General features: G+C 38.6%; 1 protein-coding gene and 1 pseudogene across 1 annotated transcript; one reads left to right on the forward strand and one right to left on the reverse strand.

Moving 5' to 3' along the window:
• Nucleotides 1–18,792: 18,792 nt before the first annotated feature.
• LOC122755105 lies at nucleotides 18,793–19,189 on the reverse strand (annotated as a pseudogene).
• A 7,854-nt stretch (nucleotides 19,190–27,043) lies between these two features.
• AFG1L (AFG1 like ATPase) lies at nucleotides 27,044–225,056 on the forward strand. Its single transcript, XM_043999572.1, has 13 exons — nucleotides 27,044–27,191; nucleotides 46,741–46,964; nucleotides 67,669–67,720; nucleotides 93,862–93,963; nucleotides 95,129–95,259; nucleotides 112,256–112,355; nucleotides 136,215–136,273; nucleotides 166,829–166,911; nucleotides 183,359–183,429; nucleotides 183,686–183,786; nucleotides 217,361–217,501; nucleotides 220,989–221,102; nucleotides 224,531–225,056. Exons 1-13 carry the CDS (start codon nucleotides 27,047–27,049, stop codon nucleotides 224,657–224,659), a joined length of 1,452 nt encoding a protein of 483 aa, XP_043855507.1. The 5' UTR covers nucleotides 27,044–27,046; the 3' UTR covers nucleotides 224,660–225,056.
• The last annotated feature ends 63,302 nt before the right edge of the window (nucleotides 225,057–288,358 follow it).

Consider the following 288,358-nt stretch of genomic DNA (forward strand, 5'->3'; position numbering starts at 1 on the left):
CCTGGATTGAGGCTGAGCAGGTTCAAGAGCATAGGTTGAAGCCTTCTAGGCTAGAGAGTAATGAAAAGCCACAAGTGAATCCTTACCCAATTTGGGGGCATAAATATTGTCTGATAAGCAAGAATTAATAGCCACAATATAAACAAGGAACAAGATGCAAAAGGCAATCATTTGTGCAGTCTAAAAAAGAAAGCAAGGACATATCTGGTCCAGGTTTTGGCTTCCTGGACTCTGAGATAAAGGAGAGGGGTATGATGTCTGCAAAGAATTCTCTGAATTTATTGCATTCAGCTTTATATAGGCATGTGTACATTTGTATGCCCAGCATATCCCTGTTCTCCCACTCCCTCTACATTTTCTATAACTGGACAGATATAGTCACCACCTAAATTGCTTTCCATAGCAACAACAGCCATCTCTAAGTGGTGATAGACCAAATTGTTACTTCTCATCATTTGACAGATTGTCTACATTGAAACCTAACTTCATGTGTGTTTGTCTGGTTTTTGTGGGGTTTGATTCTTGATTTTTCTGTTCTAATTTTCCTCATCCATCTATACCATTTCCTTTGGTCTGATTATGTCAGTATCCTGCCCCGAGTAGCCCAGTTCATGTCAGTTTCCATTCCTGCCCCTTTTCTTGGATTTGACATTTCTCTCCCTAGGTCTTTATTCTGCTTAATCTCACTTTGATGATGCCTAGAAGTGCTAGCTTCCCACCAACATTTTTACGTAGCCTTTCCTTTGATGTAGATGCTGGCCAGTCACTCATATACATCAGCACAACTTCAATATCTAATACTACAAGCTTCCCAGGGGGTTCGGGTGGAGCAGGGGGAGGAGGTTCTGTTTATGCTAGGAGCACATAATCAAGAGATCTTTATTCCTTACCTCAAATAGGTCATTTAGTGATGCAGTGGAGAGAGATCTGAGTTCAAGAGAACTGAATTCAAATTATATTGATCTTCCTGTGTCTTTAAATTTACCTGCCTGAGGCATAGTCATGCTTTCTTCCAAACAGCATCTAGGGGTGAAGGACTCCTTCCCTCACAATGGGGGCATTAGGTAGTAAACTAGTGAAGGATTACTCAAGGGTCCCCTTTCCCTGCCCTTAGGCCACATAGCTCTGAGAAGTGGTCTTGGAGTTTTGTTTTTCTTTCATTTCAGTTTTCAGTTCTAGGTGCAGGGAGAGGTGTCTTAGGATCAGGAGTTTGAGCCGTGGAGAACTTGGAGCCCAAGATTACAACCATGGGATCAACCATCCCAACAAGGAAGTGCCCAGAAACCAGCGTCCTGGGATGCAAACCCGAGGGATGCTTTGAACTTGGAACTTGGTTGTACTAACGACATGGAAGTGAGATAAACTGTGAATCTAATCTCCTTCCCTGCTCCAGAGAATGATGTGGGAGGTGGTGTAGTGGGGCTTATTATACACATGCAATGTTGGGGGAAATTTATGTTTGTTCTTGTTATACCTTTGAATAGGAATAGTTATTCCTTTATAAAAGCGAATCTGATTATTAAGGGACCAAATGGACCTGGAGCTCTTGCACCCCTAAAATTAGGGGATGTGGTTGGTAAAGATTTGAGCTGATGACAGAGATGAGAGGCCCTCTGAATTCCCTAAAACTACTGGAAAGGCCTTAGGGGAGGGCTGAAATATAACAGACTTAGTGTTCAGGAGGTGAGAGGAGAGGGAGTGATGGTAGCTGAGAATCACTGTTACATACACACACACACACACACACACACACACACACACACACACACATACAGACACAGAAAGATAGAGACAGAAAGAAACAGAAAAACAGAAAAAAGAAATGGAGACAGAGTTAGGGGGAGAGACATGGAAAGTAATATTAGCAAAATCTTATGGTGAAAACAGTTTTCTCCAAACTGTGGTGCAGGCTCAAAGCTAATTAATTAATGAGAAAGAGTGTACAATTTTATTAATTATTGATAAATTATCTATACATATCCCTTGATTGCCTTAGAACCTGAGGTAAAACTAAATAAAGAAAATGAGCCAGAAGCAGGTAAAGAGTACTTGTCTTTTTTTTTTTTTTAGGGCAGCTAGGTGGCGCAGTGGATAGAGCACCGGCCCTGGAGTCAGGAGTACCTGAGTTCAAATCTGGCCTCAGACACTTAACATTTACTAGCTGTGTGACCCTGGGCAAGTCACTTAATCCCAATTGCCTCCCTAAAAAAAAAAAAAGAGAGTACTTGTCTCCTATAGGCTACATACAGGAAGGACTTTGTTACAGTTTCATATGTATGTTCAGAAAACTTACATCCTAGTTAGAGAAAAAAGATGAAATAGTATCCCAGTGGTACTATTCAGGAAACCCAGACAGATCTGTGATCTTAGTGATGAGGAAGTTCCTTTCAGTAGTGCAGATTGTTCCATGCCTACCCATCCAGGGTGATCTTGTGCATACTCTTCCATAAATGTAGCAAAGAGAGTTTACCCACAATATTGTGGGTTTTCCTTACTTTCTTATCACATCATGAGGATAGCAATGAAGCACAGGGGCTATAACAGGCATCCTTTGCTCTTCCCCCATGACCAGCCCAACTCTTCTTGGTCACATATTTCTTTGATGACATCCTTTAACATATATTCATTCCAGTAACACAGATACACAATTCAGCTTAGCAAGGTGTTTTTGTTTTTGTTTTTTGAGTTAAGACTCACAGTATAAGCATTAACACTTATTATATAAGTATTGACTTACAGAGCAGTTGTGGCTAAATGTTGGAGATTTGGTGGGAGCAACTAATCACTAATCCAAACTCCTGGAATTAACCCCTTCACAATTTAGCAAGCATTTAAAAATACTATTCTAATTCCCTATATATCATGAATGTTCTATTCCCACAGTCAGAGATCCAAGTCTGTTACATCTCCCCCTCAGGATTCTTCAATAACCCAAAGGGTTGGTGGGTGTTTTTTTTCTCAAACCACCACTGAGTGTATTCCCTGCTTTTTTAGGGGGTTGGTAACTAGTACCCAAATTCCAGTTAACCACTTCATATTACATAGCTTTTACAAAAGCATATTTACTTGAGGAGCAGCTGGATGGTTCAGTGGATAGAGTACCGGCCTTGGAGTCAGGAGGACCTGAGTTCAAATTTGACTTCAGACACTTGACCCTTACTAGCTGTGTGACCCTGGGCAAGTCACTTAACCCCAATTGCCACACCAAAAAACAAAAACAAAACAAAAGTATATTTACTTGAAAAACACAAGAACAAATGTACAATTACCCAATACTTCAGGGAACAATCACCTCTATACCACCTCTGTTTTGGGGGTGGGGTAGAATTAGGTTCATAATTCAGCTCAGTTCCTACACAGCATTTCCCCCACCAAATTCACATCCAGTGGTGACATTGCTGCTGGCTTCCGCTGTGCTGGAGACTGGAAGGTCACTACAGATTTTCATTCTATGTTGGGCTGGCTGCAATATGTAGTCTGGACTCCCAGACGCTGGGATTCCTGTGACTGGTGCTGCTGATCTTTGAAACTTCCAAGACAGATGACTTCCCTCCCTATACCTAGAATGGAAAAGAATAAACAAAAAGACCAAGGAGGCCCCATCTCTTAGGGGGTTCTGTGATCTCTGTTGGGGGAGTCCCTAAGGCCCTCCTAGAGGAGGTCTAATCAGACACAAGTGATAGTCACTTTGCTCACCCAAATGCAAAATCAGGGAAATGAAAGCTGGCCATTTTGGAGATACTATTTTGGTTACACAACCAATAAAAGGTTCCTTCAAACAACAGACCAATTGGAACCAGTTCCAGAATGTCCATGCATGCTTACTCATCATAATTCTCCCTAAAGCAGCTCCTTATCTCCCTCTATGTGGATGAGGCCATCTTAATAAGCTCAAGGAATAGACTCAGGACAGTTACTTGTTAAATCAACATTAACACTGCCTCTGGAAAGGATGTCAACTATTTCACTCACCATCTTTGTGACTTCATAGATCATTATGTTGATTATTATGTTGATTCTGCCATTTGAATGTATGCTCCTTAAGAACAGGGACTATGAATAGGCTGTCAATGAACTCCCTAAGAAAAAAATCTCCAGGGCCAGATGGATTTACAAGTTAATTCTATCAAACATTTAAAGAACAATTAATTCCAATACTATACAAATTATTTGGAAGAACAGGGACTGTCTCACTTTTGTATTTATATTCCTATCATTTAGCACAGTGCTTTGTATATAGTACTAAATGTTTTTCATTCATTTATCCATCCAACCAACCCTTCCTTCCTTCCTTGCTTCATTCATTTATGCTATACCAGCCTACTCATGTTCTTCATACACCTCTCCATTAGCCTCTGAGTGATTCTAAGACAACATATTTAAACAAGAACAAAATTATGTAGTATGAACTATAAATAAAAGTGTTTAGGAAATTCACACCTAGGGAAGAGTTCTTATGAGATGTGATTAGGTTAATGAGGGAAGGCATCATGAAAGAAATGAGTCTTGAATTGTCCCTTAAAGGAAATATAAGGTTTGGATTGGCAGCAGAAAGAGGCCATTCCAAGTAGGTTAAATAGTATGAGTGAGGGGCAGCTAGGTAGCGCAATGGATAAGGCCCTAGCCTTGGATTCAGGAGGACCTGAGTTCAAACCCAGCTTCAGACACTTACTAGCTGTGTGACCCTGGGCAAGTCACATTGCCCTGCAAAAAAAAAAATTGTATGAGTGAACATGTAGACTTGGGAATGGGCAGGATATGTACGAGAAAAAGGTAAGGGCAGGAGATTTATCAGAATGAAAGAACAGCACAGTGCTGGGGAATAGTTCAGCATGAAGTTGAATAGGTAAGAGTTTTGCATAACAAGCTCAATAATTCAGTTTTGCTCCTTTGTAGCTTCTTGACTACAATGATGTAACTGTCCTAATAAAAGTATTTCAGGAAGATTAACCTAGGAACTATCATCTCTAGGACTAACTAGTTTCTATTGACCAGGAGCATGAGTTGGTTGTTTTGAGTTGGTTTTTTTTTTTGAAGGACAGTGTTCCTGGTCTTTATTTCTTGTTTGTTTTAACCTCACAATACTGGTTTCTGTAGGAATTCACTTCCAAATCCATAGAAGCTAAGTAAGTCTCTGATAAGTCAGCTACCATAGAAGGTTTATAATGTATCATGGGAAGTATTTGAGAAAGTCAACATTTTCAGAATATGGTAAATCCCAAAGTGTAGTTTTAAATAAAAAAAAAATATGAACCATCTTGAATACTACATTGTGGATAACAAGGTTAAATAAAGGTTCTAATAAGACAAACAGTGACAATTTAAATAAATCAGATGTTTTTGTCGAAGATTACTCTGTGATTTTCTCCAATTATTCATGACATTTCACCCATTCATATTGTGATCTGCTTTAATAGTGGAAGAAGGAAAAAAAAAAACCTTGTCTCCTTGTTTATTCTTTGTTCTCAAGGAGATAAGCTGTTTATAAAGATACGTTATTTGTTATTTAAATCACTTTTACTGAAGTTGTTTATTTCCTTGTTTCAGTTTCTAAAAATATTGCAACAATTGCAATGCTTCTTAGAGAAGCCTTTTCAATTCAGTATGATTTGTACGGAAATTCATTGCTAAATGGGCACAGGTGCTGATGTGTATAACATGCTAGAGTGAGTCAAATCTAATATGTGCTCCACAGAGAAAGAAGATAAAAAGAAATATACTTGAATCAACTTTGAAAATGTGCAATTAAAATACTTTAGACTTTAAAGTCTCTTATGTAATTGCAAAGGTCTACATAGCCACATACCACTCTATTACTATAAAATGATGATGGTGGTGGTGGTGATGATGATGATATAATGATGGATTAGCTACAACATCAAAATTATTTGTAAAATAAAAAGGCTTAATTTTTAACAAAGCAATGTTTCTTAGAAAATATCCTTTAATCACTTTGTAGATTTTATAGATCATAATTATAGCATTAAAAAGTAATTACATTAAAAAATGATTTACCTGGTAGTGAAGTGTCAAATTAAGACATTAAAATAGTGCTTGTAAACAATATTATGAAATAAACTGTGAAGCAGCAAACCTTGGAAGTTAAAATCCCTGCTTCTCTCCTTCAGTGAGGTAATGAATTAAGTTAGCTCTAGAATGATTTTATTTTATTTTTTATATTTAAATAGTATATATCAGCATAGCAAACACCCATATCTTAAGCATGCTGCATAGCCATATGCATAAAAGTCTATGCATTGACTTATTTTGAAAAATCAATAGACTCAATGTGTAAAATAAAGCCAAGTGCATTTGATGTTTTAAGGGGCAGTGATAAATTTCTAAAAACTGAAGGTTCAAAATCCAGCTGGGTTGATTTGACCCAAGGCAAAGAAGTCTGATACCATGAATTATAGTGTGTACTCCTGCTGAGTAAGCCCTGAATACAATAAACTCAGTTCTGTGGATGCACATCTCTCCCTTTGAAGTTGATGAGAACTGCTTGTGCTAAGTGAGATACATGCTGGGAAAATTGGGCCCTTACATTGGGTGTGGGTAGACATTAGCAGTCTTATGGCACTTTCCCCATCCAGCCACCTCAGTTTTTCCCAGTCTAAACAGAAGACACCCAGTTTTGGAAAGAACTATGGAAGAATAAAAGTCTTGCTCCCAGGATGCCAAAGTTAGAGTATCAACTCCCAGTTGTCAGTAAATTGGGGCTAACAAAACCATGACACCTTTATATGACTCTCTTTACATCTCAAAGAAGTTCCTTAAAAAAAAAAAAGATCCAATTAATGTTGATCCAGTCATTCCTTTCAAGTCTTTGAAGACTATATTTAATTCTGCACTGACTATAACACCTTAAATAGTTAGTGCTTCTCTTTTTTTGGGGGGGGGGGAATAAAATAAAATGAACAATACTTTTTAGAAAGAATAAACAGAATAATGCCTTCTCAAATGATTAATGTTCTGGGTAAAGTTTAAGGACAGAGGACTATTAGTCCCTTTAATAATTGGACATTGATGTCAAACTTAGAAAAACTGTGATGTTATTTGAGTTGATCATAGCCATGAGTGATCTCTATTAAAAGCTTTGTCCCGGGGCAGCTAGGTGGCATAGTGGATAGAGCACCGGCCCTGGATTCAGGAGTACCTGAGTTCAAATCTGGTCTCAGACACTTAACACTTGCTGGCTGTGTGACCTTGGGCAAGTCACTTAACTCCAATTGCCTCACACACACAAAAAAAAGCTTTGTCCCATTTGTGTTAGTCACTTATAGCAAACCTGTCCTAAAAGTTCATTTGAAAGAACGCTTTAATCAAAGAACATTAAATGTAGTAATCAGAACTTCCTTTCCCTCACTTTTGTTCACTGTGTAAAAGATAAAGGTTGCCCTTTAGTATGGAGTAAAGGGTACTAGAGAGAAAATCAGAATGTCTGGGTTCTAATTCCATCTCCAACTAGTTGTGTGATTTCTCGCAACTCATTCAATATTTCTGAGTCTTAATTTCCTTATCTATGAGATAAGGTTGAACTCTATGATCTCGAAGACTGTTTCCAACTTTAAGAATGATTTGAAAAGATAACTACTCCTCAACCACAGGAAGATCATAGATTAAGAGAGCTCAATACAGAAAAAAATTAATAAAAAGTATTTTCGGGTTTTTTGGTTTTTGCAGGCAATGGGGGTTAAGTGACTTGTGTCTGAGTGTCTGAGGCCAGATTTGAACTCAGGTCCTCCTGAATCCAGGGCCAGTGATTTAACCACTGCGCCATCTAGCTGCCCCTATTTTGGGTTTGTTTTTTTTTTTTATCAAATATTGTGCAAAGAATGTTAACATTCATTTTTTAAAATTTTGAGTTCCAAATTTTCTCCCTTCCTTCTTTCCCTTCCCCCTCATTGAGAAAGCAAGCAATTTGATATAGGTTATACATTTATAGTCAAGCAAAACATCAAATGAATGTTTTAAATGTTACCTTTCAGTGTTAAATTTGTGTGCATGTCATGCTACATGTGAAATTTTTTGTTCATTTTCATATGTCTGCATGTTCACTACTGTCAATTTGGTTTGCAACATATTGTCTTTTTTTCCACTGAAGTAAGAAATATGAGATAGTTTGGGAAGGAGAGATTACTTCTCAATCATAGATACTCTGTGTGGGATGAATGAGAATGGGGAAGGAAATTCAGTGAAAGAAAATTTTCAGATGCATCTGATTAAAATGAGAACCAAAGGTTCATTTAATTTAGTACTAAATGTTTACAAAACCTCACATTAGAAAGCTTTATCAGACTTATCTCTTCATGCCTAGCCATGGGGAATAACTATCATAAAATTAATTTTTCAAAAGTTATATAGATGTTTATAAATTGTACTATAAATAGGTTTGTATGAAGAACTTTTCTACCATGTAAGGTAACTAGGGAGGATTGAATCCGTCTTTCTACATTTTTTTCTGTTTGTCTGTGTAACAAGTATGCTCTGATCTCTCTCAAAACAAGGCAGACTACATCTCCCCCTTAGGCTTCTAGGATACCCTAAAGAATATGTGTGTGTGTATGTGTGTGTGTGTGTTTCTGTGTGGGTGGGGGGGGTGTCTTCTTTACTACCATTGGTTTGTATCCCTACTGACTGTGTTCTCTCCAGCTACCAGTGAGTAATGCTTAAGGGACATTTACTTAGATGATATATCTACACCAAATACATGAACCACCCAACACCTTAGGGGCATACTGTCCCTATCATACTGTTAGTTTCTGTGGAGAGAGGACTCACTCTTAGCATAGTTCCTAAGTAACAGTGGTCTCACTAAGTTGATGTTCATATATTGCATGACTGCCTGATGAGACCTTGTATCAGCTACCCTGTGCTGGGTCCTGAAGTCACCCCTTAATTCTTGGTTCATTGATGCTGAGATAGCTACAAAATACCAGATGCTTGGATGCTGTTTTCCTCCACCTAAAATGAAAGAACAAAAACTGAATTGGGAAAAGAACCAGGCCTGTATTCACAGGGCAACATACATGGCAGCCACAGTGGGGAAGACCCAAGAACTCTCTACTTACATGGTCTCTCACTGGCCACCATCAGTGAAGGAGTCCAAAAGATCCAGTAACTGCTCAGCAGAATAGAAAATGACCAAAGCAACTAGGCCAAGGCTGACTCAGGGCTTTTTAAAGATGCAGCCAGTTCTAGGGAACCAATAAAAAATAGGCAATAAAAAGACTTCTCTTAACCATGTAATGTGTAGACTGGAACCAATCAAAGAATCCCTATACATGCTCCAGTCTCTTTAAGACACATCTATGCCACATCATCATAACTCTTGGAAATAAGCTCTTTAGTTTCTCTGTGGGAAGATGCCATTCAAGACAGTTTGTATATGTGTCAGACCCATGCTATAGTTTTCTTTGTGTTACCTTAATTTAAAGTCTTTTAAAAGCATGATTTTGTAGGATGTAAATTTGGTGAGTTCTTTTCCCTCTAGGTGAGAAATAAAGGGAATAAAACAGCTAACTTTCATTTTTATAAGAGATTGAAGAGATACTAGACCAAGCCCCTGACTTGAAAATGTTTTGATCTGCTAGACTGAACAATGACACTTTAATGGATAAAAGTCTTTTAGAGATACTCCTGGTAGAAATAGGATGTGATTGTTTATTATTATTATTATTATTATTTTGGTTTTGTTTTTTGGCAGGGCAATGGGGCTTAAGTGACTTGCCCAAGGTCACACAGCTAGTAAGTGTCAAATGTCTGAGGCCAGATTTGAACTCAGGAACTCCTGAATCCAGGGTCGGTGCTTTATCCACTGTGCCACCTAGCTGCCCCGTGATTGTTTATTATAAATGTATTAGGCAAATAAGTGTGTGTTTGAGGTGAGGATGGTTGGGGAGATAAGGCATGGAAAGACATTGTGTAGAAAAGCAGATTTTATTGACTTCACTAAGCTTTTACTAGAGAAATACATAAATAGGTACAACATACATATATAATTCATACTTTTAAGAGGGAGGGAAAAAGGGGCAGCTAGGTGGCGCAGTGGATAGAGAGCACTGGCCCTGGCTTCAGGAGTACCTGAGTTCAAATCCGGCCTCAGACACTTTACACACTTACTAGCTGTGTGACCCTGGGCAAGTCACTTAACCCCAATTGCCTCATCAAAAAAAAAAAAAAGAGGGAGGGAAAAGCATTTACATAACTTACTATGTAATTACTATGCTAAGTGCTGAGAATATTAATAAAAATAATATACTCCTTGCTTCCTAGGAATTCACATTTTAATTGGAGAAAATAGGGGAATTCATCTAAGAATGGAAGAAAAGACCTGCTAGTTATTGGAATACATTAACAGGAAGGGAAAGAAATAAGCATTTATATAGTGCCTACCATGTGCCAAGCACTGTGCTTATTACAAATATTTTCTTACTTGATTCTTACAAAAACCCTGCAAGATAGGTGTTATTATTGTCCCCATCTTACAGTTGAGGAAACTGAGGCAGATAGAGGTTAAGTGACTTGCCCAGGGTCACATAGCTATTAAGTGTCTGAAGTTGAATTTGCACTCAGATCTTCCTGACTCCAGATCCAATGCTCTATCTAGTGTACCACTAGCTCATAAAATGACAATGTATTAGGATCCAGAAGGCAAAGTAGCATGATTGATGAGATCCTGGAAAAGCCTATTGGTTCTGAGGGCCCAAGTGACAAGGAAAATGGCAAAAATTACTTATTTTCCATCTTACTGGATAAATTTTTTAAAAATTAATTGTTTTTATTTTGAACTAAATCACCAAAAAAGAACATTTCCTTATATACAGCAGAACACAAAAAGAGGATTTTTTTATGTAATCCTGAATTTGCATTTAATACCATTTGCCTTTTTTTTTAACAGAACCTAAAATAAATTCCACACTTCACTTTCAAAACCATCCTTCTTATCAGCATATCCTTTTGACCTCTGTTCTGTTTAATTCTGTAAATTTTTTCAAATTGTTTCAATGGCCTTCCTCCCCCCCACCCCCAGCCCCATCACTATAGTTAACTCTTTACCCTTAAACTACTCCCTCAATTAAAAAAAATGAAAAGAAAAAAACCCTCTTTCACAAATAAGCATTATTAAGCAAAATAAATTCTACATTCTGAGACCACTTCTCTATTTCATCATAGGTCCTCTGGAAACATGGTTGGCCATTGCATTGATCAGAGTTCTTAAGTTTCAAAGTTGTTTTTTCTAAAGTGTTGTTGTTCTTGTCTAATTTGTTATCCTTGCTCTGCTCTTGTCACTGCATACCTTCACAACCTATGACTCTCTGAAATTATTTCTTTCATAATTTATATATATATATATATATACATACACACAAATATGACATATATAATGTATATTTTCTACATTATTACATTTAGATATAACTATTTCTTATGGCATAACAATAATTTGATTATATCCCTATGCCATTTGTTTATCTATTCCCCAATTTGTGGATACCCCCTCAGATTCTATTTCCATTCCATTCTGTTCTCTTCCCTTTCCTTCCTTTTCTTTCCCTTCTTTTTTCTTTTCTTTTTTTTTTTTTTTTGGTGGGGCAGTGGGGGTTAAGTGACTTGCCCAGGGTCACACAGCTAGTAAGTGTCAAGTGTCTGAGGCTGGACTTGAACTCAGGTCCTTCTGAGTCCAGGTCTGGTGCTCTATCTACTGTGCCACCTAGCTGTCCCCCCTTCTTTTCTTTTCCATTTTCCCCCTGCCTCCCAGAGGATTAGAATTTTGGTTTTGCTTATAATTGATTATTCCTTCCCTAGTATAATCATGTCTCTTACCATTCTCTCACTATCCTTCACTTGTTTCCCTGTTGAGTTTGATTTCCACACCAAACTGTGCGTATATGTTCAACCCTTCTTTGTCAATTTCAGATAAGTTCCTCTCCATCTCTGTCTTTGTATCAGTATTACTTGAAAGTCCCATTTTCTATTAAAGGTTCATTTTCTTTCTATAGGATTATATACCACTTTACAAGGCAAGTTATTCTTGGTTGTAAGCTTTGGATTATGTCTATGATATTCCTGAAACTTTTCTCTTTTTTGGATTTCTTTTAGGGGATAATGAGCTGTCTTTTTTATCTTTATGTCAACTTCTGGTTCCAATAGATCTGGACAATTTTAATTTATGATTTTTAAAAATGTAGTTTCAAGATTCATTTTTAAATCAAAGTTTTTAGGGAATCCAACAATTCTTAAATTCTCTCTCACCCTATTTTCCAAGGCAGTTGTTTTTCATATCAGATATCTAGGGGCAGCTAGGTGGCACAGTGGATAAAGCATCAGCCCTGGAGTCAGGAGTACCTGAGTTCAAATCCGGCCCCAGACACTTAACACTTGCTAGCTGTGTGACCCTGGGCAAGTCACTTAACCCCAGTTGCCTCACTAAAAAACAAAAAAACAAACCATATCAGATATCTAACATTTTCTTCTATTTTTTTTTTTACAATTTTTTTGAGTTTGCCCTAATATTTTTTGCTGCCTCATAGAGTCATTGATTCCTTTTAGGTCTATTCTAGCTTTCAATAAGTCCATTTCTTGGGTATGGTTAACTACTTTATTTTCTAAGCTAATTCTTCTTATTATTATTCTTTTCTCTAGAATGTTTATTTCATTTTAAAATTTCTTCTAAGTATTTAGATAGTCCTTGTGGGAAATCTACTTTTTTCCTTTTGAGTCTCCACTTGTTATAGAGTTACTTTCTCTTTTTTTGCAGATCTCTTTATTGCATATCTGCAATAATTTCTTATACTATTCACTGATTTCTTTGGTTTACTTCTCTCTCTAACCTTAGTTTCTGAATTGGAGCTTGGTGCCAAGGCCAGGCACCCTCCCCTCTGCCCCTACCCCTATTACACTTTTAGGTGGGGTGGTCAGCCCTACTTGTTCTTATCTGGGTTCTGTGCTGAGCTCCACTGCCTGGGATTAGGCCTCCCTGGATCTTTGAGGTTCAGAACATTATATCTTCAGGGCCCTTTATGGTTCCTCAGGACAGAATGCTATGAAACTTGAAGCTCTTAGCCCTTATCTGTTCTAATTTCATTTGTGTCCTGACACATTGGTTACTGACACCCTCCAATGCTTCAGAAGTTCCCACTCTGCAATTTTTTTACCTTCCTGGTTTTTTGTGTTTTTGTTTTTGAGGGGGTCACACAGGGTCACACAGCTAATAAGTATAAAGTATCTGAGGCTAGATTTGAACTCAGGTCCTCCTGAATCCAAGGCCAGTGCTTTATCCACTGTGCCACCTAACTGCCCCCCTTTTCCTGGGTCTTACTTGAGGTTCATCAACTCTTGCTGCTCATGAACCCACAAGCCCTGCAGGCTACAAGTATCTCTGACTTGTCTCTGTTCATACTGGGAGACCGCCCCCTTGGTTACCTGCACTAGCACCAGCCCATGTGGCAGAATACATTCTTATTGCCCTTGGGATTCTGTTTTTGTTTTTGTTTTTGTTTTTAGTGAGGCAATTGGGGTTAAGTGAGTTGCCCAGGGTCATACAGCTAGTAAGCGTTAAGTGTCTGAGGTCACATTTGAACTCAGGTCCTCCTGAATCCACGGCTAGTGCTCTATCCACTGCACCACCTAGCTGCCCCTGCCCTTGGGATTCTGGATGACTATTTATGCAGTTGTGGGGTAGAAGAAATCACAATAGCTTCAGTAGCTTGAGATTTCTTTTTATTTTATTTTTATTTGTGATATATAATTATATTTTACAGGTATATCAAACATAGATATATATATATACATATATATACATGCACACAAATGTGATATATATAATGTAGATTTTCTACATTATTACATTTAGATATACCTAGATATATTCTAATACATATAACTTAGTATTTTAAATCTTTTTTGTTTTTGGTGAGGCAATTGGGATTAAGTGACTTGCCCAGGGTCACACAGCTAGTAAGTGTTAAGTGTCTGAGGCCGGATTTGAACTCAGGTCCTCCTGAATCCAGGACTGGTGCTCTATCCATTGTGCCACCTAACTGTCCCAGTATTTTAAATCTTTAAATAACTATTTTATAAATAACACATACATATCAATTTATTAAAATGATATATATGTGACAAATTTGTTTAAATAGAATTGTTTTATAAATAAGACCTAAATAACTCATATATGAGATTTCTTGGTCATTATTTAGGTTGGTGAGAATTTCAGTTTTCTGATGGAGTGGGTGAGAGGTATCAAAGTGATCATCTTTTGGTCAAGAAACCATTTTGACTGAAAGTCCCCAACAGGATTATAGTTAGTGATTTCCTACTCCTCCTGTGGGGTGGAGTAGGCTAGAGGGGCCTGACCATGAAGGGAAGGAAATAAGCATTTAGATAGCACTTGGGGTGCATGGGGTGCATGGGGACCAGAGCCTCTGGTGAGAGGGCTTGCTGAGCCCTTTCCAGGGCTGCTCATCTACCTTTGCGGTCGGCCTGTGCTCCAACTCTCATCTGTGGCTCTAAGAAGCTGTAGAATGAGTAGCAGCCACACCTCAGTCACCCATCTCAGCAGACAGGCTAAACCAGGTTGGAGGTAACCGACAGGTCTTAAACCTGTTGGTGAGATAGAGGAATGTTTATTCCAAGCACGTGAAGACTTCTGGGGGAATGGGCAAAGAAGAACAATTGGTTTGAATGGCCATGAAGACTGCTGAATCAGGTGCTTGTGGAGCGCTTAGAGCTTGGTTAGACAGTGACCCCAAGGTCTTCTTCACTGTATCCTGGGCCACTGTATTCCTGAATTTTGTCTTGCAACTGGACTTTGTGATTTGGACTCTGGAAGAGAGAGTAAGGCTGATGATTTGCCAAACTCTGCCTCACTTAAATGCAGTTCACTCTCATGTCCAGACATCACTCATCTGTGATGTCATTGGTCTTCTCTGAAAACAAGGAGGGGAACAGCTAGGTGGCGCAGTGGATAAAGCACTGGCCCTGGATTCAGGAGGACCTGAGTTCAAGTCCAGCCTCAGACACTTGACACTTACTAGTTGTGTGACCTTGGGCAAGTCACTTAACCCTCATTGCCCTGCAAAAAAAAAAAAGAAAGAAAAGAAAAAGAAAACAAAGGAGGAACAGCAACAATATATCATCTACTATTACCAGGCATCATCCTAAGCACTTTACTAATTTTTCATTTGATCCTCACATCAACCCTGTAATGTAGGTGCAGTTATTATTTCCATTTTATAGTTGGGAAAACTGAGGCAAACAGAGGTTAAGTGATTTGCCTAGGGTCTCATAGCTAGTAATTATCTGGGGCCATATTTGAACTCATGTCTTCTCAACTCTAGGCTCAATACCAATCCGTTGTGCCACCTAGTTGCCTTTAAGGGAGATAGTAGGCCTGAGAGTTGGAGAGGAACAGAGGGTTTTGAGTTCTTACAGGGGTGGGGACAAGTGGTCATTGCCCATCTGAGAGAGGATAGGCAAAGGGGGCATTGGCAGGAAGGTTGAGAGGAAGGGCTCTCAATGTTACATTCTTATGCTATATTTTCCTGCCCCATTGGAGATCTCTGGAAGGAAAACTGATACCTACAAATAAGACCTACAAATATGAAAAAATTTAACTGTCAGTCCATTCAAAAGTTATCATTTTGACCTTCTGTCACCTTGATTCCACTTTCTGTCTCCCAAGCAGATTGATAACTAGGGCAAGAAAACTGGAGCCTTGCCCCAGGGGCAGAATTGAAAATATTGGCAGCACTTGCAGTTCCTCAGTAGGCTAGAAACATCAGAGTAAGCTAACATTTGGTTAGCCAGAATAATTATTTAAAAATAAAAATACAGAGGGACCCCCTCCCACAGCAGGTTCCTCAAAGTGGCCTCCTGCTAGTGTCCTATGGTCTCTAAACAGTGGTATCATGACCCCTATCTCTGTTGAGGGTATACATGATATCACTTGCACTGGGAACAGTTTATATTGTAACTGCCCTCATGCCAAAAATCTAACTCAGGCTGTGCTGCCAGTATATTCATAAAGTAAAAAAAAAAAAAAGACAGAATGCTAGTCTTTCCTTTAAATATCCTACCTTTTGCCCAAGCATATCATTCATATTACATTAAAAAAAGATGAAACCTGTGTTGGAAGGTTATAAAATGCATATCATTTACTGAGAACACTAACTGGAACTGTTCCAGCACCTTCAGTAAACACACATTTAGGGTTACATGTAGCTCTTTTTTAAAAGGTGCATATTTTCCTTAGTTAATTATGCATTTGTGTATAACTTACTTGTTTAGCTTTTCAAAAGGTAAATTAATTAACCTATAAATTGTACAGTGCTGTGGATACAAAAATGCAAATGTTAGAGTTTTTTTTTAAATAAAAAGATATTTGACCCAAGAAACTATAATCAGTTATTATGGATTGGCTGCCTTGTGAAAGCATTCCATGTTATTTCTTAGTTGAAACATACTTGTACTTTTTCTGAGGTTCTAAAATGTCTCTTGTTTAATTAGATGCAGTTGCAATGGAAAGGAACTTTCTGGGATGGCAAAAACATTGAATGGAGAACAGGGACTCTGGAGTTTTATTTTCACTTCACTCAGGTAATTGAGCTTGCTTCTTCTATTTAAGGCTTTCTGTCTATAAAATGGGCCCAGGAATGTTTCATGGTGATTAAAGAAGCATAGATTTGGAGTAAGAAAGGATCTGAGGGGGGCAGCTAGTTGGTACAGTGGATAAAGCACCGGCCCTGAATTCAGGAGGACCCGAGTTCAAATCTCCAACCCCAGACACTTGACACTTACAAGCCGTGTGACCCTGGGCAAGTCACTTAACCCTCATTGCCCCACAAACAAAAAAAAAAGGAAAAAAAAAGAAAGGATCTGAGATGTTATCTAGACCAATGCTCTCATTTTAGAAGTGAAAAAAAAAATCCCCAAATCCCAGATATCCTCTAATTTGCTCAAGATCAAATATGTCATAAATGGGAGAGTCAGGATTTGAACCCAGATCCCATGACTCTAAGTTCTTTGATCAGTGCACTGCATCAAACTACTTTCACTGTTACAGGTTCATTGATTGAAGGAGAGAAAGTTGTTTGGATCATGTATTGAAACATTTAAGATGTGGTAGAATATAGAATCAATCAACTAAACATTAATTAAAGGGTGCCAGGTTCTGTGTTGGACCCTGGAGAATCAAAGAAAAAGATGAAGCAGTCTCTTCCCTCAGGGAGCTTAGGTTCGATGGATAGAAACAGCACGGATATAAATAAAGTTATTCAAAATAAAACATGCACAAAATATAAAGAGTTCTTAAGTATTCACAACAGTTATCTGGGTAATTATGTGAAGTCACTGCATCAGGGTATTAGTATGTTTCTTTCCTTCCAACAAAACACAACAGATAGAGGAAATAAATGGTTCCCAAGTTCCTGACACAGAACACAATATTGGCAAAAGCAGGCTGTTATAATAATGGGGATTTCAACTATCCAGACATCTGCTGGAGATCTCTTTCTGTTCAAAGAAGACTATTTGATGGATCTCTTGGCTTGCCTCAATGATAATTTCATTTCCCAAAAGATAAAGGAAGGTCAAGGCAACTGCTATTCCAGAACTGATTCTAAGTAAGAAGAAGGAACTTGTGGGTGAAGAAGAGATTACAGGAACCTTGGGAGAAAAGCAACTACTCATCTTTAATTTTTTGTTGTTGTTGTTGTTATTTGTTTGTTTTGCGGGGCAATGGGGGTTAAGTGACTTGCCCAGGGTCACACAGCCAGTAAGTGTCAAGTGTCTGAGGCCGGATTTGAACTCAGGAACTCCTGAATCCAGGGCCGGTGCTTTATCCACTGTGCCATCTAGCCGCCCCAACTACTCATCTTAAAATGCATGACTGTAAGGAGAAGAATTCCAGGAATAATCTGATGAATACTGCTTGCTCGAGGGGGAAAGAAAAACAAAAAAACTTCAAATAAGTTTGGAGTAAAGCGGTGCCATCAGCATGACAGATGCTGCTGCTGAAAGAGCTTCTCATTTAGAGGTGGAAGACACTGGTTTAAATTCCAGTTCTGCTAAATTACTACCTGTATGACTTTGAGGAAGTTACTTAACCTAATTTGGGAAACTTTCCTCTTCTGTAGAATGAGGAACCAGGGGACCTTAACATTCCTTCTGGTACTAAGTTTATGATTCTATGAGAAAATGTAGGGAGGGCTGTGACTGGGGATTTTTGCATACAAACTCTAGAAACTATGCTGGACCAAGCTGCAAAGAAGGCGTTTAATCTGGGACACCAAGGGGCTATTGTTGGGGTGTCTGCTCCCAAGAAGAGGAAGTTGGCCATCTGGTAACTTCCTACTTTAAATGATTATTCTTGACAATTAAGGGCTAAGTCAGTTGTTTCTTCATACTTGGTAACCAAGAAGTCTGACTAATGGGGTTTAGGGGTAGAGTGGTAATTTCTTGAATAAAATACATCAGTGTTTTTAGGAAGAGAGCTGAAAGTGAATTGGTGGCAGGAATGTTCTGATAAATGTTTAGCAACCAGCTCTCTAAAAATAAAAATATATTCATGACACTTTTTTTTTTTTTGCTGGGCAATGAGTGTAAAGTGACTGGCCCAGGGTCACACAGCTAGTAAGTGTCAAGTGTCTGAGGCCAGATTTAAACTCAGGTCCTCCTGAATCAAGGGCCAGTGCTTTATCCAGTGTGCCACCTAGCTGCCCCTCCATCACTTTCTTTTTTTTTTCAGTAGAGTTGTAGTGGCTTTATTGGGGACAGACAGACTACCCAGGCCTAGAAGTTGACATTGGGGCCCTTCTTCTTGCCAGAGGTGGGCACCACATTGACAAATCGTCTGTTGTACTGCATCCTCCTCTTGACCTGCCCCATCTTCTTCTTCTCTTGCTTGGCCACCTTGGGAGTCTGAACCTTCACTTTTCCAGCTCAGGCCAGAGAACCATGGGCTTTACCTCCTAGCATTTGGCCAGCCACTTCCAGAGTGAACAGTGGCTCCAACCCACACTGCCCAAGATGGCTTCATTCTCCAGTGGAGAGCCACCTAGAAGCAGGACCTGATCATCGGGGGTGATGCCCTCTAGGGATGCCACATGAGCCTTGATCTGGGCGACGGTCTCCTTCTGGTCACCTCGAGGGTGTGAAAAGCCTGTGCCTGGACAAACAGCTGCATGGTGGCAATTCAGACACACTAGTCCTGCTTCTGTCCAGGCGAAGATGGAGACCAGAAAGCCCTTCATCACTTTCTTAAGTCTATACAATCAACAAAACAAAACAAAAAAGTCAAGCCCTGATCTGTCATATTTACTGACTTTTGAGGTGTAAGTGCTAACATTAAAAATTTAACAATTGATTTTGAGGGCCGTTCCAACACACCCCAGGTTGATAGCTCCTCCCACCACTTGTACCCATAAGTACACAAACCCTCAAAATATGATCTTGGATAGAACTGGAAGGGGACTTAAGGCTCAATTAACAAGCATTTGTTAAAGGCCTCCTATGTTCCAGACACTGTGCTAGGCACTGGGGATGTGCATACATTCAAAAGTGAAATAATTTCTGCCTTCAAGAAACTTACATTCTCCTGGGCCTGGCATCCCTATACTGTTTCCACCTTTCTAAAACTATCCTTGTCCCAGGCATGCAGAATAGATCGATGTGTGGTTCCTCCTCTATACTGACCTCTGCCTCCAGGAATGGTTGAAGAGGAGGGATAAAGAGGAAAGAGTCCTAGATAATTCAAAAGCTGGATCATAAATACTTGAAAGTTGGTGGCATCTCTTTCATCATTTAGTCAAACTCTTTACTTTTGCAAGAGAGGAAACTGAGGATCCAGAAAAGGGGAGTGAGTTGCTCATGGTCATACTCATTTAACTCTTACTAGAAAGGACCTAGATTGTATCTTTTCCATTCCCCTCATTTTACAAAGGAAAAATCAAAGTCCCAGAGTTTATATCAGACCAGGCCTAGACCCCTATTAGTCCAATGTTCTTGCAGATAGGTTGTTGAGATTTGATCTTTGGAGATCAGATCAAGGTTTAATTGGTAGCACTGGACCCTGGACTCGGGAGGAGTAGCTGAGTTAAAGGGGAACCTTTAGTCCTTCCCAAGCACTCTCTAACTTTAAGTTCACCCATTCATAGGAGGGCAGCATACTGACTCACTTAGGGGAAGCAGGGATCTCATCATAATCCAGACTGTGTCATAATGGGCTGACTCATCTGCATAACCACTGCCATACCCAACTGAATACCTATCTCTCCTCTCTCTTCCATGCTGTTTCTGGGAACTCTGACCACTAATAGCTAATGTCAGCTTCAACTAGATCATATCACTAAGGCTCTAGTCAGGGTCTGGCCTCTCTCTCTCTCTCCTGACCCCCTAGGGTGGGCCAGATCTCAGATCTTTCCTGCCATTACCTTTGGCATAGTCTTTGCCTTTTCTCCCCTTTTGCCCTAGGGGAACTTGTGAGCTGGAGAGAGCCACAGCCAAGTTGCTTCTCTTAGAAGAAGCCCATTCCTGGTTGATTTCACCATCCTGTTAGAGGCTTCCCTCCTCAGCTCTGCCCCCTCACCCTTGCTTTCTTTATCCTAGAGGAGCAAAATGTCAGCAACACCCTAAGCATCCACCCCAAAATGAAACCCTGATATTGAAAAAAAAAATAGTCAGCTTAAAAAGAATGAGAAGCTGAGATGATGACATTTTGATAATATAAATCCTAAATTATTCTAATGACAAAGAAAAGAGGAAAGTGTCTAGAGACCCATATGGCTTCATAAGGAGCTTTCCAATTAGCTCCAATTTTAAAACAGCGGATCTAGATCTGAAATTGAAGGTGGATGCACAAGAATGACACAGAACTGTGAGAAGTATAAGGAAGGCTTATGAAGAATGTTAAACCAACCAACCAACCAAAAAGTCCTTTTAAAAGCCCTGGATTCAGGAGGACCTGAGTTCAAATCTGGTCTCAGACACTTCACACTTACTAGCTGTGTGACCCTGGGCAAATCACTTAACCTCCATTGCTCCTCAAAAAAAAAAAAAAGCTATTGGGGGGGCAGCTAGGTGGTGCAGTGGATAAAGCACCAGCCTTGGATTCAGGAGGACCTTAGTTCAAATCTGACCTCAGACACTTGACACTTACTAGCTGTGTGACCTGGGCAAGTCACTTAACCCTAATTGCCTCACCCAAAAACAAACAAACAAACAAACAAAGCTATTAGGTACAAGTAGAACATTGAAGGGATAGATAGGACTGATATGTAGAACCTTGATTTCCTATGTAACACATCCATTCCTGGATCCCAAAAAAGGATTCTGAAGAGAAAATGTTGAAGAATACTCTATTCCCCAAATTATTAGACATGGAATTATGTATTTATCAAAATATTTGGAACATGCTACATTTTAGGAATGAAAATAAGTGAGTTATTGAGGGGGAATATGACTGAGATTTGGTCTCTGTCCCCTCATTCCATTTGATGTAGTCACAGAAGGCCCAGGATCTATTTATAATATGAGGACAATTTGTACATAATGTACAAAATTATTTATAGCAACAATTTTTGTAGTCACCCAAAATTGGAAACTAAGAGCTGTCCTATTAGAGAATGGCTAAACCAATTGTTGTATGTGAATGCAATAGAATATTATATTTTACTATAAGACTTGATGAAATTGACAGTTTCAGAGGAAAATGAGACCTCTACAAACTAATGCTGAGTAAAATAAAACTAGAACAATTTATATGATGAAGACATTATAAAAAAGAATAATTTTGAAAGACTTTAGATCTCTGATTAATGCAATGATAAACCACCGACTGAAGATAAAGCATGCCACTCATCTCCTGCTAGATAAGTGATGAATTTAAAATGCAAAGAGAGACATACATTTTGGGCTAATGTAGAAATTTGTTTTGCTGGACTATGCATGTTTATAATGAGGATTTTTTTTTGTTTAGTGATGAAGCAGAGCAGTGGGAGAAACAGATTATAAATGTATGCAAAAATAAATTTATTTTTTAAATATAGAAACTACTTTGCCCATATATATATTTTTCATATATATATTTTTCATAATATATATTTCAATAAAACTTAAACATCCATTCTATAACTCATTTTGTTGGGGAGTTTAGTTTATTTGCATTCAGCATTATAATTTCTAGCATTATATTTTCTACAGTCATTCTATCAGGAAGTAATGTACATTTTCTCTTGGTTATTGTTTCTATTCTTAGCACAAATTTAATAAAAACAATTCTAAACAACAATAACAAAAGCCTATTGAGGCGAAGGAAACCCTTCTTATCAGGCAGTGATATATTGGTAACAGAGGCAAGGGCAAGTTGCTGGGGACAGGCTGTCGGGCAACCAAGTGCAGTTAGAAAAGTCTCAATTTGGAAGATTACAGTTTTGTTTTGTTATTTTCATGTAGGTGTCCTTGTGCATCAGGAGAGAAATTCTTTCAGTCCAACCATGGGGATGGTGCTAATGAGGAAGGGAACTAATACTGAGAAATATAGGCAAGTAATGGTTAGATTCATAGGACCTCCATCTAACCTTGTTTGAATCCTTGAAGATATAACAACTGAGGGTCATGGTATTTGAATGTTTGAAGATGCTGGAGAGTCAGTTTGGTGGTGGCATGCTGAGAGTGCACAGAGTCACAATGGAAAGTTCCTTGATAGTCTCTTTACAGGAAAGAGAGAAGACCTCTGATTTTGCATTATGGTTAGAGGTATGCTTTAGAGAACAGAGGGCAGTTAGCACATGTGGAGTATAGGTTCCATGTTAGCTTAACCCAAGGGAATAGGAAAATGGTACAGTGATGAAATGCTAAGCTCTACCAATCAGTTGTGTGCACCAAGGAAAATCCACCAGTTATGTGGAGCTGAGTAAGTCAGGACCTTAGAGATGATGGCACTCTATCTATTGAGAGAATAGAGACACTACTATAGTAGAGAGAATAGAGGCTCTCATCTATTGAGAGTCAGAGATAGTGCAAGTTGGCCCTATGTAGCCCATAGAGGCAAAATATGGCTGACTCCCATTAGCTACTTCTCACTGAAGAAGTTTGACTAGAGAGACCACTATTTTTTTTTTTGTAAATAGTATTTTGTTTTTTCCAATTTCACATAAAGATTGTTTTTAACATTCATTTTTATAAGATTTTAGTTTCAATTTTTTTCTTCCTCCCTCTATCCTGTCTGCCCCCCCCCCAAGATGGCAAGCAATCTGATATAGGTTATATATGTGCAATCATGTAAGTATATTTCCACATTATAGGGCAGCTAGGTGACGCAGTGGATAAAGTACCAGTCCTGGATTCAGGAGGACCTGAGTTCAAATCCAGCCTCAGACACTTGACACTTACTAGTTGCGTGACCCTGGGCAAGTCACTTAACCCTCATTGCCCTGAATTTAAAATATATATATATATGTATATGTATATTTCCACATTCCACATCATTCATGTTGTAAAAGAAGAAACAGAACAAAAGGGAAAGCCAAAAAAAAAACCCAAACCCAACCCCCCCCCATCAAAAAGTGGAATTCTGGATTCTGCATCCAGACTCTATAGTTCTTCTCTGGTTGTGGATAGCAGGATAGCATTTTCCAGCATGAGTCTTTTAGAATTGGAAAAGACTAGTCTTGGCTCACTGTGGTAAAATAATGGAATTTGGCAGAAGCCCAGGGGTCCAACCTGATTGATTTAGTAGTGTTTGAATTGGATGAGAAACTACTAAGTACCCACTTAAGATGATTAGATTTTTAGCCACACTTGGTCAGCCCTATTAAACATAGTTTAAGCTTGACCAACCCTGAGAAGGAGTGTCCTCAGAGGACTGTGTCATCAACAGGGGACCAATCTCAGCCACACAACTTGAAGGACCTTCCCTTTGGGGGAGGGAGAAAAAAGTAGAAAAAGAGACCCTCAACAGGAAGTTGGGGTCTTTTCCTGCCGGTGAGCTTCCAGGAGCAGACCACAAAGAGGCTGCACAGCTGTTTCCTATTGAAACTACAGGACCCTTCCCCCCCCCCCCCAGGTGGTGAGTTAATAAAAAGGAATCCAACTCTTTGAATTAGCTGAGCTGGAAGCAAGTTTGGGGATTATGTCGGCCTTTGCTAGAGCCAGGGAGATTATCCATTTTTCTCTTTCCCTATTCCCTTGTCATTGGCTTAATTAATTTCACCTTTGTGTATTTTATTCCCATTAATAAAACCTGATTTGTTTGTGGAACAGAGGCTGTGGATCCCCTTTCTTATTGGCCTGGGAGAAATAACTGAAAAAGGCAGTTTGGAGGGGAGGAAACTTTGGACCTAGAGGTCCCTCATTATTTTCTGAACCCCAGTATTACAGTGAGCCACCCAATTAACTCTCCCCATATTAAATTTGGCCCCTACATCACTTTGGAAACAACAATGGCAGAGGATATCCAAGGAGAATAAGTTGCCTTTTGCTAGAACAGAGGACTAGGTGAGCACAAGGTAAACTCAAGAAAGGAATTTGAAAAGGATTTGTCAGAAGCTGAATTCCACTGGATCAGCACTGGAAAATGGAGACAGGGTCAAGGATAAGAAGACTTCTCAAGACCTTGAAGAACTTAATTCTTACTCCTCCTGTATTGAGAGCCAGAATATAGCCTAGATGGCCCAGATAAGTGTAACTGTTAAATTGTTACTGCATTCTGATTATGTGTGTGTGTACACATACTTCCTTATATAGTGACTGCTACCAATTTTATGTAGAGATTTGTATTATATATTGTAAACTCCCTGCTTTATTCTTAAATGATTAACTATTTTTTCTCTGTTTAGAATTTAATTTTCCAAATTACATGTAAAAACAAATTTCGACATCAATTTTTTAAAACTTTGTGTTCCAACTTCTCTTCCTCCCTCCCTTCCCACCCCCCACCCCCAAGAACTCAAGCAATTCAATATAAGTTATACATGAGTAGTCATGGAAAACATCTCCACATTAGCTAGGTTGTGAGACAAAACAGATAAAAACAAAACTTCAGATTAAGGAACTGTCAAGGGGCAGCTAGGTGGTGTAGTGGATAGAGCACTGGCCCTGGAGTCAGGAGGACCTGAGTTCAAATCCAGCCTCAGACACTTGACACTTACTAGCTGTGTGACCCTGGGCAAGTCACTTAACCCCAATTGCCTCACCCAAAACCAAAAACCAAACAAACAAAAAAAAGGAACTGTTAAAAATATGCTTCAATCTGTTTTCAGATACTATCAGTTCTTTCTCTGTAACTTTCATAAGTCCTTCAGAGTTATATTGGATCGTTGTATTCATTGCTGAAAATAATCACGTGCTTCCCAGCAGATCATCTTATACTATTGCTGTTATTTTGTATATAGTACATTTCACTCTGCTTCACTTCATGTAGGTCTTTCCATGCTTTTCTGATAGCATCCTGTACATCATAACTTTTATACAATACCTTAAACTTGACAAAGAATTTTTTTCACAAAAGCCCAGCAAAGTAGGTACCATACATTTAAATGATTAACTATTAATAGATGTTTGTGTGTATGTGTGTGAAGTCCACTGTAAGCTCTCTGTTAAAAGTTCAAAAGTATGGGTGTGTTTTTATTGTCTTTAGCATAAATTTGATCATTGATCTTTATCAATATTAGCCTGTTTAAAAGATTGGTAGGATGGTAGACCATTGGTAGTGACTGACACCAGCTCTCTCTCTACTATGCCAAATTGCTTCTCTTAAAAACCAATGGGGCGGGGCAGCTAGATGGCGCAGTGGTTAAAGCACCGGCCCTGGATTCAGGAGTACCTGAGTTCAAATCCGGCCTCAGACACTTGACACTTACTAGCTGTGTGACTCTGGGCAAGTCACTTAACCCCCATTGCCTAAAAAAAAAAAAAAAAACAACCTCTCCTCCAAAAAAAAAACCAATGGGGCGGGGCAGCTAGGTGGTGCAGTGGATAGAGCACCGGTCCTGGAGTCAGGAGTACCTGAGTTCAAATCCGACCTCAGACACTTAACACTCACTAGCTGTGTGACCCTGGGCAAGTCACTTAACCCCAATTGCCTCACTAAAAAAAAAAAAATTGTGTGTGTGTGTGTGTGTGTGTGTGTGTGTGTGTGTGTGTGTGTTGCACTCTATCTTCAGGGGAGCAATAGTGGCAAATAGTGGGGTTTAATGGTTATAGACCTTGCCTGACTCATGAAGCCTGAGGTTCAAGTTGTCTCTGGCATACTTTCTGTGTGATGCTGACCAAGTCACTCAACTTCTTAGGGTTCTAGGTTACTCTTTTTCTCTACATTGTGTACCTGTGACACTTTTTTTTTTCTTTTTTGGTCTTGTGATCTTGGTTTAAGTAGGCAAGTGATCAGTAACTGCATAATAATTTGACAACATGACAACATTTACTGTTCAAGAATTCTACAAAATTTTCAATTATTGGAAGCACCTAGACCTTGGTAACTGTGGGGCCCCTTTAAATTCACTGCTACCCTAAGGAGAATTTATGGCATTGGGCACTAGCCCAACAGGGGCTCTTAAGATCCTAAGGTCCCTAAACTTGAGTTGTTGTTTAAAATATTTTGATAACTTTCTATAGATTTGTTTTTCTGTATAAACCGATGCTTTTTATTTTAAAACATTCCAAGAAATTGGATCCACTGTTTTCACCAGACTACTCATTACATTTAAAAGATTTTTTTAAAAAGTTAAGAACCCTGGGATTAGAATGATCTCCAAAACATTTTCCAAGATTAAATGCTCCTAAAACATGCCCCAACTAGTCCCAGAGCACTCTGGGGGTTGTAGTCCGGGAGCGATCAATTCCAGGAAAAGAGGAGGCGGCCCTAACGGTGGCCGACGTGGCTCAGTGCGCCCCTCAGGTCCTAGGGCTCCCTGCCTGCGGTTCAGGTTCCTCAACCAGTCTCTTAGGAGGAGCCAGCACCAGGCCGAGGAACCTGATTGGCTTCGTTTGTTCCCCTGTCCTTCCTTTGGTCTCAATAAAGTTATTTTTGCCCCTTTCCCTCTCCAAGATGGCGGTCTCCCTGTCGCCCTGGGTTACTCTACGGCCCCTGGTGCAGAGCCGGGTGCGGGGCAGATGCGCCTTGTGGGGGGTTCGGGCAGCTGTAGCCGCCGCCTCCGTCCCTGCGGCCGCCCCCGGGAGACCCCCTCGGAAAGGTCAGTGACGGAGCCCCAGGGAGGCGGAGCCAGGATGGATGGCAGTGCCCTGTCTGTCCTTGCGAGGGCCGGGGCTCAGCCCCGTTTTGTTTCTTGACCCCCTCGGAGGCTGTGGTCTGCGGGAAAGTGGACGTCCCCGAGGTCGGATTCCTGAGGGGGCGAGATGAGCAGCCTCATCTTCCTTGGGTGATGGGAGATGGGGAAACCTCGGGACTGGAGGCGTGACCCGGGTCACGGTCACTGTCATGGTCAAGATCAATGTCACGGTCACTGCTGGCCGTCAATCAAGTTGCAGGCCCCAGTGATTTTTTGGGAATCATACTCCTGTACAGATCAATACCTTAAATTAGGGACCGGTAGCCGTGTTCTTACCTAGTTATGGAGGGCACCATCTGAGTGGGCTCAGATGTCCAAGTCAACTTGATCCTTGCTAGGATGCTTTGGGGTGTCAATTATGGTCATGAAGTGAAGGGAGACACTCTTCCCTCTTCTCTATAAGTTGATTATTTCTCATCACCACCGGGAGGACTCGAGGGTGTTTTCTGGGCTCAAGTCAGCTTGATCCTTGCTAAAATGCTTTGGGATTGCAGTTACCATCATGAAAGTTGTTATGAGAGAAATGTCTCCTCTCTGCGTTCATGTAGTGGGTAACTGCTGCCAAGTCTACGTATTTACCACAACACAGAAATTAGGGAGGTTAAAAACAACACCTAGGTTTTATTATAATGATTGGGCATAAGGTGAGAACACCCGAACAATCACAAGGTTTCTTATTGACAAGATGCAGTCAAAGTGGCAGAGAAATGATTCATTTATATATTGAAATCTTCTACATTCCTTTTAGGCCTTAAAAGTTAAAGAAACAATAGTTCTATAATCCCATACTTCCTTCAGTGTCAAAAAAGTTGAACAGACTTAAACGGTCACAATCTCCTACATCCCTTAAAGAAACAAAGTTCATCTAATAAACTCTATAGGTAAACTAAGTCAGGATACAGATTCAACTTCATTTAGAGGATTCACAAATAGGCAGATGGAGGAGGAGGATTTACACATTTGAAGAGGAGTAAGGGACAGTTGATATTCTTCCTCTGGCTTCTTAAGAGCAAATTAAGGCTCTAAGTCCAGTTAGGCATTTAGATACTTGCCTAAATTGTTTAGGGCTCTACATCCCAGGAGACAGGTTTTGGCCAGGTGAGGCCAATATTAACCAAATGGTGCAGGAAGAATAAAAGGAAATTAAAAATGTCGATAACAAAGTTATGGGAAACAGGCTTCCCCCCATTCTAGAAGTTTATATTTTTCCTCATCCCCATCCCAATCCTTGATAAATATGATGCTTGTTTATTTCTTTCCCTTTAAAACCATTTCCCCCCTTTTTTTCTTTTTCTTTCCTTTTTTTTTGCTGGGCAATGAGGGTTAAGTGACTTGCTCAGGGTCACATAGCTAGTAAGTGTCAAGTGTCTGAGGCCAGATTTGAACTCAGGTCCTCCTGAATCCAGGGCCAGTGCTTTATTCACTGCGCCACCTAGATGCCCCCTCTTTTTTCTTGTTTTTATCTGCCATGTCACAGGGAGCAAACATGTATTTATGCAGCCTTCTCTAGAAATCACTTTCTGCTCCCTTGTTCTAACACACAGACTGTTATTTCTTCTATATCGATGCAGTGTGTTATTCCTTCAAAACAAGGCTCACGTTCTTCCTCCTGTTTGGAGCTTTTCCCCTATAGTTGTTAATGTTCTTCCTACTATTGAAATTATTTTTGTTTTTTTCTGGCTTTTGTATTTGTTTGTGTACATATTGTTCTGACCCCACCCCACCCCCAACCCTTTATTTGGTCAAGTGTTAGTTCCTTGAAGTCAAGAAATGTTTTGTTTTTGTCTTTCTAGTCCCATCATTTACCGTAGTAGGTGGCGCATAATAAGCACTCAGTAAATGTTTATTGAATTGATTCTTGTTAGAAGCATAGAATTATAGAATTTTCAGAGCTAGAAGGGACCTTAGATATGTATGGTCTCTTTTCCACTTAGTAACAGTGAGGAAACTGAGGTACCTGGCTAAATGACTTGCCTGCAGTCCTAGCATCATAGTTTGGGAGTTGGAAGGAGCTTTAGAGGTCATCTAGACCAACTCTCTCATTTTGCAGAGGAGGAACTGAGGTATAGAGTTGTGGCAAAAAATGAAAGAAAAAAGAAAGGAGGAGTGACTTGACTAAGGCCATACAGATAATTAAGTGACAGAGCCAGGATTTGAGCAAATCCAGAAATTTAAGTTTATGTGTGCTTTAAGATTTTTATAAAATGCTTTTCTCACTATAATCTTGTTAGGCAAGTAGTGCTATTAGTATTGTCCTCGTTTTACAAATGTCCCAGTGGGGACTCTGAGAAGCTAATGACTTGTCCACAGTCACCCAGCTTGTAAGTGCCCTAATGTAGAATTGAACAGGGGTCTCCCAACCCAAAGCTCAGCACTTATTCTCTCCAGTGTCACTGACTCCCAGTTCAGGCTCTTTCATCTATATTTCTTGGCCAGTAGGATGTAAGCTTCTTGAAAATAAAATCTGCCTTCTTTTTGTCTTTGCACTTATGCTTGGAAATGCTTGTTGAATTGAAATGAATTAAATTTTCTTGGTTGCATGCATAAGCAGCTTAACTTCTCTACCTTAGTGGTATTATTGAATTAATTTGCTCCTTGTTGCTATTGCCACCACCCTAATACCCTCTTCACCACTACCCACCTGGACCAAGGGTCTTTGTTCCTAAAAGGTTCTCCACTCTCTACCCTTCATCCTCCATCTCTCATCCAGAATGGTCAGATTCAGCTTTACCATTTTGTCTGTTCTAGTCTCTGTTCAAAAATCTTTCTCTTCATGCTGCTCCCTCCTAAGTTAGACTCAAACATCCATGCTGGATATCTTTTGCTTCTAACCTTTTTTTATAGTATTTCCTGCCACATATTTCAGCCAGACTATGTTTTGTCCTCCAAACATGTTTCATGCTTTCCCACCTTTGCCTCTGTCTGCAGTATTCTCTCTTTCCACTTTATATGTTCAATTCCTACCTAGCCTTTAAAAGGAAACACAAAAACTGCCACTTTCTTCACACACACACACACACACACACACACACACATAAAATTTGTTTTGGGTGGGGCAATGAGGGTTAAGTGACTTGCCCAGGGTCACACAGCTAGTAAGTGTCAAGTGGATTTGAACTCAGGGCCTCATGAATCCAGGGCCAGTGCTTTATCCACTGCACCACCTAGCTGTCCCTAGTGTTTATATTTGTATAAAAGTGAATTTTACCTGATTCATTTAAGGCCTTCCTATAGGTAGTCTTTTAAAAGATGCGATGGGTACCAGTGTAGCATTAATTTTCCATTATTATATTCATTACTTATTATTTTCAAAACATATCTTTTGTTTTTACATCACCTACATTTCCCCCTGTATCTCTCCCATTTAGAAAGCCATTTCTTATAACAAATTTTTTTAAAGGGGAAAAAAACCCCCAGCAGAACTGATCAGTACATTGAAAAAAACCTATCATTATACACATACACACATATATACAAAATATGTTCCACACCTGCAGACTATCCCCTTCCCCTTTACCTCTGCAAAGGAGTGGGAGGAGGTTTTTTCTCATATCTGTTCTTTAAGGCCAACCTTTTCCTTGAAATTTTGCAACATTAATTTTTTCTTTAAAAATTAATTCGGGGGCAGCTAGATGGTGCAGTGGTTAAAGTGCCGGCCCTGGATTCAGGAGTACCTGAGTTCAAATCCAGCCTCAGACACTTGACACTTACTAGCTGTGTGACCCTGGGCAAGTCACTTAACCCCCATTGCCCTGCAAAAAAAAAAAAAAAAGGAAAGAAAAATTAATTCAGGGATAGCTAAGTGGCGCAGTGGATAGAGCACCTTCCTTGGATTCAGGTAGACCTGAGTTTAAATCCGGCCTCAGATACTTGACACTTACTAGCTGTGTGACCTTGGGCAAGTCACTTAACCCCAATTACCTCACACACACAAAAATTAATTCATTATTTTTACAAGCAAGTATTCTCTCTATACTATTTCTCCCCCGCCCCCACCATGAATAATTTTTGTTTTTAAAGAAAAAGAAAACCCTTATAACAAATATATATATATATATATATAGCTGGGCAAAACAAATTCCCACATTATTAATTTCCAAAAATGTGTGTTTCATTTTCATTGGCAAGAGGTGGGTGGTATGTTTCATCTTCAGTCCTTTGGACTTGTGGGTTATCATTGCATTGATTAGTTATCCAGTTTTTCAAAGTTGTTTTTCTCCATAATGATGTTGTCATTGTCTAAATTGTTTTCCTACTTCTCACTTGAATCTGCATTATTTCAGAGGTCTTCCCCATTTCCTCTGAATATGTCAATTTCATCATTTCTTGTGGCACCATAATATTCCATTTGCACTTATCTACCATAATTTGTTTAGCTATTCATCAATAGGTGGGCACTCCCTGGTTTCCCATTTTGGACTACAATGAAAAGAGCAGCTAGATGTGCATACCCTTTGACCCAGCAATACCACTATTAGGTCTTTATCCCAAAGAAATCATAAAAAAGGGAAAAGGACCCACATGTACAAAAATATTTATAGCTGCTCTTTTTGTGGTGGTAAGGAATTGGAAATTGAGGGGATTTCCATCAATTGGGGAATGGCTGAACCAGTTGTGGTATATGAATGTAATGGAGTACTATTGTGCTGTAAGAAAGGATGAGCAGGCAGATTTCAGGGAAACCTGGAAGGACTTACATGAACTAATGCTTAGTGAGATAAGCAGAACCAGGAGAACATTGGACATAGTGTCAACAACATTGTGTGTTGATTAACTGTGATAGACTTGACTCTTCTTAGTGATACAGTGGTCCAAGATAGTTCCAAAGGACTTATTATGGAAGATGCTCTCCAAATCCAGAAAAGAAGAACTATGGAATCTAGATGCAGATTGAACCATACTATTTCTATGTTTTTTGAGGTTTTTCCTTTTTGCTCTGATTCTTCTTTCACAGCATGACTAAAGCAGAAATGTGTTTAATGTGATTGTACATATATAACCTATATCAGATTTTTTGCTGTCTTGGGGAGGGGGGAGAGGGAGGGAGAAAAATTTGAAACTAGACATCTTATAAAAACAAATGTTGAAAACTATCTCTACATGTAACTGAAAAATAATAAAATACTTTTATTAAAAAAGAAAAGGGTGTGACCCTGGGCAAGTCACTTAACCCTAATTGCCTCCCTAAAAAAAAAAGAAAAAAAAGAAAAGGGAAGCTATAAATATTTTTATACAAATATGTCCTATTTTTCTTTCTTTGATTTCTTTAGGGTATAAGCCCAATAGTTGTATCAGAAGGTATGCCTAATTTAATGACTTTAGGGGCATAGGTTCAAATTGCTTTCCATAATGGCTGGACCAATTCACAGCTTCACCAACAGTGTAGAAAGTACAATATTCATTTTTTTTGTTTGTTTGTTTTTTTGGGGCAGTGCAATGAGGATTAAGTGACTTGCCCAGGGTCACACAGCTAGTAAGTGTCTGAGCCGGATTTGAACTCAGGTCCTCCTGAATCCAGGGCCAGTGATTTTTCCACTGCACCACCTAGCTGCCCCCACAACACGCATTTTTGGTGTTTTTGTGGTTATTCTTTCATTTACATGGTAGTCATTGTATATGTTACTTTCATTGCTTTGCTTACTTCTCTTTACTCAGTTCATGTAAGTCTTTCCTTGCTTCCTTGTATTCATTATTTTTACCTTTTTTATAGCACAATATAATATTCCATTACATTCAAGTACAATTTGTTTAGGTGTTCATCAATCTACAAGCATCTACTTCATTTCCTCAAAGTAGAAACTGTGAGATTCAAAATTGGATATATAAGCATTAAACTCCCCCTTTTAACTTTTTCCATATATATATATATATATATATATATATATATATATATATATATATATATATATATATATATATATATATATATATCTCCCAGACCACTAAGAAAAAGAAGCCTCTGAGCTTTAATCTGTGCGGGATTAGTTTTTATTGCTTGGGAATTAGTTAGACAACAAAAGGTGATACCAATTAGGGAAATAGGGAAGTAGAAATACAAATGAATAATCTTAGATCTAAGCTTAGTCTATTTTCCTTTATAAAACTCACCGAATCCCAAACTGCCCACCAGCACACCCAAAGGCAAACACCAACCGCGTGTGCCACCACGGCTAAATTTAAAAGCCATTTTAAGCTGGCATCCTGGAAGTTTGTCGCAGTTTCCTCCCCAAAAGGGAGGTCCTTCAAAAGCCACTTTAGTATCATGCTCTCAACTCTCAAATGATTCAGCTAAAACTTCCGAGATATATATATATATATATCTTTACCACAAATAATTTTTTTACCACAAAACGTTTCACAAAAAGTACTTTATACAAGTATTTTGGTTTGTGTGGAGGCTTTCTTTTTGTCAGTGATTTTCTTGAGGCATGTACCCAGCAGTGTCATCTCTGCATCAAAGATTATGAACATTTTAGCTGCTTTATTTGCATAATATCTCCATTCTTTATCGTTCTCACCATGTGACTGAGGCATCTCTCCTCTTCTGATTAGACATTTTCTAGATGATGTCTTTTATGCTACCTACTGCTTAAACCATTTTTCCTTACCTTTTCCTTTCCGTTGTTCTTCAGGCTACCCACAATTTCACCTACTCATATGTTATTGTGTCATATATTTGCAGCCATATAGATCCAGTAGAAGAATATTATTTAAAAGATGAGTTTTTGCTTTGAAGAATACTTCGGGGTTGTCGAGAGCATTTTATGATTTATTGAATGCAATCCAGCTTCCTTTTTCCTACTCAGTTTTCTGGGACCAGTTTATAGTCCAAATGCAGTTTGCAATGGACTAATATTTATAGCAATATCCTGCCACACATCATTGTCTGGCCAGTAGACATCTGTTTGTGTTTCTACATAACTATTTTTGAAACATTATAATAGGAAATTTGGTTTTATGAATAATTTCTGTAATTTTCCACTACAACCAAATCATAGTTAATTTCTTAGTATGAATTTTTGAGAGTTGATGTGTATAAAAATTGGTTAACATTTAATTTTGCATTTAAAATCATAAGATGTTTAAAAATAAAGGAAAAGGGGGGCAGCTAGGTGGTGCAGTGGACAGAGAACTGGCCCTGGATGCAGGAGGACCTGAGTTCAAATTTGACCTCAGACACATGACACTTACTAGCTGTGTGACCCTGGGCAAGTCACTTAACCCTCATTGCCCTGCAAAAGAAAAAACACCCAAAAACAAAAAATAGAGGAAAAGTTGTATTTTGTGATAGGAACCCATATTTTAATTTCATTTTTCTCTACATTTTAATCTTTCCTTTTCTTAATCTTGGTGCTTTCACTTTTCATGTTAGTCTCCTACACATTTTTTATGCTTTAGCTTGTTTTTTAACAAGACTTTTTCTTTTCTCACAGGTTAATGAGAATGAACTATTTGTCAAAAAAAAGAAGGGAATAGTCAAAGGAAAGGGTTGAAGGCAAATGCCATTTGGCTGGGAAATTGTGGGAAATTTAGGATTTCAAATTAAGTCTTTGAATGTTGATTATCCAAACCTCTTTCTTAATTGGCCAGTTGGAATAATTTGAAATCTCTTAGAAAATACCACATTCCAAATTCCATTTTTCAAACTGGGCAATGATGAACTATACACATATACAGAAGAGAGCTTAGGGGTTATAGCAAACTGCATACTGACTAAGAATCTAGTCCTGACACTAAAGAGAAAGCCAGATTATGTGGAAATCTACTCTATTCCCTATACTTTCCCCAGCTGTCTCTCTTTTTTGCTAAGAAACTAGGCTTAAATCAGACAGAATTTGAGGTGTTAACTTTTGATCATTAGTACAACCTCAGCAATTTTTGTATTTTTCCTTCCATGTAAAGAAAAATAAATGTTTGAAAACAGAATACTTCCCTTTCTCACCCCATGAATATTAGGTTTGTGTGAGGGAAATAAAATTTAATAAGTTTTTATTTGCTTATGTAATAAGTATAATAAGTTAATTATTATATCATCTTTTGTTAATCATCTTAGTAATCATCAATAAGCTGGCCACCTATGAACAAGGTACTATGCTAGATGATATATTATTTTGACTAGTATTAGTTAATTTTTTCTTATACTGATGAATAACATCTCCTTGACCCTGTGGTTGTTCAGTCGTGTCTGACTCTTCATGACCCCATTTTGGGTTCTCTTGACAAAGATACTGGAGAGGTTTGCCATTTCCTTCTCCAGCTGATTTTATAGATGAGGAAAGTGAGGCAAAACAGGGTTAAGTGACTTGCCCAAGGTCACACAGCTAGTAAGTGTCTGAAGCCAGATTTGAACTCATGAAGATGAGTCTTTTTGACTTTAGGCCTGGCACTTTATCCACTGTACCACCTAGCTGCCCTTTGAGCCCATTTATCAGATGCCATAGAAGCTATAGAGTTTCAGATTGAGTGGTCTCATGGTGTGCCTGTCTCTTTTCACCCAATGACATTAAATCTCTCCATTCAAACGTTCTTTCTCAAATGTCATTTACTTCAAACTCTGGAACTTTTGTGGGAGCCTATCATAGTGGTCTAGGGTTTATTAAGCAAGCTCCTTACTACAGTCCAAGTAGGCCCTGGGGGTGCAGTGGTGGTGAGATAAAGCAAAGGGACAAAGGTCAGAGTCAGTGCTCAAGAGAAGAATTTTTTTTAGAATGAACTTCAGGAGCCTAGAAGTGAATTGGCTTACAATAGAGTGATTTGCCCTTACAGCCAGTGAACTTTATGTTCTTTGTTTTGGAAGACTTTGAGTGCTGGAGCTGAGAGATCCTCCTGCTCTATATTGGAAGACCCTATACAACATCTCTGACAGATGGTCATTCAGTTGTAGAATAAACCTAGAGAGTTAGAGAGCTTACCACTTTTCAAGTTTATTGTGGTAGCCTAGTGAAATTAAGCTCCTTGCCTCTGTGGGAGGAGGGGTGACAGGTAGACACAAACTTCTGAAAGGGCTAATGATCCCCTTTATATGTGCCCCCTGACACCAAAGGAATTCTATGTACCCCTGTGTTTATCCTTACTTAGCCCATTCATGACTATATTCAAAGGTGCCTGGGGTCTGCTTACCCTAGATTACCTTTGTCAAAGGCTAGAGTTCCCTTTGTCTTCTTGTAAAATCATAGACCCTACTTCCCTCAGGCCATTCCCAACAGGTCTATAGTCTGGACAGAACAGATTTCCTGGGTTGCAGTTAATCAAGGGATCATTTTTATTTAGGATAAAATTTCAATTATGTACAAAATTCCTGAGACCTTCCTAATGATAAAAAATTATCAGATTTTAAGATTCTGTCAGATTGAAGCTTGATTTCCTAGTTTTGTTTCTCAGAACCAGACCAAGATAGGGACCCAGTTGTCCTGGCGAGGCAGAATATGACTCTCTGTTTCCTTTTGTGTGAGTGTTTCACCAGGGGTTTGTATGCTCTTAATAAACATTGTAGTTAGGGTATGACTATGTAGAAATTATTCCTTAATATTCAGAACTGAATTAACACATCGGTTTGTCTCTCTGGCCTTTGTCAGAGGCCTTTATCTCTGCCTTAAGAGATTCCTGTATATTCTCTTATTTTTATTTTCTCCCTCTGACTTAGACTGCTGTAAAACATACTGACCTTTCATTTATGTACTTTGGACCTGCTGTCCTGTATTTGTCTTACAGCTTTCAAATGTCTCCTCCATTCTCAATTACATGTAAGCAAAAATTTTTAACATTTGTCTTTTAAAATTTTGAGTTCCAGGGGGCGGCTAGGTGGTGCAGTGGATAAAGTACCGGCCCTGGATTCAGGAGTACCTGAATTAAAATGCGGCCTCAGACACTTAACACTTACTAGCTGCCTCACTAAAATAAATAAATAAATAAATAAAATTTGAGTTCCAAATTCTCTCCCTCCTTTTTTCCCTCCTCTCCTTCTTACTTGAGAAGGAAAACAATTTGATAGAGGTTAATCATGTGCAGTCCTGTAAAACATTTCCATATTAGCTGTGTTGTGAAAGGAAATACAGGCTAAAAAATATAAGAATAATGAAGAAAGTTTAAAAAGTATGTTTCAGTCTGCATTCAGACTCTGTCAGTTCTTCCTTTGGGCATTTTCATCATCAGTTCTTTGGAATTGTCTTGGATCATTGTATTTTTTTTTTTTTTTAGTGAGGCAGTTGGGGTTAAGTGACTTGCTCAGGGTCACACAGCTAGTAAGTGTTAAGTGTCTGAGGCCGAATTTGAACTCAGGTACTCCTGACTCCAGGGCCAGTGCTCTATCCACTGCGCCACCTAGCTGCCCCAGATCATTGTATTGATCAGAGTAGCTAAGTCATTCACAATTGGTCATTGTACAATATTGCTGTTGCTCTGTACAGTGCTCTCCTGGTTTTGTCCATTACACTTTGCATCAGTTCATGTAAGTCTTCCCAGGTTTTTCTGAAAGCATCATGCTCATCATTTCTTATAGCACATAGTATAGTAGTATTTCATCACAAATATATATCATAAATTATTCATCCATTTCCCAATTGATAGATATCCCTTCAATTTCCAATCCTTTGCCACCACAAAAAGAGCTACTGTAAATATTTTTTGTTCATATAGGTCCTTTTCCCTTTTCTTTGATCTTTAGGATACAGACCTAATAGTGGTATTTCTGGGTCAAAGGGTATGCACAATTTCATAGCCCTTTGGGCATAGTTCCAAATTGTTCTCATTATTCCTTTTCATTGCATTGCTGCCTATTCCAGTTTTCACTCTCCCTTCCTCTTTTCCCTGTCTTCCCCACCCCTTGGTTATTTGGCCTCTTTTAGCCCCTAAGCACTACCTACCCACATCCCTAACCAGCTAGCGTCTTCCTCGAACAATATATTTCTTTCATTTTTAAAATTTAATTTTTTAGAACAATATATTTCTTTTTTTTTTTAATGGGGGCAATGGGGTTAAGTGACTTGCCCAGGGTCACACAGCTAGTAAGTGTTAAGTGTCTGAGGCCGGATTTGAACTCCGGAACTCCTGAATCCAGGGCTGATGCTTTATCCACTGTGCCACCTAGCCGCCCCAATATATTTCTTTACTACATCTCCTTCAAGTATTCACAGTACAATCAAGGTCTGTGAGTTCCTCTTAAAGAGTACACCCTCTGCTTGGTAAAACTGAAGCTCCTTCAAGCTTTTATAGACTATTATTACTTGCTGTTGATAAAGACATTCAGAATTTATATTTTATCACAGACAAGTCTAACCTTCCATCTGGGGTGTCTTCCCTAAAAGTTCAGTGAGGGCATTTCACTTAACCAGCATAAGATAATCACATCTTTTTTAGAAATGAGATGACCAAAGTACAAGTTATTAACTGTGTACAGTCTGGCTGCCAACTTGAATAAAAGTCCCTAAGAATGGATATTCTTTTGTTCAAAATCTGAAGTTTTAATCTTTTGAACAATTATCCTGAGAAATGGCTGCAATAACAAGTGTGCTTTAAAAAATCACAGTTAATGCTGTTTTCTATCACCTATGTAACCTTAAACAATTCGGTCATTATTAGGAACTTCAAAGAGAAATTCACTTTATTTCCTTGCCTTATTTTACTTGCTGTTTTTGTAGTGAAAAGAGTGTTGGATTTGGGGTCAGAGGATGTGGTTTTAAATTCCCACGTGGCTTTTTACTACCCATATGACTTTGGTCATGACATTTAACCGTTTGGGCCTCAGTTTCCTCATCTGTAAAATGAGAGAACAAACTATCTCAGGGATTTCCAACCTGGGGGTCTGAAAATTTCTTAAAATTTTTTTTTTTACAATCATGTTTCAACATTACTGGTTTCTTTTGTAATCCTGATTATTTTAACATTTAAAAACATTCTGAGAAGGGGTCCACTGAAAGAGGAGTCCATGGCACAAAAAAGATGAAGAATCCCTGTACTAGATAACCTCTGAGATGACTTCCAGTTCTCAGTCTGTGATCTTACAGAGCTACTTTGCCGCTCATTTCTATCATAAAATCTAAACAGTGGAATATAACAAAAATGGATTTATTACCCTGATAAAATAGAAAATAAATATGTGCTTACTTTGAATATGGGAAAAGAATATAAAAACCCTGACATTTAAAGGAATATAGCATTATAACCAGAAGCTAAATTTACTGTTTTCTTTTGTCTTTGGATAACAAGCAGATCCCATGTAGGACAATGTAGGACAAGCTGAACATTAAGGGGTTACTTAAGATGCCTGATTGTATCTTTAATTACTTTGAAATAGCTTTCTTCATATTTTAAGGCAGTATTTACCAATGTGTTGTCTTGAAATTTAAGGTGCTGGGGTTTTTTGTTTTTTGTTTTTTTTTCCTTCCACTTGCAGCTTTATACACATGGAATACTCAAGATTAACTAACTTCTAAAGGGAGAGAATGGGAACCAGCAGGCATTCAGCTCCAATTTTCATAATTTTTCTTTTTAAATCAAAAGCACCTTTTAAGGCCCCTAAAATCAGCCTTCCATAAATGAAGGTAAATCATCTTGCGATGTATTCCTTGATGATGGCTTATGTTGTCTTTCTGAAGAGTTTAATTATGATTTGATTTTCTTCTTTTCTATACTTTGTTTATTCATCAGTGAACCAAACCTAGGTCTTGAATGTCTATGGTAAGTCTGACTTTTTGGGTCATTGATCTGTTTCCATTTTATAAAAAACAGCTTTAACATTTATCTTTGAGATCTGATTAGGACATAATAGAGTATAAACAAGTTGCCTATGACCTTACCATAGAATCTCTCAATGTAGCAGGATATTTCTGGTCAGTGGCCACTGTTTATACTTTCTTACAATCAGTGTAACACAGAAATAACTCATGAATAATTGTGAACACATCATTTGAATAGATGTTTAATAAATATGCATTTAAAAAAATCTAATTACAGTAATGAAGTTTACAGCTGAAATTTTAATTCAGCCCTTTAGAAATATTAAAAGTGCTTTTCCTGATTGTGCATTTTTCTCACAGCAGTGGGTAAACATTTTAAACTGGAAATCTAGATTCCTTATATAGTATTGATTTCATTTAACTAAGTGTATGTTCATTTTGGCAACAATTTTCTTTCTCTTTGTAAAGGAGCTGTAGTTCCTTTTATTCCACAGTTGTTCATTTTGATCAGTTTTGTTTGAAGAGTAGTGAACACATGGAATGGGAGATTAAGAGAGAGGGTGAAATTGTGATTTAACCCAGAACTCTTAGGCAATTCACCTAATAATCCTTGTGTTTCAATTTTTTCATCTGTAAAGTGGGAATAATACTCAGAAGATTGTTTTGAGGTTCAAATGACATAGTGAATGAGTGAATGAAAATTGTACTTTTATAAAGCATTTTGAAAACTAACAAGTACATATTAATATGCAGTACGGATAGAAAGGCATAAGAAAAATGATGCCAGTAATACTAATAATATTGTAATGTCGGAGATGACAAATTCCTGATGGAAAAGAAGATTGTGGAAGTTCAATGAATTCAGGTCTCACTAAGGAGGGGAATTCAGTTCTCATATTAGTAGGTCCTCATTCATTCAGGACCATATCTGAGGACCCAGACAGGCTGCTAATTCACAGCAGGTAGTTTCATCTGGCTCAACTCTTTCCCAAGTAGATTTCCAAATGCTTTGTATCCCAAGCATTTAGCCCAGTGTTAACACATAGCAGACTGAATAAATGTTACTGACCAATTTGGGGCATCTTTAAAACTGGATCCAGTAGTTGCAATGTCAACTACCAGGTGAAAACTTCTAGAAAGGACAGTGGATTGTTGGTGGAATAGAAAAAAAGAACTCTGAAGAGACACAGAGTTGTAGTGAAAAGGCAACCAACCCAGGAATCACAAAACTGAGGTTTTAGTCCTATTTCTGCTACCCACTAAATGTTATTTGGGGCAAGTTGTTTAATTCAGGTGTCAGTTTCCTCATTTATAAAATAAAGGATTGGGCTAGAATTCAGGGGCTTTTAATGTGGGATCTATGAACTTGTTTTCTTTTTTCCTTTTTTTTTTGTGGGGGGGTGGGTGGGCGGGGCAATGAGGGTTAAGTGACTTGCCTGTCACTGACATATCCTAACAGTGACTGAGAACCAGTCACTTCACAGTGCTCTAGGCAAGTCTCTAAGATTCCAAATAGCATAGCAGGTACCGACACATACTGTCAGAGAAAGTTTCCTTAGGTAGAGTTTGTTGTTGGCCAGTTATTCCAGTTGTGTCCAAATCTTTGTGAACCACTTGGGGTTTCCTTTGTAATCTTATGTATTTTATCTTATTCAGCTAAAAAAACATTCTGAGGGGTTCTTTTGGCTTCAGCAGACTGCAAAAACTTTCCATGACACAAACATGGTTAAGGACGCCTAGATTAGATGAGTTACCTTCCAGCTCTAAAATACTTTAGGTCTGCCTGTGTCACTGGTTCCTAGTAATTGAATAATGTGCAGTGAGACCTATGCCCAGGCACTAGCAGTTTCTAAGGCAGGAAGCTGAAAATGTATTTGTAATACACATGACTCACACTGTTGGCTTCTGTTTAACTGTATTCTATTAAAAATCCCAGGACTTTTTTGCATAAATTGCCATTCTGCACTTATGTAATTAATTGATTTTTGGAGCCTGGATGTAGGACTGTCCTCAAATGAATCTCTGATAGTGGAGCTGCAGATGTTCCCTCCAATAAAGTAGAATTGACTCAAAATCTGTCTCTGGTGTTTCTGTGTGACTTTGGTTAAGTCACTTAAACTTCCTGCGTCTCAGTGTCCCTATGAAGGGGTTTGATTAGACCTTTGAGGTCTTTTCCGGCTTTAGAGCCATTATCCCTAGATCCAATGAAGAACAGAGGTTTTCTGTTGGCTATCTCTTGCTCTTGCCATGTGATAATCCCATTTTCTGTTATTACAATGTATATTTCTTTAACAATATCTCTTAATTCCTTGTAGTTCTTTATTTTACTATGTTGTAGCCTGTAAATAACTACCATGTACCTATTATCCTCTGGATAATACTAATTTTTAATTCTTCAGAGACTGTAGCATGCCATGATTTGTAGACATATAAAGCAGAACTTCGTAAGTTTAATTTTTTATTTTTATTTTTTCCTTTTGGACTAGACTTCTGATTTTATTGGCATAAGTAACTCCTCTTAAGAGGCAGCTAGGTTGTTCAGCAGATAGAGTGCCAGTCCTGGAGTCAGCAAGACCTGAGTTAAAATCTGGCTTTAGACACTTCTTAGCTGTGTGACCCTGGACAAGTCACTTGACCCTGTTTGCCTCAGTTTCCTCATCTGTAAAATGAGCTGGAGAAGGAAATGACAAACCACTCCATTATCTTTGCCAAGAAAACCCCAAGTGGTTCACAAAGATTTGGACACAACTGGAATAACTGACCAACAACAGACTTCCTAAGGAAACTTTCTCTGACAGTATGTATCAGCACCTGCTATGCAATTTGAAATCTTAGAGAGTTGCCTGGAGCACTGTGAAGTGACTGGTTCTCAGTCACTGTTAGGATATGTCAGTGACAGGACTTGAACCCACGTCCTCATGACCCCAAGGCTGGCTCTCTATTCACTATTCCATGTTGCTTCTCTGATGCTGAATCACATATGTTAAAATTCATCTTATTAATTTCTATGTACTTTACAAAAAAAATCTTCTGTTGTGTCATTTGAAATTTTATGGGGGTGACTGTTCCTATTCTAGGTTTTAGGAAATTTAAGCTGAGGTTTCTAATATATTGCTACTTAGAAATTAGAGGCTATTGCACCAGTTTGGGGCATTAAGCATTTACTAAAGCATATTATATGTTAAAGAAAGTGAGAGCACATGGTTCCTAAAGTTTAGAAGCTCTGCATATCTAGGATAGAGAGCAAGAGCCAGAGGGCAGAGTGGGAGAGGGAAGAGCTCCAAGAAAGAGTAGACCCCTCTCCAAGGGTTTTTATTCTCTCCAAGGTAGAGGTGGGTCACTGCACATTGATCCAAGCTAACTGACCAGTAACATTCAAGTCCATTGATTGGCATGACTTGAGGGTGGTCTAGGTGAGCTAACTTCCTTTAGGTAGTCAGGAAGGTCAATCTACATTTCCTGGCTCTGGGCTGACCTTACAAAACCAGCCAGAGTTCCTGTGTGTGTGTGTGTGTGTGTGTGTGTGTATGGGGGTGGGGGTCTGAGTCCCCCCAAACACCCCATTATTTTTTAACACCCCATTATTAATAATTTTCTCATACTGTCAATATGCTTTTGAATCTTAATTGCCATCCAAAATATCCAATTTTGTACAATCAGCAGATTTGATAAATGTCTTATTTTGATTTTAAAGTCAAAACTCTAAGATCCTGTCTTTATTTTGTCTCAAATATAGTTACACATTCTGTTTTCAAAAAAACTTGCATAAAATCTAGTTACCTAACATATTTCTTACAAGCTGGATATATGAAATGTACCCATTAGTAAATATGTATAGAGACAAGTTCCTTTGCTGATTTCATAGTGGAAGAGTTAGTAGTGGTAGTGATGTTTGTTTGCAGAAGCAGGATTGACATGAAAGGGTAAAAAGGGCTAAACAAGATCAATTTTGGCCAATTTAAGAGGAGAGGAGTTGTGGGCTCTGTTTGCTGGATTGTGAGCCTGACAGACCATTCATGTCCTGACTTGACATTGTCTCATCAGATCTCTTTGTAAATGTAGCCTTAGAAAGTGTCAACCTTGAATTTCTCAACTATGACCAATTCTTCGAAAACAACCTTGAGCTGCTAAAATGAACTTCTAGGCCTATAACTTCCTACAATTTAACTTCTTTACAAGTTTTTGAGATTATTGAAATAAGAACATAAAACTTTGAAGAAACTGGAGTCAGACTTGTTGCCTTGAACATTTCTTGACACATACTGTCAAGATATGAAGAAAGATAACCTAATGGAGAAATGTTTCCTTACTTGTAAAACACTTTGTATTCTAAGATGTTCTATGACATATAAATGAAAGGGATTATTCATATAATCACTAGATGGTGGGATACTATGTTATCACCCATACATAATAAGCCATTGGGTAAGGGAGATGCTTGAGATGTCTTCTCTGAGATTAATAAAGAACAGTGTGGACTTTTCTGGGCCTCCAGAGATGTGTGTCAATGTTTGCACCAGAGTGGGTGGGACTTGTGAATGGCATTTTCCCACTGTCCTTTTAGAACACAATAAGATAAATTAATACAAATCAAAATAATATGACAACAGTATCACATAATTTGTGTACACTGATCTAGTAACAGATTTAATTTAGTGCAGCTTTTGAGAAGTCTTTTGTGTTCCAATTTATACAGCTGCTATCAAGGCCCAAGCTGGCCAATCTCTCAGCTAGCCTTGAGAGTCTAGTTTGATTCTGTTTTTATTTCTGCCGCTTTTGTCATGCTTTATTTTATCCTCAGTGGGACTTGGTTTCTTTCTCTACAAAATAAAGTTAGAATTCTCATGCACTGAACAAAGGTGTTAGGAAAATCCTGAGTGAATATGTGTAAAATACCATGAACTCAAAATACTACTAGCAGATTGTTTTCCTCACTACAATTCTGTGAGGTATAAGTTTTTTGGTTCCCATGTTGTCAATGGAGAGCCTCAGGTGCAGAAAGTTTGAGTGACTTACCTAAGGTTATACAGTTAGTATCAGAGTTGTCCATTCTTCTTTCTAGCATGCCATGTTTTACATACATTTCTGTTATCCTTAAAATAAATGGAAAATTTCACCATCTCCCCAAGTCAGTATTTTTTTGGGGGGGGGAGTGAGGCAATTGGGGTTAAGTGACTTGCCCAGGGTCACACAGCTAGTGTCAAGTGTCTGAGGCTGGATTTGAACTCAGGTCCTCCTGACTCCAGGGCTGGTGCTCTATCCACTGTACCACCTAGCCGCCCCCCCCAAGTCAGTATTTTAACATTTAAAAAATCAGTTCTTTTGAAAGGCAATTTTATTTTATTTATGAATTTAACTTCTAAGATCAAGTCTAAAGTGTGTATATATGTATATATATGCATATGTATGTATATACATATATAGTGCATTATTGGGATAGTTTTATTCTTACTAGCAGCAATTATCAGGGAGTTCATTAAGTTTGAATTTATAAACTTTGTGGTGACAGAAGATTCAAAAATTGCTCATTATTCTAGTGTAATTTATTTTCCTTTTCTTGAGTATTTTTTATTTGTTCATGTGTGATCACAATGAAAAACTTAGGGAAAATGCTGCAGATAATTTTAATTGGGCAGACACGAGGCTCTGCAGTCAGCATGGTCATAGCCTAATATAACTTGCATATGCATATTTGAATTTTTTTTCTGGACTAGGAAGTGATTATGACTCTTCAAGGAAGGAATCCCTTTATCTTCAATCCAGAGGATTAAGGGGGAAAAGGGAGTATGATACAAGAAGTCACCTAAAGAGAGGGCCTTTGGAAAGTCCTGATCCTACTCTTCTCCTTTTAGGAATGAGCTCCATCTTGGTTCTCAGCACTGTTGTGTTCTAGTCAGTCACAATGGGAGAGAGCCAAGACTTCAGAGTTGACCAAGGATTTCTGGGGTTTAGTTGCAGTCAACTTGTTTCTATTTAGAGGGTGTTATTTTTTCTTTCCCATTTATTTCTTTTCTTTTCTTTTCCCCTTCCTTCCTTCTTTCTCTCTCTCTCTCTTTTTTTTTGTGGGGCAATGAGGGTTAAGTGACTTGCCCAGGGTCACACAGCTAGTGTCAAGTGTCTGAGGTCAGATTTGAACTCGGGTCCTCCTGAGTCCCGGGTTGGTGGCTTATCCACTGTGCCACCTAGCTGCCCCCCTTTCTTTCCCATTTCTATAGCAACATAAGTTATAAAGCACATTATAATTTGGTACAAGGAATGGCATGCTTGGTAGAGGGAAGGAAATATTTGAAACAAAGATTATCTAAAAGCATAGGATATCAATGAAATTTATTTAAAATGAAGTATATTACAAGGAATGTACTGAACAAAATATGATTTATTATAATTGCTTGGACCCAAATAGACAATAATGCTAAAAGAGCTCAAATATATAGGGTGGGCCAAAAGTCATGCAGGGGTCTGATGTTTTAATAACTTTTTGAAAATTATTTTTTCTTTGTTTTTCATCATTTACAAGATTTGATTTTTCACACATAATGTAAGGTCATTTCCTATATATACTGTTTATCATGCTATGGTATTGTAAATTAAAAACAAAAAAATAAAGGAGTTATTAAATATTCATGACTTTTGGCCCACCCTGCATGAACCTATCATTTAAAGTCTTTTTTTTTTTTAATATAGCCATTGATGGACACATGTGGAACATTTACATACAACATGTTTCCACATGTTCCTAAAGGAAAAGGTTAAAACTTGTCTAAAATTTTCTTTTACAGCTTATACTGTTCAGACCACAGAAAGTATGACTACAAGTAGTCCAACAGATACTTTTTCAAAAGCTTTGGCTGTTTGCAACGGACCATTGGAACACTATGATTTCCTAATCAAGGCTAACGTGCTAAAGGAGGATGAACAGCAGAGAAGAGTTGTGCAGAGTTTGCAGCATTTACATGAGACCCTTAAAGGATACATCATTGAATCCCAAAGCTTTTTTTCAAAGGTGAGGTTTGGAAGGGGGTCATCCAGAGATGATTTGTTAATAAAGTGTTACATATACTAGATGTCACTGCCCTTCATGAGGTCATCTTCAAAGGAAGGCCTGAAGGAGCAAGGGAACTTTGTATATATATGAAACTCAAGAATCATTTTACTTGTTTCCCTGTGCTTCTTTGTTGTTGTTTTTTTGTTTTGGTTTGGTTTTTTTTTTGGCGGGGCAATGGGGGTTAAGTGACTTGCCCAGGGTCATACAGCTAGTAAGTGTCAAGTGTCTGAGGCCGGATTTGAACTCAGGTACTCCTGAATCCAGGGCTGGTGCTTTATCCACTGTGCCACCCAGCCACACCCCCCCACCCCCACCCCTGTGCTTCTTTGAACAGCTTTTTGCCTCCATAAACAATTTGGAATTGTAAAGTTTTTGAAATGAAGGTATAAATGTAAGATGGTATTGCTTCTTTGTTATAATTTTTATTACATATTAGGACCAGATTCTAGACCTTAGATTTCACTGAAATAAGGAATGCCCTTAAGAGGGGTATGAGGCAGCTGGTGGTGCAGTGGATCAGAGCACTGGGTCTAGGGTCAGGAAGACCTAAGTTCAAATATGACCTCAGACATTTACTAGCTGTGTGACCCTGGGCTAGTCACTTAACTCTTTTTGCCTCAGTTTCCTCATCTGTAAAATGAACTGGAGAAGGAAATAGCAAACCACTCTGGTAGCCTTGCCAAGAAAACCCCAAATGGGGCCACAGAGAATTGGACACAACTGAAACTACTGAACAACAACAACAACAACAACAACAACAACAACAAAATGGGGATAATAACAGCACTTGGCTCCCAGGATTTCCCTAAGGATCAAATAGTATAATATTTCTAAAGTGCTTAGCACAGTGTCAACTCTTAGTGGACAGTTAATAAGGGCTTATTCTCTTTCTCTCCCTCTTGGAGCACCGAAAGGTTAAGTGATTTGCCCCGGGGTCACAGGAGAAGTATCTGTTAATGGAAAGACTTGTACCCAAGGCTTCCTAGATCTGAGGCCAACTCTATTTAATATACCATGCTACTTCTTGTATATTACACATTATTATCTTAAAATTTTATTTTAAAACTTCAGTTGATGATTATAATTTTACATATTCTTAAACTAATTAGTATATTTAAATGATTTTCTTTTTTTGTATGTGGTAGATGGCTATTAATTACATGTGGCACTATGGAAAGAATCCTAGCTGTGGAGTCCTAGGATCTCCCTTAAAGCCCATTTCTACTGCTACCACCTGTGTGACCTTGGACAAATCACTTAACCTCTGTTTCCTCATTTCTAAATGAGGGTGTTGGACTAGTTGGCCTGAGGGCTAATCTCGCTCTAGATCTGTGATTTTAAGAAATGGAGTGGATGGTTTACCTCCCTTGCTACTATTCTACACTCAGCCCCAACCTGATATTTCTGTAAATTCACAGGAAGGTGAATATACAAGTATGTGAATCTGTTGCTAAGCTTGGGGACCACGAATGGCTTAACATGTCACAGAATCTAAGAGCTGGGAGGAAAATTACAGATCTTTTACATATTGATGCATATTGAACTTCTTTTCCAAATACTATACTTTAGTTAAGTGGTATGGTTAGGGAATGGCATGCTTTGGATAAGTTCTGGTTAACTTAATGTTAACTTTTAATCTCATCCAATCTCACAGACATTGATTAAGTATTTTCTGTGTCTAAGACAGTGTACGCGCACATCCCTTCTTCCTGCTTTTCCTGTAATGCTCTTCCTCCTTACCTTCAAGAACTATCCTTTCTGGCTTCCTTCCAGCCTCACTCAGGTCTTGGTTCTGCAGGAGGCTTTTCTACGTTTTTCTTACTGCTGGTCTCTTCTCTCCAAGTTGATATTCCAAGTTTATCTCTGTACATAAAGAAACATCTATGTATACGGTTACTTGAAAATTGTCTCCCCCTTTGGGGGCAGTTAGGTGGCGCAGTAGATAAAGCACCATCCCTGGATTCAGGAGGACCTTAGTTCAAATCCGACCTCAGACACTTGACACTTACTAGCTGTGTGACCCTGGGCAAGTCACTTAACCCTCATTGCTCCACCCCACCCCCCCAAAAAAGAAAATTGTCTCCCCCATTAGAATGTAAGCTCCTTGAGGGCAAGCCCTGTGTATTTGTTTTTCTTTTTCACTGTGCTCATCACAGTACCTGAAACATAGTAAACGTTTAATAAATGCTTTTGACTGACTTACATTGTACATGAAGCCTTTCCTAATCTTCCTCCCCATTACCATATTTTTTTTTATACCTGCTAATGTTGGTCCATATTGTTTCTCCCAATAGAGTAAGCTCCTTGTGGACATTGGCTATTTCGCTTTTGTCTTGGTTTCCACAGTGCCTGGCACAGATTTGACACTTCTTGACTGATTAATCTCAATCTTTTCTTTGTTGCTTATTGCTTTATTTTTAGTTTCTCAACAATGTGATCAATGCTGATTTCGTTTTTTAATTTTTGGAAATGGACTGAGGAAGGAATTAGCATACTTCACTGAACACAATCAGAACTCTCAGACATCTTAATATGGTGAAAGATACTTCCTCAACCCTTTTTGAAATTCTATAACTTGAATTTTTTTTACCACAATCTTTTTTTTTAATGAAATTCTTTTATTTTCCTGACATCCAAGAAGATCATCTATACTCATCTGGTTTTGTTTACTTTTACTATTAGACCTCAGCTCATAGTAACTTTTTCAGAATTGTATAACTTTTTGAGGTCAAAGAAGCTCATTTTCAGTCATGGGAAAAGACAGTTGGTTAAAGGAACCTTGGTGTTTGAATAGAGTTTTATTTTCCAAAATTTTTCTCTCTCTTTTTTTTTTAAGTGAGGCAATTGGGGTTAAGTGACTTGCCCAGGGTCACACAGCTAGTAAGTGTTAAATGTCTGAGGCCAGATTTGAACTCAGGTACTCCTGACTCCAGGGCCGGTGCTCTATCCACTGCGCCACCTAGCTGCCCTGGAACCTTGGTGTTTGAAAAAATTAATGCCTTCCTCCAAAATAAGGTCTGGTAGGAATTTGGAGTTGAGAAAGACAATGATTTTCTATTTAGCTCTTATTTCAATAGAAACCATCATGTTATTACAGATAAATGAAAATTTTTGCTTTATTCTAACCATCATCAGGAGCTTCTTTTTCCATTCTCCATCTCAAAATGCCTTTCCTCCTGACTTTGTTACTCTTTTATTCCTGTTTCTGATGAGGAGGTGTTGCTTCCAAGGAGAAGGTACTTGTAACCTTGATCCTATCTCCTCCAGCAGATTGTCTCCCCATAATCTTTCCTTCTCTCTCTAATCATCACTCCCTCCCTACTACCTCAATTCTTTGATACCCACAAATATGCCCAAGATTTCCTCATCCTTAAAAATCCCTTATTTTACAAATGAAGAAGCAGACACAGAGAGACTATCACAGTATTGCAACATTATAGGATCTCAAAGTTGTAAAGGGCCTCAGAAGCCATGTAGTCCAACCAATAGCTGAACCATCAGTCAATCAGTATTTTTTAAGTGTCTACTCTGTGCTAGGTGTTATAGAAATCCTATCATTTACTCAGCAAGGGGTCATCTAGCCATTTCTTGAAGATTTCGAGTGAGACAGAACTCCTTAACTCCTGAGGCAGTTCATTCTTCTTTTAGAGAGCTCTAATTGTTAGGAAGTTCTTCTTACATCAAACCTAAATCAGCCTCTGCCATTTCCACCTAACATCCCTTCTCCTGCCTTCTGTATTCAAGCCAATTAAGTCTGATTCCTTTTCTACATGATAACTTTAAAAAATATCTAGTCCTTCCTCGGTCTTTTTTTCTAGAGGATAAAAATCTCCATTTCCTTCATTGTATGACATGGTCTTGAGGCCTGTCATTCTGGATGTGCTTCTTTGTAAGCTCTACCACTTCCCAATAACCTTCCTGAACGATGGCCCCAGAACTGAGCATAAGACTTTACATGAGATGTGACTAAAGTGGACATCGCGCTCTTCTTTGTATAATCTGAGATCGCATGAGTTTTGTCTTCCATAACGTACTGTTAATGAGTTCATGACAATTCCCAGATCTTTTTCAAGTGAGCTGTTAGTCATATTTCGACCATCCTATACTTGTGAAATTCATTTTTTTGTACCCAAGTGTAAGAATTTACATTTAAGTATATTAAATTTCATCCTATTCATTTTGGTTTTATTCTTCTAGACCAGGAGTTTCTTAACTATTTGGTTCCCTTTGGAAACCTTCTCAGAATAATGTTTTTAAATAATTGAAGGAAATTCTACATTTCAGCTAGAGATTAGTAAAAATAAAGATTTAATCTAAGTTCATGGATCTTCTGAAATCTATCCATGAATGCCCAGGTTAAGAAACCTTGTTCTAAACTGTAACGATTAGAATGACGCCACCTGCTGGAGACTTACTGTAGAAGAGTTCTGCCCATGAAGCGAAGGTCTTTGAGGGCAAGACCAGGAGTCTTTTCTTTGGTGTCAGGAAGTGATGCGGGCTAGTGGGAGGAGGAAGGAAGAGACTGGCGCTCAGTCTCTGGGTCTTTCCTTTGGACTCTGGTGGAGAGTGGAGCTAGAAATGTGCTCTCCCTTTAATAGATAGAAATCTAGGCCTTTCTCTCTTTACCAAATTCTTATTCTCCTTAATAAATGCTTAAAAGCCTAACTCTTGCTAAAGCTTATAATTTATTGGCGACCACTCATTAGATATTTTAGACAGTTTAGCTAGAATTTTAGCCCTTAACAAAACCAAGATCTTTTTAGGTCCTACCTAAAACTAGTGTGTTAGCTATGCCTTCCAGTTTTGTTTCTTTAAAGTTGAAATGTATACCATCTACACATTTTTTTCAGTTCATTGATAAAAATGTTCAACAAAATGAGGCCTAGGACAGATCTTTGGTGTACTTTATTGGAGACCTCCTTCTATTTTGAAGTATTAATAAATATCCATTTGACATTCAGAATTCAAACATTAATGGATGCCCATTTGACATTCAGAATCCAAGTAGCTATTGTGTAGCTTATAACTCTGCATTCTGTCCACATAATCTAGTCTGAGAGACCTTGTCATAGGCTTTGCTAAAAATTAGGTGATTTATATCTATAGCATTCTCCTGACCTAACAGTCTAGTAACTCTATAGGAAATGAAAATTAGGTTAGTCTGGTATGATTTATTCTTTTTAAAAAATTTAACTTTAAATAAAAATGTTAAAAAATTATGTCCCAATTTTCAAAAAAAAAAAAAGGAAATCAGCCTTAATCTAGGGCCAATATAATCAAGTTCAATTCTTGACCAAAATTTAGGGTGTATTATTAGAGGGTTCATAACTAAACATTAAGAAAAGGGAAAAGGGATCACAGAGATCCAGATTGGCTTCATCAAGGATAAATCATACCATGATTTCAGAAAAACCTGGAAAGAATTGCATGAACTTATGCATAGTAAAGTGAATAGAAGCAGGAGAATGTTGTATAGAGGAACAGAAGTATTATTTAATGAAGAACTGGGAATGACTTAGCTATTCTCAGCAATACAACAATCCAAAAACAACCCAAAAGGACACTATCTGCCTCCAGAGAAAGAACGGATACTGTTGGAATACAGACTGAAGCACACTGTTTTTCCACTTTCTTTCACTTTTCTCTTTTATTTGAGTCTTCTTGTACAAAATGACTAATATGGAAATGTTTTACATGATTACACATGTATAACCTATATCAATCTGATTGCTTACTGTCTCAGGGAGTGGGAAAGAGGGAGGAAGGAACAGAATTTGGAACTATTTTGTATGGCCTGCTAGTTAATTTATTTGGTTTTTTTGGTGGGGCAATGAGGTTAAAGTGACTTGCCCCTGTTCACACAACTAGTAAGTGTCAAGTGTCTGAGGCCAGATTTGAACCCAGGTCCTCCTGAATCCAGGGCTGGTGTTGGCTTGCTAATTAAGAATGGTTATTATTTTATTTATGCCAAGTAGTTATTCTTTCTCTTCCTTTATCCTTCCCTTTTCTCCAGCATTGCCGAAAATGTCCTTTTTATTGTCTTAGCGTTTCTCAATAGCTTCATTCAATTCTTTGCTTTAGCTTTTCCGACACTTCTTATATGACCATGCCATACATTTGTATTCACCATCAGTTACATGTCATTTAAAAGTCTAGGTCGGTAGATGAGTTCACTGTACATCCCAGGTCTCCTTAGACAACTATCCCTGTACTTTCTCATTTGAATTCTCTTTTTGTCTTTAAGATGTCATTATTGAATACTTCTCATTCTTCCAACATCAAGGCCATGTAGGGGCCAAATTTAATATGGGGATAGTTAATTGGTTGGCTTACTGTAATACTGGGGTTCAGAAAATAATGAGGGACCTCTAGGTCCAAAGTTTCCTCCCTTCTGAACTGCCTTTTTAGTTATTTCTCTCAGGCCAATAAGAAAGGAGATTAACAGCCTTTTTTCCACAAACAAATCAGGTTTTATTAATGGGAATAAAATATACAACATCCATATTCTGAGCCTTTTTGATACATACTATGAAAAAAAGGGCAATATAGTTTGAAACAAAATTATGCATTTAAAAGTTTTGTACCTATGCTTCTGAAGAGAATACAATGCCTAAGCTAAATCTAAGTTTTGGGGTTAATAAACAAAAATACATCAGGAAGACATTTCTTAACAAATAGTGGCCTATAACCCACAGGTAAATATAATTCTGGCTGTGGGTCTTAATTGGTTAGGGCCAGGGGACTATTTTGGCCACAATCTGGTTATGCTTAGTATAGAAAAAGATGCCTTTAATTGCAGGTTTAATTCCATGGATCCCCAAAGACATCCCTCCAAAAGAGAAAAAGACCTATTTGTACAGAAATATTTATAGCAGCTCTTTTTGTGGTGGCTAAGAATTGGAAAGCAAAGGAATGTCCATCAACTGGGGAATGGCTAAACAAGCTGTGGTATATGATGGTGATAGAATATTATTGTGCTATAAGAAATGACAAGCAGGATGATTTCAGAAAGGCCTGGAAAGACTTGTATGAACTGATGTATAGTGAAGAAAGCAGAACCAAGAGAACATTGTGCACAGAGACAGCAATATTGTTTGATGAAGAACTGTGAAAGACTTAACTATTCTCAACAATGTAATCATCTAAGACAATCGCAAAGGATTATTGATGAAACATACTATCCACCTCCAAAGAAAGAACTGATATTGATGGAATAGACTGAAGCATGCTATTTTTTACGTTCTTTCATTTTTGTCTTTTATTCAAGTTTTCTTATTCAAAATGACTAACATGGTAATGTTTTACATAATAGTACATGTATAATCAATATCTGGTTGTTTATTGCCTTAGGGAGGGAATGAGGGATAAAAATTGGAACCCAAAACTATAAATAAAAATGTTTATTACTTTAAAAAAATTCCAGGGATTCAACACTATTTTGGGATGGTCTTAGGGTGCTCACATCTTAATAAAACTACCCAATTCTTTCAGGTCTATAACAAATCTGACCTTCTGTGGGTTCTCTGGACTGGTGTTGATCCAGGCTTAAGCCAGATGTCTCCCAATGGATTCCCCTACAATCTATATTGAGTCGGAATTAAAGTGACCTGTGGGAGGGAATAGAGGAGAAGGATTTTCCAGGAGTAATTGTCCTATGACTTTTGCCTCTCAGTGTCACTGAGAAGTTATTTAAATCTTTAAATTTTGTCCCAATCAGAAGTTATCAGTTGTTTATTACTCTAGTATGCTGGAGTTGTTTTGGGCTAAGATACCTTTTTTTTTCCCCTTCCTCACTCTGTATACTGGTTATTCAGAGACTTAAATTAGACTTAATTATGCTAGCAAACTGAACAAATTAGTGTACTTTAGGTTACAGAGAGGCCTTTTGCAAATTAGCTAAATGTATTAAAAAGGATTTTCATTTAACAGCAATTTATGGGAGCTAACATGTAGTTCAGCTTTTTAGTTTTTAAAGATGTTCTTAGAAACCTGAAGTGATCTACTTTTATCAAGAAGTGGTCTATGTTGAGAATGATATAATGCCAGTTCTTTTTAAAGAAGTAATTATACTCAGCATTCCAGCTGGAATCATTGTCTCTGATTCTTTTCGTTTGGGAGATAATAATGGATCTGGGGAGGGGAACATGAAATTGGGAAAAAATAGTGTTGTTGCATTTTAAACAATTTGAAAACAACACTTTAAAAAAAAATTAACACTACCTTTGTTATCTCATTGTCACACTGACAGTTACCTGGGAACAGGTGGAGAACAGTAATCCATAGGAGGTTGAGCATATGCTGTTTTAATTTATAATTTGTATGACATCACTCCTGACCAAACTGGCTTGTGGGTTTGGTTTTTTTTTTAAAAAACACAACAAAAATAAGACTACAGAGAACAAATGGAAACAAAGAGAATCATTAAATCAAATATGGGCAGAAAGATGACATGTTTGTTTTGTTGTAGTTTAATTTTTTAAAAGTTACAGCAGCTAATCTGGAAAACCATTTATTTACCTGCCTACTGTATAAATGCACATATATATATAATATATATGTATATGTAAATGAGTAGCTTATGATACTGTTTTGATAATTATAGTTCAAAAGTATGTCAAAATTTGATATAAAAACATTCTGAAAACTATTGTTAAAAAGGTAAACATGCCTGTTTTTGGTTTATTGTGGAGGATGTGATTTGTGTATGCAAGTGTTCTTAGTGATTTATAAGTGAATTTCAATGTGATTAGTACTTTTGTAAATATTAAGTTGTCTAAACTCACAGAAATGAAGACATTGGACACTCCTATTGTGATTACAGTAAATGAAGTCTTTATAAAATATAGAAAGCTTCCAAATTCTTACATTGCCAACTGCTTAATGTAATTTACTCTGATTAAGTACTTAGTTTATATAAGCAGGATATATATTGATTTTCATCTATCAAAAGATGAAGAAGCTAGCCATTTGAACCAAAAAAGTTGTGTTTCCTAGCAAAAGACTAAATTAATTTCACAAACATTTAGCAAGTTCATAAGGCATTTAGTAAATGCACAGGGCACAATATTGGGCCCTGGGGATGTTACTTATATATCTGCCAACAAAAAAGTATAAATAAGCAAAATTATTGAGTTTTCAACTCTGATTTAGGCACTTGCTTTGTATCAGTCTGAGAGATGATGTATTTCATTCAAGTGCTTAGCAAGGGAGGAGTTGAAAAGGGAATCAGGTTGGGAAGTTGGACAACTTTCCAGCTTCTGTAGATTCAGACTCTTGCAGTGTGGTTTCATTATTTGTCTGAAGTGTTTAGAATTCAGAATTTGAATTGAGAATTCAAATGGGTACCCCACATATTGAAATATATATAAAGATTAAAAAACCAAATATATTTTACTCAGCATAATGCTATTTTTAGTATTTATGACATGGGATTACATTATATTGAAACAAGGTTAGTAATAAGGTATTTCTTTTTTTGTTTTGTTTTGTTTTGTGGGGCAATTGGGGTTAAGACACTTGCCCAGGGTCACACAGCTAGTAACTGTCAAGTGTCTGAGGCTGGATTTGAACTCAGGTCCTCCTGAGGCCGGTGCTTTATCCACTGTGCCACCTAGCTGCCCAAGGTATTTCCTTTTTTTTTTTATTTTTTTAAAATTAATTAATTAATTTTTTGTGTGTGAGGCAATGGGGGTTAAGTGACTTTCCCAGGGTCACACAGCTAGTAAGTGTCAAGTGTCTGAGACAGGATTTGAACTCAGGTACTCCTGACTCCAGGGCCGGTGCTCTATCCACTGCGCCACCTAGCTGCCCCCAAGGTATTTCCTTTTAAAAAGAATTATCGATTTCTTTTATATTTACATCACCTCTTGTATCTTTCTACTCCCTGCTCCCAGAGAGCCATCCCATGTAGTAAAGAATATTAAAAAAAAAGAAAGAGGAAAAGGAGAAAAGCATTTAACAAAACTGATCAATACATTGAAAAAACCTGAAAATATGTGCACTGTTTCACACCTGTGGACCTCCCATTTCTGCAGAGGTGCCGAAGAAAGTATCTTCTCTTATCTTTGGGGATAAGCCTGTTCTTTGTAATATTTCCTTGTTCACTTTTGATTATTTTGTGGTTTGTTGTTGTTTCCATTTATGTTGTTGTATATTGTGTATACACTGTGTATATTGTGAATGCTTTGTATTTATTGTTTTCTTGTCTGCTTCACTTCACTTTGCATCCGTTCATGTAAACCTTTCCAGGCTTCTCTATATTTATCATGTTTCTTATTTCTTAAGCACAATAATATTCCATTACAGTTATGTAACCCCAATTGGTTAAGCCTTTAATCAATTAGGCTTAATTAATCAATAGGTATCTACTTTGTTTCTAATTCTTTGCCATAATTTTACCACAAAAAATACTGCATCAATATTTTGGTGTATATGGGGTTATATTATATGTAAAGTTCTTTTATTACTTCCAAAAATAAATGCCTATGATTTGATCAAATTAGTTTAAAGCAGGTTCTATATTAAATCTTACTGTATCAAGATTCTGGTACATAGTTCTTTCATTATCTTCCCCTCTTCATTAGCACAGATAATCAGGAATTATTTGTAGTTTTAAATTGTGATTTTTTAACTCTAACAATTTTAATTCAATGGGAAGTTTTGAATTAAAGTAATTAAGTAAACACTTAGTATGCTTAATATTTTTTTGTTTTTTTTTTTTGTTTTGGGGGGTTTTTTTGTTTTTTTGCAGGGTAATGGGGGTTAAGTGACTTGCCCATGGTCACACAGCTAGTAAGTGTCAAGTGTCTGAGGCTGGATTTGAACTCAGGTACTCCTGAATCCAGGGCCGGTGCTTTAACCACTGCGCCATCTAGCTGCCCCAGTATGCTTAATATTTATAAAGCATATTTTAAACATTGAATACAGTGGTCATTATGGACTTTTCTTATTAGGCAACTAATAGAGCCTTCTTACTTGGGAAATAAATACAACTCCTCCTTGAATGTTTGGCAATTAGACTAGAAAACATTTCTAAAAGTAATAATAACATTTTTATAGTGATTGATGGTTAACAAACACCTTACATACATTGTTCTATTTGATGCTCGTAGCAAGCCTCTAAAGTATACTGAAGGAGTTTGACTGTTCCCATTTCACAGATAAAGAAATTGAGCCTTAGAGAAATTAAATAACTTGCTCAAGGTTGCACAGCTAGGAAGTAGAGGAGCTGAGACTTAAACCTAGGTCATCTGATACTCAACTCAGTGTTCTTTCTACTATGCATCACTACTCCATTTATAAAACACTTACTAGCACCATAGTCATAAAGATGATGATGATGATGGTTGGCACTTATGTAGCACTTTGTTTTCAAAATACTTTACATGTTTTCTTATCTGATAAGAGAACTCTTTATGGGATTAAAGTAGGCTGAGAGCTGTAGATCTCTAAGGAAAGTACTAAACACTTGGAAATTGTATAGAAACTGTTGGGTAACAAATAATGGAGATTTATATTTCTTCTTTTCTCCCAATAGTTTTATTCACAAAATAGGGTGTGGTTAATTAAAGGGTTTTCTTTGGTCAGAATGCTCATCTCTTCTTATAAGATGGTGGCAAAGGAGGAGATTAGTGGGGGAAGACATCTTTTTAATTTATTTTGGTTTTTTAATGAACAAAAATTTAATTTTTTCCCTCCCAGTTCCCCACCAATGAAAATTTTCAAAAAATACTTGTAACAAATAATATATATGCCATCTTAGCATTGTGGAACATTCCTTTTTAGTTTCCTTGATGGTTTTTGTTTTCAATTTGTCTTTGTTAGGTATCAATCAATGCATCTCCATTTGTTTCTGTAGCTAGATGTATATAGGATGATGATAAGTTTGTGTACATCTTTTGGTATTAGCTGTGTGCTTTATAGATGATTTTTAAAAAAAGAATCTCCAACTTTTTTCTTTTTATAGAAAAATTAATCCATTTATATCGAAGGTCTCAAAATCAATTTTATCTATCTCCTACCATTTTTGTTATTTTTCATTTTGTCAAAAAGAAACGCAAGTTTTTTCCTTTACTATTTCTTTCTTATTAAAAACATGAAATTGAATTTCTACATTTTATACCATTAATTCTATAAGTGTCTCTAAAATTCACTTTCATCCTATCCCTTTTTCCAAAGATAGGAGGTTGACCTTAGGTCCATTCCATCAATTCTTTCCTCTTCACCTGCCTTTCCTTTTTCTTTTAACACCTTTTATTCTTTTAGTTATAAAGTTCTATTTCTTTCAGTTCTTTTTGCCTTTTCTGCTAGTCTTTTTTAACCCCAAGCCTAACTATGTATCATTCAATGATTAGTTAGTATATTATTTTAATCACCATATATTGATCACAATAAGAGAACTTTGTCAAAGTTGAGAAGAATTTATTGTTCTAAATTTCTTTTTAAAATATTTTTTCCTAGGTGAGTTCTCAAAGGATTTTTTTCTTTTAAAGCTTTAATTTTTAAAAAATTTATTTTATTTTTAATTTATGGAATAAAACAAGCATTTCCATAACATAATACAATAAAAAAGATGATTGCATATAAAACTGCAAATCTGCCATGCACAACTTGCTATTCCTTTCAAATACATAGTAAAATTATAATGTAAATTTCTTCCCCACCCCCACCCCTCACCATAGAGATGGCTACCATTAGACTCAAATAGGCATATATATATATATATATATATACACATATATATATATATGTAAAATTATTCAATACATGTATTTATCAGTTCTTTTTCTGGATGCTGATAGTGTCTTTCTTCATATGTCCTTTATAGTTAATTTGGGTATTTATAATAGTTAAAATAACTTATTAGCTCAAAGTCATTCTTTTTTTTTATTTTTTTTTTTTAGTGAGGCAATTGGGGTTAAGTGACTTGCCTAGGGTCACACAGCTAGTAAGTGTTAAGTGTCTGAGGCTGGATTTGAACCCAGGTACTCCTGACTCCAGGGCCAGTGCTCTATCCACTGCGCCACCTAGCTGCCCCCCCATCATTTCTTCCTTCCTTTCTTTCTTTCTCTCTCTCTCTCTTTCTTTCTTTCTTTTTTTTAGTGGGGCAATGAGGGTTAAGTGACTTGCCCAGGGTCACACAGCTAGTAAGTGTCAAGTGTCTGAGGCCGTATTTGAACTCAGGTACTCCTGAATCCAGGACCAGTGCTTTATCTACTGCACCACCTAGCTGCCCCCTCCCCCATCATTTCTTAAAGCACAGTAGTATTTCATCACAATTACACACCACAACTTATTCAGCCATTCCCCAGTTGATGAGCCTCTCTGCAATTTTCAATTTTTTACTACCACAAAGAGAGCAGCTATAAATATTTTAGAACATATGTTATTTTCCTTTTTCTCTAATTGTCTTTAGAAGTAGACCAAATAGTGGTATTGCTGAGTCAAAGGGTAAAGGTAGTTTAATGATTCTTTGGGCATAATTTCAGATTGTTCTCCAGAATGGTTGCATGAGTTCATAATTCCACCAGCAATTAATTAATGCCCCAATTTTTCCACATCTCTCCAACATTTGTCATTTTCTCCTTCTGTCATTTTGGCCAATCTGATAGGTATAAAATGATATCTTGAGGTTGTTTTAATTTACATTTCTTTAATCAATAATGATTTAGAGCATTTTTTTCATATAAGTTGTTTTATTTCTTCATTGGAAAACTTCCTGTTCATATCCTTTGACTACTTATCAATTTGGGAATGACTCATACTCTTATAGATTTGACAAAATTCTTTATGTATTTTAGACATGAGACCTTTATCTAATAAACTGTCTATAATTTACCCCCAATTTTCTGTTTTCTTTCTGATCTTGGTTATATTTATTTGTACAAACCCCTTTTAATTTAATGTAATTGAAATTATTCATTTTACACCTAACTTTGCTCCCTATCTCTTGCTTATTTATAAATTATTTGCCTATCCATAAGTCTGATAATATGTTCCATGTTCTTTTAATTTTCTTGTAAAATCTCTCTTTATATTTAGGCCACGTATACATTTTGACCTTATCTTGATAAATGATAGAAGGTATTGGTCTATGCCCAGTTTCTGCCATACTGCTTTCCAGTAAACGATTTTTCTTTTTTACTAAATAATGAATTCCTATCCTCAAATCTTGAGTCTTTATACTTGTCAAATACAATGTTATTATGTTTATTTGCTGCTATAAATTGTATATTTAAGGATTTGTTTTATTTTGGTTTTCCTACTGAGTTTCCTACCATCTTCTTGGTTTCTCCAAATCTGCTCCCTTTTGAACCTAGGTTCCCTAACCCACAACAATTCCTAGATGTCTTTTTTTTTAAACCTATATATGACTGTCTTTTGTTTTAAAAAGGATTACTTAGTAGGTTTTTTTGGAACATCCAATTCTGGAATGGAAACTCACAATTTAGAATTGTATATATGACATATTACAGCATCTTCTGTTATTTCTGGTTTTCTACAGAAGAATCTCATAAAACTTGATTTGATGCTCTTTGATATATAAGGCTCTTCTTCATTCTGGTAGTTTGCAGGACTTTTATTCTAGTTTGGAAATCTGAGAGTTATTTGTCTAAACAAGTTATATTTTGAATTTCTTATAACAGTTTTTTGAATTCTTTCTATTTGCAGTATGTCATTTATTTTTAAGGTTCTGGGGATCTTATATAATTTCTTTAAAAAGGATTTTTTATTCTTTTCTTCTTCCATATAATTTCATGTTTCCTTGCCCTTGATCTCACCTTCAAATCTGCCACTTTCATCTGTGCTGCCTTCCAGTCTTTTTCCATTTGCATTATTTTCTGAATTTCTTTCTCTTAGTTGATTGTGCCCTTTGCCATTCTTCTTGCTGTTGTATAAATTCCATTATTAATAGCTACCTTTTCTAGTTTCATGTTTTTTCATACTGTTGAATTTCACCATCATGTTTTCTCAAGAATCATTAGTTACATTCAGTTTCTTTTGTAATTCTTTGGATATAATTTCATATGTATGTATATACATATATACAGATGTATTGGCAGTTTCATTAGATTCGTAGATTAGGGAAATTCTTTAAGATATACCAATATTTTGGGGCAGCTAGATGGCACAGTGGATAGAGCACCAGCCCTGGATTCAGGAGTACCTGAGTTCAAATCTGGCCTGAGACACTTAACACTTACTAGCTGTGTGACCCTGGGCAAGTCACTTAACCCCAATTGCCTCACTAAAAAAAAAAAAAAAAAGATATACCAATATTTCAAAATGGTGCTTGATTAAATCACTCCCAGTATCCTTTATGGATATGATGGAGACATTTGGGCTGGATGATGATATAGTTATGTAGATTTACTCCTTCTTGAAGTGGGGCACTGCTTCTAGGACGCACCGTCCTAAGCTTCAGGAGGTCCCAGGTGGTACGATTTAAGGAGAGGCATGTTCTCAGCTCACCTGGCCTGTAAGTAACCATGAGCCTGCTTGCTCTTTAACCTGGAAGCAGAAATCTGATTCACTGTGGTTGTAAACTTGGCGTGCCTGTGCCCCTCCCCTACTGGGCTGCTGCCACTCAAGTTTGCTTCCTGGTTCAGAACACAGGTACTCAACCTCAGCTCCAGCAGAGACCCTTGCTATCACCCCCTGGCCAACCGCTGTACTCCCTCACAGGTCAGTGAGCTTAGTTCCAGGTGTAGCCATTGATGCTAATGATTCCAAGACTCTGGAGGCACAGCCTTCCTCGGGCTGGATTTGCACGGTGTGGCTGCACTCCTCTCTCACCCTGGTACAGCAGACCTTCTCTGCTGCCCTTTTAAGCCATCTTTGGCTAGAAAATGATCTTAATCTGTTCTTTTGTGGGTTCTGCTGCTCCAGGAATTGTTTTATGGCATTATTTGGAGGTATGTGGATGGATGGTGTGGGGAACCCTGAAAGTTACAGCCTTTCCTCCACCATCTTGACTCTGCCCTCTCGCTAAGCATTATTTTGAAGGATTTCTGATGTACAGTACTATGTAGTTAGGTGGTATTAGACTTGAGGAAGAAATTTTTTTAAAAAAAGTTTTAAAATCACTTAAGAGCATAATTCTGTTTTTCTGGGAATTTTGGAAATAAATCAACTATCCAGTGTATAGAAGGAATTATAATAAAACAGTGAAATGAAAAATTAACAGGTTTTGGCAAGAGAGTAAAGATGTTATCTTTTGAGATTTGAAAATGTATAGAGTCAGTGGTGCAAAGAAATACAGGAAGGCTGTTCCAACTGGCAGAAAAAAACAAAAACAAAAAAAAAAAGAGAGAGAGCATACCTGTGTACAAATGGTGGTGAGGTAGAAAAGATACAAGAGGCAGGTGCTAGATTTCATAAAGAGAGCAAAGAGGAGAAGAGAGAGAATGAGGTTGTAGGGGAAGTTGGAATAAGTCCATGGATTTTCAAAACAACAAGAAACAAAGAACTAGATCTCAAAATGAACAGTGTTTGAAGAATGCTCTGCCAAAATGTTGAACTTCATAATGAATGGCATTCCATTTGCTTCTTCTCCTTCTCCTTCTCCTGACCCATCATTCCAAGTTATCTCTGATCCTAGGGCACCAAAGAAGGGCTTTTCTGTACTGAAGCTGACTCAGGTTGTCATTCCTTCAGTACAACTTCAGATAAGGTTTGAGTAGAGGCCTATTCCAGAAAAGTTTTCAAATGGACCTTCTTTTCCAAGTAGTGCCTGTGTTAAATCTCATGGAGCTGCTCTGGATCATTGGATCATATATTTAGAGTTGGAAGATATCTTAGCTACCAGTTGGTTCAGCCCTTTCATTCTGTAGATGAGGAAACTGAGGCACAGAGAGGTTAAGTGACTTGCCCAGGGTCACATAGCTATTAAGTGCCGGAGGTCTGATTTGAACTTAAGACTTTCCTAACTCCAAATCCAGAGCCTGATCCACTGGATCCACAATCTACCAGGCTAGAATGAAGGTGGAAATAACATTTATCCCAGATCTCACCTTAATACATTTACTTCATATATGTGTGGAATCAGACACTAGTACTTATTTGAATCCTTCTCAATTCATGTTTATGGTTTGGACTTAAATAATGTCATAAAGATAAGGGGGGTTATATATAAAGAAGGAGAAACTCACTAAATTAAAAACAATTTTGTATGGAAAATAATTCAAATAATCATTTGTGTTGCTCATGTGTTTAATAAATTCCAGCTGAATTGATGCAAGGTTTGGGAGTCCACTTTTTACCACAGTAACTTAGCATTATGGTATAATGGGAAAAGGACTTAACTTGGCTCAAATGTGTTTGACATGTAATAGCCATGTAACCATAGGCAAATCATCTTCTGAACCTCAGTTTCCTCATTTATAAGACTGGAAAAATAATACCTATGGTACTTATCTTGCAAGAGTTATTATAAGGGAGGCAGCTAGGTGGTGCAGTGGATAAATCATTGGCCTTAGATTCAGGAGGACTTGAGTTCAAATCCAGCCTCAGACACTTGACACTAGCTATGTGACCCTGGGCAAGTCACTTAACCCTCATTACCCTTCCCCCCCCCAAAAGTTATTATAAGGATAAAATGAGGTAAAGTATGAGATTACCTAAAACAAGCCTCACCGTCCTATATGGATGGAAGGGGTTTTTTTTGTTGTTGTTTTTGGTTTTTTTATGTATAAGGTATTTTATTTTTTCCGTTACATGTAAAGATAGTCCTCAACTTTTGTTTATACATGCTTTACAATTTCAGATTTTTCTCCCTCCCTCCCCTCCCTCCCCCCCCCAGACAGCAGGTAATCTGATATAGGTTATATCTATATATCTCTATGCATATACACATAGATATATATATATATATACACACACATATATATACACATAATAACATTAATCCTATTTCTGCATTAATCCTGTTACAAGAGAAAAAATCAGAGCAGTGATGCAAAACCTCAAAATAGAAAAAAAAAAACAACAGCACCCAAAACAAAAGAAATAATATGGTTCAATCAGCATCTATACTCCACAGTTCTTTCTTTCTTTTTTTTTCTTGGATTTGGAGATTCTCTTCTATCATGAGTTCCCTGGAACTCTTCTGTACCATTGCATTGGTGAGAAGAATATAGTCCATCACAGTAGATCAGCACTCAATGTTGATGATACTGTGTACAATGTTCTTCTGGTTCTGCTCATCTCACTCTTCATCAGCTCACGTAAGACTCTCCAGGTTTCTCTGAACTCCTCCTGCTCATCATTTCTTACAGCACAATAGTATTCCATTGTATTCATATACCACAACTTGTCCAACCATTCCCCAATTGATGGGCACCCCCTCAACTTCCAATTCCTTGCTACCACGTAAAGAGCAGCTATAAATATTTTTGTACATGCGGGTCCCTTTCCCCCTTCCATGATTTCTTTGGGCAAAAGACCTAAAAGTGGGATTGCTGGGTCAAAGGGTATGCACAGCTTTATCGCCCATTGGGCATAATTCCAAATTGCTCTCCAGAATGGTTGGATCAGCTCACAGCTCCACCAACAATGCATTAGTGTTCCAATTTTCCCACAGCCTCTCCAACATTTATTATCTTCCTTTTTTGACATTTTAGCCAATCTGATAGGTGTCAGGTGGTACCTCAGAGTTGTTTTAATTTGCATCTCTCTAATCATTAGAGATTTAGAGCATTTTTTCATATGGGAATAGATAGCTTTGGTTTCTTCATCAGAAAACTGCCTGTTCATATCCTTTGACCATTTCTCAATTGGGGAATGACTTGGATTCTTATAAATTTGATTTAGTTCCCTATATATTTTAGAGATGAGGCCTTTATCAGAAGCACTGGCCTCAAAAATTGTTTCCCAGCTTTCTGCCTCCCTGATGGAAGGATTTTTAAGAAAAAATTAAATCTGATATCATTAGAAGAGGAAATGATCTGAATAGCTTTGTTTTTTCAGATAACATTTAACTTTTTTTTCTCAATTCCCCAACTTAAAAAAAAATTAACCAATTTTCATGGAAATTTTTCAAAAAATGTCTTACTTTTTCCCCCTATATTCTTAGAGTGTGTATGTATGTATGTATGTATGTATGTATGTATGTATGTTCTTTTTTTGGTGATTCAGGTTATTAAAATGTGATTTATTTTACTATACTACAATTCAGTGGTGCTGTCAGAGGCTTTTGAATTATATTTGTCTTTATACTAATTTGTCCCAGACTACTATACTTTTTGGGTCAACTGTTTATAGTTTTTTGCTGCCAGATAGACTTCTCACTCATGCTATTGTTTCTACCACTTATATACTCTCAATTTCTAATTGATTGCTTTTAATCTGCTGTGAGCAGAAAAACCATATCATTAAGTGTCTTACAATTATGGGTAAAGTAAAGGTTGAGAACTCTGAATTAAAATTTGATAAAAATGTCTCCTTTGAGTAAACTTCATTAGCACGAGTATATATGGAGTTTTGACATCTACTTTGACTGCTTTTTTGTAATTAACAGCTTTCTAGTTCTTGGCTGTGTTTGGGATAGCTGGAGTAGCCAGATAAATGACCTTTTGGAAAAGTGAAATGTTACTTTGTTTTTGTCTTGATTTAAAAATAATAAGAGTAAGCTAGAAAGGTTCTTTTGTGCAAATTCATTTATTTTATCCTAGATCATTTCCACAGAAGAAGTAGCTTAATAAAGTAAATAAATGATTCTGTGCTGTTAGTGACCTGATCTCCAAGTTTCACAAAGAGTAATTGACTGACATTTCTTCCTTACAGGAACTCAACTTTTTTGCCCTATAATTACACATGTATCAGTTTTTATCTATATCTTTATTGTATCCATAATTAATATAATTTGTAGTTACTGAGATTAATAAATGCTTTATTTATGTCTATATTAAGGGCAATTTTAGCCAGAGTGCCTGGATTATAGAAAGTGCTTAATAGGTGTTTGTTGCATTCTTACCAATTGGAGATTTTAGTACTAAACACTAAAAGGAGAAAAGAAAGAATTACAACATTAGAACACAAAGTAGGGAGCAGCTAGGCGGCACAGTGGATAAAGCACTGGCCCTGGATTCAGGAGGACCTGAGTTCAAATTTGGCCTCAGACACTTGACACTTACTAGCCATGTGAGCCTGAGCAAGTCACTTAACCCTCATTGCCCCACCAAAAAAAAAAAAAAAGAACACAAAGTAGATTTATTAACATCTACTTTGGACCATTTCACTTGTCAACTTTTTAAATAACAATAACACAAAAAATAATATCTAGCATTTATATGACACTTTAAGGTTTACAAAGCGCTTTACAAATTCTATCTCATTTTATCCTCACAACAATCCTGGGAGGTAGGTATTCTTATTAGATCTGGATTACAGACAAGGAAACTGAGGCAGACAGAGGTTAAGTGACTTTCCCAGAGTAACACAGGTAGTAAATGTCTGAGTTTGGAGTTGAACTCAGATCTTATTGACTCTGTGTCTAGCTTTCTATCCACTATGCTGTCTTGGTCCTTCTAAGTTTTGTAATTTTTTTTAATATAATACCAAAATTAATCTTGTATTTATCATAGGTAACATTTTTATATTATGTATAATCATATACACTTTAATTACAGGACTAGAGATTTATAATTTTGTTCTTAATTTTCAGCTTTTTGCAAAGAAAAAACCTCCAAAAGGCCTCTATGTATATGGAGATGTAGGTAAGTGTGATGAAATTCAATTAAATATGCACACATTTATATGATCCAGGGCAAATGCTATACTGTTCCACACATGTTAACTTTAATCTTTTACCATCAGTCTGAATCACTAATACACAAGTGCAAATGAAAACAACTCTGAGATTCCACCTCTCTCCTTTAACACTGAAGAAGATGACAGAAAACAAAAACAGTTATTGAGGTGGTTGGGCAGGCTCACATTAATATACTATTAGTAGGGGGCAGCTAGGTGGCAAAGTGGATAAAGCACCAGCCCTGGATTCAGTAGTACCTGAGTTCAAATCCGGCCTCAGACACTTGACACTTACTAGCTGTGTGACCCTGGGCAAGTCACTTAACCCCCATTGCCCTGCAAAAAAAAAAAAAAAAAGAATATGCTTTTGGTAGAGCTTTCAAGTTGGTCCAGGCCTTCTGGAAAGCTGCTTGAGACCATGCCCAAAGAACTATTGTACTGAGAATATCCTGTGGCCCAGTGATGCCACTGTTACACTTATACCCCAAAGAGACAAAAGAAAAATTAATAGGATCCACATGGACAAAAATATTTATAGTGGTTCTTTGTGTGCTGGCAGGAAACTAGGAACTTTGGAGCTTTAAGGGATGAAGAAAAAAAATCTGTATAAAGTGATGTAGAGTGAGCAGAGCCTGGAGGACAATCTATACCTTAACAAAAACAATACAAAGAAAAACAGCTTTGAAAGATTTCAGACCTCTGATCCATGCAGTGATCACCTGTAGTTCCTGAATTCATGATGGAACATACTGCCTACCTTCTGACAGGGAGGTGGGAGACTAAGGTACAGGAAGAGGCATACATTTTCATATGTAAATAATGTGGGAAATTCTTTTTTCCTTCCTTTCCTCCCTTCCTCCTTCCCTTTATTCTTTCTTCCTTCCCTTCATCCTTTCCTTCCTTTTTTCTTTCCTTCCTTTCTTTCTTTTAACTATGCATATTTGTTACAAGGATGTAGTTTTTCCTTTTTTATTTGGAGAAATGACTTGAAGGATGGGGAGTTAGCAGGAGAGAGAGAGACAGACAGACAGACACATAGACACTTCCCCTTAACTGATAGGGATAGCAACTTTGCTGGTGCTCCACTCAAGGGTCAGTCTGTAGTTTGTTACTTAGACCCAAACTATGGAGTTTGGTGCCTTCGGAAAGGGCAACAGGCAAGACTATGCTCTAGATCATACTGCTTAGGTTTTATTGAAAACTTGTAGCATCCTGGCCAGAACCATATTGGTCATCTTTTTTTTTTTGGGGGGGGGTGGTCAATGAGGGTTAAGTGACTTGCCCAGGGTCATACAGCTAGTAAGTGTCAAGTGTCTGAGGTTGGATTTGAACTCAGGTCCTCCTGAATCCAGGGCCACTGTGCCACGTAGCTGCCCACATATCAGTTATCTTTAAAGAATGTCTATATAAAGCCACAGTAGAATTCCAGAGAATACATACTGGTAACATATGAGGCCACAAAATTCCCTGCAGAGGTATACAAAACAAGGTCCTAATGCAAAGTCCCAAATAAGGAAATAAGAATGGAAAAAAGAATTTATCAACAATAAAAAAGAACAAAAAAGCTTCCATGATAAAGAAATACTTGGTGCTAGGAACAGCCGGGACATAACTCCAAAAGGCCTATAAAACCTCAAAGAAAAACACAGGTTGGCCACAGGTTCAATAAAAATTCTTAATTAAAATTATATTATAAGGGGGCAGCTAGGTGGTGCAGTGGATAAAGCACTGGCCCTGGATTCAGGAGGATCTGAGTTCAAATCTGACCTCAGATACTTGACACTTACTAGCTGTGTGACCCTGGGCAAGTCATTTAACCCTCATTGCCCCCCCCAAATTTTAAAAACCAAGGAAAAAATGATATTATAAATTAAATAAGAATATTAAAGGGAAATATTGGAAAAGAAATGAGAACTATGAAGAAAAGATTTGGAAGGAGAATTAACAGGTTAGCCCAAGAAATAGAAAACCTTACCCAAGTAACCTTAAAAATTAGGATGGACCAAGTAGAAGTTAATAACAATAATAAGAAGTTAATAATAATCCATGAGACAAGAAATTTTAAACTAAACTCATGATTATATCAATGGGCTTAGAAAAACAATTTAAACAAATTGCAATGTATTTTTTTTCTTGTAATAAACATTTTTATTTATAGTTTTGGGTTCCAATTTTTATCCCTCCTTGTCTCCCTCCCCTTTCCCCTCCCTGAGGCAGCAAGCAATCAGATATGGGTTATACACATATGATTACGTAAGAGAAAATCAAGACAATTATTAGGAACTATTTTACCCAATTATATGCCAATAAATTTGACAATCTAAATGAAATGGATGAGTATCTACAAAAATATAAATTACCCAAACGTTCAAGGATATCATGAGAATCAATGGAAAAAATATGAAAGAAGGTGGTCTAGCAGTACCAGATCTCGAACTGTATTATAAAGTAGTAATTATCAAAACAATCTGGTACTGGCTAAGAAATAGGTAGATCAGTGGAATAGAATAGAAATTACACTATAGTAAATGACTATAGTAATCTAGTATATGATAAACCCAAAGATCCAAGCTTTTGGAACAAAAAACTCATTGACAAAAACTGGTAGGAAAACTGGAAAACAGTATGGCAGAAACTAGGTATAGACCAGCATCTCACATCATATACTAAAATAAGGTCAAAATGGGTACATAATTTACACATAAAGGATGATACCATAAGCAAATTAAGGGAGTATGGAATCATTTATCTGTCAGATTTATGGGCAGGGAAAGAATTTAGGACCAAAGATGATATAGAGGGCAGCTAGGCAGCGCAGTGGATAAAGCACCGGCCCTGGATTCAGGAGGATCTGATTTCAAATCTGGCTTCAGACACTTGACACTTACTAGCTGTGTGACCCTGGGCAAGTCACTTAACCCTCATTTCTCCGCCCCCCCCCCAATAAGATACAGGGAATAAAATAAAATGTAAAATAGATCATTTGGATTATATAAAATTAAAAAGCTTTTGCACAAACAATTAATGTAACCAAGATTACAAGGCAAGTAGAAAACTGGGAAAGAATTTTTGAAACATTTCTGATAAAGGGCTCATTTCTCAAATATATAGAGAACTACATCAAATTTATAAAAATCCAAGTCATTCAGGGCAGCTAGGTGGCGCAGTAGATAGAGCACCGGCCCTTGAGTCAGGAGGACCTGAGTTCAAATGCGACCTCAGACGCTTGACACTTACTAGCTGTGTGACCTTGGGCAAGTCACTTAACCCCAACTGCCTCACCAAAAAAAAAAAAATCCAAGTCATTCTCCAATTGATAAATGGTCAAAGGATATGAACAGGCAGTTTTCAGACAAAGAAATCAAAGCTATCTATAATCATGTGAAAAAATGCTCTAGATCATTATTGATCAGAGAAATGCAAATTAAAATAACTCTGAGGTATCATCTCACACTTATCAGAATGGCAAATATAACAAAAATGGAAAATATTGGATGTTGGAGGGCATGTGGGAAGACTGGGATGCTTATCCACTGCTGGCGGAGTTGTGAAAAGATCAAACCATTCTGGAGAACAATTTGGAACTGTGCCCAAAGGACTATAGAACTGTGCATACCCTTTGATCCAGCAATACCACTGCTAGATTTATGTCCTGAAGACATCCCCACAAAGAGAAAAAGACCTATTTGTACAAAAATATTTATAGCAGTTCTTTTTGTGATGGCTAAGAATTAGAAATCAAAGAAATGCCCATCAATTGGGGAATGGCTAAACAAACTATGGTATATTATTGTGCTATAAGAAATGATAGGCAGGATGACTTCAGAAAGGCCTTGAAAGATATGTATGAAATGATGTATAGAGAAGTGAACACAACCAAGAGAACAGTGTACACAGAGACAGCAATATTGTTTGATAAAGAACTGTGAATGACTTGACTGTTCTCAACAATACAATGATCCAAGACAATCCCAAAGGACTACTATCCACCTCCAAAGAAAGAACTAATATTGATGGAACAGACTGAAGCATGCTATTTTTTACTTTCTTTCATTTTTTTCTTTTAATCAAGTTTCCTTGTACAAAATGACAAATATGGTAATGTTTTGCATAATCATGTATGTATAATCTGATTGTTTGCCACTTCAAGGAGGGGGGAAGGGAGGGAGGGAAAGAAGGATAAAAAATGGAACTTAAAACTATAAAGAAAAATGTTTATTATATATATGTACATTACCTAGATTAGCAGAAGAAATAAAATATTTAAATAACCCAATTTTAGAAAAAGAAATTGAACAAGCTATCAGTGAACTTCCTAAGAAAAAATCCCCAAGACCAGATGGATTGGCAAGTGAATTCTACCACACATTTAAAGAACAGTTAATCCCAATACTATATAAATTATTTGAAAAAATAAGTGAAGTAGGAGTCCTACCAAATTCCTTTTATGAGTCAAATATGGTGCTGATCCCCAAATCAGGAAGAGCCAAAACAGAGAAAGAAAATTATAGACCGCTCTCGCTAATGAATATTGATACAAAAATTTTAAATAAAATACCAGCAAAAAGATTACAGCAATATATCACAAGGATCATACACTATGACCAGGTGGGATTTATACCAGGAATGCAGGGCTGGTTCAATATTAGGAAAACCATCAGCATAATTGACCATATCAATAACAATAGTAACAAATCATATGATTATCTCAATAGATGCAGAAAAGGCCTTTGACAAAATACAGCACCCATTGCTATTAAAAACACTAGAGAGCATAGGAATAGGGTGAGCTTACCTTAAAATGATAAGTACTATTTATCTAAAACCATCAGCAAGCATCTGTAATGGTGATAAGCTAAAAGCCTTCCCAATACAATCAGGGGTGATTTCTAATATTGTATTAGAAATGTTAGCTATAGCAATAAGAGAAGAAAAATTAATTAGAGTAATTAGAACAGGTAATGAGGATATAAAACTATCACTCTTTGCAAATGATATGTTGTTATACTTAGAAAATCCTAGAGAATCAACTGAAAAGCTACTTGAAATTACTAACAACTTTAGCAATGTTGCAGGATTACAAAGTAAAACCACATAAATCATCAGCATTTCTGTATATTACCAATAAAGTTTAGCAACAACAGATAGAAAGAGAAATTCCATTTAAAATAATGGTGGCCAATATAAAATACTTGGCAGTCTACCTGCCAGGACAAACACACCAACTCTATGACCAGAACTACAAAACACTTTTCACAGAAATAAAGTCAGATGTAAACAATTGGGAAAATATTAATTGCTCATTGGTAGGCAGAGCCAATATAATAAAAATGACAACCCTACTTACGTTTATTTATTTATTTAGTGCTATACCAATCAAACTATCAAAAATATTTTATATAGCTAGAAAAAAATAATAAAATTCATCTGGAAAAATGCTCAAGGATATGGGAATCAATGAAAAATGCATTTGTATTAAAATAGTAAAAAATATAAGACTAAATAGGCCTTTACTTTTTTTTTTTAGTGAGGCAATTGGGGTTAAGTGACTTGCCCAGGGTCACACAGCTAGTAAGTGTTAAGTGTCTGAGGCCAGATTTGAACTCAGGTACTCCTGACTCCAGGGCCGGTGCTCTATCCACTGAACCACCTAGCTGCCCCTAAATGGGCTTTTCCTTAACATGGTAAATAATATATATTTAAATTCAAGAGCCACATTATTGTAATGGGGATAAACTAGAGTCTTTTCCAGTAAGATCAGGGGTAAAGCAAGTGTGTATATTGTTACTACCACTGCTGATTGATGTAGTGCTAAAAATGTTAGTTATAGCAATAAGACAAGAAAAAGAAATTGACAGAATAAGCAAAGGCAAAGAAACAAAATTATCACTTTTTGAAGATGAAATGGTGGTTTATGTAAGAGAGCCCTGGAGAGTTCATCAAAAAAATTTATTGAAACAGTAAATTCATCAAAATTTCAGGATATAAAATAATCCTACACAAATCATCAGCATTTCTGTATGTTAACAACCAGAACCAGCAGAAAGAATTAGAGAAATTCTATTTAAAATAACTTTAAAAGTATAAAATACTGGATAGTTTACCTACCAAGATACACACAGGAACTATATGAAAATAATTACAAAGCACTGTCTAAGGAAATAGATACCTAAATAATTGGAGAAATATTACTGGAAAAATAATAACAAAATTCATCTGTAAAAACAAAAGGTTAAATATCTCAAGGGAAATAATAAAGAAGAAAAAGTGGGCATGAAGGAGGCCTACCAATAGCAGATCTCAAACTATCCTACAAAGCAGTAATTATCAAAATGATTTAGTATTTGCTAAAAAAAGAAAAAACCAAAACAGTGAACTTGATCAGTAAAACAGATTAGGTTCACAACGTACTGAAGCAAGTGAATATTGAAAGCAAATATTTTAGAACCTCCAAACTTTAGCTAATTGGGTAAAAGACTATTTGATGGGGGCAGCTAGGTGGCGTAGTGGATAAAGCACCAGCCCTGGATTCAGGAGGACCTGAGTTCAATTCTGACCTCAGACACTTGACACTTACTAGCTGTGTGACCCTGGGCAAGTCACTTAGTCTTTTTTTTGGGGGGGGGGAGGGCAATTGAGATTATTTGACAAAAATTTCTGGGAAAACTGAGTAGTGATCTGTGTAGATCCAAGTCAATGGACTTGGATGTGTAGATCAATACTTCATACTGTAGAGGGCAGCTAGGTGGCACAGTGGATAAAACACCAGCCCTGGATTCAGGAGGACCTGAGTTCAAATCCAGCCTCAGACACTTGACACTTACTAGCTGTGTGACCCTGGGCAAGTCACTTAACCCTCATTGCTCCACAAAATAAAATAAAATAAATTTTAAAAAAATACTTCATACTGCATATGAAGATAAGCTTCTAATGGATACATAACCTAGACATAAAAGGTCGTATCATAAACAATTAGAGGTACAAGGAAGAGACTACCTTTCAGACCTATGGGTAGGGTAAGAGATATTGACCAAATAAGGGATAGATAGAATCACAGAAGATAAAATGGACAATTTTGATTACATAAAATTAAGAAGGTTTTTTGTACAAACAATCCAATGCAGCTAAAATTAAAAGGGAAACAGAAAGCTAGGGGAGGAAATCTTTATAGTAAGATCCTCTGATAAAGGTCTTATTTCTAAGATATATAAGGAACTGATTCATATTTATATGTATAAGTCATTCCTCAATTGATAGTCAAAGGATATAAAGAGGTAGTTCTCAGGTAGAAAAGAAAGTAAGCTGTCTGTAGCTATATGAAAGAAATGCTCCAAGTGACTAATAATTAGAAAATACAGATTAATTCTCTGAAGTCCTACCTAACTTCTATCAGGTTGACAGAGTTGACAAAAATGGAAAATGACAAATATTGGCGGTGTTCTTAATTTGTCTATCCATTTTGGAATACATGTAGAACTATGCTCCAAAACTTCCCAAATTTTGCATACCCTTTGGCTCAGAAATACCACTATGAAGACTATCCTGCAAGAAGATAAAAAAAAGAGGAAAATCTTCTTTAGGTGCAAAAATACTTATAGCAGCACTTTTTATTGTGAAAAGGAACCTGAAACTTAAGGACATACTCATTAATTGGGAAATGGTTGAACAAATGATGGTATATCAATATAGTGAAATACTGTAACAATTAGAATGATGTCACCTGCTGGAGACTTACTGTAGGAAAGCTCCACCATCAGGAGAAAGTGCCTGAGGCCAAGACATGTGGCTTTTCTTTGGAGTCAGGAAGTGACGTTTGCCTGTAGGAGGAAGAGGGGGCAAGGCTGGTGCTCTCGGTCTCTTTCATGAGGACTCTGGTGGAGAGCGGCGCTAAAGAAGCGCTCTCCCTTTGGTAGATAGATGAATCTAGGCATTTCTCTCTCTCTCTTTACCAAATTCTTATTCTCCTTAAAAGTCTAACTCTTGCTAAAGCTTATAATTTATTGGCGACCACTCATTAGATATTTTAGACAGACTAGCTAGAATTTTTTTTTTCTGGGCAATGAGGATTAAGTGACTTGCCCACGGTCACACAACTAGTAAGTGTCTAGTGTCCAAGGCCGGATTTGAACTCAGGTACTCCTGAATCCAGGGCCAGTGCTTTGTCCACTGCGCCACCTAGCTGCCCCCGACTAGCTAGAATTTTAGCCCCTTACAATACTATTGTGCTGTAAGAAATGTTAAAAAAAAAAAGATGGTTTCAAAGAAACTTGGGAAAACTTGTATGAACCTACACGGAGTGAAGGGAGCAGAACCAGAACAATTTATACTATAACATCAACAATGTAAAAATGAAGAATTTTGAAAGACTTGAGTACTCTAATCTATGCAGTGACCAATCACAATTCCAGAGGACTCATGATGAAGCATGCTAACTTCCTCCTAACAAAGAAGTTATTGATTCAAGATGCAGAATGAGGCACACATCTCTGGATATGTCAACATGGCAGTTTGTTTTGCTCAATTATGAATATTTGCTACATGGCTATTATTTTTCTTATTTTACTTTTCAATGAAATGGGGGGGTAGAAAAAGTAAATGCTTGTTCATTGAAAAAAAAATTAACTAAAGCTTAATTGGTAGGAAAGGGGGGGGGGAATGTTCATAAAAGAACCTGAGGGAGGCCAGAAGGAAACAGATAAGCAGAAAAGACTTGGAATTATATGTTGAATTGATTATATATTTTATAGTACAGATATAATAGATTTGTCATTTTTATATAGCTTTATAGAATAGCTTTATGTAAAAGATTTATAGTTTTGCATTTAATCCTTTTTCTGTTCTACTTTGTATGTGGAAGTATTCATTTAATTTGGTGCTGAATTTTGAATAAAATTAACAAAATTTAAAAAATATATTTGCTATCATACAGAATGAATGATGGTGGTAATGGGAAGGTCTTCTTTTCCAAAAATGGAAAGCCTATGACTGAGTTGTGGTTTTTGTGCAATATTTATTCAGTTAGCCAGTTTAGGTCAAAAGTAAATTTGCTACATTATATGGAGCTCTTGAAAAGGACAAAATATATACTGGGAAGTTAATTGCATCTTTACACTCAATACTCAAATTATATTGACATAATTTAACATATTGATCTGGTGATGCCAGCTGCTTGTTATGTTCTAAGCTAAAACCTTCTCCCTTAACTCCCTCGGACCCTGAAGAAACAAGGTTCTTTCTAGTTTCTTCATGTCTTACTGGATTGTGCTTCAGTAACTATTTGAGTGGTAATGTTTCCCTGATGTCTCTGTTACAGAAACATTTCTGAAGCAGTCTCTCTGCTTTCTTGACTCACTGGCTCTGGGCAGTTGTCCTGAAGGCATTACTCACTATCAAGCTTTTCTCATCCAACTATCATCAGATCTGCTAACAATGGGCCCCTTTTTTATCCTCCTTGCTCAAGTCATCAAGCTTTCTAACCCATAGTTTTTTTTTGTTTTTGTTTTTGTTTTAGTGAGGCAATTGGGGTTAAGTGACTTGCCCAGGGTCACACAGCTAGTAAGTGTTAAGTGTCTGAGGCCGGATTTGAACTCAGGTACTCCTGACTCCAGGGCCAGTGCTCTATCCACTTCGCCACCTAGCTGCCCCTGACCCATAGTTTTTCTCAATAGCTTCCCTTTTCTTCTGTCCAGGTCAGCAGCAATCACCAATATCACAAACATCTCTTTCATGTTTCCTCACCTTATTTTCCTCTTACCTGTCAATCATTTCAAATACCTAAATGCTTCATATTTGCATGCATAGGAGACTATATTTTGTTCTGTTGTAGAAACATTATAATCTATAGGAGAACTATCTATATTAAATTGAGGGATTATCTTTTCAAAAAAGATAATAGGATATAGAGCTTGAAGAGACTTCTTCCTTTTACAAGTTGGATATGTGAGAAAGTATCCAGGGTCAAATAGAAAATAAGAAGCCAAGCAGGTATTTGAACCCTGTTATCCTGCCTCCAAATTCAGTGATATTTCCATTGATGTAATCTGGGGAAAGGTGAAAGTGGGGTGTGTGGGGGGGAGTTGGCTAAGTATCAAATTAATTTAAACGTAAAACTGTAATTTTTCTTTTCTCACCCTCTACTTAGTACCTTAAAAACACCTCCTATCTTAAATCTAATGATTTAGCTAATGCTTTAAGCAGACCCTTTATTTTACAGAAGCACATTATCAGAATCTCTCCTTGAAATTCTTTTGGTGGTTTGAAAATTGTAGTTCTTATAAGTAAATGCTGGTAGCATAAACTGTCACCATTCCAGGTTCATTGAAGGCTAGGTATACACATAAGCATTTTCACTTGAATCTAATATGCCTTGGTCGTAATTATGTCTCATCTGGATGATAGAAAGCAATTACATTAAGTGGTTAACTCAATCAGTTTGTATGTCTCAGCTTTTGGAATATCTCTTCCATATCCAGCTCTGCAGTGAACACTTGTGATTCTTTGCCACTCAAGAAAGCATAATTCTTGTACATGACTTTCATGTTCAATCACCAGTAAAACCAACATATATTTTCTCCCCATTATTGTCATCGTAAATGGAGAAGGTTAGCAAAGCACTGTTCCCACTTCTGCAAAAAGTTCAAAGGAAATGAGGACTTACATATTTTTTTACTTGGTTTTTAAACTTCTAAAAGTTGTTAGCATTTAGTTTGGGAGATTAGCATTTAGCAGTGGAACAACTGGGTTAGAATCTCAGTTCATATTCTTTAGTGGTATGACCCATGCAAGCCACTTGATTTCTCTGAGGCTCGGTTCCCCATCATCTGCTATATTCTTTACAGAATAAATAGAAGAAATGTACCTTGTCAACCTGAAATAACTATGCCAATGTGAGTTATTACTGTTATTTTTTAAATTTAAATTTTTTTTTTTTTGCGAGGCAATTGAGGGTTAGGTGACTTGCCCAGGGTCACACAGCTATTAAGTGTTAAGTGTCTGAGGCCGGATTTGAACTCAAGTCCTCCTGACTCCAGGGCTGGTGCTCTATCCACTGTGCTACCTAGCTGCCCCCTATTATTGTTATTTTTAAAAAATTATTCTCTGGGGATGGGTAAGGTATGTGTCAATATCAAACACTGGCAATATTTTAGCAGGTTTGAATAAAGGATAGCAATCCAATGAAATATACAAAATTAGGAAAGGAATAAAAATATGACATTGTTCCATGTATGTCAATGAGAACAGAGGATAGGATCTTGCAAAAGGGAGGGAGATTACAATCTTGGTCAGTGTTATTTATTCACACACAGTCAGTAGTAAATGCAAAGTAATATTCTTATTTCATTTGGGGAGCAAAGTGAGGAAGTTTATTATTGTCAGTTTTATTGTGAGCAAAATTCACTTTAAAAATAGCTTTTGTCAGCAAAGTTGCCTACGTTAACTGTATAAGTAAATAATAAGGGTAGTGTGGTGCAGTAGAAAGAGCACCACTGGATCCAGGAGAAGTGGATTTAAATCCTGTTCTCTCCACATCCTAGCTATATGACCTCAGAAACAAGTCCTCTCTGAGCCTCAATTTCCTTATCTGTAAAAGAGGAATAAAAATACTCACAGAATTATTGTAAGAAACATGCTATATACATGAATAAATGAAAATACACACATTAAGTACTTTTTATGTACAAAGCACTATGCTAAGTGCTAGGAAGACAAATGGAAAAGCAAGGCAGCCCCTACTTCCAAGGACCTCTCATTCTAATGGGAAAGACAGTACATAGATTTCAGCTGCAAGTTGGATGGTATAAAGTTGCTATCTATACAGTGGCTAAAATTCTAGCTAAACTGTCTAAAAATCTATTGAGTGGTTGCCATAAATTAGAAGCTTTAGCAAGAGTTTAGACTTTTTTTTTTTTTTTAGTGAGGCAATTGGGGTTAAGTGACTTGCCCAAGGTCACACAGCTAGTAAGTGTTAAGTGTCTGAGGCCGGATTTGAACTCAGGTCCTCCTGAATCCAGGGCCGGTGCTCTATCCACTGAGCCACCTAGCTGTCCCAAGAGTTTAGACTTTTAAGTATTTATTAAGGAACATAAGAATTTGAAGAGAGAAAGAGGCCAAGATGCCGTCATCTATCTATCTCAGGGAACCAGCATCTCAGCTCCACTCAAACTGAGGTCCTGGAGAAAAGAGAGTGCCCTCGCCCTTTCCTCCTCCCAGAAGCCTCCTCTCCAACAGGAAACAGCGCCGTCCACACACACAGAGCTCCAAGCTAATTGGCTGGTAGCTCTGATCGACAGGTCTAACAGGCAGCTCTACAGATGCAAGTTCCCGGGATGCCAAAGTCACATGTCTTCCAAATCACACGCTCTCTCTTCACTGCAGACTCCCCTCACACACAACCCCACAACATCCCTCCAGCAGGGGGCACCACACCAATTCTCACAATGGAAAGGTGGTAGAACAGATGGTAATTATGGGTTTTCTTTAATGTCATTTTGGCTGATAAAATCCATTTCTGATGTTGAGCAATTTGACAATGCCAAGGATTTTGGTGGTAGGAACTCCTTTGAGATAGTGGCATAATGGATAGACTTGGAGCCAGGAAGGCCAGAAATGTAATCTTGCCTCAGTCCACATACTAACTATGTAACCTCTTGTAACCTCTCTTAGCTTCACTTTCCCCTGATGTAAAATGGGCAGAGTCCCTGCCTCAAGGCACTATTATAAGGATCAAATGAGATAATAAATGTAAAGTTCTTTGCAAACCTTTAAAACTCTATATAAATGTTAGGAATGATGATGATATCACAAAAGCTATAGATTTACTTTCCATCTTTATCCTGTATAAGCTAATCTGTTTTAATAGACCTTTAACTATCCCCAAGTATGTTTCTCTTACTAGTAACTAGTCACCATCTTCTTTTTCCCAGATTTCTGCTTCCACTCCCTGTTCCTTACCACTCTCCTTTTTAGTGGCATGTCACTGTATAGCCTATTTCAGAGAGACTGATAAGGGGAATGAAACTAGTCTGCTTATATTTCCTGCCTCTCTGTTCCGCTCCGCTCCCCTCCCCCATCATCTTGAAGCTCTGATCATCAGTCCACTCTCCTTTTGTTTCCCTGATCCATTCCATCTCTTCCCAGAAGTGTTGGGGGAAGGGGGGATTAATTAGAGCATCTCTTTAAATTCCAGTGAACTCTATGGGAAAGTTGATACATAAATTAATGGCACCATTATGGCCCCATCCGGGAACTAAATACTTACTTTATTTTTAAAACCCAAATGTGTCTGGTACATTTAAAACAAGAGCCTAATGCTATACTAAAATGGCAGTTTTCCCCTGCCTACCATCCCTGCTTTGGCCTCATCCTTTCCCTGTAGCTCATTTACATAAGATTTTTTTCTTTGGCTCTGCTGGCAGCCTTAGGTGATTGTGGAGATGTTGATTGTTTGAGGGAACTTGGAGGCTAATAAAAGCGAAACTTATCCATCAGGTCTTTTTCCCTGCCTTGCATCCAGGTTTAGTCTGGCCCAATTCTTGTTGTCACTGGGAGAATGACTTCATCAGTTGAAAGGTAGCCTTGGGGTTGAAACCCCAGCTGTTTGCTTGGATTCAGAAACTGAACCCAGGTCTTTGGCACATTTCCAGTTTCTCTGGCACTGAGAATAGAGCAAATCAGGACAACACCAGGGGGCAATGTAGAGCTGTTTCTTTGCTCATAGAGCCATTTTTTTTTTTTCCACTTCTTAGTTGTAGATGTGAAGGGCTGACTCTAAGCAAAATGGCAAAGGGAGAAATTACATTCTGGTCTCTTTGTAGTTCAGTGGAAAAGAGCAATGAGCTGGAATCTAGGAGACTTGCGAGGGGACATCTTATCATGGCTATGCTCCCCAGTAATTGGACATTCCAACCCCTTGACCGTCTTTTTCTTATCATGGCTATGCTTCCCAGTAGTTGGGCACTTTAACCCCTTGACCCTCTTTTTCTTCACTTATAAAATGAGATAGTTGGATTGTATCAGTTATTCCCCAAATCTTTTTTAATGAGGTTCTCCTTTTTCTTTCTTTCTTTTTTTGCAGGGCAATTGGGGTTAAGTGACTTGCCCAGGGTCACACAGCTAGTGTCAAATGTCTGAGACCCGGATTTGAACTCAGGTCCTCCTGACTCCAGGGCTGGTGTTCTATCCACTGCACCATCTAGCTGCCCCTTGAGGTTCTCCTTTTGACATTAATTTTTTTGGGTGGATTTCCACATAAAGATGGAATGTTTTTGTGTGATTTCCACATAAAAGTAGTTGATTGAGAAACTACTATTAAGAAACTACAGAATAACAAATACCATAATAAATTTAGCACTGCTTTTAAATGAATTAAATTTTATTAATCAAAAACATTAACATGCATTTGAAAATAGTAATAAATGTGGGAGGCGTTAGTCTTTTTGGTTATTCTACTAAGGCATTTGATGCAGTATTCTATAGCTCTCTGAGATTATAGGTCTGAACTTTGTGTATAATGAAAGGTTCATACAGCTTGTTTCTGTATTTATATTTCAATGAAAAAAAGAGCATCGAAAATCCACTTTCTGAGATGCATTATTGAATGAATAAAGTTTTGTTTAGCACTTATTATGTGCAAAGCACTATGCTAAGCCCTAGAGATAAAAATAGAAAATAAGATAGTCCCTACTCTCAAGGAGCTCATCTTCTATTAGGGGTCAACACATATGGAAGGTCTTAGGTGCAAGTTAGATTTTATGGGGGAAAAAAAACCCCATGATACTTCACAGCATTATCAGATAGTTCTGAACACTCAGAAGTCAGATTCTTTAAATTTTAACCACGTAATGTCAAGATTTTTGAGTACAATGCCTAGCATGTTGGCTGTATCCTTTGTGGTGTATTTATGGGAAGACATGGATTAGAGTCACACAGGACTAGAGACATGGATGATGCCATGAAGAGTAATTGGGTTTAATCTGAGTATTGGGTTTGGTTCTGAGTGCTACATTTTAGCAAGGATGTTGATGAATTGGAGAGCATCCACAGTTGAAAAAATGGTAAAAAGAGTTAGGATCATGTCATATGAGGATTAGTTATGCTTAAAAGATATGTGTGTGTGTGTGTGTGTGTGTGTGTGTGTATGTATGTAGAAGAGAAGATTTAGGGGAACAAGATAGCTGTGTCTGAAAAGACTGTCATGTATGTAAAAGGATCAAATGTAAAAATATTTATAGAGTGCTTAGCACAGAGCCTGGAACATCATAGGTAGCTAATAAAAAAACCTTCTTTTCTTCTTCTCTCTCCCCAATTAATAGAACTAACAGGATACTATATGCCCTAATACCTTTATTAGTTGAGAGTACCTCTTTGAATGAGTTACAGAATCAACCAGTCAAAGGTGTGAACTAGGTACTGACAAATCCTTAATCATTTTGAAGGAGGGAAGAGCTTTGATCCATTGGATGAAATCAGATGATGCTACATAGCAAACATATTGGGATTGGTTGAATTAGGTGCATCTCTGGGCCATTGTGTATCAGAGAAGGGAGATAGTTAAACTTTGGGAGCCCTAGAAAGAAATCCACTTTTACCTCTGTAGCAGAGGATGGGGCAGAGAGTGAGCCCAGAGGGAATGCCACACTCATTCCTCCAAGCCCCATTGACCAAGCCATTAAAGAGAATGGAAAAGTAACAGATGATGTTTCTAGTCAGAAGATGAGAGAGGACAAATTATCTACCTTGGGAGACAGTGTGGCCTTGGGCTAGTCCCTTGACCTCCTTGTCCTCCAGATTCTTCATTTGTAAAATGAAAGGATTGGACTAGATGGCCTCTAAGGTCTCCTCTATCCCTGAAGTTTAGATCCTTTGATCCTATTGTTACCCCCTCAGTGGAGATCTTCAAGCTCAGGCTAAATGACCACTTTAAAAAATGGTCTTTTAGGGGCAGCTAGGTGGTGCAGTGGATAGAGCACCGGCCCTGGAGTCAGGAGGACCCGAATTCAAATCCGGCCTCAGACACTTAACACTTACTAGCTGTGTGACCCTGGGCAAGTCACTTAACCCCAATTGCCTCACCAAAAAAAAAAAAAAAAAAAGGTCTTTTTCTTCTGAGCTTAACTGAATAAATGAACATTTGCATATATAAAGCAGAAAATAAGAGGATTTTACATGAATTGCAAAGTTATGACACATTTCTTTTTCTTTTTTTTTTTTTGGTGGGGCAATTGGGGTTAAGTGACTTGCAAGGGGCCCCCCAGATAGTAAGTATTAAGTGTCTGAGGTCGGATTTGAACTCGAGTCCTCCTGAATCCAGGGCCAGTGCTCTATCCACTGCACCACCTAGCTGCCTCCACATTTCTTTTCATTTTACATATATGACCATTTCAACTTTCAAAGCTGTCCTATTTTGATTGTACATATATAACCTATATCAGATTGCTTGCTGTCTTGGGGAGGGGGGAGGGAGGGAGAAAAATTTGAAACTAGAGATTTTATAAAAACAAATGTGGAAAACGATCTCTACATGTAACTAGAAAATAATAAAATACTTTTATGATTAGAAAATATCAGAAAAAAAAAGCTGTCCTATTTGTTTCCTTCTGGCCTTCCTTCTGTTCTCTTGACGCTATTTTTCTTTTTATTTCAAAGGCTCTTTCATTATCCCCTGCTACTCTCCCATCCTTCATTGAAAGGATAAAAGAAAGCCCTTTGTAACAAATAGTGCACATCTTCAAGCAAAACAAATTCCCATATTGGCCATGTCCAAAGATGCTTGTCTCATTCTGCACCTTGACTCTATCTCCTTCCTGTCCAGAGGTGGGTAGCATGCTTCATCATCAGTGCTCTGGAATTGAGCTTATTCATTGCATTGAAGATGACCATTTACTGAGTATATTGTGGAAGGGATTATAGTTCAGGATGGTCTTTTGGGGTGGGGGTGGGGCGAGGCAATGAGGGTTAAGTGACTTGCCCAGGGTCACACAGCTAGTAGGTGTCAAGTGTCTGAAGCTGAATTTGAACTCAGGTCCTCCTGAATCCAGGGCCAGTGCTTTATCCACTGCGCCACCTAACTTCCCCCCAGGATGGTCTTTGAACTCCTTTCCAACTGACTTCTATAACATTTAGGTAACCCTTTGTTTCATAAGTAGGTGGCACAGCATTGGACTTGGAGTTAGGACATCCAGAGTTCAAATCTAGCCTCAAATACTAGCTGTGTGACCCTTAACAAATCACTTAACTTTTCTGCACCTACATCTCCTCATCTATAAAATGAGAATAATAATAGCGCTTACTTCCCAGGGCTTGTTGTGGGGCTGAAATCAGATAATATTGGTAAAGCACTTTATAAACTTTAAAATGTTATGTAAACTCTTGTTATTGCTGTTATTATTATCACTCCTTAGCTGTTATAAATTCTGGATCTATGATCCAGTTGATTCAAGTGATGCAGAGCACAACACATAAGTGTCTGCCCATTGTGCATGGCCCTTATCTGTACCCCACAAAAGTCTCACCATCAATGTCTACCCAATGTCTGGAGGCCTTTCTTGATTTTTCCTAATTCCTTGAGGGTTTCAGTAGAGCATTCTGGCCATCTGTACCTGTCTCTCCTCGATCTCACCATGAGAGCTGCTCATTTTCTCTTTCTGTTAAGCCATTCTTTGACAACATACTTTAACCATGTTTTCCTTTAGTAAATCCCTAGATATATATTGCAACCTGTTTACACGCACCATGCATCTTTCTATTGCCCTCTGTTTTTGTTTTTTGTTTTTAGTGAGGCAATTGGGGTTAAGTGACTTGCCCAGGATCACACAGCTAGTAAGTGTTAAGTGTCTGAGGCCGGATTTGAACTCAGGTACTCCTGACTCCAGGGCCAGTGCTCTATCCATTGCGCCATCTAGCTGCCCCATCTTTTGCCCTCTGGATGATACTTATCTTTAGTTCTTTGGACTGATAATTAGCTATTCCCTGGTTTCTGTTAGCATAAAATAATGCTTTAGTAGAAGAAAAGATAAAAAAGAAGATGCAACAATTTAGAGAACATCTTAATCTAAGGAATTATCACACAGCATTTGTTTGCCAAAATGGGGGTCAGAACTCCTAAATTATCAATTTTGAAAAAGAGATACTTAAAATTCAAAGGGATACTTGAGAAATTGAATGTGAGCTGTTACTGCTATTTGTACTGCCTTCCAAATGGTGTTTATATCTTCAGGGCATGGAACTTTCTTAATCTTGTTTCCTTCATTGTCCATTTTTGGGTATATTTTTGATCAGTATTTCTCCCTAGCAATATTTTACGCAATTTGGTAAAGAAAATGTTTAAATAAATTTGAGCAGGTAATGAGTAAAAATCAAAAGAGGCTTTGTTTCAAAAACTCACATATTAAAAGGTTGACTGTGAGCTATTTATCAGCATATGGAGAATTAGTACAATATGATTTGTTAGATTTTTTTTCTTTCTTAAATCAAAGGAGCATTGAACATTAGGGGACCTGGATTTGAATCCCTTTTCTTTCACTTAGTAGCTGTGTGAACTTGAGCATTTTTTATCCTCTCTGGACCTTAGTTTACTTTTCTTTAAAACAGGGATATTGAATGATGCTTAAGAACTTTTCTAGGACTGAATCTATGATCCCATCATAGTGACTGGTGATTTATTATCATGAACATTATGTGCAAATTTTATGTAGATACCATCGAGGGTATTGGATAAAGCTATGGATACCTGGCTTTGCTACTTACTGCCTTTGATGGACCAAATCACTCTGAGCCTCAATCTCCTTTATAAAATGAGGGGATTGTACTAAATGACCTTTAAGTTTGGTTACAGTTCTAAATCCTATAATTTACTTTAATAAAAATTTCAGATTCACTTACTATATACATCCTAAAATAAACATATACAGTAAAATCTTATGAATTTAGACTAATGGGGCTCCCTATTAGGGAAAGGAGGATACATATAATAATTAGGCTAGAACCATTGCTTTACTGAATACATAAGAACGATTTATGATTAGCAAATCCAATACTAAGTCAATAAGCACTTATTAAATACTTACTATGTGTCAGGCACTGTGCCAAGCTGTAGTGCTACAAAGAAAGACAAATAAAACAAAACAGTCTCTGCTCTCAAGGGGCTCACAGTCTAATGGGAGTCATAGTTAATATTACAAACAAGATATAGACAGGATAAACTGAGATAATCTTAAAAGGAAGGCACTAAGATTAAGAAGGATTCTGGGGAAAATTTCTTACAGAAAGTGGGACATAAGCTAAGACTTGAAACTAGAACACAGAGATGAGGAAGGGAGAGTTGCAGGCACACAGGAAACAACCAGTGAAAATGCTCAGATTTGGGGGTGGCTAGGTGGCGCAGTGGATAAAGCACTGGCCCTGGATTCAGGAGTACCTGAGTTCAAATCTGGCCTCAGACACTTGACACCCTGGGCAAGTCACTTAACCCCCATTGCCCCGCAAAAAAAAAAAAAAATGCTCAGAGTTGGAAGATGGAATGTCATGTTCCAGGAATAGCCAGGAGGTCAGTGTCTGGAAAGATACAAAGGACTAAACAATGAAAAACTTGAAAAGCCAGAGTATGTGATATATGGAACCACTGGCATTTATATGGGATTTATTAACACCATACTAAGGAGTGTTCACTTCTTATATTTTGGATGTTTCTTAGGTGCTTAAAAAGAGTGAATTTTCTTAAATGGGCAAGTATGTTCCCCAATATCTCATTTCCACTACACACTGATATTTCTAGGTTCACCTTTTTTCACAGTTGGTACAAAAATGAATAACCCATTGGAATCATCATAAATTCCTGCTGTTAAGGGCTAAAATTCTAGCTAAACTGTCTAAAATATCTAATGAGTGGTCGCCAATAAATTATAAGCTTTAGCAAGAGTTAGACTTTTAAGCATTTATTAAGGAGAATAAGAATTTGGTAAAGAGAGAGAAAAAGGCCTAGATTCCTATCTATTAAAGGGAGAGCACATTTCTAGCTCCCTTCTCCGCCAGAGTCCAGAGGAAAGAGAGCCAGACCGAGCGCCAGTCTCTTCCTTCCTCCTCCCACTAGTCTGCGTCACTTCCTCCCCGCCAAAGAAAAGACTCCTGGTCTTGCCCTCAAAGACGTTCCCTTCATGGGCAGAACTCCTCTACAGTAAGTATCCAGCAGGTGGCGTTATTCCAATCGTTACAGTCCCCCCTGTTGTTCCTCAAGAAACAAAATGTTTCCTTGACGGAACAGTAAAAACAATATGATAACTATTGCTAACTAATAATATGTGAACAACAATATAGAAAAGGAAGAGAGGAAAGTTTTGTCCAGAGGGGCGATTTTTTTTGTCCTCATGAACCGACGCTTTGACATTAGTCTTGCAAAGGGAGGGCCTCTGCAGAGAATACATATTACAGATGGTGTATATTATAACAGAAAGAGAAAAAAAAAAACAAAAACAAAAACAACAAATCAAAACTGTTCATTTAAAGTCTCTGAAAGTCTTTTCTTAGATGTCCTCTAGGTGTAGTCGTGGAATGGAAGTCTTTTCAGGGGTTGATGTGTGGATACTGGTAATCAGCCAGGAAATTTCCTACAAAATTGAGCTTAACACAACTTTAAAATAGCTTTGTCAATAATCAAATCAAACAATGAAAGTTCTCAAAAACATGTCTAAGGGAATTCAGAATCTTAGTTGTTACACATGAAACATATAATAAAACAAAAATTGAAACATTCTTTAAAATTATAATATTACTATAGTCCCCCCCTTATGGAGGGTAATTGAGAAGACAATTGCTGCGATATTAATTATTAAAAATAATTTTTTATCTTTGTTTCATCACTTTTTGCATCATCTGCCTAATTATCCTCATGCCATTATGAGAAATTAAAAAATCTAATATAATTGGTAACAGATGTCAAGGCCAAATTCAACACTGTATTTATCATGACACCTGAGATAATTATGGGGGTTACCATAAAAGAACAGAGAAATGATGGGATATGAGCATTCCCACACTTGAGCAGTATGTACTGCCCATACAGTATGCCAGGCTTAAAATAGGTGGATGGAATATACGTCCATGCCACCGAACATATTGGAGGAAACTGAGTCAGACTTAATCAGATGCATGGGATTGACATGGTCCATGGCATCAGGCATATAGGAGGGAGCATAGAAGCCAGGTGTAGAAGTGAGATGGGTGGGATCAATACTTCCAGCCATCTGTACAATATTGTGGGGAAAAATAAAATATTAAACCAAGAGAATCCAACCTCAACATTTGTCAAAAGCCGTTCCCTTGGCCATACCTTGACTTCATGCATGTCTCCCCTCATGTGACAGTTCAGTGTCTGCTCTTGCGTGTATTCCTCTTGTGATTGGATGGCATCTTGGCCAACTGGCATCTGATAACTCAGAATAAAGGCAATTAATGTCTTAAATGATAAGTTCCCATAATCCAAGTCTCATATGTATTTAAAAATTGAGGATAATAAATGATTGCAAAAAATGTGAATACATCTTGACTCAGAACACAATATATAATTATGCAACAATTTCAAATAATACCCCTTTTTTAAAAACTTAGTATACAATTACTTTTGTGAAAAATCTGAATATATTTAAATACAAGTTAAAGCATAACAGAATCTCAAAGAACTTTTTTTTTTTGAAAAAAGAAAACTTTTACAAATGTTCCCCTCTTTTTTTTTTTTTTGGAATATGCTTATCAAAAATAATACTTCTAGAATCAATTTACACTTGCCATGGCAAACAATTTGCTAGGGAAATGCTTTAAAGAGTTTGATCAAATAATCAGTTGAGAAAAAATAACAAAAACAAACAACTCAGAATATGGGAGCACAATACTCCTAGAATTAACATTGTATTATGAAATCAAAACCATGTTTCAAAATTAGATAGATGAATGAATAGAAGAAGATACATGTGGAACAATAAAAGACAATGAAATTCAAACTAGGGAAATCTAAATGAATATGAACTTAATATCAATAAGAGTATTATAAAATATAAACTGGACCACATGACTATAAAAAGCTTTTACAAATATTCTCTTTGTTTTAGAAACTAAGTATAAAACACAATCTCAAATGCATGAAAACCTCTACGAAAATAAACCTATACCATTAATTTCAAAATGTACATATAATAGCATAGAAATCCTATGTAACCTCTGAACTGATACTATTACTCTGAGTGAATTCAGAACACTTTTGATTCCGATACCTAAAATCCCCAATACTCATATCAATACCTTGCTGCTTACTTCTACATTTCTGTAAAATATATACCCTTCCATGGCAAAAGAATCGGAGTCTTGAACTATGTTGATGATTGTCATTCTTATTCGGCTTAAGTTTTTCTTCTTTAACCCCTCTATATTGTCTGTCAGCCTTTTCACCATACAAATGCTTTATAAGATTACTAATTAAAGACAAAAGCAGGTTAGCAAAATTATGAACAAAACGAGCATATCTGGAATTTAAAGGGTTTTCTAAAGTTGTCTCAGAAGCACAGCCAGCCTGGGGAAGGGCTGAGCCTGAAGCTGCAAATGTAGTTAGAGAAAGTTGCGCATGAGCATTAGATCTCTGGACTTCCCAGGCAGGGGAAGCAATGGGCTTAGCCATGGGAGGAGTAGAGGGTGGGGTCTGGAGAGGAGGGGAGGGACCAGAGCAATTTGAATCAGACTTGATTTTGAACTCAGGCCTGGATTCCTCTTCCCCCACTTTGCCTCCAGGTGCTAGGGGATTAAAAGCTTCTAGAGGGTGGGTCATTGCCTCCAGGCATGCAAAATTAGAGCAACAATTAGTGTTAGAACTGGGAAAAGCTGCAGGAATCTCTTCAGGTTTCTCTGAAAAAGCATGGTTGGGAGAGGGAGAGATATTTCCTTGTGTGAGTAAGTTGCTGGCTCTTTTAACAAAAATAAAAAGAAAAATAGAAAATCCACAAAAACAAAGCATTAACATGATCTTATCTCCCATTTGTCTGGTTAAACAGACTAAAATCAAAAATAGGGTAATTAGGGAGTTTAAAAGGTCCATTCGAAAAAATTTAAAGGAAAACACAGCCAGTGCGCCAGTACTTAGCAGTTAAAGGGAGAGGGAGGGGAAATTTCTTACCCAACCAGCAGATCAGAAGAAGACTGAAGTTTAGCTTTCCTCTTCGTGGTCAGCCATCTGTTAAGGGCTAAAATTCTAGCTAAACTGTCTAAAATATCTAATGAGTGGTCGCCAATAAATTATAAGCTTTAGCAAGAGTTAGACTTTTAAGCATTTATTAAGGAGAATAAGAATTTGGTAAAGAGAGAGAAAAAGGCCTAGATTCCTATCTATTAAAGGGAGAGCACATTTCTAGCTCCCTTCTCCGCCAGAGTCCAGAGGAAAGAGAGCCAGACCGAGCGCCAGTCTCTTCCTTCCTCCTCCCACTAGTCTGCGTCACTTCCTCCCCGCCAAAGAAAAGACTCCTGGTCTTGCCCTCAAAGACGTTCCCTTCATGGGCAGAACTCCTCTACAGTAAGTATCCAGCAGGTGGCGTTATTCCAATCGTTACACTGCCTAGTGAATTAATGACATTTTATTATAGCCAATTATAAGTATATCTTGCTTCATTCAATAGATATATTTCTGAAAAGTTGGAAGTTGGTATTTTAAATAAATCTAATAATTTAAAATGCATTAGAATAACTCACTATTCAAAAGAACTCTTTAGTGCCTAGTTATTTTTAAAAGAAGAATTCTTTATAAATGTGAATATAGTTACTAATGATGTTGTCATTCAGTTCTGCAAGCCTAGAATTTCATATCCAATAACTTGGCCAAGTGCCAAATTTACTTTACAAAACTGAGAGGAGGCCAGAAAGATAAACAAAAATCATCTCACCTCTAAAACTATCTCCATATTGACTCTGGTGGATGAACAAGTATGTACTGTGATGGAAGTTGAAGAAGTTCATTGAGTTCAGCATATTAAATAATATCAGTGACTAAATCTGCCTATTGATGTTGAACTCCTTGGAAATAGAATGTGAGCAAGTCGACTTTATTCCTTGGGCAAAGTTTTGTACTTCTTGTGACAAGCTGTAAATTCATTTTCTAATTCTTCCTTCTATAACTCATTCTCTTTATTTTTCTTTAAATATTAACTTTTTAAAAACTCTTTCATCTCTTCTAGGAATTCAAGTTGACTTTGTACACAAGCTGTGTTTTTCTTTGAGACTTTGCTTGTAGATGTTTTGGAGTCATTTTCTTTTGGATTTGTCCTAAGCTTCTCTGTCATCATAATACCCCTTTATGGTTGGATTCTTTTGGATTCTCTTTCTTCTAGCCTACTTACTGACTTTGAACTTGATTTAGGGATGTTGCTGCTTTCTTGGGATATTGAGTGTTATGTTTTTCCCCAGGAAAAGGACAGACTCGCAAGCTTTTAGTGCTCCCAAAGTGGTCTGATTTCAGGGCAAAGTCTGATTGCTATTCTTTTTTTCTGATGAAGCAGATGCTTCTGTTCAGATGGCATCTTCTCTGGAAGCTCTTTTAGTGACTTTCTGGCTCCTCATAGTTTATATTTACTTTGTATATGTTTTGAAATGTACAGAAAAGATGCTGACCTATTAAGCTTAGAGGGAGTTTTCTCACCAGGACTTTATCTGTACCACTGAAATCATAGATCCAGTCCTTAACTCTAACCCTGATAGTATATCCTCTCATAGATCATAAACTATAGGGACATTTTTCCCCCTTTATATTCCCCACACCTGACATAGCATCTGGCCCAGAGTAGATGGTTAATAAATTGGAAGAGATACCCAGGGCAATGCGATCTATTCTTATTTTTACTGATGAGGAAACTGAGGTCCAACTGAGACTCTCAACTAAGATCACTTAGCTAGTAAACTACAGATGTGGAATTTAACATTTTTTTTTTTAGGTCAGGCAATTGGGGTTAAGTGACTTGCCCAGGGTCACACAGCTAGTAAGTGTTAAGTGTCTGAGGCTGGATTTCAACTCAGGTACTCCTGACTCCAGGGCTGGTGCTTATCCACTGCACCACCTAGCTGCCCCCAGATGTGGAATTTAAATCCAAACCCTCACACTCCCAAATCCAGGGTGATTTTTGCTGTGCTGCCTCTCAAATTTTTTTTTAAATAAATGAATGAATGTAGTGTGTTTAATTTTTTTAAACAATATTACAATTTAATAATTTCTTCAGTTGTTTTGAGCATTTGTGACCCAATCACCAATATACTGTTAGATGTTAATGTATAGGGGACAGCTAGGTGGCGCAGTGGATAAAGCACTGGCCCTGGATTTGGGAGAACCTGAGTTCAAATCTGGCCTCAGACACATGACACTAGCTGTGTGACCCTGGGCAAGTCATTTAACCCTCATTGCCCCACCCCCTAAAATGTTAACGTATATGCCTCTTTTTGCGTTATATTATTTCTGACCTTTGTATCTACCAGACTGTTTTTCTCATTGCCTTGTACCTAATAGATATACAATACCTATTTCTCAAATGAATGAATTTAGTTCCCCTTTTTAGATCACCAAATACCAGCAAAGAAGAAGACAAACAGATAAAACTCTAAGTTTAGTCAGTCTGTAAACCCAATCATGTTTATAATGGAAAAGAACATTGACACTGGAGTCAGAGGACTTGGGTTCAAATTTCACCTCACATACTCACTATCTTTTTGACTGCAGGGAAGTCATCTATCTCACTTGCCTGGTCCTCAGTCTCTCATTTGTTAAATAAAGAGGTTAGATTAAATGGTCTCTCGTGTCCTTCCCAGTTCTAGGCCTATGATCCTGTTTTCCTACATATACATAGTTTCTCCTTCATTATTAAGTCAAATGCTATAATTCACAGAAACAGAATTTTAAGTGGGTAAGTAATACCAAATTTGTATTTTTAGCTGGTTTAACATGGCAAGTAAACCTTCTTTCTCAACAAAGAAGACTTGTGCTATTCAGTACAAAAGAGTATAGTTTCATCAGCTCAAAGCTAATGAATAATCATAGTAATCAGTATATACTGTTTAAATAAATAGTAGATTCTGGATTTTTTTTCCCTTTAAGGTACAGGAAAGACAATGGTGATGGACATGTTTTATGCTTACATAGAAATGGAGAAGAAAAAGAGAGTCCATTTTCATGGCTTCATGCTCGACGTACACAAAAGTAAGTGAACATATGGATAGATGTGTAAGGAAGTGACCTTTTTAGAGAACAGAAGATTACAGGATACCTCACCACCATGGGCTTAAAAGCTGTTTGAATGTACGTTTTTTTTTTTTGGTGGGGCAGTGAAGGTTAAGTGACTTGCCCAGGGTCACATGGCTAGTAAGTGTCAAGTGTCTGAGGCGGGATTTGAACTCAGGTCCTCCTGAATCCAGGTCTGGCGCTTTATCCATTGTGCCACCTAGCTGCCTCCTGAATGTGCTTTTTAAAAAATTCAGCTTTGCTCAAAATACACGTAAGATCTTATTTGATTTGGTGTCACTGGTTTTGTCCGACGTCGGTTATTGACATTGTAGTGTAATCCCAAGACAGTGATGATGATTCCTACACTTTATACTTAGATGGCCCATTAGTTTACAGATTGCTACCACACCTTCTCTCACTTCATCTTTACAGCAGCCCCGTGAGGTAGTCAAGGCAGCTGTTATTGCCTGTATTTTATAGATGAGGAGACTGAACCTTTAGGAACTTAGGTGAATTTCCTAAGATTATACAGTTCTCCAATCAGTGGAGGAACTAGAACCCAGATTACTTGATTCTCTCTAGTGTTCTGGACTCTGTGTTCAAATTCTAAATAAGAGAAGAAACAAAAGAGCCCCGTGATGGATTCTTGCATGTAGTATCATAGGATTTAAAATTGCATCTTAGATGATCCAACATTCTGTCCAAGCCTCTCATTTTAGAGATGGAGAAACTGAGGCTCAGAGAGGTTTGGGGCTTTTCCTAAGGCCACACAAAGCAGAGATGAAATTGAACTCCATGTGGTCTGACTCCAAATCTAGTATCCTGGTCTGTACATCTCTAATGTCATCCATTTATCCAACAAAGCTAAGGATGGATATGTAGGAGAAAACTTAAAGGTGTGATTTGTCTTCCTTGTGTCAAGAGTTGGGCAGGAAAACCTCTCAGGTTGCTGCTCTAGGTCCCAGTATTTGAAGCTCAAGATTTATCCTCTCAATAATAAAATCATATTCTGTATGACTTTAAATACATTATTTATTTCCCCATTATAATTATACTTGCTTGCTTTTCCTAACATCTAATAAATCTTTAAAGTAATTTTGATGTAACTTTTCATTTCTCTGTTTGTTTTCATCCATTTAAGGAATACATCTTCTTAAACAGAGTTTGCCAAAACGGAAGCCAGGATTAATGGCCAAATCATATGATCCAATAGCTCCTATAGCTGAAGAAATTAGTGAAGAGGCATGTCTCTTATGTTTTGATGAGTTTCAGGTAATGTAGAGACAAAAGAGCATATTTGATGATGTTTTGAGCTCAGTAGTAAGATCTGAATTCGGTTTCTTGTTTTGCATTTATTTGCTGTTGGACTCTAACCTCTGTGTCTCCGGTTCCCTATTATATATATGGTTGGCTTATTTTCCCCCTAACTTGCAGGAATAACAAAAAGATTAATAAAATAATGTCTGTAAAGACCATTTAGGCCAGGAGTTCTTAACTCTTTTTTGGGTGTAAAGCACCTTGATGGGAGCCTATTGATCCATTTTTAGAATAACATTTTTAAATGCATAGAATTGCAAAGAAAACCAATTATATTGAAAACTGGTTATATTAGGGGATATATATATATATATGTATATATATACATATAAAATTTTTTTTTTAATGGCAGTGAAGGTTAAGTGACTTGCCCAGGGTCACACAGCTAATAAGTGTCAGGTATCTGAGGTCGGATTTGAACTCAGCTCTTCCTGAATCCAGGGCTGGTGCTTTATCCACTGTGCCACCTAGCTGCCCCCTCAGTGAATGTTTAAAGCAAAATGTTACTTTGATAATAGAATCAAAATGAATAAGTAACTGATACCTCTTTAATACACAACATGATTGATTAGTTATTATAAGAAAAGGAAAGCTAGTCTACAGAAAGAAAATATAAGCTTCAATTATTGGAGTTTTTACATACCAGAATTTTAAAAGATTGATACTCTTAGAGAAATACAAAAATTAAAATAGCAGCTTGTTCAGGGTGAATGCCACAGGGACACAGTAATCTTTCCTTCTCCTATGAACCTGATATCAGGAGGGGATGTGGTCCACATGGCTGCATCCCTAAATTATATCTAATTAGGGCCACACTACCAGTTAGGAAGAACTTAAGCAAATAGCCAACAGAGCCTTATCTGCTGTAAAGGAGTAGAGATTATAACCAAGACTGTGATGCTCATCCCTGAACTACATTGGAAATGAAGTGACCTTTGTTACATTATCCTCTTCCTGCTATGTTAGAGGAGTCTTTCACTCCTTAGACTATAGAGTTAATGTGAACTCCATAAGGAGAAAAGAATAGAGATGAAATTTTTCCCTTAATATACTGAACTGCAAAGGTAAACAAATAAAGCTACATGGAATCTTCCCATCAGCCGCACTGAGTTGGTGGCTATATTGGGTTTTTTGTTTTTTTTTGGTGAGGCAATTGGGGTTAAGTGACTTGCCCAGGGTCACACAGCTAGTAAGTGTTAAGTGTCTGAGGCTGAATTTGAATTCAGGTCCTTCTGAATCCAGGGCCAGTGCTCTATCTACTGCGCCACCTAGCTGCCCCCCCCTTTTTTTTTAAGAAACAGTATCTACTTTATTTATTTATTTGCTTATCTGTTTCCTTATTCATTCATTCATTCATTCATTCATTTGTTTATTTTCTGGGGCAATGAGGGTTAAGTGACTTCCCCAAGGTCACATAGCTAGTGTCAAGTGTCTGAGGCTGGATTTGAACTCAGGTCCTCCCAAATCCAAGGCTGGTGCTTTATCCACTGTGCCACCTAGCTGCCTCGGGTATATTGGGGTTTGTTTGTTTGTTTGTTTTTTGGTGAGGCAATTGGGGTTAAGTGACTTGCCCAGGATCACACAGCTAGTAAGTGTTAAGTGTCTGAGGCCGGATTTGAACTCAGGTACTCCTGACTCCAGGGCCAGTGCTCTATCCACTGCGCCATCTAGCTGCCCCTATATTGGTTTTAAAAGAAGATCTCATAATGAATCATATTTCTATATAGGTTGTATATTGTTCACTTTTGGAGGGGGAGGATGTTCCTAATTTTATACAATCAGCATGGTACATTTATTGGTTTAAGGTAATAAAATAAAGGCTCCTTTCCCTAACTCATACCTCCCACTCTGATCAACTTTAGGGAGTAATCCAAGTGATATATTTTTTATTATTCTCTTAACCAAAGAGTCTATAGTAAATGACATTTTAGCTGAATATTATGTTGTTCTTGATTGGTATGACTTGGGCCCTAAATGAAAATGTGAGTTGAAATTACTACTTCAGTGGATTTTTCATTGTCTTTATGTTAATACTTACTTTACAGGAAGAGACATTTTATTCTTAGCTTCTTGGGCAAGAAACTTAAGGGATTTTTTTAGTATTTAGTTTAATGAGGTTTTTAAAAAATACATCTGATTTGTATTACTGGATAAAGATAAATTACTCGCCTTTTGGAAGTTTATTAACTTCACTTTATAAGAATTTGATTTGGCAAGTTATCCTTTATTATCACTAGATAGATAAATTGATATTAATTACTAACTATTACCAGAGTACTGCCATCAGAGACAACTAGGCAGTAAAATAACTAGAATGTTAGACTTGTAGTCAGGAAGACCTGAGTTCAAATCTATCACCCTGGACAAGTCATTTAACTTTTCAGCTTCAGTTTCTGGATTTGTAAAATGAGGATAATAATTACACTCACCTTACAGAATTGTAAGGAGCAAGTGCTTTGCAAACCTTAAAGTGATTTGGGGGGAGGAGGCGGGGCGATGAGGGTTAAGTGACTTGCCCAGGGTCACACAGCTAGTAAGTGTCAAGTGTCTGAGGCCGGATTTGAACTCAGGTCCTCCTGAATTCAGTGCTTTATCCAATGTGCCACCTAGCTACCCCCCTTAAAGTGATTTTTAAAGGCTAGTCATCATCATCAAAACTTCTCTGTGGCTATTTTTATGAAGCCTAATATTTAGTGTGACTTCTATTTTTACAGATTTCTTAGGCCCTGCACACCCACTGATGGCCTCTAGGAGGAGTAGCAAGTTATGAATTCTAGGGTAATGCCCTGTCAGGGAAGTAAGATGTGGGGAAGAAATGCTACTGACTCCCCATACTTTTTTCCCAAAGCAGGACAGCGATAGGATATTTACATATGTGTGCCAGTGAGTCAAGATCATTGTTCTCTTTGAGCATTATTAGCCTAATAACCTGAAAAATAAGTTTAGCTTATTATGCCTCTGAAAAGGAAGAAGGGAACCATTTCTCACTGATACCATTGTCTCTTGGTTTTAATAATTTCAGGAGCTAGGAGCAGCTAGGTGGCGCAGTGGATAGAGCACCAGCCCTGGAGTCAGGAGGACCTGAGTTCAAATCCAGCCTCAGACACTTGACACTTACTAGCTGTGTGACCCTGGGCAAGTCACTTAACCCCAATTGCCTCACCCAAACCAAACCAAACAAACAACAACAACAACAACAACAACAAACACAAAAAAGTCATCTCAGGAGCTATTTGAAAACTAGTTATAATGAAGTTACATTAGTTTGAGTCTTTGATAGATCTGTGATCCCATCATTATGGGCACTTCCTCAAATAATGAAGATTGCAATCCAGCCTTGGAATCCTTAGGGCAGCTAGTTGGCTCAGTGGATAGAGTGCTGAGGCTGGAGTAAGAAAGACTTATCTTCCTGAATTCAAATCCTCAGGCCTTAGACATTTACTAGCTGTGGGACCCTAGGCAACTCTCTTAACCCTGTTTGCCTCTGTTTCTTCATCTATAAAATGATCTAGAAAAGGGAATGGCAAACCACTCCAGTGTCTCTTTTTTAGTTTTTATTAATAGTTTTAAAATTCTTTCCCAATTACATGTAAAGATAGTTTTCAACATTCATTTTTTTTAACATATAAGGTATTTTATTTTTTCCGTTACAGGTAAAGATAGTTCTCAACTTTTGTTTATACAAGCTTTACAATTTCAGATTTTTCTCCCTCCCTCCCCTCCCTCACCCCTCCCCTAGACAACAGGTAATCTGATATAGGTTATATCTATATATCTATATACATATAGATATATATCTATACACACATATATATATCTATACACATATATATATACACATAATAACAATCCTATTTCTGCATTAATCCTGTTATAAGAGAAAAAATCAGAGCAGTAATGCAAAACCTCAAAATAGAAAAAAAAACAACAGCACCCAAAACAAAAGAAATAGTATGGTTCAATCAGCATCTATACTCCACAGTTCTTTTTTTTTTTTCTTTCTTGGATTTGGAGATCCTCTTCTATCATGAGTTCCCTGGAACTCTTCTGTACCATTGCATTGGTGAGAAGAATATAGTCCATCACAGTAGATCAGCACTCAATGTTGATGATACTGTGTACAATGTTCTTCTGGTTCTGCTCATCTCACTCTTCATCAGCTCACGTAAGACTCTCCAGGTTTCTCTGAACTCCTCCTGCTCATCATTTCTTACAGCACAATAGTATTCCATTGTATTCATATACCACAACTTGTCCAGCCATTCCCCAATTGATGGGCACCCCCTCAACTTCCAATTCCTTACTACCATGTAAAGAGCCGCTATAAATATTTTTGTACATGTGGGTCCCTTTCCCCCTTCCATGATTTCTTTGGGCAAAAGACCTAAAAGTGGGATTGCTGGGTCAAAGGGTATGCACAGCTTTATCACCCTTTGGGCATAATTCCAAATTGCTCTCCAGAATGGTTGGATCAGCTCACAGCTCCACCAACAATGCATTAGTGTTCCAATTTTCCCACAGCCTCTCCAACATTTATTATCTTCCTTTTTTGTCATTTTAGCCAATCTGATAGGTGTCAGGTGGTACCTCAGAGTTGTTTTAATTTGCATCTCTCTAATCATTAGAGATTTAGAGCATTTTTTCATATGGGAATAGATAGCTTTGGTTTCTTCATCAGAAAATTGCCTGTTCATATCCTTTGACCATTTCTCAATTGGGGAATGACTTGGATTCTTATAAATTTGATTTAGTTCCCTATATATTTTAGAGATGAGGCCTTTATCAGAAGTACTGGCCTCAAAAATTTTTTCCCAGCTTTCTGCCTCCCTTCTAATTTTGGATGCATTGCTTCTGTTTGTACAGAAATTTTTAAATTTAATATAATCAAAATCCTCCATTTTGCATTTTATAATATACTCTATCTCTTGTTTGGTCAAAAACTGTTTTCCTTTCCAAAGATCTGATAGGTAGACTATTCCTTTTTCTCCTAATTTACCTATGGTATCACCTCTTATGTCTAAATCGTGTATCCATTTTGACCTTATTTTAGTATAAGGTGTAAGATGTTGGTCTATGCCTAATTTCTGCCATACTATCTTCCAGTTTTCCCAGCAGTTTTTGTCAAATACTGAGTTCCTATCCCAGAAGCTGGAGTCTTTGGGTTTATCAAACACTACATTACTAGTGTCATTTACTATTGCATTTCCTGAACCTAGCCTATTCCATTGATCTACCACTCTATTTTTTAGCCAGTACCAGATAGTTTTGATGACTGCTGCTTTATAGTAAAGCTCCAGGTTTGGTACCACTAACCCACCTTCCTGTGAATTTTTTTTCATTATTTCCCTGGATATTCTTGATTTTTTGTTTTTCCAGATGACTTTTGTTATTATTTTTTCTAGCTGTATAAAATAATTTTTAGGTAGTCTGATTGGTATGGCACTGAATAAGTAAATTAATTTAGGCAGTATTGTCATTTTTACTATATTAGCTCTGCCTATCCATGAGCAATTGATATCTTTCCAATTATTTAGATCTGATTTGATTTGTGTGAAGAGTGTTTGGTAGTTGTGTTCATAGAGTTCCTGGGTTTGTCTTGGCAAGTAGACTCCCAAGTATTTTATATTATCTACCATTACTTTAAATGGAATTTCTCTTGCTGCTGGACTTTGTTGGTCATGTATAGTCAACATTCATTTTTATAAGATTTTGAGTTCCAAATTTTCCTCCTACCCACTCTTCCTTCCCCTTCCCCCTTCCCCAGTACAGGAAGCAATCTGATATAGGTTATACAGTGCTGTCATGTTAAACATATTTCCACATTATTCATGTTGTAAAAAAAAATTAGACCAAAACGGAAAAACCACGAGAAAGCAAAAACAAAAACAAAAAGTGAAAATAGTATGCCTCAATCTGCATTCAATCTCCAGAGTTCTTTATCTGGATGTGGAGAGTATTTTCCATCATGAGTCATTTGGAATTGCTTTGGATCATTGTATTGCTGAGAAGAGCTAAATCTACCATAGTTGGTCATCACATGGTGTTGAACAGCAACATTCTTGTCCATGTCTTTCCTCTGGGGGAATGGGGTAGAGTAGGTGTTTCTCAGTGGCTGGGGGCCTTCCTCAGCCTCTTTTGATCTTACATGAATACCCCTGGAGCAGATGCACTATCTTTTTTTTTTTTTTTTTTTGCGGGGCAATGAGGGTTAAGTGACTTACCCAAGGTCACACAGCTAGTAAGTGTCAAGTGTCTGAGGCCGGACTTGAACTCAGGACCTCCTGAATCCAGGGCCAGTGCTTTATCCACTGTGCCATCTAGCTGCCCCAGATGCACTATCTCTTGATCTAGCCCCATGACTGGCCCCTTATGGTTTTTTTCTCCTAGATTTCTCTCATATTTTCTAGATCTTTCTACATCTCTCTAATGATGCTTGTGATAGTACTTTCTTGGAAGAATTCTTCATTGATAAGATATTGTAGTCTCCTCACAGTCACCTTATACCCCTCTGTTGGTCTCTGGGTGATCCTTAACTCTAATTCTTCAGAGACATTGGTATTCTATGATTCATAGCCATACAGTATTATTAGAAGAAGATGGATGTGGAAAAGATAGGCTTTTGTTTCAGGGAGAAGCTTGCATCCTCAAAAGAATCTTGCAGTTTCCCAAATGCAATCCAGTTCACTTTCTCCCTCCTCTTCAATTCCAAGCTCACCGCCTATATATAATGGCTGTCTGGGACTTATGCTGATGGATCAGCTCTATGGATTTTCCACCTGTTAGCCACAGTCTGTGTCACAGTCTAGACAATAAGCATTCTTCATCCATTTGGTTTTTCCCATGTGTATAGTTAGCAAATGGCAAGTATCTCTGCCAAGAAAACCCAAAATGGGGTCACAAAGAGTTGGACACAACTGAAAACAACTGAACATCAACAACAAATAGGCCGGCGTTTCTGAATGATCATGGATCCTAGTTAGGAGATCATGGTACTCCCAAGCTCAAAGCATCCAGTAATAATATCCCTCAGTATGAATCTATAAACCAGAGTATCTGGACAGCTTCATAGAATCATTGATTCAGAGCTAGACAGGACCTTAGGTGGATAGGTTATCTAGTCCAACTCCCTCTTTTTATAGATGAGGAACTGAGTGCCAGAGGGGTTCAGTGACCTGCCCCAAATCACACAGGTAGACAGTGGCCAAGCTAGGAATTGATCCTAGTCCTCTGAACCCAAGTCCAATACTCTTTTCGCTGTTACGTCACTCTCTATAGGCAATCCCACTATTCTGTTTAGACTGTGCTGGATAACCTTAGTGACAGTGACAAACATCTTTGGCAAGAATCCATTTTTCTTTTTATGTCTTGCTTGATATTAATCATCAGAGGGTAGTCTACCCTTCATCTGATTTTTTTTCCACTTTTTAAAGGAGTTTTTGAGAAGGAAATGGTTGGGTTGCATACTGTAAATCAAAAAGAAAATTAAAAAGAAAAAAATACAGAAAAATCTCAAATAGTCATAGAACAGATCTCTATGACCACATTTAATTATATATACAAATACACATAAAAGAAAATATTACCTTTTACCTTTTGCTCTTATTTTGGGAAGACTCAGAATAAAAAATTTGAATACATTCATTATAATGTAAATGTATTTTCTTCAAAATGTGTCACAGTAGGGGCAGCTAGGTGGCACAGTGGATAGAGCACCGGCCCTGGAGTCAGGAGTACCTGAGTTCAAATCCAGCCTCAGACACTTAACACTTACTAGCTGTGTGACCCTGGGCAAGTCACTTAACCCCAATTGCCTCACTAAAAAAAAACAAAAACAAAATGTGTCACAGTGCTTCAGATTTGGCCATATGTGTTGTCAGAGTAGGTAGCCTATTCATTGTCATTTGAGAGACACCAGGGCAGAGATGCCATGCTTGGCTACTTGATAGTAGTAGAAAGCTAAAGATGACCTTTTCCTATATAAATCTTACCTGAGGTCAGCCTAGAGCTCTTTCCTAAAGAAAGAGGCTCAGCAGTGAGAGAGGACAGCTCAAACGGGGTAAGGATTATGTTAAGGGTACGTCATCCCCCAGTGTGGGTTCTATTCAGAGAAGCAGAGGGGCTTTCTTAAAATCCAGGGGTTGTGCAAACAGTAGAAGTGAACCCGTCCCTGTCATGTGACAGAAACTCTATAGTCACTAGAGTGTCCATGATTAGGGAAATGGAAAAGTCAGTGCTCCTTCATGGAATGTCACCTATGTAAGCACTTAGCAAAGTTAAGTACTCATGTTTTCCCAAGTTCTGTTTGACTATTTCATACTACACATTTGAAAGCGTAAGTGAAGAACTTCTATGGTAGAGGGACCCTCGAGAGGTTATTAAAAACCTAACCATCCAAAATAGGTGAGTAAAATTTGAACAGGCAGCAAGGCGGTGTGGTGGTTAGAGCACTGGGCCTGGAGTCAGGAAGACCTGAGTTCAAATCCAGCCTCAGACACTCACTAGCAGTGTGAACCTAGGCAAGATACAAGGCCTTTGCCTTAATCTGCTGGAGAAGGAGATTGCAAAATCCACCGTATTATCTTTATCAGGTAAACTCCAAATGGGGGTCACAAAGAGTCAGGCATGACTGAACAACAACAAAAGCCTCTCTAGCACAAGGACTAGGTCAACTTTGACTATATGGCATAGTGCCTTCTTTTCCTTCATATTATTATTTTGTGATGTAAATAGAGGGAAATGATCTACAAACATTAAAAACTAAACAGCTCGGGGCAGCTAGGTGGTACAGTGGATAGAGCACTGGCCCTGGAGTCAGGAGTACCTGAGTTCAAATCCAGCCTCAGACACTTAACACTTACTAGCTGTGTGACCCTGGGCAAGTCACTTAACCCCAATTGCCTCACTAAATTAAAATAAAATAAGTAAAAAATATAAGAAAAAAAATTATATAAAAAAAAACTAAACAGCTCTTTCATTTTTATATGTCCTTTTACATTAATGAAATTTATTGGGCCTTGAGAAAGCATATTCAAACATTTGAGTTAACCTGTTGGCAACAAATTCTTTTTGAATACCTAAGAAAGCTTAATTCCCTGGATATTGTTGTACTTAAGTCAATTTAAGTCCTTGAATATCAACTGATATAACATAGGTCATATATTGTCACACAGTTATTAATTACCTTGTAGCCTTTTTTTTAAGTTTACTTCAGCTTCTCTAATCTTTCATCTAATCCTTTTTCTTATGGGGACTAAGACTGGCCCAAGAATACTAAAGAGGGAAAGGGAAGCCAGACCAAGAATGTATTCAAGAGCAGCATTTCTCAGATAGTGGTCTGGGAACCCTTAGGTCTGAGAACCCAGGGATCCTTTCAGGGAGTCTATGAAGTCACAACTATTTTCATAATAATTAAGATGTTTTAAGGACTAATGTGGTAAATATTGATATAGTCTACATGAACAAAATCTCTTTTAGGGATGTTTAATAATTTTTAAGAGTATAAATAAGTCCTGAGACCAAAAAGTTCGAGAACCTTCCACCTCTTTCATTCTATTTTCAGAGAGAGAGACAGAGAGAGAGAGAGAGAGAGAGAGAGAGAGAGAGAGTATGTGTACACACACACACACACACATACACATATGTTGCTCAAGAGAGAGCAATCTAATAGGAACCTAGTCTCTTAAATGTGGCAGGAAGTGGGCCTAGTAAAGTACACCACAAACACTACTCTTCTTGGGACAGTCTACCAGTTTTGGAGTTGTTGTTTTTTGGTTTGGTTTTTTTTGCTATGTTATTTAGACACAAATTAAACAAATTTCAGGAAGAATGGATTTGAGCTTTCACATATCAAACTTTGATGAACATATTCCAGTATTGTGGTAACTTTTTAAAAATAATTGCAGTATAATGCACACATTCTGCTAAGGACCCAATTCTACACCTTCCCTTCTACCCTATTTCTGCCTAGCTTCCTCTTGTTTGGAGTGGTGCCATCATTCCTCACTTCAGTCTAGTTACCAGGTTAATGGCTAAGGAGTAAAAACACCCTATCTTGGCTTGATATGTCCACTGTAACGCTATCCCTATTAGATATTAGCTGTCACTGTCTTGTTTTTCAAATGTCCAAAATGCAAAAAATTGTACTATGAGGGTTAAGTGACTTGCCCAGGGTCACACAGCTAGTTAAGTGTTAAGTGTCTGAGGCTGGATTTGAATTCAGGTTCTTCTGAATCCAGGGCCAGTGCTTTATCTACTGCACTACCTAGCTGCCCTCTAAAATAATCTTTAAAAGTGGAAAGAATCGGGGCAGCTAGATGGCGCAGTGGATAGAGCACCGGCCCTGGAGTCAGGAGTACCTGAGTTCAAATCCGGCCTCAGACACTTAACACTTACTAGCTGTTTGACCCTGGGCAAGTCACTTAACCCCAATTGCCTCACTAAAAAAAAAAAAAAAAAAAAAAAGTGAAAAGAATCATAGGACTGGAAGGCATGTTGAAAAGTCAGGAAGATCTGAGTTCAAATCCAGCCTTAAACACTTACCAGCTGTGTCATCCTGATCAAATCCCTTAACTTCTGTCTCATCCACCAAATCAAATCCATTGCCATAGCCTATTGATTTAACCTTTTTAACATCTCTCAAATATGCCCCCTTCTCTCCTGTGGTATTGCTACCACTCTGGTGCAAACCTTCACTTCCTCATCCAGATCCTATTACAATAGACTCCTGTCCTGTCTGCCTGCTACAAGTCTAACCACACTCCAGTCCATATTTGACCCAGCTGCCAAAGTGATTTTCTTCAAGCGCAAACTCTGACCATGACTCCCCCTTACTCAGTAACTTCAGTGGTTCCCTATCACCTCCATCCAGGACCAAACAGAAAATTCTCTGTAAGGTGTTCAAAGCCTAGCCCCCATGCCCTACATTTCCAGTCTTCTTACACCTTATATTCTCACCTAGCCCCAGTCCCCACCATTCCTCCACTCTTTTTTTGTTTGTTTGGGGGAGGGGTTGTTTTGTTTTGGGGGGGGGGTTTCGGGGCAATGGGGGTTAATCGACTTACCCAGGGTCACACAGCTAGTAAGTGTCAAGTGTCTGAGGCTGGATTTGAACTCAGGTCCTCCTGAATCCAGGAACAGTACTTTATCCACTACGCCACCTAGCTGCCCCCTCCACTCCTCCACTCTTCTACTTACTGACGCTGACCTTCTTGCTGTTTCTTGAACAAAACACTATTTCCCAACTCTGGGTATTTTCACTGACAGTCTTCCATGCCTAAAATATGTTCCCTTCTCATCTTTGCCTCTTGGCTTCCCTGACTTCCTTCCAGTCCCAGTTAAATCTCACTTTCTATAGGAAACTTTTCCCAGTCCCTCTTAATTCTAGTACCTTCTTTCTGTTGATTATTTTCTGATTATCTTGTGTATAGTTTGTTGGTGGTTGCTTGCTTATTGTCTCCACCATTAGACTATGCGCTCCTGGAGGGCAGGAACTTGTCTTCTGCTTTCTTTGACTCTTCAGTGCCTGCACAGTGGCTGGCCCGTACTAGACACTTCATAAATGTTTAGTGATTGACTCAGTTTCCTCATTTGTAAAATGGGGATAGTAAAAGCACCTATTTCCCAGGATTGTTGTGAGAATCAAATGAGATGATCTTTGTAAAGTGCTTAACACGGTGCTTTTAAATTGCTTAATAAATTCTTGTTCCCTTCCTTTCCACCTCACGTGTTTTAGGTCTCCAGTGTAGCTTTTCCTCCTATATTAGGCATTGGCGTACTACAGCCACCAGGCCAAATTCTAGGCCTCCCCCCATTTTTGTAGACCTGAAATCTAAGAATGAGTTCTTTGCTGGCAGTGATACAAAAATGGGGCTGCATTTAGTCCTCGGGATGTAGTTTGTTAACTCTTGTTCTAGAGCATAACACCTCTGAAAATAATCCAATCTCATTATTTTATGACCCTACTTTAGAATTATAGGGTTATAGAGTCAGAGTTGTATAGAACCTAGACATCATCTAGTCAAACCACTATATCTTACAGATGAGATTGCTGAGGTTCTGGTGGTTTAAGTGACTTGCTCAAGGTTACACAAATAGCAAATTGAAGAACTAGGATTCAAATTCAGGTTTTCTGACTCCATAAATCTAATAGCAGCAGTCTGTCTTACCTACAGTTAAAATTTTTAAATATATGTGGGGTGAATGAGAGTGAGGAGTCAAGGATGGCACTAAAGTTGTAGTATATAATATATAAAATATATAATGAATTTTTATCCATTTTATCTTAATATGGATTCTCCATTGTTTTCTGGAAGCTATAAATTCCATATAGGTCAGGAAGAGATTATGCATTTGAAGGAATATTTGTTGTAGAAGAATGTAATGTTCTGTTTCATAATAGATTTTTTTTTTTTTAGTGAGGCAATTGGGGTTAAGTGACTTGCCCAGGGTCACACAGCTAGTAAGTGTGTGTTAAGTATCTGAGGCCGGATTTGAACTCAGGTACTCCTGACTCCAGGGCCGGTGCTCTATCCACTGTGCCACCTAGCTGCCCCCATAATAGTTTTAATATACCAAATACTGTTTCATTTTGCTGATTAGATGTCTCTGAAAACTTCAGTCAAGTTTATAAGACTGTATATTAAATCTATATTCCTCTTTTCATTTTGGATTTTAGTGGGTAACAAATATATAAAAAGTAAAAGCTGGGGCAGCTAGGTAGTGCAGTGGATAGAGCACCAGCCCTGGATTCAGGAGGATCTGAGTTCAAATGCAGCCTCAGACACTTTACACTTACTAGTTGTGTGACCCTAGGCAAGTCACTTAAACCCCAATTGCCTCACCAAAAAAAACCAAAAAGCTAATAAGAGTAAAAGCCACAAGTCTTAAATTTTTAGTTAAAAATATTTTTTCAATTGGTAGAGAGTTCAAAAGTCTTTTTCAAAATCCTAACTGGTGGGTTCTAATACTGCTAACTCAAAACCTCTTTTGAATGATAAAGAATTTTTTATTTATCGATTATTTATTCCAGTTTTAACAATATTCTTATCCATAAAGTTTATCCCATTTGTCCTTTGTTGATAAATACTGAACAGGAAAACCATGAAAGTGCAAATGCCACTTAACTGTAATCTTTGTCTTCTTGTAGAGGATTATTCAATATGGCTTCTAAAGGTGATGCTGCTATAAGGCAAGTGGTGACTTCTCAGTGAGCACTCCTCAAAAAGAGCCATTTTGTCCGAAGGACAAAGTGTATTTTTTAAGTTGGTGTTCTATAATGAGCCATCAGAATTCACTTTCTTAAACTTGCTCATGACTAATCTGAATCTCTTCTTATTTTTGTTTTTAGCATTCTTAGTATTAAGCATTGAGAGAAGAGGTAGAAAAATAGATCTTTTGTATGTTGGAAGAGAATGCAGTATCTTTTAAGGGGATTTTTTTTCATGAAAATGATTAATATCTTGATTGACTTGAAATTCAAATGATAATAATATACATAGTTCCATGTACTTAACAGCTGTGTAAGATATTTTAAGCAAATTCACTAATTCTTGGATTTTAGAGCACTTGCGAAATCAACTAGTATATGAAAATTGTCCTATAAGCCTAGCACAATACATTGCTAATTTACCAGAGAAGGTTTTCTGGGCTTCTTATTGGAAATCCACACTTAGCAATAGCTATATCTATAATGTCCCCTTCACTTTTATAATGACTCGTATTAGTATGTATTCTTGAGTCTTAACCAATCACTGATTGCTCTTGGATGAATTAAATTAATTCTAATACTTTAAGAGGAAAATAGGCATGGATTACTATTGCTTAATAAATTTGGTTAGATTCTAAGACCACATTTTGAGTAGCATTCAGATAAGAGAGAGACTGTTTTCATTGCCGAGATTAAATTTTCTCATAAACCATCTTGGTGGACTTGAATAAAAATGGAATTTTATTTTTTCCAGCGTTGTTGGTTCTGATATTTTTTAAACTTTTCTAGACAGTGTCTTTATGTTTTTAAACAGCAGGGATAAAATAGAATATCCTTTTAGAAGGTTTCCAATGATAGTGCATCTTTTTTTCCTGCTATTTTCTATTTAGATATGTATTTTTTTTGTTACTGTGATCATAATTTTGTGGACATCATTATACTCAGTGAATCTGATTTTTAATGACATTTTTCATGACTTTTGAGGACATTGGAAGGCTTTTGAATGAAAATGTCACCTCTATGTAGTATGCTAAATAGTTTAGAAAACAGTTCTGATGAACAGAATAAGAGAGAAAGAGACTTCTCTATATACTATCAATATCTTTTTTTAAAAATAGTTTTTTTAAACAATTTTTACGAACCAGAAAAGCTATTAAAAGCCTCTAATAAAAACTAGACGCTTATTTTTGTGCTAATACTAATTACTGATAATACATGCTTATGTTTGTCATTCATTATATGGAGCTGTACCAATCAGTGGATGACTGAGTCTCAAGCACTTACACATGTAAATTAACTATTAGATTTTTTTTCTTTTTTACTTAAGTGAGTCATAATGGAAAGCAACTCTAGGTCATAAAAAATCTTTTCTCTTAAATGCTAATGAAATTTCTCCATTCTCTCCATTAGCAGACTACCCTTATTGGTAATTTGTAGCCTTCTCTTTTGTTCCTGGTGGTAATGAATGCTGGGTACTGAAAAAGCCTGAGCTACAAAAATGCCTTGACAATTGTCTTCTGCTTACTTATACTGTAAAATTGCTGCTCCCTAGCCGAGCTGTGTAAGTGAGGGTACAAGATCAAAAGAGTATAAATTGGCACCCAAGTAGACAAAGTGACTCTTGCTTTATTAATTAGCTATAGCTTTCACAAGTTAATTCACCAGATCAAGGCAGAAAGATAAAAATTCTGTAACATAAAACACCAAATTTTAACTAAAAAAAAAAGCCTCTTGTTCATTGCTTTTCTCAATTTGAAATTTAAATCTTTACTGCAGTATATGCTAAATGTTGTTTCCTTTTTCTAACCCTTGGGACACAAACCTATTTCCTTTAAAAGAAAACACACACACACACACACACACACATACTCTTACTGTGATAGTCACACGAACAATTTAACACTCTCTAACTGTGTAACTTTTAATTGACATAATTCTTTTTGAAAAGTCAGTACCCCAAATTGTGTATCAGGAGTCCAATTAAAAATGCAGTTGCTTCTACAATTTGCAGGCATGTTCTGTCCTCTCATCAGAAATGCCACTGGTGTTTAAGCATTTGAAAAGGACCTTCTATGGGAGTGTTTTTGCGGAAGCTAAATTTGACAGTGATCCTAAGCTCCAAATTAAATAACGTGAGCACCACTTTCCTTTTCATGTTAGAGGGTTTTTGAGAACACTTTGGAAGTGCCTGATGCTTTAATAACTTAGGGAGCCTTCAGAAGATGCTCTTTAGTTAATATGTTTCAAAGTTGTAGCCTGAGACAGAAGCAGGGAAAAGCCTCCTCCATAGGTATCCCCAAACCTTTTGTTGTTGTTTTTACTATACACTGGTTGTAGTGTGAAGGAAGTTATACATTTATAAGTACCTTGATTGCTACAGGCCTCTTTTATTAAAAACATGACAACTCTATAGAAAAAGATAATTTAGGTCTCCATCTAATTGGACTTTTTAACACTTGTGCTTGAAGCATATTAGAGTCTGAGGAGTTTAGGTTTTAGATTTTAAAATAATTTATCACTTATTTTGTCCTTAATGCTTTTATTTTGTTTTAGCTATTTAATGGAATTCCAATGGTCTTTAGGCTAACTTGGTTTAAAACAGGTTGGTGTGGGCCTGGCTCCAATGATCATAGTAAAGGTTTGAAAATTTTATTAAGACTGTTCAAAATATTCTCATAAAAGATTGTCACAAGTTACAATTAAACTGGGTTATCTAAAATCTCTATTAGAACAGTTTGAAGAGTTTAACAAATGGCCTTTCAAAGTTTGAATGATTCTTAACTGCACTGTCACTTTAAAGGTTAATGTAGTAACCTTTACCTGTACAAAAAGATAATACCTATTAGAATTCTGTCTTAAATCCATTTGAAATATTATAATTAAGAATAGTTTTGCACTTCAGTTTGTTTTTTTTTACATTTCCAGAAAAGATCAGTAATGTGTCTATCTCTATAATCTTAGCTCAAGGAAATAATTTGAACATTTGTAATTTTTGTCAGAATCTTTTTTTGGTAAGATTAACTGTAGCAACCAATTCTCTGATTTTAAAAAAAATTTAGAGAGAATATTTGTGTTTACAAGGTTATAAGAGGCTGGCTATGCTGGAAGTGACTGCAGTGCCTTTTGATTATTCATGGACAGTAATAGAAGGCACTTAAAAAGAACAATGAAATTGCTTATTTTTGTGATGGGCCATCTGTTGAATTGTTTTGTGCAACAATTGCACAATAGTATCTATGTCATATCATTCTATTTTCAACAGCAGCTGATTATGTCTAGCTGGCTACTTGTCCTTATTTCTAAAGTCCCATGACCATTTGAAGTCACCTTTCTGGGAACCTTTGCTAGAAAGGTAATAGAAATGTAAAACAGCCGGTGTGTGTTTTTCTTTTCATTCTTTTTTTTTTTCTGTGTTGCTTCTAATTAATTAGGTTTCCTAAATGTTTAGGATGATTTTCTGTAGTTCCCACCTGTAGTTGTATAATAGAAGTTAACAGGGAATCATTTGGTAATTTGGGTAGAAATGTTGGGCCTGCAATAAAGAGGAGACAAGTTTTCAAAGACTGCTGCTCTACAGACTTACATGCTTATTAATTATCTCCCCTTTTCTTCATGGTGATAATTAGAATCATTCTCCAGGATTTTACTTTCAGCCTTTGGGGGGGCGGGGGGGGGGGATGGAACTATTAGCAAATTTGTTAGAGCAGAAGTGAAATCAAGATAAAACAAATGTGTTGTTGTCCACAGGTCACTGACATTGCTGATGCCATGATTCTGAAACAGCTTTTTGAAAATCTGTTCAAAAATGGGGTCGTCGTTGTGGCAACATCCAACAGGCCACCTGAAGGTAAAAACAGAAATTGTAGCAGTATTATCCAATTAGGTGGACACACTAACGAGCTTTTTGGGTTTGTGCTTAATTCATTTTCTAGTGGCAATAAGACTGGTGGTTTTGTTTGTCATTGGTTTTGGATCTGTACTTAAGAGCTGCAAATCCAGCAGGATATGTGAATTTTAAAATGTATATGTTCTTAAAGCAGTCAAACCCAGGAGGATGTCTCATTCCTGATGTACCTGCAGACCTTTTGTTGATGCCAGAGAATGTCTGTGCAAATAAAAAAATACTCAAGCTTTTCTATTACTTTTAATGGGATGTAAAGGAAACTTGTTAAAAAGACCACATTCCATGATACTTTAAAAAGGGACTTAAAGCTAGTTTGTGGTTGGTAGGTGGCAAAGCATGACTTAATTTATCTTTTCTAAAAGGCACCTAGCTCCACCTACAGCTGAACTCTACCAATGATGCATCTGCCCTCAGACCAGTTTCCCTCAACCGTAAGCAATGCATCTAGATTGGAGGCCCTGACAGCTGTAGTGTCCAACCTTAGGCTCATCCCTAGTCAAAAGGCTGAAGCTTTCACTGGCACACCTCTCCCCCAATTCTCAAGGCTTCTAACCCAGGATTTCTCCAAACCCCAACTTTAGTGTTTCTGCCAGTACTATGACCAATACAGGTAAGAGCAGGTGGGGTACAGTGGGAAAAAAACATGTCAGTTTGGTGAGGGTGAATGCCACCCCCCCCAGAAGTGACTGAGCAACTTAACCAACACTGTGGTTCTGGGAAGAAGGAAAGAAAGGAGGTGTCAGAGGGGAGCTAATATGAAGTTGCAGAGATAGTGACCTTCAAAAGCTACAACTTTAAAAGTAAGCTTCCTTTCTCTGAAATAATCATTGCAACTAATTTCCTCTTCCCACCCTTGGTGGTTGTTGCTTTTACTACTGTAGTAGTAGGAAGAGAAGACACACTTTTTTTTTTTTTTGGCGGGGCAATGAGGGTTAAGTGACTTGCCCAGGGTCACACAGTTAGTAAGTGTCAAATGTCTGAGACCGGATTTGAACTCAGGTCCTCCTGAAGCCAGGGCTGGTGCTTTATCTACTGTGCCACCTAGCTGCCCCCAGAGAAGACTTATTTCTTAAGTTCCCAGGGATCTGGACCACCCGAGAATCCCACATTTGGAAAAATAAGTAGAAAAAAGAAGCAACAGGATAAGGAAGAGGAAGGAAAAAAGTCCCTAGATACCAGAATAAAAGAAAAATAGGACTTGTCTAATTGGGTAAATAAAAGAAAAACTCTTAACACTGTTATTTCTGCAGTAAAGGAGAATCAAAAGATAAAATTAAATTTAAAAAGGGTACTAAAATATCACTAGAAATGATGTAAAAACACAAAAGGAAAAAAATAAGTTGGATTATAAATGCATCAAAGCAATCAAAGTCAGTTTCTTATTTTTTTAAAAAGGGAGATAGAGTGGAGGAAATGAAAAGGTTAAATAATGAATGAAAATTCAAAGGAACATAGAAGAGCCAAAGGCATCAATAGAAATAGAAAATATCAGAATATATGTAGTTGAAGCAAAGATCACTGAACTGACAACAATTTTGAAAAACAAACTCAGAATGTAACAGAACTTTAAAAGCAGCTAATGGATATGCAGGATAAAGTAATAGGCTTGTCAGACAAAAAATTTGAACTTTGGGTTAATTGGGATTCTAGAGAGTAACAACAAAAAAATAAGACTCCATGTTTGAGCAACTAATTGGAGATGACTTCCATAGAAGGTATGGGACCTCAGTATAGAGAAATTCAAACTACAAGTTTCTAAAGATGCATAATCATTAAATTTCAACTTTACAAAGATAAAGAATATTTCAAGTACTAAGAAAGAAAAAAGAGATTACGTCTGAGAAAACACCAATTAAAATGTCATCAGATTTGCCAGCAGCTCAAGAAAGATGACAAAGCTGGACAAAAATATGCACAAATCTATATCCTGCTATTTGAAGATATCATTTAAAAACAAAGCAGCATTTTTTTAAAATGTTGACTTTATCATTATAACTCACAACTTAAAAGACAAGGGAATAGTAGGAATTCCAGATGAATTGAATAAATCCTTAACAAAAATAAAATTACTGTTAACTACATTTAAGACAACAAAATAAGATATGTAAACTTTTTTTTTTGGTTGAGGCAATTGGGGTTAAGTGACTTGCCCAGGGTCACACAGCTACTAAGTGTCAAATGTCTGAGGCCGGATTTGAACTCAGGTCCTCCTGAATCCAGGGCCGGTGCTCTATCCACTGTGCCACCTAGCTGCCCCTATGTAAACTTTTATAAAAGAAAAAAATAGTTGGAACTTGAGATAAAAAATGCAGTCTGCAACTTGTGTGATGACTAGTTTTCACTATGCTATTTCAGGAAAATGCCTTTTCTTTGAGGTAATTGTGTCCTCTGACTGACTAGAGTTAAAGTGTAGTGGGGTAGGCTCATGAGCTATAGATTTTAAAAGAGTGGATCCACAGGGTGCCTTGAACGTGGAATTGGTGTTTTCCCACTCCCAAGGGGCCCCAACCTATGAGTGTAACCCCCCAGCCACCAAGGTAAGGAGAGTACAACCTAGAGGATGTTATCCTGTGGGAGGTAGTATGGTACTTTTCCAATTATTTATTTTTCTGGTGGCCTTTTTTTTAATCCCAGCCCTCCTTGACCTCTGCAGAATTCAACACTGTTGATAACCTTCTCCTTCTGGATCCTTTCTCCTTTTTATGTTTTCATGATCCTCTTCATTCTCGGTTGTCCTTCTGTCTGTCCCACCACTTCTCAGTGTCTTTTGCTGGTTCTTCATCCATGTCATTTCCTTTGACTTTGGGTGTCCAGCTGTAACCTTTCTCTTGACCTCCAGTCCTGCATCACCCACTATGTCATGTACATCTTGACAATGATGTCCTGTAGGCATCTCCAATGTATCATGCCCACAAGAGACCTCATCTTTCCGCACTCACCCCACCTCCAGATTTCCCTCTTACTGTCAAGGATGCCATGATCCTCCCAGTCCTCCAGCGCAACAACTTTAGTGCCATCCTTGACTCCTCACTCTCATTCACCCCACATATCCAATTCATTAACAAACCTTATCATTCTTACCTTCACAGCATCTCCGATTTGTCCCCTTCTCTCTTCTCATAAAGCTACCATTCTAGTTCAGGCTCTGATTACATAGCTTTCAGCTTGGCCTCCCTGCCTCAGTCTCTCCCCATGCCAAAACATCCTCTCCTCAGCTGTTAAGATATTTTTTTCCTAAAGTGTGGGTCTGACCATGAGCTTCTAGAGTTCATTCCCTTACTCAGTGAACTCCACTGTCTCCCTATGTTCTCCAGGGTCAATGTAAAGTCTTCTGTACAGCATTTAAAACTCCTTATATCCAGGCCCTTTTCAATCTTCCTAGGCTTCCCATGCCTTACTCCCTTCCACACGCTCTACAACCCAGCTACACTGACCTAATTGCGGTTTCCCCAACTGTGATGTTCTCTATCTCCCATCTCTGTGTCTCTGTACTGGTTATCCCCTGTGCCTAGGCAGCTCCCCCCTAATCACCTTCTCTTCCTTTCCTTGGCTTTCTTCAAGGCTCAGCTCAAATCCGCTGCCTTACAGGAGCCCTTTCCCAATACCCACAGCTGTTAATGTCTTCCTCTTTCACATAACTGCCTTCATTACATATCTGATGTATCTAGTTATTTACATCTTATTTTCCTCATCAGAAAGTAAGCTCCTCAAGGACAGGGAATGTGTTCTTTGCCCTTCTTTATATCCTTACAGCTTGGCATAGTGCCTGGAACATGGTGAATACCTAATACATGTTTATCGATTGACTTCCTGAACGGTGGTTGATCCAGGGAGGGGTAGCAGGACAAGTGATCCAGCTGTTGGACGTGGCCATATATCCTGCTCTATAGCATCCATGGAAATTTAACAAGGGCATTGTGGCAGGAGAAGCTACCTAGTTGATGAGGATGTGGGTGAATGGGGCCTGGCCAATGCTAGGCCTTAAAACTTAAATGAATTCATGTGGAAGTCAAATATTATTAACATTCTTCATCAAGTTCAGCTCACAAAAAGATAGAATCTCAGAGTTGGAAGAGAAATTAAAGGCCCTTTTCTTCTCTCTCTCTCTCTTTCTCTCTCTCTCTCTTTTGCCTTCTACTCTTAAATAAGAATCCATAACTATTAGTGATTGAGATATAACCTAAAGATCTTAATAAATGAAGAAACAACACATTCTTCCTTTGAATGTCTCTAATTGTTATGACAGACAGCACAGTGGATAGAGTGCAGGACCTGGAGTCAGAAAGACTAATCTTCCTGAGTTTCAAATCTGGCCTCAGATGCTTACCAACTGTGTGACCCTGGGCAAGTCACTTAACCCTGTTTGCCTCAGTTTCCTCATTTGTAAAATGAATTGGAGAAGGAAATGGCAAACCACTCCAGTATCTTTGCCAAGAAAATCCTAAATGGAGTCACAAAGTCAGACATGACTGAAAATGACCAAAGAGCAAATTGTTATGAAATTTTTCTTTATATCAACCCCAAATTTGCCTTTCTTTGGCTTCTTATCATTACTATTATGTACTATTTTGTATTGTTACCTAATTGTTTCTTTTTTTTTCTTTTTTTTGCGGGGCAATGAGGGTTAAGTGACTTGCCCAGGGTCACACAGCTAGTAAGTGTCAAGTGTCTGAGGCTGGCTTTGAACTCAGGTCCTCCTGAATCCAAGGCTAGTGCTTTATCCACTGTGCCACCTAGCTGCCCACCTAACTGTTTCTTAAATGCAGATCTTATGCTTCCAACCATATTAGAGATTCTGAGGAGAGGGATCTAGCTTTTTGTCTATGCTAACATTTTAATAAATGTTTAAAATAATAGCGTCACAGAACTTTCGAGTTGGAAGAGGCTTAGAGGTCATCTTGTCCAACTTCCCACTTAATTCAATAATCTTTTCTATAACGTTCTTGACAGTTGATCATTCAGTCTCAGCTTAAAAATTTCCATTAAAGCAGAACTCACTAACTCATGAGTAACACCATTCTATTTTGGAGTAACTTAAAGTAACATCTTGCTTTTATGTATTTGCAGTTACAAAGCACTTTACATGTTTCATTTGATTTCTCCTCCCCCTCCAAAAACCCACAACTCAATAAGACAGATAGTATGAGCATTATGATCTCCACTTTATAGATGAGGAAACTAAGACTCATAGAGATTTAATGACTTGTCCAGTTATTCTGATAATAAGTGGCAGTGCTAGGAATTAAACTCAGGTCTTGTGATGCCAAATCCAATATTCTTTCCACAATGCCTTTCCCTGATGCCTCTGTTAGAAAGTTCTTACAGTAGAAAGAGCAATGGCTCTGGAATCAAAGGACCTGTATTCAAATCCCACCGCTAATGCTTACTACTTGTGTGACCATGAACAAATCACTTATCCTCCATGGATCTCAGCTTCCTCTTCTATAAAATGACAAATGGAGAGGGTTTGGATTAATTTTCCTCTGAAGCCTCTTCCAGCTCTGGATCTTTGATTTTATGATCCTCATATTGAGCTAAATTACTTTAATGTCCCTTGATTTGACATTCTAATAACCCTGCCCAAAAGAAAAATATCGATAGAATTGGATCCACTAGATATTCACAGAAATGCTGAGGTGAGTACTGAGGCCACATTCACTGATGTACTGATTAATAAGGAAGTAGAAAACTGAATCAAAGAGTCTAAGCATGTACTTTGGGAGATTGGCCAAGAGGATAGTGCCAATGTGGCTTGAAGCTCTGGGCCAAACTGAAGCTCTGCCAAGCAGCGATCATGGCCAACTGTGTCTTTGTCGGCTGTGAGACTTGTATCAGCTATGGATGATGCATCTTGCTTCTTGAGCAATTTCATCACAAACAAGGAGGTCCTTGGACACAGCCAATTTATTGGTATTGAAGGGAAACTAGCTAGTGATAATGCCTAGAAAAAAAGAATAAATAAGAGCAGATGACCCAAGCAGCTGCTCTGTGGTTTGCTGAGGAAGGGTGACCACAAGCAGTGGGTCAAAGAAATAGAGTGTGTCCCAAAAGTCTTAGTTCAATTTTAAGCTTGCTGGGACACCCTGTACTTTCAGGTTGCTTGCTAAATACAACCACTTCTAAAATGATCTTGTGTGCAGAACTCAGAAATAGTCTCTTACTTTGAATATTCTACAAATCTAAGATGTAGTTTTGTAAATAGCGGCAATGATGACAGATCAAAGAAATCATTAAAAATGCAGTGAAAACTATACTATAGGTCATTCCTCACTGCTTTTTAGCCTCAGTAGTGAATACAGATAACAATCACTAATTTTGTTATGCCATAAAATAATTTTTTTATATAAAGGACAAAAGTATACATGTTCATTCTGTTTCTCTTATTTTCTGCATATAGTCACCTGCAAAATCTGGTCCCTTTTTTCTTTACTCCAAAGCTCAGATTTACTACTTTGTGTCTGTCATTAAGAAATCTCCTTTTTATGATATGATTACCTTGTACCTGAATTACAATGATGCCCTTCCTAATCTCCCAGTTTCTCTATACTTTAAACCTCAGGTTCTTAACCTGGGTACCATGAACCTGTTCTTTGTTCTGTTTTGTTTTGTAAATATTCTGATACCTATATTTCAATATAATAGGTTTTCTTCATAATGAATCTAATGTATTTCGTTCAATGAATTTTAAAAAATTATTCTGAGAAGGTATCCATGGGCTTCATCTGATTGTTCATGGGGTCTTTGACACACCAAAAAATTAAATACCTTTACTCTTAATGGTTCTACACACAAATCATCTTCTATTTCCACCATTTTAACCTGCCATCATCCCAATAAGAGTAATGGTCAAATTTAAATTTCTAGCAATTCAATGCAAAGCTATCCAACAGTTCTACTTAGCTTGTCTGTTTTTTCTCTCTATGCCATTTCCCAAGCCTTCTTCTCTAGTAAAATTTAATAATGCTTTACATTTATGTAGCACTTTAGAGTTTTCAAAGTGATTGTTATAATAATGCTTTGTGGTAAGGAACAGTAGCTAAATGATTTATATGTGAAGTATTAACCTAGAGCCTGGATCTTCTAAATCCTATTTTAATAGCCTGTCTACTATGTCATGCTGCCCATTGAATTATTACTATCTCCCACTCAGGCCTCCTACTCCAAATCAATTCCCAGTAGATCTAGAATTTCTTCAACGCAGGTACTTCCTCTAGTAGTTCAGATTGTAATCCATGTATACTTTCTCATTCAAATGAGATAATATTTGGTTTTGTGTGTGTGTGTGTGTGTGTTTGTGTGTGTGTGTGTGGGGGGGGGTTATGTTTGTTTTGTTTTGGTGTGGCAGTTGGAGTTAAGTGACTTGCCCAGTGTCACATGGCTAGTAAGTGTCAAGTATCTGAGGCCAGATTTGAACTCAGGTCCTCCTGAATCCAGGACCAGTGCTTTATCCACTGTGCCTGGCACATATTTGGTGCTATCTAAATGATTATTCCTTTCCTTCTTGCCTTCATTCTATGATTCTTGTCCAGGTCTTCTTATTAATCTTCTACCATGAATTTCCCAAACACGAAGGAAGCTTTGCATTTTACAGATATAAATTGATACCTGGACTGCTGTCTTACTGCATGACTACTTCTTTTCTAATCATATATTTTCTAATTGTTCAGCTATCTTTGATCCTACTTTTTCCTGCATCACCATTGTTAAAATATATATTATATTTTCATTGGATTTTGATTCTTTGGATTTTATTCTGTTCCATGATTCTCAGCTAGCTGCACAGCGTTAGGGAGGATACTAGTGATAAAAAGATGAGTTTTTGTATTAGGAAGCAGCTTTAAGATTGTTAAAAGTTATATGCGGCTTCCAAAATCAATTCCAGCTTTTCCTCTTTACTCTATTCAGTTCTAGGCCTAGCACATTATCATCCTTTAGTGCTTGTATAAGACACATGGACTGATTATTAACCCAATGAACTTCCTGTCCAAATGCATATCATAGTTAGGGCATTGAGGCATTTTTATCCACTTGGTTTTTTCCATATGGATTGTTAGGCCTGTCTCTTTTGAATAGCCATTGATCTTATACTGTCTTCAGGGATTCAGCTGATGCAGTCAACACAATGTCATTTGCAAACAGGAGAATCTCAAGAAATCTTACTGCCTACAGGAATGCTTCTAACACTGCACAGGATATCTTCCTTGAAAATGGCCAATGCCTTTGGTAAACATGCCTGTCTTTGCCAAATGCCTTGCTTAATATTGATAATCAGAAGATTATTAAACAAGATGATCTTTAAGAAATATAATCTCTAAAAGGGATTACATCTCTCAAGGAGCCTTATATGACCTTAACATATATATGGGAGAGTCCTTATTGGCAGAACAGTGGAGGCTACATTTTTTCCTACAAAGTCAAAAGTTTAAAAAAAAAATGGGGGGGGGTAAACAAACAGTAAAACACTAGGATTTTATATTCTTATACTTTCAATAAATTGTGCATTTCTTGTTGAAAAGCATTTTCAAAAGCCTGCCTGGTCATTTCTCAGATCTTCATCAGGGAGACCTGAGAATTAGACATCATTGGGGCCCTTTTAGTTCACAAAAATTTTTATTGCAGAATACCCATAAGTGGTCATTCAGGCTTCACAATCCTTCAGGAAGACCTGTTACTACCCCAGACATCCCATTCAATTTGAGGATGGCTTTAATTTTAAGGAGTTCTTATTTTCCTCAAGCTTAGATTTACTTCTTTGGAACTTCCACCCATTGTTCCTAGTTTTGCCCTCTGGGCACAGGCAGAACAGGTTTAATCCCCCTTTCATAGGACTTTTCACATGTTCAAAGGTAGACATCTATTGTGTCCTCTCTAAATTGTCTTGTCTTCAGGCTAAACACCTTTTCATTGCTCCTCAAATGGCAAGAATTTGAGGCCCTTTAACATCTTCTTTGTCATCATCAGGAAAAACTCCAGTGAATTCTAAAACTATGGTGTCCCAAACTAAACACTGTATGCCACTGTGTTCTGACCAGTACAAAGTACGGTACTTTGTAAATAACTTTTAAAAATCAAGCAAGGGGGGCAGCTTAACCCCAATTGCCTCACCCCCCCCACCCCCTGCAAAAAAACAATCTGCCGCCAGCCTCCCTTTCAAGACTTATTATGCACTCTTCAGGCTGGCCAAGGTCACCTACATCCTGTGCATCATATGACATTTCATCTTGTGACTCTTTTCTTTTACTCAGGCTGTGCCTGGAATTTACTCCTATCTACTTCTTGGGATCTCTAGCTTCCTTCAGAGCTCCACTAAAGAAAGCACTGCCTCCTCCAGGAGTCTTTTCCTGATTCTCCCCACTTTCCTCCCACAATGCTTGGCATTAATTTTGTATGTTTTTATATATACAGTTATATGTTCATGTTGACTCCTCCTATGGGTTATAAGCTCCTTGAGAGCAGGAACAGTTACATTTTTGTCTTGGTATCCCCAGTGCCTAGTATATAATGGGTACTTAATAAGTGCTAATTGATTAATTGACCTGGGTTACACTGAATTTTCTTTGGTAACTTATTGACTATTTAGGCAGAGTCATCTGTTACATGCTAAATTATATTATCATATCCCTATTCTGTTGAAACAGACTTAAGTCATAGAGCTTGGAGATATAACGTTTTGTTCATTTTTACTTTTTTACAATATTACTTAATAACTTCTGTCCAAATACACAATAACAACTTATGTTGTATGTTCCACTTAGAATGTATTTGTTCTTTATAAAAAAAAACAAATTTCTTCATTTGCAGAAGGAGATAAATATAGAATAGTTCTATTAGCTGTGCCAAGCAATTTAAACCACCCCTTTTTGTGCCAACACATCTTTCTGAATTGTCAAAACTCAGGGAATGTCAGAAGAGTTAGGGGAAAGGGATAAAATTTAATAGGAATAAATTAATCAGTCCATCAATAAATCTATCAATAATTAAATGCCCACTCCAGGCAATAGGTAATAGCTATTTCTCTGGAGGAAGCCTTATACTTGCACTTTGGGGGGTGGGCAATGAGGGTTAAGTGACTTGCCCAGGGTCACACAGCTAGTAAGTATCAAGTGTCTGGAGCTGTATTTGAACTCAGGTCCTCCTGAATCCAGGGCCAGTACTTTATCCACTGCACCACCTAGCTGCCCTAATATACTTGCACTTTTGAAAAGCACCTTGGTAAGTACAAGATGGGAGAGGTATGAGTAAAGAGCAGTTCATTTGAAAAAGATCTGAGGGTTTTAGTGGACCACAAACTCAGCATGGGTCAGCCTGGTGATGTGGCGGCTATGAACACTGACATATGCCTCAGCTGTCTTAAGAGAGACAGCGTCTAGGCTAGAGTGGTAACCATCCCACTGTACCCACCTCTGGTCAGACCACAGCTGAAGTATTGTGTTCAGTTATAGCTGGCACTTTTTAGAGCGTTCAGAGGAATGCCATCTAAATATTATTTGAAGGAACTGAGAGTGTTGATCCTGGAGAAGACTGAGGGGCAACATAACAGCTTGACTTCAAGTATAGGAAGGGCTATTATATGAAAGAGAGATTGGACTGGTTCTGTCTGTCTCCAGTAGACAAAACCAGGAGCTATGGCTTGAAGTCGCAAAGATGGCAAGTTTGGGCTTCATTCAAGGACAAGCTTCCTAACAGTTAAAGCTGTCTCCAAGTGGATTGGTCAACCTTGGAGGGAAATGAGTTCCCCCTTTATTCAAAAACGAAATCATTGGTTATTAAGGGGTCATAGTGCAGATTCTTGTTCTCACCTAGGTGGGCGTAGGTGGCCTCTGAGGCTCATTTCAGCTGTAAGATACTGGGAAGCCACGATTGCAATGCCATCGTCTTTTCCATTCCTGTGGAAGCCTTCTAGCAGCCATCAATGAGGACAGTGAGGACCACGTTCTCCTGTCCATTGTAAGAATGCAAGAGAACCACGTCCTTCTTTGTCAGTGTCCTGCCCATCTTTGCTTCTCTGTTCCCCTTTGCCTGGACCCCAGATTGTTTCAGCCACCTCTGTTGTACCTTCTCATCTTTACCTTTTCTCTTAGTTTGGACTTAAGTGTGACCTTATCTCCAATTAGTTGATTGTCTGACTGTACCTACACAGCAGAGTCTAAAATGGCTCCAGTATGAGTTAGCAGGCACTTCCTAAATGTTAACATATGGTAAATTTTATCTCCTTTGTGATTCCTGCTTTCTGTGTCCATTTCCTTTGGACTTTGTCCTTGAAGGACATATTTATGATCCATAGACGGGTATGCTCCAAGTAATCCACATGCCTTTGGTCTTTGACGTTTTAATTCAGAACCATATTTTCCAACATAATTTTCATCCATTTTGAAGTCAGCAAGTCTCATTGATTTCATGGTATAGGAGAAAGTGCTGGAATTAGGGTCAGAGGACTTGGCTTACATCATGAATTTGCTCTTCACCACCTGTATGACCTTGGACAAGTCACTTAATATGAGCCTTAGTTTCCTGTTTTTGTAAAGTGACAGAATTGACCAGGTGAGCTCTAAGCGACTTCTGGTTCCAAATCTATGGTTTTGTGGAGGCATATGTTGACTTATTTTGGCACATAAATTGGAGTTATCTTCCTGGTAGTCTTCTCACTCAAACTATTCATGAATGGCATAAAGCAAGGTGACCAGGTCTCCCGTGAAATCGCAGTGGAGCATGAAATGAAATGAACTCTGCCAACTCCTTTATTTCTCCAAGGAGAATCTCTGAGCCTTCCTAAAATTTAGATGCAACATCCTTGGCATTTGATTTATGGATAGAACATCCACATTAATATGATTTAGGTGCTTCAATAGTAGATGAGCTCAGTCTTAACAAAAATCTCACATTAGAGTATCTATTACTGTTTTACAGGGGCCACCAGTCAGTCAATAAACATTTATTAAGAGCCTACAATATGGCAGGCACATTGTGGATACACTGGGGATAGATACAAAAGGGGTAAAAGGGAGTCTCTGCCCTTGAGGAGCTCTTAATCCAATAGAGGTGAAAACAAGCAAACGTGTGTGTGTGTGTGTGTGTGTGTGTGTGTGTGTGTGTGTGTGTGTGTGTGTGTAACAAGCTACATACAGGAGAAATAGAACATAATTAAAAGAGGGAAGTAACTAGAATTAAGAGGGTTGGGAAGGGTTTCCTGTAGGAGATGGGATTTTTGTTGGGACATAAAAGAAGCCAGGGACGGCAGGAGGAGGATGATCATCAGGTCATGATCAGATCAGAGCTGAGAAGTGGAGTGCCTTGTTCATGGAACAGTGAGGTGTCACTAATACAGCGACTCTTCAATAGGAAGAGTACAAGGTGGGGAGTAAGGGGGAAGGAGATTGGAAAAGTTAGGCAGGGGCTGGGTTATGAAGGGCTTCAGGTGCCCAACAGCATTTTGTATTTGATCCTGGAGCCCATGGTGAGCCATTAGAATTTGAGCAGGGAGGGGCCTGGGATTTAGGAAAATCAATTTAGTGACTGAATGGAAGGTAGATTAGAGTGGGGAGAGACTTGAGGCAGGCAGACCTACCAGCAGGCTATTGCACTAGGCCAGGCGCAAGGTGAGAAGAGCCAGTACTAGAGTGGTGACAGTATCAGCAGAGAGAAGGGGACACATTTAAGAGATGAAATCCACAGGTGTTGGCAACAGCCTGGATATGGGGAGATGAGAGGGAGTAAGGAGTCAAGGATAATTCCTAGATTGTGGGCCCAAGGGACTGGGGGGATGGTGTTGCCTTCTGTAGTCTTGTTGTTGTTGTTGTTATTGTTTGTCCTTTGTTATCAAAGAGAACCGTGATGAATTGGATTTAAGTGAGGGAAGGCTGTGCAAGGTCACCAGCCTCATGCTGTCCTCCAGAGCCATCTGGGTCCAGTGGCAAGATATACATCAGGATGATTAGAGATGGCCTCAGATGTTTAAGGCAACTGGGGTTAAGTGACTTGCCCAGGGTCACACGGCTAGTGAGATTTGAACTCAGGTCCTTATGACTCCAGGGCCGGTGCTCTATCCACTGTGCCACCTAGCTGCCCCGAGAAAGATAATTTTAATGGCCTTTTAGTGGTTTCACTCTCACTTCTATTGACTGACCAAGAAGAAAAGATTTTGCTACCCCATTCTCGTTACTTCTTTTCCCATAATCCTTAAAGCCTGCTACTTAGTTTTTCCAATTGACTACTGAATTAGTATTATTTGGGGTCTGTAAAGATCAATGAAGAGATGATGAGTCTCTCCTACACTTTTTGCTTCCTATCATTTAGCAACAAAAGTTTCTCTCAGTGGGTGATTTTTGTGGTCAATCAGTGGCCAATCAGTCAACAAGCAGTTACTCAGTGCCCACAACATGCCAGGCATGATGCTGAGCACTGGAATTAAAAGAAAGGCAAAAGACTGTTCCTGCTCTCAAGGAGCTTACAGCCTAATAGGAAAGACAGCATGAAAACAACTATTTATGCAAATTGGAGATAATCAACAGAAGGCAGGCACCTTCATTAAGAGACGCTGAGAAAGGCTTCTTGTAGAATGTGGGTTTTTCTCTGGGACTTGACCATACACAATCTTGGTGATATTTATGGAAAGATATTTTAAGTAGCTGACTGATGCCTTGGGACTGGAGATGAGAGACACTGGAAATCTTGAGTGGGGCTTTTGCTAACTACCTGAGTGATCACTTGCACTGTCAGATCAGCTTTTGGGGGTGATGGTACCAGAGAGTGTCAGAGTTTTCCTTTTTTTGTAAAGGAGAAATACCATCTCTGAAATGTGCTTGTGATAATTCATCATTTCTCCTCACTTCTTGGGGCCCCTTTTGCAGTGATTTGTGGGGAAACAAGGTATTATTTGTTACCTCTGCTCCTAGAGCTATGCTTTGGTATCTTTGAGCGGTATAATTAATTAGGGAGTGAAGGAGAGAGAGAAGGAAAGGCACAAAAAGTCTGACTCACCCTATGACTAACTGCAGATCTATTGGGTCTGTTCTCTTGGCATTGGTTAGATTTTGTAAAACCTTATTTGTAAAAATGTCAAAGCTCAGGGACTGACTCTTCCACAGAGATAAAAGTCTTTGGGACTAAGGAGTAGTTTTAACAACAACAAAAAAAATAGCAAAGTTACCGTTCCATTTGTTTGCAGGCTGAATTTCTGACTTAACTCTTAATTTTGCTAAATCCGCCTCCAGACTATAAAATGAGATATAGACACAATAACCAGGTTTACTTTTTTGTTCAGTATTTCATGACCAAATACTTAATGTCAAAGAAAATTCCTTACTTTACAATTAAACCCAGAGATAAAAGAAAATGGCACAATTCTTTAAAGCCAAGAAAGTGCCAAACTATTAATTAGGTGAGCTATCAACCATCCTTGGAATGAGGTAAGAGGTGTTTTATCCTTTTTATAGATGCATAAATAGTGCATTATGAGATGAATTGATTTTCCCAAGGTCACATAGCCAATTAGTGGAAGAATAAGAAGTAGAAACTAGCAGACATTCTAGAGGCTTAGAATATTCCTTCTCTGTACTGATCAATCACAATATTATGCCCTTAGTTATAAAAAGACATGTTACATAGAAGAAACAACACTGTGTTTTGAGTCAGTCGCCCTGGTTTCAAATCCTGACTCTCCTGTCTATAACCTATGTATAACCTTGGCCAGTTCACTTAGCCCCTCTCACTTAAGTATCTCATTCATAAAATGAAGGGATTGACCTAAGTGGTCTTCAAGGTCTCTTATAGCTCTAGGTCCTTTGAAATAATTCTAAGGTACCTCCTGGATTTCTGAAGTATTTGTGTTGTAGTCCAGGATTTAAGTTTATGCTTCTGATTACTTCTTAAGATTTTTTTTTTCTCTGAAGAATGAATTTTCACACATTCCATTCTCCAGTGTGGTTGATGTTTTAACAGAAGGATAAAAATTGAGAAGTTTAAAATGTGCTTGGACAACCCCCCAGAAACCACATCTCAGATACACTTTGTCATTGTCTTTTCTTAGAACACATTCATGAAACCCACTTATTTAGATACATTGCCCATCTGCACAACCGCATTGACTCTCTTGTCATTCCTTGCTACCACTTTCATTGTTAAGTATCTGAGTAGAAGAGAAAAAGAAAAGATCTGGGTGTAGGAGGAGGAGAAAGGGAAAGAAAGCCATTTTAAAACTCTCTTGACAGGGAGCAGCTAGGTGGTACAGTGGATAAAGCACTGGCCCTGGATTCAGGAAGACCTGAGTTCAAATCCGGCCTCAGACACTTGACACTTACTAGCTGTGTGACCCTGGGCAAGTCACTTAACCCTCATTGACCCCCCCCCCAAATTGTTGTTGTTTAGTAGTTTTCAGTTGTGTCTAGTTCTTCAATGCCCTGACAAAAAATAAAAATAAAATAAATATGTTGACATTTTTTTTTAAAACCCTCTCTTGACATGAGAAGACTCAATCGTTGGAGAATTATGACTTCTTAGCAAGAAGACTTTAAATGTGTTATTATGTTTATATATATATAAAATGAGTAACCTATATCAGATTACCTGCTGTCTAGGGGAGGAGGGAGGGAGAAAAATCTAAAATTGGAAAGCTTGTATAAACAAAAGTTGAGAACTATATTTACATGTAACGGGAAAAATAAATAAAATACTTTATTAATTTTTTAAAAAAAGAAGACTTTAAACGATGCAAGAGAGCTGAAGTATGAGGTGGAAGAAGGAGCCACTGGAGGGCACTAACAAGGAAGGAGGGTAGGTAGTCCTCTAGTACCTTAATGTGGAACAGACTTTTGAGTAGCACAGAGTCTAAATAGACCAAGTGAACAAAGGTCTCAAATGTGTGCCTGGGGAACTGGGAGATAAGAAGGATGACAGGTCAGAAAAGGTAGTCAAACAACTGGTGTTCCAGGATGATCTTATTAAGGGCCTTGAAGCAAAGGGGAAAAAAGATGTCTATAATTCATAAGGCAATGTAAAATCATTATATAAATTAAATAAGAGAAATCATATTCAGCTTTTTAAAAATTTGTTTCCCTCTCTACCACCATCATTTAGTAACTTTTCCTCTTTTTAGATTTGCTCAATCTACATCTACCACCCAATCAAAATTCTTTCTCTCTTCCCTAGCTTCTGCCCTCGTATTAGAGAACTTAAATATATATGATGATACTCCCTCAGACATCTTTTTTGGGGGGGGGGCAGGGCGGTGAGGGTTAAGTGACCTGCCCAGGGTCACACAGCTAGTAAGTGTCAAAAGTGTCAAGTGTCTGGGGTCAAATTTGAACTCAGGTCCTCCCGAATCTAGGGCTGGTGCTTTATCTGCTGCACCACCTAGCTGCCCTCCCTCAAACATCTTAACTTCATAATTCTTCAGTTTGCTCATCTCACATGACCTCAGCCACACACAGAAATGGGCATAATCTTAATCTTGCCATTAATGACAAATGCATCACTTCCATGTTCCTGAACTCTGGAATTCCTCTATCTGATCACCATCTATTGTCATTTTACTTTTCCCTCTGCTTTCCAATGCCAAACCATGTTCTTTGTTTACACTGTGACCCCCCCCCCTTTCCTTGACCCCTCAGTTCCTTCATAGACCATTACTCCTGCTCCTCCCTTTCCCATCATGACCCCTTGGTGAACACATTCAACTAAACACTTTTCTCTTGAGTCCTTTGTCCCCTTATTGTATTAACTGATCTTGTCTTGCCAAGCCTGATATTAGATCACTCCCACTATCCATTGGTTTTCACTCTTATATTATCAAAGAATCTCCAGAAAAATCACAAAACTGTGCTTGTTGGGGGGCCACCAAAATTTTATTACATAACCTCAACAGGCCCCTCACTATGGCAGGGCAATCTTTTTAAACCTCCATAATTAACTCACTGTCCCATTCATTAAACCTTTTCAAAACCTTTTCTAGGGGCAGCTAGGTGGTGCAGTGGATAGAGCACCCGTACTGGAGTCAGGAGTACCTGAGTTCAAATCTGGCCTGAGACACTTAACACTTACTAGCTGTGTGACCCTGGGCAAGTCACTTAACCCCAATTGCCTCACTAAAAAACAAACAAACAACAAAAAAAACCAAACCTTTTTCTTGCCTCCTCATATCTCCCATGGCTTCCTCCCCTACCTTCTTAGCTGAGAACCTTGCCTTATATTTTACTGAAAAAATTAGGTCCATAATTCTATCCTTTCTCTTTTCTTCCCCTCCTCATCGCACAGCACCTAGATAGATGCCTTCTGCCTTTTGCTGCCTTCCTGATGCCTACAAACATGCCCATGTCTCTCTATCCTCAAAAAGCCCTTATTTGGGTAGCTAGGTGGCACAGTGGATAGAGCACCAGCCCTGGAGTCAGGAGGACCTGAGTTTCAAATCCGGCCTCAGACACTTAACACTTACTAGCTGTGTGACCCTGGGCAAGTCACTTAACCCCAATTGCCTCACTTTAAAAAAAAAAAAAGCCCTTATTTGATGCATCCATCCCCATTACCTATTGTCCTATATACCTCTCCTTCCTTTTGTGGTTAACCTCCTTGAGAAAGCCATCTACAAGATGTCTTAACTTCCTTTCCTCTCATAATTTTCTCATTGTCTTTTCCTTTTACTCTTTTCTTCTCTACAATCTGGCTCCCAAACTCACCATTCAACTGAAACTGCCTTCTCCAAAGTTACTGTCTCTTAATTGACAAATCAAATGACTTTTTCTCAATCCTCCTCCTTCTTGACCTCCCTGTAGCCTTTGACATTGTCAACCAACCTCTTCTCCATGATATTCTTTTCTCTCTACACTCTTTCCTGGTTCTCCTTCTACCTACCAGAACATTCCTCATTCTCTTTTGCTATATCTTCATCCAGATCATGCCCACTAACCAGAGATTAGCCATGGTTCTCTCTGACCCGACACTTCTTCTATTCTCCCTCTATACTATTTTACATGATGATCTCATCAGCTTCCTTGGATTCAATTATCATCTCTGTGTAGATATTTCTTAAATCTTCTTATTTAGCCCTAATCTCTGCTGACCTCAAGTCTCACATCTCCAACTGCCTACCAGGTATCCTGTAGACATCTTAAATTTAATATGTCCAAAACTGAACTCATCTTTTCTCCCCTAAACTCTCCCCATTCCTAATTTCTGTATTTTTGTTAATGGTGCCATCATCTTCCCATTCACCGAGGCTTACTCCCATGTCCATTCTGTTGCTAAAGGCTATTGATTTTTCCTTCATAACATCTCTCATATATATATATACCCTTTTCTCCCCTCTGAAATTGCCATTACCCTAAGGCAGGCCATCATCACCTCATACATAGACTACTGCAGTAGCTTTCAGATTGCTCTGACTATCCCAAGTCTCTTCCCCACTCCAATCCATCCTCTATTGAGCTATCAAAGTGATCTTCCTAAAGCACCAATCTGACCATTTCATTCTCAAGAAACTGCAGTGGCTCCCTATCATATCTACGATAAAATAAAAACTCCTCTATTTGACATTCAAAGCCCTTCATAACCTAACCCCCTCTTACCTTTCTGTTCTTCTTATACCTTACACTCTCCTTACCCCCATACTCTGACAGTAGCGTCCTTGTAATTCCTTATTGGCACAGTGGTTAAAGTGCCAGGCCTAGAGTCAGGAAGATCTGAGTTCAAATTTGGACTCAGATACATACTAGGAACGTAACCCTGGGGAAGTCACTTAATGTCTGTTTTCCTCAGTTTCCTCATCTGTAAAATGGGGGCGGGGCTTATCAGAGCACCTGCCTCACAGGGTTGTTTTGAGGATCAAATAAGATAATATTTGTAAATCATTAAGCTCAGTGCCTGGCACATAGCAGGAGCTACATAAATGTTAGCTAGTGTTATTATAATAATTATTATTATACAGGATACTCCAAATCCTAACTCAGCATTTTTAGTGGTCTTCTTTGCCTGGAATGCTCTCACTCCTCATCTCCCTTCTGTTGATTATTTCCAGTTTATCCTGTGTATAGCTTGTTTGGTCCTCAGATCATGAACTGCTCGAGAGCAGGTATTGTTTTTTGCCCTTCTTTGAACCCCAGTGCTTAGCACAGTGCCTGGCACATATTAGGCACTTTAAAATGTTAATTGCCTGACTAATTTAGAAACCTTTAAAACCATCAAGAGGTAAGTATGGTTGCATAATAGGAAAAAACAAAGACCACTGGGCTAAGAGCCAGATGACCTGGTTTCCAGGCCTGGCTGTGCTACTAACTAGTTATGTTATTTTGGACGTCACAATCATTTTGGGCCTCAGTTTTCTTATTTTTAAAATTAGGAAATTAGGGGAAAATCTACAAATTGGGTAAATGATAATATTAGCTAGCATTGATATAACATATTATTTTACATAGATTGTCTAATTTGATAGACCTTAATGTTAATATTCAGATAGAGTAAAAGGAAGGTTATAACTTTTTCAAGATCATAGTGTAAGTCAGTGACACGGTCAAGAAGATCACTCTATACCTATGAGTCCTGGTTTTTGTTTTATGAAATAAATTTGAGTTGACTATCCAAAGTTCTGGTGGGAAATCTGAACATTTTAATAGTAGTTACTCCTAAGGGAGTTTTGATAGAAAATTGACTGTACATTAGAATGGTTAGAGGAATTTGAAATATTGAATATTATACTGATAATAAAGCACAAGACTTGGGGCTTTTTATTACCGAAAATAAAGGAAGAATTTATATGGAGGTTTTAGATAACATAAAATAGACCAAAGTGGCATAACCCAAAGATCTAAAAACAAAGCACTGATTTTTTTTAAACCAGTGCTTTGTTTTGATAAGAAAAATTTACTTATGTTATGAGTAAGAAAATATTTTAAGCTTTTTTCTATATTATTGTTCTCATAGTTTTTTTTAATTTTATTTAAATTCAAAGCCTTTGGTTACCAATGCTGTATTCTCATATTTCCAAATGTTCCCTAAATTGTCTCCTATCTCTAATCCCCTTCCTGCACTCTCCTAGTCTCTAGTCTCCCATCTCTCTACTTTTAAAAGTTAGTTCCTCTTTTGTTATCCCATTAAAGTCCCTCTAGTCAATGAAGGAGAAGGAACATAAAAGCAATGGAGAATAAAAATATGCATCAGGTTCAACTTGCTGCCATTCAAACATCTACCACTCCTTCCTTCCTTCCTTCCTTCCTTCCTTCCTTCCTTCCTTCCTTCCTTCCTTCCTTCCTTCCTTCCTTCCTTCCTTCCTTCCTTCCTTCCTTCCTTCCTTCCTTCCTTCCTTCCTTCCTTCCTTCCTTCCCTTAGACTTTGAAGTGATGGAAGTGAAATTTTGCTGCTGTTATCTTCATCTGATCTAGTTGTTACAACTAGCTGCTCAGTTCCTTTTAAAAATAGACTATCCCAGGGGCAGCTAGGTGGCGCAGTGGATAAAGCACTGGCCTTGGATTCAGAAGGACCTGAGTTCAAATCTAGCCTCAGACACTTGACACTTACTAGCTGTGTGACCCTGGGCAAGTCACTTAACCCTCATTGCCCTGAAAAAAAAAAAAAGACTAAAAAAAAATAGACTGTCCCAAAATATCTTATCTGATCACAAATTAATTCAATTTAACTCAACAATACGTATTCAGTGCTTAAATGCGCCAGGCTCTATGCTGAGTTATATAGAAACAAAAACATAACAATTTCTACTCTCATGTAGTTTACATTTTAACTGGAGGTGGGAGGGGGATATGAAGACAAGATGTACACAAAAAAGTAAATGGGGAGTAATTTCAGGGAAGGGGGAAGAGCAACCTTTTATCCAATGGGAACACTCATATCTTAGCAGCATGGTGAGCATATTTAGTAAAATAATGTATTATTCACTGAACATCTAAACAGTTTTACAAAAGAAGTAACTGGATTCTACATGGTAGTTTTGTGTTATCTTTGAAGTTTAAAGATACTGTTTTCTTATTGTTGTTATTCAGTTATATTCAGTTGTGTCTGACTCTCTGTGATCTCATCTGGGGTTTTCATGGTAAAGACACTGGAGTGGTTTGCCATTTCCTTCTCTAGTTCATTTTACAGATGTGGAAACTGAGGAAAACAGGGTTAAGTGACTTGCCCAGGGTCACACAACTAGTAGTGTCAGAGGACAGATTCAAACTCAGGAAGATGAGTCTTCCTGACCTCCAGTCCCAGCAACTCTATGCACTATGGCGCCATCTATCTGCCCCAGTGTTTCCTTTTAATCAGTAGTGAAAGGAGCACTTAATATGAGGCAGTTTCCCAAAGATATGTGAGATTTGTTACCCCATGGAGACATGTTTTTTAATGAATTTTAAATTAAGTAAATGCTGTTAGTGACACTTTCTATAAGTTCCTTCACTCCCACCCACTACCCCACCCCCACCCCCCAACAAAAACCTGAAGTGTAATGAAGCACTGTGGATTTTCTTAGTTTTGACACTTGGATTTCAAATGAAAAAGGTCTACATACCCATGTGAGTTTCCAAGGCATTTATGTAGATCCTTGTAATTACTTTAAAAATCCTCTTTGCCCATATTTCATCTGTAAGTATTATTAAGGTTATTCACTGTGAAGGATTTAGAGGCCCTTACATTATTCTCAACAAAACGAATGTCCTATAATTCTAACACTCTATCTGATATGGCCAAGTGCTCATTTAGCTCTGTTTAGAGATCTTAAAAAAAATCTTAGGCAAGGACTCCACCAGGTTTTTGTTGCTTTTTTTAAAAGCAGTATTTAGTAAATACTTGGGAAAGGTTGATACAAATGTGTTATAAAACCTTTATGCCTGCACAGTACTTTTGGTTCAATTAAGAAAGTCTAACAAGTAAGATTAAAATTTCTCAGTAGTCAAATAAAATTTTAGGAGAAAGATATATTGCAAAGATAATTAACATAATATTTGAATTGCAAAAAACCCTCTTCAATTTAATGAATACAGTCTTTTCTACTTAAGTGTCCTAGAATAACCAAGGGCTTTCCAGCTAAATGAATTCTGTTTATTTAGAAAAGACTTAGCAGAGCCTAAAAATGTCCTTTGCTAAAAGCTATTGAAAAAGTTTATTGAGTTTCTAGGAACGAGAAGCATTGTTGTTCTACCTTTAACTTTGCTTGAGCGCTAGAAATGCTCAAATCCAGAACAGAACTAAGATTGGGCTGTTGCAAACTCTTTCTGACAGCGTTCTGTTAAAAAGTACCAGGTAGTTATTGCCAAATCTGAGCACATTTTATGTCAATAAGGATTTTCTTTCTAAGAGTAAGATCTAAAGGTAACATTGGTTGTGTAAACAGTTGATAGCCTCCTACAAACTTATTTAAAAAAATTTTTTAATATAAATTTAGTGGGTTCTAAAAAATCTTTTGTCATCTCCTAGCAATCTCCACTATTCACAAGCAATATACACAGGATTACTTATAGCCACGGACCCTAGGTACCCAACTTCCATAGCTACCCGGTAGAGGGGTAATAGTGACAGCAACTGTGACTTGTCAAGTTCTTGCCAACATAAGAACTCTAAAGGAATATAGAAAATGCCTAGTTCAGTTCTGGAAAGCCCCATATCCTAAATGACATAACCTTACTCCTATGTCACTCCCCCAATAAAAATGTTAATGCATAGCCAAATTGAAGCCTCCAGTCCTTAATTAACCAGACAGATCATGCAAATACTTTCTTCACTATAATGATGTTATGATGAATGTTTTTCTAAAGAGAATAAATTTGTTTCTTAATGGCCATATTTTATTTCCATAAGTAAATGTGGCATCTCCAATCTGCCTTCATGTTTCCATTTTTTTTCTCTAAACAGAGGGGCTAAATAGGTGCAAAAGATTACATTATGATATACTCTTTTTTTAATTGGGACACATAATGCAATTTGCTTTCTCTGTATTCATGGAAAACTTTTTTATTGTTCTGATTCCTGGAAATAGTCTTCTGATTACTTGAGTCCCAGACCTTTTTCATCTTGTCTTGGTTTAATATACAGTTATCTTTTTTTAAAAAAAACTTCTTTCTCTGAGAGGTCTATCCCAACTTTGATACCTCCTCTTTGATTTGTCTGTTGTTCCTTTTGAAAGTAATCTCGTTTTTTATCTTCTGAAACAACATAAAGATATGTATTTATAACACAGAAATGAATTCTTTTCCCACTGAATCCTATATAAAATCCTTTTTTTTGTTTGTTTTTGGTTTGCTTTGGTTTTCTTTTTTTTTTATCCTTATTTTAAAATAAGGAATTTCCTTACTTTGAAAAACTGATTCATTGATAGCAAACATAGAAATCTGAGAAAAAGACTATATTACTAATTCTTGCAGCTGATATTTTTAAAAAAGATAATCCTTATTAAGCTTTTAATAAAGAAAATGACTTGAATGAAAATAAGAATATATACCTTTTCCTTAGGTAATAAAATATTTACTATGGGTAAAATATTTATCAAAATGTGATCTCTTCTTTGGGTTAGTGATTTAAAATTATACTTACTACATATCTGTTCACCTATTAAATATCACTATAGATTAAATCTAATTTAATTGAATGTATTTGGGCAAACTTTCTTGCACTATTCTGGTTTTTTTTAAATCCTTCTTAAAATTAAAATGAATTTTGTGCCCCACAAGAATGGAAATCAATTTCATTTCCTTTTCTTTTATTCCCCTAGCTTTCTATCAGTAGATTGCTTAATTTGCCAGGCTAAAATATAATTTATTATTATCAATATTATTGCTATTAATAATAATGCTAAGAAGGAAAGATAATGTCCATTTTCTCTTTCAGACCTCTATAAAAATGGACTGCAGCGGGCTAACTTTGTGCCATTCATTGCTGTCTTGAAGGTAAGGAAAGTCACTGATTGAATATGTGACTATTTGTGTTACATTAATAATAAAGAGCTCTTGTAGTATTTCATTGATTTCAAATGCAAAAATAGCTCAACTGAATTATTACTGGGTCACAGTAAACGATAGAGAAGCAGAAATGAACTTTTTATATAGCATTTATCTAGATGTGTTAGAGGAAGATTTGTAGGATAAGGTATCTAACAGATGAATGAACCATTAATCCTTTCTAATTTAGTTTAGCACACAGTCTCTGTAGATTTTTAAAAAGCTTCATGGTTGTATTTTGGGGAAGACATCAAACTTCCATGCAGCTGACAGCTTATATTAGCATGTTTCCCCATCTGTCAAAGTTGCTACTTTACAATGATTCCATTACAAAAAGATTCGAATATATTTAAATGAAGTTGCCATTGAATTATTTTGAAATTATGCCGAAGTACCTTGTTGATAAAGTCAGAGTAATCATTTAAATATTTACTGCATATAATTCAAAATGTAATATACAACATTGTACTTTGGATTAATATAGTCATTTCACATTCCCATATGTAAAACATACACACATATGTGCATAATACATATTTTTATGGCAGACAAGAGTGTATATGTATTATATTTGTGTGTGTGTGTGTGTGTGTGTGTGTGTGTATGAGCCTGGTACCTGATGGAACATTGTTTCTCCTCTTCCTGAGAAAGGAAAGAAAGAGGAGCTGGACTACGATCAGCTGTCTTGACTTTGGTCTTGCCACTGGACTCTGATGACTACAGGAGAGGGAGGCTGATGACTCTGTGCAGCTGTGCCTCACTCATATCTAATTCATGCACATGTCAAGACATCACCCTCCTGATGTCATTGGTCCTCTTTGAGAATGAAGGATGAATAATAAACATTCAATGAATGTTTCTTGATCATTGACTATATACCAGAATCTGTGCTAGGTACTATATGGGATATAAACATGAAAAAGATACATTTCCTGCCCGCAAAGCGTTGGAGATCAGTAGAGTAGATAAAAAATAGACAGAGACATCTGTGATTCAAGGCAGTCTGTGATGAATGCTATAAGAAATAAATGGCTCGTAGCAAAATAGAATACTTGTGATTTTTAATGACATATTTTGGATCTGGCAGTTTAAGCTTTTCCATGAAATGTTTTCAATGCAATTGATGCTATTTTATGTAACGTCAACAAGGCTTGGGAAAGAATAAGCTTTTTTTAAAAAGTTGGACACTTTAGAAAATTCTCTTATGAAGAAAAGACAATCAAAAATCATTAATTTTTAGCTTTAAGGACAGTCATTTGATTTTTCCAAATTACATTTTCATTGGAATTACTGATGAAATGGAGCAAATAGGAGTTTTCAGGCTATACTGAAGAAAACACAAATGTCTGTTTTGGTGAACAGTTTTAGGCCACAGGAATATTTTAATTTCTCTGGGATATTTATAGCTATGGGAAAGAAATAATTTTTCAAGGCAGTTTGTGTGATTGATGGTGTTTTTCTTTCCCTTTGCTTCCTTAGCTCTTCACATTCTTACTTATCTCTTTTTTTGAGAAAATGGGATAGAGTTTTTGTCTAAGCCAGGACTCCAAAATAAAATTGTACATATTGATACAAAAACATAAACAAGGAAATTAGGGGAAAAGTTCTAAAAATAGCACATGAAAATACACAAAATGTAAAAAGAGAAAAAAATCAGCTCTCTGAATGAAGAGTTTTGAGTTTATCTGGCTACTTTGCAGATGTACATTTTGGTTATGGAAAAGCAGAAGGTGACTTCTCCAAACTTCACTTTTACTAATAACTTCCTATTCTATATTTAATATTAGACAAGTTGGTGTGAAATCAGTTCCATATTACTTCTCCATCTGTTTGTTTGTTGCTGCTGCCATTGAATCCATAGTGAAATGATGCAAAAGTAGACTGGCAAAGAAAAGGAGAAATGAAAAACATTGATAATTTATAAACATACTTAGCACCCCTTAAATGGTTGGGAGTTGGCTGAAAGCCCCAGGAGACTAATCAGTTGACAAGTCAAAAATGAATTAGTTCTTCCCCTTGGGTAGCTTACATTTTATAAACTAAGTATTATTTAGAAATAGTAAACTGTTCCTCACATCTAGGTTTTCTATCACGCATTCAGTATCTGACAAGGCCATAACAAGGCACAAAAGTAAGCCTGAGTAGCCAGTCAGGATGGTTTTCATGGAACTGTTTTGACTGGGATTATAAAGTCCTCGGTGTGTTGCCAAACCCAGTCTTCCTCACATAGATTTTAGGGTTCAGAGATAGGAGGTACTATAGAGATTCTCTATTCCAGCTTTACAGATAAGGAAACTGAGGCACAAAGAAGTAAAATGGCTTGCCTATGGTCACAGTAACTCATGAAGCTGGGATTCAAATGCATATCCTCTGACTCCAAATATAATTTCTTCCCAATACAGCATGCTACTCTATATGTTCTTGTTCCTTTGTCTTGGTGCAAGACACTGGATGACATATACTAAAAGTCATTGTTACTACAGGATGTAGAAAGAATCCTTATCTGAGAATGAGTGGTTATAAGGAAGTATAAAAACTCTTGGAAAAGAGAAAACTATGAATTCCATTATTTCCTTGATGTTTACCTTTGTAATTCAAGTATTTGGTTAGTTTTTTAGTCATTGTAGTCATTTGTGTTTATGGTTTAGCATCTAAGAGAACCAATGGAAATCTTCATAAACTCTCAGCTAGTAAATATTATCATCCCCATGTAATAGAGGAAAATAGAAACGGGGAGATGTTGACTAATTATACTGAAGACAGAGTCCATTTGTTTTCTATTTTCAAGCCTGGATTCAATTTTAAGACATATAGCCTTAAATGTGTTGCTTCTGCTCCTTATGAACCATATACTTCAGTTCAATACGTGTCCTTTTCTCCATCTCCTAGGACATTGAGGTCTGTGGGAAGCAGTTCTGTAAATGCAATTACAGTACAATACAACCAGCACTTATTAACCATCTACTGTGTGCAGAGGACTATGCAATGTTGTAGGGAAGGTATACTATCTCTTTCCTCCTTGAGTTTATGGTCTACTGGGAGGGGATAAAGTACAAGTACAGTTTGCTATGTTATATAATATTATGTGATATGTGTATGAGAGTTATAAAACAGAGTGCTATGTGAGGTCTTTCCTAGCTGAGGCAATTAGAGAAGGCTTTATGGATGAGATGGCTTTTGAGTTGGGCTTTAAAGATTGGATAGGATCTCAACAGGAGAAGAGAGGGAGAGAGGAAATTCTGGTAATTGGTAACAATGTAAGCAAAGGCACAGATAGTTGAATGGACAGTGTGTTTTCAAGGAGAAGTTCAGTTTGGTTAGATTAGTATGAGATAAGGATAAACAGGCAAGTTGGCATCAGATTGTAGGTGTCAGGCAAAGAAGTTTGAATTAAATTCATCAGATATAAGGAGATGCAGAAGACATTTTAATTGAGGAGTGACATAACTAAGTCTTTCTATAGAAAAGATTATTCTCCCAATAGTAAGAAGGATGGGGGGCGGCTAGGGGGCGCAGTGGATAAAGCACCGGCCCTGGATTCAGGAGTACCTGAGTTCAAATCCGGCCTCAGACACTTGACACTTACTAGCTGTGTGACCCTGGGCAAGTCACTTAACCCCCATTGCCCAGCAAAAAAAAAAAAAAAAAAAAAAAAAGGATGGATTGGAGGAAGGGGGAGAAGAATAGGCATGGATCTAGAATTCAGTTTCCTCATCTGTAAAAATGAGGAGATTAGACTAGGTGGCTTCTAATGTCTCTTTCAACTCTACAGCTATGATCCTATGCACTCAAAAGAGAGGTGAGGACTGGAATCATCCATATGGAAAAAGCAGTTAAACCTTGGGAGGGAAGTATAGGCAGAAAAGAGAAGGTCAAAGATGAGCCCACTGGAAGAACTTAACATCTGACAGGACTGGCAGAACCATCATTAGGATAAGCAGCTGGGCTTTGTCCAAAATTTAGAGTGGGCAACTTAGAAACTATTGAGTTTAGCACCTACCTAACAAGAATAATACACTAAAATGGAACACTATTCAGTGGTATTTACAGTTAGTAATACTCGTGTGTGAGTTGCTGTACTTCCTCCTCTTTAGCTGAATTTGTCTTAATTACTTCTTGTATCATTTTCACATCTTGAATTACAAAGATGATTTTATGATTGACTGTGCTGTTTGTCCTAACTGCCAAAATTTCTCAATATAATAATAGTATTTATGTAAGTTTGCAAACCACCATACATATATTATGTCATTTGATCCTCACAACAACACAATTAGTTAGGTACTATCATTACCCTCATCTTATAGTTGATGAAACTGAGGTTGAGAGAGATTCAGTGACTTGCCCTGGCTCACACAGCTAATGAGTGTCTGAAGTGGGACTTGAATTCAGCTTTTTCTGACCTTTCATCCAGTCCTGTGCTGCCCAGCTGAGAACTGCTGGGGAACATGATGAAGATAAAAAACATGAGCAGTTAGAAAGGCAGAAGGATGACTAGGAGAGTCTAGTGTTGGCCATAGTCAAAGTGGGGAGGGTAATCAAACATATCAAAAGCTGCCAAAAGAGAAGGAATGATGAAGACTGAAAATTGGCACTCAGATTTGACAATTAGGAGGTCAGTGATGACCTTAGAGAAGTTTCATTAGAGTGGTGAGGACAGAAGCCAGGTAGCAAAGGATTGGAGAGAAGAGTACATAGTGAGGAGTACAGGAATAGGGCATAGACAGTCTCTTTATAATGATTACATATTTGATACATTGTTGTAGCCTTTTGGCTAATTTTTGCTATTCGGTATTTTTGTCTCAATATTCATCAGAGCTATTTGTCTATAGTTTTCTTATTTTTCTGGAGTTTGGTAAAATGCTATCTCTTTTTTGCAAATAATTTTTATAATATTGGAGTTAATTGTTCTTTGAGTGTTTGATAGAATCCACTTGCAAGCTCATCTAGGCCTGACTTTTTCCCCTCCTTGGGAATTCATGTATGGCTTCTTGGTTTTCTTTTTCAGAGATTGGGTTGTTTAAATTTTCTATTTCTTGTTCTGTTCATTAGAATATTCTATATTTTTGTAAATATTCATCTATTTCATTTAAACTTTGAGATTTGTTGGCATATAATTAAGTAAGAAGGTTTCTATGTTCTTTATTTTCTCTTCATCTATTACAAATTCTCCTTATTCATTTTTATTTTGGCTTTCCCCTCTCTTTTGGATCAAATCAGCTAATGATTTTTCTTTCTATTTTAATTTTTTTCAAAAACAAGGTCTTTGTTTTACTTATCAACTCCATAGGTTTTTTCTTCCCCGCCCCCCTTTTTTTTTGCAGGGCAATGAGGGTTAAGTGACTTGCCCAGGGCCACACAGTCAAGTGTCTAAGGTTAGATTTGAACTCAGGTCCTCCTGAATCCAGGGCTGGTGCTTTATTCACTGTGTCACCTAGCTGCCCCCTACTCCATAGATTTTTGTTTTCAGTTTTATTTTGTTCACCTTTAGTTTTTCAGAACTCCTATTTTCCATTTGTGATTTAAATTTTTTTTTTTAAGTTGCATGCTCAATTCGTTGATCTCTTTTTTCTCTCTGATGGAAGTGTTTAAGAGACATAAATGTCCCCCTAAGGACTGCTTTGGCTATATCTAAAAAGTTCTTGTTTATTGTTTCATCATAATAATTTTCTTTGATAAAATTACTTACAATTTTTATAATTTGTTCTTTGACCCACACATTTTTTAATATTACATCATTTGGTCAATGAATAATCATTTATTAAGTGCTTATTTTGTGCCCAGCACTGTACTAAGTACAGGGAATACAAAGATAAAGTGAAAAATACTTCCTACCCTCAAGAAGTTTATATTCTAATGGGAGGCAATGTGTGTGTGTGTGTGTGTGTGTACACACACACACAATGTATATACCTACAAAGCAAACACAAAGTTACCCTAGAGAAGAAGATGCTATTATATGGGGGCACAGACATGGACTTCCTACAAAGGTGACATTTTGCTGGACTTAAAGAAAGCCAAGGATTCTAAAAGGCATTGGGGAGAGCTGATGCAAAAGCATTGATATAGAGGATTGAATGCCAGGTGTGAAGAACAGTAAGTAGGCTAGCATGGGTAGACCATAGAGCACATGGAAGGGAGTAATGCTTAGAAGCCACCCTCTAAATCTGATTCTTTTCTTCAAATTCCTCTTATTGATTGTTAATTTGGTATAGCAGTTAGTAAACATTACATTTAATACATACAATCTGCATTTGTTTATAAGTCTCTTAGGTGCTAGCATATAATCTATTTTTTAAAGGTGCCATGTAGGGGCAGCTAGGTGGCGCAGTGGATAGAGCACCAGCCTTGGATTCAGGAGGACTTGAGTTCAAATGTGACCTCAGACCCATGACACTTACTAGCTGTGTGACCTTGGGCAAGTCACTTAACCCCAATTGCCCCCCCCAACACACACACACACACACACACACACACACACACACACACACACACAAAGGTGCCATGTAAAACTGAGAAATATGTTTACTCCCATTCAGTAATTGTGAGCGTTTAGCCTATCTTAACATTTAAAAAATTCTATTCAGGTCCTTAACTTCTTTCTTGTTTATCTTTTTGTTACACTAGTCTAGGTCTGAAAGGGACACATTGAAGTCTCTAACAAGTGTTACTTTACTGTCTATTTTGTCTCTGTAGTTTGGTTAATTTTCTCTTTAGATATTTAGATGTTTTGCCATTTGATGTATATGTATTTAGTAATAAAAATAATAATAATTGATATGATTTCATTATCTGGTTCCCTTAAGTATAATGTAGCTTCCTTTTCCATCTCTTTTAACCATCTTCATTTATAGATTTTAATTATCTAAGACCACAATTACCACCCCTGCTTTTTTTTATTCACCTGAAATATAACCCATCATTTAACTGTATGAATGTTTTAAATCTGTTTCCTATAAACACCCTATTATACTCTGCATTCTAATCTATTCTTGTCACTTTCTTCCTTTTAAAAAAAAAAAATCCTCACATTCAAACTCCCTTACCTTGCCACCATTGCCCTCTAAGGGTCATCTTCCCCATTATAATATAGTCTCCATGAGGACAAAAACTGTCTTTGTATTTCCCTTGCCTAGCATAGTGCCCTGCACATAGAAAGCACTTTATCATTCATTCATTCATTCATTCATTATGGGTCAGTTCATCCCATCCACATTGAGAATTATGATAATTGGTTATGGGGTTTTTTTCCTTCTATCATGTCCTACTATAGCATTTCTTCTCTTTGTTCCTTGCATGCTCTTTACAAAGAAAACAAAAGGTGGGTAAAAGAAAGGGACTAAGATTAACAGGTGTGATCCCTAATTGGAGTGGTCTGGGTGATTCTTCACTCTGCCCAGACCCAGATCCTTAGGTCTTACCCTTTGTTTCTATTCCTTTACTCACCTACATTTATAATCAGCCTTCTATATTTGATTTGTTTTGTTTATGACTCTTCTATCTTGAACTCTGTCCTCTCTCCTGAATCTCCCTCTTCCCTTTCCCTCTCCTTACCTAATTCACTTGTTTTTTTAAATTAAAAAAAAATTAATAAACATTTTTATTTAAAGTTTTAAGTTCCAAATTCTATTTCTCCTTCCCTCCCTCTACAACCCCTTCCTGAGGGGGTAAGTAGATATAAATTATACACGTGCAATTATATAAAACATTGCCATATTAGTCATTTTGTACAAGAAAATTCAAATAAAAGAAAAAACTGAAAGAAAGTGAAAAATAGCATGCTTAGTTTGTGTTCAATCAATATCAGTTCTTTCTTTGGAGGTGGATAGTGTGCTTCATCATTAGTCCTATGGGATTGTCTTCGGTCACTGTATTGCTGAGAATAGTTGTCATTCACAGTTCTTCAATAATGCTGTCTCTGTGCATAGCATTCTCCTGGTTCTGCTTACTTCACTATGCATCAGTTCATACAAGTCTTTCCAAGTCTTTCTGAAATCATCCTGCTTGTCATTTCTTATAGCACAATATTCCATCACCATTGTATACCACAACTTGTTTAGCCATTCCCCAAATGATGGACATTCCTTTATTTCCAATTCTTAGCCCCCACAAAAAGAACTGTTACGCATATTTTTGTATAATAGGTCTTTTTCTCTTTTGGGGGATGTCTTTGATTCCCTGGTATTTGTTTGTTTGGACTGGACCTGTAATTTAATTGGTTTAGGGAACTTGCAGTAAAGGAAACTCCTTCTGCCAGTGCAGATTGACTCCTGTTTTGCAATTTTTTGTTTTGTTTTATTTTTTCTTCTTCTGATTTTCCCCTTTTGTTCGGATTCTTTTTTTCACAACATGACTAATGTGGAAATATATTTAAGACGATTGTACATGTATAACCTATATCAGATTGCTTACTGTCTTTGGGAGGAAAGAGGAAGAAAGATTTGGAACTCAAAATCTTATAAAGATGAATATTGAAAACTATCTTTACATGTAATTGGAAAAAAATAAAATAGAATGCTCTGTAGCTTATAAAGAGTTGCCAGGGGCACTAAAAGTCACAGAGGTGGAAGAAGAAATATCATTCATAGAAGCAGAGAATGTCCAAGTTGGAAGGAACCTTTGACACTGTTTAACTTGGTACATTGAAATGCTGCTGCATTGGGAGGTAGAGGACATAGGTTTGAATCTCTTTTTGCTACTTCTCACTTTGTGTTACCCAGGCCAAATCACTTAATCTCTTTGGGGTGGGGGTGGGGGCACTAGTTGATGCAGTGGATAGAGCACTGGCCCTGGATTCAGGAGGACCTGATTTCAAATTTGACCTCAGATACTTGACACTTACTAGCTGTGTAACCCTGGGCAAGTCACTTAACCCTCACTGCCCTGCCCCCCCCCCAAAAAAATCTCAGGGACATTATTTCTTCATTTGTAAAAATTAAAAAGATTTGACTAGGTCAGGGGTTCTTAAACAGGCATCTATGGCCTTGATTTTGGTGTTTTTTAAATGTATATATATATATATATTATTTATTTATTTGATAACTATTTTACTAGAAATGGTTTCCTGGGGGCAGCTAGGTGGCGCAATGGATAAAGCAGCAGCCCTGAATTCAGGAGGACCTGAGTTCAAATTCAACCTCAGATACTTGACACTTACTAGCTGTGTGACCCTGGGCAAGTCACTTAACCCTCTTGCCCTGCAAAAAAATAAATAAATAAAATAAAAATTTAAAAAGGTTTCCTTTATAATCCTATGTATTTTATGCATTTAAAAATGTTCTGATAAGAGTTATGTTACATGGAAAAGATTAAGAACCTTGGACTAGTTGGTCTCTAAGGTCCCTTCCTGCCTAAATGTATTAACCTTTGAACAAGAATCTATTCTACCACAAATCCGACTAGTGGCCCTTTAGCATTTTATTTGAAGCCTTCTAGTGGGAGGAGGGGGATCACTGCCTCTTGAGACAGGCCATTCTACTTTTGGATTGCCAACCAAGCTTTTTTGAAAAGTTTATATAGTTTATGTTTGATCCTAGAAGAAATAAGGACCATTGAAGTTTATTAAGTAGAGGAGTGACATGGTGAGATCCTTGGAAAATCACTCTGGCAGCTGTATGGAAAGTGCACTGGAATGGGAAGTGACTTGAAGCAAGGAGAACAGTTAGGAGATTGTTGCAGTAGCCTATGTGAGGTATTATGGTTCTGTTGAGAGTGTTGATCATGTGACTAGAGGGAAGGGACAGATGCAAAAGATTGTTTGACAAATGATTGGACATATGAGGCAGAGAAAAGGGAGTGGAGTTGCGGATCACCTGGGTGACTGGAAAGGTGGTAGCATCTTTGTGTCTATTAGAAATCAGGAATTTTGGAAGAGGTATATTTTGGGTGGGGGAGGGGGCCAGTTGGGAGATAACAAGTTTGGTTTTAGACATATTGAAATGTCTGTAAGACATTTGGCTAAAAATGTTCAATAGGCAGTATGGATGCTGGACTGGATCTCTGAAGAAATTGTAGGCTGGAAATATACATCTAGGAGATACAAGCATTGAGATAATTAAAAATATGTGAGCTGATGAGGACAGGAAATAGGAGAATGGGGAGAAGAGAGAGGGAGAGAGGAGGAGGGAAAGACAGAAAGAAGAAAGGAGGAGAGAGAAGAAAAGAAGAAAGGAGAAGAGAGAGGGAGGGAGGGAGAAAGAGGAGAGGGATATGGAAAGAGACACTGAGAAGGAGGGCAGGAGAGAAACAGAGAGAGAGCCCAAGACAGAATCTTGGGGGTATACCTACAGTTAAGGAGAATGATATGGATCATGATCAATCAAAAGAAACTTAAGAAGGAAAGGATGAATAGTTTAGGTTTCGAGGAGGAATGAGACAATGATAATATTAGCTCATATTAACATAGGGCTGATACATGAAGTAATGCAACCCTTATTATTCCCATTTTATAGATGAAGGAACTGAGGCATAGAAATGAATTAACTTTTAAACTTTTTGAATATGAAATGAAGACAGGACTTCAGAATATTTAAATGGAACTTCCAGGCAACTTGTGGAAAATGTGTCTGTAGCTTAGGAGAGAGGTTGTGTCTGGAGATAAAGATCTGGGAATCTTACACATAAAAGGGGATAATTGAAGCCTATTGGATAAGATCACCAATAGAGAGTGTAGAGAAGACAAGAGAACTGGGCCAAGAAAGAACCTTGAAGAATGATAATACATTTAGACAGTGGTTCACTTCAGGATTTCTTCGGGTTTACCTTGAACTTGAAAAGAAAGAAGGAAAGAAGCCATTTGAGTGCCACATGGTAAGGGTCATCTTGGAGTATTCCTGAGCTATGGAAGGTTCTGCCTCAACTCACACACCCCATGTATGAAAGGCCTTTCACACTCTCCCCTCTAAGGGCATGAGCCATCTACTTTGTATGTATCTTGTATGTACCTGTTTATGTACACATTGGCTCCTCAGTTAAGATGAAATAAGGTCCTTGAGGACAGGGACTGGTTTTGTTCTTTTTTTGTCTCCCTGGCCAATGTTTGGCCCAAAGCATAGCACATAGTCAGTGCTTAATAAATGCTTGTTGGCTGACTAAGTTTACAAAGTGCTTTCCTTACAAATTTTATTAACCCCATTTCACAGATAAGAAAAGGGGGTTCGGAAAGATGACGCCCACAGTTACAAAATTAAGTAGCTGAGTCATGTTACAAGCACAAATCTTCTGACTCAGATTCCAGTGTTCTTTCCAAAGCACCATACTGCATGATGGGAATGAAAGAAGAACCATTGGAGGAAACAGATCATTAGGAGAACCAGTAGAGTGCCACCCATGTCACAGTGTCACTTCTTCCTGCCGACTTTTGACCCAGATAGGAAACTCCTAACTATCCTGCTGCTCATTCTTCTCAGGTTTCCACTTGAATAGAAAGAAACAAACGAACATAGACCTCATTGCTCATATCTGCTTAGATTGTTGTCTTCTTAGCCTGTTGATAACAATCTGGTATGGAATTAAAGTGCTGCTCTCAGTCAGCTAGCATTTCTTAGGCAAAGAGGATGTCCCTGGTACTGTGCTAGACAGACAAAGATGAAAAGAACAGGCCCAGGGGCAGCTAGGTGGTGCAGTGGATAGAGCACCAGCCCTGGAGTTAGGAGGACCTGAGTTCAAATGTGGCCTCAGACACTTAACACTTACTAGCTGTGTGACCCTAGGCAAGTCACTTAACCCCAATTGCCTCACCAAAACAAACCAAAAAAAAAAAAGAAAAGAAAAGAACAGGCCCTGTCTTTAGGGAGATTTTATTCTCTGTGGGGGCAACATGTGTACACAAATAATTAAAAATAAAATATATACAAGTGAAGTGAGCAGAACCAGGAGAATATTGTGTACAGTGACAGCAATATTGTTTGATGAAAAACTGTGAATGACAACTGTTCTCAGCAATACAGTGATCCAAGACAATCCCAAAGGACTAATGATGAAGCATACTATCTACCTCCAAGGAAAGAATTGATATTGATTGAATGCAGACTGAAGCATGCTATTTTTCGCTTTATTTTTCATTTTTTTCTTTTATTTGAGTTTTCTTGTAAAAAATGACCAATATGGTAATGTTTTACATAATTGCACATGTATAACCTATATCTGATTGCTTACTGCCTCAGGGAGGGGGTAGGGAAAGAGAGAGAGAATTTGGAACTCAAAACTTTAAAAATGTTTATTATCCCTATATATATCTATATATCTATATATTTATACATGCATGCATGTGTATGTACAAACATACACACACACACACACACAAAGTAAATGAAAAGTTGTTTTGGAAAAAGAAGAGGGCAGTAGCAGCTGAAGAATCAGCATAGACTTCAGGTGGAAGATGGCCCTTGAACTGAGCCTTGAAGGAAGCTAGGGGTTCTTTGAATAAAAGGTGACGAATCCATTCAAGATATTGGTGAAGCCCTATGCAGAAGTTTGGAGATGGGATATAGAATGGGGGAGGGATAACACTTTTAGTCAGTTTCATTGGAACATAAATATGTGATAGGCAACAATGTGCAATTACCCTGAAAAGGTAGGCCAGAGCCCAACTGTGAAGAGCTTCAGCTCCTGAACTGAAGACTTGATGTTTTATTATAGAGGCAAACCTCTGGAGCTCTGTGAACAGGGGAACATGTCAGGGTCAGATCTGGTTATTAGCAATATTGATTTGGTATCTGTAGAGAGGATAGATTGGGAAAGGAAGAGAAGCCTGAGGTAGGAAAACCAAAGAATTGGAAACTGAGAGGGTACTCATCAACAAGAGAATTACTGAACAGGTTATAGATGTGGAGGTGATGGAATACTATTGTGCTGTTAGAAATGATGATGGGGGGAAAAAAAAGAAATGATGAAGGGGAGTTTCACAGAGAGACCTGGATAAACTTATATGAACTGATGCAAAGTAAAGGGTTCAGAAACAGAAGAACAATTTACACAATAACAAGAAGATTGCAAAAAACAAACAACTCTGAAAGACTTAAGCACTCTGGTCAACCCAGTGACCAACCACAATTCCAAAGGACCCATGATGAAACATGCTACCAACATCCAGTCAGAGAAATAATAAACTTATTACAGATGGAAGCCTTTTCCCTCCTTCCTTCCTTTTCTTGATATAGTTAATGCAGGAATTTATTTTGCCTAACTATAGATACTTTTTTTTTTTTTGGTGGAACAATGAGGGTTAAGTGACTTGCCCAGGGTCACACAGCTAAGTAAGTGTCAAGTGTCTGAGGCTAGATTGGAACTCAGGTCCTCCTGAATCCAGAGCCAGTGCTTTATCCACTGCGCCACCTAGCTGCCCCTCTGACTATAGATCCTCCTAATGGATTTTGTTTTTCTTAGCTTCTCAATCAGGTGGTGGAGGGGAAGATGGGAGGGATGGAACTTGTAACTGAAATTAAATTGAATTTTAAAAAGAAGCAATTTCAGTATTCCAGACAAAAAGGGATGAGGGCCTGAATTAGAGAGGTTGTGGTATAAATTGAAAAAAGAGGACTGATTGGTGTAAAGGGTGTTCTGGGGGCAGAATTAATGAGACTTTTTACATTGTTGGAAAAGCAGAATAGTATATTAGAGAGATGGACTTTTTCTCAGCAGACCTAGGTTAGAATCCTGACTCTTGCAGGATATTCTGCCCACATAGACACTATTAAGGACACTATGTAAAATTTAGCCAAATCGACCCAGTCTACACTCCAATAGCTTACAAGGCACAATGATAATTTCTATAAATATACAAAAAGGTACATAGACAAATGTACAGCTTTCTGAACAAGCTATATACATCAATGAAAGTAGAAGCAGTTAATTTTTTTTATAATGGAAATCATGTATCAGAACAGTTTATGTGGGAAGGTCATGAAGAAGGTGGGATTTCAAGAGCTATTTCACTGAAAGAAGAGGGAAAGCTTAGTGTGTTATAAAGGAGAAAATGGTCCAGGTATAAATATAAAAGGCTTCAGTACCTTTAGAAATACATCAATCTAATTATGATTAGCTGCCTTTGGAAAGGTGCTTTCATTTTCATACATTTTTAAAACATGAAAATACTTTAAAAGTGCTTCCACGGTATAAGCATCATTGAACAGAATCTGATTGCATTGTAAACATTAATTAGAATTTCCATAGTTGAAAGGAGGGGCCAAATGACATTTTTATGAAAAAGAGTGGATTTTTTTCTTATGTTAATTTCAACTGGACTACCTTGTATTATTGCCATTCTTTGATAATTGGTTTGATCTGGTATACATTGATAGCTTAAACCAGTCATCTTATTTCTGCAATCTCTGATAGTCCAGATAGGTCCTATTTTAAATTGGGATGAAGATCTATTTAGTCCACAAAAATTTATCTTTTTCTAATCAATTGGTTTGCATTGTCAGTTCAGAAGCCCTTTAAATCTCAACTAGAGAGGAAGGTTTGCTTTCCACTTACATGAAACAGTCAATTTGATTCATTCTATTAGAAACTTTGATAGTCACAACTGGTACTTATATTCTTCTTATCATTTTTTTAAAGAAAACCTCTCAACCTAAATTTCATTTTTGTTGTCATTGAGACTTTCCTAATCTGTAGATATACATATAGCTTTATCTGAAGCATTTGGGGTGGTGGGGGCGGGGATGGAGTTGGTCCCTATAATATATTTCTGTCCACTAATGTATATAATGTTTTTAATATGACAACGTGCTTATCAAATGTTTTGTTATGTCCATGCATTTTCACACTGCCAAATATGTTGTCTATCCCAGGTTTCTTACACAGAATATGTACTCTAAAACTCAATAATTATTTTAGCCAATTAATGGGTTGGTTGATTATAGTTCATTGATATTATTGCTTTAAAATCATGTCACAAATAGCCAGTCTCATATTCTCAAATGTTAATTTTTTAGATTAATTTGAATTAGATGAAGAAATTAGAGGAAAATAAGGCACATTTATTGTTGCAAATTTTATTTCTTTTTTTAGAAGAAAAAATCTAGCACAATCCTATTTTTAAAGAGTTTTTGAATGGAAAACATTCTGACTTGGTTTAGTGTTTTTTCTCTTTTTCTGTCTGGTTGTCTCATTTTCATGTAATGCCTTTATTTCTTTTCAGTGACCTTTAATGTTTCTTTTCAAATGTTTATTGGTGATAGTTTTCTAGAGTCTTCTAAAAGGAATCGTAACTGCTTGAACATAAACTTCATGAGAATGATACCCTGGAATAACCTACAGTTACAGACTACAGAAAAACTGCCCCTAGTCCTCAGTTGAAATGTTTTATTGTTCAGCCTTTGTCCAGCCACCTGCATTAGCATTTGTTGACTTGCTAAGCTGATATTTGCCATTTTCTCTCCAAGATTTTCATTTCACTGGTGAAATTGATTTGTCAGTTTGTTCATTATAACCTAAGATAGCACCAAAGCTTTCATGATGCTAGATAATCAAAACCAGTGTTTGAGGCCATTGTCAGTCTCTCTGACCTCTGGGGAGCTCACTGTCACCTGAGTCAGCTGCTGGGATTAACCCTTTGCATGTGTGATGTCTTCTTCACCTATAAGATGAAAAGAAATAACAAAATTAAAGTACCAGAACAAACTACAAAATCAAAAAGGGTTGTTGTTTGGAGGAAGTAGTGTTTCAATATATGAAAAAATTATTTGACTGATTAACAATTATAAACAGTTTCAGTTGAACAGGTTAATGTGATTTGTAAAAAAATTATATAGACAAGCTAAGTAATTTGATGTATAGTCATAAAATTGTTAGCAATTGTCTATAATATGTGAGGCGTTTTAAAAATATTTTTGTGCTGGTTCTTTGAACTTAATCTAGTAATAGCACATAATATATTTATCTCAGAAAAACTACTATTTCACTTATTGTAATATATTCCTCCGGTATCTGCCCATGTATCACAAGATGTGTGTGAACTTGGATAGGTCTTATATGAATCAAAGCTTACCAAGTTAATAATTATTTTGGATAAGAGGGTAGTATATTTATAAACTTTCCATGATCTATATTATATAAAATAGCTAACCTTTTAGCAACACCCCCCCATGACTATGAAACATTTTAAAAATCACATATAATTTCTTTAATGCAGTCTCACAGACCATATTGCTTGGTTTGTGTTACTTGGGACTTGATTTTCTTCCCTTTTAGTTCATAAATAATTCTTTTCAGTTAAGTTACAGGGAATCACTTCTTGGATTACAAAAACGCTTTAATGGAAGTATATTGAGGATATATAGGAGTTGGTTCTTTGGATAGCAGGATAAATTAGTTTAATTACACGTGGCAGTTTTCTTTCCTTGTGATGTAATGTGAAATAAGGTCCTCTCTTTCCCCTCCCTGAAAGCTCAAGCCAATTAATAAAGCTTTTAAGCTCTTTGTCACAGGCCACCATGGAGGTCTGCAGAGAAGAACTTTAATCCAATAAACATTTCATTTAGATCATGAAAAGAAAGCATGAGGAGAAGCTCCTATAAGAGAGGGTGTTACCAGGGATTCTAACCATGAACGGTTGTGAGGAATTTGCCAAATTAACCAAGAAGTCTTCATATTTAACACAGAAATGTGTCAAAACTAATAGAATGACTATTCCGTTTGCTCAAACTCTATATTGTGACAATTCTCAAAAGCCACAACTGTTTTCTTCAAAGACTTTACTGTTGGGCTGGGTGGACAGGGCAAAGGGAGGTTGTGAGAAACCCAGATAGCGAATAACACTGGCCGGAGTTGGTCAAAAAAGGGAATAGATAATTAGGCGTAATTAGCGTGTATGAATTGTTGTCTCTCTGCCCTTAGCTTGAATAAATTTTGAAGAAAAAACCCTAGTGGCAAAAATGCTTTGAAGTAGGAAGAGTCATTGTGTCTTGGCAGCATAAAGGCAGTGTTTTATGCTTCTTACATAATGGTTGTGATACAGAAAGAGTGAATGGACTCTGCACCCCCCAGTCTGCTTTACAGCAAGGACTTTGGGAGTCTCTTGAAACAAAATGCATCAGAAGTTTTCAGTTGTTGGTAATGAGGTAGTGGACCTCATCTAAGAGTAAGCCATCTTTAGCCTTTGTTTAAATCTTAATCACATTTTAAAAAAAATTCTGGGAAGTCTGTTTTCTTAAATCAACACTTCTTTCCCCTTCCCTGCTTTCACCTCCACTAAGAGCACAGAGTAACATCTAGGAAAGAAACAGACATGGTCAATTTAAACACAAAGCTGTTCGTGGATGAGATTTATATATTGGTGTGCTTTAATGCAGTATGGAAATGTTGCTTGCTATGTTCTTTTGCATTTCAGCATAAACCTCTTTCATCTCTGTTGGGGATATTTTTTTCTTTAAAAATAACGTAAGAGCAATACAATATGTTGGAAACTCCAGTTGATTTTCCCTTGGCTAGAAACTTTTTAAAGATTAAATGAAATAAGACATTAAGTGAGAACATAGTATGAAAAAGTTTTGCTCTACTCAGCTATATCTAAGGAATCAAAGTTTGGTAATAGTACACGATGGAATCACTTTCTAGACTTTATTTCCATTCAATTCTGCTATATTAAACATTTATTAAATACCTACTATGTGCGAGGAACTGTCAAGAAACAAGATAGAGAATTGTGAACCTTGCTAATCCAGCCCCCGCCACCTCCAGACTGTTGTTGTTTTGCTCTCTTGAGATGAAAAAGGTTGTTGTTGAGAAAGCATGGTATTTGTTATTTATTTCTCTCAAGTATAAAACAGCATCAGTTGAGATATAGTCTCTGTTAATGCCTGGCCGTTAAATTTTCTTCAAGTTACAGCCAAAATGTTAAATTAATTTTATAGAAAAAAATGGAATTCAGAATTTTGAGGCTTTAGAAGTGATGTGTCATCAGTTACAGTTGCCACATTATTCTCCACAGCAGAATCATATATCCAAGTTTATTGTCTTTTGGTAAAAGATTTGAAAAGTTTTTCATTAGACATCTAGAAACTACTTCAAATCCTCCCAGTCCATAAGTATTTAGCTTTTTTTACTACTTATTATATATATTTAACTATCAGATGTTGTATATTTATAGTGAACTACGTATTTCTTAATGAGTAATATATTAATCTATTTTTTACCGAGCATGGGTTCAGTATATTTTTTGTTGTGATGATGGGGTGGGGGGGATTGTGCCTTTTTTATTATTAAAGTTAAAACAGTCAACTATTTCTTTTAAGCCACTGTGCTCTGAAATGGTTTTGGCTAGTTAACCCATTTTGCATATTTTGCCATTAGGCAGAATAAAGTAGCCTTTTGTATTTGAAGTTGATTTGAACTCTGAAAGGCAACACCTGAACATCTCACAAGACTGAATAATTATGGCTGATTGTGTTTTTCAGGTATAGGTCACAGGAAATTCATTTGGGGTAAAGTATGTACAAAGCTAAGAAATATGCAGATTTTCTGTTGTAGGATTGTGTAAAAATTATTTACAGTTAATACTTGCATAAAGGTTAGAAAGGTTGATGAAGTGATATTTAGTTTTGCTTTACTATTCACTGCATGTCAGAATGTAATTATGACTGATTCATGAAACTGTCTTAGAAACGAACCATCTTTATTAAAATGCTGATCAAGATAAGAGCTGACAGTAATAAAGAATAGAACATTTTAGTCTTGTTGCTTTTGAATGATTGCTAATTACCCCAGAGGTCATGTATAGTGCTTGGTAGGATTCATTGACATTATTTCTTTTAAGTCTGCTGTTTCAACAACATCTGAGCATAAAGACACAAACTGTGTGCATATTGAACAATAGTTTGGCCAAGTTTTTTAGACTGCAAAATATCTAAGAAATTCTTTTTCTGATCTTAGGAGATTCAGTTGTTTTCATTTGCATTGTAATATATTAGGAGTGATTGGTTCAATTTACTTTAAATATTCACTTACTGTAAATCCTGCATTTAAAAACATGGATAGAAGCTACTTATGTTTCCCCCTTTATCCAAGTTGTACACAGTGAGATTATTTACTTGCTATCTCTTTTTATTTTAAAAAAAATGGGTATACATAAACACATGCATGTGTAATTAATATAAAATGCCATGTATATCTGTGTGCTTAAGTTCAAATGCATGAAAAGGACTTCCTTCATTTACTATAGTGATGCTGATGATGTTTATAATAACAAGTCAACTCACTTGAACCTTAATTCTCATTTTGGTAATCCTCATGTTCTATAATTTGCCACTAAAACAATTGGAAGTTGTATTATATTCCCTAGCTAATGGTAACAGCAGAGTAATGTTAAGATTGTCATTTAAAAGATGAAATCAGTTTATTAACTGTATTATACTATAACCTAGAGTGTAATAAAGATTTCTGTGGTTCTCCTAAGGAGGCTCACTTACTTACTTTTTTATTTTATTGTGTGTGTGTGTGTGTGTGTGTGTGTGTGTGTGTGTGTGTGTGTGTGTGTGTGTGTGGCCATGTGCGCTCCTTCCACTGATGCAGATCAGACAGCTCATCTATAGCTGCCCATCTTAGGATACTCTTGGCTTCCTCCCATAATCCTCCATACAGAGTCCACGTAGTCTGCTGGGAGCTGACTTCACAAAAATAATTTAGTTCGTAAATTTGCAATGAAAAATATTAGAAAGTACAATTGGAATGTGGTAATGAAACAAAACAAAAACAATACCGAATGTAAAAGTTTATCTTGTGCAGATTTTAATTAGAGAAAGACAAGGTAGATGAAGATTTTTGTGGAAACAGTGAAAGAGACTTTTTGATACTTGAATGGGCTTTGGATATTGATGGCCAAGTTCTTTATGTCTAATTTCACTTTAAACATTATAGCCTTCTTTTCCTCTATATACACATTTTAGTACTCTGTTCATACTTAACAACTATCATTAGAATCCTTCGGGGACTCAGAAATGAAAAAATAAAAAGAGGGTAGGGGGTAACCAGAATGTTTCTTGAACTAACTATAATAGTGAAGGAGGGTTAAAGAAGATGTGTTCTCATGAAAGATTGTCTAAAATAAAAATAACTCTATCATGAGTGGTGAAAGAGTAAAAAAAAAAAGCAATGAGTAGAGAATATGCACATTTGCCTAAGAGAGGGAAAAAAAAGTGGGGAAGAAACATTGGGTGCGATAATTCCCCATGCTGGCCACTAAATGGTTCCATCTGCCTAGGACAGCTTAGTTGCTACCTAAAACAGTCATTTGGGTAGATGAGGACAAAGAAAGACAAAGTAAAACTGGCCTTTCTGTTGCTTTATACATTTTATAGAGAGAGCCATAGAATTTTAGAGCCGGAGGAGATTATCAGAGTCATTAGTCCAACTCTTCCATTTTATAGATAAAGAAAATAAAAATTAGTTTAGCAATTTGTCCATGATCACACAGTGCTGACTGCTCAGCTTCTGGCTGAGCTACATAGAATGAAAGTTGCCTGGCTCCTAGTACACAGGATTTTTCACTCTTCTATGCTGATACCACCAAGGCAGTGGGGTATAGTAAGTACAAGAGCACTACTTTTGAAAGTCAAAGGTCCAAGGTTAGAATCCTGGCTCTGAAATCTTTTAGATGTATGATTGTGAGCAAGCTTCTTTATACCTCCAAAATCTATAAAATTGAGATAAAAATTACATCACCAACCTCACAGCATGTTGTGTTATGACACCAGTATTCTGAAACCTTAAAGCATTATATACACACACTCAACTATTAATATATAAAGGAGTTATTATTTTAAATGCCACTGTGTTTCCTAAGCTACTCAGAATGTATCGTTTGTTATTTGTGGCTAATATTCATGCCATGGTCTTGATTCACTTTTAGTTCAATTCAGCAAACATTTACAAAGTACTTCTCTGCACAAGGAAGGTGTCATGCCTCATTTAACCAATGATCAATTCTACAGCTTTCTCTTTTATATTAAAATATAGTCAACTTCTAATTATCCATACTTAAAATTTATTGCAGAAAGTACCAAGTAATGAACTCAATATTTCCCAGTCCTTCTTTTAGCTAGCACTCCACCCGTCTTCACCAGTATTTTTGCCAGGACTACTAATAAGTAGCAAAGTTGACTGAGTTTTACCTTCCTTCTTCTAGACTTTCTATTCTCTAATAAAAATGCTAATGAACAGCAAGATTACTAAAATAGAGGGAAGCAGGAGTCGAACTGGAGTTCAGATAATTCACAAACGTTATCCTAGATACTTAGCCCCTTCATAATCAAGTCTGTAAATGAACAAGGGTCATCTTGTTCAATTACGCATTCCATAACTGAGAGTTTTCCTTTACTAATCCAGAAATTGTGATTATAATAGGAATTAACCAGGTTCTACTGTATGTATTTCTAGACTTTCAGTGTGGTTACATATGTTAGGTAGAAAAGTTATCCACACTGGATCATTTATTAAAAGGAAAAGAAAATTCTAAGAAGTAAATTTACTTTCCTTCCAGCTTTAAATCTGTGATCTTATGGTAAATAAATCAATAAAGATATAATAGAAAATTCATTTTTTTCTTTGGAGGTTTTATATTGCACTACATAGTGATAGGTAGAGAGAAGGAAAATGTTGATATGGGAACTCTAACTATAGTTTTGGATTTTCGGTTGGAAGAATGAACAAAGGAGATTTTCTAAGTGGTGTAAAAATTATTCATACACTGTTTCATATTTTTCTTTTTTAATTTCATTCCTGATGAGAATAGTAGTATTTTTGTATAGATTTGGCAGGAAAAAAATAGGAGTTAATATAAATTTAAAATGCTATTTATGTCCTGAAACTAGAGATTAAGAGTAGCTGCAGTTTCATCCAACCAACATCTGTGTCAAGGAGAACCACTAGGTATGATCACTTTGTCAGTATCCATTGTGCGTACACAGCATGAGTTTCTGAGTTATCACAGAACTTCCAATATAATAGCTCTGTATAAATCAGGATGATTTCATTAGTTTGACACTTTCTTTGGGGGCAGTGGTGTTGACTTCATTCATATATTTTCTAGTATTAAAACTCAAACACTAAAGTTAAATTTACATAGTAAAAAACCCATTCTTCAAAAATCAGAAAGTTGTGTTGGAATTAACAAGTAGCTCATATCTTGCAGTACAATGTGGTTCATGGTAAAGTTCTGAGAATACTTTTATTAATTGTTGACGGTCAGCAATGTACTCAGCCCTGCGATGTCAAAGCACTTAGATCAGAATAATTATTGAGATGATTCAATGTAGTTAAAGATGTAAGTCTTGTGTTGCTGCTGATTTTTGTTTGCTTATTGGTTGTGCCTAATGCAAGCCTGTTTATTATTAGCTCATATGAAACAGTGACAGTTTTATAAATATGGCTGTGCCTGGCCACATCTTCTGATCTATTGCTCCAAGACATTTTGGTACAATGGGAGAAGTATTAGCTTTGAAATCAGAGAATGTGGGTTAAAATCCCATCTTTGCTATCTGAGTGCTCTTCGGTACCTAGTACACTGCCTGACACATAATAAATGTTTAATAAATGTCTGTTTTTGATTAATTGGACAAGTCACTCAATCTCTCTAAGCCTCAGTTTCCTCAGATATAAAATGAGAGTTAGAGTAGATGACCTTTAAGGTCCTTTTTGGCTTTAAATCAATGCTCTTGTGATCCAAAAAGTTAACAATGGAAGGCCATTAACTTGCTTAAGTATATAATTTTTCTGGAGAAGAGAAACAACTCTTAGAAGATCCTTTATTATGTTATCAATTGTGATGGGAAATGAAACTAATTAATTTTCATCAATGCTGATTTGTCTAGCCATCCAGGCATGTGGTTGTCTTAGAATGTAAATATCTTAGTTAATGTGTGTTAAGGAAAAATTATTAAAAACTGGCTCTGCTCATTTTATCAAAGGCCATAGTCAAATTGACATTCTCAGTGTTGCCCTTAGGTTTTCCCAGTGTCTGGCATTACACAATAGCAATATATTACATAATTTGTTGGGGTCTAACAATACTCTAATAACTTAGAATGTACATAATTGGCAATATAGTGAACAAAATAAACCCTTGGCCCTGTGACCAAGAGCTCTTATCATGCAGTAACAGTTAACACAGTTAGATTTTTCACCTTTCCTTTTATAGATGGTGATAATGATGGTGTCTCTGAAGACCCATGATTCTACCTCAGAGTTCCAAACAGGTATGCCATCACATGCTGATGCTTTACATTTTTTTCACAGATCGAGTTTACCTTTAGTGATAGATTTGGAAAAAATTCTTAAAATTACCCAGAAACTGGCCGACAGACAACCCATGATAAAATAAAATATCTAGTGGTACTCTGTGGAAGAATGAGAGAATGCTTGGGAGAAAAAACATCCAAGGTACCTAAGAAGTCAGATATGAAAACATACTGGTTTCATACTAAATGAGATAATTAAATTCTTCAAAACTCCAACATTAGCCAGCCACCCCCTTTGTCATCCCAAATCACTTTGTTTTCCTGGTGTTCTCCTGCCCCATTGGTCTTACTTACCCTTTGCTTTTTCCAGAAAGTTGTTTTTTTTTTCTTCTGAGCTTGTCAGGCAGTCCTAATACCACCTTCAGTATTTTTCCCAAGCCTATTGCATGCCTAGGACATACTTGATTGCCCCAACTTGCAAACGTCTTCTTTCATCATCAGAGGCAGAACAGTATAATAGAGAGTGATTGGACTTGATTCTAGACAATACCTGTGTTTGAATCCTAATCGATCTAATCCTATCTCTGGAGCGTCCACGGTCAAGTTACCGAACAAGTTACTCTCAACTTGTTTCCCCATTTGCAGAGTGGGGATAATGATACTTGTCCCACCTACCTTACAGGATAGTTGTAAGGATCATATTAGAAAATACATGCAAGATACTTTGTAGACATAAAGCTTGACATACATATCAAGTCAACAAGCATATATTAAGTACCTTCTATATTACTAGGCCCTGTTCTAAGTGCTGAGTGTAAGCTGTTGTTATCACTTAAGCAGCTCCTGTTACCTGACTACCTTCATGAGTCTTTTTTCAGCCAAATAGAAGAATGATGGTAATTTCCTTTTACCCCACCTTATGAAAATATGAAATTCGGATGACCCAGGAGTAATCTGGTTCAGAGGAATTGATTTACGTTGATAAAATGCCCAAGATTTATAAATCAGAATATGATTTTACTTAGTGTATATTGGTAGGTTTACCTGCCACAAAAAACAGAGTTGGCTAAGGCATCTCCTTCCTTGGTGTCAGGCTACCTGAGTGTTTTAATTGGTAATCAGAAAGTTACTTAATAAACATCGAATTTTAGATCAAAGAAGGTGAATGCCCATAAGGGAAGTTTTCTTAAAATTTTAATAGCCTAGTAAATCAGCTTTCTTCATTTTGTTTTCTTTTTCTTCTTTTTTTAATTTACCTCCCATAGAGACTAGAATATTTATATCTATTAGTCAAGGTGCCTGCTTCCCTGGACAGTAAAGGAGAAGCACTGACAAATTCTTACCCTCCAGCTTTCCTTTTTCAAGACTCCAAGAAGACCACTACATTCCAAATTGTTCTAGTGTAACATAGTGGAAAGAACACTGATCTTAGAGTCAGAAAAAACAGATTTGAATCCTGATACTAACACTTGTGAGTTTTGCAGCCCCAGGAAAAGCAGTTTAAATTTTCTAAGCTTTGGTTTCTTTATAGGGTAAATGTAAATAAAAATATTTGTGCCTCCTACTTTATAGAATTTTTGTGAGGAAAGTCTTTTACAATCTTTATAATCCATTAAATATAATCAAAATGTGAGTTATGAATTTCAGTACACTTGCATGAAATATTACAATTTCCAAGGGGATATTACTTTTCATTAATGGCTGACTGTTGTTTTTTCTTTTCTTTTCTTTTCTTTTTTGTGGGGGGGTGGGGGGGTGGCGCAGGGCAATGAATATTAAGTGACTTGCCCAGGGTCACACAGCTAGTAAATGTCAAGTGTCTGAGGCTGGAATTGAACTCCAGTCCTCCTGAATCCAGGGCCAGTGCTTTATCCACTGTGCCACCTAGCTGCCCCCAATGGCTGACTATTTCTTAATGGCAGCTAGGTGGCACAGTGAATACAGTGTTGGGCCTCATTTTCCTGAGTTCAAATCTGGCCTCAGATATGTACTAGCTATGTGAGCCTGGGCAAGTCACAACACTATTTGCATCAGTTTCTTCATCTGTAAAATGAGCTGGAGAAGGAAATTGGAAACCACTTGAGTATCTTTGCCAAGAAAATCCCAAATGGGGTCATGAAGAGTTAGACACAACTGAAAACTACTGACCGACAACAACAATGGGGGGGGGCAATAAGGGGTAAGTGACTTGCCCAGGGTCACACAGCTAATGTCAAGTGTCTGAGGTCGAATTTGAACTCAAATCCTCCTGAATCCAGGGCCAGTGCTTTATCCATCACACCACCTAGCTGCCCCCAACAAAATTTCTTAATGACATATGGGAGACATTCTAAGGGATTCCATTCTGGACTTGGAGGCATTCAGCCTGGCTGAAGCCAGGTAAATTAACTGTGGTTAAAATGCAGATGTGTTAGTTATGAATGTAAATGTAAAGGTGCTTTAGAAGTAAAGGTCAAGGGAAGCACTGCTTGAGAGTGAGGCAATGGTGATCTGTTCTGGTGGTTGCTCCTTGCTTAGCCAGGTGGGCCAGTGAGACAGATATCAAGTCAGGAATAAACAGAGAGTGTGAGAGGTTCTAAGATGCAACTTGGGGACTTTGTAATGAAAACTAATTAAAAAAGGAAATTTAACTTTCATGTGCTGGTAAAATGGAAAACACTTAGCTTAGAGAAACTAAGTAAGGATCTGCGTTCATAGTGCTGGGGGGCGGGGGGGAATAATTTTCAGGGTAAAAAGAGGCATGTATCTGTGAGAAATTTAACCTGAGGCTGAAGAGGATAAACTTAGGGCCAAACCCAACACTGACAGTATTGAAAGAATTCTACCTAGCCTGGGAATGTGTTGGTGACCTAACAAGAAAAAAAACAATCACTTACATGCCCCAGCCTCTTCTTTTCCCCAAAGGCCGCAAATCTGTTCTGTAGGGCTCAGCCCTACAGTTGTCCCCTCCACTTCTAATTTTCCATCTCTCTTACCTCTCTGCTTTTGTGGGGAGTCCCCCATGCCTGGAATGCACTCTATCACCTTACCTAAGACAGGGTAAGAATGTGATATCCGTGGAGAAAAGACAGAGAAAAATGCAGGGATGCAGCCTTTGTAAGAGAAACTTTCCCCCTTTTGAATTCCTCCTCAGTGGCAGAAGCAGAAAATTGCCCGAGGTGAGGTATGCTAGTAACCCAGCAAGAGGAATCTATGTGGCAACACTTGAAATTTTACAAAATGCTTTTCATACATTAAATGGCACTGTGAAGTAGGTATTTCACCCATCATTGGCTCCATTCCAAAGAGGAAAAAACTGAGACGGAGACAGAAAAAGTGACTAGCTCCTGGTCACACAGCTGACTGGTGCAGGGTATTTGGACTGCAGGGCTAGCATCCTCCCCACTATACCTTGTTACCTCTCACCATGATAACTAATACCAATATACCACTTGACAATTTGCATAAAGTTTTAAGTACATTGACATCAAACATGACAACAACTTTGTGAGCTATAGGATAAAGATAAATTAAGTTTCTGTGAGAATGTTTATGTGCTAATGAGGATTCTGATGTAATTTTGGTTTGCTGACTTCTATTAATAACCCATGGATTCAATCAAAAGCACTTATAAAGAGCCTACTATGTGCCAAACACAGTTCTGGATGCTAGGGATATAAAGACAAAAAGAAGCAGTCCCTGTCCTCCAGGCACTTACATCATATGGGAGCATGGTGGGGGACATGGCAACATCTCTGCAGACATCTAAGGAATACATACAAAAGGAACAGAAATAAGAGCTTTTGGAGAAAAGATCAGGAGTTCTGTTTGGGACATGTTGAGTTTGATATCCAGTTGGAGATGTCTGGTTAATGATGCGGTGCCACACCTCAGGAGAGAGCCAAGGGCTGGATAGCTAGCATCCTTTGCATACATAGAAAGGCTCATTTAACCCCTCAAGAAAAGGCTTGTGAAAGGTGATATCTGAGGACAATGGTTTGGGGGTTTTTGTTTTGTGGGGCAATAAGGATTAAGTGACTTGCCCACAGTCACACTTGCCAGTGTCAAGTGTCTGAGGCCAGATTTGAACTCAGGTCTTCCTGAATCCAGGGCCAGTGCTTTATCCACTGCGACACCTAGCTGCCCCACTGAGGAAAGTTTTGATGAAAGTCAGGGATAAGAGCTCTGGCATTTGCTACCTTTGTGATCTTGGGCAGTCGGTTAATCTCCATGGGCCTCAGTTTTCTTATTTTGATCTGAGGGGATCCAACTAGATAATCAAACTAAGAGAATCTAGCTCTATGATCTTACTATCTATGGGAATGGATGAGATAGAGAATGTAGAGAGATTTCTGAAATTAATGAATTCCATTTGTTTCAGCCCAATAAAGTGCAAGATATGCTGGATTTGGAGGCAGAAGTTTTGAGTTCAAATCCTGTCTTTTCTGCTTATTATCTTTGTGACTTGGAGCAAGACACTTGACTTTAAAAAAAAGAATTCATGTTTTACAAAGAAGATAATAGTAGACAGTGTATTTTCAGCTAATGTACAGTAATATAAATTTAGAAGTTAAAAGGTTTTAATTGAACCCTTTCCTGCAGGGACTAGCATGTAGTTTTCCTATTGTACTTCTCTACAATATGCACTGTATTCTCTTTTGTTCAGTGAATGGATAGTCAAATTATTAAAGTTGGATAAAATTACATTCATGAAATGACTATTTCTAATGTGATTTTTTTTTTTGGTGAGGCAATTGGGGTTAAGTGACCTGCCCAGGGTCACACAGCTAGTAAGTATTAAGTGTCTGAGGCTGGGTTTGAACTCAGGTCCTCCTGAATCTAGGGCCAGTGCTCTATCCCCTGTGCTACCTAGCTGCCCCTCTAATGTTATTTTGAACAACTAGAAATATACCTGTTAGATCCTATCAAAAATGTCAACTTTTAAAGTACTTTAGATGATGCTTTTATCCTTAAAGCTTACACTTTTGCCTTCCAAAGTCAAAGGCCTTTCTTCTGCTTATGTACCAATGTGAGTATATTAACCTGTTCTCGCTTCCCATCCCCAACTTCCCTAATTACATTTTCAGATTGTGTAATTGTATTTGTCCTTTGTATACATAAATATACAAACTAGTTCAAAAATAAATTCCGTTTAGTTGCTGATTAATTTTATGCATTTGAATTGGATGAGATAAAAGGTCACAGGTCTTATAAATATCCCTGGGAATTAAAGGGGGGAGGGGTGTTCATGTTGAGAAGACTAAACCAAGTGGATAATATCTGAACATTTGTGGATCATAGCTCCAAAAAAATATAGAAACCTGGAGTGAGTATTATGGTTGTGACAATTAAGAACTAGCGTCTAAGGGCTGTAGTTAAAGTTCCTTTTCGGCTGATTAGGTATTCCTTGGTGGTGATTAGTGAATGTAAGAATGCAATCATTTTGTAGAGTTTAATCACTCTGACGATAGAGAAGTTAGTTACTCAGAAAAAAAGTAGAAGCTTATATAACTTTCATTGGCCTCATTTTTGTTAATAGCAAAACGGAAAAGGAAGAAAAGTTTTTGTTAACTGGAATTCAGGGAGTAAATGACGTAAAAATTAGTTTATAGGGTTTTAAAAAGTTAGATACAGGAAAATAAATTCTATTCATTCAATTTTCCTTCACTATACTTTGTACATTCTCTTGTATTTATCAGGAATATATATGATTAGAGAAGGAAGTTTGAGCATGTAGTGAGAGTAAAGGACACCAGATGAACAACCCAAGTACTGCCCTAGCACCTGCAAAATCAGAGGCTTAGAGGAGGGCTTCTACCATGTTGGGGAGAACCTCAGTGGAGGATCTGTGGGAACACATGAACAAGAATTGTATAGGACTAGAGGGTGTAAATGAGCTGCAATCTGCCTCAATGGAGAGAATACCTACCTGAGTGAGATCACAAGGCCATATACATATGTATACCCCGTGACTGGAAACCATCAAACTTATATGTTGTATATATGAGACAACCACTCTGCATGGGGCTTATTCCCCTTCGTGCCCCAGGAGAGCAAACTGCAGTACGTCAGTGGCCAAAGGCATGGGTGGAGTCGGGGAAGGAGCACTGTAGTCCAGGCTATTGAGGGGAAGAAACAGGCAAAGAGTAACTGGAAAGAGATGCATTTCTAGTGATGAAGGGATTCCTGAAGTAGCTGTATCTTGGACTATGACAAAAGATTTGCATTACAGAGGTTTTAGGCTCTCTGGGAGAGAGGGTGTTCTATGTAAACCCCCTCCCTACATTGGAATTTTGGTTTTTTGTTTTGTTTTTTCGTTTTTTGGTGAGGCAATTGGGGTTAAGTGACTTGCCCAGGGTCACACAGCCTACATTGGAATTTGACATAGGCCCCAAAGAACTCCAGATTTGGAGTAAAAAGACCTGACTTTGAATCCTGCCTCTGCTACTTAACAGCTCTGTCATCAAGTCAGATTGTGTATGTAAAGTGCTTTGCAGATGTAGATAGTTCAATAGATTGATAGATTGATGGGTAGATAGATAAAGCATTTATTTAGTGCTTGATGTGCTCCAGGCTCTGTGCCAAGTACTAGAGGAATCTATGACATACAAGCAAGCAAGACAAGCACTACCCTCAAGGAACTTACATTCTAATGGAGGAAGACAATACATGAAATAGAAATGTCTGGTACTATTATTCTCACCATCTTCTTAGGCAAGTTGCCTAACCTCTAGGTGCTTCTGGAGATTGGACTGCATGATCTTTAAAATTCCTTCCAGGCCTAAGAGTTTATCATTTCTTTGACCTGTGTCTCTTTTTGTCTCCTCTGTGGCTGTAGCAGGAGGGTGAGATTGTGTTCCAGTGATCTTCTTACCTTACCTTGTACCATGAAATGCATTTTCCCATTGACCACCAGACTTCCAGACTATTCACAAAACCCACTTAATGGATAATGTAACTGAGATTATGAACACTCCCAACATTTTTTGTTGTTGTCGTTTACTTACTAATACAGCAGGCTATTTTCTACTTTTTTTGTTTGTTTTTTTGTGGGGCAATGAGGGTTAAGTGACCCACCAGGGTCACACAGCTAGTAAGTGTTAAGTGTCTGAAGTCAGATCTAGCTGCCCCTATTTTCTACTGGTTTGCAAGGCAACATTTAACTTTTCAGTTACTGTGATGATAGTGGCTGCTGCTTCAATCTCATTTGTTTTAATGAAACTTTTGTTTTCTGCTTGTACCCTTAGGTTGTTTTCTCAAGGGGGTAGGTTTATACACCCAAAAAAGGAAAAAATTATTGCTCTTAGCAAGAGCTTAGTTTAACCAAGTGATTTCATTTGTTTTGTAGGAATATTGTAACACGATTCAGTTGGATTCTGGAATAGATTATCGGAAAAGGGCGCTTCCTGGAGCTGGAAAACTCTACTACCTGTAAGTTGGGGTCTTTCCCCGCCCCTATATTTAGTATCCAATAATTCATCAAGAGAATATAGAAAACGACACAAGATAATTATTAGGATGTGAGAGATCATTTCTTTCTTACTTTGCCCTGTGAGCCTTCTTAAACATCAATGATAACTTTATTAAACTGTTTTTCTCCATCATCCACATTTGGATCATTTGTAATGTATCATTAAATTAAACCTAATTAGTTTTTTGGGGGGAGGTGTGGTGACAGATGGTTAGAAAGTAATGAGTATCCTCTCATAAGAGATTGTGTTAATAGAAGAATATCCTTATTGTATTAAAGTAATTAATTATTTGCAGAAATATTCTGACAAGTGTTCATTTAGTGTTGTGTATTCCTGTGTGCGGTTTCAAAAAAAAACTGTTCTATTTTGACAGATGATCTGTTTGTATTTACCATTTTTAATTTATTTCTTCATTTATTCTCCTTCGAGAAGAAAGAACCAGTACAGAATACATTCACAAGTACAACTGGTGATATTTTGTCTGATAAAAACATTCTCATTCCTGGGTGGGAGTAATTTGTAATTACAGACAGGTTCAGCAAGAAACTAATGGGATAAAAACCTTCAACAAATAAGCAACACTTCCTAAAAGTGTCATTGGTAAGAAACTTAGAAACACAAAAAACACTATATGAATGCAGGTCATAATTTTAGTACATAGCACAATGCTCAGCACATGGTGAGTGCTAAAGAAATGTTGTTCTCTCACTGTCTAAGGAGTAATTATGACCTAGACAAAAATTGTTTTTCTAATCATTGAAATTTTGATGATGTATACATATGGAAAATTATGAAAAGGTCATTTCTATTAATCCTTGTAAAAAGTAGATTATTTTTTCAAGCAGCATATTTCAGTTCAATTCAGTAAGCATTTATTAAGCAATTACTGTATGCCAGAAATAGGGCTATAAAGACTGAAATGAAACTATCTCAGGGCAGCTAGGTGGCTCAGTGGATAAAGTACCAGCCTTGGATTCAGGAGGACCTGAGTTTAGATCTGACCTCAGACACTTGACATTTACTAGCTGTGTGACCCTGGGTAAGTCACTTAACCCTCATTGCTCTGAGAAAGAAAGAAAGGAAGGAAGGAAGAAAGAAAGAAGAAATGAAACAGTCTCTGACCTCAAGGTCCTGAATTCTACTAGGAAGAAAACAATATAGCCACAACTTTACCTCATACCCCAAAGGAAGCAAGCTAGGACTCTGACCCCAAGAAGCCTTGGAATAGCAGTACCTCAATCCCCACCAAACCATCATTTTCTACTTCTAGTTTGGCCAATATAGTCATAATTTGAGGGAGGGCAACTCCTGTGGAAAAGGAGCCAACATCCTTACCACCAACTGCTCATTGGTAAGTGCAGGAACTGGGAGAGTTAGCTGTGCCACCTCCCAAAATACTGGCCCTGCTCCCAGCCCAGTACCCATAGCCATCATCCAGGGAAGTAAGCTCTGGGCAGACAGGACCCAGCAGCTGATTCTGTGGGGTCTGTGGCCCCTACCTCCTCAACAGCCACAGCTAGAGAAGACCCAGCAAAGAAAGGTTTCACCCCTGACGTCTCCAGCACCACAGAATGAATGGGTTCAACATCAGAAACAAATGTGGTTGGATTCATGGATTCACATTAAAGAAGTATTAACATCTCCTTTGCTGCCATAACCTAAGAATCACTGGGCCTCTCCATGTGAAATTGAATTTGTAACTGAAACTTTGTTTATGTGTTGCTCCTCCATCAGAATGTGAGCTCCTTGAGAACAGGGGCTCTTTGTGTACTGGTAGTTAGCACAGGGATTTGCACATATTAATTGCTTAATAAATACGTTTTCAGTCATTCATAAGGACACGACCCTCTTCTGGTTCTCCTTCCTCTCTGACCGCTCCTCAGTATCCTCTGCTGGACCTTGATCCAGGTCATATCTGCTAACCGTGCATGTCCCACAGAGAGAGAAGATGAGGAAGGAAAGAATAATAGGCAGGGGAGACAGCTAGTGAAAATGTCCAGGGTTAGGAGATAGAAGTATTTGGTATTAGAAACAGTGAGAAGGCCAGTGTCACCAGATCAAAGAATGTGTGTGCATTGGGGTTGGGGGGATGGGAACATGGGAAAAAAAAGACTGTGAAAAAGTAGGAGGGGCCAAGTCATCTAGGTCATTCAGCATCAAACAGAGGGTTTTATATTTGATCCCGACGGTGATAGGGAAGACACTGGAGTTCACTGAATAGGGTAATGACATTTTCCCATCTCTGGAAGGTCAATTTGACTGCTTACTGGAAGATGGATTGGAGTGGGGAGAGACTTGAGGCAGGGAGACCAACCTACAGGCTATTGCAGTAATCTAGGAATAAGTTGATGATGGCCTGCCCCAGATTGGTGGCTCCATGTTAGAGGAGAGAAGGGGGCATCTGCTGTGTGCAATGGTAAAATATACAAGACTTGGGCCAGGAGTGGCGAGAGAGAATGATGAGTCAAGGATGAAACCTGGATTTTGAACTTAGGTTACTGGGAGAATGGTGGTACCCTTGGCAAGAACAGGGAAGTTTGTAAGAAGGGAGGGTTCAGTTTTGAACCTGTTGGGTTTAATATGTCCATAAGACATCCAGTTTAAGTTGACAAATAAGTCTGCAGAACTGGAGATCAGGAGAGGATAAGTAGATTTGAGATTCATCAGCTTAAAAATGAATAGAGCAAAAAAATGAATAGAGCATCAGTTCACCTAAATCTCTCCGTGCTTGTCTGTATTCATTGTATTTGTTGTTTCTTACAACACAAAAGTATTCTATTATGCTCATCTACCATAATTCGTCAGGAAAACAATATACACAATGACTTTGACAATGGAAAGAACAATCACAAAATGATCAAAACTGAAATGTTGCAAAACTATAAAGACTAGCCAACATGGCCCCCATGAAGAGCTATGAGAAGACACCTGTGCCTGCTTCTTTTCACAGGTACAAGTTCATGGGTATGGAGCACTTCATATAATGTCAGAGTCTGTTTTGTTTTGGTTTTTTGCTCAGTTTTGATGCATATTTTTTCTCTTCCTCTTTTTTCATTTTAAACAATTCTGTTATAAGGAATGGCTCTCTGAAAAAGGGAAGAAGAGGGACACAAGGGGAAATCTATGTGAAAACAAAAGATATCAATAAAAATTTCCTTTTAAAAAAACAATAATTTTGAAGTTTAGAAGAAAAGTGAGTTTTAGGGAAAAGATCTGTTTTGTATATATTGACTTGAGACTTCTTCATAATATTTAGTTCATAATGTCCATTAGATACTTGGTCATATAGGACTAGAGTTTTAAATGCCAATAAAATAATTTGTATTTTATCCTAGGGAACCACTTAACTAGAAAAATTACAAGCTTTGTGGTTAGTTCTGTGGGCAACATTTTGTGGCATAGTGAAAAAAGCTCTGCCTCTCACTCACTTTGTGACACTGGGCAAGTCATTTCCTCTTCACTGGTCCTTTGTTTTCTCATCTGTGAAATGAAAGCTGTGGGCTAAATATCCTTTAAGGCCTCTTTCAGGTTTAAATTCTTTTATCCAAATCCAGGTGACATGCGATGTTGATGTTAAAGCAGGAGGTCCTTCCTGTAATCTGCGACATTTTATTGAGCCATCACACTCATTAAAGATAGGGCTTTTATCTTCACTGAAGAGAGAGCTTCTTCTGTTCGATCTTATTTAAAAACAAAACACAAAACATTACTAAGAGCCTACTGTTCTTTACTGTTGTTCTATCCCCAGTATTAGAGAGCCCTTGGCAGACATTCTTTCCATCATACTAGGACAAACACACACACACACACACACCCATGCATGTACACGCATGCTCGTGCGCGTGTGCACGCACACACACGCACAGAGGGGAAGAAAGAGATAAAGGAATAAACATCTTATAAGAAGATGAGATCATATGATTATTACCAAGTGGGCCTGCTTTCTCTTGAAGAGTTTATTGAGAAAAAAGCCTTCTTTATTTGGAAACAAGAAAGATATAATTTTTTAAAACTGACATTTTTGTGGTTTTAAAAATCTAAACTTCATCCGTATTTTAGCCTTACTCCATAGTCTGTGTTGCCTATATACCATGAAAAGGAATCACTTTGGGATTTTTTATTGTGCTAGTGAAACCCATTAAAAAAAAAAAAGCGGTTGGGAGGTGGTACACTTTTTCTCAGGACTGGTTTTCAGATAGAGGCAAGATGCCCACCTGGAGAGAAATGCCTGAACTGGAAGAGTTAAAATTAAGTGATTTCCAGCATTCTTCCCATCTCTAAGATTTTGGGGTTTTAGGGCAGCTAGGTGGCACAGTGGATAAAGCACCGACCCTGGATTCAGGAATACCTGAGTTCAAATCCGGCCTCAGACACTTGACACATACTAGCTGTGTGACCCTGGGCAAGTCACTTAACCCCAATTGCCCAGCAAAAAAAAAAAAAAAAAGATTTTGGGGTTTTTCCCCTTTTTGTGAGGAGATTGTCTCCTCATGACTTATAATGTCTTGATATATTTGTAACCCAAATTTTCTAGCACTTCATGTAAGCTTGCTACAATAAAAGACTCCATATCCCAATCAGTTTTAAAATTGATACAGAAGTTAATAATTTATAAATTCCCTGGGCTTAAGTCATTGTAATTAACCGGACAAATTGTCAACTACGACTGGTCATATACTACCCATGGAATTGAGAAAAGATCCATGAATCTGTCAGTCCTCTTTCATGTCCTGGCCCAGTCTGGTTTCCTGTGTTGAGACAAATTAAGCCACAGATTCTACTCCTGGTTATAATCTTTCTTTTTATTCCTTTATGTTTCAGCTTTGCAACTATACTCCTTCAAAAACCCAAAGACTAGGGGGCAGCTAGGTGGCGCAGTGGATACACTTACTAGCTGGTGACCCTGGGCAAGTCACTTAACCCCCATTGCCCTGCCAAAAAAACAAAACAAAACAAAAAAAACCCCAAAGACTTTGGTTTCCTGGAAGCTGCCCATTGGTCATGGGTATAACATCCCCAGATTGTTATTTGGCATCATTTGTGATCAGAACTACAATGTTATCTGATTGGCTTTGAACGTCTAATAGTTTGAAGCTTATAAAAGGCAAAATGGCATAGTGTCATAGTGAATATCAAGAGCCACTCTCAAAGCCAAGGACACAGATTCAAGCACCATAGCTGACACATAATGCCTTCGTGTCCCCAGGCAAGTCACTTAACTTCCTTAGTGGCCAAGCAACTCTCAAAGACTAGAAAGTGCTGATTTGCATTGGTAGAGTTTCCATACCTGGGAGTCCTATATACCAAGTTAAGCACTACTCAATGTGAGAAGTTTAACTGAACTATGTTTGTCTTCCCTCCTCATTCAGTAGATTTACACAGTAAATTTAAGGAGAGAATTTGAAGTGTAGGAATGGTTGCTCAGAAATTTTTCACTTCCATGGTTGGAATTGTGAACATGCACCATGCACATCATGTAGGACAGTTACCATTACTATACTCTACCTAACTTCTAGCAGAAATGCTTGCTGGCTTCCTGAGTTAGCAGCCATTGCGTAATCCCCATTCCATTATCAACTTCCCTCTCTCACCCCTACCTTGTACTTAACTGACTATTTCACTCAGCCCTATGCCTACTTCCTGTAGTTCCCCCTTACCCCAACTTCTCAATGACAGGCATACCCTTTCTCAAAGGAAGGAGCACTCCCCTGAAAATAGGTTAGCAATCCCTAGTATATAAGGAATAAAGAAACTTTTTCCTGCATATATATGTATATGTACATGTATGTTATATATGTACATTATATATATATATGCTTAAGATGAATAAGAAATCTATGCTCTACAAATGTGTATTTTCTATGTTTTTAACTTATTAAAAAATGGCTATACTGCAAGATTGTGTGGTAAAATAATGGAACTTGGCAGACACCCAGGGGTCCGACTTGATTGATTTAGTAGTATTTGAATTGGGTGTGAATGAGGAACTACTAAGTAGTACCCACTTAAAGATGATTAGATTTGAGCTACACCTGGCCCACCCTGTCAAATCTAGTCTAACTTGGCCAACCCTGAGAAGGATTGTCCTCAGAGGCTGTGGACTGCATCATCAACAGGGAACCAGTCTCAGCCACACTACTTGAAGGACCTCCCCTTTGGGGGAGGGAGAAAAAGGTAGAAAAAGGGACCCCAACAGGAAGTAGCACATACTCTTGGTCTCTCTCTCTGGCCTTGGAGGAGCATTCGGAGCAGACTAGAGACTGGCTGCTGACTCCCATAGAAATTAAGGACCCCTGGGGGTGAGTTACATCCAACCCTTTGAATTAGCTGAGCTGAAAGCGAGTTTGGGTTTGAGACAGCCCTGGCTAGAGCCAGGCAGATTATCCATTTTCCTTTCTCCCTATTCCCTTGTCCTTGACTTTATTAATTTCACCTTTGCTGTGTATTTTATTCCCATTAATAAAACCTGATTTGTTTGTGGAAAAGAGGCTGTTAAGCTCCTTTCTTATTGGCCTGGGAGAAATAACTAAAAAAGACAGTTCAGAGGGGAGGAAGCTCTGGACCTAGAGGTCCCTCATTATTTTCTGAACCCCATTATTATGGTGAGCCACCCAATTAACTCTCTCCATATTAAATTTGGCCCCTACAGTTTGGCGAGCAAAGCCAGGAGCTAACAAATCTGGTGTGGATTTCTTTAACCCACCCCCGCCCAACCCTTACTTGGCCATGTGCCAACTAATCTGGTGGACCTTTTTAACCCTCCCCTACTGCCTCCCTCATTTCAACAATCTCCCTTATTTTAAACGCCTCTGAAAGCCTTACTTCAAGAGAAAAGGCAGGGGCAGCTAGGTGGCACAGTGGATAAAGCACTGGGCCTGGATTCAGGAGGACCTGAGTTCAAATCCAGCCTCAGACACTTGACACTTACTAGCTGTGTGACCCTGGGCAAGTCACTTAACCCCAATTGCCTCACCAAAAAAAGAGAGAGAGAGAAAGAGAGAGAGAGAGAGAGAAAAGCCAGTCTATTTTAAAGGGCACCATGATTGAATATTTTGCTTTCCCCTTGTGGATTCTCATTGGAATGTTTTGGGACAGCATAATGTCCCAATTTAAATGACTAACTTACTCAATATTCCATCATAGCTTTATTGGTTTCCTCCTCATTCACACAGTAAAAAAAATTTGGAATAATGGCATGGGAGAGCCCATATTCCCCACTGAGTTTAATGTTACTGAGAGCATTACAACTAAATTAGGACCTTACCGTGATAACATAACCATAGCTCTAGTGATTATAATTTTTATTCTCTCTATTATCATTATTGTAATATGGCATTTTCTCAAAAAAAAACTGGAAAGAGAGGAAGGAGTGTGACCATAGTGGACCATGTGGTTGGAGAGACGCTGACAGCTCCCTCTGCTGGAGATGACCTGAGTTCAGAAACAGAGCTTGACCAATCTTTAGAATCAGATCAGCAGAAATTGCTCCCCCTGCAGGAAGTTATAGAATGTACCCACAAGTGAAAAGCAGTGCAGGTTAGAAAATACACTCTGTTTAGCCCAAAAGATTTGAGTGCATGGAAGAAAATTATACCTAGGTTTGATCAAAATCCAAAGACTGTAATTTCACAGCTAAGGGCCATATTTAATATATATCAACCTACTTGGGCCAATGTCACTGGTCTTATGGAAATTATACTATCCCAGAGTGAGATTATGGATATTATCACAGTAGGATATGACATCCTGAAATGGGAAGGAAACATATACAGGGTAGGCTAAAAGTCATGATGTTTTAATAATTTTCGGGAAATTTTTTCTCTTTTGCCATTTATGAGATTTTATTTTCCATACATAATATAAATTAATTTCCTATATATACTGTATATCATGCTATGGTATTGTAAATTAAAAAACAAAAAAAATATTGAAAACCTTCGTGACTTTTGACCCACTCTGTTGTGTATTTTGTATGTGTGTATATGTGTATATATATATATATTTGGTCTATAGAATGAACATAATCATACTTAACCTTTTTCTACTTAATATACAGGGTGGTACAAAAGTCACTAATATTTAATAACACCTTTATCTTTTGTTTTTAATTTATAATACCATAGCATCATATACAGTATATATATATATATGAAATGAATTTATATTATGTGTGAAAAATCAAATCTCATAAATGGCAAAAAATAAAGAAAAAATAATTTTCAAAAAGTTATTAAAACATCAGACATTTCATGAATTTTGGCCCACCCTATAGAAATAAAAGTATTACTAGCTTGTAAATTCATTGAAGGCAAATATCTGTGGTACTTTTTTGTGTATATATTAGCTCTTAACATAATCTAGGCACATATTAAACACTCAGTAACAATTTGTTCATTGATAGATCAACTAATTGCTTTTCGGTTTTAGAAGAATAATGACAAGAGCTAACGGTGATTTTTCAGGACTATCTTAAAGTAACAAACATACCCAAATGAAAACATCAGGGCATCTGGATGGATATTTTGGCTAGGAGTTAACGAGTCTATAAGTACTTGAATGAAACAGAATAAGTGTCCATTGAATAATGTGATGTGAAGAAAGCCCAAGATCATGTTAATAGTGACTGATGGATTCAGTCTGAGTGATACTGAACATGCAAGATTGAAGAGCTCTTAATTACCATATATCAAAGAATATTTGGGAGAATCATTGCATCTACATCATAAGGCATGTATGTGGATGGTGACAGGAAAAGAACTAAGGACTCTGAACTGAAGTTTTTTATATCATTCTGAAAATGCCAAGACCTAGGTGGCACAGGATAGAGTAAGAGGCCTGGAGTCAAGAAGACCTGAGTTCAAATCCTGACTCAGACACTTCCCAGATGTGTTATCCTGGGCACGTCACTTAACCCTGTTTGCCTCAGTTTCTTCATCTGTAAAATGAGCTGGAGAGCTACCCCAGCATCTTATCCAAGGAAACCTCAAAAGGGGTCATGAAGAGTCAGACACAACTGAAAATGACTAAACAACAACAACAACCCCAAAATGTATGCATTTAAACAAAAGCTTTGGATTGTACTGTTTTGAATTACTGAAAATCTCACATAAAGAAAATTGTTTATGACTTTGAAATTCACAGAGGATTTATAAATCTATGAACATATTAAGAAAAAAATGGTGCCCATCAGAAATCCAGTTTGAAATATCTGAAAGGCAATGGGAGATGCGAGATTAGAAGTCAACAGAGAGCATAAGTCAGGATAGGTAGATTTGAGAATTGTCAGCATAGAAATGGTAGCTAAATGGGATGGGAGCCGATGAGATCACCAAGCAAAATAATATAAAGGGAGAAGAGAACAGGATCCAGGCCAGATCCCTGAAGGACACCTCCAGTTAGAGGGTATGATCTCGATGAAGATCCAGCAAAGGAAACTGAAGAGCAGTCAAATGTGTAGAGGGAGAACCGGAAAGAGTAATGTCTAAAAAACCTAGAGAGAAGAGAGTATGATCAGAGAGGAAAGCGTGATGAACAGGCTGCAGAATGATATGTGAGAATGAGGATTGAAAAAAAAAAAAGCCATTGGAGGAGGAGGAAAAGGAGAGGAGGGAGAAGAGTCAAGTTTTGCCAAATAGAGCTAATCTTCACAGTGAGCCAATAGGATGGAGAGAATTGGTCCAGAGGCAAAGGTAGGGCTTCCAGGAACCCATCACCCTAGAAACTTCCACTAGACAGGAAAAAGAAATGGCTGTATTGGGAGCAGCTAGGTGGCACAGTGGATAGAGCACTGGCCCTGGAGTCAGGAGGACCTGAGTTCAAATCCAGCCTCAGACACTTAACACTTACTAGCTGTGTGACCCTGGGCAAGTCACTTAACCCCAATTGCCTCACTTAAAAGAAAGAAAGAAATGGCTGTATTGCAAAGTTGGTGGAGGACATCCTGAAACTTGGAAAGGAATCTTGGAAATAGTAGATAGTGAAATCCCGTTCATGCCCAGGTCGAGGAACCCCCAGGTATGCCTCTTATAGGCCTCTACCTAAGCAGCAGCTCTAGGAGAAAGTAAAAATACCACAGGCTCTTGGCACTGGTGCCAATCCTTTAGTAGAAGTTGATTATCTTGGGGCAGCTAGGTGGCACAGTGGATGGAGCACCGTCCCTGGAATCAGGAGGACCTGAGTTCAAATCCAGTCTCGGACACTTAACACTTACTAGCTGTGTGACCCTGGGCAAGTCACTTAACCCCAATTGCCTCACTAAAGAAGAAGAAGGAGGAGGAGGAGGAGGAAGAAGTTGATTATCTTTTCTAGCATCCATTCTGTAGTATCCACTCCCAGAAAGAACTGAGGCAAGGACACTCCAAGCTACGTCAACCAAGCTAATCTGTGGTTAGATTTAAAGTGAGTAAGAAATCTGTGCTCTATAGATGTGTCTATTTCTATATTTTTAACTTATCAAAATTTTCCTTTAGTGCCTATATAAAGTTTTCTTTCGAAAGAATTAAACTTACCATAGCAGAACTACTGGAGAAAAAATCTCTCCTTCCCTCTCCTCTCCTCCCTTTCTTTCCCATCATAATAAAGAGGGAAACCTGTAGCAGGTGTGTAGCTAACAAATCCCATCCCAGGTCATGATCTCAAAAAGAGCTGGTGGAACTGAAGCCCTAGAAAATAGAAAACCTCAGAGAGAAAGAAATGAGATTAGATGTGAACAGGGATCCCCAGGGCAGTTTCCTTGATTTTTTTTTTTTTTTTGCAGGGCAATGAGGTTTAAGTGATTTGCCCAGGGTCACGCAGCTAGAATTGATTTTTTTAAAAAAATGTTTTCATTCTATTCTTTTTTAAACACCACTTTTATTTCATAACAACCCCTCCATGTCCTCACCATCTTAGAACCCTTTCATGTAACAAATAACCACAATCAAGGAAAATACATTAATATTTTGGCCCTGTACCATTTTCTTACAGGGTCCTAGCACTGTTCTTCATGCTTCATTTTTTTTTCAAGTAAAGAATTGTCTATTTAACACTATCCATTATTTCTTATCTCTATGTTATTTTCATTTTAATAGTAATATATATGTACTTAATATATATTTTGTGGGCAGCTGGGTTGCACAGGGGATAGAGCACTGAGCCTGGAATCAGGAAGACTCATAATTCCTGAGTTCAAATTTGGCCTCAGACACTTGCTAGTTGTATGACCCTGGCCAAATCACTTAACCCTGTTTGCCTCAGTTTCCTCATCTGTAAAATGAGCTAGAGAAGAAAATGGCAAACTACTCCAGCATCTTTGCCAAGAAAACCCCAAATGGGGTCACAAAGAGTCAGACACGACTGAAAAATGACCAAACAACAGCTGAATAATATATATTATGTAATATTTATCAAACTCTTTAAGATTTTCAAAATACTTTCTATGTATCACCTCATTTGGTTCCTACAACCATCTGAGATAGTGTGGTATTGTCCTCATTTTATAATTTAATGTGGTATCTTGGGGGGGGGGGGTTGGGGGGGTGGTGGCAGGAAGAGTAGACTTCCAAGCTGGGAAGAGGGAGGAGAATGAAGGGCCTAAAAATTTGCCCAGATTACAACTTTGCCTAGAATTTTCCCTGGCAGTAGCTCAAAGTGTGTTTCAGTATTTTTATGAGAAATTAAACATTTAATGAGAAAAATTACCAATGAATACTTCTAGAATTCAGGTTGCTCACGAAACACATGGTACTGTGCTGGCTAGTGTCCTGGGGATCACTCCAGGTCTTCAAGTGTTCTTAATTTTTTTGTGTCATGGACTTCTATGGCAGGCAGATGCAACCTGTACACTACTTCTCAGAATAATGTTTTTTTAACACAAAAGGAAGGATTGCAAAGGAAACTAATTATTTTGAAATAGTTATCAAAACATTTTTTACTGGAACCTGAGTCCCTTTGCTCAAGGGCATCTTCAGTACCACCAATTGGAATCATCTGGGGAAGAGTCAGAAGGAAATTTGTAGATGAAAGAGAGATCCTTAGATATGATTTTCCTATACCAGATCCTCTTTCCCAGCTGTAGCTTTAGAATAGCAGAATTTGAGAACCAAGTTTTTATACTTCACTCCTGCTAGCTGGTTAGTTACTCAGACACTTTTCAGCATCTAGACCTGAGTTCAAATGCTGTCTCTGATTGTTTACTAGTTGAGTGAATAGAAGGGAGCCACCTACCCTCTCTGCATCTCAGTTTCCTCATCTGTAAGATGGGGATGACAGTATTTATACTACTTACCTCACACGGTTGTCATGAGGAAAGTATTTTGTAATTGGAAACTTATTAGTATTCATTGCACATAGTACACACTAAATAAAGGTTGTTGAATTAGAACTTGGCAGTTCATAAAAGGGCTCTGGAAGGCATTCACCTAAAAAATGACTCTAAAGAAACACATTGGAGTTGGTAGTAGCTTTGAAGAATGTAAAATGTTATTTCATCAATAGTTTAGTCATCTCAAATTCAAAATAAAATACCATCTATTTTATTACTTATAGACTTTGATTAAAATAATAGATTACCGACTATACTGAATGATATTCTATGGCTATCTGTCCAAAGAAGCTATAAGTAGTCTTCATAATAAAATATCTCTATGATATTTTAGTAATAAATAAGCCTTACTGATATTTTATGGGATTTTGCCATTAAAAAAATCATAATGCTACCTCATTTTGTAATATAACTTCCTTTCCATATCCATAGACCTGAGAAATCTGTGAATTTTTTCATACTTGTTAAAAATCACAAAATTATTCACTGATAAGCATAATTTCTGTGCACATTTATTAATTGATATGTTTGGCTTTAAATCAGAAAGCATTAGATAGAAAATCAAATTGAAACTATTTGAAATAGTCTGGAATGTGATGTAATTGAAGAAAATGTTGTATTTACTGTACTTCTCAGTATCTAGTTCCAACAGTGAACTCAAGCTCACTTTTTTTCTAGTACCCCACTTTTTTCCAATTCTTTTGGAGTATAATTTTTGAAGTATAATTTAATAATGACATGTTACAGAAATTATTTTCCAGCATAATGAATTTTGCTAAAATAGAACTACCCTTATCCCCTTTCTTTGGAGTCAGGTTCCCCAAGGGCTGAGCCCAAGTCTGCCTGAGCCAGGACCCTTTTGTGTGAACCATTCCCCTGCCCTCTTAGGTGACATGTTTTTAAGCTATTAAAACTTAAAACCCTATAAGAGGCGGCAGCTAGGTGGTGCAGTGGATAAAGCACTGGCCCTGGATTCAGGAGAACCTGAGTTCAAATCCGACCTCGGACACTTGACACTTATTAGCTGTGTGACCTTGGGCAAGTCACTTAACCCCACCAAAAAAAACCCAAAACAACCAACCCTATAAGAAATGACAAGCAGTATGACTTCAGAAAGGCCTGGAAAGACTTATATGAACTGCAGCATGGTGAAATGAGTAGAACCAGGAGAATATTGTGCACAGACATTAATATTGTTTGATGAAGAACTCTGAATGACTTGACTATTCTCAACAATACAATGATCCAAGACAATCCCAAAGACTATTGATGAAACATACTATCCACCTCCAAAGAAAGAACTGATATTGATGGAACACAGACTGAAGCATGCTATTTTTCACTTTCATTTTTTTCTTTAATTCAAGTTTTCTTATATAAAATGACTAATATGGTAATGTTTTACAAAATTGTACACATATAACCCATATCTGATTGCTTGCCACCCCAGGGAGGGGACGGGGAGGGAGGGAAAGAGGAATAAAAATTGGAACTCAAAACTATAAATTAAAATGTTTATTACTTTAAAAAACCCCTTAAAACCACACTAATATTTTTGGGACACCATATGTTTGTGTGTGTATGTATGCATGTGTATATGTGTGTATATATATGAATATATCCTTTTGAAGTATCTGAAGATATCCCTATATTTATACACATGTGTATATATAAACACACACACACACACACATATATATATATACACACATACACACACACACACACACACATATATATAGGGCCCAGAATAAGTCTGGAGTTGTAGCATGGACTAGAAGATGCAATTTCATATGGATACATAATAATGTCTTGAACTTAGACTTTTAAAAATCAACTTCACAGGTACAAGGTGTGGGCTGAGCATGACTAGACAACAGTGCATCTGGGAAAAAAATCTCAGAATTTTAATGGGGGCAGCTAGATGGCACAGTAGATAAAGCACCAGCCCTGGATTCAAAAGGACCTGAGTTCAAATTCAGCCTCAGACACTTGACACTTAACTAGCTGTGTGACCCTGGGCAAGTCACTTAACCCTCATTGCCCCCCCCCAAAAAAAAAGAATTTTAATGGACTGCATGCTTAATATGAGGCAAAAGCATAATATGACAACTCAAAAAAGCTAATACAATATTAGGCCACATTAAGGGGATGATTTGGGGGTGAGCTGCATGATAGTCTTGTTCTACTTTACTTTGGAAAGATGACTAGAGTGTTGTGGCCGGTTCTGGGGGCCACATTTTGGGAATGATTTTGATAAACTAAAGAGCATTCAGGATGATAGAAGGCTATCTTTCACCATGCCATACAAAGATCTGTTGAAGGAACTAGAGATATTTAACCCAGAGAACAGAATATTTGTGGTGGGAGTCTAGAAAAGAGGAACCCGATAGATGTCTTCAGATGTGTGAAAGTATCTCATGGAAGAGAAATTGGACTTCTTTTCTCGTCTCCAAATAGCAGAACGAGGATTCGTGAGTAGAAGTTGTAAAGCAGCAAATTTTTAGCTCAATATAAAGAAAAACTTCTGAGAACTATCAAAAAATGAAATCCTCTACCAATAGAATAGTGAGGTCCCCTAGCTAGTAGGGCCTCATACTGCTTGATAAGTGTGCTATACTGAGAATTCGTTTTGAGGTATAGGTTAGAACAGATGACCTACAAGGTTCCTACTGGCTCTGAGATTCTGTAATTCATATCCTGTGAATTCTCAAAATGCATATACATCAATCCATTGAAACCTGTAATTGATTCTTGTTCTAGGTCCTTAATGTTTGTCCCATATTATTCATTTTTTTAAAAATCTAGTTGTTTTTATCCTTTTTTTTTCCATTGTCAACTGCACTATTACTCCATGTAAATATCATTACTGCTACACGACTCAAAAATCAAAGTACATTTTTATTTAAATAAAATTATCCTCCTTATTTTTAGGAATGATTTTTTGAGGAATTACCAAGAGCAGTCAACATTTGAAAAAAGCATTTGCTTTTGCAGAGTTTGAGGAAGTGGGGTAAAAGTCTACCACCTGGTAATTATCTTAAAGGGAAAATTAGGTTAGCTTTAGTTTAGGCTTCATTTTTGGTTGCCTGGATGTGGGCGAGAGAATTCTGTGATGGGAACTATCAGTAGGGCATCTAGAATTGAGCTTAATTGCATTTTACACCTAGAGAAGACTGAAATGTGTGGAAAAAGTAAACATATTGTAAGGTCATTCTGTATAAGTCTGCATATAGGTTGGAAGCAAACTTGAGTTTTCACTTGTGAGGTCCTTTATGCAAGACACTATTTATTTCTTTTGCAGATCAACTGTATTGAGTGCATTAGTTTATCAGCCCCTTTTGAAAAAGAAAGTGAGAGAGAAAAAGGCCACAGCATCATCACATTTATATGTTCGGGATCTTTAAACCATATGGTGGTTTCTAATTAGAATACAAAAGATTCCGTGATGAGACAGATTTAAGACTAGCTCCAATGACAGGAGATGAACTGAAAGTTTACTTAAATTTTCAAGGAGGAGATTTTGAGAGAGAATGTGTGGTCTATAATTGTCCTTTTCCTACACCCCTGAAAGAGGTCTGATAAAGTTATTGATGTGCAGATCAGGTTGGTATTTGGAAGCTAGTAATTTAATTCTGAAAATGTTTGATCAGCACAGTCAGTCAGCTTGACTTGAATTTTTTTTTAAAGCAGCTTCAATATTTAATTTCACATGTACCCTCTCAGTAGAGATTTCAAAGGATACTTCTCTAGATGCTTGACTGCCTTGTCTGTTTGCTCTTGTTTTGCATGTAACAGAGAGCCCGAAGCCTTTTTTCTCATTGTGTACACATAGTATTAATGGATTTACTCTGCCTGTATTGCCTCATTACTGGAAACAGCCAGAAGCACAGAAGTCTTTCAGTGTATGCAAATAAGGCAGAATCATCTACCTGAGAGTTAATATTCTCTGCTTTTAAGTGTATTCGAAATCTAATGTTTGTATTTAGAGCATAACATCCTGTTCTCCTTTTTTATGGGCAAAAAGCTAAGCGGGCTCAGGCAGCTGTTTGATGTTGGCTTCAAGTGTTATTAATTTCATATTCTATTATTCTTTTCACTGTAGCACAAGTGAAGCTGATGCGGAGGCTGTCATGGATAAGTTGTTTGATGAGCTGGCTCAAAAACAAAATGATTGTACGTAAGTTAATTTCTCTTGAAAGAGAATACATTTAGAACACAATGCCCAATCTCCACTGACCAATTAATAAGTTCCATTGCTGTATATGGGTTGATGCCACACTCAAGTGGCAGTCATTGTATCAGCATTTTGTCTAATTTATGTGTTGAATCATGTGCTATTATTCATCAAGCTATGCATTTCCTATCTGTAAGAGATGAATTTTATAGTAATTATCCAGACAAGATTGAGTCTTTGTTCATGTTCCCATAGTAACTAGACCAAGGATTCTAAAAGTGCAAGGCAGAGAGCTGAGGCTGAATAAAGCTTGTGGAACCATTGCAGACTGCACATTTGAAGAGCTGTGTGACAAAGTGAGTACCCAGTCAAATCTAGACTCATTGGCCTTTTCGCATTTGAAAAATACTTAATATTTTCCTTTCAACCTGTATCGCATTTAAAAATACTGTGAGCAAAGTCTGAATTAGTTTTTAAAGTCCTTACAAAGCAGGGGGCTCCCTGCTTTGGACCCATTTCACTACAAAAATTCACACTAGGAGTGCTTCAAAGCATACTTTGAAATGCAGAAATGCCCGTCAAATGATCCTAAGGAACAAAAAGGCCTTTTGGGTTTTCATATTATCTTCAAAAATCTGATCAAAACAGGGTTTTACATAAAATTTTGAGGTGAGATTAGTATTTGAGAGCATGAATAATAATTGGCACTAACCATCCAGGAGAACCAGACCATAGAAGCTTCTTCATTCAGCATTCCCATTGTCTTTCTGTCATTCCCTACAATAGAAGACCTCTTCAGACTTGAGATCCTAAGAAAGTCACTTTCACTGAATTGTGACAGATCACTTGGTTAATAATCATAACAACAACAACAATAGCTCATATTTATCTTGTGCTTACTGTGTGCCAGGCCCACCATGCTGAGCACTTTACACTTGTTATCTCATTTAGTCCTCACAACAACCCTGGCAAAGAGGGGCTCTTATGATGCCCATTTTACAAATGAAGAAACTGAGGCAGGCAGAGATTCAGTGTGACTCATACAGGGTCACAGTAAGTGTCTGAGGCTGTCTCTGAACTCAGATCTTCCTGACTCCAGGCCCACCCAGTCTATCTGCTGCACCACATACCTGCATTAGCTAACTAAGGCCTCCAGTGTCATTTCCTTGGGGGCAAGGACTCTGCCTTCTACTTTGTAAACTACCCCACGTGCACAGTAGAGGTGCAGTGGCCTTCTTTGTTTGAAGCTGAGATTGCATAGCTTACATGGATTTGAACCAACAGCACCGTCCGCACCAGCTAGTGTCAGAAGTTAACTGTTGGCTAACCACAGAGGGGCTGTTCATCCTTAGAGGAGGGGAGGGAGCCCTCACACAGTTCACACCTGGAACATTTCCTTCTGCTTCCCTGATTTGTTCTCTTCTCCCTTATGTAAATGAGGTAACTTTTGAGCCATCCGGCACAGTTGCTGTTCCAGAACGAGGGAGCTGGGTCAGCATAAACCATTTGCTACCATGAACTTGAAGACCCCAAGCCTCCAGTCCCCCATGTTGTAATTGTAGAAAGTACCAAGCTTTCCACAGCCCTCAGACTAGATGCTTAGACAGCTTTGCATTTCCATTAATCATGTGTGTCATTGTGGCTCTTGAGATCTCTCCTTGAAAAATCACACTGAGTCCCTGAATAGTCGTAGGCTCCTGGGGAAAACGACCAGAGCTTTTGTTTAGCTATTGACTGATGGTTTCATTCATGAAATAAACTGTAAACAAGTCAGCTTATACCCACAAGATGAGGCTCCTTCTGCCACAGTGGGGAGAGTGAAAGCTGATCGAATCCCCTCTGTAATAAGGTAGAGATGGTCTCATTAGGCAGGTAGGGATTCTTCTCTAAGAGAATATGTGATTCATTAGTCCGGTGATGAGCAGTGATTTTCTTTTTATAAGATATTTTATTTATATAATTGAGGCCCAAGAACTTGAGTTAGTCATTATTCCCTAATCAACTAAAGAAATATTCTGGACCTAGCCATAGAATAACCTCTCCCAAGAGCGTTATTTGTCACAATTTTAAATGAGTAGGATTTGAAGTTCTCCATCAAATTCAATTACTCCCTCCCCCTTTTTTGTTCTTAGGGGGAGGAGGGGAATGAGAATAAATGAATTGAATTACTACCACATTAGCTTTGTTCCTCCTTTGTAGTTTAGCTTATTCTAAAACCTCCTACTTTTCTAATCTCAAAACTAAATACTTAAATCTTTCAAATTACAATTTCCAATTTGTATTTGTAACTAAGTAGTATTCAGATTCTGTTTCTTTATTTGGTTTATAAGCCTGTAGGTATTCTTCAGCTCCATGTTTGACAAAGTATGTGGTTTTGCCAGTATCAGAACACATGTAGATTTTTATTTTCCAATTCATCATGGACCAGTCAGGAACTTTATGGTAGTAGTTATAAAATATATAAGGGTCACATCGACCATATCCTTTGACTATTCATTCAAGTTCAGAAATGAGGAACTTGTAAAAATTGAACAAATTGTATACTTTTGCTCTGGAAACTGGGTGCAGGAGGGGGCCTGGTTATGATTTCCTTCTTGGAATTAGCTGCTCCTATAACAGCAACTCAGTATTTAACACAGGGACTCCTGGAACAGTTTGGAGTAAGGATGGATGACAGAATATTAGAAACTACTGACTTTCCAGTTTTTCAGATGTTTAAAAAATCCTCCTTTTTAGTTAATTTTTTCCCCTCAGAGATAGCCGAATGATGGATGCATCTCATTTTTGTGTCCCAAAAGTTTAGCAGTGACATAGAAGCAAACTTCAGTATCACAAAAACTTCAACCTCTCATGTCGCTAGCATGTAAACTATAAGTTGTCACAATTTTATTTCATTTATACTTAACTTTGAATGCAAAGAAATCAAAATATGGACATTGGAATCAATAAAAATTCAAATGGTTGTGTAAAATTTTAATTAAAAAAAGGATTTAGGATCCAGAACCTACAGGTGAACCTTGTTGAGATATAAGGCCTAGTCAGAAAAAAAAATGCTTTCTTAATTTTCTCTTCTTAGTTAGTCATCAACAGCTGAAGAAAATATTCCTCTTAAAGTACTTGAATCTCTAGCTCTTGTCTCTGAAGATACATTAAGATCCAGCAGATAAAGCAGTAGCTGAACAGAATGGTTGCTGAATATGTAAAAAGAGAGCAAGTCTTTACTCCAGAAAGCCAAAAGCCTACCATTAATAAACAGCTAAAGAAAATGAACACCCGCAGCCACAAGATGATTCTATCATTCCTATGGATCCTTTGGGTATTCAATGTCCAGGGTTTAAAGAGTGTATAGACTTCAAAGGGCACAGGTGAGGAGATAGTCAGGGCAGTGCCCTCTGCTTATTAATTTGTCTCCTTGGCCATGAGTTAGTTCATCTTGTCAAATCTTAATGTCACCTGAAATATAAGAACAGAAGATCCAGGTACCTTTAAGAGGTGGCTTTTGCTTGTTTGTTTCTGCTTTGGCCTGAGTGACTGACAGGGGAGGTAGCAAATGAGAAGACTGACTTCCTCTGGGTGAGCTGTTGCTACTTCTGCTTCTTTGACAGCTAGAAGAAGCTCAAGTGAAAGCGAATGAAAAACATAGTAGGTCAGTACATTTTTTTTAGCCTATCTGCTAGGATGTGGCATTTCTCCTGTTTCGTGGATAAAATGAGGTGTTGAAGTATGCAGGATCTTCCAGTAGCACACTGAAATCGTCAAGGATACTCCCACACAGGAAATTACACATGGAATTAGCCTATTGTACCATTTGTAATGATGTCACCTACTGGAGACTTACTATAGGAAATTTCCACCATGAGGAGAATGCCTCAGAGGGCAAGGCCATGTGGATTTTCCTTGGCGTCAGGAAGTGACATTTGCTCATGGGTGCTGTCTATCAAGGCTACCAGCCAATCAACTTGAGGAGCCTCCTATTTTCTGGGAGGAGACAGGAAGGAGGAAAGAGGGCCTGCGCGGAGAGCTCTGTCTCTTTTGGGTTCCTGACTTGATGGTGGTGGTGGCGGCAGAGGACTTCACAGGAAATTTGAGGAAAGATAGGAATGCCAGGCTGTTGGAATTCTGTTCTCAATCTTTCTCTTTCTATTTTTCAATAAACCCTTAAAAACCTAAACTCGTTTTATCAGTGATTTTAGTCAGTTTCCCCCAAAACTGGGGGAACAGATTAGAATCCACATTTAGAATCTTAAATTACACACATGTAAGGTGTTGCACTAGGACACCATGGCTGTGGGGAGACAGCTGAGGCACATTGTTGCAATCACTTTCTGGCACTTTTACTAGAACTCCAGTAGCCAGAGTGTTTGGGGGCATTCATTGTAGAGAGATGGGAACTAGTGCATCATAGTTCAGACCGGTTTGTAAAGATGGTGAGGAACAAAGTGTGTAACTTGTAGGCCAGCAATTCTGAGATTTCAGGATGTGAACTTGGGTGGGGGAAAAAAGTTACGTCTGTATTCTCCCTAACCTCTAACTGTAATTTAGTATTTCCTCCAATTATTTAAAAATTATTCAAGGAAGGGGTAGATAGGCTTCACCAGACTGCCTGAGGGGTCCATGATACACAGAAAGGTTAAGAGCCCCTGATTAGGCAGAAAGGCCAGGAAGGAATTGTTAGGGATAAACTTGTGACACTAGGGCCTTGGGGTTTTTCAACACTAGTGTCTTTGTTGTGATTATCTTGGGTGTCCATAGGTGATTATGGCTTTTTCAGAGACCTTAAAGATAAATAAAGCAGTAGTTCAGATCCTCTGGGGCTACCTGTCTATTTGCACCCGCTAAGGTAACACCTATTTCCCTTTCTGTAGGGGAGAGTTAGCCAGTGCCACACAGCACTATGTAATGTAGTGAACTAATACTGTTGTTGAGATAATTCTCTGTTACAACAAACATTGAAGTCCCTACTGTGGTCCCTAGCCCCTGTGACTCCCCACCTTATGACCTGGTAGTTTTCTGTCCTGCTTTAATACAAAGACAATAGTTTTCTGATGAAGTCACTTATCTATTCCAATGATAAATTGGTTTTTGAGCTAGAAATTAAAAACATTAAGCCTCAGAAATAGACCCTTTTCAAACAGCTGAGGAAGAAGATAAAAGAATGTATAAAGCAGTATTCAAGCCAAGGATTTTGGTGAAAATTTTGAGTATGTTCAAAAAAAGAGTTTCATGATATCCCTTGGTGGTCCTACCATACAGTCTATACACTTATTTCACCTCCCTCCCCAAGAGGACCACACTTGGCTTTTGCCTCCTTTACCTATAAGGAATGAACTGGATGCATTGAGTATAGTGTTGCCCCTGCCAAGCCCCTTACCCATTCTCCTTCAGAGCCTCACACCTGATGGAGGTAGTATGGGTTCTTTCTTTTTTTTTTTTCTTCCTTTTTTTTTTTTTAATTGCAAAGCAATGAGGATTAAGTGACTTGCCCAGGGTCACACAGCTAGTAAGTGTCAAGTGTCTGAGGCTGGATTTGAACTCAGGTCCTCCTGAATCCAGGGCCAGTGCTTTATCCACTGTGCCACCTAGCTGCCCCCTGGATGGGTTCTTTCTAAGCATACCTATGGCTCCTACCTCAGTTTGTGCCCCTGAATATAATCAGTTGTCAATCCCTGGTGGCAGGATAGAAAGACCAGGGAGAAAGTCTGGATTCTGGTCCCAGCTCTATCACTAGTGTTGTGATTTGGGTCAAGCCATTTAATTATGAGCCTCGATTTCCTAAATCATAAGATAAAAGGATTGGATTAGGTGACTAGTAGAGTTCTTTCTAATACTGAAAATCCAACGCTCCATGTAAACAGTTTGACCAGTTTAGTAGTGACTATTGTTGAACTAGTAACCACAAAAATTGCCCAGGAGTCAGAGAAATTGAATTAATAGGCAGAGAAGAGCAGAATAGGCAACTTTCAGAGCCAGTAACACATAAAAGAAGCTAAGCATTAAGGAAATTAGACATGGAATTGGCCTATCAAGCTTAATGGAAATGCCAAGAAGGGCATTCAGCTCCCTTTAGCATGATTCTGTGTTCTCCAAGCAAATGTCTGATCACTTATAATTTGGCCTCCTGATAGACTTCTCCACTAGGATGGGGGTGCCCTGAGAAGATGACCAAAACTGGGTTTTGAGCCGTGTACATGGTCTATTATAGTAAATGAACAGATTGGCATTCTGGTTGGTCAAGCAGTCCTGTGGGTTGGGTTAGCATGAGTTAATTATTCAGGGCCTGATTACCTGAGAGTCCATTGGTTAAAATTAGTGTCTCTAAAATTGTTATCCTCTTTGGAGTATATTGATTTCCTTATATACCTCAGAGCATATAACATCTCTTAGGGGAATGACTGAGCAAGAGGGACCATTGCCCTTTCCTCTGTTCAATCACATTTTTCCACTCTCCCTGCTCCCCCTGCCCCCCAACGTGTTTCATTCTCTCTCCTAACTTCTTTAACTGCTTTCCCTGTTTCTCATAGGAAGAAGCAGAGTTAGGCTCCCTGCATTATAACAGTGTACTCAGAATCACGATTCTAAGAAACGTAACTAATGTCAAATGAGTAGTGACGTGATGACAGGGGTAAGCAGCCTTTTCATCTAATCACGTCATCCTATGGCTTTTAATACAGTCTACAATGCCCAATGAATCCTGCTCTAGGGTTGCTTTTGTTGTGGCCAGCCAATGCTAAATTCAATTCAGTAAACATTGATCAAGCCCCAGCTCTGTGTAAAGCCCTGACTGGACAGTGCTGGAAAAGAAGACACATCTGGATAAACAGGCACTGTCTTCATGGTCTTTGATCTAATAAAAGGGTGTGACACAAATAGAGAAGGCCGTATTGCACAGGAATACATAACTGCCTTCGGGAGCTACAGGTAAACAGTGTTTAAAACACTGTGGTTCAAGGGGAGGCGACAGGGGAGGGGGTCGGTCATCACTGACTAAGGAGATCAAGGAATATTTCACGAGGCAGGTGGCATTTGAATGGAGTGCTGAGGATTAAGTTTCTCCCTTGATGTGAACATTTATATTCCTCCATCGGTGATATGAGAAATAGAAAACTGACTTTGGGAGTTTGAATTAGATGACTTTCTGAGGTCCCTCCCTACTCTGTGATGCTGCCTCCTTTGGCTGATTTAAGCTGCTCTGCAGAACATGAACAGGAATCCCAAATGGAAATAGATAAGGTCCAGGGTCTCTGAGGACAAAAGGATTTTCCCTGGGGAAGCCTTGTTGAGTTACAATTGCTTATACAATTCTGTCCTAGAATTTTTTTTCTCCTCTCCAGTATTCACTTAAGGCACCTAGCACAGCACCTTACCCCTAGTATGGGCACTTAGTAAATAATTGTTCAATTGAATGAAATAGAATTTTGTGTCACAGAGAGGCTTGCTGGTTGTTTAAGGTAGCACTGTGGAGTGAATGGGCCTTAGACTGGGACTTGAGACCCAGATTCAAGGCTCTGGGCTGACATTCTTTATCTGAATTGAAAGGATTATCATAGATCATTTCCAGACCGCTTGTGGCTCCAGAAGCTTGGCTCTGTGTCTTACAAGATAGCAGTGACTTGTTCACCATAGTTTCCTTGTGTATCCTTCAGCTTTACAGGCATAGGGACTAATTTTAACCAATGTACTCTCAGGTGATCAGGCCCTGAATAATTAACTCATGCTAACCCAAACCACAGGGCTGCTTGACAAACCAGAATGCCAATCTGTTTATTTACTATAGACCACGTACTTGGCTCAAGACCCAGTTTTAGTCAACCTCTGAGGGCACCCCCATCCTAGTGGAGAAGTCTTATCAGGAGGCCAAATTATAAGTGATCAGACATTTGCTTGGAGAACACAGAATCAAGCTAAAGGTTGCTGAATGCCCTTCTTGGCATTTCCACTAAGCTTGGTGAACTGCCTTTTCCTTTTCTAGGGATAAGTATGCCTAAAAGAAGTAGTATCAGTCATTGAGACCCAGGGAAGTCTTCCCTGGACAGAGCAGCAAACACATTGACTAATATAATTCTTGATTCTTTTACTAGAGTTCACGTGGCCCCTCATCCTTCTGTTATAACATTAACTTTGATTATTTGGCATTCAGCTAAGCTAGATCACAGCTTTCCCAAGATCCTTAGCATCTCAGTCATGGCAGGGCAGCTAGGTGGCACAGTGGAAAAAGCACCAGTCCTGGATTCAGGAGGACCTGAGTTCAAATCTTGTCTCAGACACTTGACACTTACTAGCTGTGTGACCTTGGGCAAGTCACTTAACCCTCACTGCCCGGCAAAACAAAACAAAACATCTCAGTCATGGCATCCTAAAGAGATTCTAGGTCTCTAGGAGCAATAAAAGTCTTTCATTTTCCCTTATAAACATGGGAGAGAGATATGGGTTAAGTAGTAAATGATCATTCTCAAGAAATAGTTATTAGTGGTTCCATGTCAGCTTGGAGGGAGGACTCTAAGAGGAATACCTTCTGGGAGCTATGCTGTTATAACAGGTTTTCATTGACTCAGATAAAAGTGTAGATTACATGCTGACCAGATTTGTATTTAAGAGAGAGATAACACATCATATGACCAAGTTGGAACCAAAAAGATCTCAACGGGCTAGAATCTAAGAAGATAAAATTTAAATTGTAATAATGCAAAGTTTTAGAGTTGGGTTCAAAAAATCAACTTCACAAGTGTGAGAAAGAGTAGCTGTAGCTAGCTTAACAATTGTCTGTATGAAAAAGTCCTGGGGATTTTGTGGCCTGCAGACTGAATCTGAATCGACAGTGTAATTAATATTCTACCTAACACCTAACTCAGTACCTTGTACATAGTAGGCACTTAATAAATATGTGTTAAATTTAGAGAAATAAATTACAGCTTTAGTTTTATTCTAATTATACCTAAGGAGATTCTTTGAACCACCGCTTACTAAGACCTAAGGACTTTTCATCAGTTATCTCTGGCCTCTTTGATTGGTTGAATTTAAGAAATTGGTTGCATCAGGATTTACAAGGCACATCCTAGGGTGAGTCATTGCTTAAGATTATAAGGGTGAAAACGTAAACTCTTAAGGATTCTGAAGATTTGATGAGCGAGTTGACTTTACCTGAATTTTCCCAGTTGAGATATATCAAAACTTCTTCAACTGTGGGTCATGACCCCATATGGAGTCTGAATGTGGGGATCGTGAAAAATTTGGCACTAAATGTTGAATTTGTATACCTATTTTTTAAATACCTCTACACCCAGGGTCATGTAAAAATTTCTCAGGCAAAAAAGGGTAGCAAGTGGAAAAAGTTTAAGAAGCTCCGAGATTTATAACCTGCTAAAAACTGCTTTTACAGCTGCTAATTGTACTCACCAATGATTGTGCAAAAGCAGTTTGTCGTTTTGTCTTCAAACTAATGACAACTGTCAGCCACATGTATTTGTAAAAAGTCTGAGCATCTGGTGATAAAAGTGCTAACTGTCAATTTTTATGTGGTTACCTTTCTCCTTAGCTTGATAGCATTCTAAGAATAATTATAGCTAACATTTATATAGTGCTTACTCTGTGGAAGGCACAGTGCTAAGCTCTTTACAATTATTAACCTCATTTAAGGGGGCAGCTAGGTGGCACAGTAGATAAAGCACTGGCCATGGATTCAGGAGGACCTGAGTTCAAATCTGGCCTCAGACATTTGACATTTACTAGCTGTGTGACCCTGGGCAAGTCACTTAACCCTCATTGCCCCACCAAAAAAAAAATCTCATTTAATCCTCACAGCAACCCTGAGAGGTAGATGGTATTATTATACCCATTTTATAGATGAGGAAACTGAGGCAAACAGAATAAGTGACTTGCCCAGGGTCGCACAACTAGTAAGTGTCTGAGGGTGGATTTGAGCCTGATTCTAGTCCCAGTGTTCTATTCACTGTGCCATCTGGCTGAATGAGAATTCATCTGCCATGTTTGCAAGGCTTCGGCTCACTATCCAGTCTTCTATTATAAATGGTATGCACATCAGCTTGATAACTTTTTATAGCCCTATAACACAGGCAATTATTAAAAACATGTTTCTCATTGGTCAAGTGAATTTAAAGTGAAACTGATTGGGGTTATTTCTATGCCCAGCACATTATTAATATTTACAGTGAATATCAGTGTAATGGAAAAATCAATAGACTAAGAATCAAGACAGCTGAGTTCTTTTCTTGGTGTTGCCACCAACTAATTGTATAACTTTAGTCAGGTCATTTAATTCGCATAGGCCTCAGTTTGCTAATCTATAAAATAAAGGAACTATAACCTCTAAGGTTCCTTCTAGTTATAAAATTGTTCAATCCTACATATGTATGTATACACACATAAATACACATATACACATATCTATATCTACCTATTTGTCTATATACATGTGTGGATGTACATATGTATATGTGTGCATACATAATTCTATGTTTGGGGTCTGGACCAATTATTATTTCATCAGTGCATGAAGCTCTAGATGCAGAAGTTTACATCACCAATTCAGATCAGCAACTGGTATAACTTAAGAGTGTTAGAGAACAGGGGGCAGCTAGGTGGCACAGTGGATAAAGCACCGGCCTTGGATTCAGGAGGACCTGAGTTCAAATCTGACCTCAGACACTTGACACTTACTAGCTGTGTGACCCTGGGCAAGTCACTTAACCCCCATTGCCCTACCAAAAAAAAGAAAAAAAGAGTGTTAGAGAATTATCTGGAACACTGCAGAGTGGGTAAGTGACTTGCTCATGGTCAGTCACATGGCTAATATGTGTCAAAGGGAAGACTTGAACCCAAACCTTCCTGATTCCAAGACTAGCTCCCTAGCCACTCCAACATGCTGCCTTGGAGAATTCTAAGTGTTTCATATATATATATATATATATATATATATATATAACACATATATTTATATAATACATATGTGCATACATGCACACATAGAATATATATATTTGTTGGGGTTTTATTGTTAACATGTCAGTTGCTGATCTGAATTGGTTGACAGGAGTTTCCACGTCTGGAGTTCCTAACACTGATGAATTCATAGGTCAAAAATCGCAAATGTAATTACACTCACATAGACATGCACACACACATGTTATCTATTGAGAGTGACAGAGAAGGAGAAAAGGGAGAGAAATGTTGGTCTCTGTTATTTGGCTAAGTAGTCACGCCTATTAGTATATGAATGGCCTGAAGTCTCCCTATGTGCCTATAGTAATGAATGAGGACTCTAATTTCCAGATCCCAGACACCAAAGGCAGTCTAAGAATCTTTTCAGTTCTATAGTTTTCTAATAGAGAAATCCGTTTACAGTCACTGATTCATGGATGCTTCTGTGGGGTCCCTTAATATGCGCTGAATTCCGGAAAGCCAAGGCTATGGCTGTTTCATATGGATCATATCCACCTAATCAACCAGAAGTTTTATGAGGACAGGAATAATGATGTTTAGTGTGTTTCTTCCCCACTGCCAAACATATTCTGTTTACTAGAGGGTCCTTAATAAATGTGTACTGAATTGAATTAAATTGAAATTGAAAGAGGAAACAGTTTGGGATTGTCAAGAATACCAGGTAGGTTCTATTAGAGAGAATCAATCAACAAGCATTTATTAAGGGCCTAACATGTGTTAGGCCCTGGGGATACAGATACACTGAACAAAGACAGTAATGAAATGTGAAAGAGGAACGAACTCACAAGGGCCAATGGCTAATGAAGAATGCCAGTGTATCAATTCATAATGGGAAATGTTGCTGGCATTGCTGGTGAATTGGTTTGTTATTTGCACAGAACACAGGGCATTCTCTAACTTGTCAAGAAACTACTATAAATCTGTCTTACAATTGTTTCTTTATGTCCCTGAATAATTAAAAAATTATATTTAAAGGGACTGGGTGACTTCTAAGAAATTCCCTTTAAGAGATGGCTCGGATTAGAAACTTGAAGACTGCAATCAACTGGGATTGGATAATAGTTTCCCTGATGGAGTAAAGACTGAATCCTAAGAGACAGTTCACACTAAACACAGTGGAAACACCTGGCTGAGGCAGAAACCTTATGCTTCCTTAATGTTTCAAGTTCCCCTTATGGGGCGAAAAGTAATCACAGGACATGATGTGTCCTGGCCCGTGAGCCAATCGTGTTATAAAATAATGCTTGATTATGAATTGGGGAAGAACGTGAGAAGAGTAAGGAGTCTTCTGCTGCCAAACCTGGGTATAGTGTGTTAGGTTAACTGAGGCCTAAGAGTTCGAAAGCCACAAGCCTAACTTACTCAAGTTAGTGACCCAGACCCATGCAGCCTCTACCAGACATTTATAATGTGTGTGGCACATGCTTATTACAAAACTTCAAATACGACTTTTTAAATGTCTCCAGCCCCTTAGTTTAATGGATAAGGAAACTTGGAAGTGAATCTCATTTGCTGATGACCCTAAAGCAGAAAGGGGCTTGAGCTATGGTCCTATATCACATACTGCCTTTTGGACATAAACTAGATGTCTCATAGGCATCTCAAACTCACATGTCCAACACAGACCTCGTTATATTTCCCCAAAAATTCACTCGTCTTCGAAACTTAGCTATTTCTGTTGAAGACCCCACCATTTTTTCAGTCTCCCAAGTTTGTAACCAAACTATTGATCTTTATGCCTTGCGGTCATTCACCCCACATATCCAGTTGTTTGTCAGATTGTGCTATTTCTCTCTCCACATCTCTAGTATCTGAGGGCTTGTCTTTGTTTACAGCAACACTCTTTAGTTTAGGCACTCATGATCTGTCGTCTATAACCTAGCTTCTTCAACTAAGAGTAACTGAATGTGGGGGTCACAAAAAACTCGGCAACAGTAAAAGGTTATGTACACCTCCTTTATGTGTCTGTATACCCAGGGTTGTGTAAATATTTCTCAGGCGAAAAGGGACTGTGAGTTGAAAAAGTTTAGGAAGCCCTGGCCTAGGCTCTCTTATCCATCCTCCAGATAGCCAAAACAATTAAGTTCTGACCAGTTTACTTCCCCACTCATGAAGCTATGATGATTCCCAGTTGCCTCTAGGATCAAATGTTGTTTGACTTTGAAAGTCTTTCCCAACATGGCTATCTTTCCAGGCTCCTATACTACTCTCCTCTCTGTGCTCTACAATCCAGCCAAGCTGGCCTTCTCTCTGTTCTTCACATATAGCATTATCTGTCCACTCTAAGCCTTTGCATTGGCTGCCCCTCTTTCCTGTAGTGCACCCCCTCTTTTAACTGTATAAAAAGTATAGGAGAGATGTTGTGAAGATCAGCAGTGGCAGCAGACTGGAAATGTAGAGTGAGTGGGAGAGAGGAATTGAAGATGATAAGGAGGTTGCAATCCTTGGTGATTGGGAGGTAGTGGTGCCCTTGGCAGTAATAGGGAAATTTGGAAGAAGGAGGGGTTTAGGACAAAGATAATAACTTCTGTTTTGGACATGCTATTGTACGGGGCTGAAATTCTAGCTAGTCTGTCTAAAATATCTAATGAGTGGTCGCCAATAAATTATAAGCTTTAGCAAGAGTTAGACTTTTAAGGAGAATAAGAATTTGGTGAAGAGAGAGAGAAAGGCCTAGATTCGTCTATCTATTAAAGGGAGAGCACATTTCTAGCTCCCTTCTCCACCCGAGACCTGAGGAAAGAGTGCGAGAGATCCCGCCTCACCCACTCTTCCTCCCACAAGCAAAGGTCACTTCCTGACACCAAAAAGCCAGATGTCTTGCCCTCAGACGCCTTCTCCTCATGGCGGAGCTTTGCTACAGTAAGTCTCCAGCAGGTGGTGTCATTCCAATCGTTACACTATGTTTAAGATGTCCATGGAACATCCAGCTTGAGGTGTCCAAAAGGGAATGGATGATATAACACTGGAGCTCAGGAGAGGGGCTAGGACTGTATACAAAGACCTTGGAATCATCTGCATGGATGTAACTGAATCCATGGAAACAGATGAGATCGCCAAGCAAGATAGTGTAGAGGGAGAAAAGAAGAAAACCCAGGACAGACTCCTTGGGGGATTTCCAGGTTTCGTGGGTATGACTTGAATGAAGATCCATCAAAGGGGCCTGAGACAGAGAAGGCAGACAAGATGATAACTGGGATAGAGCAGCTTCACAAAAGCCTGGAGAGGAGAGATTATCCAAGAGCAGAAGGTGATGGGCAGTGTCAAAGGCAGCATAGAGGTCAAGATGGATGATGACTGAGGCCAACAAAACAAAACATTAGGTTCAGCAATGAACGGATCGTTGATGACTTTGAAGGGAACATTTTCATTTGGATGCAGGCAGAGCCTGATTGCAGAAAGTTTGGAGTCAGGTGAGAGGAAAGGAAGTAGAAACAACAAGCCTGCAACTTTCTCAGAGAGTTTAGCTGAGAAGGGGTGAAGAGATAGGCGGATAGCTAGCTAGGATCGGGGATAGGCACGAGGTTTTTAAGGCAGAGGGAGGGTTTATGAACCACAGGGAAGGAGCCAGTGGATAAGTGGAGATTGAACATTAGAGAAAGAGTGGAGATGATAGAAGAAGACAAGATGGGATGGGATGGGATGAAGGATGCATGTAGAAGGGTTTGCCCTGGAAACAAGAAGGGCCACCTCATCACGAAGCCAGTGGGGAAAGTGAAATGAAATGAGGAGTGATGAGAGCTCTGATTAAATGGCTTCAATTTCAGTGCTTTCATGCCACATTGCTATTAATAGAGTTTTATATGGGATATGGTGTATTCACATCTATTCAATAGTTAATTCACTGGGAACTGTTTATAATGTATCTGTATGATGTGTGCCTAGCACCAGCCTTAGCTGTCCTATGACATAGAAAAGAGATAGAAACAAGACCAAGACACACAGAAGACAATAGGGAGGGGGCAGCTAGGTGGCACAGTGGATAAAGCATTGGCCCTGGATTCAGGAGGACCTGAGTTCAAATCCGGCCTCAGACACTTGACACTTACTAGCTGTGTGACCCTGGGCAAGTCACTTAACCCTCATTGCCCCGGAAAAAAAATTAAATGAAACATTAGTTTGGCATAAATATATAGGAATATTTGTATAAGTTAGGTGAATAGCACTGCCTCACACCCATCTCACAAAGAGGAAATGTTAACTAACATTCATAACACATGAGAAATTTGGATAGGGATCACGACTACATATGTGATTCACTCCCTCCACCAAGACAAGTCAACACCTCTGAAATTTATAGTCTTAGAAAATTCCTAAGAGCACTGAGAAATTAAGAGAAATTAAGCCTGGGGTTAACACACAGCCTCTACATGTCAAAGTTAGAACTTGAACCCCTGTCTCTGAAGACAGCTCAGAAAATATTAGTCAAATTATCCTTTTTCTGAGAAACAAAGAAAGCTCCTTTTCCCATCAGTATCAGTATATCTGGTCAAAAGTATTTTAGAAATAACAAAAAGGAAATGCTTCTTGCCTCTTATTCATTGAGCCATGATTGGTGGGTTTTTAAAAAAATGACTGGACATGTAGCCTTCTGGGGTGTTTGGTTGTTGGTCTTCAGAACTTCCACATAGCCATGGCTTTTACTCAGTTAGCCTCATATCTGAATAAACATATCTTCTGCTCCTTGAGATGTCAAATTTACCTTGCTTCAAAATCCTGTGCAGCTACCTCTGCACAGGATTAGAAGAAAAATAATTTCTGAACTTTAAAATTCCATGGAAATGAGATTATTATTGTCGTTGTTATATTTCTTTATTGAGTGGACTCCACAAATGCCCACATCCAAAGAAATCTTTGATAAAATCATCTTACTTCACAAGGTATGGGTAAGACCTCACCTGAGGCCTAAGTACCAAGAATCCAACTTTGTTCTATTTCTATAAACTTTGATTTCTTCTGGCTCAAAAGCCTTGATCTTTTGCCATAGCTTTCTTCTTATCTACAGGTAGCAAACAGCGCCCTCTGCTGATCTTATTTTCAAAACAGCTAATAAATGTAGTTTATGGTAGCTAAACAAGCGTTTTATTAGTCAGACATTTATTTTAAGACCTGGACAGAATAAAGTAATTACTTATCGCTTTATGTTTGCTATCAGTATACACACCATCTTTTAATACAAAAAAAAATTAATATAAGCAAAAATAGATAATTAAAAGATGAAGTGTAACCAGTGTCAGTACAAATATTTATCACACATTATAATTTATATTAATGAGCTAAAAAGAGATCATAGAATCATTTTAGAAACATGAGCTCCATTTTTAAGCTTATATTTGTTTGAAAATGCAGAAAAATCCCCTTTTCTTTGGAAAATACTGAATTTTTATTATTTGCAAACTGAACAAAATAAATATCAGTGATAAAGATGGTGATGATCCCTCTAAGAAATTAAAGTATAATAAAAATAGGAGGTGGGACATTGGTCATTTACCTCTCTTAGTTTTCCCTTGTTTGTGGAATTCTTTTTTTTTTTCTTTGAGGGGCAATTGGGGTTAAGTGACTTGCCCAGGGTCACACAGCTAGTAAGTGTTAAGTGTCTGAGGCCAGATTTGAACTCAGGTACTCCTTACTCCAGGGCCGGTGCTCTATCCACTGCGCCATCTAGCTGCCCCTGTGGAATTCTTAAGAAAGACTTCAGGTCAGTATCTAGTTAATATCAAAATAGCTTATTTGTAGAGAAATAAGAAAAAGTTACACATTTTAGCACTTTGGGGAAAGAATTATTGCATATAAATATGTATGTATTATGTATGTATGTGTGTATAAACAGTTAAAATGCTAGCTAAATTAATAATTTTTTATCTTACAAAATTGTTTTTAAAAAAAGTAAAATATGTATTGCGCGTTTGATGAAAATGCCTTTTTGCATTTTGGGTTCTCAGATCCTTATTGTTTTATTTTTCCCTCTGAGTCCATCCTTGAGTGTAAATTCTGTAAGGAAAGGGACATGTCTTCACTTGCTGGGCTTTGTCTGTTTCTTCAGGTACCTTAACTTGGATATTTTTTAAAGACTCAGATTGAAGGGAGAAACCAGGATTGGAAGAGAATATAACTATAAAGTGTCATGGTCCCTTAAAAATAAGTATCAGGCATTCTGAAGTCCAGAATGGACTGCGCCTATCAGGGAAGAAAGGGTAAGGAAAATGGATTTTTCAGGAAAAGAAGGACTATTAAAGAAGAGTTAGTAATACTCAGATGGGGAAAGTGCTAATATCTACCAGAAAGAAGAAAGAGCTCAATTTTTTATTTTGCTTCTATTTTCTCTGCCAAGAAGAATGACTTTTGAGCTGAAGAGAACAGAATGGCAATGACTAATATGGAATTGATACCAAAAGGAAGTGGGGAGATAGTAAGGAGACAGGAGAAGGGACTGAGTTGTCCTCGATAAGTTCAGATCACATCCCTAAGGACTGAAAGGACTGACAGGTACTGATCCATCGCTAGTGATCTTTGAAAGCTCATGCAGAGTGAAGATGCCCCTGCTGTGCTGTAGAAGAGCAAGTGTTGTCCCACTTCTCACAAAAGGGAAGAGAATCGAGTCTGCAAACTAGAGCCTGGAGAGTTGGATGGCAATTCCTTGGCAAAATTCTGGAACACATTATTACAGGCATAGTTAGTGAATGTCTGGAAAAGGAAGCAGCAACCACAAGGAGCCAGCATGACTTTGTAAAGACGAGTTCATGCCAGAAAAACTGCATTTCCTTTTTATGTGGGGTTATTAAAATGGTGGCTCAGGGGGATGCTGTAGAGATAGCTTTCCTAGATTTGAACAAAGGATCTGACGTCTGTCTCTACAGCAAAGATGGAGAGAGATGGGCTATACAACAATAGTGTTGGAGTCAAACCTGGTTGACTGGCCAGAACCAAACATGGCCGGTTCAGTGTCAGTTCAAAAGGAGTTATCTAGCAGAGAGCTTCAGGAACTTGTGTCTGGCCCCTGTGCTCTTCACTTTTTAATCAGCAACTTGACTAGAGGAAGAGCTGACATGCTGATCAGTCTGTAAATGGCACAAAGCTAGCAGAAATAGCACGTTGCACTTTAGATGACAGAATTAGGATCTGAACAGATCTCAGCAGACTGGATAGTGGCCAAATAAGATGAAATTGAGTTGGGGTAAACCTGCAGACAGGTTTAAAAATCAGCCACACTAATGGGGATGCTTGGCTAGATTTCAGTTTATCTGGAGGGAAAAATGATCTGGGGTGCTTAGTGGGCTACAAGCTCAACATCAGTCAACAGTGTGGGATTGTTTTATTTTGTTGTTTTTGTCCAGACCCATGATTTCTTGGCTGTGAAGAACTCCCACCATGGAAAACCCCCTTTGTCAATACATATGGACCCTCCCAACTTAGAAAGTTGCCTGGGGCACAGAGAGGTTAAGTGTCTTACCTGAAGTCACACAGCTGCCATTTTTTCTGAGGAAGGACTTAAACCTAGATATTCCTAATTCCAAGGACAGCTCTTGATCTATTGTATCACCCTGCCTCTCCCAACATTATAATAGCGGAGCAAAAGAGCTAACCTGATCTTTTTTTTTTTTAATGTATGAGGTATTTTATTTTTTCCATTACATGTAAAGATAGTTCTCAACTTTTGTTTGTTCATGCTTTACAATTTCAGATTTTTCTCCCTCCCTCCCCTCCCTCCCCCCTCCCCTAGACAGCAGGTAATCTGATATAGGTTATATCTATATATCTCTCTATATATACACATATATATATATATACACATAATAACATTAATCCTATTTCTGCATTGATCCTGTTACAAGAGAAAGAATCAGAGCAGTGATGCAAAACCTCAAAATAGAAAAAAAAAAACCAACAGCACCCAAAACAAAAGAAATAATATGGTTCAATCAGCATCTATACTCCACAGTTCTTTCTTTCTTTTTTTTTCTTGGATTTGGAGATCCTCTTCTATCATGAGTTCCCTGGAACTCTTCTGTACCATTGCATTGGTGAGAAGAATATAGTCCATCACAGTAGGTCAACACTCAATGTTGATGATACTGTGTACAATGTTCTTCTGGTTCTGCTCATCTCACTCATCATCGAGCTAACCTGATCTTAACCAGTAATAAGAGAGGAAAAGTGCGCAGGACTGTGCTCTGCTGAAATTCCATCTCAAGCACTGTCCTAGTTGCCACATTTCAGGAAGAAAGTGAGTGGCCAGAAAAAAAAAAAAGAAAAGAAAGTGAGTGGCCAGGAAAAAAAAAAAAAAAGAAAGAAAAGAAAGTGAGTGGCCAGAATGGTAAGGAGCCTTGAGATCATGCCTTATGAAAATCAGTTAAAGGAATTGGGAAGGTTTAACCTGGAAAAGAGAACGCTTTGCCAGGCATACAATCCAGGAATGTGTCCACCCGTGCCTAGCACAGTATCTGGTACATGATCGAGACTTAATGCCCACCAAACTGAATTGAATGATGGCTCTTCTAAAGTATTTGAAGACTTTCATGTGGAAGAGATTAGACTTGTTCCACCCCTCCTAGGGTAGAGCTAGGTGCAGCAGATGGAAGGTGGAAAGAGGCAGATTTGGGTTTGATATAAGGAAAAAGGCTTTCATAATTAGAATTCTCATATGAACTACCTGGCCTGTCCCTGACTGGCAGTTTTCAGGCATCGAGTGGATGGTCACTTGTTTGGTTTGTTGTAAAGCTGGGGTTCTTGTTCAGGTACCAGGTCCACGGTGGACTGGATGGCTCTGTGGTTCTGCCTAGTATGGCACCGTGCACAGTGCCTGTTTAGGAATGTGCAATGGTGACGGTGACAGATTTTCTCTTTCGGCATATGACTCCACTGTTTCTTCTGTAGTCTTTCATTTTTCTTCCACTTGGTCTTTTTGTGTCACAGGCTTTCACAAGACTAACAACCAGTGGTCCTTTTTGAGTTGAACTAGAAATGTTATTGGAAATGAGCCTCCCTCAGTGTCTTGCACATAACAAGTAGCGGATGTGATTTTACTTTGATTTGGTGAGGTTTCTATTTTTAGTATATAATCATTCAAGAGAAGATTATCAAATCAAAGGATAGGCCATTAAGGCAAAACAATCCCTTAGTCTGTGGGGCTGTGACCATATCAATTTTTTGCCTTGAATGAGAATATATTGCTATTACTGTTATCCCAGAGGTATTTTTAAAATTTGTAATAAAAACAAAATGTGGAAAGCCAGCACAGAGTAAAAAAGGAATGTAAGATTAGAAAAAGAGATGTGTAGTCAAGGATGTGATAGCTTCACAAGTATTGTGTGGTAGATCAGACCAGACGACCTGAGTCATAGCAGTGATTTCATCACTGGAGGTGAAACTAGCCAGTAAGATTATTCTAGTAGAATTTGTTTCATGCACACTAGCTAGAAGGAAGGAAAAAATAGGGCAAGGATAGAAAGAAGGTGAACTTCCAAGGGGAATGGAGACTGGACCTATCTAGATAAGAGCTTGCATGAGACGCCAAAGCATGAAAAAAAATTAGCTTTGGCCACATTTAATTCCCTAACATCTCTTTTCCTTGGACTTAGAGGAGCAGAAGGAGCTTTCCTACGCCATGAGGTATGGATTAAGGGTAAGGTACCCCCTAAACGTTTGACTAACTAGGCACAAAGAGTAATCATTGGTCAATGAGTGATTGGTGTCAGCTTGGAATGGGATGCCCCGAGTCCTCCAACTTTGATCTTCTCAACATTTTTATTCATGCCTTTAGATGAAAGAAAAATGTCATGATAATCATATTGTCAGATGACAGTGACCAAGAAAGGTAGCTAATGTCTTGGGTGACAGAATAAGGATTCACAAATATCACAACTGGTTATAAAAAACATGAACTGAAATAGATGTGAAAGTTCATAGAGATCAATGAAAAGTGCTAAAATTGGGTTCAAAAAATCAGCTGCATGTGCATGAGATGAGAAAGACAGGCAACAATTTGGATAAATGCATACATATACACACTTTACATTTCCCAGAATTAGTTCATATGAAGAAGTCCTGTGACCAGTAATGGCCTTGCAACTTCAATTTCAGTTATTATGATGTGAGAGACAAAAAATTTTATCTTGATTTACATTTAACACAATTGTAATTTCCAGAGTTGGGGAGATTAGAGTCTCACTTTACCCTGCCCTCTTTAGAGTCTATCTGGAGTATTTGTGTTTGGTGCTGTCTGTCACATTGTAGCACAGTCATTGACAGGCTGGATCATATCCAGAGGAGAAAGACCAGGATGATGAGGGGGCTCAAAGCCATGCTCTCTGGGAATTGGTTGAAGGAACTGGAGATTTTTAGGAGAGAAAACTCAGGCTGTTCACATATTTTAAAGGCTCCTCTACAGAAGAGGGATTCACTTAGCTTGGCCTCTTTGGGCAGAATTTGGAGTGGTGGGTGGGAAATTGTAGAGAGGCAGATTTTAGCTAACTGTGGAAAAACTATTTAAAGACAAAAGATATCCATGAGTAGAAACCAGTTGTCTTGCAATGTGCATTTCCCATCACTGGAGTTTTTCAAGCAAAGACTGTGTTTGAGTGCAGACTGGACCAGATTGCTATGAGGCCCTTTACAACTCTACAATGCCATGATTCTACGATCCCATGATAAAGCTCAGACTTGGTGGGACACCAGACTCCTCCTCTCTCATTGAGAAATGGAAGTGCAGATTTTGGCAAGCTAGGACCCAAGAGTATGGCCAGACAAATGTACAGTGAGCTCTAGAACTGAGCTAGAAGGCAGATAGACCAAAAAAAGTGGTGGGAGGGGTGGTGAAAACTGAGAGGAGTAGGCCTAGCAACCCTGAATTAGTGTTTAGGGCAAGGAAAAAACCTTGTCATGCATAGAACTTTTATCTGTCTGTCCACCGTTATACTCTTTCCCTTCCGTGTGCTGCCCTTGTAGTGCCTGGTAGTAAATACCCCCCCTTTTTTTAAACTTGAAAGGTAGGTATGCTGTTGTTAAGGAGAAGGTGACTTTTAAGGAATAGGGATCGCAGATCTAGAGGTAGAAGGGAACTTAGATGATAACAAGACAGCCCTCTCATTTTACAGGTGAGGAACCAAACCTGGACAGGTTAAGTGATGTCCACAGGATCACTCAGGTAGGTAGTATCCAAACCTAGGTCATCTCAAGTCCAAGTCCAGTTCCCGATCCACCACCTATACCTGCTGCCCCTCACACTTAGTAATAATCTGGAATATAATGGTCTCTTCTACATGTTAGCAATTCAGAATATTGAAATTCCCCATCCTGACTCACCACGCAATGAGGAATCTGTACTGGCTAAATGCCTGGCTCTACAAATACCTGAAATTTGGTGCTTTATTATTAAATGTATTTTTTGTTCATTCACCTAGAACCTACGAACTCTTTGCAATTAATAGAGTCTTTTCACTTTGTTTCTAAAGGACAGGTTTATCTTAACTTCCACAAAGCATTTGTTTTTGTCTGCTAAAAGCTACTTCTCTTTAAGATAGGAGGTATTATAGTTGCTGTGTAAACAAAGCAAGATGCTGTGGACTCTTGTTAAATGAAGAGCTATCGGTGTATCACTCCAAGAAACCTATAATGGAAACAGAAAAAGGGTAACCCTTAGAATAGGATCATCTACAGTAAGCTGGAAATAATAAGCATCCTACTTGAGTTGAGATGATGGTGGCCCAACATGCATTAACCAGACAGAAGAACAAAAACGAGTGAAGTTGACAGCTCTGTCCCCAAAGCTGAAGTAGATTAACCGGCTTGTCGCAAGGCCAGAGGTAGCCTCACAGTCTCGCTAATGCATTTCACATTAATGTGGCATTGAGAAAATCCTGACTCCTGGCATCCTAGACATAATGACAGCAATCTACAGCTGCCCCACTTCACACTGTGCTTTGAGGTCCATTCAGAAGCAAGAAGGCAAAAAAGTAAATGCTTTCTTTGAAATGATTTTTTAAAAATAAATAAACTCTGCTTCATTCAGACCTGCTGTATACTGTGGGTAATTAAGGATAACAAATGCTCTTTGCAGACTCATTAGAGTTTCGAAGTTCTTTAAGTTTTAATCAGATTTCTGTAGAAACAAAGAGGGTTTGAAACAATAGCAGAGAATGCGCAAACCATCAAATAAGTGGATTGTAATTGGACCTGTTTAGAAAATTATTCAGATAACCAGCTACATCAAAGACTATTAAACTTTTTAATTGCTCAGGTAGGAGGATGAGGACTGTCATCATTATCATAAGAAAAATCTGCATCAGATAATACTATTTGAATTTCGAGATAGAATAACACACTCAAGGATACCACTAACTGAAGTGCCATTTAGCACTCAGAAAATCATCAAATACCTTAATTATTCATAGGACAGAATTGTGAATTCACAGCATTAATTATAGTTTCAGAAAGTGCCTTGTGCTATGGTGTGATTATATAATAAGATCAACTAGTGCATAATAAAAGTATGCCTGCCTTTGATTTCATAATGCTAAAGTGCAGACAAGTAGGGGACCGTGTCCTCTCCATGTTTTGCCCACTCCTCCATAACCCTCAGTGTGGTGAGTACTGAGCATTCAGTGGCTATTCCGCGAATACCAATTGATTTGTGAAGAGGGTTTGATGGGTGTGTATCTTGAAACAAGTCAGGGTAGTAGGCTAATATTCTGTATAGGCTGAGTCCATTCATAAGTTGAATGGACTCTGCCTCCTTCAAGCACCGTACGGCTGGACACATATGTTGGACCTTTGAACACATTTATTTGGCATTGCTCAGGTGCGTGACACAGAGAGATGAATGGATGGATGAAGCATTTATTAAGCACTTGCTGTGTGCAAAACTCTGGAGATGCAAATAGAAAAGTAAGATCGTCCCTCCTCTCAAGGAGCCCACATTCCAGTGGTGGAGACAGCACATGTGGAAGATTTCAGTTGCAAATTACATGGAAAAGTCCCATCATCCTTAGGGCACAGCTGTAAAGCAGATGTTAATGTTTCTTCCTTAATGTCATTTCCATTGATAAAATCCCATCAGTTTCTGATGTCGAACTACTTGTCAGTGCCAAGAAATTTGATGATAGTAGCTTTCCTTTCTGGGGCTTCAGTAGCTATCACACCTGAAGGAGAACTTGCCAGGGTACATCTCTATAACTGTTGCTTCTCAAGATGATGCCTGAGTGCAGGAGGTATTCCCAAAGTTCTTGAGTTCAGGGTCTGAGGGGAGACGATGGATGGTAGCGGTCAATCAACTTGCCTGGCACAATCTGCCTCCTGTGTCTCTTTGGGGAGCCTTCCTACATTCGGGAGGGCTTGTATTCTCTGTGACACACACAGCCCACTGAATGTACTTCTGAGATTTCATTCAAATGGCTGGGTCTTGTCAAACTTGTCTCTCCCTGTCCTTCTGTTTTCCATTCCTAGTAGTGTTTAATGATCATTTCTAAGTGGAATAGTTGTTTGAAGAAACAAGTTTACTTATTTGACAGAAGCCCATTCATTAGTGGTGATGGCAGATTGGTTCTGGAGGTGTGGATTAAGACTCAGACCCCTACTAGGTCTTGAAGAAACTAGGTGATAGATTCCTTAGGTCTCTGTTGGTGGGGAGCAGCTAGATCCCTTTCCTTTTTAAAGTCAGGATGAAGGATACACTTTTTCTCTGAATATTCTGCTATTTTGGACAGGTTATCCTGTTCCAAGCTGATCTAAATTAGTCTGTAAAGAACTATTCTTAGCATTGAGTTGGAAAATGGTCCAGAAAGTCACAAATAGAGTGGATATTACCAGGCTAGGTGTTAGAACGATCCTTATCGAGTTTGAACCATAGAAAGCCTCAGATTGGCATTTCTGCTTTCTGTCTTCGTCTTTGGGCTACAGAACCCTTCTTTCTCTTCATCTTAATCATCTCCCTAATCAGTTAATTTTACCTAGCCACTATACCTGAGGTACTGTGCTGTACAAGACTAGCTTAGAGAGCCATAGCAGCATTTTCCAGTGCAACTCATCTAACACCTGTAAGTGATGGGGAATGAACAGCAGTGTTATCAGGGACTTTTGCTGTCTCCGGTATATCCCATCCACCTCCCTTGCTATGACACACCTTTTTGCCCCTTTCATTAATATAACTGCTCAGCCCTCAAGGGGCAGCTGGGTGGCACAATGCATAGAGCACTGGCCCTGGAGTCAGGAAGACCTGAGTTCAAATATGGATTCAGACACTTGACACTCACTAGCTGTGTAACCCTGGGCAAATCACTTAACCCCAGTTGCCTCAGACATCTGGGGCCACTTCCAGTCGTCCTGATGTCTATCTTGCCACTCGACCCAGATGGCTCTGGAGGAGTGAGTGAGGTTGGTGACCTTGCACAGCCCTCCCTTACTGAAATCCAGTTGCCTGCAAGTCATGCCATCCCTTCCCAATGTCATGGTCCTCTTGGAGAATGAAGGACAAACAACAATAACAAGTTCAGCTCCCCAGTCCCTGGGAGGAGACAGGAAGCTGCTGTTCCTGGAGCTCTCTGTTTCTCATATTATCCGTCTCATTGGACCATGAGCTCCTCGAGAGCAGAGATCGGTGTTGCCTTTCTTTGTATCCCCAGAGCTCAGTGCAGTGCCTGGCACACAGTAAGTGTTTAATAAGGGCTTGTTGACTGATTGACTGATGGAACCCAGTTTGAAAGCCCTGAATGGGGAGGAAAATGGGAAGGTGGCCAGGGGGAAGTCAACTAGGTGGCTATATAGTATTTGCACATCTGGGTCAGGATGGGAGTTGGTCAGTATTGTAACGATTGGAATGACGCCACCTGCTAGAGACTGTAGGAAAGCTCCAACATGAGGAGAGGGCCTCTGAGGGCAGGACCATGCATCTTTTCTTTGGCATCAGGAAGTGACATTTGCTTGTGGGAAGAAGAAGGGGGAGGCTGGCGCTCTGACTCGCTCTCTTTCCTGTGGACTCTGGCGGAGAGCTGAGCTAAGAATGCTCTCTCCCTTTAATAGATAGATGAATCTAGACCTTTCTCTTTCTCTTCACCAAATTCTTATTCTCCTTAATAAATGCTTAAAAGTCTAACTCTTGCTAAAGCTTATAATTTATTGGTGACCACTCATTAGATTTTAGACAGACTAGCTAGAATTTTAGCCCCTTACAGTGTAAAGGAATCTCCTGTGGGGAACAGTTCTGGGAAACCTATTAAGCTTCCAGATGCAGAAAGAGAAAAGGCTTTTGGGTGTTGGATATTACTGTGGCACAAGGTCTAGCCTGTTGAGATCATATGCTACAAGTAGGATATGGACAGAAAGACCAAAGGAGTAGATGCCAGAGATCCCCTGACATTGTTCCCAGGAGGCCAAGGGTGGCTGGTGGAGGAGGCCAGCGTTGTGCATACCCTCAAACTAGGGGAATGCTCCCTAAGGTCCAAACTACCCTAGGCAGGTTTCCCAGTCATATCTGTGAGACCTTACCTATCTGCCCCCCACCACCACCACCCTTTGCCGTGTCCTCAAGTACAAGCTCTCCAAAGGACAGAACCCTCTCTTGGAATTTTCATAAAATAGACCAACCCTGTTAGCTTTATCTTCTTCTCTTCACTACCCTGACCATGATCATGCTGCTGCATTCATCTTGGACTACTCTTTCACCTAGAATGTCTTGCTACACTTAATCATAACTGGCATTTATGGGACGCTTCCCAGTTTACAAAGTGTTGTACGGATCCTCACCGCAACCCTGTGAGGCGAGGGCTCTAGGCTAATTTAGGACCTCCATTTTAGATGAAGAGTGACTAGTCTCGTGGGCACCCAGCTAGTAAACATCTGGGTAAACCTATGTCTTTCTTGACTTTATGGGCAGTTGTCTTTCTCCAGTAAGAACCCTGGACCCTGACAAGTTAGAGTTTATGCAGATGAGACACAGGTGAAAAGGAGAGCAAAAGGGGGCAAAAAAAAGATTGACATTTTTAAAGTTTGGTTGTTTTGATTATTGAAGGTTCTTTTCATACCTCGTGTTTGACTTTGGAGAATAAAATGAAGGTTCACTGAGGGAAGGGTCCTTGGTTTTTTCATCTTTATAGCTCCCACAGCTCAGTGCCCCTACACATAAGAATTTTTTATAGAAATGCTTGTAAATTGAATCAAACATTAAGTGAATGAATGAGAGGAAAGGTTTGTCACTTAGGGGTAAAATGAACTGATGATGAGTGAGAATGAACTCAGAGTCCTGCTTGCCCAGCTGTGCTCTGTTCGTCAGAGGGTCAGTATCTGGGGGGGGGGGGGGATATCTGTGTCTGTGTCTGTGTCTGTATGTGCTTGCTTGCACACTTCCCATTGGTGGAATAGAATGAGGGTGGTTCAGAGGGCTCTGGAAACAGCAGCTCTTTTTATCTTGCATGGGTAACTGCATGAAGAGACAGGGATGGGAACAGGATGAGCAAGGGCAGCCTGGCAGCAGGCTGGTAGTTGGCCACAGGAAGGAAGCAACCCTTTTTTTAGCTTCCTCTTCCAAATACATGAAAATAGTGGGCAGGATGGGCAATGAGACATTCATTGGTGATCAGTTAAATTGAACCTTTCCCTTCCTTTCCCACTGCCTATCCAATATCTTGGGGGAAGAAGAATTATTTAACATATTTAGCAAATGAAAAATGTTATTTCTAATTCCTCATTTGGGGACTTTTAGTTAGCCCCTAAAAAGGGTGCTTGAGGGCTAGGAGCAAGTGATTTCTTGGACTCATTTTTTTTCTCAAAAGAAGTTAGTTTAATAGATTTAATCTTTCTATTTGGGTATGTTTTTAAAAAGTAAAATTTCATTTCTGTATTTCCTAAATCAGGTCTTTTCTTCCAGCAATATTCTCTATTTCTTCTAAAGACTATTGTTTTAAATAAAAAAAGAGAAGAAAAATGCCCCACTTTTATTTAATGAAGTATTAGGAATAAAGGGCAAAGTAACATCAGCTAATATATTGGCAAATGCAGATGTTATTTAAAATATATAATTTGCTAAAATAGCTGAGCAAGCAAATTTGATTTTTCAGTTGCCCTTAACACTTCAGTTTCATTTCTACTAATAATTTTCCCCGGGCATACAGCTATAAAGATAATTTTTTAAAACCTAAATCATATATATATGCATGGAGAGTATGCTTAATTATACTTAACTGCATCACTAAAATTAAGTTTTGTATTTTTATATATCTGCTGGTTTGTAGTAGATAAGGGCGGGGGGTGGGGGGATCTTGTGTATGCCACTGAAATTCAGATGGTTTTGTGGTGTTACCTATAACATTATCAAAGCAGGGAAATATTATCTTTTGTTTTTTCTAAGAAAGCTAACACTACTGATCCACTATTAGGAAAGCATTTGTTTTTACCAGTTGCATGATGGATTTGCATCCGCACTCTTTGACCCCTTTGCAAAGGGTCAGCATTTGCAAAATGGCTTGCAGGGATTAGGCAATAGTCTGTGTCCATGGAACAGAGTAATGCAAACTGATCTTATTTAAGAATAGAACTAGGAACCTTTGCCACATTAAGACTATAATGGAACCAACTGAGTTAATTAGCCACAAACCTGGCAACAGTGTCTTCTCTAAACTGCGTGAGACCACACACAGTCAAAATTACCTCTTCACTAGCAGATCTTTGTAAAGCCTTTTCTAGGCTCATGCCTGTTGAGAATAGTTAGAGAGAATGGAGTAAAGGTCTTCATGGCTCAAATTGGGCTGCAGTTCTGAGAAGAGCTTTTTTCTCTACTCCACCTGTGAGTTCAGAATGTTAGCCTGTGTTCTGGGACTAGAAAACCCAACAGAAGCCCTGCCCACCTTCATTCCATCGCCCTCCCCTCACCCCAGGATCACCAGGGTAGAACAGCATGTTATTGGTAGATGACCTCCATCTTGATTCTCATTTTTTGTTCTGGTCTATTGAAGCCCAAGCTGAGATTTCAGGGCAGGTGTTTTGTCTTTAGAGTCCTCCTCTCCCTTTTTTTTTCTCTTCCCCCTGTCCTTTCTGGCCCTCTGGCTTTCCAAAGCCCTCTACTGTTGCATCTAATCTAAATGCCCTTCTCCCTAAGAGAAACTCCCCAGCTTCCAAAAGTAGCTTTCTTATTTCCCTTTTTCTGCTCTCCCTCCTCCTCTACCCATGGATAATGAATAACCTCTGGCCCCTTGGACCTCACAGTAGCATCTTGCTTATATTTCTCATACATGGATTTTGTATTTTCAGTTTTTTATATGTATGTATATATGTATTTACATACACCGATATGTAGCTACATATATACACATGCACACATGCGTGTATGCATCTATACATGTGTACATGCCTATGATATGTATGTGTGTGTGTATAAGCAAACATCCCCTTAGTAGACAAGAATTTCCTTCAGGACAGGGACCCCGTCTTCTACGTTTCACATCTCCCCTAGCACCTAGTATCTAGTGCTCTGAATGCAGAAGTTGCTTAGTTAATATTTTTAAAATTGAATTGACTTGGGCAATTGTAGACATTGAGAGTGGTGAGGAGCCTTAGAGACCATTCTAATCCAACCTGTACCCAAACAGAGCCTGAACAGAAATTCCCCCTTCCACATCTCCAACAAGCCACTATGTGAAGCTGTCTAGTGAAGGGGAAAATGCCACCTCCCAGGCAGCCCATTCCTCCATTGATAGCCCATTTGTTTGTTTCGGCACCTTCTACCAGCTGCTTATCAGCCGCTCTCTGGGACCAAGCAGAGAAAGTCTGATGCTTCTTTCCTATAACAGCCCTTCAAATACTTGGGCATAACTGTCATGTCCCCCCCTAAGCCTTTTACTCCGTACAAAACATCCCAGTACTTCCAACCATTCTTCACGTAGCATGATCTCCTTTTGTTTCACCATTCTGTTTCATCTCCTTTGGTCATTTTCCAGGATATCAAGGTGTTTCTTCTGAAGGGGGGGAACCCACAACTGAATATACTCCTCTAGATGTGGGCTAGACAGGGCAAGAGTGCAAAGGAGCAGGATCCATCACAAAATAAATATCTATATATAATATGGAGAGGAAATTTCTGGAATTAAAATGTATGCATTCATAAAAATTAATATGAAGTGAAAAATAAACCTTATTGCTTCTTTTTTATTATTGTATCCTGGGCGGTGATTTACCTTGCCTACCCTTAGTTCTAGCTATGACTCAAAATATAGCTTTAGTGTTGCTGATCTCACCTAGGTCCTAAGAAAGTCTGATTGAACTAATTTCTTTTTCTTTTCTTTTTTTTTGGGGGGAGGCAGGGTTAAGGCAATTGGGGTTAAGTGACTTGCCCAGGGTCACATAGCTAGTAAGTGTCAAGTGTCTGAGGCTGGATTTGAACTCAGGTTCTCCTGAATCCAGGGCCAGTGCTTTATTCACCACGCCACCTAGCTGCCCCTGATTGAACTAATTTCTTTTTTTTTTTTTTGGTGAGGCAATTGGGGTTAAGTGACTTGCCCAGGGTCACACAGCTAGTAAGTGTTAAGTGTCTGAGGCCGGATTTGAACTCAGGTACTCCTGACTCCAGGGCCGGTACTCTATCCACTGCACCACCTAGCTGCCCCCGAACTAATTTCTACTAAGATGTTGGTAATTAAAGAGGTTTTTGTTTAGCTCCATGTCTTTGAATTTCAAATAATCTGGCCAAAATACTTTGTGAGGAGGAAGAACTTCTCCAACTCTTCCGAAATTGATCTGATTCCACTTCCTCTGGAATGAGCCTCCGACCCTTTCTCTTGTGTTCTTCTAAGGGTTGAGTTAAGATTACCAGATGACCTTGGTCAAGGTCACACCCTGGGTGAGCCCCATCTCATCGTGTGCTTTGCTTCTTCCTAGGGGAGTAAGATGGAAGGACAAAGGCTGTCTGCATTAAGGACACGTAATTGTTCTTCATGGCTTATTGTTCGTGTAGTGTGGTTATCACCTAAGAATTAAGGTCTTCTTCTCACAACTTTAAAATATGAAGGGAATATTACCTGGCAATATGACTAACACTGAATGGTGTGGTCAGAGCTTATCTGGAATATGGTGTTCACTTCTAAGTGCCACATTTTAGGAAGCACAGACAAGTCCGTAGGATCATAAACTCAGATTTGAACTCTAGAGGACCTTTCAAGCAAATCTTCTCATTGCCCAGGGTTACACAGCCAGTAAGTGTCTGAGGAAGAGTGAAATTGAGGTCAGTCTGACTCCAAGTGTGACACTCTTACTGCCCGTCTTTTTATAGTGGAATAAACTGAGTAGGGCAGTGGGGTGGGGATGGGAGGTAATTAAGTTACTTGTCTAAGATAGTAACAGAAGTGAGGTCCCCTGGCTCCAGATCCAGCACACTTTAAACTGTGAGGACTCTTGACAAACTCTTTACAAGGATCAGCCAGAGGAAGGCAAAATGGAGAAGACCTGAGGGGAAACGATAACTGTCTTCATGTCGAAGGGCTTTCATGGCAGGAGATTTGTTCAGTATGACCTCAGAGGACAGAAGTAAAAAGAAGAGGAGAAATCCCTAAAGGGAAGATTTCAGCTAGATGTCAGATATATCGCAACAGTACTACCTTGGAGGAATCAGTTTCTACATCAGTAAGAGGATGATCACTCGTCTGGGCTATTCTAGAACAGGTTCTTATTCAAGTATGGGTTAGAGTAAATGTTCTGAGATCTGACTCTGGTTTGCTGTAGAACTTGGGCACATATGTAGGATGTACAGAATATATACTGTAAGTTAGGATTAAAATTGTTTCAGGGTTGCTAGCTGTGTGACCCTGGGCAAGTTACTTAACCTCCATTGCCCCGCCCAAAAAAAAAATTGTTTTGGGGACAATCTCTGAGCTTGTGGGTAGCACTTTTTAATATCAATTTTATTGACATCTTTTTATACCCCCTATGTTTTCTAATCTACCAGTCTTCCAACCCTTCCCAGAATGTTATGCCTTATAACAGAATTTTAAAAAGGAAAAAAATTAAAACCCAGTTGAGCAAAACTAATACAACATAAAGAGCAGCTAGGTGGCACAGTGGATAGAGTACCAGGCCTGGAGTCAGGAATACTCATTGCCTTGAGTTCAAATCAGGCCTCAGTCACTTATTAGCTCTGGGCAGGTCATGTAACCCTGTTTGCCTCAGTTTCCTTGGCTGTAAAATAAACTAGAGAAGGAGATGGCAAACCACTCGAATATCTCTGCCAAGAAAACCCCAGATAGAATCACAAAGAGTCAAACACAACTGAAAAATGACTGAACAACAAAAAACCCAAAGTATTATAACAGTAGGCGAATATATCCCCATGTTTCATACATGTTTCATACCTGTGATAAAAAGTATATGAGGAGGTAACCTTTCATTTTAAAATAACCGTAAGTAAACTTAGTTCTTGCTATACTAACTAATACTCTACAAACTAATAACTTAGTACTTACTATACTTACTAATAACTGTAAGTAACTAAGTACCATTACTCTTTAAATGAGAGTGGAACAACTGCCTCTGGGTACAAGCATGGTGTGGGAAAGGATGGAGCATCACTTCTTACCTTCCTCCACAACTCTGGAAGGGTCCTGCCTCTCTCCTGGGCTCTTTCTCCTCTCACTAATATACTCCCCAGCCACCACTCCCAGGGATTAGGAGCTCTGGTTTTCAGGCATGCTTTACAAGCTGTTACTGGAGCCCTCAGGATGAACTGTATCCTCTCCTGGCAACACTGTACCTAAGACTATACCATCAAAAAAGATCTTCTACTTTCCCCTTCCCCCGCCCTTCCCAATTCACCTGAATTTGCCTTCAGCTCTAGAATTCCTAGTTCTAACCTCATTGTCCCCATAGTAAAAGATCACAAGTTGCTTTGGTCATTGAAATCCTCTGGCATTTCTCATAATCATTTACTACAATTTAGATAATTACTAAAAATATTTCCCTGTGGCTTTTGTCCTGAAACATCTTCTTTTCCTATTCAAAATTATGCAGTGATGCTCAGTGTGGTATTAGATATTATTCATTATACTTAACTTGAAGTGATCACTGAAATTAGTTGTAGGAAGAAATTAGAAAGAATAAGTTTGGGGGCAGCTAGGTGGCGCAGTGGATAGAGCACCGGCCCTGGAGTCAGAAGTACCTGAGTTCAAATCCAGCCTCAGACACTTAACACTTACTAGCTGTGTGACCCTGGGCAAGTCACTTAACCCCAATTGCCTCACTAAAAAAAAAAGAATAAGTTTGGGGCAGCTAGGTAGCACAGTGGATAAAGCACTGGCCCTGGATTCAGGAGGACCTGAGTTCAAATTTGGCCTCAGACACTTGACACTTAACTAGCTGTATGACCCTGAACAAGTCACTTAACCCTCATCGCCCCGCAAAAAAAAAAAAAAGAATAAGTTTAAGTCTAGTCAAATTAAAGTAAAAGATGGTGTGAACGATAAATAAAAAGTTACTAAGCAGGGTCTTTGTTCTTCACTGTTTGGGGAAAAGCAGGCAACCTTCCTGACCCTGGTGAGTGATGCTGGGAGGGGAGGGGGGTTGTCATCCTTAGAGACACTCCACCACTCCCTGTCTTTCACTGTTAAGGCAATGGAATGATATATTGTGGGTATACTTTTGATGAAAAATCCAATCATATCTTAAATTAGAAGTTAGAGAAGCGTATCCCACTATTGGAAATACTGACCCAGTTAGACCTGAGATCCCAATTCATTTATAGGTCCAAGACCAAGCGGATTAAATTGTCCAGAATTGAAACAGGCATTGAAAATATATGGTTCTAGATCAGTGTTTACTTTACATAACAAACTTTGCATTTTAAAGCTGTTAAATAACCTTAACTGTAGAGTCACAAATAAAAAAAAGAGAAAAATACTGTGCTTTTCAAAATGTCCTTCTCTCATTCCACACTTTAGAAAGAAAGTAACAGCTGTGTTCATTTTATTTATTTTCATTTTAAAACATTTAATTTTTTTTAAATTGCAGCCTCTTGGAGCTAGTGACTATTTGGAACTATCAAAGAATTATGATACAGTTATTTTGCGAAACATACCTCAACTTACACTGGCAAAAAGGACACAAGCACGACGGTTCATAACTCTTATTGACACCTTTTATGAGTTTAAGGTAAGCAGAAAAAGCAACTTTTCTCTCCCAACTTAGAATGTTAAAACTCAAGTACCTAAGTCCCGTTAAAAATCTCTTCAGTGTGGGGCAGCTAGGTGGCGCAGTGGATAGAGCATCCACCCTGGATTCAGGAGGACCTGAGTTCAAATCCGGCCACAGACACTTGACACTTACTAGCTGTGTGACCCTGAGCAAGTCACTTAACTCTCATTGCCCGGGGGGCGGGGGGGGCTCTTCAGTGTACCAGCGGTTCAGCGATCTTGCAGGCCAGCCCATATGCCATGTGGTGCCATGTGTAAATGATGATAGATAGTACAGCCATCTCACTAACACCTGACACCCTCAATCTCCCCACCCATATAGTAGCATCATACGGGGTTATGTCTTCTGTATCATTGGTTCAGCTCAGCAGAAATTCAGCTCAACAAACATATTCTTTTATTATCCACATGTATAGATAAGCCTAAATTTGTCTTAGCACAGACTGGCTCCTCAGTCCATTTGGTGGAATACAATCCCATTAACACAGTGGTGGAGTCCCAGTGAAATGGCTTGTGGCATCCCATGTAGTGATACAATTTATTCAGGTTTCAAACTGGCAGAAGGCCATAATGCCTCTCTAAGGCTTCAGTGCAGAAATCAAGCACAAATTTGAAGGGTTTTTAACACATCTGTAAAGTCTAACCTTCGACAACTGAGAAAGGGAAGTGGTGGCAGCCTTTGGTAGCCTGAGAGGTGCTACTGTGTACTGCCTCTGTGAGAAGTACTTACCAAGACTCCTTCAAGGTGGAGAAAAGTAAAGGGATGTCGAAAATATGACAGAAGAGAAAGCTAACCCCTGAGACCGGGAGGGGTTCTTAATCTGGAGAACTTGTCTTTTGAATATTCTGATAACTGTTATTTCAATGTAAGTGGTTTCCTTTGTAGTCCTATGTACTTTATTCAATACATTTAAAGCATTATTCTGAGAAGGATGCCCAAAGGGTCCATAACACAAGAAAGGTTAAGAATCCCTCCCCTCAGGAAAGACACAAGGAGCCAGAGTTGTGGGGAAGAAGAGGGGAGAAATGCCCATGGGAGACACCTCTTTCCTTTGCAAGACCTTCTTAAGCCCTTGCACCCTGAAAGTCAGGATGGCCGTGCACTGATATGGCAATGGCCAGCCAGCTTGTAGGGGGTGTTGTTCCTAATCATTTCCCAGCCTTTATCATTGGGAATAGAGGTATTTAAGTCAAGGACAGAGCCCAGTTGGATGCTAATAATCCTCTCACTCAACCGCTTAGTTCCCAGTAAGCAGAACCATTACATTAAACTACCCCTACACCAGTGGATTTAAGATTTAAGGGATAAGGTTAGGGTCACAAATCCAGGGAAGCACCTTTACCAGGAGGGATCACAGGATTCTCTTCTCTGTCTCTAGAAATGAGTTGTTGCTAATTTCTGGAACTTTTTTCCCAATAAAGTTTAGAGCCCAGAGGTTTTGACTTGCATATTCATATTGAAGGGTGAGGATAGAAAATGAAATAGATTTTATAGTGCAAAACAGAATATGGGCCTGCTAACTACCAGATGCCTGAAAGTATTAAGCTGAGGCTTTCCCTATTACTATTCACAAGAGAAGATTTTAACCAGGAAAGTAGTTTGTGAAAATAGCTTCCCAGAGGCATCTTTATAATTTCAGTATAACCCCCCCAAAAAAAATTCTAATGGAATACAGCGCCCCCTTTGGGGCTTCTTCCTCAACTTGTATTTATGCTCAAGGATTGGGTAAACAGAAGGAACTGCTACCTTGTGTTTTGGGGGAAATCCTGAGAACCTGCACGCCTGATACTTTGATTTAAAAGCCCCCATTGGTGTGCTTTATATTAGTCATCACTTCATGCACATTACCTCCCAGCAAAGGCGTTTACCAAGATGGTATAGTAAGAGCAACTGCTAAAAAAGATTCCTTCTATAAACCTGGGTCAAACTCTCCCCCAAATATACACAGTGTCCATTGGGAAGAGTGGGCTCAAATTTAGGATTTGCGTGTGGCAAATGCATGGTCCTGCTAGTCCTGCGGCATATGAAAATATGTAAAAACACATCAGTTTTGAATCACCTTCTACTTTGACTATTCCCAGTACTTTTCATTCTTAACAGTCCAAGGTGGCCAGGGGTGAAGGAAATAAAACTCAAGATAATAAAACTCGGTTAAAAAAAAAAAGTTGATGCTTCAGAACTATGTATACTAGGAGATCAACAATAGACCCAGAGTAAGAACATTGTTAATAATATTCTCACTCTATTTTCATGTTATAAATAAGTAGTACCTTAGAGAAGAATCCTCCTAGGAAAGATCCCTACCCAGACTATGCTGCTCCCCCACACCTATTTCCTTCCTACTCTTTAATTAAAAGGGGAAAAAAATTATCTTGCAGGAGGATTGACAATTGATCGATTGCCCTAATATTTGTCTTGATTAAACTATGTACCATGACAAGAGAGTTTAGAGCATCTTAAAGAACAAGTGGCAGATTATCTCCATTCATAAATTGAGGACTTAGCATGACACTATTTAGCCATAAAAAACAACATTATCCCAGAATGTGGTCATGGAAAATGACTCACTTTGGGAAGTGAGCCATTATTGTAGTTCCCATTCCAGTTGGATTGTGATCCTGCTCAGCTACATCGGATGAGATAAAAAAACTGATTTGGATACCGGATGTTCAGTGTCAGTACCAGATGCAAAAGTACTAAGCTATCTTTTCAGATAGTTTTAACTCTGAAAGGGTCATTTTTCCCCTGAGTTTTCTCATGTAACTATTGAATGAATAGGTATTTAAGTAATTCTGTTACCTCAATGATTCTGTATAAATGCGATGGGTCTGAACCTGTGAATTCATTATTAGAGGGAGCTCTCAAGGAGGAACTTCCTTTATCATTGCAGGTTAGCACCTTATCTGCAGTCTTATAGAGTTGCCTGTATGAATGTGAACTTTTAAAAAATCAGAGTATTTAAAACAACAAAAAGGTCTAATGGATAAAAAATATTTAATGAAAGATATAAAACTGCACCCTATGTATGATTACATATGCACACTCAAATATTTATGTAATCTGGAAGTAGTGTAAATCTGAGTCTTTTTTAAAGGATGTGCTAGAAAGATCTTGATGGAAATAAAGATGTAGTATATAAATGCAGTGGTGGTATGGGGACTCAGGCCAGTTACTTGTACAGTACAGAAGTAGCTATCTGAATGTCTTAAAGGAATTTTATGTCTGCCTGCTTCCAGGAAGCAAAAAGCACATGTGTTTACCCTTCAGGTTCTTTTGCAACTAACAAAAACTATTAGGAAAATTAGCTTGACACATCAGAGAAGTAAATATCTCAATGACTAGGATGGCCAGTGTGGATATTTGCAATTGTCCAAAAGATATGTCCTTTCCTTCTCTATGTGAGATCAAAGAAATGGCATTGTTTCCTCATTTTCTACTCTTCCAGGTACGTATCATTTGTTCCGCATCCGCTCCTCTGTCAAGCCTATTTTTGTATCAACATCATGACAGTCAGCTGGAGCAAAGCAGAATGTTGATGGACGATTTGGGGCTGAGCCAGGTAGGCGATATTAACATAATCTCCTTTTATTATAAAACAGCTTAATTGGTTTTGGTCTGATATCATGGCAACACTTTAGGAGAAGGAATGCAGTACACATTTAACTCTTGGTTAACTGCTTTCTTCTAAGACCAGTGACAGGCGCTTTATAACAATAAGTAACTCTTCTGTATGTGTGTTTATGTGGTGCCCATCACCACTGGAGCTAAACACTTTGGACAAGCTAAATGTGTTAGAAAGTGGGGATGATAATAGCACATACCTCACAGAGATGTTGTGAAGTTCAAATGAGATAACATGTTTTGTGAACCTTCAGATACTATATAAATGCTAATTGTTATTATTGTTATTAAGAATCAAGGTAGGGGGCAGCTAGGTGGTACAGTGGATAAAGCACGGGCCCTGGATTCAGGAGGACCTGAGTTCAAATTCAGCCTCAGACACTTGACACTTACTAACTGTGTGACCCTGGGCAAGTCACTTAACCCCTCACTGCCCTGCAAAAAAAAAAAAAATCAAGGGGTACAGGCCAGGCCTCTGTGGTGTTAGCCCATTTATTTGGGTCTTATCTCTACTCAGAGGATTCATATGAAACTTGGTTAAAACCAGTTCAAAAAGATGTAATGGTATTTCTTTCTACCAAAAGAGATGTAACAGGGTTTTTCATTAGTGTAAAGGGGTCAAACATTAATCCCTGGCCAGTTTGGTCAGAAGCTTTGTCTCCTAACCCCACATATTCACCTCTTAACAAGGGTGTATCCAGGGCTTGAGAGAATCAGGTCAATTATGCTTGACAAAATGAAATCATATTTTCAATTGTCACTTGAACCCACTTGTGGAAATATCTAACTGTATTACAGACCTAGGTACTATGAACTCTTGAAGTTATTTTTGTAAAAGCTGAACTCAGATATTAGCACTGACGGTTGTTGTCCTTTTTTTTTTTACATTTTCAAGAGAACATTTCAAGCAATATATCTCTGTGATTTGAATGTATTATAAATCATTGCAGTTTTAATTTCTTACTGTAGACCTCAGATCTATTTTTTTTGAGGTAGGAAAAGATTAGGAAGTATGACCTCAGTGAAATAGGTTAGAAATGGTTTGTCATTAATGTTCTATTGCAAACCAATGACATATTTATGTTAGATCGGCTCCAAAAAGCACTCTTACCCCTCCCTTGGGGTTTGAAAAACCCCAAGTGTCTGTTATTTCCTAAGGAAGACAAGGTATAAAGAGGTTTCATCTCTAATTAGCACAGGATTAATACTGGGATACATGCTGCCAAAAAAAAAAAATTGTGATACATAAATTAGACTTAGTATCTAGTAAAGAATAGTATACAGGGGCAGCTAGGTGGCACAGTGGCTAGAGCACCAGCCCTGGAGTCAGGAGGACCTGAGTTCAAATCCGACCTCAGACACTTAACACTTACTAGCTGTGTGACCCTGGGCAAGTCACTTAACCCTCATTGCCTCACTAAAAAAAAAAAAAAAAAGAATAGTATACAAGCCAAGTAGTAGAACCCCTACAGTCTAGCAACCCATGGTCTAGGACAAAAAGGTGAGATCCCTAAACCCATGTGAAAAATAATATTTCTCTCTTACATGTAATAACTAATTATTGAATCAAGAGCAAGGTTTTTCTCCTTTTCCATTTACTCATCCAAAAATCAACCAGTGTGGGAAACCTCTCTTTAAGATTTACTCAGCCCAAGATCTAATCAGACAATAAAAGAAATTCTAAGTTTAGGCTAGTGGGTGTATTACTGCTCATTGTATTTGCCCAGATAGGTCCTGGGGAAAATGTTGATTCTCATTATCAGGACAAGTGATATGGAAATTGATGTCTTTGACCAAGATTTGAGTGACCTGAGTCATGTATACCAAGATAGCCCACCTCCCATTTGATTAACCAATCAGAGGTGATTAGGCATGCCTCAGGAACACCTCTTCTTCAAAGGGCATATAAAATGAGACTCCATGGCCATTAGGGGTCTTTGGTCTAAGAGAGATGTCCAGATGACCATCCTCTTATTAATAGTCTCCTGGCCTTATTAATAAAACAATTAAATTACCCAGACACTATGTCTCTCAAACTTCTTAATTGTCACACCCAGATATCGCAGAAATTGCCCTAGTCGCCAGTAGTCACAGCTAGCGCACTTAACACCCTGTAGAAAAACTATACTAGGGGCGGCTAGGTGGCGCAGTGGATAAAGCACCGAACCTGGATTCAGGAGTACCTGAGTTCAAATCCGGCCTCGGACACTTCACACTTACTAGCTGTGTGACCCTGGGCAAGTCACTTAACCCCCATTGCCCTGCAAAAAAAAAAAGAAAAAGAAAAACTATACTAAATGCCACAGCCATCCAGGGCAAGAGGCAGCTGCGGCCTTTCTTAACCAATGAGGAACCAGTGAGTAGCAGGTACAGTGAAAAGAGAACCAGATTTGTAGTCAGAGGACCTGGGTTCAGATTCCAACCCTGCAACTTACTCCTTTTGAACAAGTGATTTCATCTCTCTTGGGCTCAGTTTCTTTATCTATAGACTGAAGAGGTTGGGATAGAAGGCCTCCAAGTTCCATTTTAGCCATAAATTGATGATCCTATCATCAAGAATCCTTAAACTGCAATTGGAATTTTTCCTCCACAGTTTGACAAAATGAAAAATAATTTGATTTGTTCTAAGTACCTTAAGAGTGTATCAAAGTTCCCTGGGTGATCTAACAATTCTTAATTTACCTGGCTGTAATAGTTTTCCATAATACTATTATTTATTACTTTGCACATGCTTATTGCTGAAAGTTTGCTTTTGGTAGATTTTTACAGGGAAATCCATTTGAACTAATAATTTTGTATCTTGGCTTCCTTCAAAGGCCAGAGACTTTTTTTTTTTTTTTTTTTGCGGCAATGAGGACTAAGTGACTTGCCCAGGGTCACACAGCTAGTGAGTGTCAAGTGTCTGAGGCTGGATTTGAACTCAGGTCCTCCTGACTCCAGGGCCAGTTCTTTATCCACTGCACCACCTAGCTGTCCCCAGAGACTATTTTTTCAAAATATGTGTGTGTGTGTGTGTGTGTGTGTTTGTGGGGGGCAATGAGGGTTAAGTGACTTGCCCAGGGTCACACAGCTAATGTCAAGTGTCTGAATCTGGATTTGAACTCAGGTCCTCCTGAATCCAGGGCCGGTGCTTTATCCACTGCGCCACCTAGCTGCCCCACCCAGAGACTATTTTTAAAAACATTTGCCATACTCCATTTTTTTTCTTGGTAGTTTGTTCTAAATACTATCACATGATATATTTTGAGAAATTATAAAATATTTAAGACAGTACATGATACCTTTAGAAAAAAATTGTCTAATAAAAATGCCCTTTGAGTACTTGTCACATGTTGTGAAGCTTTGGATTTGTTTCCTCCAATCTAGGATTCAGCTGAATCACTCTCCATGTTTACTGGAGAAGAAGAAATCTTTGCGTTTCATCGCACACTCTCTCGACTCACAGAAATGCAAACTGAGCAGTACTGGAAGGATGGTGACCGGAGCAAGAAGTGATTCACTTACAGATGGCCAGAACTCAGGACAGACATGAATGCATTGGAGGGGAAAAGCCTTATTGTGGAAACTGAACTAATTATCTTTTTCATTAATGAATTGATTTGTTTTGCACTTTATCCTTTGGACCGTTGATCCTCTATCTCAGACTCCTATCAAAGAATTCATGAATCAATAAGTTAAAGCAATTTTTACAGCTCCATATTTTTAATATTTATTTTGTGCTCTGTTCCATCAAAAAAAAAATTAAATCTGTCCTCTTGAAGATTATTAGTAACAGACTTTTGAGCTATATGCTATACATCAAGCTACATGAATGTGGAAGTGGCTCCTGCTCCATTCTGGTGATGTCTTTAATCAAAAAAAAAAAAAAAAGACACAGAAATAAAAGGCTTTGTACCAAAATCAGTCAATTGGAAGCAATAAAATCCTGAGTTTATCTATGTGAATTATGACCTACTTGAATTGTAATAAACCTTCTAAACTTTTTCTTCCACTTGCTGATTCTCTTCTAAACTTTCAGGTTCTCTTGTTGGGTGTCAGTTACTCAGAGACTGACATCCTGCTTTAATAGAAAAGAGGTTTGACTACAATGGTGAAAACAAAGTCATGTGGAGAATGTGGTCCTTCAAATACAAGGAGAGGGGAAGGAAAATATCCTCCTTTTTTCTCTTTGGCTAAAGACTCGAACAGTCTAATAAATAGGAAAGGACAACTGACACACACTCATTAAGATTCTGTTGTTACTTTTATTTTGGATGACTTCCTAGCCTATGGAACACCCTCTACCAATCTAGGATGTCAAGGAATAACAAGAGACCCCCATGCTCTTGATGTAACTCGGGGGCTAATTAATGATCTACAGATTGGTTGAAGGTAAACACAAAAGAGGATGGGAAGCTGTGCATGCCCACACTGCTATCCTCTCAATGTTGGTTGTGGCTCCAAGAGATGAAGTCTCAAAGAACCTGCCTTGCCCTGCTGTCTGAGTGTTCAACAGTGCTTGGGACCGGCCTCATTTTATACTCCGGAAGTAAAGGGAGTCAAGCCTTGGACAAGTGTTCTTCCCCCAGATACCAGTTACAAGTAGGCCAAATAGAGATAAACACTGTAATGGGTGGAATTCCTTTGGTGTCCAGGATTGGATTTAGGGGACTCATACAAGCCAGTTCTATCACCATGTCCCCTCTCCTCTAACCAGCCTGCATTGCTTTCTTTTCTTTGTTGTTTTTTTTTATTTTGTTTTTGTTTTTTATGTTTTGCAGGGCAGTGAGGGTTAAGTGACTTGCCCAGGGTCACACAGATAGTAAGTGTCAAGTGTCTGAGGCCAGATTTGAACTCAGGTCCTCCTGAATCCAGGATCAGTGCTTTATCTACTGTGCCACCTAGCTGCCCCCTGCATTGCTTTCTTTATAGCTATGCTGTTACCTCCCTGAAACCACTGAATTGGAACCTCAAATACAAAGAGTGACATTCACAAATACCAGTAGAATTCAAGTACTCTATCACTTAACCACCAGGTGCTAAAAACAAAAGCATTTTGGAGCCTATAGTGATAGCAAATGATTACAATTGACAGTAGAAGTATAAACTTGGATCTCAATTAATTCTTCAGTTAATCAAGCAATCTCAGAAGTAGAAGGGACCTGGACAAGATGTCATCTCGTTCAAACCTCACCTTGTTCACTGTGACCCAGTGAATTTAGCTGAGGTCATACAACTAGCCACAACATCAAGGCTACAACATAAGGACCAGCTCTCCTAATTCAAGCATTTTCCACCATGCTTTGCCATCTCTCCATCGTTTTTCCCATATACAGATTTTAGTCGATTCATATGAGATAACCAAATGGACAGGGGAATAAATGCTTATCCAAGAACAGAGGAAAAACTTTCATCTGGGCTTTTAAAAAGTGGAGTTAATTTTTTGAAGCATTTGTAGTCAAATGAAAAAACTGAGTTAAAAACAATTTTGCTAATGAAAGTCTCACCATTAATTCAACAGAGTGAGTGTTTTTTTTTTAAAAAAAACTTGTTTTTTCTCTTATTAGATTACAATTTAAATTTAATCTCAAATTAAAATTAATTTTATTCTTTTTCACTTTTTTCAAACTAGGGTCCAATTGTCCCAATAAGACCCTTTCTCAAATGGGATTTCTCTCTTTGCTCCATCTAGTAGCTATCAGCCATATTTTAAGTGGGCTCATCACCTACATTCGGAACTTGATCAAACCTTAGAAGTTATGAAACCCAACACCCTTATTTTACACTTTAGTATACTAGGCTTAGAGGCATTGAGTGACTTGTTTATGGTCACACAGTCCTGACACTTACACTGTGTCAGAAGTAGGATTTGAAACCAGGTCTTCTTGACTCCAAATCCCGCATCTTATCCGCTACACCACCTAGCTGCCTTTCAAAAATACCAGGGGTTATCAGAAGTAGGATGGTGATGGTAGGAACTGCATATTTTCTTTTTTTTTTTTTTTTTTTTTAGTGAGGCAATTGGGGTTAAGTGATTTGCCCAGGGTCACACAGCTAGTAAGTGTTAAGTGTCAGAGGCCAGATTTGAACTCAGGCATTCCTGACTCCAGGGCCGGTGCTTTATCCACAGCGCCACCTAGCTGCCCCAGAACTGCATATTTTCAATATATATAATATTCTATGGATTAAACAGGCTTTTATGAGGTAACATGGGGACTTAATCACTATTTATAACATTGTTTCTATGTGCAAATACATTCCCAGGCACAGGACTGCACAGTCTCATCAATGTGGATTTTTTCCAACAGTGTGGGCTGCAACCACTCAATGCCCACCAATCATCCTTCGTAACTCTTGTCCATATTCTCACAAAAAAGGTTTACCCTGTGTGCTAGGGAACTTCCATGAGTACCATGCAAGCTGTCCACTGATTATCCCTCGTTCTTATTCCCCCTTTACTTCACTCCGCAAACTTTCTCTTTAGTATTATATCCCAGCCTCTCCATTGTCCTCTGGATGATTGTTAACTTCCGTTCTTTGGAGACCTGTAATAGTATGTGACTTGCAGCACCATTCATTGCCATCAAACCTTGAAGTCATTAAAAGAAATTGCAGGGGCAGCTAGGTGGTGCAGTGGATGGAGCACAGGCCCTGGATTCAGGAGGACCTGAGTTCAAATCCGGTCTCAGACACTTTACACACTTGCTAGCTATGTGACCCTGGGCAAGTCACTTAACCCCAACTGCCTCACCAAAAAAAAAGAAAGAAAGAAAGAAAGAAAGAAAGAAATTGCACATTTCCCATGGGCAATGAGATTTCCTAACTGTTCCGTTACAGGCCTGGTTCATTGTCCTTTGGCATTGTCTGTCCGAGACAAACAAGTTCTATTGGTTGTTTATCATATGGCATATTATAGGCTAGACAGTAGGCATCCTTCATTCACTTGTTTTTTCCTGTGTGGATAAGTTAGGCCAAATTCTTTTTTGAGTTGAGAAGTACATCACATAGTGGCTCTTATACTGTTTTATACTGTTGGCCCTTATTGAGCTTGTATATCACTAGAATCTTTATTAGTTAAGTGGCTATCTAACCATTCCTCCTCCATTTTGTGTTTACAAAACTAATTTTTGAACTCATATTGGACTTTATATATATATATATATATATATATATATATATATATATATATATATATATATATATCCATATAAAATTTCATCTCAATAGAATCAGCTCTATACTCAACCCTGTCAAGATCTTTTAGGATCTTGACTGTTATCTACCTTAGTAATTATCCCTTCTTTGCTTTGTGTCATTTACAAGTGCAGTATGTTCATGCCATCTTATCCTTTGCCCAAGTCAATGATACAGATGTTAAACAGTGAATAGACAAGACGATAGACACAGAGACTCTATTCCAAGTTAACATCTGAATTAGGGCTTATTCTAGACCTCCTGATAATTGCTTGTGGATCCATTTCTGACTGGCAAGACATCCCAATATATAAAGTACTGAACAAAAAAATCCATGAGTAACCTGTTTACTGTACCTAAAGCATTCTTTAGAGTCTAAAAACTGATTCAGAGGATTGAATTAAATAAAATATTCAGACCATACATAAACAGTGACACATTTCCTCTTTGCTGTGCCATGAGTTTTATTATAACTAATGGCTACTTGTTCCAGGGATGAGCTCCTCTGAGAAAATTACTCAGAACAATCAAGTTCATAATAGCAAACCCTCAGCTCTTTGATAACAGGTCAAAAGTCAGCCATGTAAATTTAAAAAGGCTGTAAGCAGTGGTTGATGGAATTATTTCTGCATCAGGAGCTGCCCTATTTCTTTACCTGTTCCCCCTTCTTCCTCTGGCTAGACTTAGTCTAGTCAGACTACACCAAATACTTTCTTCCTTTTATAACAAATAAATTTGCTTTAGTATCTTCTGGTTTTTTATATTATAAGAATTTCTCCCAGCACCTATCCCTTCCCCTCCCAGAGAGCCTTTCCATATAACAAATAATATTTTAAGAGAAAAAAATTGAGGAAGGAAAAAAACCAGTGAAAACAATTAATACATTGAAAAACAGTATAAAAATATATGCAATGTACCATACCCATGGGCCTCCCACCTCTGCAGAAGGGTGAGGTGGGGACAACAGATACTTTATAGAATATTTCAAAGACTAGAAGGTCACGATTTTAGCAGTCTGTGGTTTGCGGACTCTGATCCTTTTTTCAAAAAGAAAATTGGGACATTCAGCCTTCTCCACTCCTGTTCTCCACAGTCTTTCCAAGATCATAGAATCACGGGATCTCAGAGGTGGAAAGGAGCTGAGAGGTCATCTAAATAAAAATCCTATCCACAGCATCCCCCATAGGAGGTCTCCAATTAAAGACCTCCAATAGGGGGCCACTTTACTTCCTGAGGTAGCTCATTACTTTAGATCATTCTAATTATAGGAAACTGACACTCTCATCTACAGTCGAAAGCATTGTTTCAATTGTTTCCTCTGTCTTTCTTCCAGAAATTAAGCTTTTTCTCTTAACCCACCATTAGATTTCTTGGCATTACAGTCTTAGTGACTGTCAATCCTTTATGCCCCCCCCAACAAAAAAAATATAAGAATTAATTCTCCTTTGAATGGAGTTGAATTTTAAGGTGCTGGTTCTGACTAAGTATTACTTTTCTCTGTGTAGCCAGGGTTTAGAAGTCCTTTTGGTTAAAAGTGAAAACAAGATGGCAGAGTGTCCTCTTCCTCCTTTGAACCCCACCCTTGTAATGTGGGCATTTCCATCCGGGTGCAGACATTCCCTTTCTCCTCCCCAAAACAAGATTTACCCTCTGGTCACCACCCTCAGCTCTGGCCCTATGAGGCCTACTCCCACTGGTAAGTTCTTCCTGGGCCTTCCATTTTGTGGAGGAGTCCAAGCTGGCCTGCCTTTATTCCCCTCCTGGCTCTGTTTCCAACTTCCAGCTTTCAAAACCATGTCCTCATAGTCTCACTGCTTTTCATCTCCTTTTTCTGGATTGTCACCCATTATGAAAGAATTTTGAGGGCAAACACTGTCTTTCTTTTTTGTTTGTATATGTATCCTCAACACTTAGCACAGTGCCCAGCACCATAGTGTTCTATAAATGCCTACTTCCTACTTCCTTCTCTCTAGTTTTCTTTTCTTTCTTCTTTCCTTCCTTCCTTTCTGTTTTTCCATCATTCTTTCCTTCCTTCCCTTCTTCCTTCTTTCCTTTCTTCCTTCCTCCCTTCTTCCAACCTCCACAGAGATTTCTCCACATATGTGTAAGGAGAAGAAGCAGCAATGGAAAAGGCAGCATGACTAAACAAGTCAGACTCCTACCAGATAGAATGGTGACTGACTTGCTCTAGCCTTAGAATAAAAGACTTGAATCCAACTTTACTAACTTTGGGACACTTGTAAAAATAAATCAATATCATTTCCTCTTACATCACTCCAGAGACCAAAGTCAGTATCCAGTTGTACCAACAATGTCCTTTAGCCTGAATACCAAGACCATTCATTGTCCCACCCCTCCCCTGTTTTTGAATTAAATGAAATAATATGTGTAGAAAGCACTTAGCATAATGCCTGGAACATAGTAGGCACTATATAAACGTTTATTTATTGTATGTTTTGTATAAAACATACAAAAAGTAGTTGTGATGTAAATGACTGCCTTCTCTGGCAGTGATAAGGGGAGAAGGGGCCGGTGCTTCACTGCCTGATTGCTATCTATTCTTCTGAATGGAAAGTCACTGAACACAAGTAGCTCAGACACCTAGTCCTTGATGCCCTTCATGGTCCCATGAAGTGGGAGGCAGCTACAGCATCCAGAGCTCCAACAGTAAGCTATAGCAGCCACCCCACCCCAGTGCTCAGCCTCCCAAGCTCTAGGCTCACATGACAAACTCTCAAATTGTTCACTCCATGTCCAATCCTGCCAGTGAGTCCATGCAATACAATCTCTCGCCAGATAAGATGCTGCTTGTTTGGGACTCTGTCTCCCCAAACTTCACACAGCTAGATAAGTGCTGAGAATCTTCTCTCTACCAGTAAAGGAATTCTTCTCCCCAGACCACTCTACATCTGTAACCATGTTGGGTGGTTTGTTTTGTTTTTTTCTGAAAAACTGGAAATAGTTATTTGGAGCTTTGTATCATCTTCTGACTCCAGCCTTTCTGAAGCCTCTGCAGGCTAAAAATAGGTAACTAAAACAGCTAGCTATATGGTGCTTTAAGGCTTGCAAATCACTTTACAAATATCCCCTTGTTTGATCCTCATAACAACAGTAGAGGGGGTAGATGCTGTTATTATACCCATTTTATAGATTAGGAAACATAAGGAACGCAGAGGTTAAATGACTTGCTCAGTGTCACATAGCTGGGGGCTGGATTTGAAATCTGGTCTTACTAACTCCTAGCCTAGTAACTCTATCCACAGTATGATAACAGAATATCCTTTAATGATTTTATTTGAATTTGTAAGTCATGGGCCTGGGTTTCTCTTCTCTTTATATAGAGATACATGAATCTCTACCTCTCAGATGCTCTAACCCTTATCACGAATTGCTGTGGCTAAAAGAAATAAAAATTCATGACATGATTGGCTCTGATGATGAGCTTCTTCAAACTTTATGAGGCTGATTCTCAAAATTGCAGACAAATAGTCTGTTGCCTGGAACAATGCTCAAAGCCTTTCCATCTTTGTAGAACCTGCTAGCCTTTATATCCCACAAATAGAGCCTTCAAGAACCCAGGGTTACCTCCAAGCTGTGATGAGGAATCAGAAAAGAACTCCATCAATCAATTCAACAACTTCCTACTATATGCCAGGCACTACGCTAAAACACTTTGGCTACAAAGTTTAAAAGAAAAGAAAAGAAAAGAACCAATTTCTGCTCTCAAGAGCATAGTGGGTTTATTGAGAGGCATAAATATTGTTGTGCATAAGTCAGGGGTTCTTTATCTTTTTTGTGCATCATAGATCCCTTTAGCTGTCTGGAGAAGCCTGTGAAATGCTTCTCAGGTGATGGGTTTTTTTTTTTCTTGTTTTATTTTTGGTGGGGCAATGAGGGTTAAGTGACTTGCCCAGGGTCACACAGCTAGTAAGTGTCAAGTGTCTGAGGCCGGATTTGAACTCAGGTACTCCTGAATCCAGGACTGGTGCTTTATCCACTGCACCACCTAGCTGCCCTCAGGTGATGTTTTTGATGCATACAAAACACAAGATTACAAAAGATACCAATTATAATATAATTATAAAAATATTTTTTAAAAACAAGTTTATAGGGGCAGCTAGGTGGCGCAGTGGAAAAAACACCAGCCTTGGATTCAAAAGGACCTGAGTTCAAATCCGGCCTCAGACACTTGACACTTACTAGTAGTGTGACCTTGGGCAAGTCACTTAACCCTCATTGCCCTGCCAAAACAAAAACAAAAAAACAAGTTTATGGGCCCCAGATTAAGAACTTCTAGAATAAATTAGCCATTGAAAATCATCATTAGTACTAAGATTTGAAAGAAATTCGTGGGAAAAATAAAATAAAAATAAAAGAGAAATTCTACTAACAGTATAAATAGTGATACTAGATTATAAACTCCATGAGGGCAGGTACTATAACTGATTTTTTTTTACATCTTCTATGGTAACTAGCTGAACACATAGATGTTGCTCAACAGAGATTTATTGAATGAGTGAATGCATAACCATTTCTTTTATATATATATATATATATACATAACCATTTCTTAAAGGGAATAAATGCTCATTTTGCTCACCTTGGTGAAGAGGCCAGATAAAAATGTGGTGCACCTAAATATTTTTTTAAATTTACCTCCATTGTTTCAAGTGCAAAATTTAAAGCACAGAAATCTCGCAGCTCCATTTGGGTCAAACTGATTTTGATAGTTATATTATTTATAACTAATCATATTAAAAATGTTCAGTGAGAAGATGGATTTAAATAATAGTATGACAGTTGAATCTTTTCAATTTATGTCTACTAAGGTTATCAAATACAAGATTAGTTTAATTTAGCCAACTAATCAATCTGATAAGTATAGGGAGGAGATTTGTGATTTCATTGGTATCTGTGTAAGGAAAATCCTTCTACCAAATGCCAGCCAGCACTTTTCTGCAACTTAGAATCTTAGAAGGTTGTCTAGAACAGGGCTTCTTAAACTTTTTCCACTCACGACCCCTTTTTGCTGGAGAAATTTTTGCAAGACTCAAGGTATATAGATATATAAAATATGCACATATAATCTTTTACTGTTGCCAAATGTTTTGCAACCCCCACATTCCATGGGGTTGCAACCCACAGTTTAAGAAGCTCCAGCCTAGAACATCCCCTTTCTTAAGGTTAAACTTGCCCAAAGTCACATAACTAGAATGGGTCAGAGCCTGAACTCAAAACCAGATCTCTGTGGTTTCAAAGCTAGCTCCCTACCCATTATGTCAAAGCTTCTTAAACTATGGGGGTCATAACCCCCATATGTGGAGGGTTGTGAAAATTTTGGCAGTAAATGTTTGTATACCTATTTTATACCTATATACCCAGGGTTGTGTAAAAATTTCTCAGGCGAAAAGGGGTTGCAAGCGGAAAAAGTTTAAGAAGGGGCAGCTAGGTGGCGCAGTGAATAGAGCACTGGCCCTGGAGTCAGGAGTACCTGAGTTCAAATCTGGCCTCAGACATTTAACACTTACTAGCTATGCGACCCTGGGCAAGTCACTTAACCCCAATTGCCTCACTAAAAAAAAAAAAAGTTTAAGAAGCCCTGCATTATGTGATCTTGCCTCATCAGCAAGAGTAATAATAATTAACTTGTAAAATATACCTGTGCATTAAGACATAAAAGATAGTTACATTTTTAGGTGTATTTTGACCATTAAATATCAGTCTCTTATGAGACTTCCTTGGGCTACCTTGGGCTGTGAGTCATATTTATGGTCCATGATTCTTAAAACTCACTATTGTGAGACCCTCACTTAGAACAATGAAATCTTGAAACAGTTCCTTTCAATACCTGGACTCCCTAGAAATAGGTGACATCACTCCATTGCTCAAATGGCACTGTTTATAGTGGATAGAGGATTTGCTTTGGAACTATTAAGATCTGAACTCAAACCCTGTCTGACACATCCTAGCTATAAGACCTTGGTTAAGCTATTAACCTCTCAATGCCTAAAGAAACACTCTAAGAACATAAGTTGAGGATGAGTAGCTAGCTGATCTGCATCTGGGGTTCTCTACACTAATTAAACTGCAGGTTTAAACCAATGCAAAAAATTAAGAACTAAAACCCTCCATTACTGGAATTGTTCCCCAGTCTGCCTTTAACCCTCTTTGAAATTAGATATCTCATAGGAAAAAGGAAACATTTTAGAACTCATATTTATAATAAGTAACTAACTTTAGAGGAGTATGCATCTTTAGTTGTTTCTTTGAAGCTGAGTTTAGGAATTTTTTTCTAGGCAGGCTCAAGATCTGCTGGTCTCATTAGTATAACTACTTTCTTATTTAGGCTAGAGGCATTTAAGTCCCTAGTCAAATACTTTCTCATTGGCCCCCTATCTGTGATTGCATTAAAAGGGAGTATTTTCTTGCTTACTGTAAAAGTCTTGTCTGGTGTAGGTTATACAGCCTCTATCTAGCTTGTAAATATAAGGGGGGGAAAGGAAGGAGGGAAGGAAGGGAGTTTGAGCTTCTGCCCCCTATGATGAACCTGTTGTTATAATTATTTAACCAGCAGGTGGCAGTTGGTAACTACTATTCTGATTCCATTCAATAGTTCTGGTGCTGGATATCCCTGGTGATAATGTATATTCACCCCACTAATGGGTGCCAAACTCTTTATGGCTCAGAGAATAGATCACTTTGTAACCCTTAGCACCACTTCTCTGCAGGGAAGCACTGACTGCTATCTATGGTATATGAATGGCCTGACCCAAGCCCCCACCTTGGAAAAACCCTCTCTCTTCCCTGTACTTGCTATATTTTTTAAAGGCTGCAAGACCACCTGGCTTTGGTACAATGCAGTTTTACATACACACACACACACACACACACACACACACACACACACACACACACATCTAGAAAATGTATAGTTCAGTTTATTTACTGCCTATAGCTGCTCCTCCTGTGATTAGGCAAAACACTGTAAATCACTCAATACAGTTCCCATAGGCTATTTAATTTATGTACCCAATAGGTCTAGTCACTAGATGAAGGTAAGAAGAATTTAGGGGGGCAGCTAGGCGGCACAGTGGATAGAGCACCGGCCCTGAGTTCAAATTCGACCTCAGACACTTGACACTTACTAGCTGTGTAACCCTGGGCAAGTCACTTAATCCCAATTGCCTCATCCAAAAAAAAAGGGGGGGGGAGCTAGGTGGTGCAGTGGATAGAGCACCGGCCCTGGAGTCAGGAGTACCTGGGTTCAAATCTGGCCTCAGACACTTAACACTTACTAGCTGTGTGACCCTGGGCAAGTCACTTAACCCCAATTGCCTCACTAAAAAAAAACCAACAACAACAACAACAACAAAAGAATTTAGGGCTTAGTACTTTTTACAACAGAAGTATGGAACTTGGGATTTGATATGAAATGGAACTCCTTAAGGCTGATACTTTTTCTAGATTCTTCATCTTTTTCTTTCCATTGATATTCCTTTCCTCAAATAATTGAGACTTGGACCTTTACCTAGACATATATACTTGAAGGCAGGAAGATTTCTGAGTTCTGCCCTGGTTCTTGTTTTCCAAAATGGTTTCAGGGGAAGCCCATAACATTGTTGAAGGGCTTCCAATTCATTCTGCACTGCATTTGGTTCATAGTATATAGTACATCAAGCATCAGTAGGTGGTAATATTGGCAAAGAGGATCTATTTGCCCACATATTGCTTGAAAGAGACATGTATTCATCACCATTAGTGTTTAGGGCCCCATAATCAGAGATGGTATCAATTCTCCTGGCCCTGGGAGGGCTGAACAAAGGTGGACAGGATGAATGGGAAAATCCAGGAGACCTAGAACGCTCCAGCCATGGTGACAGAGGGGAAGCCCTGGGAATGGGAAAGGTATCAGATATTGCCTCTCTGGGGACCACCCTGTAGTTTCAGTAAAAAAGGGCATATATGTGTATATGTGTATGTGTGTGTGTACACACATATAATACACATATATGTACACATACCTATGTGTATGTGTGTGCACATATATGTACATATGTGTGCGTTCAGTCTATTACAATTAGAGGTGGTACACTTTTTCCCTGTCTCCCTACCAAGGAAGTATGGTTATTAAGGGATTTTCATGGTGGTAGTCTAAAAAGTATATTTGGATTTAGAAGACCCGAGTTCAAATGCCAGTGCTGACACTATCTGTGTGACCCTGAACAAGTCCCCATGCTTTAGTTTTGGAACTAATAATGGCCTACCTAGATTTGTTCAAAAGAAATTGTTTTGTAAGCTTACTACAGAAGTATGAAGTCATTAGTAGTAGTAGTAGTAGTAGTAGTATGAGTCAGACCTATGGGAAATATAATGCAATGTGGCAAATATTTATTTGTTTTTTCATTTGCTTGTTTATTTTTAGGGCAAGTCTTTATTTCCTCCATACAATGCAAGGTGATAAGCACTTTTTTTCACTTAATAGTATTTTAGTTTAATTTACAAACTAGTAGATATGTCCTAATCTCTATAATCTTTGCAAAGAAGAAAAAACAAACACATGTAGAGAACAGTGAATATAGAAGTCTACTTTCCTGAAACAGAGCACTAGATTCAAGGTCAAATCCTGCACAGGACCTAGGAGGTTTTTTTAAAATTCAATTTGATTTTATTTTCAGTTCTGAATTCTGCCCCCCCCCATTTTCCCTTATCCCATTCATGAAGAAGGCAAAAAACAAACAAAAACCTGTTACAAACATATATGATCAATCAAAATGAATTCCCATATTAGCCATATTCAAAAGAAAAGAAAAAAGAAAATATGCTTCAATCTGCACTCTGAGTCCTACAACTCTATCTAGAGGTGGACTGCCTTTTTCATCATGGTAAATCTAGGTTCGAAGGCTAGCTCTGCCCCTCAAAACCTGTAGTTGACCTTAGGCATCATTTGAACTTTCCTAACCTTGGTTTCTTGAACTGTAAAATAAGGAAGTTGTTAAGATGCATTCCAGCTTTGACATTCTCTGGTAATCTATAACAAATCCACTCCTGAAGGGAAGATCAGCCCAGAAGTTGCTTTTGACTAGGCTGGTTTAGCATTAAGGTTTTTCCAGAAAGAAGGCGCCATCTTGTGGTCAGTCAGATGAACTAATAGGAGTGAAGTTAGAAAATGGTAAGAAATCGTTAAGGCTAAAAGGGACTTCAAAGATCAGACTGTCCCAAACCTTTATATGTATAAATGAGAAAACGGAGTTCCTAGAAGGGATGACTCAGTTCCTATCCCAATGCTTTTTTTTTCAGGGAACAAAAATTCCTGCTGAGGTTCATAGTCAAAAAATTGAAATGGACCTTCTGAGGTCACCAGTGTCTCTTCCCTTCCCCCTCCTATCAATGTTCAGGGTGTTATCAGTGAATGCTGGAGATAATAATGTTGTTATTCAGTCATGTCCGACTCTTCATGACCCCATTTAGAATTTTCTTGGCAAAGATACTGGAGTGATTTGCCATTTCCTTCCCTAGCTCATTTTACAGATGAGGAAACTGAGACAGAGTTAAGTGCCTTGCACTCAGTCACACAGATAATAAATGACTATGGTCAGTCTTCCTGACTCCATACCCAGCACTCTATCCATTGTGCTACCTAGTTGCCCCAACTTCAATAAATAAATATGTATTTATGTGTGTATACATTCATATATACGCATATATATATGTATATCTTTGGTCCCTCAGTATTAAAGGGCTTCACCATATCACATCAACTCTACTTGCCTCTTAGACAATTCCAATTGAATATTCCCTGGGCATCTCAAACTCAACATGTCCAAAGCTGAACTCATTATCTTCCACCCAAAACCATTCCCTCTTCTACACTTCCCTATTATTGTCAAAGACATCACCACACTCTAGTCATCCAGGCAGACAGCTTCAGTGTAACCTTCAACTCCTTACCTACACCAATTTTACATATCCAATATGTTGTCAAATACCATTTTTACCTTCACAGTACTTCCTGGACAAATCTCATCACTCTCACAGCTGCCAGCCTAGTGCAGATCTTCTTCATTTTTCTTTTGAACTCTTACAATACCCTTTTAGTTGACCTCCCTACTTCAACCTATTCCAATCCACCCTCCATGTAGCTGCCAAAGTGATTTCCATAAATGTAAGGGTGAGGTCAATTAATTTCTTCAAACAAATCACCCCAATCCTACTTAAAGTTAAGTGATTATATGTCCTGATACTTTGAGTAGATGAGAATGTCTCAGTCATAGTTTTTTCATTTGTCACTATACCCCTAATAATTATTAAACTGTGCATACTCTGCCCCAGCAGTAGCACTACTAGATCCATACAGAAAGAGGAAAAGGATCCATATTTTTAAAAATATTCATAGTAGCTCTTTTTTGTGGTAGCAAAGAAACTAAGGGGTAGCCATCAATTGGGGAATAGCTGAATAAATAATGGTTTTTGAATGTAATTGGAATGCTATTTGTACTGAGAAATAGTTAAAGGGACCATTTTAGAGAAGCTTGGGAAGACTTGTGTGCAGTGATTCAAAGTGAAGTGAATGGAACCAAGAGAACAATTTGTATAAAACAAGAATATTGTGAAAATAAACAACTTTGACAAAAGACTTAAGAATTCTGATCAATTCAATGACCAACCATGGTTCCAGAGGATGAATGAGAAAGAATGCTACACACTTTTTGACAGAGAGATGATAAACTGAGGGTATAAGATGAAACATATTTTTGTATTGTGGTAAAAGGTTTTAACAGTCTGTTAGATAATGGAGAGACGCCAGGTTTTTTTTAGGACCACCCTTTTGGGGAGGAGACCAACAGCATGAGCTACGCACACCAGTCCGCCTGCGACGCACGCCAGATTGCCTGCTGAGCACTCGACTTCCGGGGTGCCAGCTTAAAAGGCAAGGAGAGAATGGAAGTGGGGCCTTTTTTTCCTGCTCCGCTGGTCTCCTGGCTGCGCTGCACAGACAGACGGGGACTGGAGTTTGACTCGGCCCGGCTCTCGGTTAACAGCACGCGCTTGACTCGGTCGCTCACCCCAAAGGTGGCCTTCGGCTTTTGGTGAGTTTTATACTGAATATAGACTAAGCCTAGAATTAAGACGATTTGTATTGTATTTCTACTTTCCTATCCTTCTAATCAACATCACCTTGTGACTACCATACAATAAAAGCTCTATCTAGAAAACCAGAAGCTTCTTCCATTTACTAGTCTGGGAGATAAATTAAGGGAAAGGTTAAGTAGGGTAGATTTATGATCTAATATCTAATTTTAATCTCACAGTATGTGACAAATGTGGGGATTTGTTTTTCCTTAACTATGCATAATTGTTTTTTAAATAAAAGTATTTTTATTATTTTCCAGTTACATGTAGGAATAGTTTTCAACATTTGACCAATTTCAAATTTTTCTCCCTCTCTTCCCTCCCTTCCCCCCGCCCCTAGACAGCAGGTAATCTGATATCGGTTATATATTTATAATAGCATCAAACACATTTCTGCATTAGTCATGTTATAGGAGAAGAATCAGAGCAAAAAGGAAAAACCTCAAAAAAGAAAAACAACAGCACCAAAAACAAAAGAAATAGTATGATCCAATCAGCATGCACATTCCACAGTACCTTTTTTTTCTGGATTCGGAGAGCCTTTTCCATCATGAGTCCTTTGGAACTTTCTTGTACTGTTGTATTGGTGAGAAGAATCTAGTCTATCACAGTTGATCAACACATAAGGTTGATGATACCGTGTACAATGTTCTTCTGTTTTTATTTTCTTTTTTTTCCCCAATAGCAGAAAAGAAGTGAGAGGGAGAGAAAGTAGGTTTTTGTTCACTGAAAAAAAATGAAATAAATCTTAAAAAATAAAAAATTAAATCATAGTCTTTAAACTAAGTTCAAAAAGGATTTGGAATGACCCTACATAGGCCAAGGAACCCTGGTCCTGAACTAGGAGTTGTCTATAAATTATCAAGTGAATTAAGAATCAAAATTATTTGAGAGCAAGCATGACATTCCAGCAAAACTCCTGAGGAGGATAAGGTTGGCAAAAGAGAGGCCTTGGCTCTAGCCTCAATCTGGGTCCTTCCTTCCTCTATCTCCCTTTTTTTTTTACTGGAGGACCCTATAGGCTTTGAAGAAATTGGAAGATTTAGGACTTCTCATCTTCCCATTGGCATATTAATAGTATCCCTGAATCAGCTGACAGCAGTGGCTGTGTTGGGAGCCAAGGACAGACTGGATGCAGATTCGTGGCTTCTGAAGTACCCCATTAAAGAAAAAAAGGGACTTCCAGCAATCAGAAACTGTACACTATGGCCCTTTTGCCACAAGAACTCTCTAAGCTTGAGCCCACTTTCCCCTGTGTTGCAAATGTTGAATAATACAGCATAGACTCATGGGATATTTTATACTGTCTTCTAACTGCACCACCTTAGTAAATATTCCTTTCTACAAGGTACTTAAGACTGGCTCACTACATGATAATCAATCAATAATCATGCCAGAAGAATACACTGTATTGGGGACTAGAGGAAAAATCACTGGCTTGCTTGATTGATGTTCCTCAAACATGACATTTCATCTCCTGACTTTGCACTAGCTATACTCCTCCCTCCTAATCTTTGCCTCTTGGCTTCCCTGGCTTTTTTTTTTTTTTTTGGTGAGGCAATTGGGGTTAAGTGACTTGCCCAGGGTCACACAGCTAGTAAGTGTCAAGTGTCTGAGGCTGGATTTGAACTCAAGTCCTCCTGAATCCAGGGCCAGTGCTCTATCCACTGTACCACCTAGCTGCCCCTTCCCTGGCTTTCTTCATGACTTAGTTCAAATCTCACTTTCTTCAGGAGGTCTTTCCTGGTTACCCTCCTCCTAGTCCCTTGTCCCTTCCCTCTGAAATTACTTTATGTACTCTGTATATATGATATATCTATTTAGTTATTTACATGTCATCTGCATTAGAATATAAGCTCTCTGAGGGCAGGAACTATGCTTTTCCCCAGTAGTTAGCACAGTGCCATGGTTCATTGGAAGTACTTAATAAAACCTTATTGACTATTAACAAAACATCCTGTCATTTGTCCACATGATAACGGGTCAGTTACAGGAAGCCAAAATTTCTGTTGTGACCCCATAAAAATACAAAGGGAAAAAAATTCCTCAATACTTTCATCCCATCTCAGTTAAGGGAAGGTTCTAGTTGTAAGTCAGTATTTACTTTTTTCTTTTGGGGGGGCGGGGCAGGGCAATGAGGGTTAAGTGACTTGCTCAGGGTCACACAGCTAGTAAGTGTTAAGTTTCTGAATCCGGATTTGAACTCAGGTCCTCCTGAGTCCAGAGCCGGTGCTTTATCCACTGCGCCACCTAGCTGCCCCATTATTTACTTTTAAAAAAAAAAAAATGCAAGAAAAGCTTTGGGCACAGGAAGAAAACACTAGACAGATAATGAAGTCCCCTAGTCTGTTTCCTCTCAGAGATTTGCCTCTCCCACATCCCCTTCTTTGTTCCTGATGTTCTAGGAACCAACCAACCTAATTCCTTCTTAAAATAATAACATCGTCTTCTAGAAAACATTTGTCTGGGTCCTTTTACTCTCTGCACTCAACATTTCAACTGAAGTGGCATCTGTTTTCCTAAGAGAAAATATGTGTTGCCTAGAAATTCTAAATTACTTGGCTTCCTTTTCATACCCAGAAAAACAACAACAAAAAATCAATTAACAAGCCCTTTTGAGGAAAGCAGTTAAATGGAATAATGAACAAAGGTTTGTGAAAAATAAGTAATGCCACAGAGAGCTGATTTTTTTCTTTTTTTGTGAAAACTGACCTCAGATCAAGAGAGACTGCAGCAAAAAGCATCTTTCTGCTCCACTTCCTTGCTCTCTACCTTCATCAATGGTCTTGTGCAGCAATAACAAGGTAGGATTTGACTAGGCAAGGGCATACAATAAACTAAGAATAATTCTTAAGCTAGTCCTTTTTTTGATGCTTCGAGGAGGGAGGGAGGATCAAGCAGAGAGATTCAGTTTCACAGAGTTTCCTCTAGCCCCTATATCAATAGATTTTTTTTAATGGGGGGGGGTGAGGCAGTTGGGGTTAAGTGACTTGCCCAGGGTCACACAGCCAGTAAGTGTCAAATGTCTGAGGCCAGATTTGAATGCAGGTCCTTCTGACTCCAGGGCCAGTGCTCTATCCACTGTGCCACCTAGCTGCCCCCTATCAATAGATTTTTTTACCTCTGCCTTGGACACTGGAATGGAAATTGTGACTATAACATCATGAGATGGTACCACACTCAATGAGTTGCCAGCACTCGAAAGGCATGGTTGGAATCTACAATGATTTTGATTGAAAGTATGGTCCAAATCCAGTTACACCTGCTTCTCTTTCTCCTACACAATTTCCTCTTCCTTCTCCTACCTTCTAACCATGAGGTTCTGTCCCTGGACTCTGCCCTTGACCTTCTTTATCTCAGTTCTCCTTACATTCTTTTCCTCTGTGATTTGATCCTACCAGCTTCAATGATTGCTTCCATGTTGATGACTTTCCTATTTCTATCTTCAACCCTAATTTCTCATCCAAGTTCTATTCTCAGAACTATACTTGAGTATAGGACATCTCCACATGGGTGTTCTACTCTAACTCTTTACGTCCAAAATCAAATTCCTTCACTTCTTTTTTGGTGTGTGTGTGTGTGTGGTTTGTGGTTTGTGTTTTTTTTTAGTGAGGCAATTGGGGTTAAGTGACTTGCCCAAGGTCACACAGCTAGTAAGTGTTAAGTGTCTGAGGCTGGAATTGAACTCAGGTACTCCTGACTCCAGGGCCGGTGCTCTAACCACTGCACCGCCTAGCTGCCCCCTTCACTTCCTCTTAACAGGTTCACACTCAAATTCTATATTTCTGTCAATAGGTACTACTATTCTCCCAATCACCAAAGCTTAAAATTATTGTTTACTCCTCTCTGTTGCCTTCTTCCATCTATGTTCAATCATTCATCCTAGATTATCTATTATTCTTTTGAAATGTATTTTATACCTATCCCCTTCCTAACTGTTCCACTGACATTATCCTAGCTCATGATTCCATCATCTCGCACCTGAACTGCTGCAATCATTTTTCTAATTGTGCCTCTGCCTTGGTTTCTCTTCCTCCTCCATCTCATCCTGTACACTTCCACCAAGCGAATCTCTCTAAAATATGTTCACTTCCTGCATAGGATTTTTTAATGACTCCCAGTTGCCAACAAGATAAAGTCCAAACTCAATCTGGTATTCAAGGCTGTTCACAACCTACTTTTTAAAACCTTATCTCCCACTACTTACTCTTCAACGCAAATATTTTGCAATAGTTTGTCTGATTTCCTTGCTGTCCCCAAATACACCATGCCTCCTACCCTGTGTATGCCCTTCCCTTTCCTATCTGCCTTTCTTACTTATTTTTAAAGGTATAACCCATGTCCCACCCCTCTCATGAAACCCAGAATGAATGATCATAATACCATAGATTTAGGCATAGAAGGGATCTTGAAGGTCATCTGAACCTATTTCCCTCAGTTTATGGTTGAGGAAAATGAGTATCTAGGAACTAGGTAGACTTGGGTTCAAATCCGACCTCTGATAGAGTTCAAGTGACTGGTTCAAGGTTACACAGGTAGAAGGGGCAAAGACAGGATTTGAACCCATAGCCTTTGACTCCAAATACAACATTCTTTTCTCTGAACCACAGTTTCCCATCTTTATTTCTTCTGCACTCTAGTACTCTGAGTTACCAACAACTAAAGTGCAAATGTTCTGTACATCCAAACGATCAGTTGCATGCTGGCTTCCTCTCCCAATCTCTTCCAGGAAGCTTTGGAAGTGACCAAGACATTCTGGACCAACAGTGCCACCTGGGAGGCAACATAGAGAACTGCTCTACAATAACTAACACTACTCTTTCCCCTTGAGGGCAGTGGTGAATATTCTGTGTTCTGTTTTGTTTGTCCTCTTCCATTGCTAGTAGTTCAGTTAATTCCACCTCTGACAACCTCTTTATCATGTATATGCATCCTCTTTAGGCCCTAATTCTTACCCAGTTACTCAAGAAAGTTTCTGCACCTCATTCTCTGTTCATTCCAGTTATGGACCAAAACCCCACCCCAATCATGGCTGTTAAATGTCATGCTAGTGAGCCACCTTCATTGAAGAGCAAGGAACCCGTAAGTTTTTAAATGGAATTGAACATAATAAAGTGCCCAGAGCCATTCATTTTTAGCTTGGAAGTCAGTTCCAGATGTGGTCTGGAGTCTCTAACAGAATTCTCATAGAAGTCTCAGTCAGACTCATTGCTTTTTTTCAAGAGACAACACACAAGACCAATGCAAATTATTCCTTATTCATTTTATTGCTTTTCTGTTTGGACTAATCATATTGCAACAGTCCTACTTCCTCCTATTTTACAATGCATTTGAGGCCTGGTCAATAGAGCCTGTCTTGGATCTACGCTCAAAGTTCAAATAGGTCCATCCTCTGGCACATACTGACAGCATGACCCTGGGCAAGTCACTTGACTTCTCAGTGCCCTAGGCTGCCCATTCCAATGGAAAGGGGAGAATGATCCAAGGGGAACAGGAGTCCTAGTCCTGACTAGACACTGATGTACCACCCACCCCTACAGGAGAGAACCCAGCATTCCTGTTCCACTTGGACCTTTAGACCCATTCTCCTCTTCCTATCATTTGTGGATAGCGCCAGCCCTCTAGAGCTACTCATACCATTTGACTGAACACCACCTATAATATTTCCAGGAAGACAGAGGATCTCTAAGTCCTACAATCAGCCATGTTGCTATGATGTTTAAAATCTAAATTGTGGTTGCCTTAAATTAGAAGCTTTAGCACCAGTCTTTGGGCATTAAACATTTATTAAAGCATACAGGTATTAACATGGAGTTCAGAAAGTTAAGAAAAGGTCTATCTAGCCTCGAGTTCCAGCCTGGTTGGGTTCTTCCTGAAGTCCTCCTCCTTGAGCCTGCTTTAATCAGGAACTCCCCAGTAAGCTGATTGTGGAAGCTTTTTATAGGTCTGGAACAGAGGCGGTCCTTACACACTGCTTCGAACTGATTGGTTGGCATCATCCAAATCCATTGGCTTTGAAGGTGTTCTCAAGTTGAGTTCACAGTCTAGCTTCTGAGAACAATACCTTCTTAAGGGATAGCCAGGTGTGATTACAATCCAGTTAACTTGAAGTAGGCTAATCAGCAGTCAATCACTCTCACTTGATTCAATCAGTCTAGATTAATCTCCAGGTGGGTCTTTGAGTATCTGCGAAATCCCATTATTTCATCATACTGCTACACCCTACATAATCCTGGGGACTGCCATCTTACTTCCTGAGGAAGATCCCTAGATCTTGCTTCAACCTTAGGACATTTGGGCCCTTCCCTCCACCCTACAGCCTAATTTAGCTACATTGAGGCAGCAGGTACATGTTGTAGTATCATACCTATCTTCAGGAAGACTTGAATTCAAATCCAGCCTCAGACAATTCCTAGCAGTGTGACCTTGGGCAGGTCATTTAAACCCCATCTAACTCAGTTTCCTCAAGTGTAAAATGGTCATACTTCGTATAGTTTTTGTGAAACTCCAATGAGATAATACATGTAAAGGAATTTGTAAACCTTAAAGTGCTATATAAATGCTAGCTATTAATATTGGTGTATGTTTTCTCTCCCAGTTAGAGTGTAAGGCCCTTGAGACTGTTTTTAAATTTTGTATCTCCAGGGCCTATCACAATGTTTGGCATGTAATATTTGATTTTTTTTTTCATTCATTCGTTTATTGACTGTTAGGCTTGGAATTGGAGAGAACTGGCCTCAAATCTACTTCTGATCCATATTAGCTGAATGACCTTGGGCAAGTCACCTGATCTTACTGACCCTCAGCTTTCTGAGAGGTGTTGTAAAGGTGAAATTGACAGCTTGGCAACAGATTGGAGGGGGTTTAAGGGCTAGTGAAGAGATAGATGACACCTGGTTTGTGAGCCTGAAGGACAAGGAGAACAGTATTGCTATCTAGAGTAATTGAGAAGGCAGGGAATGGGGAGGGCTTGGGGGAAAGATAATGAGTTCCATTTTGTACCTGTTGTGTTTAAGATGTCTACTAGACATCCAGTTTGAGAGATGATAGCAGGAATGGAAGGATCAAGTAAGGATTTTTCAGAATCAGGCAGATATGGGCATGTTTATAGGCAGTAAGGAATGAGCCGGTAGACAGAAAGAGTCTTAAAGTTCAACATATGTAAGGAAGGCATATAGTTCATAGACCCCTCCCACATAGTTAATGTAGTCACAAAAAGCAGCACAGATGACAGAACTAATGAGGTGTTAGTTAATATGTTAACAAGGTATTTATGCCCAATATCCGGTTACATTATGTGAACACCTCTAAGTGAATCAGAGTGGGGGAAAATGATTGTCTGGCCTGAAAATAGAGGAGAATGAGGAGGAGAACATGGAGAAGGAGAGGAAGAAGAAGAGAAGGAAGAAGAAGAGGAGAGCAGAAAATTAGTAAGGAGGACAAGGAAGGACAAGAGAGAAAAAGAGGACAAGGGAAGAAGGGATGTCTCTTTCCTCCTCCCTCTCCTTCTTGGTCATGGTGTCTGGCAATGAAGCTCTTTGCTCAGAAAGAGACACCCCATAAAGCAGTTGAAGAGTCCCTTTGAAACAGTTAAAAGCACCACTGTGGCAACAGAGGCATGTAACCCAGTCAGCCATGGGGCACAGTGAGTAGCGTTCTGGGGGCTCACAGTTCTGAGAGCGGCGAGGTGTTTTAGCCACAAATTTCCTTTAGAAACACATTTCCTACACCTGTGCCTCAGTACCATTGTTCCTTAAGCTTATGCCCAATACCTCCATGGGTGCTGTGTGTATTTGTGGGAGAATGTTCCAGTTTTGTGTGCCTGGAACAGAAGTACTTAATAAATGCTTGTTGGTCAATTGATTGGGGAATGTTCTGTAGTTACTATTCTTACTATGCCATTTCAGTAGATTCCTATGCTAAGAGTTAATTATATCTACTTGTTCGTTCTTCATGGAAAGCTCACTTGTTTGGGGCTCTTGAGTTAAAGTAGTATGAGAGGGGCAGCTAGGTGGCGCAGTGGATAGAGCACCGGCCCTGGAGTCAGGAGGACCTGAGTTCAAATCTGTCCTCAGACACTTAACACTTACTAGCTGTGTGACCCTGGGCAAGTCATTTAACCCCAATTGCCTCACTAAAAAATAAAAAAATTAAGTAGTATGAGGCTGAGGTAGCCGCCACCCAACTTGTGAGTGTGAGTATGGAATGGGAAGATTAGCCTAGAGAAGGTGTTACACATTCCTTGATAGCAAGACCAAAGAAAGTGTTCAAAATCTATGGGCACTATGATCACGATAGACATGCCCACTAACTTGGAGCTTAAAATAGCCTAGATGTCAATGGATATTCTGACCCTTGGTGACTCTATTTCCTCTGAATAATCAGCATTAGGGACAAGTTTGTCATCATTGCTAATTTATTTGACTAAAGAATGTTTTCAGCTGATGAAGTACAACCAGCTTAGCTTGTGGAATGAGTACAAAGAAACTGTGTATTTTGCCCACAGTCACAGGGCTAATATGTGGTATAGGTGACACAAACCCAAGTGTTTCTGGCTCTCATGGCCTACCATACTGCCTCTATCATACTTAAAGGCATCCAAAATGCCTTCCTTAACAAGAATTATGGGAGGTGAGGTCAGCAATACAAGTATCGTTATCCTTCTTTTACTGATGAGTAAACTGAGACACAGAAGGTGATTTGCTCAAAATCAAACAACTCGTACATATCAGAACCAGGACTTGAACATGTGTCTTCTTACTATAAGATCAAGGCTCTCTCCACAACACAATATTGTCTTTTTGAGTGACATAAAGTCAACTGACTGAAATAATATAGCTCTCAGGATTTGCTTTCATTTTTATTCCTTATATGGGCGGCAAGGGGTGGTGGTGGAAGTACAGTGTTATTAGTCAGGGAGTGATGTTGTTTTTAAAAAATATCTCCTTATCCAATATGTATATGTATGTGTACACATGTCTATATATGTAATATATATATATGTCCTATTAGTGTCAGCATCCACTCGCATCACATCTTAATGTCTTTTTCTAACTCTGCAGTATCATGACCATCAGAATGCAAAGCCTGTTTTTCAGGATCCTCTTCCAGTCAAGGAAATGGGTGTGGGGGAGTGGAAATGGAAGAGAAAGAGACAGAGAGAGGGAGGAGAAAGAGAGAGAAATAGAAAATGACAGACAGAGAGGAGGGGAAGAGAGGCAAAGAAAAGAGAGAAAGGGAAGAGAAAGGAAGAAGAAAAAAGAAAAGGGGGAGGAGAAGAGGAAGAGCAGGAAGAGGAAGAAGAAGAAGAAGAAGAAGAAGAAGAAGAAGAAGAAGAAGAAGAAGAAGAAGAAGAAGAAGAAGAAGGAGAAGAAGAAGAAGAAGAAGAAGAAGAAGAAGAAGGAGAAGAAGAAGAAGAAGAAGAAGAAGAAGAAGAAGAAGAAGAAGAAGAAGAAGAAGAAGAAGAAGAAGAAGAAGGTGGGCCAGTGGAGAGGGAGAGGAAGGAGACAAAAAAGAGAGAAGGGGAGAGAAGCAGAGAAAGAAGGGAGAGGAGCAGGAGACAGGGAGGAGAAAGACAGAAACAGAGATAAAAACATAGAGATAGAAAGAAGGAAAAGAGAGATAAAGAAAAGGAGGAAAGAAGGGAAGGGGAGGGAAAGAGAGGAGACAGAAGAAGAAGAAGGAGGAGGAGGAAGAAGAGGAGAAGGAGAAGGAAGAGGAGAAGGAGGAGAAGAAGAAGGAGGAGGAGGAGGAGAAGGAGGAAGAGGAGGCAAGAGGCAGACAGTAGAGAGCAGAGAGATAAAGTACTAGCATTGCTCTGAATTACGTGGAGTTTTGGACCATTGAATCCCATCTAGACATACTGTAGGTGGAAGGTCCAGTGGCGTCAGAGGCTGAACCTTATTGACTCCAAAGATTAAAACACTTCCCAAAGTATTAAATACCTTGGGGAATAAAGAATGTGGCTACTTTTTCAACATTCAAGCAGCAAAGACCTCCATAGAGTCTCAGAGAAAAGTTTCCTCTTCTGTTACCAACTGCCTTGACTTTGCAGTATATATGCCTGTGACCTTTCTTAGAGTTATCTGCATTTTCAGAAGAGTCTAATTTACTGTCAAGTTAAGTAAATTTGAGATGAAAAGACTAAAAGTCGTAACCTCAATGTACATTTCCTCCTGAAAAGAGGAAGTTGAGTTGCAAGCCTCCCTTTCATCTTATCAGCTGGTGCAGAAACTCTTCCCTCTCACTTCTGCTTCAAAGGTCTGGCCTCCATAATTGGGACAAGACAGCATGTGATTTGTATCTGTTCAATTTTTATTTTGGAAGGCATGTTTGGGGCAACTACAGGCAAAACTGCTTCTTCAAAACCACATTACAATGACTTCTTGTAGGACCTTACTTTGTCACTTGGATCCTTTAGGGACCAGAGAACAGAGGCCCTGGGACAACTAAAACAGAACCAAATTTGACTCCAGGGGTGGCAGGTTTATAGGGATTTTTCTTGACTGGATTTGGGGGACAGTGTGGATGAGTGGGATGAATTCCAAGACTTGGCTTTAAATCTTGCCTCAGAAATGTACTGGCCTTGCACAAATCACTTAACACTTCAGAGCCTTAGTAAAATGTGGTTTAAAATACTTGTTCAACCCAATTCACAGGGGTGTTATGAAGAAAGCATCTGATAAACCTTAACATTCCATATTAAATAGTAGAAGTTGTGTTGAGGCAGCTAAGTGGCAAAGTGGATAAAGCACCAGGCCTGGAATGGGGAAGACCTAAGTTCAAATTCAGCCTGAGACACTTACTAGCTGTGTGACCCTCAACAAGTCACTTAACCTCTCTTTGTCTCAGTTCTCTTGTCTGTAAAATGGGGGTAATAATAGCACCTGTTGGCGGCAGCTAGATGGTACAGTGGATAAAGCACTGGCCCTGGATTCAGGAGTACCTGAGTTCAAATCCGGCCTCAGACACTTGACACTTACTAGCTGTGTGACCCTGGGCAAGTCACTTAACCCCCATTGCCCCGCAAAAAAAAAACAAAAACAAAAACAAAATAGCACCTGTAAAGATCATATAAGAATAATTACAAAGTACTTAACCTGGTACCTGACACATAGTTAGCTATTATTGTTGCTGTTGGACATGCATATTATACATATTGTGCATATGTTGGGCATGTATATTATGTGATCTCATGTAATATGATGTAGCAGTATGTCATATAATCATATTCTATCATATATCATTTTAAGGGGAACCAAAATTCCCAACATTAAATTCACTTCTTTGTTAAAAAATAAAAATGAAAGGAACCCAGGTGAAATCTGTCTTCACTTTTACTTCTTAGAATCCATGTTTTCTTCCAGGTTCAGCTCAAGAGTCTTTCCCACATCCTCTTCCCAACTACTCATTCTTCCCCCACCCCAGTTGCCATGCCCGACTTCAAACAACCTGATCTACCAGGTCCTCATCCTCTTCAACTCCCAGAACTTCTATCTGTATCTCACCATGATAAATAGGAGTGACCATCACCCCTCACCACCACCACACCCCACCCCACTTCCCAATGAATGAATTTGCCTCCTGGTGCCAGAATGACTAGTTATGTCTCTGATAGCAAGCATACCTAAGAAATTGCAGCAGTCAGTGGATAGAGCACCGGCCCTGGATTCAGGAGGACCTGAGTTCAAATCCAGCCTCAGACACTTTACACACTTACTAGCTGTGTGACCCTGGGCAAGTCACTTAACCCAATTGCCTCATCAAAAAAAAAAAAGAAAAGAAATTGCAGCAGTCAACTGAGCCTTCCTTTTTTCCCTGGTGGTGAAGGAAGGACAGAATGTGATCTGAATGCCCTTGGAGGACCTAAGCCATCTACAAAAAGAACCAAAGTGGTTTGAACCTGTACTGCTCCAGGTCCCCTTTTCATCCTCTTGCTGGGATGGTACTGTTAGGGTTAAGATTTCTATTCCCTGATTCTCATTTCTTGCTCCCTGTTGAGTATTTTAAAAATAACTTCACCTCACTGGCCCTATAGATAACAGGACAGTCTCCCATGAGTATCATTCTGGTATGATATAGAAGGTCAAGTCCTGAGGGATTCTGGGCCTTTAACCAGAGGGTGGATATACCTACCATGGGCTGCCTTCTACCAACATGGAGAGGACATACTAACACCATTTCTGCTAGCAACCATTCTCCTTCTCTCCTTGTGAGTAGCAATAAAGTTTGTTAAAGCTATTTTCTTTGTGTTACATCTTCATTGTCTACATTCCCCTGCACTATCCCCTATAATGCTGTGGGCTGAGCTACATGGGAAAAGGAGAAAAGAATGGGCTTTTGGAGAAGAGCAGATTATTGTTGAAAGGCAGAACCTTAAGGAAAAAAAGCTTGTCATAGATGATGTCAGAGACAATGGCTGCCCAGCAAGAGGCTCCATCACTATGAGAGCTACAAAGCTGTCGCTGTGAATGGGACCTCACTCAGGGTCATGCAGAAGAACCATAAGACTGAAAAAGGTCATTGAAAACTGCAGGAATGGCACCTAATCCCAGAGGAAAGGAGGTAAAGGAAGAAAGGTATGTGAATACTGCACCTATCACAAGACCAATCCAGTAATGCCCTTGGGCAACTAAGACTTTCCCTATTGCAGCTCTGAACCTATAGCAGGTACTAGCATAAACCATTCTAGAAGGAACTGGATAAAAAACAGCATTCACCTGGAGGTGGGATAGGTAATGTTTCCCTTGCTAAGGGGACTGGGATGCTAGTCCCTTCTCTATTCATTATGTCCTGAATAATTATTCTATGCTTTAATGCTTACTGTTAACTGATTGTTTACAGGAGAATTAACTCAGAGAGCTAAATCAAGAGAGATCAGAATGTTTCTAGAGAGGATACTCACTGAGTAGGGGTACAAGTCAGAGAGTGTATTGAACTATTGAGAATCCTCCAAAATTCAGCTCAAGTCTTTCCTTGGACAAGACTCAATTCCAGTCTTTCCAAGTTCTTGAGCAATTAGCTATACATGTTCATTGGATATTGCTGCAAACTAGTGATCAATGCCTCAATTCAAATCTAATTGGATGGGGCAGCTGGGTGGCACAGTGGATAGAGCACTGGCCCTGGAGTCAGGAGTACCTGAGTTCAAATCCAGCCTCAGACACTTAACACTTACTAGCTGTGTGACCCTGGGCAAGTCACTTAACCCCAATTGCCTCACTAAAATAAATAGATAGATAGATAGACAGACAAACAAATAAATGAATGAATGAATAAATAAATAAATGAATGAATGAATAAAATCTAATTGGACGGGGACAGCTAGGTGGCGCAGTGGATAAAACACCGGCCCTGGATTCAGGAGTACTTGAGTTCAAATCCAGCCTCAGACACTTTACACTAGCTATGTGACCCTGGGCAAGTCACTTAACCCCCATAGCCCCACAAAAAAAAATCTAATTGGAGAAAAAGTAATCAAAGGGCAAGCATTTATTAAGCAACTACTATGTGTGAGGTACTGGAGAAATAGACAAAAATAAAACAGTCCCTGTCCTCAATGATCATAGATTCTAGCCAGGAGAATCAATAATCAATATAATCAATATTTAATAGAGACAATTCCACTGAAGCCTGAGCATAGGCCCTATGGATGATGGGATGAGAATTTTGGCCACCTGCTAAAAGATGTGTGCACCCCCTCCCCCCACCCTGTGGCATGTTGCAATAAAGAGGATGGGCCACTAAAAGTCAGGAAGAATGGACTGTTCAGTAGATCTTAAAAGGAGGGGCTCTGGCCTTTGATTCTTTCCATCTGCCTATCTACTGACAGTGGGGGAACTATAAGCCACTTTCTTGAACTTCCTCAGGGGAGCACAGGAAGTAGTTTCTCTCTCCTCTGACAGCTAAAACAGCTGCTAGGCAAGGTTCAGCCTGGTCCCGGGGCCCTTGGTTGCCTCTTCTACTCTGTTTCTTTCCATAAGCAGTGAACAAGTGAGATATCCACCTTGAGATGGATCTATCCAACCTTGGAGACAACCTCAAGAGTCTGAGAGGTTGGAAACTCCTGGGCACCTCGGCTGGAGATGTCAGCATGAAGTGCTTTCTTCAAACTACAATTCTTCCTTCCACATCGCAACTTGCCCCATCTTGGTTTTGATATATTGGGTCTACATAAGAAATTAAATAGGAATTTGGGGGGAGTTTTCTGGAAGCCACAGATGACACAGAAAAAGTTTAGAAACTCAGAAATGCATAAGACATATGTATAGGATTGTATAATATCAATATAGTTTATATTTTAATACTATAATAATTCAGACTTCTTCTCTGGTACAAATGGAGGGCCAAAAAATTTTACATGGATTTTCTAGTTGTCGGAGAGGAGAGGAGAGGAGAGGAGAGGAGAGGAGAGGAGAGGAGAGGAGAGGAGAGGAGAGGAGAGGAGAGGAGAGGAGAGGAGAGGAGAGGAGAGGAGAGGAGAGGAGAGGAGAGGAGAGGAGAGGAGAGGAGAGGAGAGGAGAGGAGAGGAGAGGAGAGGAGAGGAGAGGAGAGGAGAGGAAAAACAAAGTAAAAGTAAAGCAAAGCAAAGCAATGCAAAGTAAAAGTAAAGTATAGTCAGGTCACATCATGTCACATCACATAAAGTGCTCCAGTAAAGAGCCTAAGCAACTCTTGTAGATTCTAAGGTGCAGAATAGTAGTTCTGCCCTGGTAGAGGGAATTTTTTTCATTAGAATTCTCTATACCAGTGAGATCACAGGTCTGGACAATTTTTTAAAGTATTTCCAGTATTGCGTTTGACACATAATATCATAACAAAGAAGCCTGTCCTCAAGGAACTTACAAGTTTTCCTCAGGTAGACAGAATACACACACACACACACACACACACACACACACACGCACGCACACGCACGCACATGCACACGGACATATAAAGTTATTAGAGCAACATTATGTGACACATTTTCCCTCCCTGGATTCAATGTGTTTCTGGTCTCTCCCACCACTCCCTTTGAAAACCTATTCAAAGGAAAGGGGCTGGTAAACTCATCTAACACTAACTGAAGAAAACAATGGATTTAGAAGTCAGGAAAATCTGAGTTCAAATCCAGCCTCAAACTCTTATTAGGCATGTGACCCTGGGCAAGTTTATTGACTTCTATCTGTCTTAGTTTCCTCATCTGTAAAATGGGGATAATAATAGCACCTCCCTCTCAGAGTTGTTGTGAAGATCAAATGAGATATTTGTGGGGGCGGCTAGGTGACGCAGTGGATAAAGCACCGGCCCTGGATACTTACTAGCTGTGTGACCCTGGGCAAGTCACTTAACCCCCATTGCTCCGCCAAAAAATAAAAGAGATATTTGTAAAGTGCTTAGCACAGTGCCTGACACATAGTAGACACTTGGTAAGTGTTTGTTTCCTTTCTCCTTCCCTCCCTCCCCATTTTCTTCTCTTCCTTTCCTTCCTCATTCCTTTTTTGCCTTCCTCCCTTTCTCCCTTTCTTCTTCTTTCCCTCCCTTCCTCCCTTCTGCTCCCCTCTTCTCTTCCTCATTTCCTCCTTCATTTCTACCTCTCCTTCCCTTCTTTCTCACTCCCTCTTTCCTTCTCTCCCTTCTTTCTTCCCTTCTTCATCCTTCTCTCCTTCCCTCCCTCCTCCTTCCTCCCCTTTTCCTTCCTCTCCTCCTTCCTTTTTTCCTTCCAGAACCTCCTCCCTTCCTCTTCCCTCCCTCCTTCTTTCCTTCCTTATCTTTCCTTCCCTCCCCCTCCTTCCTCCTCTTTCTTCTTTCCTCCCTCTCCCTCCCCTCCTTCCTCCCTTCCTTCCTCACTCCTCCTTCCCCTTTCCCTTCCTTCCTTCCCTCCCCATTTCATCTCTCCTCTCTTTCCTTCCATCCTTCCTTCCTTCTTCCCTCTGTCCTCCTTCCCTCCTTCCTTCCTCCCTCCCCTTTCCTTTCCTTCTTTGCTCCTTCCTTCTCTCATTCCTTTTTTCCTTCTTTCTCTCCCTCCTTCCCTTCCTCCCTCCCTTCCCTCTCAACAGGGACTGTTTGATTTTTGTCTTTGTCTCCAGAACTTAGACTAGTTCCTAGCACATAAAAGGTGTTTAATAAATAACTGTTGATGGATCAACTGGATGTTCCCTCCATCAATAAAATCAAAGTTCCAGCCCTGCCACCCACCTCCTGCAAAAAAACCAACAACAACAACAACAAATCTTATTCACTGTCTGATATAATGAGTACAATATAATCCCTTAATAAATGTTCAGGTCTTCAGCACCTTCATCTTGCCTGAACTATTTTAATCATTTCCTAATCAGTCTTCCAGCTTTCAGTGTCCTCCCTCCAATCCATCTTCCTAATTGCTGCCAAATATGACCACTTCATTCCTCTCTTCTAGGAGCTTGGATGGCTCCCTATCGCTCCTAAGATAATGTACAAATTCCTCCAGCATTTAAAGTAATTTACCTTTTGAGGAAACAATGAGACAATATTGGCAAAGCACTTCCCAAACCTTAATGTGCTATTAAATGCTTCTTCTTTTTCTTATTCTTAATAATAATAATAATACAAATGACTGATAAAGCTTAGGGCATTACTTTTTCCAAGTTTACTGTAATTTTACCAGAGAACAAAGAACAAAGTCTTAAACCAAAGGAAAGAAATGGATTTCGGTGATGCTAGTTGCTTCTGTCGACTCCAAAGACTGGACTGGCCCTGCAGGTTTCCTCTTGCTGACAAAAGGGTGGGGCTTATCCTGCCTCCCTATGCCAAGAGCTAATGAACTATGATCTTCATTTGCACCTCTGTCTCTCCTGATCTAGAAAATTATTAAAGTAATTTAAAAATCTATTACATATGTGACGTGTCTTACCCAGAATGTTGGCTAGGGGCAGTTCTTTAACAAGTAACATTCAAAGTCTGTATAGTACTTTACATGCATTCTCTCATTTGTACCTCACAAGAGCATAATGAAGTACTCTATTTTATAGACAAGGAGATTCAGGCTCAGAAAAGTTACATTATTGGCCCATGGTCCCACTGTTAGGAATTGAATCCAGGTCTTGCAGACTCTAAGGCTATCACTCCACCCACTTGGTTTTGTTTTTGGTTTTTTTTGCAGGGCAATGAGGGTTAAGTGACTTGCCCAGGGTCACACAGCTAAAAAGTGTCAAGTATCTGAGGTCAGATTTGAACTCAGGTCCTCCTGAATCCAGGGCCAGTGCTTTATCCACTGTGCCACCTAGCTGCCCCCCAGCCTTTTTTTAAAAGCCAAAATAAAGAAATGAATATTTGGTATCACTGGGTATTGACTCATTACCTTGATGCGAAAGGGGTTAAATACCATAATAAATTCTGGCCTTGGAATATAGCTCAAGCCCACAACTTGATACTTGCTCTCTCTTTCCTCACTGTCCAGGGCATAGAATTCTCATTGGGTTGTACTACTTGGAGCATCTCTCCATAGTAATTGGCTCCCATTCAGCAATCCTTCACAAGTAACAACTGCCATGTTTCCCTCCTCTTCCACCTCATATCTCCCAGTCCAGGTTCTCCCTGCTTTCCAAAGTGACAATTAGCAAATCTGATCATCTTGACCATGCTAATGGGAGGCAGGCAGTTATAGGGTCTTGTCAGGGGCCTCCTTTCAATTTCTCTGCTTGCACATGAGTGCCATAACATGGGCCTTTTGCAGATAAATTATTGCCATTTGATACTTTAATGCATTATATTTTGTTTATTTATATTGATAAATGCGGTTAAAACACAATGTTGTTGCTTTTGTCAATATCTAACTCTTTGTAACTCCATTTGGGGTTTTCTTGGCAGAGATATTGGAATGTTTTGCCATTTCTTTCTCCAGCTCATTTTGTGTTCGAGAAAACTGAGGCAAACAGAGTTAAGAGACTTGCCCAAGGGGGCAGCTAGGTGGCACAGTGGATAAAGCACTGGTCCTAGATTAAGGAGGACCTGCGTTCAAATCCGATTTCAGACACTTGACAATTACTAGCTGTGTGACCCTGGGCAAGTCACTTAACCCTCACTGCCCCGCAAAAAAAAAAAAAAAAAAAAAAAAAGAGAGAGAGAGAGACTTGCCCAAGGGCAGACAGATTATAAATGTCTGAGGTCAGATTTGAACTCAGGAAGATGAGTCTTCCTGATTCCAAGCCCAGTGCTCTAATGACTAATAAAGCTAACTGCGCCACCTAGCTACCAAAATAAGTAAATCAAGAGTTTTCCTTTCAACGTTCAGTCGTATTTGACTCTTCTTGATCCTATTTGGGGTTTTATTGGTAGAAATACCAGAGTTAGGGCCAGCTAGGTGGTGCAGTGGATAAAGCACTGGCCCTGGATTCAAGAAGACCTGGGTTCAAATCCAGCCTCAGACACTTGACACTTACTAGCTGTGTGACCCTGGGCAAGTCACTTAACCCTCATTGTCCCACCAAAAAAAGAAAGAAACAAAGAAATACCAGAATGGTTTGCCATTTCCTTCTCCAGCTCATTTTACAGATGAAGAACTGAGGCAAACAGGGTTAAGTGACTTGCCCAGGGTCACACAACTAGTAAGTGTCTAAAACCAGATTTGAACTCAGGAAGATGAGTCTTCCTCATTCCAGGCCTAGCATTCTATCCACTGAAGCCACTGGACCACCTAAAACCCAGTACTCCCAATTAAATCGCCCATCATGTAGAATCTTCCAAAACAGTTAAGTAAAACAATGTAAGAGGAAGATTGCATATTATATTCTACCTTTAATTTGTTATATTAATGAGTATAAATTTTTTAAAAATTGTTATTAAAAAAAATTAAGAGGGGCAGAGTGTCTAGAACTAGGGAGATAAAAATCCCATCTTACTCTTCCCTGGTCTTTCCTGATCAGACCATCCCCGGAATATTTTATTCATTCCTAGGCACCATATTTAGGAAGGACATTGATAAGCAGGAGAGTCCAGAGGAGGGTAACAAGTTTGGTGAAGAACCTTGAGTCAGTGCCAGATGAGGATCAAGTGAAAGAACTGATCATGTGACCTTCAAAATGAAAAGCATTCAGAGGGAACACAACAGCTGCATTCGATATATTCCAAGGACTGACAAATGGAAGAGGAATTGTATTTGTTTTGTTTGGTCTTACAGGGCAGGACTCCAGGCTCTGAGTAGAAGCTTCAAAGAGCCAAGCTTAAACTTCTTGACCACTAGAGCTATTCAACTGGATACAACTCAAGTCAAACCACCAGGTATTTCTTAAGCTCCTACTCTATACACTGTTGGATGTTGGAAGCTCCAGTATTTGGGGAGTGAAGGAGGGGGAAGGTACCACTGTTAAGGGCTAAAATTCTAGCTAGTCTGTCTAAAATATCTAATGAGTGGTCGCCAATAAATTATAAGCTTTAGCAAGAGTTAGGTTTTTAAGCATTTATTAAGGAGAATAAGAATTTGGTAAAGAGAGAGAGAAAGGCCTAGATTCCTATCTATTAAAGGGAGAGCACATTTCTAGCTCCCTTCTCCGCCAGCGTCCTCAGGAAAAAAGGACCGAGACTGAGCGCCAGTCTCTTCCTTCCTCCTCCCACTAGTCTGCGTCACTTCCTGATGCCTGGTCTTGCCCTCAAAGACCTTCGCTTCATGGGCAGAACTCTTCTACAGTAAGTATCCAGCAGGTGGCGTTATTCCAATCGTTACAGTCCCCCCTGTTGTTCCTCAAGAAACAAAATGTTTCCTTGACGGAACAGTAAAAATAATATGATAACTATTGCTAACTAATAATATGTGAACAACAATATAGAAAAGGAAGAGAGGAAAGTTTTGTCCAGAGGAGCGATTTTTTTTGTCCTCATGAACCGACGCTTTGACATTAGTCTTGCAAAGGGAGGGCCTCTGCAGAGAATACATGTTACAGATGGTGTATATTATAACAGAAAGAGAAAAAAACAACAAAAACAACAAATCAAAACTGTTCATTTAAAGTCTCTGAAAGTCTTTTCTCAGATGTCCTCTAGGTGTAGTCGTAGAATGGAAGTCTTTTCAGGGGTTGATGTGTGGATACTGGTAATCAGCCAGGAAATTTCCTACAAAATTGAGCTTAACACAACTTTAAAATAGCTTTGTCAATAATCAAATCCAACAATGAAAGTTCTCAAAAACATGTCTAAGGGAATTCAGAATCTTAGTTGTTACACATGAAACATATAATAAAACAAAAATTGAAACATTCTTTAAAATTATAATATTACTATAGTCCCCCCTTATGGAGGGTAATTGAGAAGACAATTGCTGCAATATTAATTAATAAAAATAATTTTTATCTTTGTTTTATCACTTTTTGCATCATCTGCCTAATTATCCTCATGCCATTATGAGAAATTTAAAATCTAATATAATTAGTAACAGATGTCAAGGCCAAATTCAACACTGTTATTTATCATGACACCTGAGATAATTATGGGGGTTACCATAAAAGAACAGAGAAATGATGGGATATGAGCATTCCCACACTTGAGCAATATATACTGCCCATGCAGTATGCCAGGTCTAAAATAGGTGGATGGAATATATGTCCATGCCACCAAACATATTGGAGGAAACTGAGTCAGACTTAATCAGATACATGGGATTGAGATGTCCATGGCATCAGGCATATAGGAGGGAGCATAGAAGCCAGGTGTAGAAATGAGATGGGTGGGATGAATACTTCCAGCCATCTGTACAATATTGTGGGGAAAAATAAAATAAAATATTAAACCAAGAGAATCCAACCTTAACATTAGTCAAAAGCCGTTCCCTCGGCCATACCTTGACTTCATGCATGTCTCCCCTCATGTGACAGTTCAGTGTCTGCTCTTGCATGTATTCCTCTTGTGATTGGATGGCATCTTGGCCAACTGGCATCTGATAACTCAGAATAAAGGCAATTAATGTCTTAAATGATAAGTTCCCATAATCCAAGTCTCATATGGATTTAAAAATTGAGGATAATAAATGATTGCAAAAAATGTGAATACATCTTGACTTGACACAATATATATAGTTATGCAACAATTTCAAATAATACCCCCTTTTTTTTAACTTAGTATACAATTACTTTTTTGAAAAATCTGAACATATTTAAATAAAAGTTAAAGCACAACACAATCTCAAAGAAAACTTTTACAAATGTTCCCCTCTTTTTTTTTGGAATATGCTTATCAAAAATAATACTTCTAGAATCAATTTACACTTGCCATAGCAAACAATTTGCCAGGGAAATGCTTTAAAGAGTTTGATCAAATAATCAGTTGAGAAAAAATAACAAAAACAAACAACTCAGAATATGGGAGCACAATACTCCTAGAATTAACATTGTATTATGAAATCAAAACCATGTTTCAAAATTAGATAGATGAATGAATAGAAGAAAATACACGTGGAACAATAAAAGACAGTGAAATTCAAACTAAGGAAATCTAAATGAATATGAACTTAATATTAACAAGAGTATTATAAAATATAAACCTGATCACATGACTATAAAAAGCTTTTACAAATATTCTCCTTGTTTTAAAAACTAAGTATAAAACACAATCTCAAAAGCAGGAAAATCTCTACGAAAATAAACCCATACCATTAATTTCAAAATGTATATGTAATAGCATAGAAATCCTATGTAACCTCTGAACTGACATTAAAACTCTGAATGAATTCAGAACACTTTTGATTCCGGTATCTAAAATCCCCAACACTCATATCAATACCTTGCTGCTTACTTCTACATTTCTGTACAATATATACCCTTCCATGGCAAAAGAAGCGGAGTCTTGAACTATGGTGATGATTGTCATTCTTATTCAGCTTAAGTTTTTCTTCTTTAACCCCTCTATATTGTCTGTCAGTCTTTTCACCATACAAATGCTTTATAAGATTACTAATTAAAGACAAAAGCAGGTTAGCAAAATTATGAACAAAACGAGCATATCTGGAATTTAAAGGGCTTTCTAAGGTTGTCTCAGAAGCACAGCCAGGCTGGGGAAGGGCTGAGCCTGAAGCTGCAAATGTAGTTAGAGAAAGTTGAGCATGCGCATCAGATCTCTGGACTTCCCAGGCAGGGGAAGCAATGGGCTTGGCCATGGGAGGAGTAGAGGGTGGGGTCTGGAGAGGAGGGGAGGGACCAGAGCAATTTGAATCAGACTTGATTTTGAACTCAGGCCTGGATTCCTCTTCCCCCACTTTGCCTCCAGGTGCTAGGGGATTAAAAGCTTCTAGAGGGTGGGTCATTGCCTCCAGGCATGCAAAATTAAAGCAACAATTACTGTTAGAACTGGGAAAAGCTGCGGGAATCTCTTCAGGTTTCTCTGAAAAAGCATGGTTGGGAGAGGGAGAGATATTTCCTTGTGTGAGTAAGTTGCTGGCTCTTTTAACAAAAATAAAAAGAAAAATAGAAAATCCACAAAAACAAAGCATTAACATGATCTTATCTCCCATTTGTCTGGTTAAACAGACTAAAATCAAAATAGGATAATTAGGGAGTTTAAAAGGTCCATTCGAAAAAATTTAAAGGAAAACACAGCCAGTGCGCCAGTACTTAGCAGTTAAAGGGAGAGGGAGGGGAAATTTCTTACCCAACCAGAAGATCAGAAGAAGACTGAGGTTTAGCTTTCCTCTTCGTGGTCAGCCATCTGTTAAGGGCTAAAATTCTAGCTAGTCTGTCTAAAATATCTAATGAGTGGTCGCCAATAAATTATAAGCTTTAGCAAGAGTTAGACTTTTAAGCATTTATTAAGGAGAATAAGAATTTGGTAAAGAGAGAGAGAAAGGCCTAGATTCCTATCTATTAAAGGGAGAGCACATTTCTAGCTCCCTTCTCCGCCAGCGTCCTCAGGAAAAAAGGACCGAGACTGAGCGCCAGTCTCTTCCTTCCTCCTCCCACTAGTCTGCGTCACTTCCTGATGCCTGGTCTTGCCCTCAAAGACCTTCGCTTCATGGGCAGAACTCTTCTACAGTAAGTATCCAGCAGGTGGCGTTATTCCAATCGTTACACCACATTTACAGAAAATATTAAATACAAAATAGATACAAAGTAATCTCTAGGGGGAAGACACTAGCGAGGATAGATTTCCTAGAGGATATGCCACATGAGCTGAACTTTGAAAAAAGTAGAGGATTCTTTGGGGGCAAGCAAAAGCTGGATGGTTACTTGTCAGCTGTGGCATAGAGGGAATTCTCAATCAATTAAGAGTTGGATAAATTGGCCTTTGAGGTCCTTTCCAACTCTGAGATTGGGAGGAAGGGATTATACATATAAATTGCATATATCACTTGAGGCAGCTAGGTGGCGCCATAGTGCATCGAGTGCTGGGCCTAGAGTCAGGAAGATTAAAGTTCAAATCTGGTCTCAGACAGTTATTAGCTGTGTTCCGTCAAGGAAACATTTTGTTTCTTGAGGAACAACAGGGGGGACTGTAACGATTGGAATGACGCCACCTGCTGGAGACTTACTGTAGAAGAGTTCTGCCCATGAAGCGAAGGTCTTTGAGGGCAAGACCAGGAGTCTTTTCTTTGGCGTCAGGAAGTGACGCGGACTAGTGGGAGGAGGAAGGAAGAGACTGGCGCTCAGTCTCGCGGTCTTTCCTCTGGACTCTGGTGGAGAGCGGAGCTAGAAATGCGCTCTCCCTTTAATAGATAGGAATCTAGGCCTTTTTCTCTCTCTTTACCAAATTCTTATTCTCCTTAATAAATGCTTAAAAGTCTAACTCTTGCTAAAGCTTATAATTTATTGGCGACCACTCATTAGATATTTTAGACAGATTAGCTAGAATTTTAGCCCTTAACAGCTGTGTGACCCTGGGCAAGTCACTTAATCCTGTTTGCCTCCATTTCCTCATCTGTCAAATGAGCTGGAGAAGGAAATGGCAAACTATTCCAGTATCTTTGCCAAGAAAACCCCAAACGGGTTATGAAGAGTCAGACATGACTGAACAACATATATAATTCTATAATCAATATCATGATGTAACCTTATGTAATATATGTATGTTTATACATTTATGCACATGTGTTTATAGATACATGTCCATGTGTATCTTATTTTATTTTTTTAATTTATAGGATAAAATAAGTATTTCCACAACACAGCAAAATAAAAAAGATGATTATACATGAAACTTCAAATCTACTATCAAATAAACATCAAAATCATCCTGGAAATTCCATTTTTTCTTTTTTCATTCCCCCCATAGTTATCATTAGACACAAAGAGGTGGGTGTGTGTATTCATGTTTGTAAAATTATTCCATACATACTTCTATTTATCAGTTCTCTCTCTGGATGTAGATAGCATCTTTCTTCATTTGCCCTTTCTTGCTTTTCCCCATAACATAGTACAATACAAAAGATGATTAAACACACATATGTATTTGAAAAGCTTCCTCAAGACCACATTCCCAAAAATGAATCTTAAAGGGACTGCTACTCCAGTCCAAGTTCTCGTTCTTGAGACTCTCATTGCAAGAATGAAAAATGGCCACAAGGTGGCAGGATGAGCTTATGAAATAGAACTAGCTGTACAACTTGAGAAAATGGGGAGAACATTTGCTTCCTGGTTGAAATAGTCAGGCAAGAAATCGGAAGGCCAGGATTACTCCTTGGCCCACTCTACCTTTCAGGGCTGGTATGGTAAAGAATGCATCTTCTCAATGGCGAGCTCACAATGAATTCAGGCAAGAGAGTAATGAGGGGAAAGGTACTTGCAAGAGCCTTCCCATTTAAATATGGTTCAAGTTCACAGTGGAAGAAACTTAGCATAAAGGAAGTTCTAATTTTACCTCTCCCGGGGGCTTCTCTACCTGCTCTTGAATGACTCACTCTACTTCCTTTGTGCCAGCCTGTAAATGGAAATTCTATTCACTCCCTACATAGCTACAAGTGTGATACTGTGGGCAGGGAAGATTATTAGTAAAAAACTGAGCTCAGATGAAAAGAGCTGTATGAGGGTGAAGGTATCCTTATAGATTACCTTGACTGACTCCTCAAGGTCTTATTCTGTCTCTGGCTCAATGGTGTTTCTATATGATTATGTACTTAGAGATTTTTCTGGTGGAGAGGAGTTGTCCTGGGTCACAAATGTTAGCCTAGAAATGGTGACTACTTGACCCTTAAGCACTTGACAGGGTGAGAGGGGAGAGCTGGTCACTGCTTAGTAAGTGTTTATTGAATTGAATGGATAAAACATGTGTGTAAAATGAGAGGGTTGGACCAGATGAACCTAAAGGTCCCTTCCAACTCCCAATCTATGATCCTTCTTTGAAATTTAAACTTCATTAGGCTGCCACAAACAATACCAAGAGGCTCCCAACTCATCTAGAGATCATTGCTCTACAGCTAGAAGGGATATCAGAGGTCATCTGGTCCAACCCTTTCGTTTTCCATAAGAGGAAACTGAGGCTTAGAGAGATGAAGTGACCCGCCCATGCATAGCCACATTGCTAAGTGAGCAACCCCTTATCTTCTGATTTCCAGTCTGCTGCATCCCTTCTGCCCCAAGCGCCCCACATTGGTCTCTGGCTATTAGAGCTGCCCTTTGTTCAATTCAACAAAACTGACTGTGAACCATTAAGTGTCTACTATGTGCAGTACACTGCAAAGGACACAAAATTTGGAGCATCCAACCTCATCAGAGGCCAGGGTGCAAACACAAGTAAAGAATAAATCAAAATGATATGAAGGCGGGGCAGCTAGGTGACGCAGTGGATAGGCCACTGGCCCCGGATTCAGGAGTACCTGAGTTCAAATCCAGCCTCAGACACTTGACACTTACTAGCTGTGTGACCCTGGGCAAGTCACTTAACCCCAATTGCCTCACCAAAAAAAAAAAAAAAAGATATGAAGGCAATTCTATTTCATAGGACAAATAACTGGAGCAGAAAACATGGTAAGGTCTCAAGGTAAGAACTAACCCAAAGCTGCCATTAACCTGGAGGTCTTGGGGAAAAGATGATCCCAACAGTAGCAATTTTGAATGATACCTTCTTTTTCATTATTTTTCTAAGGGAAGGTTTGGGCAAGGGTTAGGGATGTAGGTGGGAGGGGAGTGCTTTGTTTGTAGTCTACTTGCTGGTTGGAGGTTTGCATGGAGTTTTACAAACATTATCTCATTTGATCCCTAACAACACGAGCTCCTTAGGTAGCCCTGTAATCCTTATCTGGCTTTTGTGGATAAGGAAACTGAAGTTCTGGAGAAGTTAAATGACTTGCCTAGGGTCACTACTCTTAGGTAGTGTCTGAGGTGGGATTTGAAACCAGGTCTTATTCTTTGGATTCTATACTGCCTCTCTCTCTTCGTACCTCTCCTTTTAGATGTTCATTCTACATTGTAGTATAACTTTTTGTGTTGCAGTCTTATCTCCCACTACCAGAATTCCCTAAGAAAGGCAGGATCAGCATCTTTGGTTCTCACACAAACTCAGAGCAGTTTGAGAAAAGAAGGAACAAGGAAAGAAAAGAGTGGAGGAGGGAAGGAAAATAAGGAGGAAAGGGAGGCAAAGGAAGAGGAAAAGAGGAGGAAAAAAGGGAGGAAAGAAAGGAAGAAGGAAGGAAACAAGAAATGAAGGAAAGGAGGGAACAAAGGAAGGCAAGAGCAAAGGAAGGAAGAAAGGAAGAGGGGAAGGAAGGTGGGAGGGAACTAAGGAAAGGAGGGAGAGAGGGAAGGAAGGAAGAAGGAAGGGAAAGAGGGAGGAAGGGAGGGAAAAGAAAGGAAATACTTTTGTCCCAAAGGGTTATGGGAAGGAAGCAAAATCTAAGAGGGACCTAAGAGGTAGATGGGAAGAAGTCTGAAAGATAAAGTGCTGACAGCATTGGGCTTGTCCTCCTTAATTTTGGCTAGGGCCAGTCGTGGGGGAGAAGACATCAAAGCTAGAGGTTAATTGTGTTTTTAATGGTATTTCCCAGTCACCTTGTGTTTTATGTGTCATATTTCTGCCTCTTCCTCTGTATTTGAGGTTCTTCTTATGCTGTACATCCATTTGATTCAGTTCAACATACAAATACCAAGGGCCTACTATGGTAAAGGTGTTGTACTGTATACTGAAGGTTCAAAGTCTCTGCTGGTGAAGTTTGGGGAGGGGGAAGGGAAGAGGATGAGGTAGGTGTGTGTGTGTGTGTGTGTGTGTGTGTGTGTGTGTGTGAGAGAGAGAGAGAGAGAGAATCTCCTTCATAGGAGTCACCTCAGATTTATATTATTTATATTACTATTATATTATTTATACAATGTCCCAAAACTCTTAGTGCAGTTTTAAACTTAAATTCAGAATAATGCTACAAACTTATACAAAACAATATTTGCAAGGCTAATGGTTGTTTTTAAAATATTGATGGGTTTCTTGTTAAAATTTAATATAACCACTGCCTTGAGTCATGTCTGTTTTCAAACTTTATAAAAACTTTCTTCAGTTACTGCTAAGTGATTAAAAGAATGAGGTTTTGATGTGACCCCCACACACGAGAAAAAGTCTAATGGAAATAGATCAGGTGACTGAGGCTGACAAGCAAGAGGATTTCCTCTAGTCTGAAATTGTCATCTGGAAACTGTCAAACACAAAACACATCATGACAGGGTGCCCCATTTTGTTAAAATAAAAAATGTATCATTCAAAATCCATAAAATTAAGTAAGTATAAATGAAATTTAAATAATTAAACTTTCCAATGATGTTTTTGCAAGCTTGTATCATTTAAGACTTCTGAAGTTATTAAAAAAACCTAAATTTGCCCTGAGACTTTTGGGACAGTCTATTAATCTACTTTTTATAAGAAGACAGTCTAATTTACAAATATTTTCACTTCACAGGGGTTTAGTCTCTAGGAAGAATAGCATAGCTGGAGTCATTGTACATTTAAATTTTAACAAGAAAATCATTCTTTTGATTTCATGTGAGTTTTCTATGCCCACATTCATAAATAACCCTTTACATTTCCAACCATGCACTTCACCAAATAACATTTGGGTTATGAAAATGGAAAATTATTATAAAATTATAAGAATCAGGCTTAAGACATCGAGAACCCAGCCTTTAGTGAGAGTTGTTTCTCTCAAGGACTGTATGAACATCAAATTCTCTCCAAGTTTAACTATCCTATAATTTAACAAAATGAAACAAAACACTTGGATTTCCATAGTGACTGAGGAAACACAGGAAAATTTCTGGTTAAGATGTGGTTTGAGAGGCAGCACAGAATCAAAGGTCTCATCTTTACCTTCAACTCTAATCATCTGTGAAACAATAATAATGTATATATCTTATTTGTGCATATTTGTGCATATTGTCTCCCCTTGAGGGCTGGGGCTGTCTCTTGCCCCCCTTTTTTTTTAATCCCCAGCTCTTAGCACTGTTCCTGGCACATACTATGTGCTTAATAAACGCTCCTTGACTTGAACTCACATTCATAAAGTTCTTTCTTCACAACAACCCCAGGAAACAAGTAGTATAGATATTATTATTCCCAAGATAAAGAAACTAAGATGAAGGAGGTGAATTGACCTTTCTAGAGTCCTGCTGCTAATTGTCAGCGCTAAGATTTGAACCTAGGAATCCTGATTCCAGATCCAGCATTCTACCATACCAAACTTTCTACTTTAAAGGAAGTTTGATCTCTCAGAAAAGGATGAGGCCCAATAATCTGTTGTTGTTACTTGTCCTTCGTTCTCAAAGAGGACCATGACATCGGTGATGTCATGACTTGCAGTGAATTGGATTTATTAGTGAGAGGGCTGTGCAAGGTCACTAACCTCACTTTCTCCTCCAGAGCCATCTGGGTCCAGTGGCAAGATATTTATCAGGATGACTGGAGACAGCCCCGTTGTTTAAGGCAGTTGGGGTTAAGTGACTTGCCCAGGGTCACACAGCTAGCAAGTGTCCGAGGTGATATTTGAACTCAGGTCCTCCCAACTTCTGGGCCAGTGCTCTGTCCACTGTGCCACCTAGATGCCCAATAATCAAACTGTAAAAATAAAGCCTTACAATATATTGAGTGGTGATTTCCCCCATAAGCAAATTGTAGAGAGTCCAGGGGTTCAAACGAAACCCCCTCCCCTCCCCAGAAAATAATGGAAGTGAAGCTATCTCAGCCATTCTAGAGGAACATGGGAGGAAATGACTGTTGAAGACGTCAGTCAGGCAAAATATGGGAACAAGGGGAAAGCTACAATGCAAGTAACAGCAGGGTTGCTGGCAAACGGTCCAGGTTGATTACACCTACTGTGCAGATGAATGCACAGAGGGGCGTCCTGACGTTGTGTTGCTTTGCATGGAGCATTGGGGGACAATGGCAGCCCAGCCTTGGTGTTGGTAGGGAGCCCACAGCCAGAGGGTTAATGACAGTCCACAGTGATTCACACAAAAGGGCTGATGTCAAACAACTCTGATGGAATGCATCCAGGAAGAATAACAGTGGAGAAGAGAAAGCCCTGGAATATTAGGAAAGCCTTTGATACCAGGGCACAAAATAGACCAATCCACATCAGTTAATTACAGGGTTCTTGCTGGCAGACAATGGAACTAACACTGACTAAGGCTCTCATTGACATCCCCCCAAATTTCCCTTACTCAGATCTTTCTGAAAAATTATCCTTTCAGGGCAAGAATTTTTCATTCTTGGGTTTCATCCCGAAGGTGATTCATTTTCATTTCTTTCCCCCCAAAAAAAGTTATAAAAAGGTAAGAGTTGTTTAAAAAAAAAACACCCCAAACAACCATAGGGATTAATCATGGAGTTCAACTTGGTGGGGAAATAATGTTTTTTCTTTCATCTAATATCTTTCCTTTGGAGCAATGGGTATAGTGGATAGAGAGCTGGCCTTGGAGTCAATACAACCTGCTTTTCAAGGCCTGCCTCTGATCCATACAGGCTGTGTGGCCATGGGCAAATCTCTTAACCTCCCAATGCCTTAGGCAACTTTTTGTTTGTTTGTTTTTTTAGTGAGGCAATTGGGGTTAAGTGACTTGCCCAGGGTCACACAGCTAGTAAGTGTTAAGTGTCTGAGGTCGGATTTGAACTCAGGTACTCCTGACTCCAGGGCCGGTGCTCTATCCACTGCGCCACCTAGCCGCCCCCAGGCAACTTTCTAAGACTATAAATTCCAGAGAAAGTACAGGCATGCATGGCTAGAGGAAATTCTTCCCTCCCAAACTCCCTACACCGGGGAAATCAGTTTCATTCCTTCTCCCCAATCTTTACTTATCTCAAATGTTTTCATTCCGGAGAGGCTCCTGGGGCAAGATTTCCACGGTGTTGAGAAGAGTGATAACATCTTTCCCATCCACGTCAGCCGGGATGTGGTAGAAATAGCAAATAATTGTTGAGTGCCTATTATATAAGAAGCACCTTACTGGGTGCTCTGAGGAAGATGCCAAGAAACTTGTTTCAATCCTGCCCTCAAGGAGAAGATAATCCAGTGTAACAATTCATGTGTACAGGAATCGAAGTAGCAGTTTTAACTCAGTAGGCACAGAACTTGAAACACTTGGGACAATTGGCACTTGGCTTCAACTTAGTCCAGAGTTCTCTGTAAATGGGGAAAATAACTGGTAAGTGATGATGGGAAACGGATGCGGACCTTGTTCCATTGACAGAATGACTGGTGGCACATGATGATATCGGAAACTTTAGGGAAGGAAAAAGAATAAAGGAAATAAATAAAGCTGCCATAGGTATGGACCTAAGGGAGGCAGACAGAGGTAACTGAGTAGGTGGTAAAGGGGAAGCTAGGTGGCTCAGTGGATAGAGCAGGGGCTCTGGAGTCAGGGGAGGCCTGAGTTCAAATTTGACCTCAGACACTTAACACTTACTAGCTGTGTGATCCTGGGCAAGTCACTTAACCCCAATTACCTCACAAAAAAAAAAAAGTAGGTGGTAAAGAATAACTTACTGGACCCAGCTCCTACCTCAAATGATCCCTTAGGTATGGAATATGGGCATTCAGCACTTCCTGGTATAAAAATCAGGAGATGAGCAATGTTTGTTTGGACCCTTTTCCCAATTCTCCACAGAATCTCCCCCCGCCCCAACAGAACTAGGTTGAACAACATTTTGTTTAAACAGGCTCTGGTTTAGGATATCCAGCAGCTGCTGCCCCAAATGCCCCACCTTAGTCCTTGGCTGTTTTTTTGTACAATTCAACAAAAATCAATAATCCTCCATTAAGTGTCTACTGTGTTCTGTGCATGGCAACCAGCACAAAATTGGGAGTGTATAGCTTGTCAGGGGGCCATGGTGCAAACACAGGTAGGGAATAATGCAAAATTATACACATGAGGTTCCCTTTCATAGAACTCACAAACTCATGCCTGGATAACTACAGCAAAAAGCATGGTAAGAACAAAAGGTCCTAACTGAAGGCTACCATTAACCCTAAGGTCCTATGAGAAAAAAAATTACTTAATAGCAGGGTCATGACTAAGGGAGATGGGGACTTAGAAACAAGGCACCGAAATTTAGTGAGGGAAAAATATTTAAAATAATAATCTTAAAAGCTTGTGCAATTTAAAAATTGGCTACAGTTGCATGTTGTTCTCAGTTCCACTCCTCCATCAGGAGAGAAACTTGTTGGCAAAAATAGTAAATTAAACTAAGAAGCCAGCCAATAGTTAGTGTTCTCATTCTGATCCAATCCTGTCCCTACCACTATCAGGTTAGCTTCTCCCCTAACCTCAGGCTCCCATGGTGAATTTGAGGATGTGTTTGTTGGATGCTGTTTGTGGGAGGGGGGACAGGGCAGAATTACTAATTAAGAGTTCTGCTTAATGCCAATCATGTGAATCATTGAAGTTCTCTCTTCCCCCCCCTCCCAAAACTAGGGTTTATCCCTTCTTTATTCCTCATGCGCACAGTAGTTGTGAGGATAAATGAAATGATTCTTATCTCACAAGCCTTGTCAGAGGTTAGGCGGCAGTAAATCATAGTCAATCAATCAATAAACATGTATGAAACATCTACTATATGCTAGCCACTGTGCTAAGGGACTAGGGATACAAAAAGAGGCAAAAGATAGCCCCTGGCCTCAAGGAGCTTACACTCTAATGGCTAGATAAGATATAATGCTGGGTTTAGAGACCTGAAATTCAAATTATCCCTCAGAGACTTACTGGCGAGGTGACCCCAAGGCAAGTCGCTTAACTTAAAAAAATAAGAGGGGTGGGGATTGGATTCAGTGGTCTCTAAGGTCCCTTTCAGCTCTAAATCTAAATATTAGGGTTCTTTAAAAATTATTTGGGAAAGACAATGTTAAGAAGGTGTGAGAGAATTTGTTACCATAGATTGTCAGAGGTGGAAAAACCTTCAGAGATTATCTAGTTCCACCCCTTTGCTTTATAGATGAGGAAACTGAAAAGGAGAGAAAGGAAGTGAATTGCCTAAGACCACACAGCTCATTAGTGGCAAAACTCCTTAAGGGCAGTGACTAGAGACTTTTCTTCTCTTGGTGGGGGGGAGGGGAGAGAGGATGCTGTTGTGTGTCTAATAGCAACACAAGAGAGAATGGATTAAATCTAAGCAAAAAGGGATGTGTATGTGTATGTGTTGGGGTGGGGGGGTGTTCCTCCTTGGGAAAATACTATAAAAATAAATGTTATCATTTTGGAATGGGGGCGAGGGTGGGGAAAGGGGAGAAACATATGGGGAAGAAGGCTGACTGCTCAGCTCCTTTTGATATTTCTTAAACTAAAGGCTACCAGGAAGTTGAAAGGGGGGCAGCTGGCACCAAGACTCAACACTTACTCAATACTTCAAGAGCCCATGATTTTATGATACAGTTAAGTCATATAGTGGATCAAGTGATGGACTTGGAACCCAAAAGATTTGAGTTCAAATCTTGCCTCCAATACTTACTAGCTGTGTGACTGTGTACCAGTCATTTAACTAATGAGGACCTCTCTGACCCTCTGCTTCTTCATCTAGAAAATGAGGGAGTTGTCCTCAATGAGGTCCTGTTTAGCTCTAAATCTATGATTCTCAAAGGCCACTTTCTGCATGAAGTCTTTCCTGGTGTTCCAGCTACATGGGAGTAGGGGGGCCAGGCAGGGAGGCGGGAAGGACAGAGCAGGAGACTTTCCTGCAAAGTTACCTTGCATTTGTTCTGTCTTTTCAATGTTCCTGTATATCTGCATACAGCCTCTCCTGTTGGAATTCAAGCTCCTAGGGGGAAGCTAGGTGGCACAGTGGATAAAGCACTGGCCCTGGATTCAGGAGGACCTGAGTTCAGATCCAGCCTCAGACACTTGACACTTACTAGCTGTGTGACCCTGGGCAAGTCACTTAACCCTCATTGCCCTGCAAAAAAAAAAAAAAAAAGGAATTCAAGCTCCTACTTTCCAATGAGCTGCTTAAGGTCAGGGATAATTTCATTTTTCTCTGTGGATCCCCCAGCCCCTCGAATAGTGCCTGGCACATAGTAGGTGCTTAATAGTTGCTTGTTGATTAGTTGATCTGTGCACTAACACAGATCCACACCCCTCTGCACAGTCATTTATTACTTAGGATTCTAGGATCATCGATTTAGAACTTGAAGAGACCTTAGAGACCATCTATTCCCTCATTTTAAAGATGAAGAGCCCCAAGCAGCCCAAAGTCATTAAGAGACTTAATCAAAGTCATATAGAGAAAAAAGTAGTTGAGCCAGAATTTGAACCCAGGTACTCTGGGTGGCCCAGTGGCTGGAGCAGCAGGCCTTGAGTCAGGAAGACTCATCTTTGTGAGTTCAAATCTGGCTTCAGACAATTATTACCTATGTAACCCCGGGGACAAATCATTTAATCCTGTTTGCCTCTGGTTCTTCATCTGTCAAAGGGGCTGGAGAAGGAAATGGAGTATCTCTGCCAAGAAAATCTCAAATGGGGTCTCAGACAGTTGTACACAACTGAAATGACTGAACAACAACTCTGGCCCCAAATCCAATAGTTTGTTCAGTTTGGGGTTTTGTTCCCTACAGAATGACAAAACCTCTCTATCTACTAATCTCAGTCTCCATTCTTTCTGCTCCTTCCTCCCTTGTGTCCCAGTCTGAAATCCATTTTGCCACCAGATTGATATTCCTCAAACACCACTTTTTAATCATTTTTCTTCTATACTTAAAACCCGACAATAGTTTTTCTACTCCCCACCCCTTCCTCATTGTCTATAGAATAAAGACCAAATTCCTCATCCTGGCATTTGAAACCTTTGCCTCCAATATGAATTTTTCTTCAGCCAAGGTTCCTTCCAACTGGAAGATTCTGTAATTCTCTGAGTATGAAAGGTAGAAAGCATTTTATACTCCCTGCCTTTGTAGATGGCTTTCATGAGCTCCTTTGGCTAGGTATGTATGTATCCATGTATGCATGCATGTATATGTGTGTATATACACATATACACATACACACACGTATAACCTGGTGGCCAACCATATGGTGAAGAGTTTCTCTAGTAAATAGTGTTAAATCTCTGCCAAAGAAGAACTAAGAAGGGAGTGTGGTACAGTGGAAAGAAGATTCAAAGGACCTGATTTGAATTCTCATTAGAATGTGAACTCCTTCGGGGCAGCTAGATGGTACAGTGGATAGAGCACCGGCCCTGGATTCAGGAGTACCTGAGTTCAAATCTGGCCTCAGACACTAGCTGTGTGACCCTGGGCAAGTCACTTAACCCCAATTAAAAAAAACAAAAGAAAGAGAATGTGAACTCCTTGAGGGCAGGAAACTTTTTTGGGGGAGGGGACATTCTTTGTATCCCCAGTACTTAACACAGTACTTGACACATATAAGACACTTCATAAATTCTTGTTGATGATAAGGATGATGAGGTTGATTATGATGGTGGTGGTGATAGAGGTGGTAATGATGATGGCGGCTCTATACCTGCTACTTATGTGATCTTGAGAAGTCTAGTTTCTCAGCTATAAAAATGAAAAAGTTGAACTGGATGACCTCCAAGCTCCCTCACAGGTCTAAATCTGGGATCCTTTGAACTTACAATCTAATGGGAAAAAATACAAAAAAGATACATGTATATATATAGAGAGAGAGACAGATTAGAATGCATACACATACATATATGTATATGTATAGATATACACATACATACATATATATATCTATATTATCTAGACTTGGAGTGGTGGTAAAGGAGGGCTCCAGGCTTGTGACTTAACTGTGCCATACAATCATGGGCTCTTGAAGTATTGAGGAAGTGTTGAGTCTTGGTGTCAGCTGCCCCCCTTTCAGCATCCTGGTGGCCTTCAGTTTAAGAAATATAATATATATATCAAAAGGAGCTGAGCAGCCAGCCTTCTTCCCCATACGTTTCTCCCCTTTCTCCACCTTTGCCCCCATTCCAAAATGATAACATTTTTTTTTTTTTGCGGGGCAATGGGGGTTAAGTGACTTGCCCAGGGTCACACAGCTAGTAAGTGTCAAGTGTCCGAGGCAGGATTTGAACTCAGGTACTCCTGAATCCAGGGCCGGTGCTTTATCCACTGCATCACCTAGCCGCCCCAACATTTATTTTTATAGCATTTTTCCAAGGAGGAACACCCCCATACACAACACACATGGTGAGAAAAAGGGGCAATTGGCAGACTGGTGTGCTCTATTGGTATCATCATGATATATCAGTATGAGGAATTCCTAGGGCCAATCAGCTCATCCCCAACTCTTAGAGAGTCACCTTAGAGAGTTACAATAAGAGGGTTAGTAAAAAAAAAAATTAAAAATAAGTAAACAAACAAACAAATAAATAAATGAAAAGAGGGTTAGTGATTAGGAACGCATTTCTTACTGACGTCAAGGTTGGTCTTCTATAGGCCAGGCCACCCTGCCTCATAGGGAGATCCATAAATGCAGGCAAACCGATCAATTCTGAGTCATTTTGTGACTATGTCCTATACAGTAATAAATAAATGATGAGTCTTCCTCAACTTTCAAGCACATATACAATTGTTGTTGTTCAATTGTTTCAGTCGTGGCCAATTCTTCATGATCCCATTTAGGGTTTTCTTGGCAAAGATACTGCACTGGTATGTCACTCCCTTCTCTGGTTCCTTTTGTAGATAAAGAAACTGAGGCAAACAGATAAGTGACTTGCACAGGATCACACAGCTAGTAAGTGTCTGAGGCCAGATTTTGAACTCGGGTCTTCCTGACTCCAGGCCCAGTGCTCTATCCACTGAGGCACCTTGCTGCCTCCTACATGTATAGTAGGTACAAAATAAATGCTTGTCAGATGACTGGATAGATATCAACCAGTAGAACGTTATAGCCCCATCATTTTCCAAATGAGGTGACTATGGTCCAGGGAAAATCACACAATTGAGTTAGTGGTAGAGACAAAAATAGAAATCTTAGGTCTCCTGAATCTGAGGGTCAGTGGTCCTTTCACTATACTGTTAATTTGGATGCTGATAATGTGTGATGGAATTGTGGAAATGTTCACGATTGGCAGCCATCACACCAATTTTTCCAGAACATCAGTAGGTTTTCATTTAGAAGCTCACTTGTGAATAGGATAAAGACAAAACATCATACAGTACCTGATTTTGAAAGAGACTTGCTGGACTGCAGTCAGATACCAGTGGGAATGGCCTCACCACATGGTGAACTCTTGGACCATTGCCCACTCCAAAAAGCCTTCCAGAGTTTAGGGGCCAAATGGAAACTTAAAAGCATTATAATATCATTTCCTTTCCAAATATAAGTTATACTTTTTGCCCAAAGAATTGGCTTGTGCAAAACTTAACTTCAACACATAACAATACTTTTAGGAAGAGATTGCCTCCCCCCCCAAAAAAAGTGATGATGAAACAATAACAAATGTATGAAACATCTCTATTTGAATGGGGAAGAATGTTCACAGCTTTCACAGGAATGTCCTTTTATGTGATCATTACTGGCTTTAGAGTAGGAAGGCAACTGGTCATTTTTATGTAATTATTTCTCAGTGTGTATCTATTTTTTTCTTTCAAAGAGATCTCATTTTAGGGTTATGGCCTATAAACTTCCCAAGAAGTTAGTTTCCTGCAACCAGGATCTTTCTCACTCTATTTGTCTGTGAACTAGGTAAGGCAGCCTTTTAAAATGGATGGTCACAAGGATACACTTGAATGTCAAAATCTGACCCAACACCATAGATTTCTAGCCTTTCCAACAGATTCCATGGAACAAAGAAATGCAACTTTTTTTTCTCTTTTTCTCCATTATGGGGATTCTCCAAGATCTGATGCTCTTATTTTTCCTCTTGGCTGCAAACATGATTTTTCTTTTTTCCTGGATTAGACCTGTGCTTTTGTTAATATATGGAACTCCCTGTGAGGAAGTTCCTTCCATCAAAGCAGATTACCAACTGTTTTGTAATCTAAGTTTTGTAACTGTTTTGTAGTCTAAGAGAGTCAGTTCTTTTTGGACAGGGAGTAAGGCTGAACTCTTCAAACTAAAAAGGAGGAAAAGGGTGGGCTCAATTGTCTTTTGGGAAATTAAAAAATTCTTTACATGACCCCAAACTTCTCCTTAAGACAAAGGCTTATCTTTGTAACAACAGTTAAAAAGAGTTGTGTGAGTTCAAGGCATGGGAAACTGAAGTCTCTCACCCAGAGGGCATGGGGTATGGGGGTGTGATCGGGCTGAAATACAGTATAAACAGGAAATTATGAAGGCAAATTGTAGTAAAAGATCTCATCAGAGAAATGTATAAGTTAAAAAAGAGGATGGGCAAGCCACATGGTGAGAAAAAGGGGCAACTGGCAGTTGATTAGTGTGCTCTATTTGGTACCATTGTGATATCAAGAGAAAATAAGGAAGGCCCCCAGCATGTTGGATGAATCCTCAGACCTTATGGGTAGAACATAGAGACATACATAGACTTAGAGGTAGAAGGAACCTTAGATGTTGTAGGTCCTTGGTCCTATGAACCAAGATCATAAGGAGAAGTAGGTGACAGGGGCAGAATTCACATTCAGCACCTTTGATTCCAAATCCATAACTCTTTCCATTAAACCACATGAATCACAGCTAAATAGTAAGGGTTGTGGGTTATGTGCTAAATCCTGGAAAGGTTCATTTTTTATATTTTTCTTGAATGTTAATATGTTATTTTATAATTACATTGGAATTATAAAACATATAAAAACAAACTTTAACCTTTGTTTCTTACAATTTTGAGTTCCAAAATTCTCTCCCACCTCGTTTCCTCTCCCCCATCATAGATAAGGCAAGAAAATTGATAAAGACTATATATGTGCAGTCATGCAAAATATATTTCCATATTAGTCATGTTGTAAAAGAAAACCCCCAAGGAAAATCAAGTTTAATAATTTGAATTCCATCAGTTCTTTCTCAATCACAGGTTCATTTGAATCCCACTTGTCCTGTTTATCTCACAGGAATTCCTGCTGTCAAATAAGCCCTAACCCTAACCTAAACATCAAACCCTAACATAAACAGCAAAATGCTACATAAATAAGAACTCATACTATAATCTTTGTTGCCTATTCTGGGGCTAGTTCCCTCAGTTGATGAGAACACAGCCTAAGTGAAGCCAAGGTCAGGGGTTCTAATTGTCCATCCTAGCCAGCAAGGTCTTCTCTATCCCATATTCATAGGTGATACTCCTAATTATAGGCAGCTATCTTACTAATAGCAAGTGACATTATTGGAAGGGTTTGTATCATTATAGTTCTATGACTACTATAGAGAAAAAAAACAACTAGAAATTTAGTTCATGCCCTTGGTGACAGTAAGTATGATGTGTCATTTTCATACCTTCAAGGTGGCCTATTAAAAATAAAAGTCAGGGTGGCTAGGTGGCGCAGTGGATAAAGCACCGGCCCTGGATTCAGGAGTACTTGAGTTCAAATCCGGCCTCAGACACTTGACACTTACTAGCTGTGTGACCCTGGGCAAGTCACTTAACCTCCATTGCCCAGCAAAAAAAAAAAAAGTCAGAGGGGCAGCTAGGTGGTGCAGTGGATAGAGCACCGGCCCTGGAGTCAGGAGTACCTGAGTTCAAATCCGACCTCAGACACTTAACACACACTAGCTGTGTGACCCTGGGCAAGTCACTTAACCCCAATTGCCTCACTAAAAAAAAAAAATTAAATTAAAAAAAAATTAAATTAAAATAAATAAATAAAATAAAGTCAGGGGGGCAGCTAGGTGGCATAGTGGATAAAGCACAGGCCCTGGATTCAGGAGGACCTGAGTTCAAATCCTGCCTCAGACACTTGACACTTACTAGCTGTGTGACTTTGTGCAAGTTACTTAACCCTCACTGCTCCACAAAAACAAACAACAACAACAACAACAACAACAAAAAGGAAGGCAAAAGTGGGGGGAAATCTCCTTTAAAAAAACCAAACAAACAATGATTTGGGGGCAGCTAGGTGGCGCAGTGGATAGAGCACCGGCCCTGGAGTCAGGAGGACCTGAGTTCAAATCTGGCCTCAGACACTTAACACTTACTAGCTGTGTGACCCTGGGCAAGTCACTTAACCCCAATTGCCTCATTAAAAAAAAAAATTAAAAATCAAAGGCAACTTACTGTGTTTTCTAGGTAGTAGAATAGACACAGAACAGGACTTGGGGGCAGGAAGGTCTGAATTAGAATCCTGTGTCAGATACTACCTTTGTGACCTTGTGAAAGTCACATATCCGCAAAGTGCATTGTAAATGCTAGCTATTTTTAAAATTTTATATCTACTGGTTTTGCATCATCTTCATTTCCTAATTTAGCTTCTCTCTCTTTAAAAAAATTTTAAGTCCAACCTTTAAAACAAAGAACAAAAAAGAAAAGTGTGGAGGGGGAGGGGAGCAGTTTAGCTATATTAATAAACACACCTGCTTCAACAGGTTATGCAATATTCAACACAGATAATCCCCCACCTCTGCAAAGAAGGGAGGCTAGAACATTCTCCTATCTCTTTTTGTGGGCAAAGCTTGGTCAATGTTGATGTTTTGTTTTTTATTCTTTTCATTTAAAATGGGAAGACCATTGTGCATGTTGTTTTCCTCGTCTGCTATGTGTTTTCAAAGCCTCATTTTCATATCAGACCAGTAGAGAGACCCAAAAGGTTAAAACTAGCTTCCTTTACAGAAGGTTTTTGGTAGTGATCTCAGGGGTGGGCTGCTCCTCCAAGGAAAAGGAAAAAATGGGCTCCATTTTAGCAAGTGACTCAGTTTTCTCACCTTCAAGGTATTTCATGAATTGGAAAGCAAAAAAAAAAAAAAATCCAACAGTGCAAACACTGCTGCCACCCTTGGGCTAATCTAAATATGAATTCACAACTGTTGTAAAGATCCCCAGGGCAGCCAATCTAAAGTGAAAAAGGTGAATTATAGAGTCACACAGAAACTATACTTAGGTACTGGGGAGAGGAGTGTGATTCTAATTATTCACAGGAACAACCTCTACCTGATGTTGAATTTGTAAGAAGAAATGGTTTCATGTTGGTTGGCTGATGCCCAGGGGAATATCTGCAAAAATAGAAATCCAAGGTCCCAAAGACTGATGTTCAGTTTTGCAGGTTCAAAATTTTGACTTTTTAACCAGGTGATCAGACCTGGGTTTGTTTATTGTAGGATATACCATACTATAAGGCCTGCTGGGTGACTGGATAGAGCTGGGTCTAGATTCAGGAAGATTCATCTTCCAGCCTCAGACACATACTACCTGTGTGACTCTGGGCAAGTCACTTAATCCTGTTTGCATCAGTTTTCTCATCTGTAAAAGGAGCTGGAGAAGGAAATGGCAAATCGCTCCAGTATCTTTGTCAAGAAAACCCCAAATGGGGTCACAAAGAGTAGGACACTCAACATCAACATGCCATATTATAGATTTAGAGCTGGATTTAGATCTGTGTATTAGATCAAGGCTTCTTAAACTTTTTCCACTTACAACCAACCCCCTTTTGCCCCCCAAATTTTTATATGACCCCAGGTATGTAGGTATATAGAATAGGTATACATAACCTTTTACTGTTGCCAAATTTTTCGTGATCCCTGCATTTAGTTACATGACCCCATATGGATTGTGACCCATAATTTAAGAAGCTAGGCCTTGTATAGAGCACCGACCCTAGATTCAGGAGTATCTGAGTTCAAATCCGGCCTCAGGCACTTAACACTTACTAGCTGTGTGACCCTGGGCAAGTCACTTAACCCTAATTGCCTCACAAAAACAAACAAACAAACAAAGAAAAAACAAAACAAACAAACAAAAAGAAGCTAGGTCTTAGATTGTCACCAGATTACAGGATTTCACATTAGCAAATTGTCATCCAATTTTGATTTAAAGGACTCCACACACATGAGTGTGGGGAGTTAAGGTGGAGAGAGAAGAACAGAAAACTCATTATCTCCTAAAGCAGCCTCTATACTTATGGATAGCTCTAGATAACCTTTAGGCCAACCTCCCAATTTTGCAGATGAAGAAACTGAGGCCTCAAGAGATTAAATTATATTCTGGGGCAGCTAGGTGGCACAGTGGATAGAGCACCGTCCCTGGAGTCAGGAGGACCTGAGTTCAAATCTGGCCTCAGACACTTGACACTTATGAGCTGTGTGACCTTGGGCAAGTCACTTAACCCCAATTGCCTCACCAAAAAAAAAAAAGGGTGTCGTAAATGATATTCTGAAGGTTACACAAATAGTGAGTAAGAGGGCAAAGGCCCTTACCTCACTGCCTCAGCCTGTCTCTGAACTCTAAAACTTCTAGTTCTGGATTATAGAATATATTACTATTCGAAATTGATATTCCTAAAAACACAAGTCTGACCACACAATTCCCTGTTGAAAAAACATCAGTAGCTTTCTTCAGTTTTCTTTAAACTAAGATACAATTTCTTCTTCCTCTTGGCATTTAAGTCCTTCACAATTTGGCTCCAACCTATCTTTCCAGATGGAGTTCACATTGCTCCTCATCATACACTCTGCATTCCAGCCAAACCGGCTGACTTGTTGTTCCCTGTATATCACATTCCATCCTTTTCAAGAACTTGTCCCTTGGATTATTCCCTTTCTCACTTTAATCTTCAACTTCTCCTTATCTCTTTGGCTCCTTGCTTGCTGCCTACAAACATACTCAGATCTCCCCCCAGCCTTTTGAAAGATAGCCTTTACCTGACCCTGCTATCTTCTATCTCTCCTCTCTTTAACAGCCAAACTCTTAGGGGAAAAAAAAGGTGTATATACTCATTACCTCTACTTCCTCACCTCTCACTCACTTCTCAGCCCCTTGCAATGTGGCTTCTTCCCTCATCCCTTAACTGCAGCTGCTCCCTCTAAAGTTACCAATCATCTCTTGACTAATAATTTCAATGGCCTTTTCTTAGTCCTTCTCTTTCCTGACCTGTAGTCAGACTTTCCTCTCCTCCATGGGTTTTCATGAAAAACTGTTTTCTCCCAGGTCACTACATCCTGATGACTGGCTGAGCAAATGTGTTTCCAGGTGGAGACTGAGGGAGGCTGTGTCCAGAGAAACTAAGTGCACCTGTATCTTTGTTGTGTTAGGACAAAGTAAACCTACTTTGTGAAATGTTCAGTGACTTACAAGTGAATCTTTCCTCCCAACATTAAACCTGAACTAAGAGGGTGCTGCCTACGTCAAGGACACACCATTTTTCTCATCCAGGTTCACCACATCAGAATCCTCTCTGACTCCAGACTCTCTCTTTGCCCCCATATCCAATCAGTTGCTGAATCTTCTAGATACTCCTTCCATAGCTCTCCTATTTGTATCCAGCTCTCTACTTATATGGTCACTCCTCCAGTTTGGACTCTCATTACCTCTAGCTTGGACTATCACAATAGTCTGTCTGTTTGTCTCTCTGTCTCTCTCTTGGTGGGGCAATGAGGGTTAAATGACTTGCCTAGGGTTACACAGCTAGTAAGTGTCAAGTGTCTGAGGTCACATTTGAACTCAGGTCCTCCTGAATTCAGGGCTGGTGCTTTATCCACTGTACCACCTAGCTGCCCCCACAATAGTCTCTTAATCGATCTCCTTGTATTGTCCCTGACTTCCTTCTGGGGTCTTTTGAGAAGGTAAACTAGGCCATCTTTTGCCTTAATTCTTACCTAGCCTTTCCTCACCGAATGGGTGCTGCCTCAGATGACTCTGGAGGAGAGAGTGAGACTGATGACTTTTCACAGCCTTCCCTCACATAAATCCAATTCACTTGCAAGTGAAGACATCACCCTCCTGATGTCATTGGTCCTCTTTGAGAACCAACAAACAACAACAACAATTCTCTTCTCTCTAGTTTAACCTCCTCACAGATGCCAAACCCATATATTTAAAGGACAGGTGTGACCATTATCTTTCCCCCTTCTTAAAAGGTTTTGAAGGCTCCCTTTTGCCTCTAGGGTTACATATAAGCAAACTTTCCTTCTTGGCATTTAAACCCTTCATTATCTAGCTTTCTCTTTCCAGAACGATTGCCTGTTACTCGTACTCATGGACTTTATAAGCCTACTTGCTATTCTCCATACACAATATCCCATCTCCTACTTCCTACTTTGCATGTCCCACATGCCTAGAATATTCACACTCCTCCCCTCTGCTTTTTGTAATCCCTGATAATCCTATGAAGGTTTGGGTTATATGCCACTTTCTACAGGTGACCTTTCCTGATTGCCCTCCCTTTCATTAATGTTATAACCCCCCAAGTAATTTCTTTGTTTTTCCTTTGTATTTTGCATTTATTTGCAAATGTACACATTTCCCCCCTAGTCGAATCTAATATCCTAGAGGGCAAGACTGATTTTTGTTTTGTCTTGGGGTTTCCAACTCCTAGTACAGTGTCTGGCACATATGGATGTGTGATTTCAGTGGTGTATGAAATTTCCTCATTTCCCAGATGAGGAAAATACTTCTACTAATGCAGTTCAGCACCTGCTTTGCATGCAGCTCATAGTTTTATGGAGTTGTCTAGAGCACTAAGGGCTCAAGTTACTTTCTTAGGGTCACCTAGCCAGTATGTGTCAGAGGCAAGACCTGAAGCACACTGGGCCAGGCACATAGTAAGTGATTAATAAATGTCAGCTTCCAAAATGGACAATTCATTGGAATTCCTTGGGAAATTTTTTTTACCTAACACTGGGGTGGGGGGGGAGAAGGGCAACATTTGCTTTTAAGAAACAAAGAATAAAATTCTTTCTATTTCGGTAAGTAAAATTCCCTTTAACCAGGAGATGGGTGAGGAGGGTCACCTTTGGATAGAGAATTGGAAGAGTTTTCCACAAAACCAAACTATTACATCCTGCTGGATTTGATTACTCACTGGTCAGCTCATTCAAAAAGGCCAGTCTTCCACGTATCATTTGCCCTTACAGAATTGATTCCCTTGTCTTCATTGTTTTCCACCTTTTAATCTTTGCCAAGACACTTAGATGTATGAAAAGTGCTCAAAGTGGTCCATTTGAAAAGTAAATTTTTAAAAATAGTATGGACATATGCAGTACAGATATGATAGAACCCCACATTGTAAGAATTGGACACTTCCTCCTTTGCATATGTCTCAGTTTTGTGGTTCTGTCATCCCTTCTGTCTTGGCAGCTGCTGTCTCCCCAGAAATGAACATAAATACTTCCTAATTATATACTAATAACCACTTTTAAAGGAACTACAAACCATTTTGGGGTACAAGAGTTGGGAAAAGCAGCGAAGGTGAATAACTTTTGAGATTACATTATAGGAACTCCCCTTTAAAAAAATAAGAGTGTATTGTAACCTGGTGGAAAGAAGATTACATAATTTTATAATGGCTTCTGAGGAAAGTATCTTAGTTTGCTACCCCCTCCCCCCCCACAGGGCAGATCAATCAAATATCCAACAAGCATCTATTAAGAATCTACTTCATGGGGGCAGCTAGGTGGCACAGTGGATAGAGCACTGGCTCCGGATTCAGGAGGACCTGAGTTCAAATCTGGCCTCAGACACTTGACACTCACTAGCTGTGTGACCCTGGGTAAGTCACTTAAGCTCAATTGTCAAACCAAAAAAAAAAAAATCTACTACATGCCAAGCACAGTGTTAGGTGCAAAGAATACAAAACAAAACAGTCCCTGCCCTCAAGGAGCTTACAGTCTATTGGGAAAATTCAATAGTAAAAATATAGGAATCACCAGGAGCTAAAAATGTCATTGATGGGCTAAAGATAATTCCAAAGTGAAAGGAAAAGAGATTACCAAAATTCCCTCGTTAGGACCTTTATGATGCCTAGAGTTGATAGACTACCAAGGAAGTCTCTCCAGTGACTCTCCTCAATTTCTGCACCGAAGACACAAAAATCAACATGTGTGGTCCAACATTATGGAGATAGTGTTTGGCCTCGATGATATTGAACCACTTAATATTTTTCATGGCCTCTGATTGGCACATGTCTATGTTTTAGAAGATGAGAGCCGTTTGCCCTGAGAACAATGTGGTATCATGGGAGAATCCCTGGAATTGGAGCCATAAGCTCTGCATTGAAATCCTGTCAACTTCTCTTTAGTAATATATGTCTGTGGGGGAAAAAATGGTTTCATCTCTCCAGTGAAAATGAAGGGTCTGGACTCATTGATTTCTTTTAAAAAAAAAGTATTTTATTATTTTACAGTTACATGTAGAAATAGTTTTCAACATTTGTTTATAGAAGATTTCCAATTCCAAATTTTTCTCCCTCCCTACCCTCCCTCCCCGCCTCCCCCAGAGAGCAGGTAATCTGATATAGGTTATATATACATAATAACATTAAACATATATCTGCATTAGTCATGTTATAAGAGAATCAAAGCAAAAAGGAAAAACCTCAGAACAGAAAACCAACAGCACCAAAACCAAAAGAAATAGTATGGTCCAATCAGCATCCATATTCCACAGTTCCTTTTTTTTTTTTCTTTCTAGATTTGGAGAGCCTTTTCCATTATGTGAACTCATTGATTTCTAAAGTCCTTTCCAGTTTGGGATGCTTTGCAGGTCTTATACATGGTGGGCCAAAAAGTTACAATGTTTTAAAAACTTTTTGGCCCACTGTGTGTCTACTGACTCAGGGATTTTTTTAGAACAGATGTTTATAGCAAACTTACAGAGTTTGATAGATTTATTAGCATTTCCCCCTGTTCTCTCCCCGTTTCACTGATTTGCCTTTTCCCCAGGGGATGGATGTAGGTAATAATCTGACTTGGTGCTCCTAAAACCTTCCTCTCCACTTCACGATGACTTCACACTGCTGTATGCCAAGAGACTTTCTTTACACATTGGTGGGCACATAAACTTGCAGTAGGGAGGCTTAGCACACACTGAAAAGTAATGAATGGTTCCATATGGCTTTAATTTTTTTAAGTACAGCACCACTGTTCTAAAGCAATTTGTATTTAATTTTCTAATTACCAGCCCTTTTAAATAGACTTTTGAATGAGTGGGCATACATACTCACTCACTTCACAAGTTCTCCCTGGATGAGAAATAGGGGGTAGTGATTGCTTACCCAGTCAAAAGCCATCTGGGACTAGCCAGCAAGCAATGCTACCCTAACACTGTGTTCTGTTTATTTGGTACCTTTTCTAGCTTGTTGAAAACTAGCCTCATTTCTTACCATCTAGTGTTCAAAGAGGACATGGTGATTGATCCTAACTTCTCTACCCTTGTAAGCTAAAAGTTTCATAGATTTAGAATTTGAAGACTGCTCAGACGACATTCAGTCCCTTCCCTCATTTTATAAATTAGGAAACTGAAGCCCAGAGAGGTGAGATTACTTGCCCATAGGATACTAAGTAGGACAGCCAGGATTTAACCTCTGGTCTTCTGGCTCCAAAATTTGGTTCTTTTTCCATTGTATGATACACTCCTTCCCTGAGTGATATCTAACTTCTAGGAACTCAGAGGTCTAACTGGGCACGTTGGTATCGAAGCAGAGAAATGAAAATCTGGCTACTCTGTGCATCCACAAGGTTGCTAGTGCCTCTATCAGAGCTAGGATGTCTTCAAGCGCCGAGGTAGTACGTTCGAAGAATAGTAGTAGCTATTAGCCCTGCCTGAAATGGTGAACCCTGCCTGCCTCACCCCTTCCATAGTATTACTTTTCCAGGGTCACACAGCTAGAAATTGCCTGAGGCTGGATATGAGCACTATGCTACCTAGCTGACCCAATAGGGGAATCATTTCTGTAGTCTGGACCTCAGTTTTCTCATATGTAAAATGAGGGGGTTGTGGGGCAGCTAGGTGGCGCAGTGGATAGAGCACCGGCCCTGGAGTCAGGAGGACCTGAGTTCAAATCCGGCCTCAGACACTTAACACTTACTAGCTATGTGACCCTGGGCAAGTCACTTAACCCCAATTGCCTCACTAAAAAAATAAATAAATAAATAAATGAGGGGGTTGTGCTTAATGATCTCTAAGACTCTTTTCTAATTCTAGATCTCTGGTGGTTGTTTTTTCTTCATTCTTGAAGAGGACCCATGGCATCAGGAGGGTGACTTGCAAGTGAATTAGATTTAAGTGAGGCAGGGCTAAGCAAAGTCATCAGCCTCACTCTCTCCAGAGTCATCAGAGGCTAGTGGCAAGATATAATTCAGGATGACTAGGGATGGATGGTCTTGGATGCAGTGGGGGACCATGGCATTTTTTAAGCTAATGTGTTTCCCAGGTCTCAATTTGTCTGAGGCAGCACTCATCATTCAGTTATTAAAGGCTAAGTAAGAATTGAGGCAAAAGATGGCCTAGTTTGCCTTGCCAAAAGAATCAATCTGGGAGGGAAGACCTGAACTCTATGATTATTAGTGGCTTTTTTAGGAGGATGGGGGAAGAAAGAAGCATGCTGGATGCTGTTGTGCTGGGAGAGTGATAGCCTGTCCCCCAGGGAAAGTGAATTGTGACTCCTAGGAGGAATTAGGGGGTAGGAGAACCTACTATGACCTTTTTCCTCAACTCTGGGATTCAGTGAGAACCTATGGTAGACACCACAGCACCTGGGGCCCCGAGAAGAAAGACCTTTTTTGAGGTGGTGACTGGCCCAGTCCAGGGAGCTAGGGTAGTTGCTGCAGATGCCAGGCAGGTAGGTGACAGCTGGGAGGATGGGTCACTCAATCTACTAAGTCTTCAACCCTCTCAGCTTCTCCTCCCCATGTACTTCAGACTTTGACACATTCTCCCTTCTTCCTTCTCCCCCCTTGCTATGATAATCCCCCTTTTGCTGAGATATCTGTTAGAGGTCTATGATACTGAAATTTTTAAATCTATTGTAGAAATCTTCCCCTCCCTGGGTTTTGGAAGTCTGGAGAGGAAGGAATCAGTTTTTCATTGCAGAAGCCTATGAAACTTGCTAGGAGCTAAATCAAAGAAAGCTTTGTATTAATAACAGTTCCTACAACCCCTCTACCTGGGAGGGCACTTAAAGTCCTGGCTGAGATAAGCCAAGTGGGGCCGTAAACTTTGGGGAACAGGCAAGGAATTTAACCTATAATATAGATATAATCCTGTCATAATTTAAGTAGGTTAAAGCTTTGCTTTCATTAGCTTTACTGTGAGCTTAATGTTTATATATTTGAATAGATTCTATGAATCAATACACACAAATCTGATCCCATGGGTAAATGAATAAAGTCAAAATTATAAAACTGCAAAACCTGAGGATTATACCTTTGGACCCTGAATCTCTATGCTTTCAGATACCCCCAGCTGATGAGCCTGAAGCAATCAGCCCACTTTGCCCATTTATTTCTACTAATTTGACATTGCATAGAAGTTGTATCTATATCCATACCAACATACATCTACATCTACTATGTGTTTAGTCATTTCAGTTGTGTCCTATTCTTCATGACCACATTTGGGGTTTTCTTGGCAAAGATACTGGAATGGTTTGTCATGTCTTTCTCCAGCTCATTTGACAGTTGAGGAAAATGAAGCAAACAGGGTTAAGTGACTTGC

This window comes from Dromiciops gliroides, chromosome 4, assembly GCF_019393635.1.
Source record: "Dromiciops gliroides isolate mDroGli1 chromosome 4, mDroGli1.pri, whole genome shotgun sequence".
Classification (NCBI taxonomy): domain Eukaryota; kingdom Metazoa; phylum Chordata; class Mammalia; order Microbiotheria; family Microbiotheriidae; genus Dromiciops; species Dromiciops gliroides.

What these genes read in the sequence shown, in the direction of transcription:
- AFG1L (XM_043999572.1), top strand. Translation starts at nt 27,047, where the DNA reads ATGGCGGTCTCCCTGTCGCCCTGGGTTACTCTACGGCCCCTGGTGCAG. An exon ending in GCTGGAAAACTCTACTACCT is followed by an intron (nt 166,912 to 183,358) that starts GTAAGTTGGGGT and finishes TTTTCACTGTAG; the next exon opens with CACAAGTGAAGCTGATGCGG. An exon ending in ACACCTTTTATGAGTTTAAG is followed by an intron (nt 217,502 to 220,988) that starts GTAAGCAGAAAA and finishes CTACTCTTCCAG; the next exon opens with GTACGTATCATTTGTTCCGC.